The sequence below is a fragment of the Eublepharis macularius genome, chromosome 1, assembly GCF_028583425.1.
Source record: "Eublepharis macularius isolate TG4126 chromosome 1, MPM_Emac_v1.0, whole genome shotgun sequence".
Lineage (NCBI taxonomy): Eukaryota > Metazoa > Chordata > Lepidosauria > Squamata > Eublepharidae > Eublepharis > Eublepharis macularius.
In genome coordinates this window covers 192,469,789-192,737,133 of record NC_072790.1, presented here as the reverse complement: position 1 = coordinate 192,737,133, position 267,345 = coordinate 192,469,789, and the positions used below count along the sequence as shown (strand labels likewise).

Sequence of the window (267,345 nt, the reverse complement as noted above, 5' to 3'; positions counted from 1 at the left end):
TTGTGCATGCCCGGCCACCAAAATTGCCGTTGGACTAGATGAAGCGTTTTTAAATATCTGTAATGGCCAGCTGTTGGGGCATCGTTTTTTTTTTTTTTTTATAAATTTTTTTATTTTTCATAACTACAAAACACTACACCAGACTATCACAAGGAAAGGGGAGAGGGAAAGGACAAAGGGGGGTGGAAAAAGAAAAAGGGGGGGGAATGAACTACAAACACTAAACACTACACTTCAATGTTTCCCTTCATACTGTCATAATACAAAAATAGCTCCATAGAATAATGATGGAGTGGTTAATCATACAGAAAATAAACATTTCAAATTCTGATTAAACTTTCCTCCCCCTTCTAGGTCCCGGACGCAATTCTCTCTGTGCAACTGCTGTTGCGATGCTCTCCTCCTCCCCCCCCCTCCGGCTCCTCCTTTTCTTCGTTCTTGGTGCAGCAGAGTTCTGGGTTTTTATTCTCAAAATCCTTTAGTTGATCTTCTGATAATATCTTATAGGCCTGATCTTTATATCTGAACCATATTCCTTCCGGGAATAACCATTTGTACTTTATTCCATGGTCCCTCAGAAGAGCTGCAAACTTTTTATATTTAAAACGCCGTTTCCGGACTAGAAATGGAACGTCCTTCAAAATCTTGACTTTCAAACCCATAAAGTCCAAATCCGCATTGTATGAGTTATATAGGATGGTGTCCCGAATCTTTTTAGTTGAAAAGTCAATAATGATCTCACGAGGCAACTGTCGCTTTGTTGCATATTTTGAAGAAGCCCGACGGACCTCCAAAATGGCGCTTTTAACCTCTTCTTTAGTCGTCCTCGCGGGTGTCGCCAGTAGTTCCGAGACCAAATCCCACAGATCCTCATTTTCCTCCTCTTTCACGTTTTGGAGACGCAAAATTGTCTGCGTTCGTTCCACCTGTAGCCCGATCAGTTGGTTCTCCACCAACTTCAGCTCCTTTTTTGTAGCCTTCACAAGTGACGCACTTTCCAGAGCAGACTTTTCTGCCCCCCCCCCGCTGCTGCCTTAATGGTTTTCACCTCGCTTTCAATTAAGCCCACCCTTTGATCAGTTTCGTTCAGCTTGTCAACAAAGGGTTTTATGGCTTCCACCACCGCCCTGCGCACCAACTCTTCGAGCGACTCCCCTTTCTGCAAGGTGGCCGAGATTGACTTACCGAGAGCGGGACTTTGCTTCTTTGCTGCCATTTTGGGGGGGGGGGGCGCCAACAAAATTCTGGAACTCCACGAAGGGGAAGAGCGAGTCTTCTTCAGATCAACCTCTCCTTCACAAACGCTTGTAGAACAGAAGGGATTCGCTTGTTTACAGGCTTCCGCCTGTTTCTTTTACTTGCCGTTTCTCGTTGCCCGGCGGCACTCGAGGCGCCGCGCACATCTGCCGGCCTCCATAGGGACAAACGGGCAATTCCCCCCCCCGCATTGATTTCGGGGAGTTCTTCCCGCCGCGTCCCGGACCCTGGCTCCCTCCCTGGGAGTCCTGGGGGCTAATCCTTACGGATCAGCCGCCCGGTCAGGGTGCCCGGTCGTTTCCTCCCGGACCAGCCGAGAGGAGCGTCCGGCATGGCTGAGAAAACGAAACCGAATCCCCAGCTGTTGGGGCATCGTGACAGCGTTGCAATACCTCTTTTCTCAAACTATCTGGTACATAAAATCACCCCATAGCCATTCCCCTTGTTCAGATTGAATTAGTTTCTCTTTGGGCACATTCTCCCCCTCCTTTTCCACTTCGCTTTTCAGTTTTTGTCTCCACCCCTGATCTGACTGAGGAGGTTGCTTTGCGCGGCTGCGCGTTGTGACCACTCCTCCTAATTGCGTAGGCGAAAACACTGTATCCACTGTCTCTTCCCTCCTGCTTTTGTGTTGGGGCATGCGCGATAGGGTGTCCGCAAGAAAGTTTGTTTTGCCGGGCAAGAATTTGAGAGTGAAATTGAATTTTGAAAAGTATTCCGCCCATCTTAACTGCTTGGCATTTAGTCTCCTAGGACTACGTAATGCTTCTAAATTTTTGTGATCTGTCCATACTTCAAACGGATGGCGGGCCCCTTCTAACCAATGCCTCCAAGAGGAGAGTGCCGCTTTTACAGCAAAAGCTTCCTTTTCCCAAACATTCCAATTTCTCTCCGGTTCAGAAAATTTTCGAGAAAGATAAGCGCAAGGTTTAAGAATATTGTCCTCCCCACGCTGTAGAAGAACACCCCCAATCGCAGTATCGCTGGCGTCCACCTGTACTATGAATGGGCGATTTTCATCGGGGTGTTGCAGCACTGGTTCGGATATAAATTGCTGCTTTAGAAGATCAAAAGCCAATTGGCATTGTGGAGTCCACAATAGTTTAGCGTTCGGTTTTTTGGCTTGTTCCCCTTTGTTTTTGGTTTTTAATAGTTCAGTGAGGGGAAGAGTTATTTGGGCAAAGTTTTGTATAAATTCTCTGTAGAAGTTGGCAAACCCCAGAAAGGATTGCAGTTCTTTACGGGTTGTGGGAGTTTGCCATTCATGGACTGCTTTCACTTCGCCTGGATCCATTTTTAGCCCATTTTTGGAAATGCAGTATCCTAAATAACTGAGTTCAGTTTTGTGGAATTCACATTTCGATCATTTGATGGGCAATTTGTTGCACATTAGAGTAGTTAAGACTTTTTGTACTAAGTCTATGTGTTCTTCTTCTGTTTCTGAGTAAATGAGGACATCATCTAGGTAAACAACTACTCCTTTATATAAAAATTCGTGCAATACTTCATTGATCATGGACATGAAAACCGAAGGGGCCCCAGCCAGGCCAAAAGGCATAACTAAATATTCGTACTGCCCTAAGGGCGTATTGAACGCGGTTTTCCATTCATCCCCCTCCCTTATACGCATCTTTTAAGTCCAGCTTTGTGAAGATCTTACCTTGTGCCACGACGTCGAGGAGATCTCTGATGAGGGGTATAGGATAAGCGTTTGTGGATGAGACTGCATTAAGTCCTCTGAAGTCAGTGCACAGTCTTAATCCTTTCTTTTTCACAAACAATACTGGAGCAGCATGAGAACTGTTTGCTGGTTGTATGAATCCTCTTTGAAGATTAGTGTCAATGAACTTGCGGAGCTCCTCTCTTTCGTTTGGGCTCATGGGATACAGTCTGCCTTTGGGTAAGGCAGCTCCGGGGATGATTTCTACTGCACAATCTGTCCTCCTATGTGGAGGTAAAGTGTTAGCTTCTTTTTCTGAGAAGGCTTGCAAATAAGCTCTGTATTCTTTAGGTATTTGATTAATTTCTTCTTGGGTTAAGAGTGCTTGTTCCATGAGGGTAGGATTGTTATCCCAATTTTGGTCCCAACGATGATTTTTGCAGCTATCGTGTTTAAAGCTAATGCTTCCAACTGTCCAGTCTATGTCTGGGTTGTGGTCCCACAACCATCTGCTCCCCAAAATCAGAGGGTATTTAGCTGTGGAGCTAATTACAAACGATCTTGTTTCCCAGTGTTGTCCCATGTCTGTGATCACAGGTATTTTTTCAGTGGTGACTGGGTTCATATTTGTACCATCCATTTGTTCAAAAATAACTGGAGTTTCGAGTTCTTTCATTGGGAGTACTAGTCCACTCACGAGAGCAGGTGCAATAATGTCTCTGGAGCAGCTGGAATCGATAAGGGCTTGTCCACGAATATGAGTTTTTCTTTCAGGATTAACCAATGTAACCGCCATGAATAATATGGACCCTCGAGGTCTTTCCACTATGGGAGTCGACTGGGGCTTGATCTGCCGTTTGGGTCCCTTTACGACAGATCCATCTCGTTTCCCAAGTTGGGGCTCTCGGGTCCTTCTTCGCTAGTTAGGGCAGTTGGATCAAGATCCATAATTTCTTCTAGCTCTAACCCTTTCTCGGGAGGCTTTCTCTGGATAGCTCCTTGCCCCCTTGTCGTTTGTGGAGTTGGCGTTGGGTGGTATGGTGGGGGAGAGGTGGTAGAGACTGTTCGCCATGGTGGGAACGGAGTTCTTTGCACAGGCCTGAATGGACATTGTGCCGCGAAGTGACCGCTTTGGCCACATTGTAGGCATAGTCCTTGTTGCCATCTAGCATCTCTTGCTCCTCTGGCTGCGTATCCTGTTCCCCTTCCCCCACTTACAATTATTGAAGTCTGCCGGTGCCCTGTCGCTTGTTGTTGCTCTACAAGCCGTACTTCCTGCATGCGGTTTTCTACTTCACATGCCAATTGAATCCAACCCAAGAGTGTGGGGGGATTATCTTGCATAAGGGCTCGGTCCAGCAATCTGGGATTCATGCCTTGTTTAAACAAAATTATTTTGGTGGATTCCTCACACCTTCGACATTTGGCGGCTAGTTGTCGGAATTTAGTAACATAGTCTCTGGCCGACATACTGCCTTGTCTAATGGTTTGTAACTCTGTTTGGGCTCTACTCTCCTCTAAAGGATCTTCGTATTGGGCTCGGAGTGCCGCTACTAATCCTTGTAAGAATTCTAATTCCGGGGGCCCCAATTCATACAACGCTACATACCATTCCACCGCCTTTCCTTGCAACCGGGACCCCAGATGTTCAATTTGACTAGCTTCATCCTCAAATAAATGTCCCCATCGATTGAAGAATTGCAGCGCTTGCACGAGAAAAAATCCCAACTTTGTAGGATCCCCATCGAACGTAGCTTCTAGCTTTACCCATCCCATCGGTAATTCTTGATGTCTGGCAACACTGGTAGTACGGTAAAGGCGCTGGCTCCTGTCTCGGCTGTAGATCAGGTCGGCGTGGGATGGGTTGCATTGGGAGCGGTTGGTGTCTTGGCCACGGGGGTCTCTGCGGTCTCAGAGGTGGAGGACCTTGTGGCCTCGGTGGTGGTCCTTGCGGTCTCAGGCCCAGAGGACCTCGTGGAAGTGGAGAGGGGCCTTGCGGCCGCAAAGTTGGAAGACCCTGCAGTACTTGCCTCAGCTCTGGACCCCGCGGGAGAGGTTGGAGGGGCGGCTGTCCTTGTGGTTGGAAAGGCGGTGGGAGGCCCGGAGGAATCTCCTCTGGTTGTATAGGTTGTTCCCCTGGGAGAATTGGCGGTTCTTGTGGCTGGAGAGGAGGTTGATCTGGCTGGCCTCCCCCTCCTTCTTCTCCTGGTGGACCTTCTGGAAGGGGCCTTTCTGGCGTCTCATCCTGGAGATCCTGGGGTTGCTCCGGTGGTGGCATCATTGGTACTTGCTGATCATCAGCCGGCAAGACCGGTTGCTCTTCCGGAGGAATCGGGTCCGGGCGTATTCCCGGTAAAATCCTTTGGAGAGCTGCCACCCCTCAAGTAATCGAAACTCTTGTACTCTCTTCTTGCGGAGGCTCCTCTCCTGAGCCTTTTACGACCAACACCGACAACAAATGAACCGCATGTGCTAAACTCTCCTCCATGCTGCTGATTCTTTCTTCCAATATCCGTACATTTCTTGGAGCTGTAGTGTCTCCGTTCTCCTCTGATGCATCCTGGGGCTGTTCAGTTGGAATTTGTGTAGTCTCTATATATTCCATACAGGAAACGGCAGCTCGGGGCCACAGCCGAATCTCTCCCATTCCGGTGGCCCCGGTGCCTTCTCCTTCCTCAGATATGCCTGCCAGGATTCCTTTCGTTAGTCCCGTTATTGCTGAAATTCCAGCATCCACTGCTAAAGTTCGGCTTTGTAACTGCTGCCAACTTTGATCACTCGACTCGCGCTGTCCCGTCCATGGGGTGACTTCCGCGTAGTCCCAACTCATCAGATCGTGACGGGAGGTTTCCCATACCTGGGTACTTTCAGAACCTCTCAGGTCCCACTGTATTTGGTCGGATTCTCTATTCCAGTAATACCACGGTTGACTACTGGCCACTTCCATTGATGAACCGACCACTCGATTCCCATCCATTTGCGATCTGGAAAACACCGTACTCGCTCTCCTCTCCCTCATTTCTCTCGGCCTCGAACCCCACTGTCTCGGGGTAGGTAGCGATATCAGGGGTTCTGCCATCGCCCTTGGTCGAGCTCTCGCTCCTTCAGGCATGAGGGTGTACACCGTTGTACGGCTTGACACCGTTCCCCCTGGAACGGGTTGATTTGCAAGTTCCAGTCCTTTCGAATTGGAGGCATAAGGATCAAACAAAGGGTCCCTGTTGGACGCGGCCTTGGTATCCAGCTCCTCCTGCTTAGGCATTGGAACAGATGTGATTCGTAACAAAATGTCAGACAGTGGCTTACTAAAAGTTGCAATCCAGACTATCTCTTGCAATTAGACATGAGTCCATTGGTTTCAAAAGACTTTACTGAGTATAAACAATCCTTATAGTCCACTATCCAAGATACAATATCTTGGCTGGTACATGAGTATTGTTATGAATGACAGGCAAAGGTTAAGGTACAGAATAGCATACCCCTGCAGGCCCCATCCTCCCCCCACAGTTCTCAAAAACAAACGGCTTGAGGCTGAGAAAGTGAAAGTTTCCCAAGGCTGGAAAGGTTGTAGTCATAACATTCCTCTTTTCTAAGATAACTGCTACTGAACTGCTTGCCATCTGCAAAAGAAGTACTTAAAACACTGACAGGATTAAAATGGAGTCTCTTTGGTTTGAACACACAAGAAACATAGTCAGAACCTGACACAGTGCAGGCAGCAATGCCGCACACTCTTCACCTATCCAGGATCAGGCCATTTACGTGCAAACATCCCCTATGGACAATTTTTACGCATCAAGCGTAATTCATCCTCACCAGCAGACTTTCAGAAAAACAGTGAGGTACTTAGTAATGACTTCATGAGGAGAAGTTATCCCCGCCAAGTGGTGCAGTCAGCCCTGAGGAGGGCATCGATGGTGGATAGAGAGTCTCTGCTTACCCATAGAATACGACAGTCAGAAGAGAGGATACGATGGGCAGTCGAATACACTCCGATCGCCCATGGTATCAAGAGGATTATTCACCGTCACTGGAAGATTGTAGAGGAGATAGATGGATGTGGCAGTATACCACAGGTAGGCTTTCGCAGGACCTGCAGTTTAAAGGACATGTTGGTACGTGTGGATGTACAGGTTAAGGAGAGAGACCCCAGACTGCCCACTGGTAATCACAAATGTGGGCGCTGCCAGGTGTGCAGTATAATCTGGGAGGGCAAAGAAACTGTGTTAAATGGGCAGAAACTAATTATCACTCATTTTGCCACATGCCAGACTGCAGCAGTTATTTATGCTATTGAATGCCCATGCTTGGTATCTGTCGGGTGCACTTTAAGACCTGTGAAAGTTCGTATCCTTGAGCACATTGCTCGGATACGTAACCGAGTGCAAGAAGCACCCTTGACACCTCATTATGTGGAAAAACAGCATAAGGAAACTGACCTGAGAGTAGTGGTTCTGGAGGTATCAGGAAAACAACATTCTGCTAATTTGCAGGTACCCCTCCAACGCCGGGAGGCTCATTGGATTCATAAGTTGAACACGATGCACCCCTTTGGGTTGAACCATGAGCTTTCTCTCAACTGTTTTTTGTAGTAAATGATCTCTATTTGTATTTAATGGGATAAATGTGTATATATGCGTGTTCCCTTTAAGACACCTGTTAATGATTAGTCTGAGATTGCTGATATAGGTGGCTTTTGGTTCCCTCAGCCACACATGCATAAGAGATTTTCAAGGCTATGCTTTGGGCATGTAAGACTTAAACACATTGGAAATTTCCTTTTCTGCTGTAAAGGTATGTGTTTGTGGTTTGGGTCATGAAATATTTCTATGAAGACCAAAGAGGCTAAATAATAAAAAAAAATTTATTGTAGCGTTCCACACGCTCCTGATGAAGGATTCCGATATCTGCCACAGATAGCCGGCCCCAGATCAAGCGTGGGTTGGAGCTTTGCTCCACGGCTGGGCTTCACCGTTCACTTGCTGAGGGAAGTCCTGGAAAGAATTGTTATAACTATTCCAAGAAGATTGTTGGGAATTGTGTGTGTCTACTGCAACTTGCCCTGTATGATTATGTAAAAGATTATTGTATTGTTGATGTGTGTGCCTGAAAATTGTATCAAGAGGTTGTTATTTACTTATTTGAATACAATGATGAAATTTTGTAGCCTTTGCACTCTGAATACAGTTTTGTAATTTTGTAAATTAGTATTGTATTCCCTGTGGATTTTTTCCTCTTCTATTTGCTGTTTTGCAAGGGAATAGCCATTTTGTTCTCCAAGGATCAGGCGTGGAGCAGGTGGCAATTCCTACCCACCCCCTTCAACCAGCTGGAATCAGGAGCGGAGCGGAGCTGGTGGCATTCCTGCCCCCGCCTTCACCTGGCTGGGATGAGGTGCAGAGCAGGCGGCAATGCCCGCCACCTCTTCACATAGTCAGGATCAGGAGCAGAGCAGGTGGCAATGCCCACCCACCCCTTTACCTGGTCATGATCAGGAGTGGAGTAGTTGGCAAAGCTTGCTTGCCCTCCCTCCCCTTTCTAGAGCCCGTTGTATTTTTCCCCACGACCGACTTTGTTGCTAGTTCTAAATATTAGTCAAAGGGTAGAATCCCCCCCCCCCAGCATGTTTTGAAACTCTGTAGGGATGTGGTGAACAACTCTGAGAAGAAGTTACAGCAGAAGACCAATTAGCATGCAAAGACTGAGCAGTCAGCGGCCCTTTCCACTACCACTTCTCTATCACATTTTAATCCCACCCTTTCTCCAAAGGGATCAGGGAAGAATATATAGTCTTCTCCCACTTTTACCTTTATAACAACTCTGTGAAGTGGATTAGGCTGAGAAAGAGCGACTGGCATAAGGACACTCAGTAAGCATTTTCATTAAGTAGGGATTCAGACTTGGAACTTCTTACTCCCAGTCTAGTGGCTCTCACACTTCTAATACAAATGCCCCTCTCCAGAAACTATTTGTCTGTAGAAGCAGCTGCTATTTCAATACATGTGCTTGTGCAAGTCTAACATGTAGTTTAGCATTTTAAAAAATTCTTGGCCTTTTGGCCTAGAGCTTTGGACTCATGCTGTTTATTCAAAACATCATGGGTCCTAAAACATTCCCAGTGCTAAATATAGGCTGCCATTATAAAAGCAGCACTGTTGAAAGAGGATACATTTTTGCCCTGGATTACATCCATTTATTTTCTCTGCTTTGATATTAGGTTTAATATTGTGTACCAAATTTTTATTTTTGAGCAAGACTCAAAAAGACAAAAGATTATACTTGAAATGAATTTGTTTAGTCCATTTTTATCCCCCCTCCCCCCCAAGGAGCTCAGCATAGCATACATCAGTCTCCCCTCCTCCATTTTGCTCCCACAAAACCACTGTAAGGAAAGTTAGGCTGAGTTAGGCTGAGTGTGTGTGACTAGCCCAAGGTCTCCTAGCAAGTTTCATGGCTTCAAACCTGGGTCTCCTAGGTCCTAGTCCAACACCCTGTCCATTACACCATTCTGCCCATGCTGAAAGCCAGGCTTTCATGAGCAATAGCTGTTTGTTTCATTGCCAGGGACACCACACCATGAGACTAACCTATGGACATTTTTCTGATTGCAAAATGATTCTGTGCAGCACTTCTCCAAATAACAAACAACCATCTCAGCCTCAATGAGCAATTTACTTCAGTTCATTCAGTGTCCATTTAGACAGATAAGATGGAACACATTTTCAGACTACATTGTGAGGATCCACCTCATTGCACTTGAAGAAGTGGATTCTAGTACATTAACATTTATGTGGGAATAAAATTTTGTTGGACTACAAGGTTCTCTAAGACTTCTGTTTATTGTTGCTGAAACACACTACCCTGATTATCCCCTGGAACAAATAGCAGTGACACAGAGTAGCCACCAACGATCAAAGTCCATGCATCATGAACCTCCAGGCTGGGAAATTGCTGGAGATTTGGGACTGGAGTCTTGGGAGGGTGGGGTTTGGGGAAGGGAGGGATCTCAGTAGGAGATAATGCCATAGACTCTGCCCTCTCTGTAGACTGGAGATCAGCTATAATTCCAGGACATCACCAGGCTCCATGTGGAGATTGGCAACCCTAGTGATCCAGCCATATCAAAACAGGAGCCCATTTTTGTATAACCAAAGTGCAAGTTGACAACTGTGGTTGGATCCAGCTAACTTTTCTGCTGGTGAATCACTTTGACCAGCCAAAAAGCCTTCACTGGGGACCTGCATTTTAAAAAGACATGAGGGACAGGGACTGAAGTAAGGAAGGGAATGAGATGAGATTGAGTGAAAAAAACTTTCTGGATCCAACCCAGTATTATTAGATCACCTGAATACCCTAGCTGCAACCAAATGTATTTTAAGATGCAGCAATAATCTGGGTTTATCTGCTTCCCATCATGCATATCAAGGGCCAAATAAAGGCATACAATTGGCAGGACTACAGAAGCTACATTTCCCGTCAGCTGCAGATCTCATGAAAGCTAGCAGGAATTGCAACTCTGACAATAATCAAGTGCACCTTGAAATACAAACCTAGCAATACTCAACAGAGTGTGTTCATTTTGGCTCTGTCTCTCTTGTTGGTGCTTGTCAAAGATGTATTGTTTATGTAGTAGAGCAGGGGGGGAAATCCATAGATGCTGTTGGCACCGAGACTCATCAGTCTGTGATTAGAGCAATTAGATGAATTATAAGACCTGAAGTCCCTTCTGCCTTGCCAGACTCTTATATTCAAAGAAATGGCTAATAGATAGGGAGGGGTTATTTTGAGCAGAGAAGCCAAAACATTGGAAGGAATCCATTTCTGGCTCTTTCAAATACCTAGAAACAAGTCACGCAATCAGCTTTGCCTACTACAGCAGCCTTGAATGTTTGATGTAATTTACTATGAAATCAGCTCTCTCCCCTTTTCTAGGGATGCCCAAAATCACAGCGACTACATCCCCCATCTATCTATCTACTTGGTCATCGATAGTACATCAAATGGTAGGGCTCAGTATGCTTGTATTTGCAGTTTTGTGGCAATAGTGTTGTTCTGATCCAGGAAATAGCACCATTGAATTGCGTCTTCTCTCCTCCTCATCCATCTACACAAGAATCATGCAACTTCTGCAGAAGACCAAAAGTATGGTATAAATGAATTTGATATAGTTCAACTTCTGAAGTTCTAGATAGGTTGGTAGGCAGTGCTGGGGAGGAGCTAGTGGTCATGGTACATGGTGGTACCAACAATGTGGGGAAATGCAAGTGTGAGGTCCTGGAGGAAAAATGTAGGCTGCTAGGCAGGAAACTCAAGGCCAGGACCTCCAAGGTAGCCTTCTCAGAAGTGCTACCTGTTCCACACGCAGGGCCAGAGATACAGGTTCAGATTAGGAGTCTCAATGCGTGGATGAGACGATGGTATGGGGAGGAAGGGTTCAAGTTTGTGAGGCACTGGGATGCTTTTTGGAACAAGCGGGAGCTGTACAAAAGAGACGGTCTCCACTTGTCCCGAGAAGGAACCAGGCTGCTGGCGCTTAAAATCAAAAAGGTGGCAGAGCAGTTTTTAAACTGAATCTTGCATGAAGGCCGACAGGAGACAAAATGTCTTTGATTCGGGATGGTTCATCTCAAAGAGATGAAGAGTTAGCTGTTACTTTTCTACGGGGAAATGGATTATAGTTGTCCACTGACATGGTGACAAACAATATGGACTTCCTGACAAGGTCTCGAGGCAGCAGGAGGAAGGCTGCAGGCCAAATGTGACTGGGAAATTATAGATGTTTATATATGAATGCTAGAAGTGTCTGAGGTAAAATCAGGGAGTTGGAATGCTTAGTATTGCAGGAAAACATAGACGTGGGCATTACAGAAACTTGGTGGGATGAAGAAAACCAGTGGGATATGGCAATTCCTGGATATAAATTATATCGTAAGGATAGGAAGGGAAGGGTTGGAGGTGGGGTGGCTCTGTATGTCAGAGTATAAAGTCCAGTAAGATTGAGAAGGTAAGAGAATTAGATTAGTTTCTGGAAATGCTATGGATTAAAATAATGGGCCCAAAAGGAAACTTAACTCTAGGAGTTTGTTATCGTTCACTGGATCAAAAGGTAGAGGATGATTATAACATGATGAAAGAAATAAGGATAGTGGCTAGACGAAATAACTGTAGTAATAAGTGATTTCAATTACCCACACATTGATTGTGGGGAGAAAGAGACTCAGTTTCTAGACACTCTCAATGACTGTGCTATGGAGCAGATGGTTGCAGAACCTACCAGGGGAAAGGCGATCCTAGACTTGGTCCTAAGTAATGCCCAAGATCTGGAGAGAGATGTAAAAGTGGTTGCACCGCTTGGGAACAGTGACCATAATGTTATTGAATTCAGCATTTGCATAAATAGGGAGTTGCCGAAAAAGACCAACACAATCACTTTTAACTTTAATAGGGGTAACTTCTCTGAGATGAGGGGGCATGTGAAGAAGAAACTGAAAGGAAGGGTCAAAACCCTTGGGGAAGCTTGGAGACTATTTAAAACTACAATCCTAGAAGTTCAGATAAAATATATACCACAGGTTAGGAAAGGCACAAATAGGTATAAAAAAGGCCTGCATGGTTAACAAACAAAGTAAAGGAAGTTTCCTTTAAAAGGTGGAAAGCTAGTCGGAGTGAGGTATATAAAAAAGAACACAGGCTGTGGCAAAGAAAATGCAAGTCTGTGATCAGGCAGGCAAAAAGGAACTATGAGGAACACATTGCAAAAAACATAAAGAGCAACAATAAACATTTCTTCAACTATATTAGAAGCAGGAAACCAGCCAGGGAGGCAGTGGGGCCCCTGGATGATCAATGGGTAAAAGGATTACTGAAGGACGATAAGGAAATGGCCGAGAAACTAAATGCATTTTTTGCCTCTGTCTTCACTGTAGAAGATGAGAGGTGCTTGCCCACTCCAGAACCACTGATTTCAAAAGGAGTATTGAAAGACCTGAGTCAGATTGAGGTGACGAGAGAAGCGGTCCTACCACTAATAAACAATTTGAAAAACTAACAAATCACCAGGCCCAGATGGCATACATCCAAGAGTTCTGAAAGAACTCAAATGTGAACTTGTGGATCTCCTGACAAAGATATGTAACCTTTTATTAACATCTGCCTCCATTCCCGAGGAGTGGAAGGTAGCTCATGTCACCCCCATCTGAGTATAAATGGGCAATATTCACAGTGGAGGGTGATAAGCAGTGGGGCACTGCAGGGCTCAGTATTGGGTCTGGTGCTTTTTAACTTGTTCATTAATGATATGGAGTTGGGAGTAAGTTGTGAAGTGGCTAAGTTTGCTGATGACACTAAATTGTTCAGAGTGGTGAGAACCAAGGAGGATTGTGAGGCACTCCAAAGGAATCTGTCGAGGCTGGGCGAGTGGGTGTCAACGTGGCAAATGAGGTTCAATGTGGCCAACTGCAAAGAAATGCACATTGGGGCCAAAAATCCCAAATATAAATATACAATGATGGGGTCCAAACTGGCGGAGATTGACCAAGAGAGAGATCTTGGAGTCATAGTGGATAACTCACTGAAAATGTCGATACAGTGTGTGACGGCAATAAAAAAGGCCAACACTATGCTGGGGATTATTAGGCAGGGAATTGAAAACAAATCAGCTAGTATCATAATGCCCCTGTATAAATCAATGGTACGGCCTCATTTGGAATACTGTATACAATTCTGGTCACCACACCTTAAAAAAGATATTATAGCACTGGAAAAAGTGCAGAAAAGGACAACTAGAATGATTAAAGGGATGGAACACTTCCCCTATGAAGAAAGGTTAAAGCGCTTGGGGCTCTTTAGCTTGGAGAAACGACGACTGAGGGGTGACATGATAAGAGGTTTACAAGATTATACATGGGATACCGAAGGTAGAGAAAGAAGTATTTTTCTCCCTTTCTCACAATACAAGAACTTGTGGGCACTCAATGAAATTGCTGAGCAGTTGGGTTAGAACGGATAAAAGGAAGTACTTCTTCACCCAAAGGGTGATTAACATATGGAATTCACTGCCTCAGGAGGTGGTGGCAGCTTCAAACATAGACAGCTTCAAGAGGGAATTGGATAAACATATGGAGCAGAGGTCCATCCGTGGCTATTAGCCACAAGGTATAGATGGAACTCTCTGTCTAGGGCAGTGATACTCTGTATTTTTGGTGTTTGGGGGGGCAATCAGTGGGAGGGTTTCTTGTGTCCCTTCCCCACTGGCAGACCTCCTGAGGACACCTGGTTTTTGGCCACTGTGTGACAGAGTGTTGGACTGGATGGGCCATTGGCCTGATCCAACATGGCTTCTCTTATGTTCTCTTAAGCTAGAAATAAGCAGCTTTTAGGGGTTTCAACACTGCCTAGGCAAATGCCAGGAGATTTGAAGGCAGTACCTAGGGAGGGTGGAGTTTGGAGGGGATGTGATGTTATTTCCATAGGATCATCTAGGAATTTATATCTTTATAGAGACTAGGGGAAATTGCCACCACAGTCGGAATGAAGAGACAGACACCAAAATTGGATCTAAGGGCCACTTTATTAAATAACAACAACTGATAACAACCATTAACTACTGCGGCAAGGGCCGACTAGCAGTACAGGCCAAGCCACGTGGTCTCCCCTGGACCTCCGCCTTGACCTGTCTGGGCGAGCCCCGAAGCCCCAGGCGTGAGCCATCCAGTGGATAACTAAGACCCAGCCAGCCGGCAAATGGATCCCCCCAACTCAAGCTCCCAAGCCTCAGCCGTACAGCAGTGAGGAAAGGACTTGCCTTGGGGTTCACCTAGGCAGTCTGCCATGCAGCCTGGCAGCCGTCAAAGCAGTATCATCTGCTCCTGGCAGACTCCTCTTCCCCAATTGGAGAAGCGCCTAGGGTGCTCACCGGCCCGCTCCCTATTCCCCCACTGTCTCCTGCCAGTGATACCCTAAATGACACCACCCTGCCAATTACCTCAACCCTAGCCATGGTGTAAGGTAGGCAAAAAAAACCCCCACACCCCAGGCCAATCGGAGTGAAAAGAGGAAAAAATTCCTACCTGGCCCTGCATGCAGCAGCCGGCTAATCCTACACCATACTGGGTGAGGAGGGTGGGCTGAGCGCAAAATTCAACTGCGCCAGAAAGCAGGTGGAGCTGCCCCAAACGGACACCGGCTCTGCCTCCCCAGCAAGCTCCCGGATGCCTGGGAACGGTGCCATCTTTTCCTCCTTCCGTGGAGGCAACAAATGGCCCCCACCAAGCACGGCTGCGCCAGCAGTCGAAGGGGCCACCTTGCCACCACAGTCGGAATGAAGAGAAAGACACCAAAATTGGATCTAAGGGCCACTTTATTAAATAACAACAACTGATAACAACCATTAACTACTGCGGCAAGGGCCGACTAGCGGTACAGGCCAAGCCATGTGGTCTCCCCTGGGCCTCCGCTTTGACCTGTCTGAGCGAGCCCCGAAGCCCCAGGCATGAGCCATCTAGTGGATGGCTAAGACCCAGCCAGCCAGCAAATGGATCCCCCCAACTCAAGCTCCCAAGCCTCAGCTGTACAGCAGTGAGGAAAGGACTTGCCTTGGGTTTCGCAGTCTGCCATGCAGCATGGCAGCCGTCAAAGCAGTACCATCTGCCTCTGGCAGACCCCTTTTCCCCAATTGGAGAAGCGCCTAGGGTGCTCACCGGCCCGCTCCCTATTCCCCCACTGTCTCCTGCCACCGCCAGGGCCAAGCCTCTGCTTAGACCCTGATGCCCCAAATATGACTCAAGGCCAACCGAAGCCCTTGCCGCAGGTCATCCAAAAAAATTTCATTGCCCGTTACCAACAGGTGCACCCCATCACCTCTGTAGAGGTCAGCAAACTCGGCCCTGATCCTGGGATGGGGTAAGTTAATACCCAAGCCATCACCTAACACCTTCTGGATGGCCCGGTTGGCCTTCATTCGGGCCCTCTCGATGGCCTGCCGATCTTCCGCTTCACGCCAAATCCTGTGGGGCAACATTGCTGACCACATGATCAGCACTCCAGGCCAGCGGTGCAACACCCCTCTCAAGTCCTGGTTAGCCTGAAGAGACAAGGCCTTGCCTTGCACAAGCCCCAGGTCATTCCCGCCAAGGTGAATAAGTAAAATATGGGGCTGGGGACCATTCCAGTCCCTGAACAACAGTGGCAACAAGCCTGACCAGTGTAGGCCCCGGCAACCCAGCCACTCAACGGCTGCACCCTCACTCAATCCCAGCTGGGACCCGAACTGCGTCCGCTTCGTTTGATGGGCCGCCCAAAAAATCATGCTGTGCCCGCAGATCAATATTCTGTGCTTCTCTCGGCTGGACACAACACCTATAGAAAGAAAAACAGCAACAACCTCAAAACTGAGACAAAGGTCTAACGTAAGATCGAAAGGCAGATGACCTCCATCTGCCCACTCGCTGAATTGCCCCTTCTGGGTATCCCATGGCTGCAGCCATTGACACTGCCCCAATCCAAAAAGAATGGGTGCCAAACTTAACACCAGCTAAGCCCAACCTCGACAAAGATTTGGAGGTTACCGCCCCAAACTGATAACGCGTCAAGGGTCGACCATCCTCATGCCTAAATAATATCCCCGGTTCATCGCCCCATGCTCTCAAATACCTGCACAAGGTCCACACAGGACACAGTCCAGCCTCAGCACAGATGCCCAAGCGGACAACCGCTCCCCTCTGCAACTGATCTGTTTTAGACCTACGTATTGTAAGGGAAACCTCGTTACCCTGCAGCCGAACATCCTGCGCCATAAGGGCTCGTTCCGACGTATCAGTCCCTGAACTAACAACCAATTCGCTAACGTGCAGTGCCCCAAAGAAGGCAGTTAATGCCGCTGCATGGGATAGCCTAGACTTGAAGGCAGAGCTGCAAATACTTGCCCAGGTGGCACCCAGGCCCCTAAGCACTGTCGGAGAAATGGGCTCCCTAATGTCAGCCTGCACCCCGACCTTTTGGTTCCAGCCCTCTAACATTTTGCGGATCCTAAAGTCCCCCATGGCTTCAGGGAATCCCTGGGCCTTGCTAACAAAAGCCAAGGCCACCAGTTGTCCCCTTATAGTTTTAACAGCCAAGCCACGGGCTTTCTGATGCATGCAAAAATGCATGATGTGCTTCACTGGGATGGGCCATATCTCCTGCAGGCCGGCCTCCCTCCTAAACCCAGACAATTGTCCTACGCTCTCGTATAGGCATGCCACATGCTGGGGGCAACCGCAAGCCGAATGGCCCTCAGCGCCTCGGCCTCCCAAGCATCCACAACTCCTGGGGCATCAACATGGGTTCCTGGTTGGCCTCCGGTGCAAGCTGCCAAAACCGCTCCATCTGTTGGTGGGACAAAGCATCCACCACATCATTATTAATTCCAGGAACATGTCTGGCCTTAAACACCAGAGGCAAAGCAAGGTGAAGGGCCTGACCAGCCAAATGGCCCTCAGGGATTTAGACGTCAGGGAGTTGATCACATGAACCACTGCCTGATTGTCACACCAAAAGTGGACAGAGTGGTTGGCCAACTCCTTCCCCCAAAGGTGCACTGCCACCAACACAGGGAAAACTTCCAAAAAGGTCAAGTCCCTATCAAGCCCCAAATCCCGCCACTCGGGCAGCCACTGGTCAGCGCACCAATGTCTTCAGAAATAAACTCCAAAGCCTGTGGATCCCGAAGCGTCAGATGTTACCTGCAGCTCAGCTTCCAGCAGCAGGTCTTCCTGCCAAAAGGTCACCCCATTATATGACCTAAGAAAGTCAGACCAGACTGCCAGGTCCTCCTGCATATCCCCGCTAACCCGGAGGCGATGATGCGGAGCATGCAGTGCAGCCATAGCATCACACAACCGCCTCAAAAAAGCTCTCCCCGGGGCAATTGCTTTGCAAGCCAAGTTCAAATGGCCCACCAATTGTTGCAATTCCAAGAGGGAAACTTTATGCTTAGATTGAAACTCCTGAAGCTTAATTTTAAGCTCCACCACCTTCACCTGGGGAAGCTGAAAGCACTGCTGGACAGTGTCCAGTTCAATACCCAGGAAGGTAAGCACCTGGGAGGGACCCTCCATTTTTTCTGCTGCCAATGGGACCCCCAGCTCCTCGGCAAGGCCAATGAAAGAGGCCAAGAGATGGGCACATTGCCCAGACCGCTTAGCCCCAACCACCAAAAAATCATCTAAATAATGCGCCGTATTCTGGCAACGGGACCGACGCCTCACTTCCCACTCCAGAAAGGAGCTAAAGCACTCAAAGGCAGCACATGAACCGGAGCAGCCCATGGGGAAGGCACGATCCATATAGTACTTACCCTCCCAGGAGCTCAAAATCCTCGGGGTGAACCGGAAATAAGCGAAATGGAGACTTAATGTTGTATTTTGCCATCTCCTCCCCCACCCCGCAACTACGGACCACTTTAACCGCTTGGTCAAAGGAAGTATACCGGACGGAGCAGAGCTGCTCTGGAATGGCATCATTGACTGAGGACACTCTGGGGTACGATAAATGATGTATGAGACGGAACTCCCCTGCCGCCTTCTTGGGAACCATCCCCAATGCTGAAACTGTCAAATTTGGAACTGGGGGGGGGGGTCAAAAGGACCAAGGACTCTCCCTTCGGAACATTCCTTGGCTATCTTCTGATGAACTACATCTTCCCTCCCTGAAACCAAACGCAAATTATCAGACATAAACGCTGAACGCAGTCCCTGAACTGGAATCCGAAAACCAAATCTGAACCCATTCAACAAAAAGAGAGCATCTTGCTCCCTAGGATACCTACGCAATAATTTCTCAAGGGACCTCAGCTTTACCGGACTGGGGCCCTTTTCCCACTGCCTGCTGACTGCCAGCACTGGCACCCCCTGGCCTCCTGCCTCCGCCACCCTGCCGGACCTTGGGGCAGGAATTATAGGCATGGGATCCGGCACAGGATGGGCATTCATGTTTGAACCGACAAGGTCTATGTGCGCACACCCCTTTATAGGCAAATTCCCAGCAGACCAACCAGGGTTGAACCGGCTGCCCCTCCGGGACATGGGTACTGGGGACAGTAGCTGAGCGCTGAACTATGTGGCCACTGTCTGACCGGTCGCCCAAACTTGGCTTTGCCGGGGACTTGACCTGCAGCCATAGCTGCTGATGAATCCGGTCCCACGGAAGGGAAGGATTCAAAGCCGCCCGCATCCTGAACTCCTCGTCATATTGCATCCATGCAGGACTCGAGAAGCCAGTATAACCTTTATAAATAATATCAAGGTACTGGAACAATGGTGCGGCCTGATGGGGCTGCGCCCGCGCCAAAACCCCCACGTATATAAGGAACCCCAGAAGACAATTGGCCCAAGTCCAGTCAACCCATCTACGCTTCAAGTGCTCCTTGTCCTGATCATCCAAATCATCTTTGTCCTTCTTTTCCAGTTCTCGGAAAAGGAGGGAAAAGACGTCAACATATTCTCCTTTTAATATTTTGTCCCTAGTCGCCTGCGTTAAATGATCACCTAGGGGAAGAGCTGTATCCCCAAAAGGCAAGGCATTAAAGGGCACGTGTCTATAAACTAAATAAGGATAAGGATAACCTCCCCAAGGGCCCTGGGGACCCGGAGGCCACCCGGCTGATGTGCCAGCATATGGAGTGCCTTCAGCCACTGGTCCCCGATCAGGGCAAACTTCCTGCTCCAAATTCGCCGATGGCTCCGCCGCTCCTTGTCCTGAAGGCATGGTACCCATGCTGCTCCCTCCAGCCACAGATCCAAGGTCCTCCTCCAAAACAGAAAGCCTCCTTAATATTCCCCTGTTGATGGCATCCCTCGAAGCCTGCCTAAGGGGCCGTTTCCTGCTAGCCCCTGATGCAGGCTCCGAAGCCCCCTTTGCCTGCTCTAAAGCTGAAAGGCATTGCAAAATATCCTGCTGGGTTGTACTTATGTCCTCGTCATCTGACGAGGACGAAACAGGAGGAGGAACTGAGGCCACTGGGCGCTTGCAAGGCTGTTTGCCCTTAGAGGGCCCTTTGCCCTTTTTTGGTGGCATTATCACTAAGCAATAACAGTAGTCTATAATGTGCCTCCTAGCAAAATGGCACCCTTAAAGAAAATGGCCACTAAAGCTGAAATGACCACCACCCAACTAAGGCCACCACAACTGCTGGCCGCCCAGAGGCCCTGTAAGAAAATGGCCACCCAGTAGCCTCCCCAATTCCCCTGTTAATCAAGTAGTGGAAGGGGGAGGGCAATGACCAATGGGGCAAGCTGGTAAAGGGAAAAACTCGAGGTGCTGTAACCTCCTTTAAATGCCATCCCAAAACTGCCCTCCCGTGCAGGATTCCTCACCACTGGCAATGAAGGATGGATATATGAAGCCCCCACACCATGCAAGGTCAGCCAAGCCAGCCACCCGGCCCCAAGCCCCCAAAGGCCATGCCAGGCAAAGCTGTGCTCGCTGCCCCTCTAGGCGGCACCGCTCGCCCCAAAGTGGTGCCCGCCCTCCAAACCTCACCACGACAAGGCTTCTGCCGCAGCAATCAGACACAGCCCACGCTCCAGCTGGGATGCCGCTCCAAGCTCGCTGCCCGCTTGCTGCCCCAGCTCGGACCACGCTGCCGGATTAGTGCCCGGCTTCGGAGCAGGTCCCGCTGCCACTGCCGCTTTTCATTGCTCCCTTGCTGCTCGCTCGCCGCACCGCTCAGGAGCAGCAGCCGAACCTGCCTCTCACTCCGAGCACAAAATTCAACTGTGCCAGAGAGCAGGCTGAGCCGCCCCAAACGGGCACCGGCTCTGCCCCCCCCCCAGCAAGCTCCCGGATGCCCGGGAACGGCGCCGTCTTTTCCTCCTTCCGTGGAGGCAACAAATGGCCCCCGCCAAGCACGGCTGCGCCAGCGGTCGAAGGTGCCACCTTCCCAGTGTTGCTATGGAGGCCATTTTCTCTCTCTCTCTCTCTCTTCAAATTTTCAAGGGTTGGAGATTGGGGCTGGGGCTGGGCAATTAGGAAGTCTAGTGGCGTCTGGAAATCCCATATTCACTGCTCAACTTCATGAAGGCATACAGGACAGCAAATCTAATAAATTAATGGTCAATATTGCTACCATTGATGGGAAACCAATTAGAACTGTGATGGTTCTACCCCACCCCCAAAGATCCTGACAAGAGATTTATCATCAACTTACTCAAGTGCAGCCCCTTACATACCTGTCAGCTCCTGGAACTATATGTAATTAGTAACTGTGACATCAACAGCAAGTAGCACACAATTCTGGGCTATGGAGGTATCATTAGCCAGTACTTTGGTCTCTTGTAAATGGCTGAGAATATGGCAGAGTTTGGAAAGATTCTAACAATGATTCCAAACTCTTTAAATCTGAACCCATTGCTGCCTTTCTTCGAGAGATGCGACACTTCACATGCTCTTGCTGCACCGTTCCAGTGTGCTGCAATAAAGCATTTGTACAGCGCTTTCAGAAACAGAAACATTAATAGAAACAGAGAGAAACATTTTACATCCCAGGCTAGTTCCTCTCTCCCACACTAAAAGACATTTTCTTTATCTAAGGTCTCTCTCAATCACTAGCACACTTCCTGCTTGTTGCCAAGCAACGGCATTAGTGTTGTGAACAAATGTTATACAACTGCTACAGTTCTGCTTTTCTTATTAAGGGTAAGTACACCTTGGCCAAAAATGAAACATTTCCTTTCTTCAGGCATCCCCAGAAAAATGTATCCAGCCCAAGGATATTTTTCAAATGAAAACTACTTAAGCAATTGCATTGTGACAGACTTCTTCTCATATCAGGGTATGGAATCACCCGAGCTTTGTGGGTTGGTATGAGATGTCTGCAAGATCCACTCAGTACCACTCCTCCAGTACCTCAGAAGATTTTCTTGATTAGAATTTTCTTAACAGGCATACCATGAGGAGACATTTTAGTGATGTATGACTGTGCCCTTTTTGTTTAGCTTTTGTATGCTTTCATTTGGGATCTTTTTGGATTACCCAATTTTCATTGTTGGTGTGCCCACTTTTTTCTTTTATACCAGTTCAATGCCATTGATAAATAATGGACACCAAAATAATATTGAAAATGTGATACTTTTAACAGGAAAAATTGGCATGAGGAAATTTTTAAAAATTATTTATTAGAAACATTTATGAGCCCAACTTTTTTCTGGATAACTAGGACCCAAGTTGGGCAACAATAAAATTAGTACAATATAACATAATTCTAAAAGCAATAGAATTACCATTACCAGAAGCAAACTTAAACAATAAAGTCCAACAAAGATTCCTGTCTTTCAGAACACCCATAGAACAATAATCTTGAGAAGCCAAATGCATGAAAATAAAGGCTCTTAGTTTCCACTTGCACAAGAGAGAAGCAGAATCAAAATGGGAAATAAGAGTCAAACCAACAAAGATGGGAGAGATTCAATAACAACCCCAAACATTTTAGAATGCAGACAAAACAAATGAATTACCATTATGGGCAGTTGTAGGTATATGCTCAGGGCTGTTAAGCAATAAGGTGGCTTACCTGAAGAATCTGGGAGAGTCAGGGCCAAGCTAGACGTACAGGTTTTTAAAGAGTTGGGTCTGGGTTCTCAACTTAGGTTTCCGCAGCCACACAGCAGCTAGAAAGTAAATGGCTGTTAAAAAATAAAAGAGAGCCCAAATGGTCTCAGAATGCCTTCATGCGGAAGGAGGGGCTTCTCCCTGCCCCCTCAAGCCATTTCCCCATGTCACATTAGTGCAGGAGGAGTTTCCCCCCTGTTTTTACTGCTCCATGTGCACAGAATGCTTCACATGGAGCAGAAAAAGCAGGGGGGGGGGAAACTCCCTCCTTTGCTATTTTGATACAGGGAAACGGCATGAGAGGAGAGGAAGGAGCGCACGCACATGCACACACCCGCAGAGGCATTCTTAGGCCATTTAGGGTCACCTTTCTTTTAAACAGCTACTCCTCAAAGCTGCTGTGTAGCTGCAGGGAACTTAAATTGGGTGTTGGGAACCCAGACACAACTCTTTAAAGACCTGCACATCTAGCTTGGTCCTCAATGGTAAGGGAGTCTGTAAAGAGCATGATGACTCCATAGTCATTTGTCTGGTGGATATGAAAGTAGCAGACATCACAGACTGCCCAGCTAGGCTAACAGTTGTGGGAGGAAAGTCAGTAGGTATCAAAGATACCAGCACCAACTGTATTGGGGAATGTAACCATGAGGCCCTAGAAGTCATATTGAAATCCTGGTCCTCCAACAAAGCAGTTTCAGAAATACTAGTTGTTCCACACACAAACCAACTAGACTGGCTGAGCTATGACAGTTCCAGTGCATGGATAGATGAAATGATGATGATGATAGCAGTGGACATTGTTTTTGGACAAACCAAGTCTGTGCAAAAGAGCTGTGCTTCACTTGAGCTGCTGTGGAAGTAGACTTCAGGAACTAAACCATCAAGGAAGTTACAGAGAAAGAAAAACTTTCAAACTGAGTTCTGTAGGAAATCCAGCAGTGGCTGAGAAGTATCTCGTTTGGAATGATTCTTAAGGGTAGCTGCATAAATACAACTGCACTGAAATTTTAAAAATTAGTCAAATTTACCTTGGCCCTTATTTGCCTCAAATGCTTGTACAGGGCAGGGACAAATGCCAATCTCAGCCTCACCTTTCTTTCACAGCAGCTCCATAAGCCATTTCACCTCAAGAAAGTGTTTGAAAGCAGCACAGTTTTCTCACTCATCAGCAGTTCTCTCTTTTCACCTCAGAGATCTGCATCCCAGGCATATGTTCAGTCCTCCATACTTAGCCTAGTTTAAAGGATTGCCACTTCCCTCCTTTTCTACTCTCTGGCAAACCCCCACTCCCAGCCTTTTTTCACTCCATTTTCACCACAATGCAGCAGAGAATCCACAGCCCACCCACACAACTAAAATGGATGAGCTCCCTCCTTAATACTCTGAGGTGCTGCTACTGAGTGGGATAAATGACTGGAACAATCCTTTGAACCACCTCTAGATGGGGAAACAATAGCAATGAAGCTGAGAAACTCTTTCTCTCTCTCTCTCTCTCTCTCTCTCGTCATCCTATCATTCATTCATTCATTCATTCATTCATTCATTCATTCATTCATTCATTCATTCATTCATTCATTCATTCATTGTTTGCCTTTCTCACTGAGACTCAGGGAAGATTACATAGTGTGAGATTAGTACAATCAGTATCAAGGACATTTCACCCGGTGAAGACGGAGGTCCTGCAGCTGGGATGGGGGCTGCCAGATGTTGGGATCCAGCTCCCTGCCCTGGAGCTGGCGAAGAGTCTGGGCATGCTCCTGGATGCCTCCCTATCAATGGAGGCCCAGGTCACGGCGGTTGCCAAGTCTGCATTTTTCCATCTCCGTCAGATCAGGCAACTTGCCCCCTACCTGATGCCCCAGGACCTGGCTACAGTGACCCATGCAACGGTCACCTCCAGGCTAGATTACTGTAACTCACTCTACGCTGGGCTACCCCTGGGCCTGATCCGGAAACTACAACTGGTCCAGAATGCGATGGCGCGGGTCCTGACTGGTATATCTTACCAGTCACATATCACACCTGTCCTGCGCCAGCTGCACTGGCTTCTGGTTGAGTTCTGAATCAGGTTCAAGGTATTGGTTCTTACCTTTAAAGCCCTGAGCGGGTTGGGACTGGCATATCTTTGGGACCGCCTCTCCCTGTACGTTCCCCGGAGACCGCTTCAATCAGCGGATAAATGTTTACTGGTGGTCCCCATCCCTAAGGAAGCCCGCCTCACTTCAACCAGGGCCAGGGCCTTTTCAGTCCTGGCCCCAGCCTGGTGGAACGCTCTGTCAATGGAGACCCAGGCCCAGCAGGACATATTATCGTTCCGCCGGGCCTGTAAGACAGAGCTGTTCCGCCAGGCATTCGGTGGTTGAAGGCGGCGGTGCCATGTCTGCCTCCCACCTTTGGGGTGGGGGTGGGGGTTCTCCCCACCATTGCACTTGGTTAATTTATTTCATTATTGTTTTGTATATTGATTTTAGTATTGTTGTTTTCTTGTTTTTATTGATTTTAAACTGTTCACCGCCCAGAGCCCCTGGGGATGGGCAGTATATAAATTGAAATAGAAATATAAATAAACATTTCCATATAGCATCAAGGACATTTCCATAAGCAATACCATAGGGTAAATAAATACAAGTTTACAAAGACATAGCATTATCAAGGATCCAATACAGGGTTGAAGAAATGCTGAAACAGAACATAATCAGTTCTAGGACTGACATTATACAACATGAAACACAGGTAGTATACAGGAGTACATATTTAAAGCAACCGATAATATGTAATGCAACATAGTGGTGAAGCCTATGGTCCTTAACGCATTAGCAAAGCATCTGAGACCCCCTCCCTACAATACATTTCTCCTACCTGAGTAAAAAACCTTTTTGAATAATTTGGTTTTGCATCATTTGTGGAAAGCAAGGTGAGTGGGGACTCTCCTGACCTCCTTAGGCAGGCCATTCCACAGGGTAGGGGCCACCACAGAGAAAGCTCATGTATGGACAGCAGTTGATTTTGCCCATGTGCACCTGTAAGAGACCCTTTTGAGATGAGCAAAGCTGCCATGGAGGAACATAGGGAGGGAGGCAGTCCCAGAAGCTATATTGGCGATGACTCACTTTTTATCCTTGTATAGGCACATTGCCAATGACTTTGGCCTTGAGGCCACTGTGAAACACCAGCTTGCCGCTGGGAGGGGGCTCACAGAATCGATGGCCTGAGCACTCCTCCCCTCAGCGCCCTCTCACTCTGGCCTCTAGGCTGCTGTGAAGCGTCTGCTTGCCGCCAGGAGAGGGCCCACCAAATCAGTTTTCTGGAGCTCATATTTTTTTCACACAATGGGAGTTGTTTCTAGTCCAGCATATTCTCTCATTGACAGACCTGAGAATAGCTGGTCACATTAGGAAATACTATTGTGCTTCCCAAAATAGTGTTGCACTGAGTAATCTTAATTCTCATATATTACCTTGTTCAAATGCCCTTGATTCTCATAACAGGCTGAGGTGAGAGGAATCACAAGAGGCAATCTGGAAATTCTATACTCCAAAATATCCGTCTCCAGGATTCTCAGAGCTCTCAAGGGCTTGAGCAGGGTGATTTGTCCCCCCACCCTTTCCCCCTTTAATCAAGAAAGGATCCACATATGGTTGGATAGCAGTTGTTATCATTCACCTCCAGTACATACAGAAAAATCCAGCATAGAGGGAATTATGATTGTGCAATATTCAGTGGAATTTGGATCTGACTTCACTTTCAGCTACACTCTACATTCCATCCCCTGGGAAGCATTTCAGTCTTCATTGGGCTGGGCTGGGTATTTTTTGTTTTTGTTATTAATTTACAATGTCTTATTTCTCTGCACACCTTGTGAGTCCCCCATACGCCCCAAGTATGTAAAGATCGTTACATTGTGTATGAGTAGTCAGGTCTGCTGCTTTCATCAAGCATCAAGGCAGCCAATTTGCTATTAGATACAGGCCTGGAAATGCTCACAAACTGCCAATCACAGAGCTGTTGGGCTCCCCTTTATCCTCTAGGGGGAGGGGGAGGGCCACAGAAACACACCAGTGAAATTGTACTTTATGTTTTTTGTGTATTAAGAAAACTGTAACCTCAGATCTTAACCTTTCCATAAATGGAACTAGCGTAGTTTGCAATCAATTTTTGCTCTTCTAGTTTATTCTAGTAGTGCATGATTCCTTTGTTGTAAAGTATCTAAAACCCAGTAAATACAGGGTGGACACATGTCGTGTACAGTGTGGAAATGGTACCAACACACTTGGGATAACCTTTCTCAGCACGTAACTTTTTCCCAGTTCATAATCCTTGGATGAAGTGAGTTGTGTGTTCCCCCAGAAGTTCTTTTAAACCCACATGGGATCTTTATGAAGGCTCAGAAGCCCTGGGAAATTATATTTCCAGAATTCCTGGCATCCACAATATTGCCACTGCCTAATGAAGGCTGTAGCAGCTGTCCTTTTTGCCATTCCTAAAGTTTGGGAGAAAGAAGAGCAACAAGAGGGTGCTTGTGAAAGAGATGAGGTGCAAAGGCCAGTTTATCATGTTCCCCAGGGTGGCTCACAAAGTCTACAGATCTCATTATGTCTCATGTATGTAACTGGTAGTGTAATAAGACCAGAAGGGGCCTGAGTTTAAAATAAACCACTGGGCATAATTCAAAGTGAGTCCAAATTAGCTTGTTTTAGGTGAACCTGTTCCAACACAAGCTGGAGGAAGGCTTAGCTGTCACTAAATAAAACTATAATAAATTATCTTAAGCATGTGGCTGTATCCATACTCAAGCTGTGATTTCCACAGTATTGTTCAACATGTGCATTAAATCTAAAGTGATCCATATAAAGCTACAACATAATTTAAATTCTGCCCCATATCCTTTTCAGCAAAACAGTATCTATTTTAGCCCACAGGGTTTCGTTATGATTCAGTAGTGCTATGTAAGGTACTGTCCTGGCAAAGCCAACTTTCCTTTGTAACTTTGTCCTTGTTTGACTATTTCTCTTGTAAAGTTGATACATGCCTTCTCTATTTTTGCAAAGAGCTTGGCTGAGGAATTCACCGGAATTAAATAACAACAACAGAAGTTTTAAAAATATCCAGTAGAATTCAGAAACAAACTACAGAAATGTAACCCCACATCAAAAGAGCATGTGTATCTTTTAACTATACACATGTCAGCATATTGTTGCATAAGTCAAATGGACTGATTGCTACAATGTGAAGTAGAAGAACTGAATAATGATGCTACTTTGTCAAGATCATCCATAAATAATGAAAAAGTTTACCTGTTCCCAGCAAATTTTTGTAGCTACTTGCCAACCTCAGATAAAAAACCTGTAGTCTTTTAATTGACAAGAGATTTACAATACAATCCTAAGCAGAATTGAAGTAAATGGACTTAAAATCATAGTATCATACAACTGGAAGGGGCCTTCCAGACCATCTGGTCCAAACCCCTAACCAAAGCAGGAACAGCCTAAAGCATCCCTGACAACTACTCATCCAGCAGTTCCTTGAAGACTGCCAGTGAGGGGCAACCCACCACATCATTAGCCAGCCGATTCCACTGTTGAGTTACTCTTAATGTGAAGAAGTTTTTCCTAATATCTAGACGGTACCTTCCCTCCTGTAGTTTAAACTCATTATTGCGAGTCCTGTCCTCTGTTGCCAACAGGAATAGCTTCCTTTCCTCCCCTAACTGACAGTCTTTTAAATACTTAAAGAGAGCAATCATTCATGTCTCCTCTTAACCTCCTCTTGGAAAGAAGTAATTGTGCTTGGGATTGCACAATAAAGGAGGGGAAATCTAGAGGTAGTATTCAGTCCAATTGCTTAGTACAAAGTAAAATGTTTAAAATGTTCCAGTGTTTTGGAGAGTGAATGCAAAGATGATTGACAAGCGCTTAGCCATTTGGCACTTTATTTTTTTTATTAAAGTAATTTTTACTTTACTAAGAAAATGAACTAAATTGAACAATTTTAAACACTCTGTTAATGTGTTTGCTATTTTTATGTTAATTTGTGGAAATGGGCAGCTGAAGCTTTTCATGGCACAGAGGTAAATAGCATTCACCTGGTAAATAACATCTCATTAAGCCTCTATTAAAAGGACAAGATATTTTTTTCTCCAAGCCAGTTGCCAGATATATATAATGGATCTGAACACAAGAGAGACTCAAAGGCAATTTAAACTGTGTGTATGGAAATATACTGCAAAACAAGAAATCTTTTCAGACATGGCTCTTTCTAAATGGATGCAAGTTGCCTAAATAAATAAAAGTATTCCTCTACTTTAATTAGTAATTGTTAATTGTAATTATCAATAAAAGTCCCAAGGGAACATTACAATAAATAGGATAAACCAGTCCCTGTCCTTGATTAATCATCTATTTTAAAAAACATCTAACCATTATTCTTGCTGACACTGTCAAGTTGCTTTTGTCCTCAGCTGTTTTTAATCATCTTGCTTTGTACCATAGTGAATCTGGCCTGGAGCTGACTGATTGTCAAATAGGAACCCACACACTTCCTGGCGGTTGGGCTAGATGTAGGTGGATAAAGCATCCCAGCTGATTTGTTGTGTTATGAGGGATTATCATATTAGGGCTTCAGACAGCTTGAGTTTTTGGCAGCTAGCTAACTACTCCATTTAGCCATGTTGAGGTGGAGTGTGTGTGCGCGTGTACAGGCATTTAGCATATCAGCTAGCAATGGGTAACTGTAAAGTTATCACTTCCATTTTAATAGATTAGTGTTTCATTTCGTGTCGGAGAGTTGACAAAATGTCAGAGATATCTTAGTTTTTGTAATATTTGCCTAATTTACAAGTATGCAAGCAGAGTATATCAACAACCATGTACTTATATACCGCTGTTCTAGACAGATCAGTGCCCCACTCAGCGCAGTGAACAAAGTCAGAGTTATCATTATCCTCACAATATAGCTGGGGAAAGAGAGGAGTGGGTTACCTAAGGCCACCTGCTGAGATCATAGCAGTTGTGGGATTTGAACCAGTAGAGTGCTCGTAAGTGGAGGAAACAGTCTCTCCTACAAGAATGTGTAAAACAGACTTGTTTGGGAGGGTGTTTTATAAAGGGATTAGAACAGCAGTGAAATGGAACAGCTCAGGAGGTCACTTTTATAAGGGAATAGAACTGCAGTCTATTGCAATATTTATTGTATGTATCCCCTTACTTTTCCTGCAATGTCTTCTACCTTTGAAATCCACTTTTTGCATTATGGTATGTTGTGCCTTAGACAGGTTTTTTTTGTTTGCATTGTTTTCTAATTCAGTAATCCTAGTACTGCTGCATTGGTTATTGGATGTCTTACACTGTCTGATTGGATTTTTAAAAATACTTTGTAATATGCTGTGAATCTTACCAGGAAAAGTTGAAGTAAATTAGGTAAACAAATAAATAAGACCCCAGATTTGCCATCTCCCCTCAGATCCACGGAAGGAGATGTTTCATCCCAATACTTTAGATGCAGCCAACTTACTTTTCTCTTGCTCTACCTGCTGATTACATATGCCAACTGCCATTTCTGACATACGCTTCCACTAGCCACTGGTCACTGATCCTGCACCACGCTGCTCATTCAGGGGGCATCCATTAAAGCAGTAATATTCTTTTGAAGACCTCTGACTCTCAGCAGCATTAGTATGGTAAAGATCTATTAATAATATTAAAACAGCAACCACACAGACCTGCATGACTGTCCCACAAGAGAGACACCTCCATCTAGAGGCTCAGTATTTGTACCAGTCCTTTTACTGACACCTTCCCAAAGGAGCATGTGGTTCAGCGAGAGAATATCTGCTTTGTTCAATCCCCGGCATCTCCAGTTAAAAGGTGACATGAAAGACCTCTGCCAGAGACCTTGGAGAGCTGCTGCCAGTCTGAACTGGATAGGCCAATGGTCTGACTTGGTATAAGGCAGCTTCATGTGTGTTCCTTTGCACCCATTTAGCTTTGCCCCTGTAGAGCGCTGACTTGGGTACAGAGTACTACAGACCACTCACTCAGCTTCTTTGACCCATTTTATTCTCTTCTCTTCCGTTGCCCATGGGTAAATCAATTATCCTAGCTTAGTTCAGCCATTGTGCCCCCATTTCCCTAACAAGCTTCTGTTTGCCTGTTAGGCTTCTTATGGATACAAATGTGAGAGAAGAAAATGGGCCATAATAGATTGTTTATGTCATAGAAGTACACAACCAAATCATATGATACCAGAAAAAACAACATTCCTTGTTAAGGATGAAATGCTCCTGCCTTTTTCTACATCAGGCATCCTCAACCTTTTTGAGCCTTCTGGCTTCTTTAGATTCTGACATAGCATGCTGAGTGCAACCACCCTACACATTCACACATTGAAGATCCTAGTGCTGTGGAAGCAACTGCTGCTGAAGCAGCATTTTAAAAAATCTGCACAGCCAATCAATTATCCAATGGCCAATTGGAAACACTGCTGGGCAACAGCTCCACCTCTCCCCATCCACTTTCTAAAAACTCTTAGGAGGTACTAGGATAGGTGTCAGCAGGCACCATGGTGCCTATAGGCACCATGTTGGAGATCCCTGCTCTAGATCAGGTAACAGGACCCTCTGATTTTGTAGGGGAATAAACCTCCCCACCCCTTTCCTAATATATTCCTACCACACAAATTGACAGATGATTTCTTTGAAACATGTAGGCACCTGAGCCTATTAATATGGTTAAAGAAAGTAGCTTACAGTTATTTTGTAAGCACTTGTGCTGAATATATTCTAATTTAAAAATGATATTGTTAAATCAGGTATTCAACCTGCAAATATATAAGTGCTCTGAGTAAACATCCTATATAAAAGCCTAGCAAAAATAAGGCGTTTAACATAATAACATCACGTAAAACCACAAGCAATGAGATAATGAAGCTGTCCTCCTTACTCAGAGTAGCTTGTTTACCAGTGATGTAGTAACCTCAAGCAACGTTTTGTAGGTTAAAAAAAGACCACTGTTTCAAAGCAGGCAACGCTTTAAAGACACAATGCAGAGCTGATTAGAACGTCTTCCAACATTAGTTTTCATCATATGGGGTATTTTGACCATGTGTTCCTGTAATAAATGTTTTAGCAGAGGGAAAGGCTGAAACTAGCATGAAATTACGGGGCCTTTCCATGGCCTGTCATGTGTCTCTGCTGCACATCAGTCCCAGTTGGTATTTTCCTTACATTTCTATACACATGCAGATATTATAGTACGTGCAGTATCATAAGTAGGGTTGTCATCTCCAGGTTGGGAAACTCCTTGAAATTTGGCAATGGAGCTTGGGGAAGATGGAGTTGGGGAGAAGGACTTCAGCAGGGTATAATGCCATATAGTCCACCTTCCAAAGCAACCATTTTCCCTACCAGGAACTGATATCTGTAGTCTGGAGATGAGGTGTAATTCCTGGAGATCTCCAGGCCCATCTGGAAGCTGGTGACCCTAAATAAAGATACTTGGTAGCCAGGAGTGTGGGACTAGCAGTCACGACAAATAGAGAAGAGGAATATGGAAATAAAAGCAATTGTAAGAAAAGCTGCAGAGACTGATGGGGTTGGTTAAAAAGATTTGGTGGCTTGAATGTGGGCACAACCTAAGGAATCTAGCCAGGCCCAGGCAACTTGTGATTCACAAGCTTAATGTAGATCACTAGTCATACAAACTGTAGCCTGCTAGGAATGTACCATATAATCTCACTGCTTGGTTTTGAACTCATGGCCAGACAGCAAAAGTAAGACGTTTATGAAGACCATGGAATAACCCACTCTATATAGCTAAGAGCTGGATTTGGCAATGGAGGGGTCAACATGAGTCATACAGCCTTGTTGAGATCTACGTTAGCTGCTAGTTTGTCACTGCTAACCTGAGTAGTTCCTGAATTATCAAATTTGCCTGTATATTCCTCAAAACAAAAATCATAATGAGGACCTGGCTGGGGCTATGTCAAAATCTCTGTATTGGTGCTGGCGTAGAACTTCTTGAGATGTCTGCCTCAGGAAAGTTGGCAGGGTTCAGAATATAATCCAATCCCCGCTTTGGAATTTGCTTTCAATGAATTTACTGCAACAAGATTTTTGCAGAAGACTATAACTGACTGCTGGTCATTAATGCAACAGAGAAGCCTTCAGAGCACAAGCACTAACACATACTAACACACAGCAGAGAGAAAAACAAGAGGCAGAAAAAACATTCCATAAACCCTAAACACAAAAGAATGCTCCATAGCTCCCCCTAGGATATAAGAGGATGAAACTATTTTTTCAGCAGTATTTATACTAGACTCTTAGCAGGCTGTCGCTTCTCCAACAAGGAACAAGTAACAGATTTGTGCACACCTTCCCCCCCCCCCACCTCAGGGTTCACTGATTCTCTCCTACAGTTCCTGGTTTGTGATAACCATATTTTGTCAATAATTGGACAAACTAAGGTTGTCACTAATTATAATTTTTCTCCAAATCAGAATTGCTTAAAGAGAATTTCTAATTCGGGTTTGGAAGCAAATTATAGTTAGCGACAACCATAGTTTGCTTGATTTGGCGCTCAGAGCAAACTATGATTACTTCTTTGTTGTCCAATGGCTACCATATGAAATCTCCTACATTCGCTGCACAAAAAAGATTATTCTAATTTTTTAAAAATTGCAATAGCAAATCTTCTCTGCTTCACAGCAACCTTAAAGAACAGTTTAAGGAAGGAAGTGATGAAAATGTTTATTATCAAATGGCTCATGCAAACAGTTCTCTAAGCTGACAGAAGACCTTTTCCATTAGAGTGTGTAACAATGTATAAACCGTATGATAAGGGCTGGCATAATGACATAGCATTAAAAGAGAACCTATTGTTCAGTGCTTCCCCTTTCAATGAACAGTGGAAAATTCAAAACAACTCAACCATTTCCTCTGGATGATACAGCACAGGACACTTCTGGTGTCTTACAAATGTACAGATCAATGAGAATCAAGCATATAGGCAGGTAGTACTTGTCCCAATGCAAAACCTGCCCTCTCCCCACAAACTAGCAAATGAAGGAAACCAATTTTCTCTCTAAATATTTCTTAACAGTTCCAATGGCCAAACAAAACACTCCTTTCAACTCTCCTTGCTCCTATCACCTGCAACCACACTAGGCAAACCAGTTTTAGTGGCATCGTATCCTACAGGAAGGTCTAAAAGGGTACACTTCATGGTGGGATGCAATGGCTATTAGAATGCCCATTGGATTCTGTCAAGGATCAGTCCCAGGAGAACAGCATGACTCTTTTCTAGGGATAGTTTTGATCTTCCTGACTGAGGTGGAATGGATGCGAGGCGTAGTGAAGGCTGCCATCTGTAGATTGGAATACTGGCCTCCTTGGCATAGCAAATCATGCCAAAAGAAGATGAGAGTGCTTCTAGACATGATTCCTCTGGTGAAGAGAGAGTTTGCACAGCTTCTAAAAGATAGAATTATTAGACCTCTCCTCAAGAAACTTGCTTTGGTAGAAGTGATGGGTAAGTATAGGCCTAGTTCCAACCTGGTTAAGCATGGTGGAGCAACTCGAGGAATAGCTGAATAAGACATCTGCTCTTGGTCCATTTCAATTCAGTTCCAGACCTGAATATGGAACTGAAACACCTTTAGCAGTTCTAATGGGCAACCTTTGTTTATAGATAAATGGAGTTGGTTCTCAATGATTGTTTCCATTCTTTTTGTGTAGATCATGATATTTTGACGGTGTTTGGAAGTTATGAAGGAAATTTATGAGATGGATCTCAAATGGTTTCCTTCTTTTTTGTCCAATAGGATGGAGAGAGTTTCTATCAAAGATGTAGTATCAAGTTTACGGAGTTTACCTTGTGGAATCCCCCAAGAGTCCATCTTCTTGCTTATGTTTTTTTAATATCTTTGTCAATCGCCAAGTAAGAATATCAATAGATATGGGGTTGGCTGTATCTAAGCTTCCAGAACCTGCTTTTGATGTCCTGAACCAGTGTTTAGAAGCTGTGGTCAAATAGTGGAGGAAGAATAAGCTAAAACTGAATCTAAACAAAATGGACTTGACTGAGTAGTCTAATGTTCTAGAAAGGACTGATCTGCCAATCTTGGATAAATTAAGTTTATCTTTGAAAGATCATGTCAAGAGATTGAGGGTGCTCTTAGACCCAGCTTTATTATTGGAAAAGCAGGTTGGTGAAGTTGTTAAGAGTGCTTTCTTTCAATTATAGCTTGTTATGCCTCCTTTCCTGAACTCATCTGACTTATCAATACTGATCCATTCTCTCTCTCTCTCTCTCTCTCTCTCTCTCTGAAGAATTGCATCTCCCTATGGATGTGTGTTGTTCTTTTCTGTTTGATTTAGGGCTTTCTCAACCATTCTGTGGGATTGCCTTCCAGAGGAGGTCCACAGGGCACCATAATTACCGATCTTTAGAAAGGCTTGCAAAGTTATCCTAACTCAGAGGGCCTTTAGGTGAGTTTGGGTGGGGGGCTCAGGAGCTGTTACATCTGTTGGGCTGTAAAAAGTTTGATTATTTAAGCACGGAGATGCTAAATTATGTAGTTGTAATTTAATTTCTGTATTTCTCTTTGTTGGAATGTTGTTTAGTCCTTGAAGAAAAGTAGTAAATAAATATTTTAATAAATAAATAAATTACACTCCTCAAAATATTATTAGGGACACTGCATATAGATTATTAGGGACACTGTTGACTCTGTGGGGATCAAGATCTTGCAAGACCCCATAGTACCTGGACCCTCAGACACCCAGGACTCAGGACCCACTGAAACCATGGCCTCATGAACAGTAGCTGGACATGGGAGCCATAGAACAGCCCATCTGTGAAACCCACCCTTCACCAGGGATCACATGGCTACCCTGGAGTAGAGGAGAGGGACAGCCCAGGTAGAGGCTTAGCTCTGGCAGCAGAGTACCTGGTTGGCTGCTCAGGAGGACCTCTCCTTTGCCCATGAGGCTTGTGACTATCAAGATTTGTCAGGAGGTTTTGTGAGATGCTAGACTAAGTCCAGTTGTAAGTAACTGCAGGAATCTAGCTTCACAGAAATTCACTCATTCAAATCTTTGTGCCTCAATAAATGCTGGTATCATTGCCTTCAGTTTGGGCAGTATCTCTGTAGCTGGTAGGATTGCCAAGCTGAGGAGGGTTAGGAATGCGGACATCATGGGGAGCATCATCATGAACATGTATGATGGACCCTCCACACACACTGTGAGGCAATTTGCCTGCTTTTGCTGAGCAGCCCCAAGCAGCGAGTTAATCTTTGTGGTTTGAAAGTTTGTTTGTCCCACCCTGACAGTCAGATATAATTTTGGCTTTTTAGCCCAGCCCAGGAATTTGATGGAGAGAAGCAGGAGCCCTCTTTCTTTTTGTTGGAAATGGCACTAGAAACTGTATAACATTCAAAAAGGAATAACAGTTTTATTTGACAGGCAGGGATTGAATAAGTGTCATCAGAATGAAAGTGCTGAGGTAAAATTTAGTACAGGAGTAATAGGCAAATTAGTTTTCTTGAAACTTAGTTTCTGATAATCTTGGTTCTTAGCAGTGAGAGGTGTTTTACTTAATACTTAGGTTTCCTGAAGTTAGTTTAAAACTGTTTCCCCTTCACAATAGACCCAGGGTCCTCCTCAGAGTCAAACCCCCTTTAGAAACTGGGCAGGAATTAATCTTCTTCTTCTAGGAAGATATAACCCTTCTTCTTTTGGCTTGAAAGGCAGTCTAACTTATTGTGTTCATTGAGTGGTCTTCTGTGCAGTCACACATCCCTCCCTCCTTCCCTGCTGTGTGTTTTTTTTACACTGGCAGATTAGAGAACTGAGAGAGGGAGCTGGCTTGCTCTGCCCTTTATAGCCAAGTCTGGGAGGAAAGCGCACTATTGAGGGCTTGTGCAAACTGTTTATTTGCCTCGTGTGTGTGTGTGTGTTTTTCCCTTAATAAACAAACCAATATAATTCTTACTATAGAATTCAAATTTCTTATGTATGGATAGTTAGGGTTCAATTCACAGTGTGTCCCAATGTGAAGGTGGAGTGTGGTAATTGTGGCTGGAGTCCTCACAAACAAATCCAGGTCTATACTATTGAACCAAACCCAAAATATTGTTTGGATCCAATGGAAGGGGTGTGTGTGATTTTGCTGACTACCTCCCACTATGTACCAGTCTTGAGACATAATCTTCAGACCCCTCAGTTTGCCTCCCATGCTGTCCCTGTGTGTTCCCTGTTCACTAGGAACAGTATTTCAAGTTGCATTTCGATTGCAGCAAGGAGGGGAAATTCCATCCATCTCCATTGATAGAAATTACTACTGGATCCAACCTACTATAAGTGAATCCTTACTTATATGTTTAAGAAAGCATGCAATCAGTGTACTCACAGTATAATATATGAGAAGAATACCCAGCCAACATCTCAGCTTACTATTGTAACAAACAACTATTGGTATTTGTTTATGCAAAATGGCTTTGGAAGGTAGGTGGTACTACAAGCCACTGGAATTTGCATCACACATCCAGCGTGGAAGCAAGCAAATGGAAGGTCCAGATCTCTGATGGAAAGTTCAGACTTGCAGATCAAATGTGGCTCAAGAAAAAGACTGAAGTCTGAGTGTTGAAGCTGGCTGGGGAAGTCTAGAGGAGCTGCAACGAAGGGTACACATTCATAGCTACTTAGGTCTTACCTCATGGCTGCCAACTTCCCTTTGCTTCACATCTATATTTGTAACTAAACAGGCATTACAAAACACAATGAGTTTCTACTGCTCTTTCCTCACAAGGAAACTGGTTGTGAAAAAGACTGCCCTGATATTTCCTGCCACTTGGGGAAGTGGGGAGTAAATATGATTTGGGGGAGACTGGTGGCTGCAGCAAAAAGAGGATAGGTTGCCTTCTGGTTTACCAGATTTTACACATTTCCTCTGTCAGGGTTGAAACATGTCTTTACTGCACAGTGCTTTCATTTGCAGATTGATTTTATTCCTCTGTTTCTCTGGATAGGTTGGTGTGGCATTAGAAAACCGACAATTCTGTTTTCAGCCGGCTGTCAAACAAAAACCACAGATGATTGGATGATTAGCACATGTGGTTAAGCTCTACCTCAGTAGCAGCCAGATGTGTCTTTTGAATCATGTGGAGGGGAGTGTGGATGTTTGTGTCACAACCCATTACCCATGATATAAACACATGCAGAAGCAACAGTTTGACTTATAATCATTGTGATTCCCCTCCATTAAAAATATTAACATCTTCATGGTCAGGATTGCAAAATTCACAGCCTTGCTGAGACAACAGAATTCTTTCTCAACAGGTGATTTGGACTTCACCAAGCTTGATAGAAAAGAGAAAGATAAGGGCTCATTCACTCAGCAGGACTGGGCATGTAAAAACTGTGGCATATAGAGGAACAGCTGTGTTAGTTCGTCACTACATTTTCAATTCCTAACCCACATTTGTAGGGTTATTTATTGCAGAGCTTCCAAGTCAAATGTATTGTGAGTGAGCAGGCGCATGATAAACACGGATGGAGTTGCAATTTCAAAGCTGCTTCAGCATGTGCTGAACTCTCTGCAAATTATCTGTTAAGAAAATGATATCCTTTCTAATGCTCCAAGTGACTGGCAAAATTGAGAATTTAAATCACAATATATTTTTAAAAATTTCAATCAAGTAAAATACAAACAAGGAATAAGTGAAAAGATAAGGAACAAAACCTATTATTAACACCATAATTAACATAAAGACTTTAGTACCTTAAGGGAACTGCTTCTCACATAGTTTTTTCCATTCAACTTAAAACTTCTCGCCATATCAGATCTATTTTAGCCACGTCTTCATTCTTTTATAGAGCCAGAAGTTTTACATATAAATAAAAATCTCCCTCCCTCAAATGCCAAAAAAACTCTGAAAAGGGTCCTGCCTTCCTCCCCTCTACCTTTAATGGAGAGAAACCAAAGCTCGGATGCTGGTAATAGTGTTGTGGTTGCCTAGCAATTGCCATGGAGGGCATTAATTTTTTAATGCCATAGGCACTACTTTTATCATTTGGGGTTTTTAAAACTCTCCCAATATTTTTTTTCTTCGATTTCAGATTTTTCTATAAACCTAGTACTTTTTCAGGTTTGCAGAAAGATCTGTATATCCATGGCACCAGTCTCTAGATTTAAGTATCCATAAATGGGAGCAAGCTGAGAATTAGTTATATTGATATGAATCTACCTGTTGAAATATATGAAATTGACACACCAGTCATTGTGCCTCAGTCTATCTTGTGTTACTGTCTGCTGTATCTGTATGCAGGAGAGAGAAGAGAGCCAGGCCCTTCATTTCCTATCACACATCTATACTCACTCCCAGAGATACAACCAGTGGTCCTCCTCAGAACTGTATTTGTGCACTGGATAAAAGGAGTATTATCCACTCATAGGCTTATCACTTATGGGAAAGAGAATTGAGGCAAACAAGGGGGTTGGTCAGCCAAGATCAAACTATTCCGAACAGAACATCAAAAAGTTACCAAAAATGATATTAAAATTCTGGCAGGGAGGGAATGTGTTTGAGTGTATATACCCCCTTCAACCCACCACTTTTCTGAATGATAAGCATTTTGACATAATGGCATTGTACATTATCGTAATACATGGGTGTGACATATATAGTTATACTTTATATAAAGCTTTTACATTACTTTTATACACAGATTCACCAATTATGAAGCAGTTCATGGTGAAGGATAGTTCATTTTTCCTAGCAAATGGTGAGTTTGGGCTGCTTTTGTCAGCAGTCCAAAAAACCTGTTTCACAGCACATGGCAGTTGACTGGGAAGCATTCCAAAATCTTCATGAACTGTCAAAGCTCCACTTTAAAAAAATTGATTTTGTTTGGTCGAGTCCTCCCTGCCCACTTGCCTTACTCAACAAACAACCTTCCAAAAGGAGATTATCTATGATACACAGCATAGGCACTTGCATGATTAAATCTTCTTGATGTCTGATTCCATAGCTCTTGGCATTTCACTTGAAACCGTACAGCTGCTGGACACAAGAATCAATGGTTCAATGTGAGTACAGGAGCATTCTAAATTTCCTCCTAAAATTCCCACCCGATCCCACTCTCTGCCAAAATTCAGTGTCTTCTTTGCCAAAACCCAGCACTTACATTCAAAACCTTCTTCCTGCACCTTTTAACTTGGCTGACTTGTCACTCTTTACTTCCTCAATTTTCTGTAGCACAAAACAAGCCTTTGTTCAGAGAATATTTTTTAACAGCAAAATATGGGTTATCTAAATGCATCCCTTCTGTGCAATAAACCAAACTTTCACCTCCTGTTAGACGACCCTCGGCCGAACTGTGCTCTGTGGTCACCCAGGTGGTTTGGGTGCACAGCAGATTTGTACTTTGGACTGGGGTTTTGCTTTTTACAGCCTAAAAGTAAAATTGTGAAAGTGAAATTGTGACAGCATAATGCAAAGCAAGATTAACTATTATACCATGCCTACTAACCTTTCACAAATGAAAACAGGGACATGTTGCAATGCTCTAGTCTCATACTAAGGTTGTCGACTGCCCTAGGCACATTGAAGAAGGCTCCTTACTGGCGGAAATCTTTATTCTACAACAGCCTGTTCTCCTGATTTGAAAGCCAAGGAGGTGCTTGTTGATTTGCCTAAGGATATAATTAAAACAAATGGGAGCTCCTTAGAGAATAGGTAGGATAAAAATCTCATATGAGCCCAATCATGCTTCCTTCTTTTCTGGAGGCAAAATAATTCCACTTCTCAAAAATGGCACAATCTCCAAGGCTTACAAACAATTTAATTCATCACACTGTATTGAACTGAAATTCTTTATGATAAATTACTAACCACAATGATGTCGAAATGTTATTGCTTCAGGACATATTATAGTTAGACTAAAACATGAATCTTTAGTTGTTTCCAGGAGCAATATTTTTACAGGAGCATAAATGGTGGGGATCTGGACAGGGTGTTTACCCAAACTTTGCGGGCAATTAAAGGCCAAATGAGAGATGGCACCCAAGACGTGAACCAGCCCCACAATTTCCTTTTTAAAATGAAAAGCAGCCTCGGAGGCTCTTCACTGGCAGAGAAGGGCTGCTCAATATTTCCCCTTCCTGCTGTTAGTCTATTCAAAATTGATATGATAAGCAGCCCCCCCCCTCCCACAGAGAAAATGAAACTGATGGATTTAATAAGTAACCCCCTCTTATACTTCCTAATATTTACTGTTTACCAGAATGAATCCTGCTTTTCAATTGATTGCCCAGGCATGACCAATATTTGTATGAAGGCGCTTTCAATGAAAATATAAAAATAGTCTGCTAAAATTACTTCACAGAGATCATGTAAAAAAAAAACAACAGAATTTGGTCTCTCCACTCATGGTTTATGAAACGTTTCATGTCCAGAATATCATATAATTCCATTACTGTGGTCATAACATTAAACTACTAGCACCTCAGATTATTTCCAATATGACATTTGAAGATCCTTCCCCCTTAAGCATATCATACACTGTTTGGTGTAGTGGTTAAGAGCAGCAGGCCTCAAATCTGGAGAACTGGGTTTGATTCCCCACTCCTCCACTTGAAGCCAGCTGGGTGACCTGGGGTCAGTCACAGCTTTTTGGAGCTCTCTCAGCCCCATCCACTTCACAGGGTGATAGTCATGAGGATAATAATAACATACTCTGTAAACTGCTCTGCGTGGGCATTAAGTTGCCCTGAAGGGTGGTATATAAATCAAATGTTATTGTTATTAATGTTATTTTCAAACTCTGTTCTAGTAGGGACTCCACTGCCACTACTTTCATACCAAGGGATGTGCTACTGAAATATAAGTAACAGGTTTAACTTGCAATGTGCATAATAGATGAATAAATACAGCAGTATGTCTGGAGTTTTATATCCCTGTCTAAGCCCTACTGATTGGATAGTGATAGGTTGTCAACAACCTACAAAAAAATGTCCTCTCCCTTTAATGGGGACTGCATGAAAAGGGGCAGTTGAAGCTTTTAATAACAGCGAGGCAAATGTCATCATCTGGTAAATAAAAATTAATTAAGCCTCTGTATTAAAGGAACACATCTTCTTTTCTTCCTAGGCTGTTGGCAACTCTAATTTTACCTTCTTTGTTGTACATATTATGAAAAAAGTGTTAGAAAATGATTAGCTCTAATGTGGTTCAAGCTTTTGTGGGAAAAAAGGAGGAGGTAGGTGCTGCATAACATATTTACACAGCCAAATCACACTATAGTTTAACTATAAGAGCATGCATTTGTAAGAGCAGACGGGCAGTAAAGGTCTTTCTTCCTTAACCATAGGAATGCAGAATGTCTGCATATGTTTAAGCAATATTTTCAGCTGTCAGTCCAAAAGACATTTTACCAGGTAGGAATCAAACACTGTAATTAGCAACAAACTCTGGGCCTCAAGCTGATGAGAGCAATATTCTACTTCCCCCCCACCCGATGTAAATAGTGATTAAAGCATAAATAATTGGTAGTTTGGTGACTTATTATCAATTCAGAAGATTTATAAAATGCTGAATAATGCTCTTTTGCTTCAGAAGTCTCTGTTTACAAAGTCACTGCCTCAGCTATTATGCTCTCTAAAGATCAGTTAAATTAAAACAGATCTGTGAGATATTTATAAATTTATCCATTAAGGCAGTGCTGTCCAGGCACTTAATCTGTAGTTCATTTTTTGTACTGTTGGCAAGGTGGGGTAGAATTTATTTTTAGGAGCTACCTATGCCACAAGCAGCAGTTTGGTTTCTTAACATGACTCAGAGCTTAAAGGATCTGTCTGAAGGAAAAATAGGCTGGAAAGAGTAAGTTTGAGACTGAAAACACATTGGGCTCCTCACTCAGATAACTTGTCCTACATTTCTAAAGAACACATAATGCCCATCCATCAGCACTCTTTACTTATAGCAAAAACATACCCAAAAACCCCACAGTTGCAGCATCTTTTCCCCCTGGCATCCTCTCCTGTTGGAATACCAGTGACTGATATTTAGGGTTGCCAGATCCCTTTGCTCCCCTGGTGGTTGACTAGGACGCTGGTTCCTACCTAGCTCTTCCATGGTGGTTCCTCCTCACATGCACGCTCTAGGGACATTTAGTCCAACCACCTGCACAATGCAGGAAATTCACAACTACCTCCCCTCCCCACACCCCCAGTGACCCCTGCTCCATGCCCAGAAGATGGCAAAACACCGTCAGGATCCTTAGCCAAACTGGCCTGGAGAAAATTGCTACCTGACCCCAAGGTGGTAATCGGCCTTACCCTGGGCATGTAAGAAGGGGCTATGAGAACTAAGCAGTGATGCAACTCATTCTGCCCTCCCTGTCATGATCCACCTAGATTCACAGAATAAGCATTGCTGACAGATGGCCATCTAGCCTCTTTTTAAAAACCTCCAAAGAAGGGTAGCTCACCATCTCCCGAGAAAGCCTGTTCCACTGAGGGACTGCTCTAACTGTGAGGAAGTTGTAATATAAGTCTTATAGCTGTAGTAAAGGCATGGAGGGTCCACTTTTGTTGACCATCAGTTAGGTTCCAGGATACAGGCAGGTAGTTTAAAAGTACATGAAACATTCTCAAAAACTAGTGTTTTCAAATACAAAATTAATGAGTAAAACTTTGTAAAACAGGATTCTGTCTTTGTAAGACAGCAAAATAGTAAAGAGTCCAGTAGCACCTTTAAGACTAACCAGATGCATCCTGCATCTGACGAAGAGAACTGTAGCTCTTGAAAGATTATGCTACAGTAAAGTTGGTTAGTCTTAAAGGTGCTACTGGATTCTTTACTATTTTGCTACTACAGACTAACATGGCTAACTCCTCTGGATTTGTAAGACAAGATTCTTTTCCTGTCTGTGGAGAGTATCATCATTACCATCTGACTTAACACACTTCCACTAGTGGGGTTTGTGTCAAATGAGCAGAGGTTGGCTCCAATATGTCATTGTACACATTCTCGGTGGTTCAAATTTCATTACGTTTTGTCTTCAGGGATGTATTTTTAAACACCTCAGCCCCTCCTCCTAAAACAAGAAGAAAAACCTTTAGCCACATCCAGTTCAGCTGTCTTAATTCTAAGTGAACAATGATTGCCGTACTTCTGGGGGATGTAGGTACTGACTGGAATAAAATTAACACAGAGAGAGACTGACTGATTTCTGGTTTATTCCTTTCAGAAACACTGGCGCAAAGATGGCCAGAAAAAACACAGGGAAAGTTGGGAGAAAACTGGCAGAGCAATGATTGGCAAATGATCCTGTGCATAAGCAAGGGGGTAACCTGATGCACTGAAGAAGCTCAGCGGCAGCAAAAGCTCCATGAGCACATGCCCATTTGATATGATGCTCTCATATAAGCTGTGTGGAAACGATTCTAAGGGGCAGGAGAACAAAACTATAGAAAATATCAGTCCAAACTGAGGAAAGAACTATATAAAATATAAAATACAGACTGGGAAGCCAATAGCAGCAAGGATGAAAGTGAAAAGAAAATGCAACCTATTTATACCAATGAGTTAGAATATCAATATCATAAAGCCCCCAAAAAGGTAGAGATTACACAAAGGCATATAAAAGTAGCATTGTCTGCTTGTAGATTTGAAAAAAAATACACTTTGTTTCTTTGTTTTCATTGCAGACCAAACAATAACACTGTGGGCCTCTTGTTTAAACATGAGAAGTGACGCTTTGGAGTACACAGTGAAAGACAATCACTCTTTAGCTATGCTTAAATATTCTGGACCGAGAACAAAATGTCCTAATACATCTCTAAACAAATCATTCTAGTTTCTATAAACACTGACAGGTTGTAGCCAGTGGGATTCTACTTCAGTTATACAAAACCCCTTTATTTAAAAAAAGTCAAATGGGCATATGCTGATTTGGGGGACTAGCAATCAAAATAGTAACATTTGTTGATGTTTGAGACGCTCCATATTTGAGAGTAGTAAGTGACAATAGTTTCAGGAGGTGGCTGTGTTAGTCTGCAGTAGATGAACAAGCTTTGAGTCCAGTAGCCAGTTTTGTGTAGTGGTTAGAGTGGCAGGACTCTAATTTGGAGAACCGGGTTTGATTCCCCACTCCTCCACTTGAAGCCAGCTGGGTGACCTTGGGTCAGTCACAGCTCTCTCAGAGCTCTCTCAGCCCCCACCTACCTCACAGAGTGATTGTCATAAAGATAGTAATAACACTTTGTAAACTGCTCTGAGTGGGTACTAAGTTGTCCTAAAGGATGGTATATAAACTTCTTCTTTTTCTTCTTCTTCTTATGAACAACTATTATTACTAATAATAATAACAATACTAACAACATTCAATTTATATACTGCTCAGGACAACTTAATGCCCACTCAGAGTGGTTTACAAAGTATATCATTATTATCACCACAACAATAATCACCCTGTGAGGTGGGTGGGTGAGGTGGGTGGGGCTGAGAGAGCTCCGGAGAGCTGTGACTGACCCAAGGTCACCCAGCAGGCTTCAAGTGGAGGAGTGGGGAATCAAACCGGGCTGTCCAGATTAGAGTCCCATGCTCTTAACCACTACACCAAACTGGCTCTTACCATCATCGTCATCATCATCATCATCGTCAACAACAAAGATTAACAAAGAGAGCTGTGACTGACCCAAGGTCACCCAGCTGGCTTCAAGTGGAGGAGTGGGGAATCAAACCCGGCTCTCCAGATTAGAGTCCCGCGCTCTTAACCACTACAGCAAACTGGCTATCATCATCATCATCATCATCATCATCAACAACAACAACAACAACAAAGATTAACAAAGAGTTTCCAGAGTATAGGCTTTCGTGAGTGAAGCTTCCTTTGTCTGATACATTGCCAATGGAGTTTTTATTTGTATTTTGCTCTTCCTTTCCACACAAATCAAGTGAGAGAAACAATGTCTTTCAGACCAGCTCCTCCACAGCTATGTGTAAAGCTGTCCTTGGGAATAAGGAACTTTTGCATGTGGACACCTACACATCTGCTTCTGTGATCCATCCACCCGCCCTTCCTTTGTGGCAATCAGATCAACTAAATGGAGTCTCCTCATATATGGATTCACATGACTGGATGCTTCTCCTTACTTTAAACGCTGTACATGTGGTAAAGGAAGAGCATGTGAATTCAAAACTAAATCCCACCCACCCCTTGTAGATGGAACACACACATGGGGCCAAAAATGTGAAGTGGACCTCAAAATGTAGAGTTGGTTGCAGGATATGTATGTTTTAATTCAAGGTAAATTTTTCTAGGAAATAATAAGTGAAACTTATTAACAAAAATGTGTTGGATAGAGGCGAATTAATAAACCTGCTCTGTCAGATTTACCTGCAAAAGCAGATATTACTGTTTTTAAAGCTTTTGTTTATTCTACGCATAACAGTAAAACACAAGTCAGATGAGGAGACTTAAACATCTTACAGGGAAGCATAACTATTCGTCAAACAAATCACAGGAACAGCACATTAAGAAGAAACTGCCTTTGGATCTCTTCTGAGTCCTGGCAGAAATGGAAGGGAGCAGCATGCACACAGTCACTGCAATTTATCATCCACTGAATGCCTTCTGTTAATTTAATTTGAGAGTTCAGTGAAGACTTGCACATTCTTGTTTAGTAACATACTCTTGTGAATCCCCATTTATTAGCCTCAAACTGAGCAAGAGACAACACTGGGTGAAACAATATTAAATAGTGGAGGCAGCTAATGGCACAGCAGCTCAGAGCTGAAGGTATGAAGGGTGAAGAGAGGTGAAGCATTGTTATTTTGGCCGAGGGCAGGCCATCCTCTCTGTAGATGCATACGAATCCATGGAGAATTCAGATGCCTTAGAAGGGATTTTAAAAGTACAGCTCAAGAAAGATATTGTATCCTCCTTATAATATTTATCATATATAATTTGGTAATAATGAGTAGTTATAAGAAAATGCATCTTTTCATAGTGGGATAGGAAATAAATAGCAAAAATATAAGCCAGTTTCAGGCAGTGAGAATTTGGAGGCTGACTAGACCACAATTTTGGAACATTTTCCTTTGCAACATTCTTTACACTTCCACCTAGAAATCATACATTTATCTCTTTATCAGCAACCAATATATGCACACTTCAGCCATAAATGTATATGGGTTCAAATATTTTAGTTCTCAGCGGATATTCTGCCACCAGCTATATAAGTACATTTTAAGTACACAAGAGAACTTGATACACACAGCGAGAAAGTAAGTGGGTCTGTTACAAGTGGGAAGTTGGGAACTAGGGACACATTATAGTATAGATAAAGGCATCTGAAAACTCCTCTCTGGGCACTCATAAGATACCAAGCAAACACTCCTGAGCCATGGATGAACTGGGGCATGTTGGGCTGCCCAGCACACTGGCCCTTTATGAACACGCCTCAACAGTTTCAGACTTACTCTGCCTACAAATCTGCAAATGCCATCTATGTATAGATCCATCCATTAAAGAACAAGGCTATACACAACAGTGGCAGTTTCATGTGTTTATTAAACAGCTGATGTGTATCATGTGTTTAAACACTGAACATGGCATACACCCATAGTTCATGTCTCTGCAGCTTCCCTCCCTGGTTCTCCTCAACCAAATGGTTCATGCGCCAGGGAAGAGAAAAAAGCTCAAATTTCACACCACTCGCTTCCTAGCAAGTGCCCTTTCTGCCCAGCTGCCTTTTGCCCAGACAAGATCACTTCTATTATTTGGTCTAGAAAAATAAGCCACTGGCAAAAGGAAGATCCTGCACACCTCATTCAGAGGCCCTATTTGCTGTTAAAATCAGATCCACCTTCTTCTTCCTACTTGATGGATAAAAAAAATGTATGAAACTGTCACTGTAATACCTAGCTTAGCCCGAAGGACAAAAGTCCGCTTTAAAATAAAAGAACGGTGGGCTAGTCAGGGTTCTTCTGATCTATTGTTCCCAGCAGTGGTCAGCCAAATGTCTTCAGGCTCACAAGTCAGGCATGTAGGAGGCCACCCCCTATTGTTGGTTCCTAGTACCTCAGATTCAGGAGCGCAGTGCTTCTCAACATGGTGAAAATTGATTAAACCATATGCTGCCCTTATGACACAGAAAGCTGTTTTTCATAAAACAAAATCAAAACATATAATCCACAATGAAAATCAACACAGTAAGAGCCATTGGGTATAGGACAGATGAGACCTAGGTTCAGCTTCTCTCCAACAAGTCTCCAGGTGACTTTGGGCCAGTCACTCACTTAGCCGAAATACCTCAGAAGGCTGCTGTGCAGATAAAGTGTGTGTATGGAAGGAAACACGAACACCATCCTTAGTTCCTTGGTAGAAAGGGTGGGAATCTGAAACAAATATAATCATATGAAACAGAAAAGAAACAGCTGGATGATTTGAGTTCAAGGAGGTAAGGTAGAATAGAAATGTTTAAATAAAAAGCAAAACAGTACTTAAAACAGAGTAAGTCAGCTTGCAGGAAAAGCTTTCTGAAACAGCTAGGCTCACTTGGCAAGACCAAAACCTACCCCTGCTCTGAGGGACTGACTGATAGATTGCAATTTCCATTTCAAAAAGTTTTTTAAGATAACTGCTTTCCCTTAAATCTTGTGTTAATGACTCCATAAATTAATTATGCATTGTCTACCCAAAACTTACAGCAAATCACCTTCCTTGGGAGCCCCTGAGATCTAATGTGAAAAGAACATACCCTTCACTACTATAAATACTATAAAACTCCATTTTTATAAATGTTTATTTTGGGGAGGGGGTCTCTTCACCAGTTTGAAAAAATCTTTTCAGAGCTCTTCACAGTGTGCTTCAGATTTCATTATCCTAAATAAGAGAGTACAAGTGACTTCTCTCTCAGAAAGCTGTTTTCTTACACATTGCTTCTGGTTTCTTTTTTAACCAATTATCAATCCATAAAGAGGACTTGCCCTCTTAACCCATGAATAATAAATTTTCCTAAGGTCTTTTCAGAAATTTAGTCAAACCTGCCTTGTTGAAAACTGAGGTGTGGAGAAATGTTTTAATTTGGAAGTTTGGGCTGTATAAAATCTCCACCTTTAGTTGGAAAAGGTTTTTTCTCTCAGCGGATAACAGTTGAGGGGGAGTTAATTGCTCTCCAGCCTCATCCAGCAATGCTTTAGAAATCCTAATGGCCTCCCTGGCTGGAAACAATGAAATAGTTAGCTCACACTTCCAGATAGAAGCTGACACCTAGGAGGGGATAGAGACTTGGGAGGTTTAACATGCTAAATGGTATCTTCCTGGAGATCTCAGGAAAGGCTTCTTCAGCCCACAGGGGAGTGGGCAAACAGAAATAATAAAACTCCTTAGCATAGAAGGGAAGCGGCTGATTCCATCCACAGAGAATGAGCTCCTGGGCTCCTAATAAATGCCACTGTTGCCATGTGGAGGGCTACTGGCCTGAACAAAGATACCTAGGTAATGAGAAGCATTTAGAACATTATAACTTCAAGGTTAAAGAGACTACCTTAGAATAAGATCAGCTAGGACATGTACAAAGCGAGGAACAGAGGAGCTGCATGTTTACATCTTTCTTTTGGATTCCTTGCTCAATCTATTGCTGTCCATATTTTTATTTTCTTTTAATAATAAATTATTTTGAATGCTGCTAGTTGTTCCTGTACCACATAGACCTCCACTGTTCAAACATGCTGTTTAAAATGGGTGCCAGGAGAAAGGGGATATTGCTAATCCCCTAGTGGTGCTCAAGTGCAGTAAAGCATGGTAACAAAGACACTGGGTAGCAGGAGACAAAGGAACAAGGTGGGACCTTAAAACAGCAATATAGGAAAAGGAAGCTGGGAGCACTGGTCCTCTCAGTAGGCAGGGGTGTAGACTTTCCAATTTCCGGGGGGGGGGGGGGCTGGGGCTGGGCCAGAGGCACTGCTATATCCGGTCCTTAAAAGAACCGGGGTCCAGTGACATCATAGGGAGGAGCCAATGACATCATAGGGAGGGGCTTTCATTGCCACCATCTATGGAGGCGGCACCATGGAGGATTTAGGGAGGGGCTCCCCACAAATTTAGGGGGACCCAGGCACCCATGAGGGCCCTCCTAACAATTCCCCATGTTTTGTCCTTCCAGTAGCCTCTTGTCGAGTACAGGTTGCACATCAAAACAATCACATGTTGTGGCACCCCCATTTCTTTTAACAGTCTCCATAGCTTTTCATGATCCACACAGACAAAAGCTTTGCTGTAATCTGTAAAACACAAGCTGATGTTCTTCTGAAATTCCCTGATATGTTCCATTAGCCATCGTAAATTTGCAATGTGATCTTTGGTGCCTCTTCCTTTTCTGAATCCAGCTTGAAATCTGGCATTTCTTGTTCCATATATGGTAAGAGTCTTTGGTTTAGAATTTTGAGCATCACTTTGCTTGCATGAGAAATTAACACAATAGTTCAATAGTTGCTGCACTCTTTGGCATCTTCTTTTGGGGGAATTATAATGTAGACTGAGCGTTTCCAGTCTGTGGGCCATTTTTTAAAAAATGTAAATTGGAGCCAAGCAATTATGTTGCAATTATGTCCAACAGAGGCCTTGCAATCTGACTGTTGCTACATTGAAAGTGGGTGGAGCCAGCCAAGGTTAAGGCCTAAGCTACTTAGTATTGGCCATAGCCATAGGCATTTTAAGGCAGTGTATAAATTCTTTTTTATATAAGAACTATTTTCGCTTTGGGGACTTTTTCTGTTTTCAACTTAAGGGTGTCGCCATGGGCAGTTCAGCGGCACCCTGCATAGCGAATTTATTTATGCAAAAAATGGGAGAATAGCCATATCCTCCACCCTTCTAATCCCTTTTGGGAGAATATAGCCTTTTATTTTCGTTTTATAGATGACCTTTATTTTGTATATAGAGACATGGAGAAGGTAGAGGACTTTTGCCTATGGCTTAATGAGAGAGATCACAATATGAAGTTTTCTTGGAAGTTTAGCCGTGAGGAGATTAATTATCTTGATGCTGTAACCTATAGAAGCTTGGACAACAAGATTAAGGTTAGGATGTTCCACAAGGAGACTGATAGGAACTCCTTCTTGGAGTTCAGCTCTTTTCACGCTAGACACCTTAGGGAGAATATCCCTTTTAGCCAGCTTCTCAGGATAAAAAGGAATTCATCCACCAATGCTGATTTTGAACGGGACAGCAAGGAATTATGTAGGAACTTTTCTAGGAGGAATTACCCGCAAAGGGTGATACGGTCGGCTTGGAGGAATGCCAACAGTGTGGATAGGGATTCTCTGTTTGAACCTAGGCCACCAGGCGAAACAGGCAGAATAGTTTGGTCTTTAGACTATACCCCAATGGCTATGGCAATTAAAAATATAGTGACTTGCCATTGGGGGCTACTGTCTGACATTAGAGGATGTGAGGAATCACCAATGGTGGGTCTACGTAGGACTAAGAACTTAAAAGACAGCCTGGTCCGCGCTGACGCGAGACTTAGTCTCACCTCCCAACAACAACAGCTGCCGTGGGGCAATTACAAATGTGGTCATTGCCAGGTGTGTGGAAATATGAGGGAATCTAAGGAACTGGTGGTCAAAAATGTGACATACACCTTTAAACACTTTGCAAATTGTCAAACCAAAGCAGTGGTCTATGCGTTGCAATGTCCGTGTGATTTATTATATGTTGGCTGCACCTTGCGGCCAATTAAAGTGAGAGCACTTGAGCATAGCTCACGTATCCGGAACAACATTCAGGAAGCCCCTTTGACGGTACACTTTAAAGAAAAAGGCCATTCAGACCATGACTTTGAGATTATCATTTTGGAGGTGGTGAGGGGCATGCAGGGCTCCTTACAAACGATCCTCCTCTGCAGGGAGGCGTTTTGGATATTCAAGTTGGACACGATAAGACCAAGGGGTCTAAATAATGAATTACTTTTGAGCTGCTATTTGTGACTAAATCACCCTTTTCACAGAGAAAAATAGGGGGATAACTTTAAGAGGATGGTCATACGGTAATTGAATCTTTTATATTTTGTACCGCGGAACAATGGGTGGGCGTGCGTTAGAATACACCGCCGCCTAGACCGAGTTATCCAACCAATGAATTCTCCTTGTATTTGCCGTGTGAGTATGCTTGTAATAGAAGATGAGGGAATTTAGAATATAACTTATCAATCTTTGGGATGTTTTTTGAATGCTTGTATGTGTTTTTAATAGAGCGGTTGCTCTTGAGGAAGCTTTTGCGAAATCTGTGCTTCAGCCGGCCCCAGATCGGGTGCTGAGAGGATTGCTTTGCCAGCTTCAACCCTGCGGCTTTTCCATTTGTTGGGAGGATACGTTAAAACACACAGTTGAAGAAAGAAATAACAACGGAGATAGGATTTGGACAATAACTTTATTACACCCGGTTGTTCTAGTGGAATGGACTAAGATTGTATATGAACTGTTGCTGCTATATTTCGATTAATTGACTGTGTAATTGATGAACTGTATTGTATATACTTGTTATCTTGCACTAAATTTATTTATAGCACTTGCACTTTAAATATTGAAAATCTTCATAAAAATTAATTTAAATAATCGATTAACATCATTGTATGCTTCCCGTGGGCTAGTCCCAGTATCTTTACCAAGGTTAAGGCCTAAGCTACTTAGTGTTGGCCATAGCCATAGGCATTTTAAGGCAGTGTATAAATTCTTTTTTATATAAAGTTTATTTTTATAAATATAAGAAGAACAGAGAAAATAAAATAAAAATGATAACACAATTATAATTACATCAAAAGAAAAAGAAATGAAAGAGTAAACATATAATAAACAATATAAATAACTCAGGATTTTTTAAAATATCCAGTACATATCAACATTTCTATATAATTAAAGACATTTGGGGGGAGTTTGCCTTCTTTGTTTTTTTTCACCTATCATTTTTTTTAGATCTATTACCCCATTCATATCTCCAAAGATCATTACCTGCTTGAAAATCAAAAAAGGATTGGAAAACATTTTCATAAAATTTTTCTCTTGCATTTTTTGGTGCATATATTGTTGCTAGTGTATAAATCTTGCCTTCCAGGAGCCTGATTTTCAAAATCATGTATCTTCTGTCAGAGTCTCTTAATTCTTCTGTAGCATTTATTTGTTAATTGTTTATATAAACTGCAACTCCTTTTTAAAATTATAAATTCTTAATAAACACATAAATACATAAGGGCAAAAAACAGGAACAAAGCCCCAAAGAATCATGGAAATTGTAATACGATAAATAGGAGGGGTGGACAGTCCTGTGCTTCATCTGCCATTATAACTGAGTCCCTCATATGAGTTTGTCATTGCTTGCCCCCCTGACCAAATTCAAGGGGGCTTGAGCCCCTCAGCCCCCATATAGTTCACCGGTTGCCCGGGGGGGGGGGCTCAGCCCCCCTGGCCAAATCTAGGGGGGCTCGAGCCCCTCAGCCCCCCTGTAGTTTACATCTATGTCAGTAGGTATTCCTACAAGGCCAATTGGTGGCAGAGTTACTGAAAGAGGGAGAGAAAAGCCTTCGATGTGTTGGGAAAGCCAGAGAGTGGTGCATTGCTAGGAGGAGATTTGGACGACTGCTGGTGCTTAGGTGCCTTGGAGGACATGATGGAGCTGTGCCCATGGTTTACTGGGGCTGTTCCGTTACACTAGATATGGAATGTTTACTGGATTGTGCTGATCTTCTTGAAGAATTCTAGAAGGTTGGCAGGACTAATTTCTTTTTGCAGAAGCCAGACTGACTGTTTTCACCAGACCACCTGCCATAGAAGTTAATGTGACAAACCTGACATTTGTTAAAATTCTTTTTAAGAACGTGGCCGTGTTCCAATCCTCCATAATACATTTTCTGTCCAAATGTGTTTTGCATAGAATGAACCATTGACATTTGCCATCATGCCAAGCAACCCCTCCAGGTGCTTCCTAAGAGTATTTATCTATTACCCCTCTTCCTGCTCATGACGATTCACCACTGAAGTTCCTTTGTTTTATTTGAAATGAACCCAAGATGTGTTTAGTTTGGCTTACAACTATCTTTACCCATGAGACCACTGGAATTAAATCATTCCTCCTCTAAATAAAGGTTGTGTCTTTCCTATGAAGGAATGTAGCACGCCCATTTCACACACAATATTGTTTTGCTGTCTACACTGTAACACTGTCTGCCTATAATGAATTCATAAACTATGAACTGTCGCAATGCAACTAGCATGCCAATTTTGCAGTGATCTATACTAATTTTACATTTTTTCCTAAATAATAAGCATCAGTCTGCTTGGCTGCTGCTTTACTTATTAGGAGGCTGGTAAGTACAACTCAGAAAGCCCACGAAGCATGTCAGTTGCAGTTTCCAATTTGAGGCTGTCTTTACCACCTGTCCTAAATGTGGCAGAGGTACTTTGCTAAATATTGAAGTGAAACCTGGCCGTCCTGTTTTATAAGTAAACTCAGCTTGGAGTGTAAAAAGTGTGTTCGCTCACCTAGATCAGTCCTGAGCTCTGAGTGGAAACTCACAAGTACTACCACACTGCATCCCCACTGCAATTCTGTGGAGGGCCAGTGTGGTATAGTGGTCAGCATTAGGATCACCAGATTTGAATCTCCACTTTGTTCATTCTCAACTTTGCCTCAGAAGCTCACTGAGTGACCTTGGTCCAGACACTCTCTCTCTCTGGCTAGCTACCTCATAGGGTTTGTATGAGGGTAAAAAGGAACTTTGGACTTACCATGAAATTTCCTTTTATTTGAAGTACAGGAGGACATCTTACGCTTGGGCACTCCTTCTCCCATAATCCCATAATCATTCTTTCTGACCCAAGGAGTACTCCTGCTTCTTTGGAGGCTTCCAGAGCTTTTCATAGAAAAACATGAAGTGTGCCATTGCTTGTTGTAGCCATCAGAACGTAACCTGGGAAAAATGATTAATTAAGAGGCGAGGCAAGGCAAGGCTGAGAGCCATCCCTGTCACTGGAGAAAACATTTAATTGTAATAGCAGTAATGGAAAGGATAAAACATAAGAGGGATTAAGATCCCATATAAGTAACAAGCATTTTAGGCAAAGGATGTAAAGAAACCAACCACTTCGACCAAAAGTTAGGCCTACTTTGAAAAGAGTCTGAGAGAATTGTGGGTAAATATGCTAAGAGCATTTCCCAAGAGTCTGCTTTGTAACATAGGTGTTCCTAACAAAATTCCTTTAAGGTTGAAGAGGCAAGGACAAACTGACCCAAGCTAGTTAAGTTTTATCTAGCTCCAGCTGCAGTTCCCAAGAGCAGAGTGGTACATGCACACTGCAGAGCTATGTGAGTTGACATAGCAGCAGAACATTACCTCTTGTGTCATTGTGAAGCACTGATTGGTCACTAAGCTATTCCCTGGTCACAGGGCCTTTGGGCATAAAAATGGACTAGTCCGTTATGGATTTTACTTTTAGCTTTTGCTCAAAGCATCTGCTTTTAGCCGTGTCTAGTTCTGTGGCTGTCTTGGATTACAACTGTTTTCTTGCCTTGGATTCTGAAACTTGCTACTGACTAAGAATGTTATGTTGCAGCTGCCAGGTACCATCATGGCTAAGAATGGTAAAGATTCTGCCAGGGTGGGTATAGTGCTACGGCTAGTTATATCATTATTGTTTTACTGATTCTTTTTGCACACTTTCCAAATTTAGTGTTTCAGGCACGATTTTAATAAATAATACTCTTCATAACTATGTCATGTTCCTTTGGTTCCTGGCTTCAACCTCAACTAATGCTTCAGGCCAGATTTGGCTCAGCTTATATTGGTAACCTTTTTGTGGAGACTCAGAAATGTTGATTCTCTGATAAAATCTGGTAAAGCCAGAGGCTTGCTTTTCCCCAGCCTCTGTGCCGGGGCTTACTTGGGGAATATGATGGTGGCCTACTCCCCCCCCCTGCCCCCATGTTCAGGGGTGCACTGAAGGAATGGGTCAGTTTTTCTGACTTCCTCTGAAACCTGTAGGACCCATTTGTTTCTCATGTTCCCTCTATAAGGTAGGGTCCAGAATGTCCTCCTCTACCTCAAATAGAAAGAACCTTTACGGTAAGTTCAAAGTTCCTTTCTTATTTGAGGAGAAACCACATCCTGATACTTGGACCATTACAAAGCTCCCTCACAAGGGTGGGCAGCCATCTGTCTCTGTTCCTCTTATACCACCTGTTGAAGGACCTACTGGCTGAAGGCTGCATTGGCACTGCATATGAGTCCATTTTGTAATGATGTATATAGGTAGATGCAGCTGCCCAAGTAGCTGCTCTACAGATCTCCAGAACCAGTGCATTGGAGTGAAAAGCAGCCATGGTGGCTACACTCCTGGTTGGATGGGCTGCAACTCCTTCCAGAGGTTTAATCCCCTGAGAATAAGAAGCTAGGATGACGCATTCCTTAAGCCACTTGCTGAGAAACTGAACTCCTGAGAGCCAAGCTACAAGTGACGTCTGACACAGGTTGGACACTTGTCAGCTTCCCTCAAGTTTTGACGGGAAATGTAGGCATCCTGGTCTTGCAGCTGTAATGGAGAGCCAAGCTGTAAAACCAGGATGCCTACATTTTCCATCAAAACTTGAGGTAAGCTGACAAGTGTCCAACCTGTATAAGATCCAGAGGAGTTAGCTGTGTTAGTCTGTAGTAGCAAAATCAAAAAGAGTCCAGTAGCTACTGGACTCTTTTTGATTTTGCAACCTGTATAAGGCGTCACTTGTAGCTTGGCTCTGAGAAGCCATTTTCTGTATATAGATCCTTAAGGCTCTATGCACATCCAAGGATATACCCATTCTTCTCTTTGGTGTGTGACAGATTAGGACAAAAAGATGGAACATATAACTCTTGAGACCCGTGGAAGGTAGAATTCACCTTTGGTATGAAGACCACCATACCCTTTTGAAAAATGCAAAACCCCTTTCCAATAAATAGCCCTCCCAACTCTGACATGCATCTGGCAGAGGTAATGTTAACAAAGAACAGAGCCCAAAGTATGGGGAACTTAAGTGACACTTCTTGCAGTGGCATAAACAGAAATTTTGTTAGTACTTGGAGAACCATATGAATTCTCCAAGAGGAGAAACTGTGAACCACTGGAGGGCTGGAAAGTGCTTCTCTTCTGAGGAAATGATTAACAACTGGGTGGCATGAGAATGGGCTACCCCCAAACAAATGCAGCACCGAGGCCAGTGTTGCTACATGCTTATAGAGCATGGTTGCTCTAAGCCCTTGTTCAAGTCTGTCTTGTAGAAAGGATAGGATCATAGAAACATCAGTATTGTTTGGGGTATTGTATTTCCCTCGGCTCCATCTGACAAATGCTTTCCAGCAGCCATAAATCCTTTCTGTTGACAGGCATCTACTTGCTAGTGCAGTTTTCACTGCCTACTCTGAAAACTCTAGATTCAGTAGCCCTTGCCACTCAATCTTGAAGTGGTCAGCCAATACTACACTGGGTCTGAGTAGCATATCAGTCTCTGGAACAGAGTGACAGGAAGAACTGGGAGTGTCCAGAGTCACTGAGCAGACAGCAAGGTCAGGTCCAAGAACAAGCGCCTGTTTGATCACTTCTGCCCTCTCCAACTTGAGTTTGTTCGCTGCTCTGGAAACCACTGGAATTGGAGGGAAGGCATATAGTATGTTGCTCGGCCATTTGGAGAGCAGCACATCTGTCTGTTTTGCTTCTAGACATTTGTAGTGGGAAAAGGAGTGGTCTTCACAATGAGATGGGAGGCAAAGAGGTTGACACAAGATTGGCTGAACTGTCTTGTCACTTAATCAAATAGGAACTGGGAAAGAGACTGATCCCTTTGGTCCAGGTAAGTCCAACTGAGCCAGTTGGCTTGGGTATTGGAGGCACCCCTGATATATTCCCCCTCAGATGGATGCTAGGTGTCTTTCTGACCATTTCATGATTGACGATGCTGCCTTTTGCAGTTTCCAGGATTGTGTGTCTCCATGATGATTGACATAGGCCTTGGCCATGGTGTTGTGCAGGTGCTTTATGTTTTCAGGAAGAATTTTAAAGCCAGGAACATCGCCCTGAGCTTTAGGAAATTGATGCTCATAGACTGTTTCAATACTGACTGGTTTTCCTGGACTTGTCCCAGAAAACAGTGGGCCCCAGATTCATATTTGTGGTGATCAACAAATTTATCTCTGGGTAGATTTGCCTCTGATCAGATGTGAAGTGACAGTCCATCAACAAAGGGAACACTGCAGCTGTGAATCAATTCTCAATCTGAAGTGTCTCCTGAAGGTGATCAATTGTTGCTGAGGGAGTAAGAACCACTGAAATCCCCAGAAATGCTCTTGGGCCCCTAGAACTGTGGCAATGGCAGCAATTTTGGAGCCCAAGAGTTGTGCCAGGAATGTAAGAAGAGATGACTAGATTGCTGTGCTTCTCAGTTCTGCTGCTTTTTCCAGCCCCCCCACCCCGGGGGGGAGAACTTCATGCAAACTAAATCCACAATTACTCCTGAGTTACCATCTGCAAAGGGATTTGCTGAGTGTTTTCTAGGTTGATGAGGAAGTTATGCAATGATAGGCACTGGAGTATGGACTGCATGTTCTGAGTTGCTGTGATGGAACAGCCCACTGAACAGTGCGCATGGCCCCTTCTTGCCCTCTGGGGTGCTTAGGGGTAACCAGTAACAGTCAAAGTCTCTGCCTGACATGTGCCACCCACGTGGTGTCCCCCCAATACTCAAGAGGGGCTTTCACTCCTCTCTTGCACCTGCCGCCACTACTTGGCCTTTGAAGGAAATGCATATGGGGAGGACCAACACTCCTCCCTCCCCTGGGCAGGCATACAGGGATTATTTCCTTAGAGAACTCTCTAAGTCAGGCAGATGTTCAATCAGAAAAGCTTTTTTAATTAAAGAGTAATTAAAAGGGCAATAACACAAATACACACAACACACATTCAAGCCTAACTAAGAAAATCAGGGAGGAAAATGGGAGAAAGCAGTTTGGGGGAAACTACCGGTCTTGAAAAGCAGAGGTCTCTGGCGGCAGCAAAACAGCCAGCATTTCACAGAAGGCCCAAAAGAATTTAAGGGGTGCGTAGATGGGTCCCAGAACACACACACAGCACATGGCTGGGGAGCCTAATTATAGGGCAAAACGTTCCCTGGGGCAAGCTTGATGTCTTGCTCTCAAAACCAATACCTTAATGGTTTGTCCAGAGGTAGAACAATAAAAGGGGAGAGGTTTGATGGTTCCTATCTGGGATAAACTATAGGAGAAAATAATGCTTGATGACCTGGTAAGCACTTGGTGGGAAAGCTGAATAAGTTTGCTGAATAGCTTGAATGTTGCTTGGTTAGGGTGGATAGGTGAATGGAAGCAAGGATGGTGTTGATGGGAGGAGTCAGGAGCTTCCTGGGAGCCTCATTGTTCTAAGTTACACATCTCTGGGACATGGAGGGGGCCATTTGTCAACCATCTACTCTGACTCACCTCCTAGTAATTTCCCAGGCTCCTGTCCGGTTGGCATCCATTCTGCCTGGGTAAAGCAGCGCCTTGAACTTATAGAATATGAGGAAGGAGGGTTATGATATTCCATCTATAAATTGCTCTGTCAGCGTGAGAAGGGGTCTGACTGCCTAACTTAGATCTTCTGTTTAGGCAGGCTTTCTATCTTAGCTTATTGAGATGTCCTCATACCTTTTCTGGTTCAGGGCTCCAGCCTCCACATGGTCAATGGCCATCGCCTGGGCAGGTCAAAGGTGCAGGTCAGAGAGGCTTTTCCTAGAGGTTTCAGGAAGAAACTTTTCTGGCATTTCAGTCCTCCAAGTCTGTTTGCCCCCAACACAGAGACCTGGAAAGCTAAGCCTCTAGCAGAAAGCCTTCTGTCCACATCTGCATAACTAAAGCCCAAGGGTGGGTGTGGCTTGGAAAGCATCTGGCTTTCCTTTCCCCCTCCTACCTGTTCTCAGCTAAGAGGCACTTTTCAAACTGGGTGGGAGGTTTTGACATTGTCCAAACCTATAAATAAAAAGCATTTCTTCAGTCACCTTCTCTGCTGAAGGCAATCTGATAAGTAGGTCATCCGAATAGGGGTGTACATGGACACCTCAAGATCAGAGGCTCACTAGAAGGGCAACCATCACTTTTGTGAATAGCCTTGAAGTTGATACCAGCCCAAAGGGCAAAAAGAACCTGAATTGGTAATGATCAAGCAAAATGCAGATGCATTTTTTTTTTTGCATGGAGGAAAGTAGGCCTCTTTGAGGATCAAAGGTGTCATTAAGTCATGAGCTATAGTCAGGTTTGTGATCATCTTTAGCATCTCCATTTTGGACTTTTTGTAAGCAACAAACTTGTTGAGAATTTTAGGTCTAAGATGGCCCTCCATTCCTCATTATTTTGGAAACAGTAAATAAGATGGTGCAAACACCTGAGTGCCTTTGATGCAAGGGAGCAGGCTCTATAGTGGCAATATCTAGTGGGTGATGTATGGCCTTAAGTGAAAGCAGATTTAGAAAACTGCTGGAATTAAGGGACTGCAGGAAGTGATCATGTAGAGGGCAGGCAAACTCAATGGCATAACCCATTTAGGCATCTGAATTTTTTTTTAAATAAACATTTTTTATTAAACAAGTATAACATACAAACCAACCACAAACATCTTACAGCTGAATAGGCATCTGAAGTTTTTAACCTCCAGGTTTGCCAAAACTGTTGGAGTCTGTTCCCCACTGGCAGAGGCCTTGTGTCAGCTGCCCTCTTGATGTGGTTAGAGTTTGATCTAAAGGGGATCTTTGGCTTAGGCCAGGCAAATATTCTGTAGTTTGTACAGAATTTGGAAAGGGTCCCATAGTTATGAAAAGAATGAGCGCTGAACTCCTTTTGGCATCTGTCTGTCCAATTTTTTAGCCATGGGTTTCTTGCCACCAAACACTGAAGAAGTCATAGCCTTTAAGGAAGAATTCATAGAATCCAAACTGGCATCTGCCATGAAGGCCATAGCTCTCTAGGCTGAAGAGGTAGCCAATAAACTTTTTAGATAAGTCAGAAGTTTCCCTCAGAAGTTTGTGAAGCCACATATGGAGGCCATTTCCATGATAGGTGGCAGCCTATCTTCTAATGGAGGAAGCCATTGCTTTGTGACTTGGCACAAGGCTGCCTCACTGTTTTGTATGTAGCATTTTAAGGAACTTTCTCCCTCCTTAGGTAAAGCCGTGCCTGAGGTCAGGCTGGCTACAAAGGAATCTACCACCAGAATCTTGAAAAGAAACCTTGAGGGGAAAAGTGTAGTGTTTCTTGGTGTGACTGATATGGAAATGCTGACCAGAAAGCTCAATCCATTCTTCTTTGACCCTTTTGATGAAGAAATGTGGAAAAGGAAAGGTAGAGCTTAAGGTTTGGGTTGCAGCAAACAGTTTTGTGGCCCCATCTTTATCATCAGGCTCTGGATACCCCTTAGGGGTGAAAAGTTGTAGAACTTTTATGGCCCTATGGCTGGAGCTGGTACCATGGTATGGCTGGGATGAAGCCAGATCCAGTCACCTACTGACCTCCCCAGGACAGCACAGAGAAGCTGTGGCACAGAGAGGCCACTAGTAGGGTAAACGGTAGCCTACTGCCACCAGAAGCTATGGTGTGGCAAGGCCCAAAAAGCTGCTGCTGGGATGGGCGGCAGCCCAAGAAGCTGTCATTGCTGGTTGAAAATGGCCAGGATATGCTGCAAACACCCAGCAGCTCCAGAGATGCAGCTTGGCCTCCATTGTCCAGTTGTGATGTCATTGCTTGACACTGCAGCAGGAACCCCTGGCAGCCCATGGACAGGCTGGCTCCCAGTGCTAGTAAAGATGCTGCAGCGGCCTTTAATTTGGTCTATATCCTGCCCAGCAGGGTCAGACACTGATGAGGAAAAGGAGCTGGGCCAGGTGGGCACCATCAGGGAGAAACAGGGGTATGGCTGAGGTCAGGCTGTGTGCCAACCCCTGGCCCAGGTGTTTGGCCTCACCCTCGGGGTAGGTGCATGGGCTGGAGCTTCCCTAGGAGGAAGGACAGAGAGGGCTCAAAACCATGGCTGGGCTGGAGACAGGAGGACTGACCCTGCATGCTAAGAGTGGCCTCCAGGACTCAGAAGAGGGTTTGTTGGGGTGGTGCAACCCTGGCACCTCCCTTGCCAACATCTGAGGCCACAGGGAGAGCTCTCATCAGAGAAGGGGAAGGGATGATAGCTGACTGTGGAGAGCAAGAGGAGTCCTGGAACCAGGCGGACTATAATGCCATGTTGGGCAGATGGCAGACCCCTCCCCAGAGGAGCCTCACAGCCTATATAGTAAGGGAAGCAATTCATTGTGAGAAAAGTCTATGAGACTAGTGGGGAGGGAGCATGAGATCGTCTGCGGAGGGTCTTGGTCTGAAAGTTGGCCTTTCTGTCTAAATTAGACTCAGCGCTCAGAATCTTCCCAAAATGAGATTATCTTGATGATGAAACCTAGGAGGATGGAGTGGGCAGGCTTTTTTGTGCCAACTTACAAGGCCAAGAGTACTTTTCTGATGGTCTGACGCCAGTCCATAGGTGAACCTGGGGTCCCCTGGTTGACTTGGCCCTTTAAGAATTGAGGTGGATGAGATGGGGGGGAGTTGTCCTGAGATTGCTCTCTGTCCTGAGATTGCTCTTCACTGACCATCCTGTTAAAGAAATTAGTTAGCCTCTCCAGAAACCCAGCCAGGGCAAGGACAGCATCTCCACCCCCACCTGAAGGGTCCAGGGAAGCAGGATTGCACTGCTCATTCGCTATCTCCTAAATGGTTTGTGTCAGGGCTGCAAGAGAAGGGACAGCAGATTCAGGCCACTGGCAATGGCTGCAGAAAGGTGTGGGTTTTTTGGCATCAGAATCATCTTTACAGCCAGCCAGATCACAGGCTGTGGCTCCTGCCTATCACTCTGTAGAGTTGCTTTTAGTGGCCAGTTTACCTCTCCACTGTTTCAGCAGCCCTCTGTTGCACAGCTCCCACATCCCCTTTCCAACATCATGGCAGCCACTAACTCTGCCACTGGAGACTCAAGCAACATAGCTGTGGGGATCTAAAGCAAAAAGTGAGATGAATGCACACTAAAATGTGACAGACAACAACAAAAACACACTAAAGTGGTGGTCTCTAATGTGGTGCCCACAGACACTATGGCACCCACTGACACCTTTCCTGGCCCCTGGAGAGCTGATGGACTCTGAAGATAAAAATTATGTTGCTTCAGTGGCAGCAGCCACTAGAGTGTGGTTTTATTCTCGCACTCCTTTCCCAGAGTATTTTTAAAAATTACTTGGGCTTTTTCTGTATGTGCGTGTAGCTTCGCATTCCATGGTGGCTATTTTGTGGTTTCACCCACCACCCTGTGTCAGAATTACAAAGGTGTCCACAGGCTCAAAAAGGTTGGAGGGGGTGCACTAAAGGCACAGAAGGGAAAGAAAGCTAGACCTAGAAAGTCTGCATCCAAAAAAAGCCAAAAGGCCCTCAGAGCACCTTGGAGCTTGCAAAAGAGGCAGGAAAAGAAGTGAAGAAGGAGGGCACTCCCTTTCCTCTGGGGCAGAAAGAATAATCTAATATCCTGTTTCCAGGGATTATAGAGAAGGAGTACCCAAGTGTCAGGGTGTCCTCCTCTCCTCAAATGAAAATGACGTAAACCGCTTTGAGTTCCCTTTGGGGAGAAAAACAGTAGTTTAATTTTAAAAACCCAACGAACTGTAAAGGGGACATGTGACAAGGAGTCACTGTATTCAGAATTTATTCTATCCTGTACTGATTCAGCGGCTACCATCTGAATGAGGCAGTGAAAATACCAATAACTTCATGTTACACATTTCTTTTACTAGACATTACCAGGGAGACACTGGAAAGTTATGTATTCTCTATAATATTTAGTAAGGCTTGAGATCAGTGTGGATTCATTTCCTGAAAGGCCCCTCAGAGACCTGTAAGGACAAAGGTAGGCCCTGAATGCAGCCAGCATAATATGTCTAAATTCAGTATCAGAAAAGAACCAGTTAAAGAAAGGTCCTCCATTTCCTCTAAAAATAGAGAGAGCAATGAATCCTGCATATTCCTAACAAAAGCTTTTGTTTTAATTAGATTGTGTCATTTAAATTCCAGAAACAGAATAAACTGTGGTAAATGAGTTACAGGCAGAAGTATTGCTGGTAGGCTGCATCTGACTTAATGCAGGCAGACTTCTGCACCTGTAATGAGCCAAGCACAGAACTGAAGCCAGAGAAACGGTTAGCTAGTCCATGGCTTGTGGAACCTGCACAGAGCTCTCTTGGTGCTTTAGATGGATCAGTCTGAAGAAGAGGGAACACAAGAACCCTGATGCTGTTCCCCGTATATAATTTGCTTTTGCCTCTAAAATCAATGAAAGGTGCTGACAGAGAAGGGTGACTGAAGATCCAGACTACAAGACTGCAAACTGTATATTTTCAGAGTTCTTTACTGCTTCAAAATTGGGTTTTTAAAAATGTGCCGCAGGGTCTAACTGTGGTCCACATAACATTTTTCAGTAGTCCCCAAAGCTACAAGGAAACTACAAGGAAATTTCATGGAAGTTTCCTTGTTTTCCACATCTGGAGGGGGGGGAATCCATCTTTCAACTTAAATTTTAAAAGTAACTTGCTTCTTCAGCAATACAAGAGACTTTAGCAAGAACTTCAAAGAACTCCTTCAATGCCCCAAAACAAAGTGAGAGAAGACAAACAATGCAGTTGAAATTTCACTCAGCCCAGTATCTTGTGTGTTGGCTGAAAGTTAAGAAAATATGATCAACGAAAGTACAAAACATAACACAATGAGTCTCAGTACAATACATCTTGAGAACTAGCTCAAGGAAAGTGGTAGAACAATTTACAGAAATTACCGTGCATCATTATATTGTTCCAATTAAGATTTTCAGGCCTGTCGTTTTATATGACAGTTTATACACCGTGTTGCCGCAGTGAGCTTGAACTGGAAAGGCCCTGGTTCAAGTTTTATGCAAAGAAAAATATGCCAGTGTCTTTTAGTGTCAGCTTCCACCTTCATTCACTATATGGAGAGAATATTGATTAGCCTTTAAGGATTGCTGTAAAATGGTTGATAATTTATAAACTTTGAACCCTTTGTAGAAATACATAGCATTTCTGCAACACTTTTAATGCCATTATCTAAACAGCCATATTAGACATGGGCACAAGGGGAACACGAAGCAGATTTTGTGACAAATCAGGCCAATTTGCATATTGTGAAAATGCATTTCGTGGGGCTTTTTTTTTCACGAAAACCACAACTTTGGGGGCCGATTTGTGAATGCTTCATGACACCCGACAGCCTGGTGCCGATCTATTGATTCCCTAGGCAACATAGGCCTGAAATGTCTACAGACCTCTTGTTGCCATGGAAACCCCAATCTTAGCCCACATAACCTTGATAGGCAGCTCTCCCTGCCAACCTGAGAGATGACCAATGCGGGTCTGCACAAGTTTACCTGGGAACTGTAGTCAGAGACTCCTCCTCTCTGTTTTTAAGAACAGGACGGTGGAGTAGCAGCAGCCGACTTCTCAGCAGCTACTTCTGCTACTGCTCGCCAGCTTCAGGAACCCTTCCTTGACTCTCTACCTCCCGTTCTCCTGCTGCTATGACATGCCTTTCCACCCATCCCACCCTCAAGCCAAGTGGCTCAGTTTTTCCTTCAAGAACTTGGAGGTGGGAGTAGAGCATGTTAGAGCAGCAGGAGGACGGGAGGATGGGAAGGAAAAGTCAGCAAAGAGAACCCGAAGAGAGGAAAACCCAAGCAGATCTGCTCCGCTTGACTTCTTCCTGCAGCAGCAGAAAGCAGGAGGCCAGGAGGATGGGAGGGAAAAGTCAGCAAAGAAAGCCTGAAGAGAGCTACTTGGAGGGTGGCTGGAGGAGAGCCTGCTGAAGTCTCTCTGCGAGTTTGGCATCTCTGGTTATGAAGGGAGCCATTGTAGGGCCCGGGAATCTGACAAATCATGAACCTAACAAATCGTTTCACAAAATGGAACAATTTTGTGAAAGTTCGTGGTTCATAGAATGTGACGAACCATGAAACTCAGGGTTCATTTTCCCCCCGTTTTGAGCCCATCTCTAATCCAGATTAAAGATTCTACAACTGCATAGCATGTTTTAGCATTTAACACATTTGAATACTTAGATACATAATTGTTAATCAGCCTGACAGTGTAAGAAACAAAAACAACAAAGAAACTATCAACCTCTAGGCCAAACATTAACATGAATATATACTGATAAAAATGGTTTCAAAAATTTAGTTTTTCAGTTTGCTATGCTATTTGACATCCAACTGGCCCCTCCCCGTGGGACGGGATATGTGCCCAACCCTGCATTGACTAAATCTTAGCCACCCTGTCCTGCGGATGTTGAAGTGCTGAGATGAAGGGTGCAATATGAACTTTTATCTTTTAATGCTGTATTTACATGATTACTACCAGTGTTTTTATATCTGTATTTATGTTGTTAATCTGCTCTGAGCCCACTTGCGGGAGAGCGAACTATAAATAAAATAAATAAATAAAAACCAACACCTTATATAACATATGCTATGCATAAGAATTGGTTGATGAGCATTTCTGTAACAATACATTAAACTTATTGAAGCACTTTCCCTGGTAGCCATACATTATTTCTCACTGTAGAATCATATTGCTTGCAGCAGATATATTAATTGTACACTGTGGCAACAACACTTAAAGTGTTAGTTAGCAAGTTGTTCAGTATTAGAAATAGATAAATGCACAATGAAGCTTCCGAAGGCTTGTTAGGTATTCATGTAATTTTGTTTTAGCTTATTAGTCAACAAGATGTTCTTGCTTTATTTAGTACAATCCCAGTTCTCATTAAATATCCATTTCAATTTACTGTTATATAATTATTAGTATTTCTATATATAATAAACAGAAAATTGAAAGTAATTAACAATTTATTTTATAAAGATATTGCCCACAGACAAAATTGGTTTAATGTAGTTTTTACTCTTTATGTTATTGCCCTGACAATTTAAAAATCATCATGAGAATTAACTCCTTCCAGAACTGAAACAAACCAAATTAGACCCATATAAACAAGGCTTCCTCTCTGCCTGACTGTTGGTCTCCTAAGCAGATAGTAAACCCAAGATATTAAAATACAACTATAAAGGAAAAGATGGTTAAACATGTCTGACTTTTGGAGATAATTCAAATGGAAAAAAAATTCAGGTCATTGGCCTTTTTAAACAGACCCCCGGCAATATTTACTCCTCCACAAATAGCACAGTCACATGAAATAAAACTACAGCAAGTAAAGCCCACAAAACAAAAGAACAATTTGCAACCCCAAAATACAAACTACAGTGGTGTTTACTGGACAGGATTAAGAGAGTTTATTGCATGGTTGGTGCTTTAGTGACTATTGTGACAGGTCTTTGTGAAAGCAAACCAAAAAAACCTATAATTGATGCTTTACCTTCTAAAAGCAGAACAGAAACAGGGGGACTATTTTGAGGGGCCTCGTGGCATCAGTTTCTGCAAGAAGATCAGATATTCTGCAACAGCATTGCTTTCTCTATTTATTTATTATTTTTCTTTTATTTATTTATTATCTATTTTCATTTTTTTATTTTTTATTTTTTTAAGCCATGCTAAGAACCGAGACTACAGGTAGCAGTACTGGTCCACAAAAAAACCCAAACACAAAATCATGTAAATACCTTTTAACTGAGACCAACCAAAATATCACAAAGCATGTAAGCTTTTGAGTTCTCTGGAATTCTTCACCTAGCATTTAATAAAAAGAAAAGGGGGAGGGAGATGGAGATGGTTTTCAGGCCATGATGGGAAGGCTTCTAGCCTGGGTCTTTTCCAGGATATGATGCAGCCTTGATTTAATTAGACAAATCTGGTGTCAACTTGTACCTTAGCCCTCTGAGAAAGAAAATGCAAAGGAAAGAACATTTTTGAAAAGAACTATTGAAAGAAGGGTTTCTGAGTTGTTCACAGCAAAAGTAGTATAGGCAGAAAAAATTGCTTTGTAGACTTCCCCCCCCCCCTGCAACTTTTACCCTCTTCTTCCATTGATGAGCCATGCCCTTTTAAAACAGCAAGGTATAAGGCTTTTCAAAATCTGCCCAGCAAGCAACATTTCAAAAAATTTTCTGGAGACAATAGGTATAGGACAAAGAATCATTGTAGAAGCCACTTGGCCAGTAGCTACTGAAAAACCTGTTTCCCAACCTAAAATAATATGAAAGATCAATAGCGATTTAAGTGATTCATATCACATTCTTTACTTATATATGCAAAAAGACAGCTGTTGAAATGCTTTGCAACAATTTGTTGACTCCAGTCATGTGTTGAGTTGAACAGCACTGCTCAAAAAATTCCAGCAAAGTAGCTGCGTAGTCTGCTGCAGTCAAAATAACCAAGTGTTTTGTGACACCTTAAGGCAAAGGAATTTATTGTGGCTTTCGAGAAGCAGATCCCACCCACTTCTGCATAAAGTGTTAATTCAATTGGCAGATAGATATATACCCAAAGCTAAAAACAGTAGGAGGAGGGGCACAGTATTTGTTCTTTGATGCCTTGCTCACATATACTTGATACTGTAGTCAAATGATAAACATGCCGTTTGAACCAATCCTCACATAAGTATCCTTTAAAGTGTATATATAAGTTTTTAATGAATTATTTTATATATTTAGAATGCTGTTTCAATGTTAAAATGTTTTTATGTTCACCGTCTATTTGGGTAGAAAGGCAGCATAAAAGTGTTTAAATAAATAAATATACTTATTATAAAGAAACATCTGAAGACCCAGCTTTCCAGGATAAGGTGAGTAACATTACCTTGTAGAGCACAAACAAGATCTGGTCAAACAGCCCACTCAGAGTAGGTATGGATTACTTCTAACTGTAACTGAAAAGAAGAATCCAGTCCTTTACTACCTTCAGACCTTGGCTCAGTACTTTCATTACCTCTCTCAATTTATATAGAAATAACAGAGAGATTGTTATGTACTGAATGTTATCTGTATATTATCGACACTTTGCTACAACTCCCAAATACTCTCCCAGTAGTTTCATGTAGATGTTAAAAAACATGGAGGATTAGATAGAACCTTGTAAAAACCCAAAATCAAAAGGTAGAGGGTGGCAAATTAAAATCTCCCAGCAACACCCTCCTGAACCTTTTATCCAAGAAAGCTCGAAACGAATACAGGATAGTAATGCATAGGCTTATACTGGCTAGACAATCCAGAAGAATCCGCTGGAATCAAATGCAACACACAGATCAAGAAGTACCAACAGGGAAACACTCCCCTTGCCTGTAGACCAGCATAGATAATTTAACAGGATGATCAAGGCATTTTCTGTACCATAACTAGCATGAAATCCATGCTTCAAAAGATCCAAGTAATTAATTGTTTTCAGCAAGAAAAGCTGGCATTCTTAGCTACCATTTTTCTTAAGACTTTACTCAGAAATAGCAGGCTGAAAAGAGGCAAAACCAGCTATAAGAGATAACTTTTAAAGTAATGGCCTTACTACTGCATCTTATAGCTAGAGGGGGGAGATCTTTAGCAAGACAGCTGTTTTTAATGGGCAGAAACCACTTGGCCAGCCCCTCCTTTCAAAGATCTCACACAAGTAATGAAAGAAGAAGAATCTAGGGGGCAAGCATATCTTGTCCATGTCTGCAGGTTGTAATCTTTCAGAGGAATTCATATGAAACTGATAGATGTTAGTATGTCATCAGAAAGGCATGTGTACACTAGCCACGTATAAATGGCTCACTTTCTAATTTTGCCCAAACATACACTACAATAAACTGTGCTGTAACAAGCAGTTGCTCAGGAATATGTTGAGGTTCTTATTAAGCTCAGGAATATGTTGAGGTTCTTAGTCAAAGTATAACTGTATTCAAATCAAGCCATGTGAAACAAAGAAGGGAGGAAGCAGTCCACCACCAGAGTCCTTCACAGCAGCTTGCCTAGAACCAGCTTAAAGAGGACCACAAGTAAAAACTGGTCTGGATCTTCTCCAGACCTTTTGGTATCCTGAACCTGTAATATAACATGGAAGGCTTCTGAATATTACATGAGTGTAAAGAAGACCCCCCCTCCCCCCAGTGCTACAGGCTTAAATTCTGCACCAGTCTTAATGCAAGTTTCACAGTTATAGCAGTGACCCACACATGGGGCTACAAGGGGTCTGATGACAAAGTACCAAGGCACCTGTTAATGTCTAGAGGGAATCCTGCGTATTCAGAGTGAAAGAGTTTATTAGAAGGAATACTATTAATATCTGGGCAGCAGAACTTGCCAACAGAAGGAGTCAAAATAATTTTAAGTATTCGCTATAAGACCTACACTAAAAAACCCTCTAAAGACAAGAAATACCCAAATACACACTGCAATGCACTTCACTGAAGATGGGGGTAGGTAGGCAGGGGGAGAGACCTCAAAGATAAGAGCAAGAAGATAAAAGGTGATGCTATAGCTATTTATCCATCCAAGTCAAAGCATGAGACCCAAGTCTCAAAGCAGAGGTCTGGCACCTGTGCAACCAATAAACCAAAGCAAAACATAAGAGGAATAGTAGCAAAAACACAAGATGTGTGTTTGGAATAGGGGCTCCTCAGAACTACACAAACACGAGTAGTTTGGAGTCAAAAGGCACAATGTGCTTTTGGGACAGATTCTGGTTCTAATGATATGGCATGAGGCTTGGATCAAACACAAAAGGTTTGTCCTTCCAGCCTTTAAAAAAAGAAGAGAAAGTTGGATGTGTGTGACCTAGGTATGTTTTCTGACTAGCCAGATGGGCTGGGGGATAATTTTAAGATCCTAGGAGTACTTCCAAATAAGGGAATTGAAGGGAAGTTACCCAATGGCAAGAGGATTGTTTAAGGGCAATTTTGGTTGACAGGTAGTTTTGGTGGGCAAGTCTTCATTATATTGCTGGAGCAAATCGATATACCCGAGGAAAATACAAGTGTGGGTACTGTTCTTTCTTGGGCATAGGGGTAATACGGCAGGATCCTTTTATGGTTAAAGGCACACTATTACTGAGTGTAATAGTGTGTGAGCAAGGATTTGATTTCACAATAGTGAACGAGGTTCGGCTTCTCTCTAGAATAACTACCTATTTACCTTACAGCAAGATGTGTCCCTCCACCTTGGAATGCCATCAAGAAAACTTTTTTTAGGGAGAGATGATCTTATATTCAGGGTAGTTGCCCTTTTGGGTAAATATGGTTCCTTCCTCCACTCAAGACAATAAGATTAGGCACAGTCCTATTCCCTTCTGCTGGCCTTCTATCTCTTGTGCTGCTACTGGCCAGAAACCCTATTTCTTGGGTTCATAGGATATGCAGAAAGGACTAGTTCTGGCATCAACATGGAGGTGGTAGGGGGAAGAAATATGAAGCAAAGCAGAGGCTTGACAACTACATAGGAATTTTCAAGACCAACTGCAAGTGATTTCATTGTGTGCCATTAGCCACAAAATGCTGAGCAAATGAGTCATAGAAAGCTGTTATCCAAGTTCCTCCTAGAGATCCAAATGTAAAAGGTTCCTTACTATCCTAGACATTGTGCTGATACAATGGGGACAGATGAGCACAGGGGCTAGTTCCTGGCTTTGTATTTCTATTGAGTGGTTGGTTAATAGTTACTTCACATCAGGGGCTGTTTGTAAACAAGGATTGGCCTACTCCACCCTCCCAAATTCTAACCCCTCCCCCCAATTCTAAGAGATGGAATAATCATCTTCCAGGAATCATTGTAGAAATTCCCTGATGACGTACTGAAGAGGTTTTAGCTGTGAGCTGTAGTGACTACAACCCAGTGGCATTCTGTTGTTTTCTGCTGAAGACAGGCCCTGCATATCTGCCCATTTATTTCTCCAGTGAATTCTGTAGGTTTAGGCACGTTTGGCACAAATCTTGCAGGTGTTTTTCCTGAAAAACGGTATTTTTTTGGCCACCACTGATGCACAATCTCTTTACGCAAACATTCCACAGAAAGATAGACTAGGAATCATCAGGAATGTTATCCTGTATGAGGATGCCACGTCAAGCTGGCTGATAATACCTGGCTGGTTTGTCCTTACTACAATTATTTCAGTTTGAGGGAGGCAGGTTTTAAGGAAGCACTGTTCCAAATAGGGCATAAACATATACTGGTGGACCAGATGGATGACCAAGAATGTGCCACTAAAGGTACACTGTCTCCAAATCTGTGGGTAAAGACAACATCATGAAGTAAGTATGACACACTTTGACTTTGCATAAAGAGAAATTTTACATGACAAAAGGTTTGATTAGCAAGATCCACTGCATTTGTTTTGTACCATACCATTTTTATTTTTGCTTAATACTGGTTGCCTGCAGTCATTAAATGTTCCACTTCGAGATGATTTGTAGCAAGTTATCATCTCATGCCAAGAGCCTGCTAAGAGGCTGACAGGATGCTAAGTGATAAACTTTAGCTAGACTGATTGAATTGCCTTGAAGTGCATTAGTAAAGTCTCTTTGTCTCATGGTTTCTTCTATATGCAGATCAACCTCTTGTTTGACAGATTAAATTTTCTTATGAGGCCTCAGTATTCCCCATCATGCCCCGAATATCAAACCTGTATATTACAGTACTGTTGGATTTCAGCAGATCCAAATATTTAACAATGGTAAAAGAAATAAAAGAATTTCATGTACTTTCCATTTGCAAGTAATATAATATGCTCAATAACTTCTGAATTTTTTTGACTTTATTTATTTCAGTTCTAGTTTGCTGGCTTCAAGGAGCATAACCCTTTGTTACATTTGTATGTCAATTTTCTTTTGAGGTGCTTAAAGAAGGATTTTAGTTAGGTAGGGTAGCTTGCGAGGTAAACTGGGCCAAAGGCCCTCCAGTAAGCTTGACAGTTGAGAATTTGAATCTAGATTTCCCACAACTCATGCACTGGCCAGAGAAACAAATTTACCCCAAACACATCAAGCTATGGGAATTGTGACCCCAGTCACCTCACAAGGATAAGATAACAGTGGTACTGGACACTGCAGTTGAGACTGATACACACAAAGAGAAAACTGGCATGTCAGGAAAAAGGCTACACTAGAAACTTTCTGGCTTGACACTGGCTAACTTGCCAAAGGCCTAGATACCTATATTGTAAAGTTGGCTGTAGAGAGTTTACACTTAACTATAGAACATGTTTATTTTTCTTAAATTAAGTTGTTAAAAATAACTGATTCACTGTCAGTGGTATTCAATTTACATGCTAATGGCACTCACAATGAGTTATAGGCAGCCAGAGTGGTGTAGTGGTTGGACGAGGATCTAGCAGCTCTAGATTTGAATTCCCACTCTATCATGGAAGCTTGCTGGGTGACTCTGGCCTGGTCATACACTCTCAGCCTAACATACCTCACGGGGCTGTTGGGAAGATAAAATAGAGGCAAGAAAGATGAAAGCTGTTTTGGGTCAACAGGGAGAAATGAAATAGCCTTGAAATATCCAGGAAAGGTTTAGTGGGCGCTATAGCACCCATGGGTGCCCATGTGGGAGCTTCTGATCTAGACTGAATATTTTTTTAGTTTCAAATCGGAGTTGCTGAGACATTTTCAATCACTGGAACATTCACACAGTCATTAGTCACTGTTCCCACTAGTATGGCTTTATAACAGGCAGATATTCGCCAAGTAAAGCCTTTTCCCTCTCTACCAGAAGGAAGGCTGGGAGAGGGGAGGCAGAAGACATAACTTGGTCTCGGTTGATGGTTCAGGGCGTTACAATCCTTCAGAGAAGTGGAAAATCCAAACAAAATTACCCCAACCAGTAGATTTTAAAGAGCACCTTCAGTCTCACTGACCTCCACGGAGCCAGGTCCGAGGGAATGGGTCCGCAGCCAATTAGTAACTGGGTTTCTACTCACACCTACCGGATAGCAAGCGCTACAGTTAAACATATTAGCGCATACTCACACGTAAACGAGCACAGAACCGGGCCTTAGAAATCTCTTTCGGTCCACCAGCGCGGAGAGAACAGCGGTTGCCCGTTGAGATCGAAGCAAAAAAAAAAAAATCACGGATTTTCTTTGCCAAACACGCAGGTAGCACGACAGAAAGCTACACATCCCTTTCGTCTCTGCCCTCATACAGGCCTCGCAAGGCATAAAAACAAACTGTCGACTCGCGCGCACAGAAACCAGAGGCTCAGGTCCCACCCTTTCCCGGCCCCCATTGGTTCCCCACTCATCTCGCAGCCCAATCTTCTTTCAACTGCTTGGCACGACGCCTCTCCCTCGATGGGCAATTCCGGTGTCGCTCTCTCGAGCCCCTCAAGCCGAGCTATTCCGGGTCCCCGCCCCTGAGGTAATTTGAGGTGCTCCTGCTTCCTGATTGGTCGGTTTCGCTCCTGTCAGTTATAACCGTATACCGGTCTCCTCCAACGGCTGTTCCAACCGCCTTCCATTCCTCCCCTCTTGCCTGGCTCTGCCGCTCGCTCCGCCCCCTTTTGAAGTCGGAACTCCGTCGCCCTTGTAGCTCCTCAGTTTCTCGCAAGTTGTGCGCTTGTTCTTGGGGAGAAGATCAGTCCCTTGCTGCGTAGAAGGGCTCCGCGGACGAGGAAGCGGCGCCCCAGGAAAGGTGGTTAGCCGCGGCAGAAGCAGCCCAGAGAAGCGAGGGGATAGGCGAGCGAGCGGCTGAGATGTGCGCGGAGGAAGCCCGGGGGGCTCCCGACGGTGGCTGAGGAGGCTGCAGTCCGGCCGGCCGCCCTCCTCGTTTCCCCCGTTAAGCTCTGGCTCATGACAGCGAATTCTTGGCGGGGCGGCCCAGGGAACCGCAGCGAGCCCGGCTGAGGGGAATAGCGGCGCCTCTTTTCTCCGTTCGAAGTTTGCTGCTCGCGGGCGGGCGGCGCGGAGTAAAGTTTTGTTTTGTTTATTAATGGTGGTTCCTCCGGTTGAGACCTTGAATGTGGGAGACCATTTAATCCTGGATTAAGAACGGCTTCTTCGGGGGGCCTCCTTGCCCTGGTCTGACCCCCCCTCTCGTTCGCTCCGCTTTTTGTTTTTTTCTTTCGTTTCCCCCCATTAGAAGATACTGAGGTTTCCCTCATTTTTGCCTAGTTTAGAGGCTGCTCCTTTCTGGGGGCTTAAGAAGCTTATCTCCTCCGAGGTGTTGGGTCAAAAAGGCCTCCTTGATCGGCTACCCTTTGGGTCAAGAGCCCCTTTCTCGGGAAGCTCCGCCTTGCTGGATCAGGAGTCTTCCTCCTGGGCTCGGGAGGGTTCTTGGATTAGGTGCTTCCTTGCCCCCCCCTTCCCCGCCGTCTGCTGAGCTGTATTGTCGAAGAGAAAGGAGTCGGCGACCCCTGCTTGAGTTTCATCCGCGCCCACGCCATGTCGACGGTCATCTCCGCCGCGGAGAAAGTGGACGGCTTCACACGGAGATCGGTGCGCAAGGCTCAAAAGCAGAAGAGGTCGCAGGGCTCCTCGCAGTTCCGCACGCAGAGCAGTCAAGTGGAGCTCGCCCCGCTGCCCCAGCTCAAAGGTAACTCGCTTGCGGGGAGCGACGGCTCCGCTGCCCCCGGGCTACAGGTGCCGCCGGAAAACAAACCCGTAAGCAGACGCCCTTCCTACGCGCCCTGCGTCTTCCCTTGCTCAGTGCTCCTCATTCTTGTACTCCAAAACCAGAGCGTTTCTGGTCCGGAAGCTCCTGCCCTCTAGACCTTATTTCTTGTTACTGTTCCCGCCCCCTTCCCCCCGTCAGGGTCGCATTTAAGCGAGTTTCTAGGCATCTCACTAACAGAGGGATTAACCTCTTTCTTGCATTTTGAAGAGCTTGCATTTTTCGTGATTATAGCCTGTTGTCTGAGCCTTTGGGATTAAAGGCATGTTTATCCTACTTTGAGGAACTGGTATGAAGAATGTTCGCTTGATAGTTTATGTGGGGTAGTATTGAGGCCTGGGGGTAGGTGGGGTGGAACTGTTCTCATATGGCGTAAAACTACAAAAGAAAGTTATTCAGGATATAGGCCTTACTTATAAGTTATAACCTTTCCCCATTATATTAGGAAAGTCTTGTGCTTGAAGTCTGTCCTGCTTTAGTAGCATCTCAGTTGATTTAGTCATTTTTATTAATTTCTTTCCTTTAGAAGCTGAAATACTTGTAATGTTTCTTGCTGGAGTGCTCTCACGACTGGACAGACTGTAAAGGTTCATAGCATGGTTCATTTACGCTATCAACCATTTGCTACTGTGAATTTCTTTATCCCTTCTGGACTCTGTTTGAAACCAGTGCAGAAATATGTGACTCTTTATGATACTGTATGGCAAATTGAGCTTTCATACAAATATAAACATAAATGTGTAGCGTTTAATGTACATTTTACATGATGAAGTATTGGCAGTGGTGGTAGTAAGAAAAAGTGAAATGTGAATTGTAAACTACATGTTTTTAGAATACTTGGATTACAATTCTTAATTTGAAGGTTTTGTTTCAGTGCTACATACATTAAAACGTGTAATTAAAAACTAGTTTATATTGTATATTCATTTAATCTTAAAGCTTATTTATAATAGTTGAAATATGTGCTTTTGTGTAGAAATTTACCACTGAATAAAGCAGCCCATAATTATAGACAGCCTTCATACATAATTTATGTTGATGTTCACAGAGTCATAGGATTGCATTCCACAGTCTGGGAAAGATGGCCTGGCCAGATCACAACTCTCTGTTAAAAATTATGCCAGTGTAAGAAACTCTACTTCAGTAGAACATCTCTTTAAATTTTGTCAACACTAAAGCTTTTTTGCAATACTAATAACTCAAAAAGTAGATTCTTTGTAAAAGAATTCTTGTATATATAAGCTACTGTTGCAGTGTTTCTTACTATTTTTGAAGGTGTGAAGTTGTGAAGTGCATGCAGTTTTGCAAAGTGGCAGTTGATCAGTGCCAGATTTCTGGATTTTGAGCTTATTTTTCTTACTTCCTGTGGAAAGGGGAGGAGGTGGCTAAGACAAGAGGGGAATGTGTCTAGCAGAACTAATGAATCCAGGGTTATCACCAGTGTTGGTATAATACATGCTTCTCAGAGAATAAGCACTAGTAATGCAGGCATCAGACATACAGTTGGTCAGTTGTAGCAGTTCTGGAGTACAATTAAATTCTAATAAACTAGTAGTTATTTGTTGGCAGAAGCCTCACTACTTTGCAGAAATTTCTAAATTGTGGTACTAATAATGATCTTTTCTAATTCAGTGTACATATTGTTTCACGGAATAAAATAAACAATGGCAGATCCCTTGCTCAGGAGCATACAATCTGTATTCAGGTGGAAGGGAAAGGACAGGCAACGGTATAAAGAAAAAATTCAAATACTGAGTTTAAATATATTTAGGTTTCATTTTAATGGATCTTCACATAATGTAAATGATGAATTCACAGTTACTACCAGTATTGCAAATTAGATTGAAGTACATTAGATTTATCATTTACCTGCTGTTACCCTGTAATTCTTGAGTGTATTTGTGTGTGGTCCTCCACATCCTTGCTATGAGTATGGTATGGGAAGATATGAGAAGGAATCACTATTGGTTTTGGTTCTATATATTATATATGTCAGGAAGCTGGAAAACAAAATCCTTCTTACATACAGTTGAAGAGGGATGAATGCGGAATTTAATGCGTGTTAAGACTCTTACTACAATTTATGAAGAGGCCCAAAACCATGAGTATTATTAAATCATATGAATCCAAGTTCATAAATGTCCTCTGCTGTGGCCGTTCATTTATTCTGAAATTAAATCTTAACAGTATGCTTATTCACAGACTCTTTAGAGGTGTCTGGTATTCAATTTTGTGAGAAGTCTCTAATTATGTTCTAGTTTGCCCTAAACTGGATCCAGATTCTGCAGATAGTCCACTGACATTGCCTGTGATGTGATAAACTATAGCTTTTTCCTTGGAGAGCTCAGGGGAGGGAAGGATAGAATTCTTCTTTCCCATTGGACCTCTGCAGAAACAGTTAGGCACTACTTGGGTCTTCTGCAGAAGGGAAGCCAGTCACTAATTCTCCTCTTGCCAAAAAAAGGGTTCTTGGTATATGCCACAGGGAAAAGGGAGAAGTTGATGATAACCACAGATAATGGCTGGGGATTAACCTAAAACAAAATTGGTTCATTCTTGAGCATGCTAGATATATTTTGGGCCTTGTGGTATCTGTACTGTGTTTCTTATTGTTGGTTTTTGCTTTGTGGTTCTACAGTTCTATAGCTAATGACAGTACGATTAATTGTGATAGGCTTTACTGCATAATGTTTGGCATTCTCTGAAAATGCATAGTTAAGGATGTCTTGAGCTACAAACTTGCATAAATGACATGAGTTTCCATATTATTTGAGTAAAATAGGCTTTCAGTCACTCTGAATAAAAGGTGACTAATGAGACGGATAACATGACAAGTGAGTTGGGAGTCCCATTGGTCCTAGTCTGCTTGCAGAAAACAGCCCATGGTCCTCATATACATGAGAAATCCATGTGTGCAGTAGAACTTATTCCTGATCTTTCAGTCTTGCAAACCCTGCATCGTGTTAGAGTAAGCCTGATAACTACTGCTTACCATATGACAAGCTTGCACAGTTTTTGACCCACTAAAGTGAAAACAACCCACTAGTCTTCGTGTATTCTGGTCTGCTAAATGCTTGGTGACCTTCCCTATTTTTGCAGTTATAAACAAACAACAAATGAAGAAGTTTATGAAATCCCTTATGGGCTGCATTCAGCTTGTGGAGTAGGTTTTGTAAGTGAGTTATGGTTGAATGATAAGGTCTACAATGTAGGATGGAGGGAACAGGGGGATAATAGAATTGCAGGAAATAAGTATGTTGTGCATGCATGTGACAGAATTGGTTGACTTAGTGCTTGTAAATTTCCCAGTATTGTTTGGTTTGCAAATTGTAATTAATGTAGACTTTTCTGTGGCAGTTCTGCTCCTTGTTGGATACGTGCAGAATATAAATCAAGCCTAAAGAAATCATGTAGCTAATTGATAATATGGTTTTCGGGACCCAGGATCTGACAGGAAAAGAAATACTTAATTCTCCATAACCTCTGTGTCTTAGGTGATAGTTAAATGTTGGTAGATGAGGCTAAGCATAGAATCATAGAGGTCATCTAGTCCTACTTCCTGCACCATACAGGAAATTCACAACTACCTCTCCCTCCTACACCCCCAGTGACCCCTGCTCCATGCCCAGAAGGTGGCAAAACACTTCCAGGCCTGGAGAAAATTGCTTCCTGACCCTAAAGTGGCAATCAGCATTACCATGGGCATGTAAGAAGGGGCCATGAGAACTAAGCATTGATGTAACCCTTCTTGTTCTCCCTCTCATGATCTGCCTAGGTTCACAGTATCAGTATTGCTATCAGATGACCATTTAACCTCTGCTTAAACACTTACAAAGAAGGAGAACCCACCACCTCTCAAGGAAGCCTGTTCCACTGAGAGAACACTCTTAACTGTCAGGAAGTTCTTCCTAATGTTTAGCCAAAAACTTTTTTGATTTAATTTCAGTCCGTTGGTTCTGGTCCGACCTTCTGGGGCAATGGAAAACAACTCTGCACCATCCTCTATATGACAGCCCATCAAGTACTTGAAGATGGTTATCATATCACCTCTGAGGCAGTTGCCAGGGAAAAGTTTTCTAGACCTTCCATTGCGATGAATCTCCCTTCCATGATTAATTCATAGTTCTGGATCTTTGTGAATGGATTTTTAATTGCAATATAATCTTTGTATGGTGTTAAAACTAAGATAGTTAACTAATGTGTACCTCAGAAGCTGTGAACTTCAGGTTAGTGCTTGCAAAACAGAAAATCCTGCACACGTAATGGCCAAACTTAGAAGTTTTGGAGGGCTGAAACCTGTCCTGAAACCTCTGCACTTTTAGATAGGTTTTAACACACATATATAAAGCTGCCATATATTGAATCAGACTATTGGTCCGTCAAGGTCAGTATTGTCTACTCTTGATTGGCAGTGGCTCTCAAGGGTCTTAAGCAGAGGTCTTTCACATTGCCTGCTACCTGATCTTGTTTCTTTTTAATGGGAGATGCTGGGTATTGGAATTCATGTTCTGTAAGAAGTATGATACAGCATAGTTTTTATTGTATTGTCGAAGGCTTTCACGGCCGGAGAACGATGGTTGTTGTGGGTTTTCCGGGCTGTATTGCCGTGGTCTTGGCATTGTAGTTCCTGACGTTTCGCCAGCAGCTGTGGCTGGCATCTTCAGAGGTGTAGCACCAAAAGACAGAGATCTCTCAGTGTCCAGTGTCTCAGTGTCCAGACACTGAGAGATCTCTGTCTTTTGGTGCTACACCTCTGAAGATGCCAGCCACAGCTGCTGGCGAAACGTCAGGAACTACAATGCCAAGACCACGGCAATACAGCCCGGAAAACCCACAACAACCATAGTTTTTATTATTGGGAAACAATAGGGTGGCTGCTTGTCCCTTGAGACTAAGGTGGTAGGACAGTTTATCTTGTCACTAATGTTAAAATTGAGTTGTTTTCTCTGAAGAAATGATGTATCAATTTTGCACATTATAGTGTACTTTAGTCTTGGAATTGCTATCCTTTAGGGAGGCTCAAGGCACATTTCAAAATGTATTTTAAAAAAATCAGTCAGGCAACATAAAACATCCAATAAACAGTACAGTAGGACCAAATTACAGAACTTGAAAACCAAGCAAGCAAGCAAACAAAACCATGTCCAAGGCATGACATACCATAATGCAGAAAGTGCGTTACAAAGCTAGAAGACAATACAGTAAAAATAAGGTGATAATACAATGAGTGTTATGATAGACTGTAACACTGTTCCTTTACAAAAGAAGCCTTCTGAGCTGTTCCGTTATACAACACTTCTAATTCCTTTTTAAAAATGCTCTTCTGAACATTTCTAGTTTGCATGTTCTGTGACATGACCTGCTGACCTCAGGCAGGCCATTCCACAGTGTGGAATTCCATTGTCCAAAATGTGAACATGTAGTTGCCGCTGTTACCTGTTTGCTGGGTAGCAACTTTCAGAAAGCTTTATATAAATAAGTGAAGCTGTCAACATGGAACATAGAAGGAGAAGTGGTCCTGCAGGTTTTTGTTTGTTTATCTATTTACTTAAGTCATTTATAGTCCACCTTTCTCACTGAGACTGAAGGCAGATTACACAGTGTGAGATTAGTACAGTCAGTTTTAAGGACATTTCCATAAACAATGCCATAGAGATCTCTATAGCATCACCAGACAATTTGGATATTTATTTATTTATTTATAAATGTTTGTCATCTCTTCAGACAACCTGCCTGAGGTGGCTTAAGAATAAAATTTAATAAAACATAAAATATTATGACTAATTAAAATCTAGAATTTAAAAATCAAGCCAGAGGTTAAAAATACAGATAACTGATTAGCTTAAAATAAGCTTTCAGACTAAAAGTGCATTATAAAATGGTTTCAAAAGGTCGATCCCTTAATTTAATGCCTAGGTGAATATTTAGGGCTTTGTTTGTTTGTTTACACTTATAGCCCACCTTTCTCACTGAAACTCAAGGTGGATTACGCATGGCTGGGACTTCCAATAAAGAATGTGACAGGGTTTGGAATTGAAAAACAAGCAAAAATCTGTTACAGAGCTAAAACAATATTGAAACAGAGCTTAACAATTTAACATGATACACTGAACAATGGGGGAAGTACCTAGTAGAAGCATGCATATAGTAACTGTATACAGTATTATAGTTTACAGTCTCTTTTCCTTTACCAAAGGATCTTCATGAACCATTTTCTTACAGTACAGCCTACCTACGCATGTAAAAAGCCCTACTGAATAATTCAGTTTTGCATAGCTTGCAGAAAGCCAGGAAAGTAGGAGTTAAGAGTGGCTCTCAATGAAAGAGAGCTGGAAGGTATCCTGAGGGTCATCTAGTCCAGTCCTCTGCATGATGCAGAAAATTCACAGCTATCTCCCCCTCACTCCTCCAAAGATGGCTGCTCTATGCCCAGGGGAAGACAAAAAACCTCCAGGACCTCCTGCCAATCTGGCCTGAAGGAAAGTTCCTTCCTGATTCCAAAGTGGCAATCAGCATTACTCTGGGCATATAAGAAAGAACCACGAGAGCCTACTACCAGCTCATTCCTTTATGCCCTTCCTCTCCCAATCTGCCTAAATTCCTATTTAGAATTGTCATGGCTGTCAGGTGGCCATTTAGCCTCTCCTTAAAAACCTTTAAAGAGGGACAGCCCACCACCTCCCAAGAAAGCTGGTTGCACTGACAAAATGCTCTGTCAGAAAATTCTTCCTAATGTTTAGCCAAAAACACTTTGATTTAATTTTAACCTGTTGTTTCTGGTCAGATCTTCTGGGGCAACAGAAAACAACTCCGCTCCATCATCTGTGATAGCCCTTCAGATACTTGAAGAAGGCTTTCATATCACTTTTCAGTTGCCTCCTCTTCAGGCTAAACATACCCAGATCCTTCAACCTTTCCTTATAGGACTTGGTCTCCAGACTCCTTACCATCTTTGTCGCTCTCTTTTGGATACATTCCAGCTTTTCAACAACCATTGTAAACTGTGGTGCCCAAAACTTAACACAGCACTCCAAATGAGGTTTAACCAGAGCAGAGTAAAGCGATACCCTCAGTTTGCATGAGCTGAACACTATACTTCTGTTGATACAGCCTTTTTAGCTACTGCATCTTTCCTTTAGTCTGACTCTTGGGAAATGGCAGGGTGGTGTTCACAGAATCCTATGCCTCTGAAAAGTCTTAACTTGATGGCTAGTGAGTTAAAGTCTGTTTGTACTTCAAAGCATTAAAGGGAATTAAGCCACATATGGCTTCCAATTGTGGTTTTAAGTTTGAGTACCCAATTTCTACTGTGACTGTCTGGAGACCTGAGCTGCTGTTCTGTTCTTTAAAAACCACCTGTACATAAATAAATCTTTAATATTTTGTTGCTTCTTCAGCTTCAGTGATCTCTATACTCATCAAGCACAATACAAAAAGTATCTCACAACAGTGAACCCAAAGCCTTTACACTCACTACCATAAGAATATTTAGTAACTGAGGGGAAGGTTCTAATTTTGAAACAAACGTAATTCTCCCAAAATTATAGGGGGATGTGTGGATTCTCTCAGTTGGAAGAAAAGGCCTCACAGTCATCTTAGAACGATTCTGTACTTAATTGATATATAATCTTTCTTTGGACCTTTCATTCTGTTAGGAAAAACAAATGTGTTAAATTTTGTGGTATGGTGGTAGGTGGGCAACAGAACCATGTGGACAAGCTGTTTGAGTAAAATAGTCACATACTATGGCAGTTTTATAGATGGCGCTGGAAAACTGCTTAACAGGCGGAATGATTGCTTTCACATATAGGATGGCACAACAGTCATGCTGTAGATACAGGTTTGCTCAGACATGCTGAGAATCGCATGGTAGCCATCTTGAGTTCCATGATCGAAGGAAAATGGAAGATAAATGCACGAAATAGTGGATGTGTCAGTATGCAAGATGATATATAAATTGGACAGTAGTGTCTGAGAGAAATCTGTAATCTTATAGTTCCTTGGCAATTCAACTGTTTGTATTTTTTTTTTGGTTTGTGGGAAGACCTTCCTAGAGGGAAGTGTTCTAGTTGCCAAGAAAGGCCCAAGTTTGTTTCAGGAGTGTCTTGACAAGCAAGGCCAGTGTCGTATAGAAGACTGTATGCTCAATCATTTTTGTTGAGCTGTGATATCAGTCAGTTATCTCATTTTGTATAGCCCAGGATGCTTGAAAGAGGATTTTAAACCTAGTCTAGTCTTATGATGGATTGCTAGGTTTTTTCCTTTAATGATTTGTTTGTAGCCTCATCATTCCCTGCCCTTGCTGAACCTCTGGCAAGGAAGAAACTGATCTTCTCAGAATTAAGTGTTGAACAAACTGAAAGATATGTAATGCTTTTCTGTCAAACTGAAACTTATTTTGCTGCTTTAGCATAAATACATAATTTATAACTTACTATATAAAATTGGACTATTTTGTATAGAATTTACAAGTATAAATGTCTTGGTTTTCTACAAGCAAAACTGTAAATACACCCAGTAATTGAGAGACAGCTGCAAACTACTACTACACCTTGTGTTACCTTGGCACATAGATATTAATTTTTGCCACCTGAGAGGTACGGAAAAAAATAAACATCGCAGTTACAAAACAGGTTTTGTAATAAGCAACTGTGTTATTTGGACAGAAACAGTCCTAAACAGTCTCAGTAGGACTCCTGGCATATTTGATATCAAGTTGAACTTTAATAGTTAAAATATTGATTTGTGATATATTATTGGATCCATTATAGCATATTAACCGTTGCTAGAATTATTCACATTTAAGTAATAAACATATCCTTGAAAATGCTGAATGTGTCTGTTGTAGATATAGGAATTATCATTTTGATTAAAAACTTTACAGCCCCTACAGCCCTCCTCTCCTCTATCACCATCACATACCACATCTTCAAAGCATGTGTGGAAAGCTTCACATGCCTACAAATACGTTTATCCTCTTTCATTCTCAAAACACATACAGCGAGATGATTATCACCTACACAGAGAACATAAGAAGGGCCTTGCTGGATTAGACCAGTTCTACATCTAGTCCAGCATCCTGTCTTACACAGTGGTCAACCAGTAAATTCTGAAGGTCCAACAGCAGGGCACAGAGGCTGTGGCCTTCCCCTGAAGTTGCCTCCTGGCACAGCTATTCAGAGGTTCATTGCCTCTGACAGAGGAAGTTTCCTTCACTCATCATGGCTAGTAGCCTTATTTCCCATTAAACTATCTAATTCCCTTTTAAAGCCATCTATATCTGTGGTTATCACTACATCATCTGACAGCAAATTGCACATTGTAATCACTCATCATGTAAAGAAGTATTTCCTTCTGTCCATCCCAAATAGTGTGCTTATTTACACTGGAGTGTGCCCTCAAGTCATAGCTGACTTACGGCGATCCAGGGTGAGGTTTTCATGGCAAGAGACTAACAGAGGTGGTTTGCCATTGTTTGCCTTGGCAACCCTGGTCTTTGTTGGAGGTCTCCCGTCCAACCAAGGCTGACCCTGCTTAGCTTCTGAGATCTGATGGGATCAGGCTTACCTGGGCTGTACAGCACTTTAAAGATTTTTAAAGATTGGATCTCAGAGGTAGATGAAAGATTGGATCTCAGAGGTAGATGATTCTGTTGGGCCACAACTCAAAAGGACCTGACCCAAATTCTAATCGATCTCAGCTGATGATCACAAGAGACTTTTGCTCTGGAGACTGCAGAAATCTTCCTTATTGCAGAGAGTGGTGACTCATGAAAGGTCATATTGAAATAAATGTTGTTAGTTTATTAGGTGCCTCTGGCCTTTTATTTTATTTTGCTACACAAGACTAACATGGCTGCTTCTTTGTATCAACTTTTAGCCAGAGGCTGTGCAAATAGTGGTGGGAAGAGGGCCCGGAAGACCTGCATATCTATTCATAGAAATATACCAGTGTCACAAAGGACCCAATTTCTGATATTCAACTGAAAATCACTATTGTCTGTGGATACAGAATGTTATCTCACAAGTTGTTTTATACCAGAAGTACACTGTAGTATGTACATTCTTCCTAAGTGCTACTTAAGACAGTTAAGAGTTTCTTAGGCTGAACTATTAGTTCCCAGTAACTAATCAGCATGTTTTCTGGCAACTGCCCTCAGGGGATCTGGAAGCTATTCAGGTGTTGCCGCTTTATGAGCTTCTGTCATTTGGAAAAGGGAAGGCTGATATCATCACCTTCCCCTGTGCCCCCACTCCTAGAAAACTGAGAAATCTCAATGGCACAAGAAGTGCTTGCCCTCAGTCCTTAGAGAGGTCCATGGGGTCACCAGACCAGTTGGAGAAAACTGAATATATTAATTAATCTTTCTGAATATACTAATTAATCTTTCTTGTTATATAGATGTTTGCTGTGATTAGGTATGGGAACTTCTGCTATAGAAAAATGTATAATAATTCCCACCAAGTTGTGATTAATGTATTTTCTATAGCAAAATTGGAACTATGCCCATACTTATACACAAATGTGATCTCTCATCTACAATAAGGTCTGTAATTTTTTAATTTTCATTCAGTTACAGTTGAGGAATCATTTGTTGGATAGAAAGATTTAAAATTCGGTCCATTAGAAATGTACTGAGTTAAGTAATAATTTATTCAGAGTATTTGATAAGTCGTACAGTGGAAGTGAAGAAACAAAATTCTTCTTAAATGTGTGATCAAAGGCAAGTTTTAAATTTGCCTTACTGTTCATTAGAAAAGAGAAGACTCAAGGTGCCCTCTCACAGGCATTGGGAAGCAAACTTTTTCTTGCTCACGGATACCCCCCCCACACACACACCTTAAACAACTCCTCACTCACAATAATGTACTCCCAATATAGACATGAACTCTGGGATTAGGACCTACAGAAAACCAAGATGCCAATTCTGTCCTCATATTCACTCCAACAACACATTCACTGGACCTAACAGTAGGATTTTTCTTGAGTTACATTTTGCACCCCTGCTTACAACATGTATTATAGCTAGTTTCCTGAGACTTTAATTTACAATACTTCTCCCACCCTCTGCTTAGATTATAAAGATTCCATTCTTTTTTCACTCCTTGTATCTGATGAAGGGAGCATTGACTCTTGAAAGTTCATACCTTGGAATTCATACCTTGGAAATTTTGAAGGTGCTATTAGACCCAGATTGTACTCTTGATTTTTGTAGCTGGTTTTCAAAATACCCAGTTAATGAAAAACTCTAGTTAGCTGAGTGAAATATTCAAATCTTGATCATTATGAATGGTAAAGAATTGTCTTACAGTTGCTGAACTCAAATCTTACGTTTACTACTTTGTTTTCAAACAAGGTTATTTCCTGGTTGGAAAATGTGCCTTCTACAATTGAAAAGTTGGAGGTATGCCAAAGAATGTTAAGAATTGAGAGACATTATTGAGGTTCTTTTCTGAGTTTAAAAACTGAAGATATAAATAAGGAATTGAAGAATTTGTATGACAGAAGTGTCTTCCCACGGGAGATAACTAATTTGCAATTGCATCAGAACTCTTTACTTGAACTTCATTTTTTGTACTGGCTAACCCTTAAACTCTGTGTCTATTAAACAGTTTAATCTTGCACAATTGATGCAAACCATGCCTACTAGATTCACTGTAATTTGTGGAATGGGCATTATTGTGTATTTCAGTGCAGTACTCTTAAGGTAAATGTTTGCCTTTTTTAAAAAGTCATGAAAATATATTGTAAACTTTCCTCTGAACAATGCATCTGAACATGTTAATAGAAGGCAGTATCTTTATTGCAGGAAGATACAACATAAGGTGGTTCTTGAGAAATATGCCTAAACAAAGATCTAGGTGGGCAAGCAAGCCTATACATTAACTAATTTGCCTGGGTAGATGGGGGCAGGGAGTTGCTAATTTTTCTTTTCTGGGAGAAACATTTTCAGCTTCATGGATAATTTCTCTCCAGAACTTTGGGGCTGTCTTCTTTGGGGTGCACATGGGCTGTTGCTTCAACAGGAAGCTTAAAATACCCTTGTATGCATGTAGAGTGCATTGAGCATAGATTTAAAACCATATTACTTTTGTTTGTGAATTTTTGGTACTTCCTGTACATTAGTGATAATTCCCTTTTGATTTCAATGAGAAACCCATTCTTAACCTTTTGTTTCCCATGAAATTCTCTGGGCTTGCCCGGGGGATGCTGAGCCCAAATTTCAGGCCAGACAGGGGAGAACCTCCCTCTTTTGCAGGTTATTAAATTGTACTCTTGTACAGTAGGCTTAAGAAGACATGGTGATGGACTTTTTCTTTGTTCTTTACCACTGACAAGGTTGTGAAAGAGGCACTAAAGTATTCACTCCCATACCCCTCCTCATTGGTTCATTCATGTTGGATGTTTTTTCCTGGTTTTGTCTTGTTTAACTTCCTGGTATCTATAGAGAAAAGTAAATGCTTCAAATGTCAGATCACAGTGAGATAAGGCAGGAAGGGCTCAAGTTTTACCTCCTCCCCTGCATGTTTTGTTTGTTAACCCCCCGCCCCCCCTCATCCCAGCTCCTCTGTTATACATGAATGTATGGACCCCTGCATAAAAGTCACTTATACCAGAAGAGATCTGATTTAATGGTACACCAGCCCCTATGTATGCTATTTTTTTTACCTGTATAAAAGTTGAAGCAAAGCAGGCAGGATGCCCGTTGTGCATGAGAGAGTGGAAAGATGGAGCGCGAGAACATTGGCCTGTGGCTTCATGGCTACTATAATCAGTGGAATGGCAGCCCTTCTGCCCTACAGAGAATATAAACAAAGTGCTTATCTCTCTGTGAAAGTGCTAGGCTTCATTGTTACAGGAACCTCTGCTTGTATCTCCCACCTTCTCCCATTGTATGTAAACCAAAGCATTCACCCTTGCCTTCAATTAGGCTAATACCTATATTGCCCTTCCACTAACTCTTGCTACCCAACAGAAATGTAAATGTAAAGATGGTGCAGGGAAATAGGAAATAAAAATAGATTGTAGCTGACAGTACCAGAAAAAAAATGGCCTGATTTGATGTAGTGTAAATGCCAAAGTCAGAGGTGATTCTTGGGTTAGTTACCCTTTAATCAGATTTTGATTATCTACTTTCTGAATGTAGATGTGTAAATTTCAGTTCTGAATACACTTTATGTTGCATGCTAATTGTTTGGCATGGACTTTTCTAGTAAAGTGTGCTTAGAACTCCAGTTTTAAACTTATCTTCTAGAAATGAGAATGAAGATAAACTTTTTAATGAGTTTTTAATATGTAGCCTTTTAAAATATGCTAAAGTCTTATGGATTTTTTTTACATAATAATGCAGAGTTTCCATGCCTTCCAAACAGGACTATTCTTGGAACTTAAAGTCTTTAAGGTGACCTCTTATCCTTAGACTGCTTGATTTTTTAAAAATAAGTTTTTGTGAACAGTAATCGCTAAATATAGTCCATTGACAGTCTTAACATGAAGAACTTTTCTATTTAAATCTTCTGCATCTTCTGTGCCAGCTTAGTATCGAATTTCTTTTTCCATGTTTATTGCTTTCATGTTAAGTTGGTTTGTAGCTATGTTGATTAAATTTAGACTTGGTTCTTCAAACAGATGGAAATAAACTATTGGTGTAGTCCAATTGTTTTAACATGGTCACTAGCCCTGTTTATAATTTATACCCTGCTTTCTTTCATGCAAAATCAAATGAATTTACTCGCTATAAAAATGTCATTAGAGTGCTCTGTACCTGTACACCAGCAATTATTGAAAGGGTTTTAAGCTGAAGTCCTGTCACACCTGTGTACATCTTCTTAGGAGGCAGGAAATGGGTCTTTCCATTTGTGTGCTCTTTCTTCCTTTTTTCACCCTTTGTCCTTCCCTATATTTGTAAAAAAAAAAAATCCAAATACACACTTGATCTTAGCCAAAAGGCCGAGAATATTTGGAAAAAATCCAAATATTTTCTACTTGTCTTTTGTTCCCTTCTAACCCCCTTCCAATGGGTCTGCCTCTGCCTGACAATCCCTTGTGCCAGCAACCAATGCCAATTTGCCTGTGGAGGTCTCTGAAGCAGTGGAGACTTGCATCAGAGGAATTAGGAGTCATACTCCTTTGGCCATGGAGCAGGAGGGCCCTGCAAAATCTCAGGCTTCATCTCCCTACCGCACCAGAGCTCCAAAGCAAAGCCATAGACAAAACATACCTCTCAGATAACTGAGAGGGCAAAGTGCAGCCTGGGGCTAAAGTTCCCACACTCAACACTGCACAGTGGGGAAGGTCTACAGATCCTACAGGCTTCACAGGTCTTAGCTTCCAGAGAGGTGAACGAGTGGGAAGCCATGGCTACCAGAGACATGACTCAGTGGGGCAGGGACCCTGTATCCATTAGTGTCTCCCCCCTTCATTCCAGAATTAGATGAAGGAATTTCTGAACAGAGAGCCAAAAAGCCTATACAGAGCTACAGGAAAAGGCACAGTGAGACGAATCGACATTCTTCTCCCCCTTTCCCATGTCCATCTGAAATTTCAAACTGCTCAGTTGACTGAGAACGCAAGCCCCAGAAAAATCTCTTCTTGGCCTGTAAAAGAATCCACAGGGCAGACAGTCTATTTCTCCTTCATTCAGATCTGAAGAGGAGATCTGTTAATAGATGCAGATGCCTTTGAAATTTAGTGACAGAGGAGTGGAAGTTGACTAAGCATGAACCTCTCAGCAAAGTTGGTTCTCTTTGGAAGAGCTCCTGCTATTGCTGTATAGAAGACCAAAATTCTACAGCTCTCTTCTCCAAAGGTGTGGCAAGCAACCTGAAGTTCATCTTCGTTCTTCTGTGCCTCCACACATGGGGACTGCGCAGGCGCAGGCCAGCCGCCGGAGAATTTTCTAGAGCTTCCATGGCTCCGAAGGGGCCGTTTGTCGCGCGCCTCAGCGACCGTTTTCCCGCCCAAACGGTCACGTGATCCTCCAGCGACCAACGGCCCCTTCCCTCAGTTCTCTTCTTGCCGCCGCTTGGAGAGAACGTGAGCTTCGTTGCTCTGTGCTTTTGTGCTTCGTGCTTATTCTGACTGATTGCTTGGCTTTTGACTTCGGACTTCGTGACCTCGACTATTCTTCGGATCTCGTTTTGGACTTTGTTGTGGACTCGGTAATTTGACTCGGACTGTTTTGACCTTCCTTTCGCGTGCCCCTGAAGATGGCCTCTAAGGCTCTCTTCAAGCATTGCCTGCAATGCCACACAAAAATGGCCAAGACCGATGGCCATGAACTGTGCCTGTTCTGTTTGGGGGAGACCCATAATGTGACGGCCTGTAAAATTTGCCAGGGCTTCACCAGCAAGGCCCGGCAGGAACGCAAGGCCCGACTTAACTCCTCCCTGTGGCAGAAGGTCATGTCCGGAGGCGCCCCGTTGCCCTCTTCCAAGGCCGGCCCAAGCCCCTCTGCCGAACGGCATTCGAGAGCTGGCTCAGTGGCCTCCGCGAGGTCGGGGTCGAAACCGCGTCCCCCGAGTACCTCGGCGTCGAGAGCGGCCTCTCCAGCGCAGGGACCGGTGCGGCCGCCCCGTAGCGCGTCATCTACCAGGTCGGATCCGAGACCAGCTTCGGAACCGAGGATCCTGGTACCGAGTCCCCGGTCGGAACCGACGACCGGATCGGTTCCGATGAAGCCTAAGAGGTCGAAGCCGAGGTCCCCTTCGAAGGCGAGGAGCGCGTCGGTTCCGAGGTCTTCTTCGGAACCAGCGAAGAAGAAGAAGAAGACCAAGCATCATCGGTCGCCGCGTCCCGCTCCTCAGGAGGAGGTCATCGTGCTTCCTCACACGCCTTCCCCTCATCTGGGCTCCCCGGAGCCAGAAGACATCTCCGTGCCGGTGCCGGATCCGATGGCCTTCGAGACGGTGCCCGCAGAGTTCTCGTCGGGGCCGGAGCCGAGCCCGCGCCGTCGGAGCCGACCATCGCTTCCCCTTCGGTCGCCGAGGCCGTCGCCTGTCCGTCCGTCTCCACCTCCGGTCGGTCGTGAACGGTATGGTTCCGGGGACAGTGTCCGATCAGTCCGGTCCACTGCGTCCCGGCATCGACAGGCTTCCTACCTCCCCTCGCCATACCGTTGCCAGTGGGAAGGGGCACCGGCAGGCTTCTCCGTGTCGGAACCGAGGCCTTCGACGTCGAGGTCGGCGTGGGCTCCCCCTCCGCTCCAGGTTCCGGAATCCCAGCTCGGTTCCGATGAGGAGGATGTGGAGAGCTTTGGCGGCTGCCAGTCGGAGTCCTGGTCCGAACCATCGCCACCTGAGGAGCTAGTGCCATCTGCGGACTCCCCATTCGAGGACCTCCGCATCTACGCCGACCAGATGGCAAGAATGGCCAAGGCTCTCGAGATGGACATCTCTTCAGCAGCCCCAAAGACCAAGGACAAGCTCCTCAAACGTATTTACGGGGACAATCCGGCGTACGTTGGCTTCCCCATGCTCGAGGGTATTGAGGAAATCGTGGAGAAGGTATGGCAGGTGCCCTGTGATCAACCTCCAACATCCAAGCGCATCGAGCAGCTTTACAAGATCAAGCAGGGCACCTGGCCGGCGTTGGTGAAGCACCCTCCACCTTCCTCCTTGGTCACGGAGGAGTTCAACCCCCGGCGGTCGGGTCACTCCTCGGTGCCTGCCGATAAGGAGGGCAAGAAGCTGGATGCCATGGGCAGGCGCCAGTACATCGTCGCTTCGCTGGGTCTGAGGATTGCCAACTACCAGACCATCATGGCAGGGTACCAGCTGTACCTCTGGGAGAAGTTGGCATCCTATACCCGGGACCTCCCTCCTGAGCAGAAGGCTGTGGTGTCCCTGCTGCAGACAGAGGCTGTCCGGCTGTCTAAGCAGCAGATGAATGCCGGGAGCCACGCTGCTGACACTGCTGCTCGGGGGATGGCTTCGGCGGTGGTCCTCAGGCGCCACTCCTGGTTGCGGTCTACGGCCCTGTCCCAGGAGGTGCGTTCCAGGGTGGAGAGCATGCCCTTTGAAGGGGACTCGCTGTTCTCCAAATCGACCGACGAGACCCTGAAAAAGAAAAAAGAGGACAGGCAGACGGCACGGTCTTTGGGTCTGGCTCCGGCGGACAAGCCCTCCTCCAGGCCACGGTACGCTCCCCGGTCCGGCCCTTACCACTACCAGGGCAGGTACCAACATCAGCGGCCTGGCTACCAACCGTATCCTGCCTACCAGCAGCGGCCATACCCTCCCGCACAACAGCAGAGGAGGCGTCGGCCCTTCAAGCCTCGCCCGTCACAACAACAACAACCGGCCCAGCAGAGAGATCAGCAGGGCGCCGGGAGGCAGTACTGATGGGTCACGCCAGCCGTATCCCCGAACTTTTCGGACAGACTTAGTCCACTCCTCTCTGAGTGGGAGTCAATAACATCTGACTCATGGGTCTTAACTATTGTTGAACTGGGATACGGGCTGGAGTTTGTTGAGCTGCCTAGATGCAGTTCACCCCTGACAGCTGTCAATAACACTATGGCCGAGCTGGATGCGGAGATCGTGTCGCTCTTGGCCAAGGGTGCTGTGGAAGAATTGCCCTGTGGGGACTCTGTAAAGGGTTTCTTCTCTAGGTTCTTCCTGGTTCCTAAGAAGGATGGGGGCTTACGTCCCATTTTAGATCTGAGGGGCCTTAATGCCTTCCTCAAGGTGACCAAATTCAAAATGGTTACGTTGGCGGCTGTGATCGCCTTGCTGAAACAGGGAGATTGGTTTGCGGTTCTTGACTTAAAAGACGCATACTTTCACGTGGGCATACGGAAGGAGCACAGGAAGTACCTGAGCTTTGTTTACCGGCAAAGGGTTTTCCGGTATAAGGTGCTCCCCTTTGGCCTGTCCACTGCCCCACGAGTGTTCACTAAATGTGTGGCCCCTGTGGTTTCCTTCCTACGGGAAGAAGGCTGTACCATCTTTCCGTACCTCGATGACTGGCTCATCGTGGCTGAATCGGAGTCTAGGCTGGTGCAGGACATTGGCTTGGTACTCAGCACTTGCCAACGCCTGGGGCTCCTGGTGAACTTGGAAAAATCCAAACTGGTACCCAGCTGCAAGGTGTCCTACATTGGCGCACTCTTAGACTCTGTGGAGGGTAAGGCCCTGCTCCCCTTGGAGAGGGCTCGGTCCCTACGGGGCCTAGTGTCCATGTTTAAAAGGAACCGGTTCCAGTCTGTGCGCACTATCCAGTGCTTACTAGGGCATATGGCAGCGGCCACCTCTGTGGTGCCTTTTGCTAGGCTGCGTATGCGCCCTCTCCAGAACTGGTTTGTGCGGAGGTACGATGCTCTGTTGCACCCTCCGTCCCTCAAATTCTCCATCCCGAGGGTCATCCTCTCCTCCTTGGACTGGTGGCTGTCTGATGACAACTTGTTTAGAGGGACCCCTTTTGGGTATCAACACCATGACATCACGGTTACCACTGATGCCTCTCTGTTGGGATGGGGGGCTTACTGTGGTGATGTGTCTGTGCAGGATGTCTGGTCTGACAGGGAAAAGACCCTCCATATCAATGTGCTTGAACTAAGGGCCATTCGTTTCGCACTTGTGTCTCTTACAGCACTGCTGAGAAATCGTCAGGTCTTGGTGCAGACGGACAACACGACTGCCATGTACTACGTGAATCAGCAGGGGGGCACAGTGTCCATGGCCCTGTGCCGGGAAGCCACACTCACTTGGCAGTGGGCTATCAAGAACGGCGTGTCACTCCGTGCTATACACGTGGCTGGGTCAGACAATGCCCGGGCAGATGCCCTCAGCAGGGCCCCCTTACTAGACCACGAGTGGGAACTGAACGGAGAGTGCGTTGGGCCGATCTTCCAGATGTGGGGTCATCCGGTGATAGACGTGTTCGCCACTGCGGCGACCACCAAGGCCCACACGTTCTGTTCCAGGGCAGGGAGCGACCCCCTCTCTATTGGGGATGCCTTCCAGTTTACGTGGACGCAGGGCTTGCACTACATGTTTCCTCCGTTCCCCTTGATTCCCAGGGTCCTGTGCAAGATAGAGGAGGACGGGACGGACTGCATCCTGGTGGCCCCCTTCTGGCCACGGCAGGTTTGGTTCCCGAAGCTCCTGCGGATGTCCCAACGGACATATGTGAGTCTGCCCCCTCGGCAAGACCTTCTCCTAAACGGGAGCCTAGTCCACCACGATCCCAAGACACTGCACCTGACGGCTTGGCGGATCGTTCCTCCCCGATAGGCTTTACTGACGAGGTACAGAGGGTCCTCCTGAATGCTCGTCGGCCATCCACTAGGCGCGCTTATGCGGCCAAGTGGCGCAGGTTTGAGCTCTGGGCACTTGCTAAAGGAGTGGTGCCTGACAGCAGTCCCTTGGGGGTTGTGTTCGAGTATTTGTGCCACTTGCGTGGCCTGGGCTTGAAGGTGTCCTCCCTCAAGGTCCACCTGGCAGCGATATCAGCTGCTCACGCCCGAGTTGAGGGTGCTACGGTGTTTTCTCACCCACATTCCCGCCAGTTCCTTAAGGGCATGTACAATCTTTACCCACCTGTGTCGGCGCCAGTGCCTCAGTGGTCGCTGTCCTTGGTGCTCTCACGTCTCATGTTGCCTCCATTTGAACCTATGGCTACATGCCCCTTGGATATGCTATCCTACAAGGTAGCATTCTTGGTGGCCGTCACATCGGCCAGAAGGGTCAGTGAGCTGTCTGCACTGCGGTCTGACCCTCCCTTTCTTGTGTTTCATCCCAACAAGGTGGTCCTGCGTCCCTGCCTCGGGTTCCTGCCCAAGGTGGTGTCCGCCTTCCACCTCTCGCAGGATATCTCGCTGCCTGCATTCTTTCCTCAACCTTCCTCTAAGGGGGAAAAGGCCCTCCATTCCCTAGACTTGAAGAGGGCCCTAGCCTATTACCTGGATAGGACGAAGGAATTCCGCTCCTGTCCTCACCTGTTTGTATGTTTTGGGGCCAAGGACAAGGGTAGCAGGGCTTCCTCACAGACCCTGTCTAGGTGGATTGTGACGGCCATTAGCAAGGCCTATTCCCTGGCAGGGGTGGCTTGCCCGCTTCATGTCAGAGCCCACTCCACGCGGTCCCAAGCATCCTCTTCGGCACTCCTCAGGGGGGTGCCCCTGGTTAACATTTGTAAAGCAGCCACATGGTCCTCTGCAGACACCTTTGTCAGGCATTACGCCGTTGATGTCAATGCGGAGCAGGATGTATCTGTGGCCAAGGCTGTCTTACACTCCCTTTTTTCCTGAGGGAGTTTTGGAATGACTTTCTTGGCGTACCTGCTGGGTACCCTTGAGTGAAAGTGTGTATATATGTACCTGGGGGTGTGTATATATGTAAATATTGAGTATTTATGTGTCCTTACACAGTTTTTTACATAGATGTATATATGCATATCTATTTATTGTTGTTCTTGTTTGTTCAATAAAATTGTGTTGGATTTCACCCCCGCCTTCCTTATTGTGTGAAGCTTGGTACACTCCCATGTGTGGAGGCACAGAAGAACGAAGATGAAAACAGGGTTAACATACCTGTAACTTATGTTCATCGAGTTCTTCTGTGCTGACACACAACCCTCCCTCCTACCCCGCTGTGAACTCCAATGCACGATGATGTGATGGCTGTAACAGAAATTGGTGTTTTTAAGGTGTTATGGCTGGAGTGTGTTGGTCAAGCGGCGGCAAGGGAGAACTGAGGGAAGGGGCCGTTGGTCGCTGGAGGATCACGTGACCGTTTGGGCGGGAAAACGGTCGCTGAGGCGCGCGACAAACGGCCCCTTCGGAGCCATGGAAGCTCTAGAAAATTCTCCGGCGGCTGGCCTGCGCCTGCGCAGTCCCCATGTGTGTCAGCACAGAAGAACTCGATGAACATAAGTTACAGGTATGTTAACCCTGTTAACTAGAGAAGGAAGACCAGCATGGTGCCTCTGAAGAATTCTCCACAAAGAAGTTGGGCTTCATTTCTCAAGTTTTTAAAGAACAGAGATCAAAGAGTGGGTGGCTCCTTCATAGCAGCACATTCATGTCAGACAGATTAAAAAGATGTATGACTGCCTGCCTTTCCAATGAGTCCAGTTTGCTGAAAATCCCAGTAGTAAGTGCACCAATCAATAGCCTGGGTATAGGAATGCTCAAACTTGCTACTGACTGGAGTGAAGCAGTACAGCACAAATCTCATGGGGTGATCACTGTTGAAATAGTGGCAGCTACCTCAATAATGGCCAGGGCACTAAGGCATAGAATTCTCAGACTCTAATAAGAAAGTCACTGCTAGTTTCTACAGACTAGGGTGTAGCTGTGTTTGTGGCTGATGCTTGTTCCCTGAAAGGACCATGGCATCTGATGTGTTTCACTACCTTTTATAGTTGAGAACTTGGGTGGTAGATGCTTTTTCAAATTCTAATGAGGCCATATGGGCCTTCAGTGGAGGGAAGGACTTTGAGGATAGTTTTGATGAAATATTCAGAAACCAAAAAGATAGTAGTACTAGTCTCATGGAATCAATATGACAGGGGCTTGTAAAAGGATAATTATCAGTCCTTTGAACCAATAGAAATCTGCTCATGTTTTGAGGTGATTTCAAAAGATCATCCTAGAATACCACAATATTCAGCCAAATTTCTGAGCCTGAAGCTCTGGAAACAAAGAGACTGGAAAGCAGCAAAATCAACAAAACTGATGCCAAGTTATTGCTGGTGGGGTAAAACTTCAGGAGTTCAGCCAAGTTCCATTTCTGTTAAATGATTGAAAAACACCATCTTAAGAGACTAGGGCATAGAATTTTCCAGCCTGCAGTGCTACAGGCTTCTGAATTTTCCACTTTTTTATTCCCCAGAAAAATATGAATGTACAATTGATACAGTAAATCATCATCTTGACATCAATGCCAATGACATCCATTGTTGTAAAGGTTCACTGGAATTTGACTTTCTTCACTCTTCTGAAGAAAAACAGGAACTGGAAAGCAGTTTTTAAGCAGGTTCATGCTTACAAACAATTCAAGATGGAAACACTAAACCGTTACAGATGCTCTACAGGTGGGAAATTTTAGGACATTGATCCTCTTGGCAGAGGCATATATATTCCAGTCTTCCCTCCACGTTGATGCTTCCTCAGATTTACCTTCAGAGAGACTGCCTCTTTCTTGGCCCAGTAGCTCAGACTGCATCTTTCTTGGCCCAGTAGCTCAGAGGATTGGTGGAAAGCAACTTGCAGGACTCTGCAAGATAGTCTCTGACTATTGCCTCTGCCAAATCCTGTCTCATGCACCTTACATTTCCAGAGGGTCCAAGGGCACACTGGACCAGCAAAGAAACAGTCCAGCTGTGGTTACTGAAGTTTACCAAATTAAACTGAATTAATTCGGTAAACTTCAGTTCAGGAATACCGAATCTGATTTGGTATTCCTTTTTCAGTTTGGTAATAGCAAATCCCACCAAATCGACTGGAATTCAATATTTAAAGGGGTATTACTGAGCCAAACTGCACATTCCTATTAATCATGTTTCTTTTAGGTTCCTTGAACTGCCAAGAGGCAACTAATCATGAAGTAAACTGCATTTTGGTTACCTATTAGGCTAAGTTTTCCACTATGCATCTTCAGCATATTAAAGAGCTTATTATGGTGATAATAGTAGAGTTGACACTGAAATCAGCAAAGGTTATCAAATGTTAGGAAACAAGTGAATAAGAAGTTATAAAGTGAACTCTTGTCACAATTGCAGAACTATGAATAGAATGAACTTTAAAACTTACCGGTGAAAACTTTGGTTTTTAACTTGCCAGTCATATATGGATACCAGGTATTAAAATTTAGGTTGTCAAGGTAATGTGATGGTATATAATCTTGTGGGCTATTTTTGTGCAACTGCAGCTTTTAGAAATATATTCCATTTTTAAAGTTACTATAGTTACTATCTTTATACTTTGCATCCATCTGAAGAATATAAAGAACTACTTGTGAAAGTACTTAAGAAAAATCATGAATGATACCTTTTAAGATAAGTTGAGTAATTATACTAGCTTGTATGTGACTACTGACAATAAACTTGTTCTGAAATGAGCAAAATAAGGTGCTGTCTTAGAACTCCATGAAAAGAATAAAGTGGTAACCTAAAGTCCTTCAACAATGAACCTATACTAAAGTGAAAAGTATCCATAATATAACTATTTTAGTTAAATCCATCAGCAAGAATATATTTAAAAACATCTCCAGTACTTGTTATATCTTTATTTTATTCAGACTTAAATATTGTCAATATATTGAGTTATTCTGATCACACATGAAAAAACCTCTCTGATTCACTTTCTTATATTCCTGCTTTTAGTTCTGACTTCAGCATTGTTTCTAAATATACACAGTTCAAAATGGGCCATATGTTAGGCTGCTCCAATGCTGATTTCCTCCATGCTGAAATAACCTTACTTGAAAAATAACATACTTCCATTCCAGGATTCTCCTATTATTTTAATATATCAACTTTTGCATATTTATACTGGTTAGGAATGTACCTAAGCCCAGAATCTATTATGGTGCTCTAAGAACTGTTTTCGTTTCTCACACACACATGCACGTGCATGCCCACACAAAATAATGGACATTTTGCTAGTCTGTGTATGTGTTTCTACAGTCTGATGTTACAAATGGTAAAGGAAGGAAAATGTGGACTATGGTTTATAATATCACAAGGGAAGTAACTAGTGCTGGAGGACATCCAGTGAAACTGATTAGTAGTAAATTTAGGACATAAAGGAAGTGTATCATGCAATGCACAATTGACCTAGGGAATTCACAGTCACAGAACATTGCAGTGACCATAAAACTTATTGAATCCTGGTCCCTATTGAAGGTTTGTCTATGTTTAGCTGTTAAGCTATATTAACTAAGAGTGGAGAGAAAACAGTAATCTGATTTCAAGATGTTGAGGATCAACTCTTCTCCAAGTATTCTGCATTTTGTCAGACTTAGTCTGACAGCTTCTTTTCAATAAATATATACTACTGAAACTATGTTATCTTAAGATCAAGATGGGTAGCCATGTTAGTCTGTCTGTAGCAGTAGAAAAGAGCAAGTGTCCAGTAGCACCTATAACAAAATAAAATTTGTGGTAGGGTATGTATGAGCTTTTGTGAGCCACAGCTCACTTCTTCAGATACAGCTAGAATGTGAGTCCATCTGTCTTTATATCTTAGAGAGTGGAATGATTATAGAAGCTGAATGATAATAGCCAGTAAGGGCCTTCTGCAAGTGCAACCCTGCAAATGGGCAAAATCAACAGCTGCCTGTACATGCACTTTATGTGTTGTAGCCACTGCCTTATGGAATGGCCTGTTATGAGGGTTCCCGCTTGCCTGGCTTTCTGCAAATTATGTAAAGCTGAATTATTCAGGGGGTCTTTTTTAGGCAGGTAGGAGGGCTATGCTGTAAGGAAATGGTTCAGAGGCATGCTTTGGTGATGGGATAGGGACTGTTTACCAGACTGCTGTGTACTGTCTGTTGCTGTAAGTGTGCTTCTGTGTGTCTTTTAACAGCTTTTCTGTTTGCTTTCAAGTTTCTGCGATCCATATGCGATTGTTTATTGCATGTCCCAGCTTTTGATCATATTGATTTGCACTGTGTAACATGCTTTGAGTCTCAGAGAGAAAGGGAGAGTATAAATAATGTAAATAATATAAAACAGTGTATTAAATAAATTAAATACTGGTTAATAAAAGGTAGTTTTGGAGAGTAGAAGGAAATGAAATTAAACTTAATTATTTTAATGTTATCAAGCATCTTGTTTATTCTAAAATGGAAGTTCTGAAGAGTTTTCTATTCCTGTGCCACTGGAGAAAGTTGAAAAAACCTGTTTACCATTTTTTCTGGGTTTTTACACCTCTATGTGTATTTGTTGTATCATTGGTTGTGTTGTGTCTGTATTTACTGTTCAGTTAACTACACTAACACTGCCTACCATAGAATATTTACTATGAGTTTGCATGGCTTGTGTCAAGTGTTTTCTCTTGATCCAAATGCAGTCTGTTCAGTACAGAGTTGGCAGTTCAATTTTAACCCATAAAGTGCTACCAGCTTGCAAACCCTGCTGTTATTTTAGAATGAGCCTCTCACCCTTCCTACATACACTTCAGTCAAGATTCTGGGGTTGTTGAAAAGGACCAGGGGTGCTTACAGAGGAAAGTATAATCACATTCTGCGTTTCTGTCCAAGAAATAAAAAGATGTTTGGTGGATTCTGTTTTCCCTATCTAGCCCAGTGCCTAGAAGCCTTATATAGAGTCACACCAGAGGTCAGTTTAGTTCAGAATTGTCTGTTTGCACAGAGCTGATATTTGAGGTGTTTTCTAACACCTGTTACCTGAGATATTTTTAAAGAGAAGAGATTATTTTACGTGTAAAGAATGTGCTCTGCTAACTAAGCATATTTGAAACTGCCTGGTTTATAGTTAAATAATTAATCTGTCTGTATGTGCTCAACCACTGAGTCACAGTTGCCCCCTGTGGGCAAGAGGACTTAGTTGAAATCCATCACTTTAGAAGAATCCAAGTATGATATTCAACAACAACAACATTTGATTTATATACCCCCTTCAGGACAACTTAATACCATGTTCGGAGCAGTTTATGACGTGTGTTATTATTATCCTCATGACAATCACCCTGTGAGGTGGGTGGGGCTGAGAGAGCTGTGACTGACCCAAGATCACCCAGCTGGCTTCAATCAGAGGAGTGAGGAATCAAACCTGATTCTCCAGATTTGAGTCCTGCTGTTCTTAACCACTGCACCAAACTGGCTCTCTTTATTTATTTACATTATTTATAGTCTTGCCTTTCTTACTGAGACTCAAGATAGATTGCATAGTATGAGTTGGTGTCTGAAGAAGGAAGCTGTGAAAGCTCACACCCTAAAAATCTTGTTGGTCTCTAATGTACCACTGGACTCAAGTCATGCAGTTCTACTGCAGACCAACATGGCTACCCACCTAAAACAGTGTGAGTCAGTACAGTCAGGTTTAAAGACATTTCAATAAAGAATATTAGAGGATATATAAATGCAAATTTGCAAAGATTTAAAACCCGCAGAAATCTAATAAATAGTTTAAGAAATGCTGGAACAGGATAAGCAATGCTGGAACAGGATAAGCTAAGACTGACGAGTGTGTGTTATGTGTCGTTGAATCGCCTCTGACCTATGGAGACCCTATGAAGGAAAGACCTCCAAAATATCCTAAAAGACTTGCTCAGATCCTGCAAACTAGAGGAGGTGGCTTCTTTTATTGAGTCAAGCCATCTCATTTTAGGCCTTCCTCTTTTCTTACTGCCTTTCACTTTTCCTAGCATTATTTTTCTAGAGAATCTTGTCTTCTCATGATGTGACCAAAATATGATAGCCTCAGGTTTGTCGTTTTAGCTTCTAGGGAGAAATCAGACTTGATTTGATCTAGTACACACTTGTATTTTTGGCTGTCCCTGGTATCCGCAAAACTCACTCCAGCATCATATTTCAAATGAATCAATTTTCTTCCTAACAGCTTTCTTCACTGTCCAACTTTCACATCCATACATAGTAATGGGGAATACCATAGTTTGGATTATCTTCATCTTGGTTCCCAGAGAGAGACCTTTATCTTTAAGGATCTTCTCTAGCTCCCTCACAGCTGCTCCACCAAGTCTCAAACTTCTGATTTCTTCCTTGTAGTCTCCTTTTTGGTTGATGCTTGAACCAAGGCATAGAAAATCTTGAACAATTTCAGTTTCCTCATTGTTAAATTTAAAATTGTGTACTACTTCCTCAGCAGTCATTACTTTTGTCTTCTTGATGTTCAGCTGTAATCCTGCTTTGGCGCTTTCTCCTTTCACTTTCATCAGTAGTCGTTTCTTCACTATTTTTTGCCAGTGACATGGTGTCATCTGCATATCTCAAATTGTTAATGTTCCTTCCATCAATTTTCACTCCACCTTTTTATAGATTTAATCCATCTTTCCTTATGATATCCTCTGCATAGAGGTTGAACAGCTAGGGAGATTAATATACATCCTTGTCTGACACCCTTGTCAATTGGAAACCATTCTGTTTCCCCATATTCGGTCCTAACAGTAGCCTCTTGTTCAGAGTACAGGTTGCACATCAAAACAATCAGATGTTGTGGCCCCCATTTCTTTTAAGACTCTCCATAGCTTTTCATGATCCACACAGTCAAAATCTATAAAACACAGGTTGATTTTCTTCTGAAATTCCCTAGTATGTTCCATTAGCTATTGTAAATTTGCAATGTGATCTCTGGTGCCTCTTCCTTTTCCGAATCCAGCTTGAACATCCGGCATTTCTTGTTCCATATATGGTAAGAGTCTTTGCTGTAGAATTTTGAGAGTCATTTTGCTTGCATGGAAAATTAACGTGATAGTCTGATAGTTGCTGCACTCTTTGGCATCCCCTTTTTTGGAATTGAAATGTAGACTGAGTATTTCCAGTCTGTGGGCCATTGTTTTGTTTTCCCTATTGACAGATTCTTGTTAAGATTCTGATGGACTCCATTTCTGTAGTTTGAAATAGCTCTATTGTGGTATTCCATCTATTCCAGGTGCTTTGTTTCTCCCAATTGCTTTGAGTGCAGCTTTTATTTCACTTTCTAGGATTTCTGGTTCTACATCAAAAAATTCTTCGTCAAAGGTATCTGTCATCCTTCTATCTCTTTTGTATAGTTCTTCGGTGTACTGTTTCCATCTTTCCTTTATTTTGTCCTGATCAGATACTGTATTTCCATGTTGATCTTTCAGCATCCCAAGACATGGCTTGAATTTCCCTTTGATTGCTCGGATCTTTTAGAACAGATCTCTTGTTCTTCATTTATTGTTGTTGTCGTCTTCTATTTCTTTGCGCTGGTTATTATAACAGATGTCTTTGTCTCTGCGTACAATTCGCTGAAAAGCTACATTTAGAATTTTGACCCTATTTCTGTCACCTTTTGCCTTTGCTTCTCATCTGTCTTTTGCAATTTTAAGAGTTTCCTCAGTCATCCATTTAGGCTTCTCCCCCCCCCCCCCCCGGTTATAGGAATAGTCTGTGCACATTCTTCCTTGATGATAATTCTAGTTTCAGCCCATAGTTCTTCTGGCTCACAATCAATTAAATTTAGTATTGCAAATATGTTCCTTACCCGGTCTTTAAATTCTTCAGGAACATTATTTAGATTGTATTTTGACACTATGATTCTTTTTATGTTTCTCTTCAGCTTTATTCTAATTTTTTATATTAGCAACTCATGATCTGTATCGCAGTCAGCTCCTGGTTTTGTTTTAGCAGAGAGAAATGAGCTTCTCCATCTTCTGCTTCCAGTTATGTAGTCTATTTGGTTCTTGTATTGGTCACCCAGTTATTTCCATGTATACCATTGTCTTTTTTGTTGCCAGAAGCATATATTAGCAATGAGCAGGTTGTTGGCTTCACAAAATTCTATGTGTCGCTCTCCTGCTTCATTTTGTGATCCTAGTCCAAAATTTCCAAATATGTTTGACTAGAAACAAATTCCATTGTGGGAAAAAATACAACAGGCTCTAAAAAGGGGAGAGGGGGCAGGCAGGCATTCCTTCTTCCTCTGTCACGGATCCTGGACAGTGAAGGAGTGGGGTGGGGCATTGCCACCTGCTCCACACCTGATCTCAGCAACAGGAAGGGGTGGTGGGCTTTGCTACCTGCTGCACGTCTGATACAGGCCGGGTAAAGGGGGGGGGGAGGCATTGCCACCTGCTTCACTCCCGATCCCAGCCGGGTGGAGGGAAAATGGGCATTGCCTTATGCTCTATGCCTGATTACGGCTAGATGAAGGGGGGCAGGCATTGCTGTCTGCTCGAAGCCTGATCCCAGCTGGGTGAAGGCGTGTGGGCATTGCCATCTGTTCCTTGCTGGTTGAAAGGAAAAGAGAGCACTACCTTCTGCTCCTTGCTGGATCCTAACAGGTGAAGGCGGGCGGTGGGCTTTGCTACGTGCTCTGCTCCTGATCCCAACTGGGTGAAGGGAGTACGGGCATTCCCACCTTCTCTGCTCCTGATTCCGGCAGGTTGAAGGGGGGCAGAGATTGCTGCCTGCTTGGCTCCTGATTCCAACAGGGTGAAGACAGGGTGGGCATTGCTGCCTGCTCAGTGCCTTATTCCAGTCGGTTGAAGGGGGCGGGCATTTGCACCTCTTGTCCCGACTGGGTGAATGGAAGAAGAGAATTGCCTCCTGCTCTGTGCTGATCCCACCTAGGTGAAGGCACTGGGAGGGCATTGGCACCTGCTCCATTCCTGATCCTTGCTGGGTGAAGGGGGCAGGCATTGCCATCTGCTCTGCTCCTGATCCCACCTGGGTGAAGGGGGGGTGGGCATTGCCACCTGCTCCGCTCTTAATACCAGCTGGGTTAAGGCAGAGAGTGGGCATAGCCACCTGCTCCGCTCCTGATCCCAGCTGGGTGAAGGGGGGTGGGCGTTGCCACCTGCTTCGCTCCTAATACCAGCTGAGTTACAGCGGGGGGTGGGCATTGCTACTTGCTGTGCTCCTAATGCTAGTTGTGATAAGGAGGGGGAGGGCATTGCCACCTGCTCCGCTCCTAATACCAGCTGGGTTAACGTGGGGATGGTCATTGACACCTGCTCTGCTCCTATTACCGGCTGTGTTAAGGCAGGAGGATGGCATTGCCACTGGCTCCGCTCCTAATACCAGCTGGGTTAAGGCGTAGAGTGGACATATCTACCTGCCCTGCTCCTGATCCCAGCTGCGTGGAGGGGGGGGGGCATTGCCACCTGCTTCACTCCTAATATCAGCTGGGTTAAAGTGGGGGGGGCAGCACTGCCACCTGCTCCGCTCTTGATCCCAGCTGGCTGAAGGGGGGGGCTGGTATTACCACCTGCTCTGCTCCTAATATCAGCTGGGTTAATGCAGGGAGCAGGCATTGCTACCTGCTCCGCTCCGAATACCAGCTGGTTTAAAGCAGGGGTGGGCATTGCCCCCTGCTCTGCTCCTAATACCAGCTGGGTTAAGGCAGGGGGCAGGCATTGCCACGTCCTCTGCTCCTAATACCAGCTGGGTTAAGGTGCGGGGAGGGCATTGCCATCTGCTGTGCTGTTCCCTGCCTAGGCTTCCCACCATGGCATGTTTTCTGGAGCAACATGTTGAGTTACCTGGGCTTTCATCTGTGGCAGCGCCCTCTGGTGGTGCACCAGGGTATAAAGTGAGTTGTCTGAAACATGCTTACTCAATTATATAGTAAGATTCTGCTTTATCTCCTACTTTTGCATTCTAGTCTCCTATGATTATCAGCGTATCTTGTCAATTTCTTCTTGGACACTTGCATAAAAGTTTTCAATTTCTTCATCCTCAGCATCTGTAGTTGGAGCATAAACTTGAATGATGGGTTATGTTGACAGGCTTTACCTGAAGTCTGATTGATATTACTCGGTCAGACTGCTTGTACTGTCTCGCCACACTATTAGAGCAATACTGTTTATTTTGAATTAATTTCCACAGTAAAACACTGTGTGGTTTTCTGACTGATAATGTCCTGAGTCGGTCCACGTTAGTTCACTCACACCCAGGACTGCAGTGTTTAAACGTTCCATTTCTTGTTTTACAATTTCTAGCTTACTTGGCTTCATACTTCTCATGTTCCACCATGTCCCTATTATGTATGTTGCACAGCTTTGGACGTTGCTTTTGCATCTATTCACGCCCACAACTGGACATCCTTTCAGCTTTGATCCAGTCCCATCATTAAGAATAGCGCTATTCATACTTATCTTTGGCTCTTCCCCAGTAGCCAATTGAGTGACCTGGGGATCCTGTCTTCCAGCACTATATATCAGCTGGGTTCCAGCACTATATATATATATTTGGATTGTCTCATCATAGGGTTTTCAAGGTAAGAGATTAGCAGGAGTGGGTTACCATTGCCTTCTTCTGCTCAGTACTGACCAGAGTTAGTTGAAGTAACACTGCCGTTGTCTGTGAAAGATCCTCTGCCAATGTCATCTTCTACTCCTGCTGCTGCTCAGTAGCTAACCTTCAAGAATTCTTCCCCTCACCATCAGAATCTTCAGTTCTCTTCTGCTGATGATTTTTAGCGTTGCATTATCACAAGGATTCTGCATCTAAAAGAGATTATAGTTAGAGCTATGAAAAATAATAATTTGGAAAATTTTACCAACATGCCTTAACATTTACGTAAACAGTCATCTACCCTCCCTCCTGCTGAAATTGCCCACCCCTCCCTCCATCCTTAACAAACCTTCCCTGAGAGTACCACCCTCTTATCTGAGTAAAATGCCCCCTTGAAAAATTCAGTTCTGCATAGTTAGTGGAAAGTCAGGAGAGTGGGAGCATCCCTTGTCTCTTCAGGTATGCTGTTCCATAAGCTAGAGGCCAGTACAAAGAATACACATGTACCGGCAGCTGTTAATTTAGCTCATGTGCATGTTGGCACCTGCAGGAGCTCCTATAAAGACATCTGAGTTCATTTGTTATAGCCAAACAAATATTTCGTACAGTGATGTTGTTTGGATAAGAGGTTGGCTTAATTGTGTAACTACTAATAAAACATTGGATTTGATCTTAAAGTTAATTTTCATTATTGGCGCTTGTGGCAGGCATGTTGACTTCTGTATAATATTACCTTACAGAATTGGAACCCTAATAATAAAATGGTGTCACCCCCCCCCCCCCCACCTTTACAGATGCCACCTCAAATGAACAGCAAGACCTCTTCTGTCAGAAGCTGCAGCAATGTTGTGTATTGTTTGATTTTATGGACTCAGTCTCGGACTTGAGGAGCAAAGAAATTAAAAGAGCAACGCTGAATGAACTGGTGGAATATGTTTCAACAAATCGTGGTGTGATTATTGAATCAGCATATTGTGACATAGTGAAAATGGTAAGTAAATAATCTGAAGTGGTGCATTCCTTTGGATACCTTGAAAATGAAAACTAATATTGCTTGCGGAACCATGTCTATGTTCTGAATGGTCTTTCTCCCTCTGAGGCGGAGGACATCTGGGGTGATTCCCACCATCCAATCAGGGAGGCAGGAACTAACTTTCTTCCTCTTCCTGTCTAGCCTGTGGGACCACCCTCTCTTCAGTTCTGTTCTGTTCCAGCCTCCAGGGAGAGCAGTTCTTCAGCAGACTAGCTCTGCTGCCTTTTTTCTCTCTATCTCTTATTTATCTTTCTTCTTCCTCAAACCATTCTTTACCTTACTCCTTACTTACTTCATTACCTTACTCTCCTCCCATTTCCTCTTCTTTTACTCCTGTTGCCAAAGAAAGAAAAGAAGAGGACGAGATGGTCTCTAGAGAGTCATCGGACTCTGAGGAAAGCTCCATGGAGGAGAATATGGGCTGTTCCCACAGAGCCGTCCTACCGGCGGGGGGAACAGGCCCAGCCGGCACCAGCATGCCTCTGAGGCTGTGTGGGTTCCCCGGCGAGGAAATGGCCTTGGAAGAGACGCAGGCCTCTCAACAGCTCCATCTTCCACAGAGGGAGCTTGTTAAAACAGCATGCCTCAGCCAGCCAGCTGAGAACAGCGCCACCTGGTGGAGCTCAATTTTGGCGGGAAACAACACAACGCGCTTGCCAATCTCCTGGCAGGAGAGACACGGCTGAAACAATCCAGGCAGTCCCTGGTTGTTCCCATAGAGTCGTTCTGCCGGCCGTGGGAACAGACCTTGTTGGCGCCGACAAGCCCTCAAGGGCGGCCCGGCTCCCCGATGTACAAGCGGCAGAGTCTGAAGACAGGCCAAAAAAAAAAAAAGAGCTCCAGCCGACAAGCCCAGGAGGGCCATGTAAGTGTTCCCCCGAGCGTGTTATACCTCCAGCAATTATTCCTATCAGCAATTAGACTGACTATGAGGGAGGAAATCCTGTCACTTTGCCAGTTAGAAGCACCTTGGCCCTATAAAGATTCCAGAAATCTCCTCAGCCCTGGCACCATGTGAATGTGCCCATGCCAATCTCCTGGCTGGAGATTTTTACAGCAGGCCTTTCCCCTTTGGATTTAGCCCTGCTTTTACAACAGGATCTGGCCATGCCTTTCCCTGTCAGATGGGTAATGTATAAAGGGCGCAATTTTGCTGGTGTCTTTGAACCTTTTAACTCTTAAGACTAACCAGGAGGGAGAAAATAGTGGTGCGGTGTCTACCTCCTCCTCCCTCCATGAGTAAGGCTGTAGCTCTGTGGAAGAGCTTCTGCTTTGTATGCAAAGGATCCAGGTTTGTTCCCCATTAACTCCAGTTTAAAAGATTAGGTAGATGAGGGGGAAAACCTCTTCCTGAGACCCTGGTGTTCTGCTGCCATTCTGAGGAGATAACACTGACCGATGGTCTGAGTTGGAATAAGGCAGTTTGTAATGTTTATCAGTCAGGGATCCCCACGGAGCAGGGGGATCACCCTCAGATAGAGTGCGTAATGACAGGGAGAAGGATGAATTCCTTCAGATGTGGAAGAGGAGAAAATATCTCTACCAGAACAGTCAGTCCAGCTGTCTGAAGCTGAGGTCTACCAGTATTTACTACCTAAGACATTCTCAGCCTTAGAGCTGTAGAAATTACCCTTGGGGGAGTAGTCTGGGAATACTAAATCCAACCCAGGGAAACGAGAGTCTGTTCTTAGTGAAGATTCCTCAGAAATGGTCCTCCCATTTCCAGAATATTTGTGGAGAAGATTCAAGGCTGAGTGCTCTAAACCATAAACCAATTAATAATCCCCAAACTTGGTCCCAAAACAAAACAAACTGTATTCACTACCTTTCTTTGCTATGAGTTGTTACAGGTACCTGCGATGGAAACTCCAGTGGCTACACTTCAGTCATCTGGGCTCTGGTCAGAAGATGGGTAAGGATCAGTCAGAGACCACTTAGACAAGAGGAGAAAGGCCATGCTAACAAGTGCTCACGAGGCCGTGACCATGGCTATTAAGGCTACAGCTATTGTCTCAATTGCCTCAAGAGTGTCAGGAGTATGGATCTGGAAGCTGATCCAACTCCTCCTGTACAACAATAGCTGCTTCTATTGAAGGGGCAAATAGAAATGTAAGGGCCAATACCTTCAAGACAGACGTCATCCTGGATACATTTACATTTTTCTTCCAGGATTATGGTCTTGACAGCAGTAACAAGCCAGTACGCTTGACTAAGAGCATGGCCAGCAGATTCACACTCTAAAAATATCATCCTGGCTTACCTCTTTCAGAGAGGCAAGCTATTTGGGGGTGCCCTGGGAAAGATCTAGATTGAGACCTAGGACAGAAGAATGTCTTGCCAAAAACACTCAAACCATCTGAGGGGAGATCCATTGGCCCTCAGCCTTTTATTCACAACACACACTACTAAGGTCCAGACAAGATTCCAAATGGCCATCCTGGGGTTAATCTAGACAGCCCTTTATTAAGGGGGGTCTTTTCAAGACCCCACTTGTAGTATAGTAGTTAAGTAACTGAACAGTGATGCAGCACTCTGCAGGTTCAAATCTCACTACTGCCATGAACTTGCCACATGGCCTTGGATAAACCAGTCCTCTCAGTCCCAGCTCTCCAGCTGTATTGTGGGGATAATGCTTACCTTTTCCTAAGATCAAACAGACAGTTCTCCACATGTGGAAAGAGATCCAACCTTAATACCCAGATCTCTTAAGACAGGACTTGCTAGCTGTCCCTGTGAGAGGCCAACTACTCTTTACCATCAAGCCTAGGTTGACAAGCAGGCAGGCCTTACAAATAGTCTCACAAGGCTATTCCATACAATTTGAAAGCTGTCCACCAGAAAGAGGTCTACTCAATCTTCTTCTCCGTTCCTAAAAATAATAGAGACTGGAGGGTGTTATTAGACTTCAAGTTTTTTGAACAAGTTTATCAAATTGTATCACTTCTGAATGGAGACTCTGCACTCAGTTGCAGTGACCAATCAATCAGAAGAACACATGACATCTACAGATCTCACAGAAACATACCTCCATGTGCCATTTCTGACAGCCCATCAACAATACCTAAGATTTTATGTTTAAAAAAAAAACAATTGGCAGTTATGAGCCATCCTGTTATGGCCTGTCCATCACACCAAGAGTATTCACAAAATTAATGATCAACCCCATCATGCGTTTCAGAGACGGGGTATTCATGTTCACTTGTACCCAGATGATCTCCTGATCAGTTCAAGAGAAAATCTCACCACAACACTCAATTCACCATTCAGTTCCTACAAGCCTGAACACCTGGGTTAGATCGCAGTCACCAAAAGGGTTTTTTTCTATCCCTCACCAAAGAAAAGGTCATGAAGACCAAACTGCTGATTGAGACTGTCATCAGAGTGCAAAATCACTTCTCACAACACTACTGAAACTGATGGGTTTGCTAGTGGCCACCTACAATGCAGTACCTTTGGGGTCATCTATAGGCAAGACCACTTCAGACCTTTCTTAGATCTCACTAACAACAGATCATGGAGAAGACAGATCTTCCCATTCAGATACCACTTCAGATCAAAACCCATCTAAGCCAAGGTCATCAACCCAATGCAAAGCAAAAGATTCATGACCCCTCAAGAACAACACATTTACAGGTGTAAGAATCAGGTTAGGCATGTCTTCCTATCAATGACGTAGAAAGGGGAGCAATTTGTCTGGTCCTGTTCCAGATCTGTATGGACAAGGTTGCAGACAAAACATATATAAACAAGCAGGGGGGAATTCAAGACCTCGAGGCGACACAAGGTGGCAGCAAGGATACTTAGCTGGGAGGATGGTCACCTAGCTTCAATCAGAACTGTACACATCAAAGGCATATCCAATGCCCAGGCAGACTGGCTGAGGGGACAACAGGGGAATAGTCCCTTAAGAAACATCTCATAACATTGCACTTCACAACACTTCATGGACCTGTGTGTGTCCCAACACAACCATCAACTACCATGGTACATGACAAGATTTGTTCTACCCACAAGCAGATGCCCTGACATTGCAGTGGCCATTAGGCCTCCTCTATGTATTACTACCCTTACCAGTAACAGACCATGCCTTTCCATCCTCCAACAGATGGTGATATTTCCACCTTTCATCCTACTGACCTCGCCGGTCAAGTTACAGCAGGGACCGATTTGGCCTTTTCATTTAGACTTACTCTGCTTAACAGTGTGGAAATAGAAAGGAACACCTTCCTAAGATGAGGATATTCCTGAGAGTGGCCAACACTCCTAGCATTCAGAAAACAGTTTATGCTCAGAATTTACAACTCTGAGTGGGAAGCCCTCACTCAGTAGACATTTTACACAGCCCTGACCAAACATCCATTTGAACCGGTCAAGGATATTCCCCTGGGAAGGCTGAGAATGAAGACTAACTTCCTTATTATGTTCGCATCTGCCAGAAGATTTAGTCAGACATGAACTCTGTATCTTTCCCAATGGTAAGGTGATGCCTCGTACTGTCTTCCAAAAGTGTATTCCAAACTGCATTGTTTGCAAGAGATAAGGTTACCGTATTTATACCTGTACCCTAAATAGATGAGGGAGAGGCTCTGACACAACCTAGATGTCAGAAGGAGGCTCAAGGCCTATCTGCTCCGAATCGTGCAAATTAGAAAGTCAGTCTTACTGTTCTTAAATATATTTCCCCTCAATTTGGGGAAGAAACTGTCTTCAGCAGTGGTAGGTGCTAATAGCAAAACATGCACTATCAAAACTCCTAAAAACTCTCTTCGTAGAGATTCCTTGTGGAATACCAGCTCACTCTTTGAGGGATGCTACTACTAGTGCAGCATTACACAGGAACACTTCTGTAGAAGAAGTCTGCAAGGTTGTCAGTCTTGACCTTATTAAGATGCTACAAATCAAATCTATATGATTCAGCGGACACTGACTGTAGTAGAAAAGTACTGCAGTGCATGATCATGAACGAAGACCACATCCCACCCAGAAACTGGAAACTGCTTTGGGAGCACCCAAGATGTCCTCCGCCTCAGAGGGAGAACGGACCTTTGGACACTTACCGTGAAGGGTCCTTCTCCTCTGAGGAAAGGAGGACATCTTGCCCTCCCTGGGTCTCCGTCCTTCTCTACCCTGCTGCCTCATTTTTCTACCTCCTCTGAGTTATGCTTTATTTACAGTACATGTTAATGCAACAGGTGTTTTTTCTCTCAGTATTGAAAGTTGCTGAATGATAAATTCAATGTTACTGCTTTGTGGAGTCACCTGAACTGAAGAGAGGGTGGTCCCACAGGCTAGACAGGAAGAGGAAGAAAGTTAGTTCCTGCCTCCCTGATTGGATGGTGGGAATCACCCAAGATGTCCTCCTTTCCTCAGAGGAGAAGGACCCTTCACGGTAAGTGTCCAAAGGTCTGTTCTACCATAGAGCAATACCTTGGCTGGCATTTTCAATTAGCTGTCATTAAACTACAAAAGTTCAAAATTGGTTATACTCTTGGGTACAGAAATCCAGTTGCTTGTTCACCACTTGCTTTTTAGAACTGGGTGTGATGACTAGAAAATTACAAAGAGCATAATGTTCTTCCCTTTTCTGCTGTAGAACAAAAGGATGATATTACAACTCAAACGTCTCTTCTACAGAAACCTGCTGTAGGGAGAATGTGTGTAAGCAGGGCTGCTCTAAAGCAGAGTTTCCTAACCTGTTTGTCATGAAGCCTCTGCAAGTGGGTCTCAGGCCAGCCATCTCTAATGGCACCTCCTGCCCTTTGCACCCTTCTCTTTCTCTCTTCTTTACCGCTTCTCCTATTCTTGCTTTACCTTCGCCCTTTCTGACAATGAGGGAAAAAATGCTGTCTGACAACTAGTAACTTTACAATAGTAGCTGGAAGGAGGAGGAGAAGGCTGGAAAGTAGGCGTGAGCTGTTCTGCACATTGAACAGCAAGAGGAGAGAAAGATGTGTGTGTGAGCCTAGGCTCTGTCTTGGTGTGGCTCCTTCAGCATCCCAATCTCTTGCCCAGCCCTGTGCAGTGCCTCACTGCCCCCTACATGCTGTGGGAGATGTATTGGACTGAATTTCTTGCCACCCATCTCTTTGTCAACATTTGCCATCTCCCTATATCTCCTCAACTGGGTACCCCACCCAGACTTGTTGTGGGTTACCATAACGAAAAGGTTAGAAACCGCTGCTCTAAATATTACTTTCCTCTATGTTGGTAAACAGAAGAGGAGCAGGTTGCTATACTTCTGTTTAAACTTGCAGTTCCTGAAAGGGTTTACTCAGTGGGTTGCTTTGCTTCATTCATTTGCAATCCTACTACCTTTACTTTTCTAGGATTTAAGCCTGTCTCTAGCTTTATAGTATCTCTATGGGGAAAAGCTCATCCCTTGGGAGCAACTGTCTCCAACCCCCTCCCCCCACTATCTAGCTTGTCTGCCCTCTAGGCGTTGTGTTGGATTCATCCTCCAGGTGTAAATTAGGGAGTGCCAAACAGTAAGTATGAGTGAGCATACAACCATCTTTCCTGGTTTTTGGTTGTGTCTCCCCTCCCAAACAGTAAGGAAAATGAGGAGGAGGAAAGGCAGAGTTGCGATGAAGGAGAAAAGTAAGAACAAGAAGACCGGAAGTAGCAGAAGAAAGAAGATACTGGGAGGATAAAACCACAAATAAAATAGATATGGTACAGGAAAGGAGAAATTAAGGAAACAGAATAAGCAAGGGGGAGAAAGCTAGCAAGCACTGTGATTTGGGAATCAGTTGATTTACTCGTCAAGAAAAAGTAGGCAACTAAATCAGTTTGCCTACTTGCATTTTCATCTGTTCTCTTAACTTCATTATTGCTCTAGTTTTATTTCTAGGTTAAATAAATTGCATAGGTTTTTGGACTAGTTGACAAGTACCTGATTTCCGATGTATACAAAGTTTAAGATTTGTAATGTAGTGTGGTGCACAATAAAAGCAGCCCTTTAAGAGGTTAGAAAACCTGTTTCATTCCGTGGCTGGTTTAACAGTAAATTAAGTACTTGCAATTTAAAGATATACACAACAATTGACATATGGCAGTCTTACTTGCTTGGACATCAAAACTATGTAACAAGCTTTATAGAGTCACTATGAGAAGAAGCACATCCCTCAGGAGCTACCGTCTCCAAACCCCCTCCCCCACTTGAAGTCTGATTTTGGTTCTCATTCAGTCTAACAAAGATTCAGAAATCTTTCAACCAAAGAATCATGCTGAATTGTTTTTATAAAATGCAATTAATCACTCTACTCCTAGCCTAACTACTGTTTTGTTGTTGTTGTTGGTGTTATGTGATGTTATCACAGTCTTCCAAATGTTTGGGCTGGAATTTTTTAGTCTTTCACTGTCTTGGATTTTATTCAAAAATCTAGGAGACAGTGAGGTATCGTCTTAGTATGTGGCATGTTGTTACATTTTGATATTTTGTTACCTTTTCCATCTTTTTTCTTCAATTCAACTGTCTCCTGGGATTGGCACTTCAATCATTTTGACTGTCTTACTTTCAGCCACAGTAATAAATGCTGCTACTATTATTTTTTGAATTTTAAATCCCTCCTCTATGTATTTTTTAAAAATATATCAGACTTTTCTGCAAAATTGGGACTTTTTTCTTGTTTGCCAAAAGATCTGTATTTGTCCATGGCTCCAGTCACTGGATTTAAGTATCCACAGATTTTGACCATATGGAGAATTAGATATAGTGATAGTCTAACTTGGGTCAGGAAAAACATTGTGTAATAACAATCCATCAGTAACAGTTTAAAAAAAAATAGTGTGATGCAAGTTTAGAATAGGTGATTATTCAAAATTATATTTATTACTGATAGGACAAATTTCTTGTTACTTAAGAGAACTTGGCTAGCAAGAAATATGTAGAATAAATATACAAGACAATTTTATATAAATGCCTGTTTACTCAAGTAATAGTTTGAATTATTACCAAATCTGCTAGGGGCATGGCCAGGACTAAGGCAATGACTAAATGCCAGGGCTAATGCAAATGATTCTCTCCTATAATACCCCCACATAAAATAATAACAACAACAGTAATAATATTCAATTTATATACCACCTTTCAGGACAACTTAACGCCCGCTCAAAACGGTTTACAAAGTATGTTATTATTTTCCCTACAACAATCACCCTGTGAGGTGAGTGGGGCTGAGGGAGCTCTGGCAGTTCCATAAATAAGACAAGAACATTCTGTTTTAGGGGCAGTAGTTTTTCCAAAATTGTAGTTCCACATCTGAATGCCTAGTCCTTTTCCCTAAATACACGTTTCCTTCAGAGCACAATAAGACAAGCCTGGTAAGTTTTTAATGCTGACATGAATGGGTCAGAACATTGTGCATGCAATTTTTAATGGTCATTATTGTATAAGTTTTTCTTTCCTATACACCTGAATAATGAAGGAAGATTTCTCAAGCTCTGAAACCTCTCAGTTAAGCTCTTTCTGGAAGGGAATGAGAGCCGAATGCTCTATTAACACAGGATTCTGCCTCTCACTAATGTACTCGGATCTTCAAGATCACTTCTACAAAGTCTGGTTGGCATTTAAGCGTTGGAAAAGATGTTGCATCATGGTTTAAGAGAGACTTTAATAAAATCTTTTACTGGAAATTATTCATCTCATACTGTTTTTATATGTTGTTGATTCTCAGCCATGATTTTTTTTAAATTGGCTGCAGATTGAAGGTTGTCCAGAAGAATAATATCACATCTTTGAAGGTTAAAAGGCTGCTTTACCAAGCATTCACAAACATGGATGATACCTGAATAAAGTGTGGAGTTTTGTTTTGCTTAGTTTTCCTTTTTCCTCTAAACTTTTTCTCATTTTGACAAGCCTAGAAATTCTGAAAATTCTAAAACTCCACCCTCAAAATACCCATGAACTTAAGTGAAGCCAGAAGAGTTCTAGCTTCAAATCTTTATTCTCAAGTAGCACTGGGAAAGACAATGCCTGAGATCTTGGATACTTACTGAAGCTTATCTGACAGTAGATGGAGGAGTGTGCTTTACCTGTACAAGGTATATTTGTATGTTGAGTTTCTATATTAGTTCAGAAACAAGTCTCATTTTTAAGAGAGATGACTTTTTTTAGTTTTCTAAAGATAACTTGGGACTGCAGCATGCACATTCTTTTCTCTAACCTATTTTTGAGTGCTCACAGGACTACATTTAAGTGCATGTTTTGTATACATAAAGTTCCAGACTCAGTCTGTGGCATCCCAGTTGAAGGATCTCAGTAGGATTGGACAAGGAGATCATATTGAGCTAGCAGTATAATCCTAAGGAGAATTGCATTCTTCTTCTGCCTGTGGACCAATGGTTTGACACTTGTATATGACAGGTTCATGTGGATAAGTGTTCTTTTCCGTTTTGGAATAAAGAACTAAGCAGCTTATAGCTGCTTTGTTTTATGTAAAACTAAATTGAATTTTGGTTTTGATGAAGTAACTTTTCCTCTAGATTAGTTCTAATATCTTCAGAACACTTCCACCAAGTGAAAATCCAGATTTTGATCCAGAAGAAGACGAGCCAACATTAGAAGCTTCTTGGCCCCATATACAGGTATGTTATTTCTTTGTTTTTCAAACGATGCTACAATGAGTTAGCATTTTTTTGTGAGGAGTGCTGTCTAGAGGTGGGCATGAACCGAACCATGAACTGAAGTTCGTCACGAACCAGGCTGGTTTGTGGGAGCTCATTTCTCATGAACCGTAACGAATTTTATCCTGGTTCATTTGGTTTGTATTTTAGTTTGTCGGTGCAGACAGCCTGGCGCCAGTCAATCAGTTTCCTAGGCAATGGGGGTGGATGGGCTTGGAAGTGATGTTTTCACAAACTGAATGAAACCAGTTCAAAAACTGGGGCAAGTTCATGGTTCGTGAAATGCGACGAACCATGAACGGCATGGTTCAGAATTTTCCTGGTTCGTGCCCATCTCTAGTGCTGTCCTGGCAATTCTGGAAATGGAGTATGTTCCGTTCTTGAGTATCTTGTGTGTTTTGGTGTATAACTGCAATGTGACTTCCCTTCTACCTTTCATCTCTAAGCTTTTGGAACTTGCTATTTCAATATTTTTGAAATCTATCTTGTCTTCCTGTGTAAATGTTTTGCTATGTACATACTTTGTGTGCTTTCTCCCTATGAAATAATGAGATATTTTGAATGTTTATTTGGTATAGTTTAAAAAGAAAAGGTGGGGCTGGATGGGTGAGTGAAGTGTGTTATGATTGGATAGTATCAGTACTTTAGGGGGAGAAGTGGATGTTTAGTTTCGGAGATGAGGAAAAAAAGAGAAGAAGAATAAGGTACCAGAGACTGAAGGGAGTCTGTATTTCTTATGTGGAAGTGGCAAATGAGGGCAATAAGCCTTTATGACTAAGTTTATTTAAGAGAATAAAAGGTGAGAAGAAGACTATATCTGTCTTGTAAACAAGAAGCTAGTATTCTAAATGAAACCATTTCACTTTTGAGCTACAATGAAACCATTAAACTTGTCTATTTATTAACAAGGTATATTTCTATTTAAGAAAAAAAGAGCATACGTTTTATTTACACTGAAGGATCTCCATGTGCTGACTGTTCTGTCATTTTACCAGATATAACTAAGCCATCGTGCACTTTGGCTAAGAGATCAAATGGCAGCGAAAATCATTTGTGAATGATATGGAAGTTAGAGAGGCAGCATAATACAGGTCAGAGAATTTCAGAGAAATATTTCAGAGAAATATAAGAGGACCCATTATGAATATTACACACCAGGGGATAAATAAATGGGGTAAACTACATCCGGGCTTCTGCCTTCACTATAAAATTATCAGTTATCTTGCTGCCAAATCTAAATTGGGAGGATCACTGTGCAAGGCCAAGTGGGAAGTAGGGGCAGAGGGAGGGCATGAGCCTGAGGTGTTGCTTAACTTCAGTTAAGAGAATAGAAAAATTTCCATCTACATAAGCCTAAGATAAGACTCCGGTAACTTACTGAACTATTGTGGGAGGACATAGAGAAAGAAGTGTTTTTTGACAGCCTGAGCTGTGTGTGGTTTGGTAAATTTATATCAGTATAGTGAATTTATTTGAAACACACTCCTGCTGTCTCTTCCAGCTGACTCTTGATATAGTGCAGGGTTTTTTCCTCTTGGAAATTTATGGAGTCATTGCCTGTGAATGTATATTTTCTAAATTCTTGTTTTGTTCTTTCAAAGCTGGTATATGAATTTTTCCTGAGATTTTTAGAGAGCCCTGATTTCCAGCCTAGCATTGCGAAACGTCATATTGACCAGAAATTTGTACAGCAGGTAAATATTCATTGGCAATATTTAGGATGTTGCTGTGCTTTTGTTAAAGGTCATTTTCATGAATCATTGTGTTGTATTTGGAGGGGGTGGGGGAGAGCGGAGTAAGTTGACCAAACATCTTAAATTGCCCCTTAAGTAGCTTATTTAGAAATATTAGGCTCATTTTAGAGTAAATTAATGCCCTAGTTTCACTGAAATAATAGAGTTTACTTATGAGTAAGATCTAATTAAAATGAAATTTATTAGAGAGTCCAGCTTCTTACGGGTTGTGCCTGTTGATGGCCTTACCGAAGGTTCGAATGTTACATGTTTAAGAAATGAGAACACATCATGAAATAGCTGCTTTTATTATACTATTTTTACATGTTTTGAGAGGTTCCCACTGACTATATATGTAGTAATTTATTTTTTAGTAAAAAAGCTATCCTGTGCCTTATTCTTTTTTTTCTGTGTATGTGTGGGAGAGGGGTCACAGTAAAACTTTTTTTTATTCCATTGAGTTTGTGCATCATCGGGAACTGAAGTATAATACTTTATTAATAGCTGTTGGAGCTTTTTGATAGTGAAGATCCACGAGAGCGCGACTTCTTAAAAACTGTCCTTCATCGAATTTATGGCAAATTCCTTGGATTACGAGCATTCATCAGAAAACAAATCAACAATATTTTTCTCAGGTATAAATATATGTAGTTCTTTACAGAAGTGTTTAGGACCAGGATGTGTTCTGAGGGCACATTCTAAAGCAGCTTTACTGAACTAAGTGGGTCAGGCGAGTGCCCAGATAACAGGTCTGTTAGGAACCCTTGAATTCCATGATAGAAGAAAGGTGGGAGACAAATGTAATAGTTGATGATAAATATCAGCCTTTCAAATAAGTAGACACATAGAAATAAATAGCTGTCGTTCAAGCACAAGATTTATTATTTCTAAGGTAATTTATAAATTCGAGGTCTAGAGAACACATGTGAAGGTGATCTCTGCAGATAATCAAGCTGACTCAGATAAGAGGCAGGAGATGGTACAAAAGATAGCTGCCACAACCAAGTTGTTAGTAAAACAAAGCAGGAAGCTTCAAGCATGAACGTGTAAGCTTGAAAGCTTTAGTCATTTACTCCTCAGTACTGATCACTTATTTAGCACTGGACTGAACATATGCAATGAATGAATCTTTATGAAGGATCAGATTTGCTATGAATATTACCTGTAAGATGGAGACTCTTGATAATCCTGATCAACTGAGGCACTTCATGTCTTTCCCAAATGGCTAATTTAATGGTAATTTGCAAGTATGATGAATATGTTTTTTAAAAGAGCTAGTCCCTTGGCTTATATCACAGTGCAGCATAACCAAGAAACTGAATCCAGGCTATGTTATGACTGTGTAAGTAGGAACTGTCTCAGTTATTAAGTCCTCATTTGTTCTATGGGATAAAGTAAATAGGTTGTATGGGTAGGGTTGCCAGTCCCCCTAGACCCCCAGCACGAGATGTGGGCCCCAGCTCCTACCTTGTACTTTCTCCTTTTTTGTGTGTGCAGAGTGCCTGCGCTTGTATTATAATGGTGCTTCCGGGAAGTGACATCATTGTGTGGGTCATGGGCTGCCCTCAGAGCGCTCCCGCACTTCCCAGGGGGCCGAATTGGGCCTGAATTGGGCCGGTGTGGTGTGCAGGAGTGCACCGTGCTGCCCGGGGGCACACCCTGGGAGGTGTGTTTCCCCCTCCCGGCCAGGTAAGCGGGGGTGGGGGGTGGAAGGTAGGAGCGGGGAATCCCCTGCCCTGTGGGTGACTGGCAACCTTATGTATGTGGGACACAGGTAAAGGGAGGCAAAGCCTGTTTTTCAGATGAGATGGATTAAAGTGCTCTAATTTAATGGTGCCCCAAAGTGTATCCTTTAACTCTTACTCTCTGGAGGGAGACTTGGCTTCTGGGGTTACTTGTTTGTGTACCCAAAGAATTTAAGGACCTCTTCTACCTCTTCAAGGAGCAGAGATATATACTTTCCACTTATCAAACTTCTTTAGAACCAGAAAATGAATAATTTATAGTTTAGTTTATAAAATGTTCCTGCTGTTGTTTGTTTAGATTTGGGTTTCTATTGTTTCATATGTTGAATTGTACCTTTAATAGGTTTATATATGAAACAGAACATTTCAATGGTGTTGCTGAACTCCTTGAGATACTTGGAAGGTATGCTTATTCTTTTAGTAAGTGGCCATCCAGATAATGTGGTTGCTTTCTCATTTGCAGTACATGTTGGTAGAAATGTTGGCCCTAATATGCAAAAGACTTAATGAGCTTTATTTCTAGTTTTGCTTAGTACATTACAACCAAATTGGATTTGACAGCATTGGCTCCATTAGTTTAAGCAGTAAAAGGGCACCTTGCTAAGTGATGTAGAACCCTCCCTCCATCTGCTGCTTATCTTTCTGCAGCTTCATTTCATGAATGTTTGTCTTTTGGGCTGAACTCTGATGCCAGAGGTGATCAAGGTGAAGTGCTGCAGGAAGGTAACCAGCAAACATAATGCTAAAAATTGAGCCCCCATGGTCCTCTTTCTGTGTTGTTGGAACTGTTCTGCATCGAAAACTCACCAAAGTGTCGTAACTGCTTCTGAAAGGAGGCTTTTGTTTCAGTTTGTGTTTCAAAGTGAAAATTAACTTTGATACTTAAGCATGCTTTTAGCTAATACACTAACAGTACAATCCTGAAAAGAGTTACTCTGGTCTAAGCCCACTGAAATCTGGAGTAACTGATAAGGATTGCACTGTAATTCCACATTGTCTCAAAGCAGCTTCAGGACCATTGCATCGGTATGCTACAAATCCTTTGCCTCATTGTATTATATTAATTATGGATCAGGAACTCCTGAAACATTCTGATGCTATTGCTGTGAGATGACTACTGTTTACAAAAGTTGTCTGAATATATCAAATGTTGTATGTTTCTCAAAGCATTAGATAAAAGTTTTGCACTCCTATCATGGGACTTTATTGGGATATAATTTCTTCCTGTTCACATACTGTTGCAGTTAAGGAATGTTAAAGCAAAGAGTGTTATTATCAACAGGGACAAAAAATAGTATTGTGTGTTTATGGTTAAGTTAAACTATCTAGCCTAAAAAGAAGAGGGTGACTTAAGCTCATTTTCAAAGCATCAGACTGGGTACTCTGAGGCTTCATCCAGTTTTTGTGAATAGGCAACATTTCTGTGAAAGAGGAAAAAGCATAATCTGATCACATGCATATCTAACTCCATACCCATGCCAAAAATAGACTTAAGTATCCTTGTCTTGTAACAATCTTCATGTGGTTTATTTACTTTTTCTTGTATATTAGGGAATAAATAGTTTGAAAGGTCCCTGAATTGGTACAAAATTGTCTGGTTTGAATCTTCTTTAGTCTGGCTTTGTAGTATCAAAAGAACCTCCTGCATGAACAGTATAAAGATCTCTATCTGAATGCTGAGAAGAGAGAACAAACGTGATTGGCATCTCCTGGGTTATGCTGCTCATTACTGCCATCTTCAGCTACAGGATTAAGAAGTTTATAGACTGAGGAATGGAGTAATTTGCCCTGTGCTAGTCTTGTAGCTGCTTCATAATTATGAAGCAAATATGAGACTCCTGTTGTCCAGAGTGAGCTCCAGCAGGGTGTTTGCTGCATAAATGTGGGTTGTGCTGCTTTTTAAATATTAACTGCACATTTTGTTCTTTAGTGTTTTGTTCTTAAAACTTGACAAATAAGGTTTCCTTTCTGATTTCCCCCCAGTATTATCAATGGGTTTGCATTGCCATTGAAAGCAGAGCACAAGCAGTTCCTTATGAAGGTTCTTCTTCCCATGCACACTGCAAAAGGATTAGCTTTATTTCATGCACAGGTATGTCTAGTTGTCAGAGAGAGTCATTTTTTAAATAAATTCAGAGATATTAAATTAGTGAAGTTAGAGTAGTACACACATTTGTTTTTAGTGGTGGGGGTGAAAATCAGGATGTGCTTTGCTATTGGCATAGTCAGCAATCTGTAAGATTTTAAAGTGTTTCAAACAATAGATGTGCTGTGTTTTAAAAGAAATTATCTGACTATGTCTAGATACTTGGTTGCAAATATTTTTTCTTGTATACTTGATTTGTTCTTTTGAACTGAGTGTCTGAGTTACAGACCAATTCGTGGCAAATTTTTAAAAAGAAATGTTTGAGAGACATGGGTTTTAATTTCCCCTCACCAATAGATTTACTATATTTTTGGAAGTGTTCCTCACCAATAAAACAAGAATGATAATGATATACCTCATGTGGGAATTGAGCACGGTTGAGAAATGAAAACCCAAACCAGTAGATCCTGCATATACTTGAATGTGAGATATCCACTTTGGCCTTGAGGGAGGAAGCACTCCTGAAAGGATTGTTCCTTAGACCAGTCATTTACATCTCCCTGTGGTGGGAAGGAACAACATATAGAGAGCATGCATGCCCAAGGCCTCAGAGTTTAAAGCATAGTACTGGGATCTAGGAGAATTAGAGTCTTTCAGTGATTCTCATTCTCCGTAGGTGTAATAACTAAGTACATAAGGCTGTCCACCATCCTGTTTTAAATGTGTATGGATTTTTATTGTATTTTAATATGTTGTTTTTATTGTATTTTGTATTTTAATATGTTGTTATCTGCCCTGAGCCTGCTCGTGGGGAGGGTGAAATAGAAATTTGAAATAAATAAATAAATATTCCATAATGCATCTCATGCACATGCTTAAATATTTGAGATTGTTGAGGCTTAAACAAATAGAACTGCAAGCTGAACTGAAGCCACTATTCTTGTCATTAACAAAAACAAACATTTTATCTGTTTCAGTTGGCCTATTGTGTTGTTCAGTTCCTGGAGAAAGATATGACATTAACAGAGCCGGTGAGTGTTGTTTGCTCGTTTTTAACATTGTAAATATTCTTACACTCAGTCCGTTTTAGCTTTATTAGGTCTAACTGGCTAATGAATATCAGATCCCCTGTTGATTTCATGATACTGTAATCAGAATTTTCAGCAAGAGTAGGTAAAATTAAATGCAGCCTCAAGGTGTATATTACCTTCTCTGTTCCTCTGTCTACCGTTTATTTCAGTGCAAAATGCCATCAACATAGATGGAATTTAAATAAATGGAAGTTGCCTGCCTTAGTATATATGGTGAATTGTGACCAGAATGCATTAATTGTTAGAGTTTTCATGTGCCTGCCTTATTGTTTTACCTGTAATCAGTAAAGGTATTTATGTACTACCTCCATTATTTAGGCACCATTTAAACCTACCCTGTGTATTTTCTGTTGCCTCAGTTATTTTACCTGTTGCTTTATCACACAATCTACTTGTTTTAGGATTTGTGTTATCCATATGACAGCTACATACGTTGCATGGCACAACAAACACCAATGATTCAAAATCTACAAAATAGAAAACCATTTGAACCTTGTTTTAGAATGCAGAAAATCATGAGCATGGGCCAAGTAAGGGGAAATCTGGGGTTGACAAAAACTTTAGAACCAAACCATGTACTGAATATGGGTGACTGGAAGCCTGCAATTTATTTTCACAGTTATGTCTACATTTGAATACACTTGTGAGAATGTTTAAGATGTGTACACTGCTTGTAATTTACATGAGACTGAAATAGAAGCTGCATTGTCCACAAATTGAATTGCACATGCATATAATCAAACTTTCTATGCAGTCATAATGGATAGGAAAAGTAGATTTCATAACAAGTTGTAGAAAGCTTCCTAGAAGCTTTCATGTAGCCTCAGTTGCAAAGGCTTGTGCTTACTGAATCGGATGCTTTGGGATCAAATACTTTGGTGCTTGACTAGTGCAATCTTAAGCAGAGTGATTCCAGTCTAAGCCTATTCATTTCAGTGGGCTTAGAAGGGAGTAACTCTGCCTAGGGTTGCAGTAATAGGTCTTGAAAATTTGTATATGTTCATCTTGGTGGCTTCTGCGCAGTCCCACATTGGGACTGTGCAAACACAGCCCAGCCATGAAGAAGATTTCCAGAGCTTTCTAGGAAACTTAAGAGCACCCCTTCTCCTTTAGGTGCTTTCCTGCCAAAAAATCACATGACAAGGAGAAGAGGCGCTATTCCTTCAGTTCTTTTTTTGCTGCCACAGAGAGAGCATCTCTGTTGCTGTTCTCTGCTTTTCCCTCATCTCATCTTTGAGGCTAAGGAGAATTTTTTCTTTTAAAAGTTTTTAACCCTCAATAGACATTCTATTGAAGAATACAATTAAATTTAAAGAAGAAAAGTTTCTGTCTTTCCCTTTGATGTTATGTCTCAAGAGAGGCTTCTTGAAGATGCTGGAAACACCAGTCTGATTAAGGCACCTGCTCCCTCTTTGGCACCCTTAAGTACCAAGGGCTAAGTCCAGAACTGTGAGCTGTCAGAGCCTCCCCACAATGGCTCCTTCTCCAAGGCTGTGGCTTCGTGCCAGCCTGTGTAAAGGCACCTGCCCCCTCTCTGGCACCCTTGAGTACCAAGAGTTATGTCCAGAGGTGTGGCCTGTCAGAGCTGAATGCTTCATTCTCTATAATTCCCCATTGTATCTGCCAGAAAACTCACTTTGTTAGTTTCCTGTCAAAACAACTGTCAAAGCAATCAACTGGAATTTGGTTTTACGGCTTGCAGAGGCACTTAAGTTTAGGGCCTTTTTCTTTTATGGCCCCCTCCTCCTTTTGAGATCTAAGAGAAGAGTGTACCTTTGAAGGCTGGGGCTGGATGGTACCATGGCTTCCAGGCTGATAAAGCATGGACTGTCTCTGGAGGTGTGGAGGTTCTCAGGGCCAAAGGCCTTGGATAGTAGAACTCAGGGCATTCCAGCTAATTAGCACAAGGTTTCCTTGGACTTGAAAAATGATTTTCTTTCTCACACCTGCAAGGCGTGATCTGGAGAGCCGAGTTTGATTTCCCACTCCTCCATTTGAAGCCAGGTTGGGTGACACAGCTTCTAGGAGCTTTCTCAGCCTCACCCACCTCACAGAGTGTTTTGTTGTGGGGATAATAATGACATACTTTGTAAACCGCTCTGAGTGGATATTGAGTTGTCCTGAAGGGCGGTATATAAATTGAATGTTGTTGTTGTTGTTGTTATTTGTTTAGTGCTCTGAGGGTTGGATGCTGGCCTCTCAAGTTTCCCAGCTGTGGGAGTAACCAGAGAGACTGACGGAAGCTTTGTTGTCATCTAGGGATCCCTGGGCTGTCCTCCTTGGAAGTTCTGGGTCAGGGTAGCCATGGGTTTTCCTATGGTATCCAAAGTTTTCCTTTCTCTTTTTCCTTCCCCTCATACATATGCAAGCTAAGCTTTCACATTTCTTAAGTGGATGGGGGATATGTCTGAGAGTTTTTTATTTTGTAAGGGTAAGAAGTAGAGATGGGTACGAACTGTAAAACAAACTGAAGTTTGTCATGGACTGGGCTGGTTCGTGGTTCAGAAACTTGCAGTTTGTGGAAGTCTTATTTTCACGAACTTCTACAAACTGCTCTGCTGGTTCGTTTGGTTCGGGTTAAACCAAGCCAATGTGGTTAAATGCCCCTTTCTCACTCCTGCAGCGGGCAAATGGAGTGCCAGGTGGCGGCAGGGCTGTGGGCTTAAGCTGGCAGCTCCTCTGTTCCCTCCCTTTGCCTGCTGCAAGAGTGACCAGGGGAACAAGAGTGACCAGGGGATCCCCTAGCCACTTCTGCAGCGGGCAAATGGAGCAACCGGTGGTGGCGGGGCTGTGGGCTTAAGCTGGCAGCCCCGCCGTTCCCTTTGCCTGCTGCGAGAGCAACCAGGGGACCCCCTGGCCGCTCCTACAGTGGGCAAGTGGAGTGCCCGCTGGCGGCAGGGCTGTGGGCTGTAGCCAGTAGCCCCGCCATTCCCTCCCTTAACCTGCTGTGAGAACGACCAGAGGATCCCCTGGCTGCTTCTGCAGCAGGCAAATGGGGCGCCTGGCAGTGGCGGGGCTGTGGGCTTAAGCAGCACAGAAAGGGGTATTAAAACTCCACGAACTGGTTTGCAAACTGGGGCAAGTTTGTGAAAGTTCATGGTTCATGGTTCGTGAAATGGGACAAACCACAAACCACACAATTCGGTTTTTTCCTGGTTCATGCCCACCTCTAGTAAGAAGTAAGGCAACACAAGCAATGAAATATCCATGCTTCCTGTCTCCTTCCCTAATATATAACAGTCAGAGTAGATATGATGGCAACAGTCATGCTTTTTATTTGTGTCTGCCCTTGCATGTGTGTAGCAGCATAGGTGCGTGGAGGCTGATCTTTGCATAACAGATGTCCTCTCCCACCTTACAACTTGGTGTTGCTGTTTTGCTTGTCCTGTGGAGTTCTCGCCCAGCTGGCTCCACTGCTGGAAATGAGCCACACTGGGGGAAAAGATCCCAGAGCACTGTAAATTAAGATAGAAGAAGGTTAAGCTCACCTATGTAGCTCTTTTAATGTAAACATCAAACTCCTCCCAGTCTATTTATTGCTGCCATCATTTGACCTACTGGCTACCAGTGTAGTTCAGTGTACTTTGGTATGTGTAAACATATCTTGCTTTTTGTCAGGAAATGTTAGTGTCAGTCCGTGGCAAGTAAATCCCCAAGTTCTCCACAGCAATCACACAGGTAAATTGGTTGAAGTAACTTTTATTAGAGATCTATCAGGTTAAAGGTGCTCAGACAGTGGAATTGGCAGAAGTGACATATTGAAGGAAAGCATGGTTAGTTATAGGTTAATGTCCCGCCCCCAAGTTAGTAGTCCGTTGGAATTCTGGCACGAACGCCAGAGACCAAAAGTATCTGAGTTTAGACTACGATAAGCAACAATAGCAAATTGGGAATGAAATCATCCTTGTTCTCAGGGAAGATACAATTCAGACTAGCTGCATCTGGCCTCAAGGCCGTTGGCTGCAGAAGTGAGAGTGTTTAACTTCAGAGATAACACACTGAACTTCCAAACAACAGGCATTGAATGGTACTCAGAACCTAAGTCAGTCTCAAGGCTGGTAAATTACGTCATCTTTTTTAGATTCTACGCTGTTTAAGTAGGTACTTAGTCATATTCTCCTAGTTCGAGCACGGGAGAATACCACTTGGAATGTATCTGCCCTTTATTCCCTGCTTGATCTCTCTGATGGGAATGCAGGCAGTTCAGGCTCCTGGCAGCCCAATCATGAGACCTACGCAGCTGACTTGCAGTACTTGTAAGTAGGAATTATAGAAGTCTCATCTCTAATGTGAGAACTGGTATGGTGTAGTGGCTAGAGTGATGAACTAGGATCTGGGTGACCCAGGTTATTTACCTTGCTGTGCTGTGGAAGCTGGCTGGGTGACCTTGGACCAGTCACATTCTCTCAGCCTAACCTACCTCATAGGGTTTGTTGTGAGGAGAAAATGGAGAAGAGGAGACTGATATAAGTTGCTTTGGATCCCCATTGGGAAGAACGGCGGGATATAAATGAAGTAAATAAAATAAACAAGGTGGTCTTTGCTTGAATGTTGAGAGTATTTAAAATTAGTGGTGTGAAATCTGGAAGTTCCAGGTTCAAATCCTCATTTGCCCATGAAGTGCCATGGGTGCATTCTTTGCTCAGTATGTGGGCTGACTGGCACTTTAACTTACCAGGAAAGTTGTGATGGGCCTCCATCATGAAGATCAACTGGCAGCCAGGAGCACATTGAGTCACATGGTCCTCATAGTGGCCACGTGGCTGACTGTGCTATAAGATTGTCTTAACATCCCAAGTCTGTCCCTAGATCATCTTAGTATGTAACTGTCTTAATAGGTATGTTCTTACTTGACTTTTTACAATTTATTTTTCCAATGTAGGTTATTAGAGGATTGCTCAAATTTTGGCCAAAAACGTGCAGCCAGAAAGAGGTCAGTTTTATTCATTTCTATATTTTGAATTATGAAAGAGTAATACAGACTGACAGTGCTCAAATAGTTTATCCCCATTAAAAGTAGGAGGTTTACTTTGAATTAATAGAATTTTTAAAAGAATTGACTTTTGTGCTGTAGTCTGCACACGGGGTTTGCTTACAAATCCCTTACCTTCCACTCTTGTTGATGCAGTTCTTTAGTACGTAGGAATCCATCAAGGGTGGAAAAGGTTATGTTGGGCCCTACCTTCTCCTCATGTACATGCATAGGGAGCACAAAAAGCTGGTGAAAGTAAATTTGAAGTCTGTATATGCCAAACTTACCCTTATCCTGCTCTCCTCATCTGCTTGATCAAATTGCACAAGCTCCAGTGGATGAAGGTGGAGGGGGCATGGGGGAAACCTCCAAGTCCTTGCTGCAACATGCTTTTTAATACCTGGGGGAGGGGGGAGGGAGGGTACCGAGCACTATAGGATCCTTCTGTGCATGAGCACTGTACCTTTGTAGTGGAGGATCATACCCTTTGAACTCTCACAGCAATGCAATTATTACAATTAATTGGAAATGGTCTAGTTATAGAACTTGTCCATTTATAGATTTTACATTGCACTGCCACACTAGTTTCAAATTAATAAATCTCCAGGAACAACATCAGAAGGAGTATAGCAGGTTACAGCAGGAAAAGGGAGGTTTAAAAAAAAGCTTGTGGTCCTTTAGATCAACCCAATTATGGGGAGCCCTTTTTTTTACTGTGAATACAAATTTTCATGTGAACGGCAGCTTAAGCATAAACAGCTGCAGTCTTTTAAAAGTATCCAGTATAGTGTCCCACATGAGGAGGGCTGCAACTGACAATAATACTTTCATATTTAACAAAAGCAAACTAAATAACAATGCAATTTATCTTCTGTCACTTATGTTAGGTAAAGATGCTTTGGTAAAGAAAGTATCTTGATTCTACTCACATTTTCTTGAGTGTTTTTTCTTTAACAGGTAATGTTTTTAGGTGAAATTGAAGAAATTCTGGATGTAATAGAACCAACACAATTTAAAAAAATACAAGAGCCTCTGTTTAAACAGATAGCCAAGTGTGTGTCAAGTTCACATTTTCAGGTATAATATAGCATTCACCTTTAATTTATTATTTGTATTACTTGACTTAATTGATCTGAATTCAGAAATGTATATTTCAGGTTGCAGAAAGGGCTCTGTACTTCTGGAATAATGAATACATTCTCGGTCTGATTGAGGAGAACATTGATAAAATTCTGCCAATTATGTTTGGTAGTTTATACAAGATTTCCAAAGAACACTGGAATCCGTATGTACCCTCTTCACCATTCACTATTTTTAAAGTGCTTTTTATTTATTTATGTTAGCTTTTGTCAAAAATCTTCTGATAAATTAAAGTATTGTCTATAATCTAACTTTTGCTAAAAGAATGAAGTAGAGTAAACAGGAAATGGAAGGATATTTGTTCTCTCAAAAGTCTCCTAAATGATGGTCTATGAGATTAGGAAAAATTTAACAAGAGCACATCTCTGCAGTTAGCTAGAATTTCAGCTAAAATGAGTTATGAAGTACATGAAAGAGTGTTGCATTTGTCTTAACCTTTATAATGGGAGTGGATGGTTTTTTGAGTTATCACTGCAATAAAATGTCCACATCAAAAAGATCTTTGGAACTACAAGAAGAACAAGAAAAGATATAAACTATGAACTGATGAGTCTGTTTCATTTTAAAAGGCAAATAATTCGCTGTTGTGAAATATTTTATTTTTATAGATTATCTCTAAAATAAATTACTGTAGAATTAATTCATTGTGGTATATGTCCATTTTGAAAAGTGGCATGTTAAGCCTAACCTAGGATAACATTATACTAATGCAGGTGAATAATTTGAATTATTAATGTCTTCTAATTAGAGATGGGCACGAATCGAATTACAACTCAAAATTCATAACGAATCAGCTGATTCGTTCCATGGGGAAAACACATTTCATGGGGGCTGCGTTTTCCACAAATCTGACAACTTTTTTGGCTGATTTGTCCGCTTCATTGTTTATTAGGGAAGCCAGACACCCTGGTGTCATTCAGTTGATTCCCTAGGCAACGAAGGCTAGTCCTTTGGTTGCCCCCAGCCTTAGCCCACAAATCTTGATTGGCAGCTGTCCCTGCCAACTGTAGAGCTCCAATTCTGCCCCATCCAGCAGAGCAGCAGGAGGAGTGGGGTGATTAATCTCTTAGGCAAAACCCTGTTAGGCAGGCCTGTATGCCAACCAGAGTGCTCCTGTTTTGCTCTGTCAGCATTTTATATAAAAGCCTCGTGGTTTCATTTCCAGCAGGCAGAGGGAGAAGGAGGAACTGTAGCTGGAACTTGGAGTGAGAGAGAGTGCATTTGGGAGCTTTGGCCTAGATTTGGTGCTGGAAAAAGAGACTGAAAAGCCTCTTTCCAATTTCCTTTTCTTCTCCCAGTGGGGAGGTGTTTGGGAAAGGGTGCCTTTTTCCCTTCACCCCCACCTCATCCCACCCTAGTCTCAGGGCTTTGCCTGGAACTTGTGCCTAGCTTTACGGAGGCCTTCCTTTTTTTTTGTTTGCATGTCTTTGTTTCTTGCTCTACTGTTTTGAGGGCCTCACTCTTGATCTGTCTTTCCTGGGCCGGTGTCTGTATGGTGATTTTGGGGCTCAACACCCACCCCAGTCACAGGGCAGCTGCCTGCTGCATTTTGCTCTGTTCTCTCTCCTTTCTCCTTTAGTGCGCTTCTCTGGTGCAGCTGGCTTTCTTTTTGTGCACTCCTTTGGATCATTCAACTTTTGTTTTGGGCATTTGTCCTTCCTGGGCCGGTGTCTGTGTGGTGCTTTTGGGACTCAACACACACCCCAGTCTCAGGGCAGCTGCCTGCTGCATTTTACTCTGTTCTCTCTCCTCCATTGCACTTCTCTAGTGCAGCTCACTTCCTTTTTGTGCTCTCCTTTGGCGCATTCAACTTTTGTTCTGTGCATCTGTCCTTCCTGGGCCGGTGTCTGTATGGTGCTTTTGGGGCTCAACACACACCCCAGTCTCAGGGCAATTGCCTGCTGCATTTTGTTCTGTTCTCTCTCTTCCAGTATGCTTCTCTGGTGCAGCTCACTTTCTTTTTGTGCACTCCTTTGGCACATTCAACTTTTATTTTGGGCATCTGTCCTTCCTGGGCTGGTGTCTGTGTGGTGCTTTTGGGGCTCAACATCCAATCCCAGTCTCAGGGCTGCTGACTTCTGCATTTTGCTCTTCTCTCTCTCCTCCAATACACTTCTCTGGTGCAGCTTTCTTTCTTTTTGTGCCTTCCTTTGGTGCATTTAGCTTTTGTTTTGAGCACCTGTCCTGCCTGGCCTGGTGTCTGTGGCAGTTTTGGGGCTCATCACTCAAACCCAGGCTCAGGACCGCTGCCTGCTGCCTCACACTCTTGAATTTGCTTTCTACTAACCCCACTCTTTTGTTGGCTCTCTTCTACTTTGTGAGCACTATTCTGTTTTAATTTGTTCTTCACTTCAGTGCACCGCTATGGACCGTGTATTGTTGGTCGAGGGCGGTCGTGGGGGGAAAAAGGGTAAAGTTTGTCCACGCCGCCCATCGGTGACTGCCACCCATACTGCAGGGGGGGGGGAGGTCTTGCGGGCACCAGAGACTACAACTTCAGATGTGCCTAGGAGGACTGTGAAGGAGGCAGAAGACGTCTCTCTTCTGCTGCCGGGAGTGGGCATTGTTAAACTTTTTGTGGAGGACAAGGAGGGGTCTGAGGAAGAATGGTGGGGGTTTGTAGAATCAGCCAGTCCCTTTACAATCCAAACTCGAGGGACTGTCCCTGCCCACAGTCCACCCCTCACTCTGTCTTCCCAGTCCAGCTCCTCGCCACGGAAGTTAGTCCTTTGTTCTTCTCCTGACTCACCAAGTCTCGGTCCTTGTTTCATTCAATCACTCTGGCAGCACATTCAAGCTCTTCCCAATGACCCCTGCTCGGCGCGGTATCGTCACTGCCATGCTCTGGTGCATAGGGGCACTGACTCTAGGCACCTGCCATCCACCACCCTACACCAGCATCTGGAGAGGCACCACCCGGGCATGTTGCTTCCTCTGCTGTACGAACCACCAAGTGGTGAGATGAGGATGGCTAAAGATCAGAGAGAAGGGGAAGGGAACAGGAGTCCACAGCCAGCAAGAAGACTTGCCATAAGGGTGCTGCAGGTGGGAGTGGAACGCCCAGTCAGGCTACCCTGCAGGGGGTAGTTGTTACCAGAACTGCTTTTTACAATGGGAAATTAGCTTAGCAGTCTGGAACTAAAATTAACACGGATCTAACCAATGTTTACGGAGGTCCCGATTCCAGACACTCTAATGACAAAGAGGCAGACTACAAATAGTTTCAATCAACACGTGTATTTACTAATAGTGTGGCATAAGCCTGAACTTGCACATACATATAAGAGAGCATACAAGGACTAGGAAATGCAGAGTAAGAAATATAGAGACGGTCGCTTGAGCAGGTACCCACGATGATAAGGGAAATACTCACAATCTTGAAGCGGAGCAGAGACACGACAGCGAGGTGGTCCAATGCCAGCAATGGATCCACAGACAGACAGCAAGGGGGTCTGGATAGGAATGGCGTACGCGCCTGGCTGGGAACAGGATAGAATGGCACGAGCACCGTGTGGTCTGAGGGACCAGCTTAAATACCCCAAAACGTACCCTGGGGCTGGTGCTGTACTTTGTGGTTCTCACAGATTAAAACAAAGGCTTTAATGGGTTACTGAATGGCTTAGATGGGCCACTTTAGGAATCTGATTGTGTTAAGTGACATCTCAGGAAGAGGGGACAAAGGAGGGAGGGGGAAATCCGAGTGGGCTGAATGGATGTTCCAGCGGACAGGGCTTGTCCTGATGTCATCAGCTCTGGAATGCGGAGGTTCCTTTGAGATGCATTTTCTAAGTGCTTGGGATGGCCGGCACTTAGCTTATTCTCCGGGGTGGCTCCTAAGATATGCAGAGCGGGGCGAGGGGCTCTCGCTGCGGACGTGGTGTGTCCGCTTCTCCGAAATGGCTTCCCAAAGCAGGCTTCTTCCCTTGGTCTTCTGGCTGCCTAAGAACATGGTCGCCGGCTGGGCATGGCGGGGGCTGGTTAGCAGGTTGCCCAGTAGCGAGGGCAAGCTCGGGGGCCGGCCCGCGGGAGGCTCCAGGCGGGAACTGACCAGGGAGCGCCTGGCCAGGCTCGCTGGAGGTTTCCCCGGCTGGCGCCTGGCTGCTAGCAGCGGCTTGGGCCCAGATGAGGCAGGCTTCTATGGAGGCAGGGGGAACAGCACGTAAAACACAGTCCATAGCTGGGAACAGGTGTGGTCCGTGGCAGATGGCAATGCAGGCACGGGGCACACTTGTAATAAAGTCCAAACACACACTGGGAGGTCCGGATACAGGTCTGGGCAGGGTTGCCCAGGAAGAAAGTCCTTTGTGGAGTTATCCGGACATGGAGTCAGGGAACTAACACAGTCTATTGCAGCAGCAAGGTACTTAACAAGCAGGCAGGAAACTGACACGTGTATCAGAGCACACACGTGCAGGGCAGTCTTGGTGCAGCAGTAAAGCAGCAACGCAGGAAACTTTAACACAGTCCATGGCAGGCCTTAAAGCAGGAGAGGGGGCCTACTTGGCAACATAGTCCCCTTGGGGTCTGTGACAGTGCCTGGCGTACGAGTTGGGGAGGGCTCAGGAAGCAGGCACTAGAGTGGTGGTGGAGATGATTGCTCTGGATGGACTCCCGTTGTCCATCGTGGAGGGTGGGGGCTTCCAGAGACTGCTGCATCACATTGCTCCCTGGTTCTTAATGCCATCGTGGCGGACCATTGGCCAGTGAGTCTTGCCCGCCCTCTACCAGGGTGTTCACATGAGGGTCATGAAGGAACTGTTGGGTGCCAAAGGACGAACCATCCACTTCACAGCAGGCCTGTGGAGCAGCTGTCATCACGGCTACCTCACCATCACAGCCCAGTGGTGGATCTCCGCTGCCCCAGGGAAAGATCAGGTTCCTGGGAGGAGGTGTTACCATTGGCGCCAGGCTACAGAGTGCTTCTGCTGCAGGCACAGGGGATGGATGAGGATCACACAGTGAAGAACATCGCCACCACGATCAGGGCTGCATTGAGGGACTGGATGCCTGGGGAAGAGATTGTCCGAGGCTTCACGGTCACCGATGCGGGAAGAAACATGCTGGCGGCCCTGAAAGAGGCATCCCTTGATGGCCTGGTCTGCCTGGCGCATAAGCTGCACCTCGTCATGAGGGATGCAATCAGGCTAGGTAGCAACATCAAGGCCAGCTGAGACCAATCAATGTTGTCCATGTGCACGTTGCTGGACAGCTGCCGGCGTCTGGCTTCCCATTTCTCCCGCAGCGGGAAGTCTTCACGTGAGCTACTCCAGAGGCGGGGTGGGGGGGGGAACCCAAGCACCACCTCTACCAGGACACAGCCATCCTCTGGAATGCCACCTACAACATGGTGAGTTGTCTGGTGGAGCAAAAGAACCCTTTGCAGATCATCATGTCCTCGGAGCCAATTTTGCAGGGGAGAGAGGAGCTCAGCCTCAGCTCAATGGATTGGCTTGCTCTCTCTTAGATGGTCCGTGTCCTGAGGGCATTTAAGGAGACCACCGAGCTCCTATACTCCTATAAGACCAGTCTGGGTGAGGTCATCCCCCAATCTACAGCCTGGACCAGGTGTTGACCAGAAAGAGAGAGCAACAGGACCAGCTTGTCCCCAGGGTCAGGGACTTGGTGGTCGGGAAGTTGCAGGCAGGTGTGGCCACGTGCTTGCATCCTGTGCAAGGAGCTTCCATACAGACTGGCCTGCATATGTGACCCATGCATAAAAGGCAGCATAGCCATGTGGAACAGAGAACTCTATCAGTGGATGAGGGACCTGCGCAGAGCAGTGCGGAAGTTCCAGTTCCAACGAGTGGTATGGAGGGAAGAGGGTATGGGCACAAGGATGGAAGAAGCGGTAGATGTGCCGGGCATCCCCAGGCAGGAGAGCCCTCCCCACGATTGCCCACCACACTTCTGGTGCTCAGTGGTAGGCTGGGCAGTCGGCAGCAGCGGGGCCAGTACATCCATTGTGGTGGAGGACTTGTCAGAGGTGATGGTCAGAGAGTACCTCGCCGAGCTCCCCAACATCAACTCCCTGGAGTATTGGGCAAGAAAATCTGCCATCTGGCTGGACCTCTCGAATGTGGCCACCAACATCCTCTCCTGCCCTACCAACAGTGTCCAGAGCGAGTGGGTGTTCTCACACCTGGGAGACCTCCTCCGTCCCCACCACTTGCGTCTGGACCTGGACCTGGTGGACATGCTGTCTTTCCTGAAGGTCAACCTCCCACTGCTCGGCTACCCCTTCCTGGGACTGGAGTTTTCTGACCTCTAAGCCACCCTTGTCTCTGCTTTGCCGCACGCCTACCATCAGGTTATGGGTCAGCCACAACATCTGAGATCAAGGTCCAAGCTTACTGGGCACCTCTGATGAGAGCTCACAGGAGCACGTTTCAATGGTTTTTTTCCTTCGCTGTTCAGCACGTTTTGCTTTTCCTTCTCCTTTACTTTTGAGCGCGTTTTGCATTTCTGTCTCATATGAGTCTGATTTTGAGCGCCTTTCTTGAATGGAAAGGAGACCATCCACCACTGGGCTCTGGCTGGGTTTCTCTGCTCACAGGAAAACATTCTTACTTAAAGCATCTGTCCAGAATGGAAATGGGTGTGTGAGCTTGGGTCCTTCTGCATCAGAAGTGAATACATCCACCATCAGGGCCTGGGCCACCCACATGTCCTTGTGGTGGAAGGACATGTTAGTCCGTCTGAAGCAGTAGAGAAGAGCTATAGGCGAGTGAAAGGGTGGGGGGGGGGATTTTCTACCTCTTTCTCATTGCCTTGTGAGTGGCGGGCTTCCCTCACGGAGCCCACGTCTCTATGGTGGGTTCTGCTGTTGAATGTGGCATTTTCGCCGGGGGTGGCCTCCTGCCCCGTCTTTCCAAATTCGTTTGAAGAGGTGGGGTCCAAAAAGATGGCCGCGGTGTCTCTGTTGCATGGGCACCTTTGTGCCTACATCTCGTTTCATTGGATTGGGGAAGGTGACGGCATAATTGATTGTTTGGTGTGGTGGGTTCCACACAAACTGTAATGTCTTCAATGCGATACGATGCCCTGCTGTCTCCTTTGGGGGGGCCTTTGTTTCTCCCTTCTCAAGACGGGGGGGGGGGGAATCCACCACCACTGCCACGTCCGGCTGGTGGGTTTTGTCAGTGGCAGCCTCCAATCCTCAGCAGGAGGGGCAGGCAATAATTCAGCTGTGCTGCCCTGCGTTGTCTGTTTTGGGGGTGTGTGTTCTCACCGTCCGCCTGGTGGGTTTTGCAGATGTTCAGTGCCCAGGGGTCTTTTTTTGTGCAACATGCCCCTCCTGCAAGGGTGTGTGTGGCACTCACAAGCACTGCCATGTCTGGACGGTGTGTTCCATTGCATGCTGGCAGCCCAGGCCCCCCCCTCCTAAGCACGAGCGGCAGGCATCACCATCTATCACCGCTGCTTGCCGAAGTTATGGCATCCATGTCCATTCAAAACCACACCAATATCGGATTCCATTTGATATCAATTTGTAAACCACGTCTGGCCAGTGGGTTCTGCAAGGTACTCCCACACCTCAATGCGAGTGGTGTGCCTGAGAATGGTGGGCCGCCCAGCTGTCCCCATCCAGGGGAATTGCCTTGTGGGAAGGGGGTGCAGGGCCACCATTGGTGCCTCTGTCCCGCTGGAGGGTGTTTCCGGTGGCCTCTACTCCTTGATGTGAGGAGCGGTCACCAATATCTGCGTTACTGTGATGTCCCCGGCTGGTGGGCGATGTCGCTATTTCACAGTTACCTTGTACTATGTAGTGTGTAACAGGTTATATGTGATATGTTATATGTCATCCCTAAACCTATCTGACCCTATTTATGTCCATATCACAAACCACATTTTACACTGTACTGGTATACTGCTGAAGAGTGAACTTTGTGCCTATAACCACGTATTACCCTGTACCGATATACCGATGAAGATTGTGCCATGTTCTTATCCCTACACGTTACCCCTTACCGATATACCAAAGAAGAGTGATCTTTGTGCCTTAACCTATATTTTACACTATACCGATATACCGATGAAGATTTTGCCATATTCCTATGACCATGTATTACCCCTTAATGATATACTGATGAAGAGTGAACCCTTTGCCTATACCCAGGCATTATCCCTTACCGATATACCGGTGAAGATTTACCTCTGTACCTATGTGTTACTCCGTACCAATATACCAAAGAAGAGTGAACCTTGTGCCTTCAACCACGTATCACCCCGTACTGATATTCCAATGAAGAGTGAACCTTGTGCCTTCAACCACATATCACCCCTTACCAAAATACCAATGAAGATTGTGCCATGTTCCTATAACCATGTGTTACCCCTTACCGATATACCAATGAAGAATGAACCCTGTGCCTTTAACCACGCATCACCCCTTACCGATATACCGAAGAGTGAACCCTGAGCCTATACCCATGTATTATCCCATACCGATATACCGATGAAGATTGTGCCAAGTTCCTATAACCATGTATGACCTCTTAACAATATACCAATGAAGAGTGAACCTTGTGCCTACAACCACATGTAACCCTGTATCAATATACAGAAGAGTGAACTTTGTGCCTTAACCCACATATTACCTGATATACAGATGAAGATTATGCCGTGCCTATAACAAAGCCTCTCCCCTTACCGATGTAGCGATGAAGATTGTACCATGTGCATAAAGCTTTGCGTAGTAACCGATACCGTGCCGATCGATAAGTATATATTGATTGTGATACCAGTATACATGTTGAGCAATATGAATACCACAGCCAATAGGTGTGTTTTGTCACCAGCCTCCGCTCCTCGGCAAAGGACCATCGGTAGGTCTCAGTTGTGTGCTGCGGCAGGTTGTAGGGTCCCCCTTACAGTATTGGCATCAATCTGCTGCATCGCCCTGATTTCCCGTTCTTGGGGGAATTAGCCTATCCCTTCCCCACCATGGCAGGGGGCATTCTCTGCAGGGGGCATTCTCTGTTGTTGTTGCCACGTGCGGCCGGTGGGTTCTGTCGGTGGTGGCCTCTGCCCCTCAATAGGAGGAGCGGGCATCAATTAAGCTGCAATGCCTGCTATCTCCTTTGGGGGGACTTATTTTGTGCACCCTGTCCTGCCTGGGGAGGTGTAGGGGGGATCTCCCAGCTCCACCATGTCTGGCTGGAGGGTGTTTCTGGTCACCTCTGCTCCTCAACGCAAGTGGCGGCATAGTGTCGCTGTGTTGCTCTGCTTTCCCGTTCCAGGGGGAACAGGTCTCTCCCTCTGCCGCCGGGATACTTTTAACATTATAGTTATTGAATATGCCAAATTATATCGTGCTGTATTTAGTACAGCATAAAAATGCCAAATTATATCATGCTGTATTTAGTACATCAGAAATTTTCCAGAAAACCCCACCTTACTTATAAATTATCCATTAAATATTAAGCATGAGAAGGTGCAATTTTTTACTTCCCCTTCTCATTGGAGCCCTTTGGTTGTTTCCAAAATGCATAAAGATCAGGGAGACACTTTGGATTGGTATACGCCCCCCCTCCCCCCGGGCACTTGTGCCATTTGCATAATAGCTTATGAAGATGTGTGGTGGGGTTATTTCTGTTTGTTCCCTGCCAGAAGCTATTTCTGCAGAATCCCAGTCACTTCTAACACTCCCTTAACACTCAGAAATGGCTTTTTAGGGGGCTTAAGTGGGACAGTGAAGGTGGCAAAGATTCTGCTATGTTCAAGTGTATGTCTAGAAGGAGCATTAGAGGATGAAAGGCACTGGCAGAGCAAAGTTAACAAAAACAGCTGGGAGAGCATCTTGCAAACAAATGTTCATATTTAAAAGTCAGTCAAATCTTCCAACATTAAGACAGTATTATTTATGTTTTATTTATATGATTTTAAGTAACCTAATTTTGAATTAAGTCCTTGTAAGCACAGGGACTTACAAATGTATTACTTTCTTGAATGTGTAGGGTTTGAATTGGATCTGAATAATATTACTTTAATCTCTATAGAAAATGATGTTCCATATGTTGATGTTATATAATGATCCTTGGATTGTATTTGTATTTATATCATCAGTGGTTTTATGACCTTGGAGCTATTTGATATTGTAATAGTCACCATCAGTTTCACTGGATCAGCTGCTGCTTTAAAATGTTGTTAATCAAAAGAAGAGACTGAACCAAGCATCTCCCACATATATGTTAAGCGTTCAAGAGAAAAAAATTGTTTTAAAACTGCCAGTCAGATTGCACTGCTGTCTGTTACTTTACGTTAAATGGCTACAGAATGAAAGTAGCAACCAAACGTATTCAGAACACATATTGGAATGCAGCAGTTAGTTTCCTTAATGTGCTCCTGTTCTTCTTCTAGGACCATTGTAGCATTAGTATATAACGTGCTGAAAACACTGATGGAGATGAATGGAAAACTATTTGATGAACTCACAAGCTCCTACAAAGCAGAGAGACAAAGGTATTTTCTTTAATGCATCTGAATTGCATCCTAATTTTTGAATTGACTTTGTGGCTTTTTGTACTTGTGAATCATTTTCTCTCTGCATCAAGCAACACTTTTCCCTTAAATTCTCGTTCAAATCCGTTTATTCATTAAGTTTTGCCTGCACTAATGGAGCTTTGTATTTTCTGTTCAGCCTGCTAGTAATGAGTTCACTGCTGCTACTTTCCAGGCCTCTCTTTCCTCTTTAGAAAGGGCTTCTACTTAGTAGCTGTAAGATCTCTGAGGTAGGGCATCTACCATATGTTTGAGGCTAAAGAAGATGGCTATTAGTGTTTGACAGATCAAATATGCTTATAAAAATGCCATTAAAGGATGGCTGCTTTTTGGCAAAGCATCTCAGGGCTGAGCAGTCCAGGCATGACATCCCCCCGACCCCCTGCAGCACTAAAGGAGGAGCCCTGCCTCTCTGTTCTTTAGGGGAATGCTAGACAACTGTCACACTTGAGCCTTTCTCAAGCACTCACATGGAAAGATGTATTCAGGCCTCTTTTCTCTGCAGTTCTGAGGAGCGTGCAAGATGGCTGTCTAGCTTCAGATTGGTGCCTCATGCACAGCTATCATGCCAGATGAAGATGCCTTGGCACAGCAGAAGTGTGTGAGATGCCAACTCGGAGCTAGCACATGCTGAGATGAGGCCTATGGACAGTTTGGTCACTCCTGTTCTATACAGATAGTATCAGATAAGCACTTGGGACATGTTCTTGATTCTTTAAGCAGCTGACAAACAGCAACATATTTCTATGAATATTCACCCTCTAGAGATGCAGTGTCAAATCAACTCATCTGGTGCAGGAAAAGCACCTTTCTGGCTTTTAGATTTCCTTGTTTATGTGATTCTGTGTTTCTGAAGTGAGCTTGCCTCCCAACTGTGACCACATGTTCAGAATGGCTAAATATCCTTTTGATAAGCATCTGACACTTGAGAAAGACAGCAGTTTTCATGAGAACTAACAAACCAGTGTAAATTGACCATTAATTGGTAATGTGTAGTATTTCAAGGGATCCATAGGCAGAGAAAAACAGAATGTGCTATGACTGCAAATCCAATTTTTTCAAGGACTACTAAAAGCAATAGAGGACTACTCTCTCGCATTCTGAGTCTTCATTCCATCTCTTGAGTTCACCATGTCACTCTGGTGAAAATTCAAACAGTAATTCTGGTAGCAGGCATGGGTTAAAATGGTTGTCTGTTACCTGTCTAAACAAGGCTAAGGGGTAAATCATCTCCAATTTTGGAAATATGCACAAACAACATCTGTTTTCTGTCTGCATAAAATTTTAATTGTAGATTGTGCTTGCATTCTTTGTCTCACACACACACACCTCAGATGTATTTGCACATCTAGTAAAGCAAACCTTTGTGGATACAAGCTCATGCCTTGATCAAGCTGTTAATTTCAGGGTCTTTTGCAGTGCTTTGGATGCTCTTACTTTTAACCAAGTGTCAAAGACACACAATTGTTCTTCTTTTCTACAGAGAGAAGAAGAAAGAGCTAGACCGTGAAGAACTATGGAGGAAACTGGAGGAACTAAAGCTCAAGAAAGCCCTGACAGAACAGAGCAGCACAATAAATACACAGAATGATGTTGAAGTGCCAAATGAAATACCCAGGGATATTTTTTTTAATACGTAAAATACAGAAGAGAAACCTCATCAGTATATTAGAAATGGCCAATTTTTTTCCTCTGGCAAAATGTAAATGAAAGTTTTTGAACAGAAATACAGTGATTGAATGTGACATTATTTACATGGCATATTGTAAATTTGTCTAATCATTGCTTATATGGTCACTTCTGACTTTTCACAAATGAATTTTATCATCCATAATGTGTGTGATTTTTAATTATGGGAGTGGTGAAAATTATGACTTGAAATTTTTTTATTGTGTGTTGCACATAGGTATAGAAGTCAGCTATTTACATTTCCCCCATATGTGCTTTTCACATTACTGCAAGCTTTGGCTGAGATTTCTAGAGGAGACTTCTAGTTGTGCTGTATTTTCTGAAATGAAACCAAGGTTACATTTGGGAGTAAGCCCTGTTGACTCAAGTTGGTCTTTTTTTTCTGAGTAAACACCCAAAAGATTGGGCTGAAGAGTGTATTTTATCTGGATGAGATAACTCCTCTGCCCATTGTAATGCCACAGATTTCAAAGCTGTTACTGCACAAAGCATTCCAGAGAGCAAAGAACTGGGGTGGTGGTGAAGGGAGGGTTTAAATAGAGCACAAGTTAAAAATATACCAGACAAGTACAATCTGACTGGGTAGGGAGGAAGCAGCAGCTTTGGATATCTTGCTGCCACTTGGTCTTCGTATGTCTGCCTTTAGTCAGGCATTCAGTAGTTGATTCTTTATAACTGAGGATGGCATTTCCTTTTGAGCATATCATTGAAGCTCCTAATGGCCTCGAGTTCTTGTAGAACGTAACAGTTCTGTTTTGAGCTGGCTCCACAAAGTAGAGGCTTGGCTCCTGCAGTTCTTACCCAAGAATGAAATGCCTGTCTGATGAAACAACTCCTTGTTTTATTTAATGAAAATGCAGTGCTCTTAAGTTGGGAAAAGCTGACTTTACAAGTCTTTGTTTTTATTTGATGAGGTGGGGGATATTTTTTGCATATCTTTCTATCAGAGTACCATTCCAGGCTCCTTAAATTGCAATTGTGTGGACAATGGTTTTGTGTTGAAAGATTGAGGATTGAGCAACATTCAATAAAGACTTTATGTTTGTAATTAGTCGTGTATATTACTATCTTTGTAATTTAACCACACTGTAAAAAAGACTGTGTTGGTTGTTTCTCTAGAAATGTATTTAAATTAATGCAGTATTCATGAAAAAGTTGGACTAAACCAAATATTGGGTTGGATGCCATGCTAAAGTTCTTGCACAAAGCTCTTGCCTTCCTACCCGCTCAAGGAAGACTTTAGTTGTCTCTTGTGTTAAGTCAAACTTATTTACTTATATTAGTCACTGTATCCCCACTTGCCTTCCTACTTGCTCAAGATACTGTGCAACCAGTTTCTGGGAACTATAATATATAGGGATGAAAGTGCTAGGTATTATACAAGCTCTTGCACAAGTGGAACTGCATTGAGGCCTTTTTATGTTTCCTGCTATGCCTCACTAGATTCAAGCCACTGACTGTCAAACTGAGGGGAAAATGACCAACTGGACATAGATTGGTATCTGGTGTTGCTTTACATGGATTCTTCTGCAGGACAGGACTTGCATCACTGGAGAGGCTGATCCTGCATTTTATGATAATTGATACCTGGATGTGAGGGCGATCTGGCTGCGACATCTGTCACCCCATTGATCGCCAGGGTTGATAATTGATACCTCTTTACATCTTCAACAAACACAAAAAAATGAATTTTAAGTTGTTTGAGGCATGTACTGTTCTCACGCATCAGAGTGGCATTAAGAATTTGATCAAGTGCTGCACCACATCTGTTGCAATGGTGTGCAGTTTGGATTCAAATGGGAAACATTTGCCAGTGGCATGTGGGAATCAGGATTATATGCTTTGTATGATTAGGAGCAGAATGCTTGAAAAAGTATTTAAACTGCCTCATCAGTAGCTGGCAGAAGTCTAATACAGAATTAATATCTTGTGTCATTCAGTCAAGTGAAGGCTTTTCAGGCCAGCAGCTCTGCTGTACCATTTGGCCTTTCCCGTTTATACCTTTTGCAACTCAAACCTAGAGAACTATCCCTGTCACACTTATTTTGTTATAATTCTTTTTATTTATTCCTTTGAAATTAATCTTTTGATTAGTGTAATTGGTTTGTAAAGCAAAACCCAATGACTCAAAAGCTTCAAATTGTTCCCTAAATACACCTGGAAATTATTTAACCAACATCATCCCAAAAGCTGTTGTCTCCAAGCTTTATCTTAAAATTTGGATGTGATATTTGGTCAAAAATCCACTTGGACCCTTCAGAGAACAACCCCAGTGGGGTAGTTGGACTGGTTGAGGATGACCTATCACTGGTCTAAAGGCCAGTTTTGTGCAGCTGATTGCTTGGCATAATACACTCTAGAAGAACATAGAATGGTGACAATGAAGCGGAAGAGTTAATGTCACTTGACTTTTTACATTCACACATATTTGAGATGGCAGGTGACACAAGACATAATAAAAACCAGAACTACTCATTTAGGTAAAAATTTTCTCATGTTAAGAATTGAGATGCAGGCTAACCTAGTGGCAGCAACTTGACAGCTTTCTGACAACACTGCTTCTCTAGTTCACACTCTTGTAGTAAGTGATAAATCTATTCTGGTGCATTGGAGCCTACATAGTTCTATCAAGGACTGCTTCAGCCATAATATGTTACCGTTTCCTATCTGTACATGAAACTGCCTTCTAATGAATCAGATTGGTCTATTGAGGTCAACGTTGTCTACTATGACTAGTAGATGTCTTTTGCATCACCTACTAACTGATCCCTTTAGAAAGCCCTGGGGATTGAACATGGGATCCTCTGCAGGTAACACAGATGTTTGATCACTGAGCCCACAGCTCCACCCCCAAAAATGATAACTAAAATGCTCTGCAGATCTGATCCTGTGTGGGGTAAGGCACACTGATTTACATTGAAATAAAGACTTAATGGTGCTTAGTTAAGCTTTGGATCAGTTGCTAATGAACTTCCACAATAAGATGATTGAGGAGATCCCTTCTGTATCTTTACCCTGTGGCTACAGAGCCTGCAGAGGACCAGCTTTAAATAACTGTCAGCTTCTACTGCAGATGAAGACACATTCTGCACTGCACTGCATACACTTTGCACTGGAAAATCAAAAAGAGTCCAGTAGCACCTTTAAGACTAACCAATTTTATTGTAGCGTAAGCTTTCGAGAATCAAGTTCTCTTCGTCAGATGCCTGATACAGAGACTGGTCAAATACAGAAGAGGAGGAGAGAGAAGAGGCAATTAGGGGGAGGAAGGGGGAGGGTGCAATCAAAACATTCCTTTGCTAGTATATGTAAACATCTCCTTTTAGTGTGTGTATCAGTTGGCTTCAAAGGAGATGTTTACATATACTAGCAAAGGAATGTTTTGATTGCACCCTCCCCCTTCCTCCCCCTAATTGCCTCTTCTCTCTCCTGCTCTTCTGTATTTGACCAGTCTCTGTATCAGGCATCTGACGAAGAGAACTTGATTCTCGAAAGCTTATGCTACAATAAAATTGGTTAGTCTTAAAGGTGCTACTGGACTCTTTTTGATTTTGCTAACACGGCTAACTCCTCTGCATCTATTTGCACTGGAAGATTCTCAGGGTTTGGTGGTTCTTGTATGCCAAATCTCTTCTTCAGGCATTTGAAGGAACTGGCCTCTTATTCTGGAACCAGTTAGAGCTGGCAGTAAGTGTTATAGAGCTAGACTGCAGCCTGCAACTGCTGCATCCAGAATCAGAATGGCAGAAATCCGTACTGGGCCAATTAGTTTTTAAAGAAGCTGCACACAAGTATAATTTATTGAAACATTTTGAACAGATACATTTTTAACCAAAATGGAATTTGTGATAAAATTCCAACATTTCATGTTGACCTGCAGACCTTTAGTAATCCAAATTAGTGATACTCTTGGGTACTGCACATTTGTGACAATCAGATGTGAGCTGATAATGCACTCGGGGTTGGCAGCAAATGTCTGCTGAACAGTCTTGCACTGGGTTTCTTCAAAACTGCGCAAATGCAAATGATCCAAGTGAAGTTGTAGCTGTGAAGTCAGGAATACTTAGACAACCACTGAAGGGTAGGACTTTTTAAAAAAATAACCCCATTCATTTATGTCTCATTTGACTATACGTGCAGCCCCAAGCCAAGCCACCATTCCTACATAAGAAAAGTTTAGGCTACAGCTATATTTTTTAAAAAGTGAAAGCCAGGACTTCAAAAATCATGGCAATAGATGGTTAGAATATTAGTGTGCAACAGCAATTAAACCTCCAAAAGTCCTCCAGTGGTACAACAGAAAAATAGTAGCCAAAGCTGTAGGAAAAACTGATGGTGCTGTACTGCTCTATAAGGGATAAAGTCAAAACCTAGTGAACAGTCCTAAATATGTCAACCAACACCTGTTTGCCCTGGAAAACAGGATGTAAGCCAAACTTGCGGGTGTTTGAGCATCTCTGCCATACATTGGATCAGCCCAATAGTTTAGCTATCTTGGTACTGTCCCCTCAAACTGGCAGCATACCCTGAAGGCAAGAACTCCCTGGACCTTCAAGTAAGCATCTTTCTCCCTGAGATTTTAATTGAAAATGCTAGAGCTCAAAACTTGGACCACAAGATTAACTAAACTCATTAGCATTGGGCTCCATGGTAAAGACAACCTGATTTAAGATGGGCAGGAATCTCAACTTAGAAACAAGTCTTGATTTTGCTTCACTGCTAAAGATTTGTCTATACATACTAGACTGTAAGTTTTGTTACAAACAATGGACCATTATTTCAAGAGTCTTTCCAGCACTTAGTATCTTGGTAAAGAAACTTAAGAGTTAAAAATAGCTTGGAATTGACAGGAGTTCATACAAAGTTGATTTCTCCAGAACTTCAAGTTTTGTGGTGTGATATTCCAACAAAACACTTTCTCTGTGCAGGTCTACTGCTTCTGTAGTGGTTTAGTCTCAAATCATTTGATTATCCAGTGTATTACAAAACTTTTCCAGTGGAGCTTATAGTCCTCAGCTTATGTGGTTCAGGACTTGGCTTCTTCTCTTGAGGTGCCGTTTGCGGATTTTTATCATCCATTTCACACTTAATTTAGCAAAATCAGCTGCTTTAAATAAAGCCAAGAAGATGCCACAAAGAAGAGCTATCATGTTCCAGGGATTTGCAGTGACAATCTATGGGGAAAAAAACAACTTGTTTTATAAATCAAATATTTCCCATAGCTGTACATTTTCAGATCTTTATTCCAAAGTGTTTTGACTGTTTACCTGCTTCATTCAGAAGCCTTCTCACATGGTGGTTCTCTTCCTCCCTGCACCCTCTCCCACCAATTTCATTCCCACTTGTCAAAATAAAAAGATCTGTACATCAGTAGCATAGGATATGGGAATAAGGTTCATTGTCATATCTTCTGTGTAGTCCCACATGGGAACTGTGCATGCACAGGCCAGCCATGGACGTATCAAGAGCTCCAAAAAGCGCCAGATGCTTGTCTGGCCTTTTCGCACGCTTTTCAGTGGGCATGCTATAAAACGCGGGGTGAGCAGATCCCTCCCTCAGTTCTTCTGTAGCTGTTGCTGAAGAAGAATGTGCTTCGAGCTCATCTCTGCAAGCAGAAAGATGATGATGATATGACTTTGAAGGCACTCTTCAAGAAGTGCCTCAGATGTGGTTCCAAGATGGCCCAATCCGATGGGCATGACAAATGCCTCACGTGCCTTGGCGAGGCACACAACAGCACTGTGGCGTTCGTAAGCGCCTAAGCCCCAGCATGAAATGGCATTGAACCTGAAAGCGGCTCTTTGAGAGTCAGCCCTGAAGGGTGCCTCCAATTCTGAAGTGACTAAAGCCGCTAAGAAAGGACTGTAGTGCTCAGAACAGGCCTCCTCGGTACCTCCTATTCTGGCTCCAAGCGCCAATAATACGAACCAGTTGATTCTTCCTACTTCAGCTCTAAATGCCAATAATATGAACCACTCGGTTCCTGCTAAAGATTCCGGCCCATCTTGGTTTTCTTCTGAGCTGCTGTTGAAAAAAGCCAAGCTGAAGTCGAGGCATGCTGAAGAAACGATCCTCAGCTTTGGCTCCATCCACCTTGGTGGCATCCAGTCCCCCTGCGGTTCCTAGAACTCCTTCCCTGACTCCTAGGCATTGTTCAGCTTCAGTTCCTGCCATTCTAGATGGCAAAATGCCAGATTTCCTTGAACTAGGAATGGCTTTATCTCCATTACCACCTTCCCCAGTGTGACCTGCACAATAGGAAGCAGCTTCTTCGGATCCAACTGACACCAAGAGTTGTCTAGAGGTCGTCAGGAGTCATAGATGTCCATGGATTCCATACTCCTATGAGTCTCCTTACCATTACTATGCCCATGGCACTGAGGGATCTCCGGGCTTCTACCTGCCACCTCACTGTTATCTACAGGAGGTTCCTGGCTAGAGGTGGGCACGATCCAAAAAAAAATACCAATCAAACTGTTCGTGAATCCGCACTGGCGACGACCCCAGATCACCGATCCACACCGAACAAGTCCCATTTCCGATCTGGGATCAGGGAGGCCAAAGCGGAGGGGCACCCCGCCCCCCATACACTTAGAGCAGAGGGGGGGGAGTTTTCACCCGGCGACAAGCCGCCTCCCCTGACGGAGGGGACGCGCTCTCTCTCTCTCTCTCACACACACACTTAGAGCAGGGGGGGAGTTTTTAACCCGGCGACGAGCCGCCTCCCCTCAGGAAGGGGACGTTTTCACACACACACACACACACACACACTTAGAGCAGGGGGGGCGAGTTTTTAACCTGTCCCTGCCTCTCCAAATAGAGAAAGAGAGAGAGACCCCATCAACATGTTTCAGCCAGCTTTTTTAAAAAAGCAGGGACAGAATCCTCCATTCCTCCCCACCTGATTTTAAAAGCCAGCAGCCAGTCTTCCAAAAGCGTATTTTAAACAGGAAGAAAGTAAAACCAGGATCCACACGGATCCTCGCGGATCCTATGCTTTTTTAAATAGAAAAAACACAAATGAAACATCAAATCACATATCGCAGCCAGGTCCACAGACTGAAATATAAAAAAAAACAGATCCAAAAATATTTGGCACTGCCACAGTGAAAAAACATGAATCTGAGACACGGATCCTCATGAATTCATATGATTTTTACATTGAAACAAAACAAAAAGGCTGTCATATTTTAGATATTTTGGTCCTGTTTGTGACATTGGACATGATCTTGGACAGTATACTGGATTTTGGGTGGCCCCATGTAAAAATCAAGAGGATCCATGAGGATCCGTGCTTTTGAACAATGTTTTTGCGCCGTGGCACTGCCACAAAGCAGTGGATGAATGATTTTTTTGGTCCCATTTGTGGCAATGGACATGATCTGGGATTGTATGGTGGATTTTGGGTGGCCCCATGTAAAAATCAAGAGGATTCACGAGGATCTGTGCTTCTGAACCATGTTTTTGCACCGTGGCGCTGCCACAAAGCTGTGGATTAATGACTTTTTGGTCCCATTTGTGGATATGGACATGATCTGGGATTGTATGGTGGATTTTGGGTGGCCCCATGTAAAAACCTAGAGGATCCATGTGGATCCGTGCTTTTGAACCGTATTTTTGCGCTGTGGCGGCTCCACAAAGTAGCGGATGGCTGAATTTTTTGGTCCCATTTGTGGCAACAGACATGGTCTGTGATTGTGTGGTGGATTTTGGGTGGCCCCACTTAAAAATCAAGAGGATTCTTGTGGATCCGTGCTTTTTTAGCATGTTTTTGTGCCGTGGCAGCGCCACGGATTAGTGGATGCATGATTGTTTTGTTGCTGTCTGTAGACTAGGACATGATCTATAATATGACAGCCTTTTTGTTTTGTTTTGTTTCAATATAAAAATCATATGAATTCATGAGGATCCGTTTAAAAGCATCTGGATCCAGCTTTTACCCACTCCCTTTTAAACACACACACAGAGCCGTGAATGAGGTTTTCCCACAAAATACAGTGTTTTAAAAGCAGGTTAAAAACAGAGTGACAGACAGAAAAACAGCCATTCCTCCTACAAAGCCCCGTTTTTTTAAAAAGCAAAAAACATTTGGAGTGCCCGTGGTGGCTACAGAACACCCCCTTCCCCCTCCCTCCCATCTCTTCTCCCAAATGGTGATGCATTACTGGCTGCTCCGTGGTTGGAAGGAAGTCCTGCTGATCAAGGAAAGCTGGGCTTCCATTCACGTTTCCAGGGCGACAGAAAGAGGGCAAACACAGCTCAGGCATTCCCCTGGCTCTGTTGCCCCGGGAATAGATTACTGGCGCCTGAGTGTCTGCAATCCCGAACAGAAACCGATCGATCCGATCAAGCCCCGAACAAGCAAACCTCCGACCGCTGGATTGGTTGCCGTGGACAGCACCAATTAGCCGAGTCCCGATGGCGCAAACGCCATTATCGGTTTTTTTTTTTCCAAATCATAATGCTGATCGTGCCCATCTCTATTCCTGGCTACTACCCTGCTGATCCTTGTCCTTCAGGTGTGAAAGCAAAACTGGCCTTGGTTTCTCCAACGGTTCCTGAGGCTTCTGAGACCGCAGAACCGGCACTTGATCCACCAATGCACTCTGAAGAAGGTTCCGACTTTGGTTCCGATGTGGCATCTGAGCCATTCCCTCCCAAGTGTATAATGGAGAACTCTACTGTGTCTCCTACTGAAGACCTCTGCCTCTATCCCAAACAGTTGGTCAGGATGGCAAGGTCACTGGAGATTGAAGTGACTTGCTCCACTCCTACCTCCTTGGATCCAGTCTTTAAGGTTCTCCACTCCAAGGCAACGGGCCCGGAGGCGTTCCCTGTCATGCAGGAAATGATAGATGTCACAAAAGAAGTTTGGTCAACTCCAGCATCTGCGCCAGTGACTTTAAAGAAGTTATACAACCTTTACAAAACAAACTAGATGGGGCTGGGTTCTTATTCAACCACCCTCCTGCTAACTTCAGAGTCATGGAAACCCTCCACAGCAAGGGTCTACCATGGGGTGCTGGCTGTTCTGCCCCCACAGATAAAGAGGGCAGGAAGCTGGATATTTTAGAGAAAAAGGTTTATGCCTCTTCGTCCCTTAACTTCCATACTGGCAACTATGAGGCCATTATGGCCAAGTACCAATTATTCCTCTGGGACAAGATTGGTCTTTACTTGAGTCTCATCCCTGATGAGAAACAGCGCCTCACAAACATTCTGCAGGGAGAGGCCCTTAGGTTCTCTAAGCAACAGATCCTCACTGCATTGGCTTCCCATCACAGGTTACGGGTTGAAGATCTACCCTTTGAGGGCAATTACCTTTTCTTGTCTACTACAGACGATGCATTAAAAAAAGATAAAGGATGATAAAGTGACTGCTAGTCCCTAGGGATTACCCTGGTCATACCATATAAGCACTGGTTCCCTTCCAGGCCTTATCCCCACTACAATCCCAGATACAATTGGTTCCCGTCTCAACCGACCCAACATTTCTCTCGGAACCAGCAACATGCTACTTCCACAGTTCCATTTAGCCAGGCTTGATGGAGGTACTTCCGTCATAAATTGAAGGATGGTTCCAATTCCCCTAGGGAGCAATTGAGCTCCACCAAGCAAAGTTTTTGATGCCAGGATGTCTCCCCCACTCCCTGTCAGTAAATCCCTGCCCCTACCTGCATAGTAAAAGATCACCTAGAAGCTCTGGGTACTGTTGATAGTCCGGGAAGGTTGCTCCCTAAAGTTCAGGACCGTTCCTCCAGATGTTCCTCCCCAGTCGAACCCTATCCTACCTCAAACACTGTTGGTAAAGGAAGTACAAAGCATTGCTGAAACAAGCAATAGAACCAGTTCTGAACGACAGTTCTGAAGGGGTTTATTCCCACAACTTTATGGGGGACAAAAAGTCAGGGGGCTCTTGCCCCATCTTAGATCTCCATTTTTTGAACAAGTTTATTGTTCCAAAAAAGTTCAGAATGTTGTCGTTAAAAGGATATTTTACTCCTTCTAGAGAACCACTGTTGGTTTGTTACCGTCGATTTGAAGGATGCTTACTTTCATGTGCCAATAAATGTTTATTACAGAAAATATCTCAATTTTCAATGCAGTTCCAAAAGGTTCCAGTACAAAGGTCTTCCTCTTGGCCTTTCCTCTGCCCCTTGGGTGTTCACCAAGGTGATGACAGTAGTGGTTGGTCACCTCAGGGAAAAAAGTTGTACCATATTCCTCTATCTGGATGCCTGGCTTACCATGGGCCAGTCCAGGGAGTTTGTTTCCCATCACACTTCCTTAGTCCTGTTGACCCTCCACCAATTGGGGCTATGGGTCAACTTGGAGAAGTCTTCCCTGGTTCCACAACAAAGGGTAACATTCGTGGGAGTAGTGTTGGACTCCACACTAGCTTGGGTTTTTCCCACCAGAGAACGAATAACCCAGTTCCTAGCCACTCTAAACAGGGTGCATTCTTGCAGGCACCAAAGCGTAGGGCAAATCCAAAAACTCTTAGGTTTCATGGTGACTCTGACACGGATAGCACCATTTGGCAGGATCCAGCCATTACAAAATTGGTTGTCAAGGTATTCCATCCACACTATCAGAATCCGTACAAGTGGTTCTTGGTTCTGAGGATTATATACAGATCCCTGACCTGGTGGAACGACGAACGGAATCTAATGGTAGGGACCTTGTTTGGGTCCAAACCCATTCACCTTTCCATCTATACAGATGTCTCTCTGACAGGTTGGGAGGCTTTTTCTGGATTCAATCAGTTGAAGGGTCTTTGGTCTCAGCACGAGCCCAACCTGCATATCAACCTTCTGGAACTAAGGGCCATTTGCTTTGCTCTGAAAGCTTTCACCTTGTCAGGGGCAAGAATGTCCAGATCTGCACAGACAACACAACTGCCATGCATTATCTGAATAAGCAGGAGGGCAGAGTCTCGCTGTCCTGAGAGTCCTCCCTGATTTGGGAATGAGCAATCCAACATCAGGTCTCCCATTCAGCCATCCACATTGCTGGAGAGGACAGTACTCTGGCAGATACTGTGAGTCAGTCTGGGGACCAAAATTATGAATGGTCCATCCACATGGATTTCCTACAACCCATATTCCTACAGTAGGGGTTTCCCAGTATAGGCCTCTTTGCTACTTCACTCAACAAGAGGTGCCTTCAATACTAGTCTCGAGCAGGCGAAGGAAAATCGTCCCCAGGAGACGTTTTTCAAATATCTTGGTCAGACAGTCTACTGTACGCCTTCCCTCCTCTCCCTCTCATGACCTTGACACTCAGCAAGATGATGAGAGAGAAGGCATCAGCTATTGTAATAACTTCTTATTGGCTGAGACAGGCTTGGTTCTCCACCCTGTCCAGAATGTCATAAGGCAGAACATATTGGTTCCTGATGTCACCAACACTTTTCCAGGACAACGTGGTCCTTCACCATGATTTACGATTTAGGCACTTGAAGCTGACAGCTTGGCTTGTATCCCCTCTGGAGCAGAATTCTTTTTCCCAGTCAGAAACATACTTTTGCGGGCTAGAAATCCTTCCACCTGGAAGTCATATTCTGGCAAGTGGAAATGTTTCTCCCTTCGGACTAGCGAACATGGCTTGGTTCCTTCTTCGGCTTCCTTGCCAACTGTCCTAGACTATCTGGTCCTGTTAAAAACCCAAGGACTCTCTAATTCCTCTGTGAATGTCCATCTGGTGGCCATTTTGGCCTATCATGAAGGAGTAAAGAGAAAGTCCCTCTTCTCCCAACCTGACTGCAAATCCTTCCTTAAAGGGTTAGCTAATGTTTACCCTCCAGCGTGCAAACCCACTCCTCAGAGAAGCTTATCTTTGGTTTTAACAACGCTCATGCATAAGTCTTTCGAGCCTCTAGCTACCTGTCCTCTTAAACTTCTGACAGCCAAAACAGCCTTCTTAGTGGCCATAACTTCAGCTAGGAGGGTGAGTGAATTGCAAGCCCTGAAGTACAATCCACCTTTTCTCAGAATGTTTGCAGACAAAGTGGTTCTCTGTCCAAGCCTACAGTTTCTACCCAAGGTAGTCTCTGCTTTCCACCTTAACCAAGAGATTATTCTGCCAGTATTTTTTTTCCTTCACCCTTTACAGAGGCTGACAGACTCCTGCACACACTGGACACCAAATGTGCACTGTGTTTTTACCTAGACAGGACTATTGCCTTCAGAAAGGACCCTAATCTCTTTATCTCATTCAGAGGACCCAAGAAGGGACAGAAGGTCACTGCTCAGACCATCTCTAACTGCTTGGTGTGGCTCATCAAAGAGTGCTATAAACATTCCAGACAGCCTTGCCCGCTGGGCATCAGGGCATACTCTACAAGAGCTCAATCAACCTTGTCAGCATTTAACTTGGGCGTTCCATTAATGAACTTATGTAAAGCGCCGCCTGGTCGATGCTGTCCACCTTTATTTGACATTATGCCATTGACGTAGACTCCAGAAGGGATGCTGCAGTTGGCAAAACAGTCCTGAAGAGTCTTTTGATGAAGAGCAACACGTCCACCTCCTGGGTAAGTTAGTTCGCAAATCTCCTAAGTGGGACTACACAGAAGACACAACAATGAAAATAGGGTTTCACCTACCTGTAACTGTTGTTCATTGAGTGCTGTTCTGTGCAGGCACACATCCCTTCCTCCTTTCCCCGCCTGTGCTCTTTAATATGCTAATTTCTCCTTCAACGGCTTAGTGAACTGAGGGAGGGATCTGGTCACCCTGCCTTTTATGGCCGTGCACACTGAAAAGCGCGCAAAAAGGCTGGGTGAGCATCTTGCACCTTTTGGAGCTTTGATACGTCCACAGCTGGCCTACGCATGCGCAGTTTCCATGTGTGCCTGTACAGAAGAACATTTGATGAACAACAGGTACAGGTAGGTGCAACCCTGTTTTCCCTGTGCTATCACCAGAAGAGCAGCTGTAGCGCTGGTCCTCTTCACACACTTACTCCAAGACCTGTTTCACAAATTTAACTCAAACTCCCCATTAGGGACAATGGGCAATTGTAACAGGTCCACAGAGCTCTTTTTCTTTCACATAGTCAAAGCTTCTCCTGCATTTCAGAATACATGCTATAAAATGAAATATGGGAGTATGTCTTTATTCTGGAAAAGTGTGTGAATTCTGTTTTCCACCCACTAAGGTGGGAAAGAAGAGTAGAAGAGAACACTTTCTTCATATTCTCTATGTCTTGATGCATGAAAAATGAAGATTATCAAATGTGACTGCCTGTGACTAAGATTTTTAAAGAGTAGTGTACATTTAAACTTTTTTTCTCTATGGTCTCAAGCAAAGTTGCTTCCTAGCCTGCTACTGAAGATGTTTTAACCAGAATTGCAAAGGACTAAACAAGGAGCAATGCACTAATTGTTGAACCTCTTGGAACAGAACTGAATGTCACGCGGAGTGGCCTGTTTTAATGGTAGGTGGGAAGAAGAAAAAGAAGCAGGGAAAGAGGAAGAGGCTGTGAGGGCAGGGGAATGAGGACATGGTGGGGGAGGAGGAAATGAGATATCCCCAACCCTGCAAGTTTTTACAGCTCCCCACATATATATTCTAATAACCAAGTGTGACCCCATCTGCAGACACTCAAATCTACAGATTGGGTCCACTTGGACAGAAGAGAGATTTTTCTCCAAACTTGCAGAAAAGTCTGAAACCTTTTTTTAAAAAACCGCACACACACTGGGAGGTTTAAATCACCCCCCAAAATAGGCAGTCCAGCAGTGGTGCTATGGATGGGAGAGCCAGTGGCAGTGAGGAGGCACGCAGAACAATTACTGACAGTGGGGAAAGGACGGCAGACAGACTGTGGGGAAGCTGGAGTTGGAGCCACGACCGCCACTGAGCTAGCAAAGCTGAGGATAGGCAGATTGGGAGATAGGGACGGAAGTATGTTCAGGATCACACCACCACATTCATGGTTTCTCTCAAAAGCACCATGACTGCATATGGCCTTTGGGGTCATGGAGGAGCAGATTTACTTTTGAACTGTATAGCTGGCTTTCCCACAAACATCCTGAAGTGGCAAGTTTCCAGAAGCTGAGCTGCTTCTGCCTAGTAAAGGAAATTAAAGGGTGCTACTGCCAGGAGGATGGCTTTTTTGCTGCAGATGCTCCACTGTTTTTGGTTTGTAAGCTGGCTTTAGTGTAAACATCATAGGAAGGGAAGAAACAGCAGGAGTTGAAAACAACAGCTCTAGCCGGAGTTGTGTGTGCCTCTCCCCCCCACCTCCAACTCCAGTTTACAAGAAGAATTTTCTCCTCTTGTTTCTTTGGATTTACAGAATAGCAACTCCTCCTTCTCTCTAAATTCAAAGGAACAGCATTTGCTCCACAGGTTTAGGTGAGGAAAGCAAAGTCTACTCACATCTTGAACTTCCTGGATAAAAGGATCTTTCCATTCGAATACCACAAAAAACAGTTGGTCACCCCCAGCTTTTGTTCTCCGTTCGATGTAGTTAACCACACTGATCTAATAAGAGGGCAAGAAGAAGATTTTGCCATTATTAGCACCCAGTTTCAGAGTATACTTTCCTCATAAGGGGTTAGGAGTTATACTCACTCTTGCGGATCCTGGTTACCTGTAAAACCTGCTTTATTAAGAGCTCTCCCCTAGGGAGGGGCTAGATGACAAATTGTGGGAAAGGCATTCTTACCCCTCCTCTGCTTCATCCCTGCCTCAAACTACAAGGGACATTTTGCAGGAAGAACAGTGACATGGTGTGGGCACATCCAATTCGAAGTTGGGAAAAAACTGTGAGGGTAAGGAACAGGATGCATAATGTCCCTTCTTTAAACTGCTTTGGAGGGAGGGAAAGGTGTGTGTGTGTGTGGGGGGGGGGGTGACTTGCAAGTTTTGGGTGTAGAGTCTAATTCAGCCCCAAGCAAAGGAGAGCAGTTATGGCCTCCTCTCCCTGCAGTTCTTTGTTACCTTCTCCCCTGCCCCTTGCAGACTGGCTGTTGTGAAGAAGGCTCTAGATGTGCTGGAGGCATGGCAGACAAAGGGACAAGGGAATAGATGGTTGAGGGAAACTGTTAAAGATTCAGACTACCACTCCAAGTTGTCATCTGGTAAATCTGTCTACCCAGGGACAATTAGTTTAGCTAAGATAAATATTTCACACTTAAAGAAAAGAAAGGTGCCCATCTTTATCTCTTGCTCTTGGACAAAATTGCTTCACTTAAACATACCAGCTACATGTCATATCTGTATTACTTTTTTTCAGGTACTAGTAACTTTTTGAATAATAGGCTCATCATTGATCTTTCTTGATCCTGCCACCAGAATGAATGGTATGTTTACGCCTATAATAAAATACCTGTTGGGATTTGGGATTACTCGAGCATTCCTGTCCTCTGACATTCTGAACATGGTAGCTAGTTCTGGAAAGAAGGATGCAGGAGGGGATATGTCCCTCCAAAAGACCAATTGTTCTTCCAAATAAGCTACAGCTGTAGACTGAAACATGTGTAGCTTCGAAAGCAAGCATGTGCACTCATGCACTCAAAATGAACAGTTTCCTGCTGCTCACAGCTGCCTAATGCCATTAATTTGGCAGAAGCCTCAATTCCAAATGTCAAGCTGAGTAACAATTAGCTTTACTTCTTGGCACTATCATTGTTAACACTGCTATGACCTACATGCTTCACCTCCAGCATGAAGTCTACAAAACGTGTGATGACTATGTGCCATGAGACTTCTGAGTGGTAGTGAGTCTCTCTGGCACCTAAGAGTCCTCAACTCTGTCAGAGGTGGCCCTACCTCTCCAGTTCAAGAGCTGTGCACTCATATACACAAATCAACCTGAGAACCTCTAGAGTCTGATATATTCTTCTCTGCAATATACTTCTCTACTACCCAGTCCCCCAAAATAGTAGAGGTGGCCTTGGATTTTAAACCAAGCCATATACTTGCTTTACCTCTCACATGATGTTTAATATTAGGACACTGGAAAAACTCACTAAACCAATAACTAAGCACAAAGATCTGTGTTTGTGGGAGAGGAGATTTGGCAACCCAGTGTAAATAGATCTATTACTATAGCTTTGCCTAACTGGTGGGATGATCAAGACTGAAAAATCTTAATATTTTTTAACAGCTGAAAATCTCTTGCAAGATTTTAGAATCTCACAGTCTTAACAAGAAAGGCAAAGAAACATCAGCCACAATTTGAACTTACAGTTGTGTGTTTTCGCTGGAGTTGGCTAGAGCAGGTAGAGCTGCTTGTTATGGGAATCTGATGCAGACTCAGCAGTTTTGGAGTCTTTTGTTTAAAGGAATGTACTTTTATATATATATATAAGCATGCATGAGACAGTGAAAGAATGGAAAATCATGAAACCACTAAAGTTGTGCCTGGTGATCTCCCAGAATTACAAGTGATCTTCAGACCACAGAGATAAGTTCCCCAGAAGAAAATGGCTGTTTTGGACGCTGGACTCTGTGGCATTATACCCTTACTGAGGCCCCTCCTCAGGTTCCACCCCCAAATCTCTGGATTTGGAGCTGGCAACCCTAGTTGAACAATATCTTCTGTCACCCTGATATGACTTCAGAACTGTTCCTCTTAGCAAAGCATGCTTGCAGGAAGGGCAACCCCTGGATGGGTGAAGAGTGATAGCCATGTAGCCAACGAACTGCAATTAGGCCTTTTTACCTCTTGTCTGAATTCAACTGTCTTCCTGCCATCTTCTTCTTTTGTTTTCACCAAAGACATTTTGACCCAGGTTCGAAAACCACCAGAGAATTTCCAGCTGGAGTAGGAGCTTTCACACCTCTTCATAAAGGCTGACTTGTTTGGACTGCAGTGGAAGAGAGGCAGCGTTACTTTTGGCAAGGAGAAGCTGAATACACTGTGTTGTATAATACTCATTATCTTTAGGGGGGGGGGAACTGTAAAGTTTCACAGGCCTGAGCTTCCACACAATATTTGCTTGTTTGGGCCCAAGATCCTAAGCACAATCAACTCCCTCACAGCAACAGCAGCAAAAAAGGGAGCCCTGAATACAGATGGCTAAATTATTCCCCCCAGAACTTTTTCAGAGCAAAAATATGGGGACACCACAGATTAGTTGAACTAGTACCCAAAATATAATGCTTGGACAAACTTGGTTGGAAATGTCTAAGAATAGTTCCTCTATATTCCTCAGAGCTCAAAGGGAGAGACTGCCAATTATGATGAATAATTCAATCACGTATTTTTAATTGCTGGATTAAATTGCAAGCTGTTGCCCAAGCTTTGTCTTCAAGAGCAAGTTTTTCAAAAATAGAATAGTGGTGTCTAGAGTATGTCTAATCCTATTTTTTCCCTCTCAAGAATAGCTTTGTAGTGCAAAGATGGCTACTGCTCAAGCTCAGTTTAAAAATAGGCTGAATGATGTTTTTAAGCGAGTGCGAGGGAGGTTAAAGTCGCCCTAGGATGCTGTTAACTTCTATAATATGTGTGAATTTAATCTACTGATCCTTTCTAAATACCCTATTACAGAGCTTTACACAACTTTATTTTCAGCGAATACTAATGTATTGTATGGCCATCACAGGAAAACTCCCATTTTCACAGGGACAATGTACATATGGTTCCAGGCAGCCATCTTGAGCCACTCGCCCTGTTAGCAGTCATACCCCTTCTCCTCACTGAAAGGGCAGTTCTTCTTCCTCATGTACCTAGCACATGGCACTCCCTGGCCAGGCAGGATAGATGCCAACCCTGGCTGCAGCTGGAAAATTACCAGCTGAGTCAGACTGACTAGCTGCCCCTATATGCTCCGGAGAAGCACTTGAGTGAAACAAGGAGGTCTTCCAAGAGTTCCTGCTTGAACTCATCAGCACCTTTCAGTACCTTCTTCACCAACCTTTCCTAATCTGGGCTATTCAGGGACCTGACTAGCCCTTCCAATCAGGCAATCACGGGACATCAAGCACCCTTCTCACCTATAGTCCTTCCCAGATATGCACAATCAAGCCTTTCCCACTTTAGTGTTTCACCTCCAGACAAGCCATCAAGCTATTGCTTTGGGGGACATAAGACATAATTCTGCCCCAGGATACATTTTGCTCTATAACTAGGCTGCCCCGAGCCATATTCTGTGTGTGTGTGTGTGTGTCTTTGGATCCTATGCACACACTCAGACACATGTCTGAGCTTTCTTCCTGCTGTAAAGTGCTGGTCACTCAAACTGCTGTCTTTACACATGTCCTCTCTCTCCTAGACTGGTAAATATTGCCCTACCCTGAATCTCTCTCCCTCTTGTGTATGCTGTGTGTGATTGTGTGTGTGTGTTTGCCTTTACTGCTCCTTTAATAAAGACCATTCCTGTTGAGCACCTGCCTGGTCATTCAGAGAATTCTCTAAGGGAACAATCGTGCTACACATTGGTGGAGATATTCCGGTTACCCCCCTTTGCTGCATCTCCTTGAATGCTAATTCCCCCAACTCATAAGGAGACCCCCCCATTTAGGGCAACAACCCCACCACCAAAAATGTGAGCTATATAATACTTTCTAGTAAGACCAACAGAACCATGTTCTCCAGAACTCTTCATGAAGAGAACCACTGAGGACAACTGTTCTCTCCACTCACTCTTTGCTGTGATTTCAAAGATTTTAAATTCAAGTGTAGGGAACATCTGCTGCTTAGCTAGGACTACTGGTCCCATCAGCAAAGGTGTATAATTCTAATTATCAAATAATGTTAAGAATATAACTGAAAAGGCTGCTTTCTTGGCTTCTGTGGCCTTGAGTATACACCCAAACACATAATTTCATATGGCTTACTTATTATGGCTATTAACCATCTCTTTACTTAATGTTTATCTTAAGATCTCTGGTCTAAAAATAGTATTGACTGAGAACCTCAAAAAAGACCTTTGCTTGGTATATCATAGCTTAGAAGTATGGATGCATCTTGTTCAAATGGCAGTTTAGTTACAACTGACTTAACTGAGCAGGTTGGTTAATGAGTGCAGAGATGATAATGTATATGAAGCTCTTTGAGAACCTGTTTTATTAGCAGCTTTGTAACATATCACCTTTTGAAAGTTATGTTGCTATATTAAGCCCACTGTGAGACTGCTTTTTAAAAAAATAAGTTGGATTCAATAAGGGTCCAAACAAACATTGGCAGTAAATAAACTAAAGCAAACTGACATGATTTTGATGCTTTCCTTAAGGGTGACCAGAAACTATTTTCTAGTGCCACAGTTCGCCCTGGTGGAACTGGGAGGAGAGATTTAGGTAGTCTTACATAGATATAAAACTATCTTATAGTGACTTTGCATAGTGGTTTTCCTGGCCCCACATTTTATACTCTGTGACTGGCTCTCCTCCAGCTTGACTTCTCCCTTAAGAGTGGGTCTGGAAGTTTATGTATGCCTGGCCTGTGTACTAATATTGAGCTACAGTTCTTCCTACCTATGAAGGACAGTACCAGAAATTAGCTTCTGCAAATACATTTTTGAGCAAAATGTAACTAATGCACTACCAACAGGGGACTGGTGTTGTAGCTTTCAAACTTATTTCGTAACACATGAACTAGATTTTCCATTCTTCCAAGACAGACACCATTTCCCCTGTGACTGGCCTTTCTCAGCAATTTATGTATTCTGGTACCTCTAAAGGCAGAGGAATGACCAAGTGATTAGGCAACTACTGTCTGTCAGCAACTCAAGAGAAAGTGGCTAACAGATAAGAGCCAGAAGCTCAGGATTGCCTGCAGACTGTATGTATTGTAACAGAGGAGCAAGACTGGGAAGATCCACTCTCAGAAATCACTGCCTTTTCCTGACTTCTTTCCTGACTAAATTGTGGGACCGGTACTGTTCCCTATGTGAACTGGAAATTAAATTAAATTGTGAGATTGGTATTGCTCCCTATGCGGCTAGCACTGGTGCTGTTCATTGTTGCTTAGGATGTCTGTGTGTGGTGATAGGGGGATGGATATGAGGAAGGCATCTGAGATAGGGCCACGGATACCAGTCCTCTGGGGACGGGGAGGTATGGCGGTGGGGCCTGGTTTAAAGGGAGAAGGTCACGGAGATGTGGAAAGGCTCGGTAAACTTCTAACCTATGCCCCATCCCGAGGCACGCCGGTGTTGGAGCTAGGAAAAATCCTCCTTCAACACTGATGTTGTGCAAGGCCAGGTCCATAAATAATAAGACCAGTATGCTGCGTGATACTTTCATGGCAGCTAATATGGACCTGGTATGCGTGACCGAGACTTGGGTGAGGGAAGGAGAAACAGTTGCTCTTGGTGAGCTGACCCCCCCAGGGTTATACGGTCCTTCATCAGTCACGAACTGAGGGTCGGGGGGGAGGGGTGGCAATCCTCATCCAGGAGGGTTTCTCCTTCAAGCCGCTTCCTGCCCCGAAGATCTCTGGCACTGATTGTGTGGGCCTGGTGTGGAATGCCGAGGAGAGTTTGGCTGTCTGCTTGGTGTACCGACCACCCAGCGCACCGGCAGACGCCTTACCGCGCCTGCTAGAGGTGGTTGCTGGGTGGGCCTTGGAGTACCCCAGGTTGATGGTGCTGGGGGATTTCAATGCCCTTGTAGATGATGCCACCTTGATACAGGCTACGGACCTGGTGTCAGCCATGGCAACACTGGGACTCTCCCAGTTTGTATCGGCACCCACACATGAAGCAGGCCACATGCTAGACCTGATCTTCGGGATGGGATTGGATGTGGTTCTGGATAAAGTAGAGTTGGTGCCATGGTCAGACCACGCAGTTGTGAAGGCCTGGGCTGGGCGTGCCCCCCCCCCTGCAAGGGCGGTGAGCAAATTTATGCTCATCCGTGGAGACTTATGGACCCAATTGGGTTCCAGAATGCTCTGCGGGAACCAATGCTCCATGGTGGTTCATTAGATGAGCTAGCGGAGGGCTGGTAAGTCCGGCTCTCTGAGGCCATCGATGAAATCACCCCCCGTCGTCCTCTTTGCTGCCGGAATCGCCGGGCTCCTTGGTATTTGGAGGAGCTGCGGTGACAGAAACGGCAGCTGAGACGACTTGAGCGCGTGTGGTGGCGATCTCGTGACGAGGAAGCAAGAACATCTTATAGGCTGTTTATGAGGTCCTATGAGATGGCGGTGAAAGCTGTGAAGAAAGAGTATTATGCAGCTTCCATCGCATCAGCTAGCTCACGCCCGGCTAAATTATTTAATGTGGTCCGTTCATTGGTCTCCCAATCAGGTGGAGACCATCAAAAGCTGAATTCGGATATAAGCTGTGAGGTTTTTGCGAGCTTTTTTACTGATAAGATCTTGCTTCTCCACCGCAACTTACCAGCCACACTTGATACGGTAAATGAACTAGAGGCCCCTTGGCCATCTCTGGGACCCATATTAGATCATTTCAGCCCTCTTTTCGGGGAAGAAGTGGACAGGATCCTGCAGGTGGTACGGCCTACCAGGTGCCCCTTGGACCTGCGCCCGTCATGGCTGGTGAAAGCCAGTGTTGACGGGTTTCGGGATTCCTTGGAGGCGATTATAAACCTGTCCTTGAGCTCTGGGGTTTTTCCCAAGACGCTGAAGGAAGCTGTGGTACGGCCTCTTCTGAAGAAATCATCATTAGATCCTGCCAACCTGCTCAATTACCGACCGGTTTCCAACCGTTTCCGGGGAAGGTGATTGAGCGGGCGGCAGAAAAGTAACTGCAGAATTTCCTGAAGGAGACCTCGGCCCTAGATCCCTTCCAGTCTGGTTTCCGCCCGGGACATGGGGTCGAGACATTGCTGGTCGCCCTCACGGATGATCTCTGCAGACATCTGGATCAGGGCGGATCAGCACTGCTGATTTTACTGGATCTGTCAGCAGCGTTTGATACGGTCGATCACGAGCTTTTGACCCACCACCTTGCTGATGTGGGGATCCAGGGGACAGCACTGCAGTGGCTGGCCTCCTTTCTCCATGATCGGGGACAGAGGGTGGCGCTTGGGGAGAGAGTGTCATCTCGTAGGCCACTGGTATGTGGTGTGCCACAGGGAGCGATACTCTCTCCATTATTATTTAATATCTATATGCGCCCCCTCGCCCGGCTGGTGCGGAGTTTCGGGCTTGGGTGTCACCAATACGCGGATGACACCCAGCTTTATCTGTTGTTGGACGGGCAGCCTGGATTGACCCCTGATGCCCTGGAGTGTGTTTTTGAGGCTGTGGCTGGTTGGTTGAGACAAAATCAGCTGAAATTGAATCCCATGAAGACGGAGGTTCTGTATGTGAGTCGTGGGGGGATGGCTTCGGGACCCTGGCTTCGTACACTTGATGGGGCAGCACTTACACTGGCCCCGAGAGTTAGGAGCCTGGGAGTGATTCTGGATTCCTCTCTGAAGATGGAGGACCAGATCACTGCAATTGCCAGGTCTTCCTTTTATTGTCTTCGGCAGGCCAGGCAGCTTGCCCCTTATTTATCTCCCCGCAACTTGACTACAGTGGTCCAAGCAATGGTCACCTCTAGGTTGGATTACTGTAACGTGCTCTATGCTGGGCTTCCCATGGGCCTGATCCAGTGGTTACAGCTGGTACAGAATGCAGCAGCGCGGGTCATTGCTGGAGCACCGGTGTGGGAGCATATTACACCGGTGCTACGCCAGCTGCATTGGCTGCCAGTGGAGTACCGAATCAGGTTCAAAGTTTTGGTGTTAATCTACAAAGCTCTATGCGGACTGGGACCGACGTATGTGCGGGGCCGTCTCTCACCGTATGAGCCCTGGAGGACTCTCCGATCTGGTGGAAAGCATCTTTTAAGTGTCCCTGGCCCTAGGGAGGCCCGCCTGGCGTTGACCAGGGCCACGGCCTTTTCGGTCCTGGCCCCGGCCTGGTGGAATGCTCTGTCTTGCGAGACTAGGGCCCGGCAAGATTTGCTTGCATTTCGCCGGGCCTGTAAGACAGAGCTATTCTGCCAGGCATATGGCTGACACCGGGCGCTGCCCCCCCTGTGTGTGGGGGGGTTAAACCATTGCTCCTATGTGAACACAGTTGCTGTTGCCACACTCATTACCACTGCATGTATTTGCTCTGGTAGAACCGCTGTGCGGTAAAAGCGCTGTACCGTTTAATGCTTTTAAATGTTTTTAATGGTATGTGATATTTGTATTTTGTTATCCGCCTTGAGCCTGCAAAAGCGGAGAGGGCGGAATATAAATATAATAAATTAAATTAAATTAAATTCTTAGATTTGGACTCTTTTTCTTCTTCCATCACAAGTAATAGTGAACAAGGTTAAATTGACTCAGATGACTCGGGGGCCCATCCTGGGATAGGCAAGTGTTGGAAGATGGAAGGTGATAGGTATATAACTTAATCAGTCATTTGTTAGAAAAATAAATAAGATTTTGAGAACATGGCTTGTGTTTTTTAGCTGTGGCTGCTGATATAGCATAGCAACAACAGAGCTTCCATATGACAGGTTTCTCTGCATTTTCACTGCCCCGACCTCTGGCAACAACCCCCTCTCCATGCATTGGGGGCATTTTCTGGTTCTCTTTTAAGTTGGCAGTTGACACAGTGCTATAACATTGTCTTTGTCTGATTCTCTTATTTTAATGAAAGCTGGGAAATAAAAGTAAATTTCTGTTGCCTCCTGCTGCAGAGATACAAGGGGAATGACATATCTCTGCAGCAAGAGGGGTACAGACATTTTTAATGGAAGTGGGAATACCTGACAACATTTGTCGTAATACTGTAATTTTAAAAAATGGCATTTAAATATTTTTAAAAAGCTCTTCCATGGTAGTGTAAGGAATGAGGCAGGGAAAATTGTGCTGATATAAGCAAGACCAGGAAGATACAGACTTTCCCATCTATATAGGTGCCACCCCACCTTTGCTGTGAATATTTCCCAAAACACTGCAGCAGAGCAGGTTTGGGGAAGATTGCAGAAAGACAGGGAATATCAGGAGGTGCACAGGTATACCACAATACAATGTGGAAGCACGGAGGGTAGGGGTGGGGACGCATTCTACTAGCTGGGGCAAACAACTCATGTGTAAGAGACCTAACAAGCCCACATTTGACTGACAGTAGAGAGAGACAATTATCACCAAAGACATTTTTCAAAACTCAGCAATAAGAAAATAAAAGTTAAAAAATACACAAAATAGTGTAGGAGAATAGGGTTGCATTACTTGTCACTAGTGACAGCACACGTATTGTCCAATATATGTCCATGATTTCAATAGTTTAAGTATCTGTAATATATTTACAATCACAACAGAAACAATACAAGCAATTTCCTCCCCCATCAAAATATCTATATGCTTCTGTATGGGGAAGAGACCATTTCTCCAGTAACAGAAACACTTCGTTGATGATAGACATTAAAACCTGACCAACAATTGAATCATAGCTGTGCACTATAAAAGACATCTGGAAAGGTCTTTTTAAATACTACTGCCAAGTGGAACTTTTATATTTCCATGCAAGTTACTTATGCTAGGAAGCTTCTGATAGAAATGTGCTTAAGCAGAAATGAATGCTTCCATCAACTGTTTCCACATTGCAAGAGCTTTCAGCTCCATTACCAGGCTGGTGGGACACTTAATTATGCAGTGATACTTCATTTTGAAAAGCCTTTCCATACAGGCTAATTATAGGTTACCACAGCAGCCAATGTGGAAACCCCAAAAAAGAGGATGTGTGTATTTAGAAGTATGATTCACACTAAGCTTCATTTGGAAAGCTTCTAAGCAGCCAATTACAAAGAATTCATTTAGAGGCAACATCTTACAGAATGCTGAGTTAAAGACTCATTTTGCAGCCTGTCGAAACATATTGCACACTGCTTTATTTCCTAGAGGGATGGAATTTCTTCATGCAGGCTTACTTATGGTGCAAATGAAATGGTGCACATCAAAGATGTGCTTCTCCAGAATGATTCAAAGGCAGCCACTAACTCCGTGGCTGGTTACATTAATCAGTGTTAAATTGAGGCTGGCAAAACAAAGGGCATTTCTTTGCTACAGGCTTCAAGTGGTTTAATATCATTTCTTCTCCTTAAGAAACTCCTGGAATAGCAGTTTGGGAAGGGATATCCCTAGCACAGAATGTTCAGCACTATCACCAACTTACTATTCCCATGATGTTCTTAGGAACATCATGACAGTTAAACCAGTATAAATGATATTACTCTGTAGAGTCAATATTCCCAAAGAAGAAGAATCCTTTTTTTTTTTTGCTTGCACAACTTACTATGCCAACTCCATAAACCACAACATCACACCCCATCTGAAACAGCCTGCAAGAAACAGCATGCCTGCAGGTGGCAGATCAGCATGCTGGACACACCAACACAAAGTTTCACAGTTTTCTACCAGGAAGTGTCTTTTTTGTGTAGGAAATGTGTGAATTAGAGAGATACATTTCAGTTTATCACCCCAATTCAGTAAGGGACAGCCATGTTCCCCCAGCTTAGGCAACTGCAAATTTGCAACCCCATCTGCACTGCAATGTCCACTAAGTCCTAGTGAACTGGCTAGATGTATCTTGATGTTGATGAGAATGGAGACCCCAGAACACACACTAACTGTGCTCAGCTGGAACCAGGCCTTCGTGTTTTTATTGGATAGAAAACATGACTATACCTTTTGAGGAATTCTTGGAAAGAGAAAAAGAGAAGATAGTCTATGGCACTGAAATCCTGGTCCGTCTCATTTAGGTGGAACTGCATGAACACCAGTTCTCGTTTCTTCACTTCACGAGGTCCTTGGACAATCACAGCATGTTTCTATGAGCACAAAGAGCAGAGAAAACACATATAAGGAGTTGGCAAAAGGAAATCTTTGCCTCCTAGTCAGTTTATCACTAAATCAAGCCAGAACAAAGACACTTGCTTGGGTCTAAAATAAACATAACCCCTTCCCCCATATACCTAAACCTTTTAACATGCAGTGTCACTTCCTGTTAAAAACAGCGCAAAAAGATGTCATTTGCCAGACTTTCCATATAACCAGGGTTTTCCTAAGAAAGTACTGACACTCTAAGCAAAAGACTTGGGAAATCAGAGAGCTTGCTTGAGCAATGGAACTCCAGGGAAGAGAAATGATACTTAGTATTTATTAAGAGCATTTCAAGTGCTCAAATCATTCCACATTTATTTCCTGGTAATGCTTATCACAGTTCTCTAAGGTAAGCTGGTATTATCATCTACATATTACAGCTGGGCACCAAAGCTGTGAAAAAAGAGGCTTCAGTGTTGACATACCTGATGGCTAAACAGTTCCTGCAGTAACCATATACATAATAGAAAAATCAACTTGCTGTGGAAGAGAAAGAATCAGTTTCCCATTTCAGCCTGAATTCCACCAAACCCGCAGGATCAATCTGAACAGAGTCCACAGCGGGGCAGACAAACCATGTATTGCAGGGAGTAATGGTGCTATTGAACCATTCTTCTTTCATTTCAAGGGTTCCATCTCTCTCCAGCCTATGAGACCACTACCATCACTTCAAAAGCTCCAACAGGTAAGGGTGCCATACCTTTGTCTTCAAACACAGGTCTGTCCTGGGGACAGAGATGTCTCTTAAAGAGCTACAGAGCTGAGTGAAATGTGCTAAATAGCTTTTCTCCCAGCCAGGCTCTGTTCCAGTATTGGAGCTCATGTAGATGATGTTAAGAGTGGTGGGCAACGGGGGGAGAGGAGTCAGCATTCCTGCCTGTGTACTAAAGAGACACCCCACACCCTCTTCTGCATGTAACTGGGGCAGACTTATGCTTTTACGCTTGTGGGTCTGCCACCCTCATGTGCAGTATTCTTAAGTCAGCCTCATTGTTAGGCAAATGTAGACATAAGTAAGTCAATTTTACATATGCATCAAGAAGGTGACATGGTGTACCCCGATCTCATCAGAAGCTAAGCAGGGCCAGTACTTAGATGGAGTGCAGAGGAAGGCAATGGCAAACCACCTCTGCTTCTCTTTGCCTTGAAAACCCTTTGCTGGAGTTACTCTAAGTTGGTTGAGACTTGATGGTACATACATATGTAACATATGCATCAGTAAAGAAGTTTTATCTGCTTCACTGTATTTACATCACAGTAGTAACTGAGCATGAATAGAAACAAACTTGCCAAGGGTATTTCAAACATCTTGGCAAAGGAAAAAACAAAACAAAAAACAAAGTCAGCGATGTTTCACAGCAGCCGCATTACAGTTCTTCACTTGAAACATTACCGTGGTTTCATTAGTAAAGGGATCTGTGTAGTTGACTCTCTCAGTAATGCATTCAATTTCTCCTGGCAGACCCGGGTTGACTAAAGGCAGAATATAATCATAGTAATGATGCTTACAGGCCAGCAGTTCAGCCTGACCTGGGTAGATGGCAATGCCTGTGGTGGGGATAAACAATGGAAGAAGAGCATTACATTTCTCATGAACTGGGCTAACCACAGGTCTTTGTAACTATCACACACACAAACAACCACACACAGTAAACGTTACACAGTATGTGCTACAAAATTCTGAACAGGTAGAATCTGAGGCTAGAATTGGGGACTTCTAGGTGTCAAAGCCATGTTAGACATGACCTTTGGGAGAGGCCACACTGGTCAATGATACAGCACATGCTTTGCACACCAATGTCCAAAATTTAATCCCCAACTGTAATGATTTCAAGAAATGGGTGCATGCGTCTTTAAATGTTTGGTGAGATAGGTGAAGAGTGGGGGTGAAAGAGAGAGATGAGTGAGTGATATGATTGGTTGATGACAGAGTGGGCGGAGTGAAGGCGGTTTTCAGTTACTGAGGGAGAAAAAAAAAGTTAGGGCAAGAGAGGCAAGCTGTGTGCAGCCTGAGTGTGTTCATGTATTTGTGAGGGAAAGGCAACCTGAGTGGAAGCCTGAACTGAGTGTGTCTGTGAGACTATATATTCATTCTATTTGAAGCAGGCAAACTGTGTGTGCACCTGAGAGAGAAAGAATTGAGAGTGAAAAGAAAACAGGCTAGCTGTGTGCTGTCTGAGGAGTTCTCTGTGAGAGAAATATAGAGCCTAGAGAAAGAGGCTAACTGTGTGTGAAGCCTTACAAGAGATCTGTGTGAATGAGTTTGGATGAAGCAACTAGAAGAACTAAGAACGACTTTTATGTAACCAATACGCTTCTTAAAAAAATAAACTTTGTTTTGTTATATCCCAGAGTTATCTCCCATTCCTATCCTCAGGGTCACATAGAACCACGAAGGAGCCTGACGCTCAAACACGTTACAAAAGGGAAAACTTAAATAAAACATTTTGGAATAATATATTCCTGGTGGCAGCAAACTACCCAGAGGGTGTAAGGGGGAGATTTAAAGCAAAATCCACCCTAAAGAAAGTACAGGTCATAACACCAACATCTCAGGATCTTGTGGAATAGGTCAGGATCCAGATAGCCAGCACCAGACCAGGCAAAGCCAACAGTACTGGGCTAGGTAAACTAAAGACCCGATATAGAACAAGGAAGGCTGTATGCTTCAGCCTCTCCAGACAGATGATGACACAATTTTAAAAACAGATCCCATGGCAGCATTACTTTTTCAGGGTTACCTATTTTCTCTGCTCCTCTCCCTAACTTTCTTCATCTTTTAAGAAAAATCTTAAATAACAAAGAAAAAAATGTGGCTGTGCTGGTTTTAGATCCCAGGTAAAAGTGCAAGACACTAGCAAAATCCACCAGTTGAGGACAGATGGCAGCTCTTTTTATTTACCAAACTATTTGTTCTCCTTTAGTCTGCAAAATGACACTAAAGGATTTATGACTAGGGCACCTCAAGGACCATCTTATCCAACGTGAGCCTGACCATGTGATCAGGTCATCTGGAAAAGCCCTCTACATCCCAAGGCCTTCAGAGATTTATGGGCAGCATCAACTCTGTGGAATTCCCTCCCCCACAAAGCTCTTCTGCCACCACCTTTTTACAAAATGGTGAAAACCATTCTATTTAGAAGAGCTTTTAGCTCGACAGTCTTCATTTTGCCTCTGCTGTGTGCTGTTTTGTTTGGTTTTATCCTGCTGGCATTTAGTATTTTAATATTTTGTCTATTTTGTTATTATACGGATTGCTTTTGTAAGATGAGTTGGGGCTCTTTTTTGGACTGAAAAGCAGGGTTATACGTAGTAGAATTTTTTTAAAAAAGTAAAAATGAGCATATTAATGACCCACTTCCCAGGGTTGTTACGTACATTAAAATGCTATAGAAATAATAAATAATTGTAGCAATGTTTATGGAGACATACTTGATTGTGACGGACTGCATGTTTGAAACAGCCTGGAAATGCTGTACACACTGCTGCAAGACAATTAAGGGTTAACCCCCTCACAGAAACAGACAGCTTTGAATGGCGGGCTACTCCAAGGGATCTGATTGGGTAGCATGAGCTGAAAAGAGAAGGGTCTTTTTTCAGTCCTAGCAGAGAGAGAAATCAAGTGAGAAGGATTGAGGAACAGAATCCTAACAGAGAGAGCAGTTTTAACACCGGCAGGAGAACTGGGGAAATTTGGCAAGAAGGTTTGGGAAGTGAGTGCAGACTCCCAAATGGGCCAAGACAAAGAGGATAGATCTTCTAAGGAAAGGAGATTTTCCCTACCCAGTCAAATAGGGAAGTAGTTCTAGAAAGTGAAGAGATCCCTGGCTGGTGTGATTGGAAACTGCCTGTGGAGACCTTCAGATTCAGCTAATGACTGAAAGAAAGCACTGGTGTGTGGTGGGAGGAGGCTTTGGATACCTGAAAGTGGGTACCAGCATTCCTAATTCCAAAAGTGACAGAGAATACTAAAAGAAAGTATATTAGAGCATTTGGGGGGAAACCAAGGGAAGAAAAGCCTCAACACATAAGCATTTAAGCATCTGTGGGCAGCATAAGAACTGAAGTCTGTGTATATTCTGATTTTACTTCAGAGATATATTTGTTGAATTACCTCATAAATTTTCAACCCCTGATTTCACCTGACTTTTCCCTTCCAAAACAAATAAACTAGTTAGTGTTTTTTTTTTAATTTTAAAAACATCTCTGGTGCCATTTCTGCTGTTTAAGGATGAGGGACCATCATAATGATACAAAAATACATACACCTGTCTGCTTCTCCATTATCAGGCCATGGACAATCTTATAAAATGTATGGACCAGAAAGTTTGTGTGTTTGACCAGGACTTCTCCATCACTAGCCACAGAGCTCCTGTCTGCCACAGCTTCCACTCTGCTCTTGCAGGGGCTCTGGATTGCAGCTATCAGCTTTGACTTTTATATAACTTTAAGGCTCATATTGCACAGACCCTTGGATGGCATAGTTCTGAAGATCCATTCTGTTTCTTAGTTGTGCAGGAATGGCAGGAGAACAACATGGTGTCCTCCTATCCTGCAGTATCAACCTGTGATGGTCAATAGTACAAAAAGCTGCTGAACTGGAGAATCAAGATGGATGTCCTTCCCCAGTCTCTCTCCTGCAAGTTATTCACTAGGGCAACCTATCTCAAACCACAGCCAGAGGCCAGATTCAAATGAATTTTTAAAATCTGGTTCAACCCACAGCTAATAAGTTATTGCCGGCTCATTCATTCTGACTGAAAAAAGCAAGATGAGAATACATTTATAGTTTCTCAGTGCGAGGGGGGAATCAAGGGAAAATCTGAAACACCAAAACTTAAGCATTTTAAAGTACCATTTATTTCGGTGTCATTTATTTTGGTGTGACAGCCAGCTTGGTGTAGTGGTTAAAAGCAGCAGGACTCTAATCTTGAGAAATTGATTTGATTCCTCACTCCTCCGCTTGAAGCCAGCTGGGTGACCTTGGGCCAGTCACAGCTCTCTCAGCCCTGCCCACTTCACAAGGTGATTGTTGTGAGGTTAATAATAACGCACTTTGTAAACTGTTCTAAGTGAGTGTTGTCTTGAAGGGTGGTATATAAATTGAATGTTGTTGTTGTTGTTGTTAAAGTTAAGCACGTGACTTAACCGATGTTGCAGCCACACATGCCGTGTGAGGCTAGGTAAGATGGCATTAGGACTTCAGGATATGAAAAGCAGTTTGTAGTACGTTATGGACGGGAAGAGGAAAATAATAGCAAGCTTGTGTTCCTTGTAACATTTAATTCTGCCCTTCAAGTTCTACATAAAAGGTGTGCCCACACACAACACATAAACTGTGTTCACTGTCATGGCTTTAACCCAAGGGACCTCTAACAGAATTTTCAGCACCACAAAAGTACAGCTCCCAGGATTCCTTGGGGAAAATGACAACTGGTTTACAGGTGCAGTGCTTAAGTGTACACACATGGAGCGTAAGCCCTGCAACCCAACATAATACTAACCTGAGAAATGTTATGCTCAACCAACAGACACATGTTAATTTGTTGATATTTATAGAGCAGTTTCAGAGGTTGTCTTGTTTTCCCCAAAACATCATCATCATCATCAAAACATCATCGTCATCATCACATTCAATTTATATACCGCCCTTCAGGACAACTTAATGCCCACTCAGAGCGGTTTACAAAGTATGTCATTATTATCCCCACAACAAAACACCCTGTGAGGTGGGTAGGGCTGAGAGAGCTGTGACTGACCCAAGGCCACCCAGCTGGCTTCAAGAGGAGGAGTAGGGAATCAAACCTGGCTCTCCAGATTAGAGTCCCGCGCTCTTAACCATTATGTCAAACTGGCTCTGTGATTTAGCTTCTTGTCTTACCAGGAGCATCATAAAAAGGCACCTCCTTGTAAGAGACGGACATCACTGGATGCTTGAGCTTTTCTTGGAAGTCAGCAATGGTTTGGTAGACAAGGAAAACGGCAACAGCCATAAGCAGAAGATAAATGAAGAGGAGAATTACTGAGAAGACATTCTTCAGGCAGGACTTGCTGAAACGCACTGAAGGGCTGTTGCTGTCTAGGAATAAAACATGCACCTGAGTCAGAATTTCAACAGTTCCCCTGTTTAAAAAGCGAGAACCATTGTGGGGAGATGCCAACCTGCTTTCATCTTTAAAACTCTTCAGAAGAGCCTTTGGCTCTTTAAGATGATTGCTTTTTGCATGGCCTTGAATTTTAAAGCATTTCCCCCCTGTTGGTTAAGTTTGTTGTTTTTAGAATTACCCACCATGGGTCCCACTGATCTGGGAAAAAGGCAGACTTTAAATGTTTTCAAGAAACAAAAAGAAAAATATTCATGAAAAGCAGGATAGAGAGTAGTCCATCAGAGGAACAACATGCTTTCAATGCCCAATTGTTGCTGGTCCATCACAGCCAGAATGTATTCAACAGAGGATCTGCCACACCTCATTAAGTCATTCTGTAACCTGCTCCTTCCTGCAAGTGTTTCTGTTATTCTGTCGTGTCTACTGCCTGCTGGCCCCAGAAAAGTGACATTATCTTGCTTGTCTCCTGACAAGACAAAGAAACACACCTCAGGGCACTCATTTTATCACTCATGGTACTAATTTCATCATATACCTTCACTGATTACTTGGAACCCTTAGATCAGGCGCCTCACCTGGAAGAATAGTTGAGCTGGTATCTTCTTCATCTACTTCTTCTGTTCCTGCCACCAGATCTGCAGGTACTTGCTCCATATCTTCATTAAGCTTCAAACATAAAATACAGAACTATCACTGTGTGGCTGAGTGGGCACAGCACTGCATTTCCACACATCCAACTTCTGTCATTTGCTTGGTGAGGGAACTTGGGCAAGTAATTCTCACTCAGGCCAAACGACATATGCTTACATGGAGGATGCTTGAAACCGCCACCATGTCAAGCAGTTCCTGGAGTCCCCATGCCAATGCTAACCACCAACAATGTCTAGCAGTAACATGAAGATGCTCCCATAAACAAGAGTGATCCATCTACTGAACTGGTCTACAAGTTCAGATGCTGTACAGAGAAGTTTCCTCATGGAAGAATAATCAAGAGGCTTTGATTGCCTTCTCCTGGATTAAAAAGTCTATTTGTTGAAGTTCTGAATTCTCCCTGTGACTGGCAGCCAGGGACAGGGTTTCCTATGCTACATTGCTGTTATATGGTGGAAAGCCCTCCACCATATAACACATAGCACCTACTTGAATTTCTGGAAAACAGTTTTATTTACCAGCACTTTTTGTGGGCTTTAACTATACATAATATTTAATAATCCTGATTATAGTTTGAGAGGGCATTTATTAGATGTAACTGTTTCATCTTTGATGTAAGCCTCATTGGCTACAAATCTGTACATAAATAAAATACACTTGTTGTGTGGGAATAACAGTGCTACACCTCAGACAATGATAAAAGAAAAGGTTGTTACCTGATTCTTTGGAATGGCATTATCTTTATTTATTTTGACATGAGATTAAAATCCCTTGAACCAAGTTTATAGAGGGACAAAGAATTAGGTGCTATTCTCAAGTGATCTGCACATGACAATGAACAAAGAAACCACTGATACTTCAGAAGAGAAAGCTTTGGGACAATAGCAACAAAAATGGAAGGTGGAGTTTGGTAGCTTGTCTAGAAAGGCTTGCCTAACTTAATGTGGCTACTAAATTGCTTACTTAAGGGCTAAATTGTAGATTTTTATGCATAAAGGAAAAACCTTCATACGTCCCTTGAACAGAGTATGGTGAGGACAGAGAAGTACTGATAAGATGGACATCAATAATTTTAAAAATAGACAAAAAAAAAAGACTTCCAATCAGAGGAGGAGGCTGACAAAGATTTGTTACACAAAATGAAAATGACACAGGTAGTCCCTGCTTCAGAAAGCTGTGTGGAGTTCCAAACATCAGTCACAAATGCCAGGTTTGCACCAGCACCTTAGCACACGGTACAAGCGGCTTCATGTCAATACACCGTCGCTCCAGAGCATTTCACTGTTCTGTAGTTTCAAATCAGTACAATGGCTTATACTGTAACTATTGCTGTATTCATTCTCCATGGTGTGTGTATCTTCAGCAGTGTCGGTGCTTAGGCTGCACTCCTTTTGAAGATGTGAAGCCCTTTCACTCCCATTCCCTCTGCTTTCTGCAGCACCAAAAGGAGTAGAAAAGGCACAATCAAGTCCCAGAAACCCATTTAATTGGCTCAGAAGCACTTCCAGTTTCACACAGACTGACCTCACTCACTTACTAGCACATCATCTTGCCATACAAGGCCACTAGAACACAGGAATGGGGATTACAGCCTCGACTCAAGACTCGTACAGCAAACTCCAGAAACCGTATTCATTTTACTTTGCTTAAAAAATATAGAGACTTGGACCCAGTAAAACATTGTCATGGGTCTCCACTTCCCTCCCTCCTGCTGCAGTCCCAAATGCTGTTCCGCAGGAGCCACATTTCAAGTGGCACTGGGTGGCAGCAGGAGACAGGAGGCAAGAAAGCTGTACTCTGTGGGTATTTAAACTTCTGTCCAGGGAAACACTTCACTGGATTCAATATGGTGGTGGGAGACAAGGTTCTGGACCTCATGATTATAGAAGATAATAGATCAAGTCATTATATGATGCTAAACATTGAAAATCTAGGAAGGCAGGGAGTTTGGTTACTTTTTTACTCAGGATAGCTCATCACAGCCATCTATGCTCATCTATTCTTGGTAACCATGCATAGGCTGATATCCCCTCCCTTCCTCCCCTTCCTCCCACGGAAAAGAAAAAGATAGAAATGAATCTAGTTTATGCAGATCACCAGACTGCTGCTGGTTGAGGAACATTCTGTGCATAAAGAGAAATCTTGCTGCTTCTTAATGTGTTAATCCAGCATAAATTCTGTTTGATTTCCACTTGCTGCAAAATGAACAGCAATCACATCCACAGGTCATTGTTTCATTATACTTTAGCTCAGTGTCCCCCAACAACATGCCACTAAACACCTTTCAAAGCAGCAGTGCAGATCAGATGCTTCCTTGCTTTACCATGCAACACCCAGGGCCCCCAATCTGCCAGGACATTTTTGTCAATGTCACCAACTTGTCACATCTGATAGACATGGTCCTTACATGTTGCCCATCACTTAATCCCAGAGCTGAAGGAATATAACTGAAGTCATGTCACACTCAGCACCCTTTTCCTTATTTCCTCTACATTCCTATTTCTCTGAGATTTCTCAAGTACTCCTACAGATCATAGAAATGACATTTTTTCTTCCATTCCTTAACCATAATTGTCAGGATTATTTTTCCAATAAAAAAATCTTTGTTTAAACTTGATTTCCCCAAAATATCAGGAGTTTGCAGAAGGGCCTTAGAATTCAAGCTGAGGGGCATACTTGGCTACATCAAACAAAGCCCCAGGACCTATAAACAAGTGCTAGTTTGGTTTTAAAAGGGTTGAGGTCAACAAAAGTTTCTAAGATGGAGAGCAAATACTAGCAGGGCAGAGAACACAAAACAAGAGACTAAAATAGAGTCAGTATAACACTGAAGGAACAGATAACATGACAGATTGGCAGGAATCTATGATGAGTAGACACACACCCAGTGCTCTTGAGTGATATATACTGCTGCTAGACTGCAACACTAGAGTCTGCATGTTGGAGACTGAATGTTTGAATGTTCACCTGTGTAAAACTCCACCACAACATCTGGCATGTCTTGGACTCTTTGCCCTGACTTTCTAAGCTCCATACAGGCAAGGAAAGAAAAACGATTGTGTAATAGTAAGCATCTATATGCAACTTACAGTGCTCAAAGTGTTTTATATACACTTGTAAAGTAGGCCTTGCAGATGAAAGACAGAGGCTGGGATAAAGTGGCTTGTCGAAGACCACTCAGTGAGATCGTGGTTGAGATACGATGTGAACCAGTGGCCCTCTAGCTAGGGTTGACAATCTCCAGATGGGCATACAAAAAGGAGAATCACAGTGCAAGAGCTATTATAGAAACAGAAAACCCTGTGATAACCTAATAATAATTTTGAATAAAGTAATCTAACAAATTTAACGGTCTGTGTGTTCTTTATATAAATACTTGAATATACATGAATTATATTTACATAATATGTTTTATCAGACATTCATGGAAAGTGAGAGATTCTCAAAAGATACAAACAAAAACAAAATTTTAAGGCTGAACAAATAAAGCAATATATGATTAACGATTGTCTTATAGGCAGCATTTCCACTCCTGATGGCTGTAACATGAGAAATCGGGGAAAGAGCTGAAGTACAACTTTTTTGAGTAGGAGTGAGGAGACCTGGGTGTTTTTGGTATTGAGGAGCATTCACTCACATAAGCCAAGCACAAGTTGACTACCTGAGTAAGAACAAAACCCGGGTAACAAGGAACAGATACATATTACTTGGAGAATGAAGTCAGGATTCAAGAAACTCCTAGCACAAAGCGCCTGAGACATTCAGTGAAGTTTGCAAAATAGTCAAATCAGCACAACCAACTAGGATACAAACTGGGCAATGAGCCAAGAGATTAAAGAAAGCAGGCAATGAAACCATTACATGCCTGCTCCTGGATCACTTCAGAGTTGCCCCTTTTCTCCTCCCCCATATGAGTCCTCACACCGACCCCCCTTGTTTGAATTTTGCTTCTGGGTTTTGGCTTACAGTTCAATATCGAAAAACAAGAATTTTAAAATCTGTTTTCTTCTCTCCCTATCCACATCTTCTCTCAAGACCCCATTTATTTTATTTTTGTCTTCTTATAACCTCAAAGTTGGTTTTATTCTTTTTAAAAAGAATCCAATAGCTGGATAAAAGAAAATCATTGTGGCCATACTATTTTCCGTTATGGAAAGTGTCCCTCTCTGTATGTTTCTCAATGTGAAGAGCAGAATTTTGATCAGTGGGATCTGACTGACAGCAGCTATTCCAGGCTCCTGGACTTTGTCACTTTCTTCAGCCTGAGTGGTAGGTCAAAAGGAACAGACTGTACATTTGAATTCAGCCAGAGAAACAAAACATATGAATAACAATAACATTTGATTTATATACTGCCCTTCAGGACAACTTAACACCCACTAAGAGCGGTTTAAAAAGTATGGGAGTGGGGAATCAAACCCAGTTCTCCAGACTAGCATCCTGCCACTCTTAACCACTACACCAAACTGGCTCTCATAGTTGTAACTGAACAAACATTGTCATAAGTGAAACATGCTGGCAGGCAGAAGCTGTCTTGGGCCTGTTCTGATGTTGCTGCTGGTACTTGCATTGTCTGTGTGTCTGCTTTCTTGCTACCTCTCAACCTGTGTTCTTACAAACGGACAGGTAATTACAACAAGATACCCTAAGCCTTCTGTGTGGTACAATTCTCCTTCCCTCTTGAGGAGATGACAGACAAGAGGCTCCCCTGCAGTTATGTTTATACTGTGGTTAAGCAGTTGTCAGAATTCACCCAGAGTTGTAAGCTATTTCATAATGAAAAGAAATCCCCCTGGTATAATCACTTTTGGACGCTGCCACAGGCAGACTACATACACTGATCAGATGGCTTTTCGGTGTATCACAGGCACTAAAAAAAGTAATGCTGGGAAAAATTGAAGGCAGCAAGAAAAGAGGAAGACCCAACATGAGATGACTTAACTCAATAAAGGAAGCCATGGCCATCTGTTTACAGGACCTGAGCAAGGGTGTTAATGATAGGACACTTTGGCAGTAAGTAATTCATAGGATCACCACAGGTTGAAAGGTGCTTGATAGCACATAACACACTATTCTGCTTAGGATGGCACTGTGAGTAAAAAAAAAAATGGTTACAGCTTGCCTAAATCTATGCCTTAGGAGACCCCAGGTTTTCAGCTCTCAGCTTCTTTGCTGCTTACACACTCTCCGTTATTGCTCTCAAGATAATTCTTTTTAACTTTTAACATTCAATTTATATACTGCCCTTCAGGACAACTTAATGTCCACTCAGAGTGGTTTATAAAGTATGCTATTATCATCCCCTCAACAATCACCTTGTGAGGTGGGTGGGCCTGAGAGCGCTCTGGAAGAGCTGTGACTGACCCAAGGTCACCCAGCTGGCTTCAAGGGGAGGAGTGGGGAATCAAACCCAGTTTTCCAGATTAGAGTCCTATCACTCTTAATCACTGAGCTGCAATAGCAGTTATTACTTTTCTCTTCTTGATGTTCCGCTGTAATCCTGCTTTGGCACTTTCTCCTTCAACCATCAGTACTTGTTTCAAGCCTTTACACTGTCTAAGTTAATTGAAATAAATGGCCTTATAAGTGTATAACTCTGATTAGGATAGCAATGTCAGTCTTCTGTTTGCAATATTCACTTCATTTGTAGCCCACCTTTCTGGCTGAGACTCAAGACTGATTACAGAATTAGACAATGCAAGGAAGGCAGGATAGCACACACACAGCAAGCAATGCAATAACACTGCATCACAAAACAGAGAACAATGAAATAAGATCATCGAAATACATCCAACAAAAATTCCCATTTTTAAAGCTGCCTAAATTTTTTCCTGTTAGTGAGGTAGAGGAAAAACAGGCGTGGCTCTTTGCTGGGGGTGGGGGCGTGGTTCACGGAAGCAGCAAATGGAAGCCAGCAAATACATTGGCTGATGCTGTGGCACTCAAGACTGGTTAGATAACTGGAAAGAATAGGAGGAGCTGTGTTCAGATCTCTGCTGTGAGGATGAAATGGTGGGAGGCACCCCATGCAACTAAGCAACATGGGGAGAATACTGGACTCCTTTCTAGGTCTATTGTAAGGCTACAGAGACAAAGTATGGGAATCACTTGGAAAACATGAAGCATACTGTAAAAATTGAATTCTTCATTAATGAACATGAAAACAGACTCTTCATTAACAAACGTGAAAACAGAACCAGAAAACAGTATTTTATTCTGGATTACAACCCAGCAATATTTGTTAATGTTATCAGAGCCAAGATTAAGCTGGTAGCTTGCTTTCAAATGCAAGTAGTAGCCTTACTGCAGCTGTCAAGGAGAAACAAAGATAAGAGCAGTTCCAGTTGCTGGCACCCTGATATCCAAATTTGGTGCAACAAAACCCAGGCATTGTGACAGTATACTGTTACCAGCAATATAATAAAGTCCCCATGCCAAGAGCATATAGGACTTGCTACTTGCAAGATTTTGCTTCCAACACAAGGCATGCTTAACTTTCCTCCACTCCATGCCAGTTTTTTCTTTTCCTTTTTCATTCATTGAATGAACAAATACATGTATTTGTTCAGTGCATTTTTATTTCACCCTTTCTCTAAGGGTAGCATCGATGCTGCTTTCTTCCCCATTTTTCCTCACAACAACCCTGTAAGATCAGTCAGACTGAGAAAGAGAGAGCACACAACTGGCCCAAGGTCACCCAGCGAGTTTCATGGCAAACTTCCAGTTCCACCATACAGCTAGGCACCAAAACTCTCAAGAGCAACTCTTGTGTGAGAAACTGGAGCATGCCCCAGACATTTTTTTAAAAGTCGCACAGGAGACACAACAAAACAATTAGAGCTGTGTTAAAAATAAAGATGTGCACCGGCGACCCGATTAACTTTCTGTGCTGCAAAGGAGAGCTCTGTAAATGAGGGACTAGGAGAGAGCGGGGCTTAACATAAGATGAAAGCGAGACCGACGTGTTGGATTACAAACTGGGGGGAGAATCGGATGCTCGACACAATTAGGAGCCCATCCGCTCCGACGAGCTTCTAAGGGAACACTCTGCTTACCTGCATTCATTATTAATTGCCTAACAGACGAGTTAATTGAAACGCTACTGAGTATTTGGCGGAGTTTTGCGCTCCCATTTCAGAAATTCAAACCGCTACAGAAAAATGCCTGCATACTTGGGGGGAGGGGGCGCACAAACTCCTGTTCAGACCGCCTGGTCCTATGCATGTTTAGATGTCTTTCTGAAGACTCCTTATTGCCAAGTAAATGCGCATAGGATTGCAGCCTTACTCCGTATACTGCTTCTGCTGCGAACAGTACTTTCTTTAGGGCTTCATTTCTAGGTAGTTGGGCGCGCAACAGATAGGACGGCAAGAGACCCGGCTTGCAAGTGAAGCTACAGCCGCAGAGCACTTTCCGGTACACGATAAAGTTGCTCAGCTCAGCAAACAATGAAGCGAGCACGATAATATGTAACGCCTCGCGCGACAGAGTCATAAAGGAAACTTTACTTCGCGACTACTTAAGCTCCAATAACTTTCCCTCCAGCCACTCTCCCAGTACCTCCTGGTAAGCTGTCGAGATTTCTTGTCTAATCATGGCATCTGCGAAGGAAATACGAGAAGAGCTGGGCGCCGCGACAAAGACCTGGGAGGTTAGTGCGAGAGTTGTGGGCTAAACTGAAGTCAATCCCGGAGAAGACTCAGAAGTTCCACAAACCCTTCGCGAAACGCGCAAGTTAACAGACCAGGAGGCGAACACAATGCTGCGCAAGCGCACATAGCTCTTTTTTTTCTTTCTCGAGATACCGTTAGCCTGCTCCATTTCACGGCTCTGCGAAGTCTTAATCACCGGTTATATTTACATGGGGCTGAACAAGCAGGGTCGGAGAGAATGGGACGCCGGGAAATGTAGTTTACCACACTGTGGAGGCCGCTGATGCATTAGTCCTAGAAATAGAAACCCGGTGAAGCCGTATCTGTTATCCGATCTCATCGGCCGTAGATAGTTAAAATCGTTTCCAATTAAAGGCGTTCTATCAGCATAATTAAAGTAAAAATACAAGCTGCTACATTTGATAATATAGGTATCCCGTTTATTAAAGAAATTTAATTATTAAGAGTTGGAAAAATTGCAAGTGTTGGTGGAATATTAGAAGAGGTATTCCTCTATCTTACAGAGGATACCTATTCTGAGACAACACTTGCTGTGTCACCTGTGGGTATCATCTCAAAATTCCTGAATGTTTTGATTCATCAGTTAAAACACATATGATTAATTAAAATTTCTTTGGTTGGGTGTCACTAATGTTAACAATATTCTTCTGGATCCAAGTTGCCTGGCTATTCCATCCTGTGATTGTAAGGCTGCCAATTCCAGACTGCAAAATTCCTGGAGACGGGTGGGGGATAGAGCCTAGAGAGCTTGGAATTTGGGAAAGGGAGAAACATCAGTAGAATATAATGCCATTGAGTTAGGGTTGCCAGGTCCAGGTTGGGAAATTCCTGGTGATTTGGGGGGTGGAGCCTGGAGAGGGCAGGGTTTGGGGAGGGACCTCAGTGGGCTATAATGCCATAGAGTTCTCCCTTCAAAGCAGTCATTTTGTCCCGGAGAAATGTTCTCTGTTGCCTGGAAATCAGTTGCAATTCCAGAAAATCTCCAGGTCCTACCAGAAGGTTGATAATAACCTATGTGCTTGCTTGGATTCAAGGTGGATCACAACATTTAACCATTTATGGAATGAAAAAGAACAAAATGTTGATTGGGCTTTGAATTCTGACGTTCTCTTGAGAAATAAAGCAGCAAATCAAATATGATAATCCATTGAAAGGAAGAGATTTTTCATCTCTAATTTCATTTGTTTTGCCACAACTATGTGGGGTAGAGCAATGGTCTTCAGCCCATGGTTTGGGACTCAGCTGGATTGTCGAGCCACAGCAGTTGGGTTCATCCTTATGGAGTTGCCATTATTCTTACTGTCTTTAGACCAATTTGGCCTTGGGGACCCTATTTGAGTAGAAAGGTGGCATACAAATGTTTTAAACAAATAAATACAACTGCTAATGTTCATGTGTAGAAAGGACAGGGACCATACTCCTGACTCTTTGCATGCACATTGAAAAAAAACAGCAGGATGACGAGCTGAAGTCACTTTAGGGTAAACTAGATTCCTCCATGGCTCCAACACTGGGTTTCTTCTTCCTACGATACATACCCCCTGGTGTTTCCTGCCCCTGTGGCCTGCCCATGATCCTAGCCTTGGCAGAAGTAAGGTGATAACCAACTCTGATGTAAGCTAACTGGCTCAGTGAGTCAAATGCTCAGGGGTTCCCAGGTATGGAAAGCCTGAAGGCTACTGAGGTAAGACAACAACAAAGTGGTTGTTGCTACAACATAGCAGGCATTCCTTGTTGATGAATCCAGCAAAGACTGCCAGATGCAGTCTGCCTCCAGCAGCATATTTTGGGGTACTATTCCAGAACAGCAAATTGTCAGTTATTCAGTGCATTATGATATTTTTAAAATTTAGGAAGAGGGGAGCATTTGAACTTTCTGCCTTAATCACCGAAATGGCTTAGGCCATCTGATTTCAGAACGGCCACCATCATTAAATAGAGTGAGACTTTCAAGTAATGCATTTTGATTGGCAGATTAATCAAATAACACTTTTTTTGCCCTGATCCAGCATGAGAGATCTGCATGCAGAAACAGGACTGATGAATTCACAGCCATGCCATCTCATCTGTTTAACTTCCCCATATGTTTCTATGATACTTTACTTTGAAATGCTGGCGTTTAACAACCGTACCTATTCTGGATTAGATGCTGCTGCGGTCATACCTGTGAAGCATGCTGCAGCAATGAAGTGTGTGTGCTGGTATGTATGGCATGTCAGCATTCTCATGGTTTTAGTATATAGATCCTATTGGGGTGTTACATGACAATCCAAATACACAAATTTGAAAGCACTTTTTTTAGCTTGTAAGAAAATGCATTTTAACATTTCAAACATACATACACCCAGACCTCTTGAAATTCACCTGCCATACCCCTTAAGATATACTTTAATAATGTTGTAATGTGAATGTTGTAATGTCACATTAAATGTGGAGTTAGTAGGAGAGATTAGGGTCTAAGCTTATTATACAATCCTAGAACTTCTCAGTGCTGAAGGCATCCTTGATACAACCATAAAGGCATCCTTGATACAACCATGTTCCAGTATTCTGGAACATGCGCAGACTGCCTTTCCCCTTCACACCAGACAAACACCACTGACAATCTTATCTCCCACACATCAGGCATGCGACAGAACGGCTTGTAAAACGCGAAGCATGGCTTCTGGTAGTTTCCAGCCCCGATACTTATCCTTTTATAAATTAAGCCCAACGTGGGGTGAAGAGAAGGGAAAGGAAGGATGGGGGGGGCGCTGAAGCACCGCGAGCAAGGGAGAGCGTGGAAAAAGGAAGAGGAGGGGAGAGTCCTAGCCATCGTTTCCTTTCAGGAGATCTGTCCTGCTCCCAACCGGCCCCGCTCCAGCGCCGCAGGAGCTTGTAGCTCCCCGCCTTCTGGTGCCATGGCCGACGGCTTCAGGCTGGCTCTTGCCGTCCTAGGGTTGGCCCTGCTGGGCTCCCAAGAGGCGCGTACTGAGCGGGAGTTGCGCTTCAAGCCCGCGCCGCAGGAGAGACCCGTCAGGCTCTTCACAGAGTCCGAGCTAGCCAGATACAACGGGCAGGAGGTAAGCTCGGAGAGGACGCCTGGGAAGGGCTGCCGCTGCCCTCTAGCGGGGCCCGGCTAGTAAGGCCTTGCGATGTTTCGGGACGCCCAGGCAAAACAGCGGCCCCTGCAGCGTCGCCGGATCACTGGGAGCAGCCAGGAGCCGGCTGGTCGCCGAGCTGCCTTGATCTTTCCGGTTTGTGTGTTTGCAGAGACTCAGCGCCAGGCTCCTAAAGATTGGCTAATTCGCTAACGTTTTTGGAAAGAGTAATATAAAATGTTAACAGACAAAACATAAAAATATCGATGACTGAGATCATAATTGAATGTGATCGCTTTTTTCTATATATCCATTTTCCCTTTTAGATAATGTTTTCATCTATCTGAGTTTCAGTAGATATAGGAAATGGTTAACTCACTATAGAAGAGTTAGCCGTGTTAGTCTGTAGTAGCAAAATCAAAAAGAGTCCAGTAGCACCTTTAAGACTAACCAATTTTATTGTAGCATAAGCTTTCGAGAATCACGTTCTCTTAGTCAGATGCATGGAGGGCAGAAGGAAACTGGTTATCGAGGGCTTGTGCTGCAGTGCTGCTGAACTCTTTTTGATTTTGCTACTACAGACTAACACGGTAAACTCCTTTGAATCTTTACACAAGCAAACTGATCCCCACACCAAAAGGAGCTGTCTGCATCTCCATATCAAAGGAGTTGTTTACATCCCCCCTCTCCTCCTTCCCCCCTTCCCCCCCTCTCCTCCTCTATATTTGGCCAGTTTCCTTCTGCCCTCCATGCATCTGAGGAAGAGAACGTGATTCTCGAAAGCTTATGCTACAATAAAATTGGTTAGTCTTAAAGGTGCTACTGGACTCTTTTTGATTTCACTATAGAAGGTAATAGCGCCCCCCCCCCCAGTGTATATGTACACTGTTCAGCTTGCTTTGCTGTTGCATTGCTAGATAAGAATAGTACATACTCCTTTGGATAAAATTATTTGCTCTTTTGATTCGGACCTGTTTTTATATTTTTTCTGCATAGTATCCCTTGGATAGCTTGACTGTCTAGCCTCATTTTGTAGTAACATCTTCTGTCCAGTTTTCTGTTTGGCTTTGAGTATATGTAGATACGTGCATGCATACTTACCTGCCAAATCATTTATCGCATAAACTCAGCTGTGCTTATGAAAGTGTATGGCACAATACACGTGTTAGTCTTTAAGGTGTCACAAGACTCCTTTTATGTTTCATTTTGAGTGAGCCAGTTAGTAGTTAAGAGCGGCAGGACTCTAATCTGGAGAACCAGGTTTGATTCCCTGCTCCTCTGCTTGAAGCCAGCTGGGTGACCATATGTTCCCTGGAGGGTGCTCCATTCAGCCGAAAAACAGCTGCTGGTGATCCCTGGCCCCAGAGATGCTCATCTGGCCTCGATCAGGGCCAGGGTGTTTTCAGTCCTGGCACCAACCTGGTGGAACACTCTGTTGAAGTTAGGATCCAGCAAGATTTGCTATTCTTCCACTGGGCCCGTAAGACAGACGTGTTCCACCAGGAGTATGGCTGAGGTTAGGGCAGTGGCGGACTCCCCTGCTGGTCTCCTGTTGAGGGGGGGATTGAAACCCCCTCACCCCAGCTTTCCACTGATATGCTTGATACTGTCTGCCAGTTCCCATCTCATGGGATACTTTGGTCAGGTTAACGCAATATGGGCTGCTGCCTAGAGTTCTATGTTCACTGAATTTTATGCTTTTCTTTTAAATGTGATTTTATTGTGATATATATGTGATGTTATTGTGATACATATGTGATGTTATCTGCTGTGAACCCACATGCAGGGAGAGCGGACTATAAATTTAATAATAAATAAAACTATCTCAGAGCTCTTTCAGCCCTACCTCACAGGGTGATTGTTGTAAGGATAATAATAACATAGTTGTTGTGGATTTTCTGGGCTGTATAGCCGTGGTCATGGCATTGTAGTTCCTGATGTTTCGCCAGCAGCTGTGGCTGGCATCTTCAGAGGTGTAGCACCAAAAGACAGAGATCTCTCAGTGTCACAGATGAGAGAAAATCCACAACAACCATCGTTCTCTGGCCATGAAAGCCTTCGACAATATAATAATAACATACTTTGTAAACCACTCTGAGTGGGCATTAAGTTGTCCTGAAGGGCAGTATATAAATCAGATGTTGTTGTTGTTGTTGTTGTTGTTATTCTAAAAGCCATGTTTCTTTTTAAAAATGTCTTTTCAGGAGGATCAGCCTATCTACCTAGCTGTTAAAGGTGTGGTGTTTGATGTCAGTTCTGGAAAAGGTGAGTTAACTTTAAACAGAAGAGACAAAAGGGCTCTAGGTTGAATCAGGACCAGAGACAGAAGCCTCAGTGTCACTCCCTCAGCTGGATGATCTCCTTCAGGTCTTTCAAGACCTTCTCCAAAGGAAATCCCTTACTGCTGCTACAGCAAAAATGCTGTTAGAGGAGTTTATTTCCCCCAGGGCAGGGCATATGGGGCTTTTGTTCTCCCATTGAGTGATAATGACAGCCAAACCTCTTCGTTCAGTGAGATTTATGGGATGAGCAGGGTTTTGAATCGAAGTTTCCCCAGTTCCACATCCTACCCATTATATTATGCTGGCAAGCTTGACTATAGTTAAGGAGAGTGTTGCATGTTATTGTAAGCACCCTTCTGTTATCCAGATCATAATCCTGGTAGTCACCAAAATACCAGTGTGAACAAGCACTTGCTTATTTTCCCATTGGTGTCAGAGCCATCTGGTCCAAGCCACTCGAAAGCCACTTTTCAGGCTTTTACTAGCCTTGTCTTTTCTCCTGAGGGTGTGACTGCAATGTATGCAAGACATTTTTTTAAAAGATTGCTGCCTCTGAAGTATTAGTTTATCTTAGTGGTATCTCACTGGATAAACACACAATACTTAGGACCCAGTTACAGTATTCTAGCTTCTGTTGAGTTAGGACGAATGCCTGGCCAATAAAGTTTTTTAAGGAAGTAGAATATCTTGGAATCTATATATCACTTGACTTTTGAATGCAGATATTTTTCTGAGGTTAGGGATCTTTTAATTTTTCCTTTGTTCCAAAATATAGATCATATGGAGACATTCCTCTTTTATTAGACAATAATCGTAGACCCATCACTCTTTCACTTGTGAAATTTTATGCACTTGTCATTGATTCTTGCAACCATTTAAATGTGGTCTAGTTTTGATGACTTCCGGCTTGGGATCCATGCAGGTCTAACACAGCTCAGGGAGCTGGGCTGTCCAAGTCGCTGTTTGTAGGGCTGGAGGGGTGCAAGGGCTGTCCAAGTCGCTGTTTGTAGGGCTGGAGGGGTGCAAACTGCCTGCAGCCCCCTGTTCTCAGGCAGAGAACAGGCAAGTACGCTCAAGACCTTGAGGGCGCGTTGATCTCGGGTGTGAGGGTGGTTCTACGTAACAAGCCCCCATCCACCCTTGAGGTCCCACCCGAAGAGAGGCTGCTGAGATCTCTGCAGCGACTTTGGAGTCAAATTTTGGCATAAGACCTACATGCCCAAGCTTCAGCAAACTAAGAAGGGAACCTGAATCGATTGGATAATCGAAGCAGCGATTACAACCCAAGAGAAACATCTAAGAAGGTAAAGATTGCTATCTCTCATTACGGGACTGATTACAATAAGAAATAAAGTGACAAAGATCTAGAAAACTGCAAAAGACTTGATATATAACTGAGAAAACTCCGGCAAATAAATTATTAAAAAGTGACATTGTAAAGAAAAGTTAGAGCGGAAAAACGATTATTGTTTACATACCTGCGGCTAGAGAGAGATAGTGGACTGTGAGAAACTTTCAACATCGTGAGAACTGCTGTGAAATGGAGAGGAACAGGAAGTGTGTCAGAACCATAAAGAGCTTGGCGAGAAGCGGCTTGTAAGCAGCGGAAGTGGAATATTGCCATTTTTGAAGAGGGCAAAGCTGCGGCTTCAAGAAAAATGGAAGTAGGCCATCTTAGACAAGGGTAAGGGCGGTTGCCTCAGAGTAAAACCATAGAGAAAAGACGCCCGACATTTTGGACCGCGTAAATATCAGTTTTTATAAAAATAACCTAAACTTTGACTCTTAAAAATAAAGGAAAATAATAACATCGCGCCACGGACCTAAGGAAAAGAGCAGACTCGTGGGAGCGAAGTAGAGCTAGCCCCACGATGTCGAAGAAGGAATGGCAAATGGCGCTGGAAAACCTAGACAAAAAAGTTTCAGAAGGGAATAAAGAGCTTAAAGATATGATGCAAGAGATGGTGAAAAATTTGAAAGACTTTAAAGAGACACTTAAATCGGAGATGGCAGAACTAGCGAAGAATATGGATCAGGTTCAAAAAGAAATGCAAGTTACACAGCAGAGAGTTAACACAGTAGAAAAGGCGGCTGATACCTTGGCAGATGTGCAGAGAATGGAGCTGAGAGGCGTGAAGGGAAGAATGGCCGTAGCTGAATGTAAACAAATGGAAAGACAAGTGAGATTTCGTGGAATCCCGGAAGTTTTGGAAAAAACAGCCCAAGAGCAGATTACAGAAATTTTGGCGGCATACCTAGGAAAAGAAGAAGAGGAGATTGCAGCGCTTCTGGACGTGGCATACAGAATTAACTCAAAATTTGCAGCTCAAAGGAAGTTACCAAGAGATATGATTGTGCAATTTACAACTAGAAAGACAAGAGAGTCAATTGTGAGTAAACAATTTCAGGACCCATTAGAGGTTGATGGGAAAGTGGTGAGAATCATGAAAGAACTGCCCAGATCGGTGTTGTTGGAGAGGAAGAAGTATAGAGAGCTGGTCCAGATGTTAAAAGACATGAAAATCAGATACAGATGGGAAATACCTGAAGGACTGGCTTTCGAATTTGGTGGTGTAAGGAAAATCATCAGATCTGGCCAGGAGATGGAAAGGTTTCTCAGGGACAATGAAAAAGACTTACCAAAAGGAGATAAAATTTGATCATGGAGTGTAAAATCATACATTCCAATCTTGGAATGTAAATGGACTAAATTCACCTTTTAAACGTAAGACTATTTTCCACTGGCTTTTAAAACAAAAATGTAATATAGTGTGTTTGCAAGAGACACATATTAAAAAACAGGATGTGAAATATTTGAAACTTGCAAAACTTGGAAATGAATTTGTAGCAGCTTCCAAAAAGAAAAAGAGAGGAGTTGTATTATATGTAAAGGAGGAGCTACAGCCAAAACTGGTTCTAAGTGATACAGATGCTAGATATATTGCAGTGGAAATAATTTGGAACTCTAAGAAGATTTTGGTGATTGGAATTTATGCGCCCAATGGGGCAAAAGAAATTTTTTTCAAGGACTTACAGAAACAATTAGATGAATTGACTTATGATCAAATAATTTTGGCAGGTGACTTCAATGGAGTTACAAATTTGGAAGAAGACAAGAAATCTAAAAGTGCATAGAAAAAGAGAGGACTTTGCCAAAATCGTGTTTTGCGATTAAGGAACAAGAAAGTCTGGAAGATGTGTGGAGGAGACAAAATCCGAAAAATAGACAATATACATTTTACTCTGCAAGACATTTCACACTATCAAGAATTGACATGATCTGGGCCTCCAAAGAACTGGTGGTATGGACTAGAGATGTGGAGATAATGCCCAAGGTAGGCTCAGATCACAATCCAGTTATGTGGAGATTTGGGAAAAATAAAAAGAAAAGAGGATGGAGGATAAATGAAGACTTGCTGCAAATGGAAGAAAATATGGCGTTGTTACGAAGAGAGACCAAATTTTTTATACAGTGCAATTTGAATAAGGATGTACCAACTAACAAGGTATGGGACACATATAAAGCTGTTATTAGAGGAACGCTAATGGATCTGAATGCAAGAGCTAGGAGGAGTAGGGAAGAAAAGAGACTTGAAATTATGGAAAAAATTAAAGCCAAAGAGATACAACTTAAAAAAAGACCAGGAAAAAAGAAAATATTTCAGGATATGAAAATCCTGCAGGAACAATTGACGGCAATGAACAATAGAGAATTGGAGTGGAATTTTAAAAAAATGAAACAGAAGTCGTTTGACGGTGCAAATAAGCCTGGGAAATATTTAGCATGGCAATTAAAAAAAAAGGGAGAAGAAAATCATAACTAAGATTCGAGAGGAAGATAAAACATTGACAGATCAATCAGCCATTAGTAGAGCCTTTTTTAAATTTTATGCAAAGCTGTACCAAAAGAAAGAGGTGAACAGAGATTCAATAGCGGAATATTTGGAGAAAGTGAAGCTTCCAGTAATTTCAGAGGAATGGAAAGAGAAGTTAAATAGGGAAGTGACAGAGGAAGAAATAAAAGAAGCTATACAATCAACAAAATTAGGGAAAGCACCGGGACCAGATGGAATAACAGCAAAGTTCTATAGAATGATGGCCAATGAGCTGACACCGTTTCTAAGTGAGGTAATTAATGGAATATTACAAGGCCAAAAGATTCCTGATTCATGGAATGAAGCTAATATATCATTGATCCCGAAAGATGGACAGGATTTGACCAATGTTAAGAATTATCGGCCAATTTCGTTGCTGAATAATGACTATAAAATATTTGCGAAAATTATGGCAGAAAGATTAAAGGGATGGATGTCGGAATTTATTGCAGAAGAACAAGCTGGATTCCTACCCAATAGACAAATTAAGGACAATTTAAGGACAGTAATAAACGCTACTGAATATTACGATAAGCACTGTGATAGGGAAGTTGGGGTTTTTTTTGTAGACGCGGAAAAAACATTTGACAATTTGAACTGGGATTTTATGTTTGCCACTATGGAAAAGCTGCAAATGGGAGAAAAGTTCACACAAGCAGTTAAAGGAATTTACAAAGACCAGTGTGCAGCGATTGTAGTTAATGATGATTTGACTAAAAAATTGAAAATAGGTAAAGGTACAAGACAAGGTTGCCCATTATCTCCATTGTTGTTCATTTTGATTTTGGAAATTTTGTTGATTCAAATTCGAGAGGACGATACAATCCATGGCATAAAAATAAAGGAATTTTCCTACAAAGTCAGGGCATTTGCGGATGATGTAATGTTGATAGTGGAAGATCCAATAGACAATATGCCAAAAATAATGGATAAAATAAAGGAATTTGGTGATTTGGCGGGATTTTATATGAACAAAAAGAAGTCGAAGATATTGTGTAAGAACATGACGAAGCAAAAACAGCAAGAACTAATGGATATAACGGACTGTGAGGTAGCTAATAAAGTGAAATATTTAGGAATTGAGTTGACTGCAAAAAATATAGATTTATTTTAAAATAATTATGAGAAACTGTGGCAACAAATAGAAAGAGATTTGATAAAATGGAATAAATTAAATTTGTCATGGTTGGGAAGAATAGCAGCAGTGAAGATGAATGTGCTACCACGTGTGATGTTTTTGCTGCAAACTATTCCAATTATCCGAGACTTCAAACAATTTGACAAATGGCAAAGAAAAATTTCAGACTTTGTGTGGGCAGGCAGGAAACCACGAGTGAAAATGAAGGTATTACAAGACTCAAAAGAAAGAGGGGGGCTGCAACTGCCAAACATAAGATTATATTACGAAGCAATTTGTCTGACATGGTTAAAAGATTGGATAACGTTAAAAGACTGTAAACTGCTGACTTTGGAGGGACACAAAAAGTTGTTTGGATGGCATGCCTATTTGTGGTATGATAAAGTTAAAGCGGACTCTATGTTTTTGCATCACTATATCAGAAGAAGCCTTTTCACAATCTGGAAGAAATATAAGAATTACATGGAAAGTGGTATCCCTTCATGGGTGGTACCATATGAAGTAATAGATCCGAGAACTGTTTATAATGAACAACAATGTTTAACTTATAAAGAGATAATGTCGATAGAACATAGAATGCCAAAAATAAAGACACAAGAAGAGATATCTCCTCACTATGGATGGTTTCAGTATAGGCAAATTAGGAATCTTTACAACTCGGACTGTCTAAAGGGAGGAATAAGACTAAAAAACTCGAAGTTAGAAGAAGTGATTCTACAAGAAGGCAAAAAAGATATTTCGAAAATATACAAAATACTTTTAAAATGGTATACGGAAGACGAGACAGTCAAAGTCCAGATGGTGAAATGGGCAATAAACCTTCATAAAGAAATAATAATGGAATCATGGGAATACTTGTGGAAAAATACTTTGAAGATTTCAACTTGTACCAACATTAAAGAGAATGTATACAAAATGATGTATAGGTGGTATTTAACGCCTAAGAAGATTGCGCATGGAAATGCAAATATGTCAGATAAATGCTGGAAATGTAAAAAGCATGAAGGATCATTTTATCATATGTGGTGGACTTGTGAGGTAGCTAAGCAATACCGGGGAGATATAATAGAAATAATTAATGAGGTTTTGCAAACCCAAATAAATAAGAACCCAGAGTTGTTGCTACTGAATTTGGGAATGGAAGAAGTTCCAAGGCAGTACAGAACATTGCTATTTTACATGACTACAGCAGCAAGACTTTTGTATGCGCAGAAATGGAAAGTGCAAGAAATACCAACTATAGAAGATGGGATTTACATTACATGTACATGCTGTACATGGCTGAGATGGACAAAATGACAAGAAAACTTAAAGATCTTGATCCAGGAGAATATATTGCAGACTGGGAGAAATTGAAACAATATCTAGAAAAAAAATGGGATGTGAAAGGAGGACTGTGGCAGTTTGAGAATTATTAATATGTGACTTTATAAAGGGGAGAGAGAAGTAACTTTACCATTAATGGGGAAACTTAGCTATTAATTAATCTAAGCTAATATTAGTAATAAGGAGATTGTATTAAAAATAGATAGTTTAAACAGTGAAATGTAGATTGATATATTAGAAAATTGGAGATATAGAAGAATTTGAACATGCTTAGAATAAGTGATATAACATATATAGGATTTAGAAAAATTATGGTTAAGAGTAATTTGAGTAATAAGAGGGGTTTGGGGTTGGAAAGCTGTTGGAAGTCAGTAAGGAGGGGGGAAAGGGTGGGGGCTGATATAATTTAGATAAGACGGGAAATTTGTATATTGAATAACATTGTATGTACTCACCAATAAATTTTTTTTTTAAAAAAATAAATTAAAAAAATAAAAAATAAATAAATGTGGTCTAGTTTTAGTAGTCTGCTTAAAACTAGGAAGTTAAGAAGCAGTATGAGGTAAGGAGAGAGAGTATTATTGGTTATCTTGGAATGTTCTAAGAGACACAGAATGCCTGAGGCAGAATAGGGACGTTCTCAGTTGAACAGAATTTATGGACAGGGGGGCCCCTGGTTAGTAGCTGAAAACCCTTTATGTATTTCTAGTGGGTTTTTTCTCTTTTGTGTGCCTACATGCATAAACATACCTTGCTTCTACTCAGATGTGGAATGATGTCATAACCAGCCGGCACTGGGAAATGAAGCCTTATTGGCAGCAGATAGTTGTAGGAAAAATGGAATTTTTATTAATATATCTAATTCTAAACATGACCCACGCGGAAGGGAGAGATTTAAAAATACACATAATGAGGCCTTGTATCTATAGTGGCCATGTTTCTACAAATCTTGTAGAAATCTGAGGTTTCAACAAATCCAGAAACAATTTTTAAAAAACCTAAACAAAGGACAGATATAACGCAAACAGACAAAATGCTGGCTGAAGTAACACAAATACTTCAAGATCTCAATGGCAACCTAGCCTGAGGGGCTCAGAGAAGAAAATGCGGAGTTTCTGTTCAAGCCTCCCCCACTTCCTGCTGGCGAACTGGCAATCTGGGATTGGTGTAATACATTCCAGGCATGCTTTCTGTTCCAAGCCTATCCTCCCCCATCACCCCCTTGTCAGCGGAGATGGGGAGACTTATCACAGCAGGGGCCACAGGGACCAGCAGGAGAGGGAAGAATGGGATGTGACTTCTCCCCCCCCCCCACTCCTGCCCGCCGAATTCTCACAGGTCTGCTTGTACTGTGCTTATCCCTTGCCGTTTTGGTTTCCCAAACACTGGCACAGGAATAAGGTAATCAGTACAGGGTGTTAGCAAACATTTATATATAAAAGTGAATAGATGATATCAGAAGAAGGAGAAAAAGATATTTACAATCCATTGGAGAAACAAAGAAGATAACTTTTTAGGTTTTATGTTGGAAATCTGTATCTTCTCTTCAGCTACCTAGACATGAATCTTCTTTCACCTCACAGTCTTTCACTTTTTTTAAAAAAGGACCCCCCCCTTCTTATTTTCTTACTCAAAAACATATACTGCCTTTCCTCTCTTTCAACTAGTCACCAGCTAATTCACTTGGTTAATTAGATGGCTAGCTGGTTGCTACCTGCTTTGCCATTCTGTACACGGTATAATGCAGTATTTATTACCATGGGGCCATGTTTCCCTTATTGTACAGTGGACTTTAATTTTTCAGTACTGGCGCTGAAGGGATAGACAATCATTTCTATGCTTTGTACAGAAATGTATCAAAATTTCATGTAGAAGTATCTTACGTTTTAGGCATATGAGCATCTAGGTACTTGGGATTTTTGTACCTTAATTAACAGTTATAACTGGTTGCCCTCCAATAAAATGTGTTGGTCCTGGAAACATCACAGGCACCAAATGTGGAACCCTATGCAGAAAGCCTAGCACTGTATGGGAATTACACTGTGTGAGAGTTAAATAAATTTGGGCATCATTTCATGGCCATGTTATTTTCTTGGACAGAATTTTATGGAAAAGGAGCCCCATACAATGCACTAGTTGGGAAAGATTCCACCCGAGGAATTGCAAAGATGTCCCTTGATCCTGCGGATCTTTCTCATGATACAGTAAGGAAAAAAGATGTCTGTTCTGTGGTGGTGTGTGTCTTGTACATTATTTACTTACATTTGTCCCTGTTGATGTTGGTGGGTAGTGCTGGGCCAAGACTATACAGGATCATAGACTGGGAGCAGGGAGGGAAGAGGCAGAAGAAATGCAGCTGCCAAGGGGAAGGGGAATCCTTAGTACTCGTATCTGAGCAATCGTGATTCTCCCAACTACACATCTTTCTCTTGCATGTTGTCACAGTCATGTAATAGCAAAAATGAGCCTTTTTTTGCTCTCTCTCTCTTCCACAACTCTTCTCTTTACACAATCATATTCTATCGAGACGGGACTCACAACAGAAGAGCTGCAATCTCTGGATGAAACCTTCAATAATGTCTACAAAGCCAAGTATCCCATTGTTGGCTACACTGCCCAAAGAATTCTCAACGAGGATGGCAGCCCCAATCCAGACTTCAAACCTGAAGACCAGCCGCATTTCAGCATTAAGGATGAATTTTGACCACTGATTAAATCCTGATATTCCACAGATACTCATCCTGCCTTACACTGGAATAAGAACAAAAAGCTGACATTGTTATCAAAAACAGGACAATCGTTTCAAGAATGAATAGCACGGCACATCTGCATTTCTGAATTCTTTGGGGGCAAAGCCCCATTTTACAATGTTCCTATAATTGGTGCATTAGTAACATTACTAGGTGGGGGACCCACAAGGACTCTTAGAAGAGGGACAAACAGTGATGTAGTCAGGAGGAGTGTTATTTCTAAAACTTCATGGCAAGAAGCCTCTGGTAATCCATAACTGCCAGACGCTGTGCGTAAAATAACAGAAGTGAACTTTTTAGGCACATCTGGCTAGCTACTGTTAAGGGTTCTCAATTAGCTGGACAGTTGGTCTGAGCGAGCAAGGTATTCCTAATGTTTCTAGAGGTATGATGTCTTCTACTCTTCCACTGATATCATAGATGGGTCAAGCCTCTCCTAAACATATGCATTGGACACGTCCAGTCATTTGGCCCTTTTGGGAGGAAGTCGTTACCCATATGAATTTTGTATTAGAATACTCATTTATTTTTGAAGATGTTAATGTACTTTTAAACTATTTGCCTCTCTTTGAACCTAACTGATGGTCAACGGAAATGGACCTCCTTGCACTTACAGTTGCTAAAAGATTTATACTAGAACACTGGAAAGACAAAGGCCCACTTCCTGTAACTCATTGGATTGAGGACCTTATAAACTTACCAACATTTGAATGTATCACATATAGACAGGAATTGCATATGTACTTATTTTTAGATATTTGGAATCCTTTTATAGAAGCAGATGTATAGATTTGCCAACAGTGTTTCAGTTTTTGTTGCCAGCTTTGTTTTTCTTGTTTTTTCTTTTTTCTTTTGTACTAATAAATGATTAAAAAAAAAGACTTTACAAGCCCCATAGTCTTTTCCCTCTACAAGGCAAATACTTGGAAGCACTTGTTAGAAAAGGCTGAAAACCCAAACGTCTTTGAATTGGGCAGATTGGATGTTTTGTATGCACAAAAACCTTCATACAGGCCTAACCTGTTGGTCTACTATTATCCAAAGATTCACATACTTACAAGTTTACTATGATTTAATCATGACTTCTCCATCTACTTAAGAACAAAATTAAACCAGGGTGTAAACTCCATCCGTTAACCCATTTGGCCTGCTCGTAACACATCACCCCAACCAGCAGATGGAACGAAAACATGCACGCATACTCAAACAAATAGCCAGAAACCAGCTCTCACCTGGATCTGTACAGAGACAAAAAGCACGCAGACAATCAGCTCTCACCTACTGTAAAACAAGCAGGCAGAACAATGCTCGCTCGCTCGCTCACCTTCCTCCACGAAACAGAGCCTAGTATGTCTCCAGTCAGAATGGCTCTCCTTGCCTTTTATAACATGCTACTAATTTGCAGCCAGGATGCTGTGTTTATTTGTAACAACACTGGCATGTGGTTTAGAAGCAGAAAGGACATATTTACAACTTACTTATATTTACCTCAGTTTGTGTTATAAACTTCATTCTCAATCATTTTTTAAAAGAATTTTTTTCCTCTGTCCAATTGACCTTCCTTCTCAGTTATTGGCCAGAGGCTTGAGTGGTTTTTTAATCCAAGCCAGATTTCTATCCTGGAACATTATTCCTCCTAGGATCCTTGATGCCCTGGAGAGGGTAGGAAATTTTTTTTAAAAATCCTGGAGTTGTGTCTGGCGAGATGAAGTTATTTTTTAAAAGGATTTGCCCCAGGAAACCATCACAAAATCTTTTCAATATTTTTCTTCTTTTTAGTAAAGTATATAAAATCTGTAGATAATGAGTAAGATGTTAAAAGAAGCATTCCCTTCTCTGTGTGAAAGAAGATGCCTTTTAAAAGATGATGCCAGTTGCAACCCATGCGTGCACCATTTAAAATCAGAGCATGTTTTTTTAGAACTGCTTTTCTCATATGTACATTTGTGCAGATTTGGTCATTTAATGTGATTTGAAAACATTGTCTGCAGTGATGGACGTATTGTAAGACTAGATTGCATAAATGTTGTATTAAGCTTGGAAAACATATTTACAATGAAGTCTTACAAAAGAAGTTTGATGGTTTCAGAGCCTGGAAATAATAATTAATAATTGATTAATAGCCTGGTATAAGTTGGGTACTGTCAGCCTGCTTGCAATATATTGTGTCATAAAAGCACAATATTACATCATTGTTAAAGGGAGATGAAAATGTTTAGAGCGGGAGTGCCAAAAGCACTGATGTCAAAAAAAGAAGGTGAAGTGTTCTTCAAAAAAAGAGAAGGTACCTGAAACATTTTCATTGGTTTTGCTTTAAGCAATGTACATGCACCTTTCTACCACTAGAGGGCAATAGGACCCAGACAATAAGACTGAACAGTATTAGAATTGCAGTTAGCAAATGTGGATATCGGCAACTGAGAATTGGAAAGGTATAAGCTTCTATACCATTTTACTGAAAAATTAAAAGAACTGTTAAAAACCCTACAATAGAGTAGAAATATGGTGTAACTTACATAAGGATGAACAATGTACTCTTAGATACAGATTGGATTTATTTACCTTAAGTACCCTAAATCCCTATTCTAAACGAAGTGTAACACTTAGACATGGGCACAAACTGAAAAAAACCTGAACCACGTGATTCATAGTTCATCACATTCCACGAACCAGAAACCATGAACTTCCACGACCTTTTCCCAGGTCACAAATCGGTTCGTGGAATTTCAAATGCCCGGTGCCAGCTGCCGAAGCAGGTGCTGGGCGTTTGAAACAGACAGCCCCCTTCTCCTGTTGCTCACGGTGGCAGGAGAATGAGGCTGTCACTGTCGCTCACCCCAAGCCAGCTTCAGCTCATCGGCTGAAGCTGGTGCAGAGTGTGTGAAGCTGACAGCCCAGTCAGTAGGAGAAGGGGGCTGTCAGCTTCACTCACCCTGTGCCAGTGTTCAGCCCATGGGCTGAAGAGTGTGCGGGGGGGTGTCTGTAAAACTGACAGCCCCCTTCTCCTGCCACCCGGGTAGCTGGAGAAGGGGGCTGTCAGCTTCACTTGCCCCACATGGGCTTCAGCCTATGGGCTGAACATGGCATGGGGTCTGTGAAACTGACAGCCCCATTCTCCTGCTGCCAAGGAAGCAGGAGAAGGGGGCTGACAGCTTCACTCACCCTGTGCTGGGTTCAGCCCATGGGCTGAAGCCGGTGCAGGGTCTGTCAAACTGACAGCCCCTGTTCTGCTGCCCAGGGCAGCTGGAAAGGGGGAGAGTTTGAAGGGAAGAAGGCTTGCAAGCGGTGCGGGGAACGTTCTTCCCTTCAAACTCTCCCCCCATTCCTCCAGCCACTGGAAAGGGGGAGAGTTTGAAGGGAAGAAGGTTCCCTGTGCCGCTTCCTCCAGCCAGCTGGAAAGGGTCCTTACACATTTCACCTGGGTTGCAGGGGGTTTCCCCCCATGACCCAGATGGAGTTTAAAGGCCCGGCCACAAACCCTGCCAAGGAGCGGATGTGCTTGGTGGGGTTTCAACTTCCCCCCTTGCAGCTTATTTCACTTGATGAGAGGGGAAGGAGGGGGTTCCCTCTTCCCCCTACCATCGAGTGAAAATAGGGGGGGAAACCCAATTTTTTTGCACACCCCTAGAGCTGTCAGCTTCACTCACTCTGTGCTGGCTTCATCCCATCAGCTGAACCCAGCACAGGGTCTGTGAAACTGACAGCCCTGTTCTTCCGCCCAGGAGGCAGGAAAAGGGGGCTGTCAGCTTAACTCACCCTGTGCCAGGTTCAGCCCATGGGCTGAAACGGGCACAGGGGGTCTGTCAAACTGACAGTCTTCATTCTCCTGCTGCCGAGGGCAGCTGGAAAGGGGGAGAGTTTGAAGGGAAGAAGGTTCCCTGCACCGCTTCCTCCAGCCAGCTGGAAAGGGCCCTTCCATACTTCACCTGGGTCACGGGGAGGGGGGTTCTCCCATGACCCAGATGGAGTTTAAAGGCTCGGCCACAAACCCCGCCAAGCAGCTGATCTGCTTGGTGGGGTTTGAACTCCCGCCCCCTCGTGGCTTATTTCATCCGATGGGAGGTGAAGGAGGGGGTTCCCTCTTCTCCCTCCCATCATGTGAAATAAGCAGAGGGGGAAATCCCAATATTTTTTTTGCACACTCCTAGAGCTGTCAGCTTCACTCACACTGTGCTGGCATCAGCCCATGGGCTGAACCTGGCGCAGGGTCTGTTCTCCTTCCGCCCAGGGTGGCAGGAGAACGGGAGCTGTCAGCTGCCACCCAGGAGAACAGGGGCTGTCATTTTGACAGACCCTGCGCTGGCTTCAGCCCATGAGCTGAAGCCAGCGCGGGGTGAGTGAAGCCGTCAGCCCGTTCCCTTGCCGCCCACGGCGGAAGGAGAACAGGGGCTGTCAGTTTGACAGTTTCTGCGCTGGCTTTAGCAAGGGCTGACAGCTTCACTCACCCCACGCCAGCTTCAGCTCATGGGCTGAACCCGGCACGGGGTCTGTCAAACTGTCAGCCCCTTCTGTGAGTTTGACACTGCTCGGGCGGCAGGAGAACAGGGCTGTCAGCTTCACTCACCCCACACTGGCTTCAGCCCATCGGCTGAACCCAGCGCAGGGGCTGTGAAACTGAGAGCCCCGTTCTCCTGCTGCCCGAGCTGGTTCACACGATCAGCAGCGCCAACCTGTCTGGCTTTACAAACCGCTGACGACTTGCACAAACCAGGTAAAAAAAGTCATAGAGTTCGTGGAAAACACGGTTCCACGAACTGCATTTTCACGAACCACGAATCGGCCTGGTTCATGCGTTTTTTTGCTTCGTATTGTGATTCGTGCCCACCTCTAATAACACTTCATTCTTTACAGATTCCACAGGGTAGACTCTATTCCAACATACTATGAAAGACATCCAACTTTTCAAAAAGATTTATTGTAAATGTGGTCTATAAGACACCCTCCAAGATAGAACCAGGGTTGCACAGTACATGAACTTCCCCATAGTGGCTGCCTTTGGAAGCCTGACTAGACTGTGCATGGACCAAAGATATTTCTCACCCAGCTGCAGCTGCTGCCAATAGCAAGGCAAGGCAAGGATTGATTTGATTTATTTGATTTCTAGCCTGTCCTTCCGCAAGCAGGTTCAGAGCAGGTCAAACATTATAATCATACACAGTAAATAAACCCATAAAAACAAGACAATAAATATAGAGTAAAATGCAATATAAATACAGTACAAATACAATTAAACAAAGGTACTCCAAGATGTGATATTTGTCATATAAATCAATCAAGTACACCTAATCGCTGTGGGAAAAGACACAGCAAATCGCCGAGATGGAAACCAGCAGGGCAAAACAAATCAAAACAATCACAGCAGGGAGGCTGGCTGGATAGGTGGCCACCGCCTCAACCACAACTGTAGGCCTGGCGGAACTGCAGCAAGTCCCGCAGGGCCTGTGTCTCCACAAAGAGAGTGTTCCAGAAGGCCTGTGCCAGAGCTGAAAAGGCTCTGGCCTTGGTCGAGGCCAGGTGAACATCCTTGGGGCCAGGGATCACTAGCATGGTACAAATACAGAGGATTGGGGGGCCAGAGGTATTGCAGAGAGGCCTTAAATGTCTCATTATTAATAGTATAATCTATTTACTAAGAATGTTTAATGATATACTGAGTATTGTACCATTATGAATACATTTATCTTTTTTTCCTTAAATTTTTTCTCTCTTCTTGCTTCTTTATACTTTTTCCTTCTTTTCCATCTACTGCTTATTTGAAAAATTAATTTTAAAAAATTTTAAAAGAAAGAAAGAAAAACTAGTTTGGAGGAGAAATGTGACCTGAAAGGCCCGTTATTAGGGGAGCAAAGAAGTTGTTGTGCAGATATATACATACTTTCTAGAATGAAGATAATAGCTTTTTAATCCATTTTATAGATCCTTAATACAGTGTGACTGAAAGCTGCAGGAATAGGAGATACCAGAAAACATCGCTACCCCTTGGAATCAGCCACAGGCAGGAGTTGGCCCTAGCCTGTGCCCCCAGTTTGCTCCTTGGTCATCCACTTGAGTCCGTTCCTTTTAAGTCAATTCAGTGGGTATAGAAGGGTGAAATTCTTCTGTGTAGCATTGCACTGTAAGACAAGTAAACCAGCATATTTTCCACAGCCAGATGAGCACTAAACCTGCATGATGGTTGCATTGTAACACCCCCACCCTGCCACTCAAATGTCTGTTTATAGCTGGTACCCATGTGTTACCAGCTTCTGGTTTAACCCAGAATTATCAGAACATCTGGATGCTGCCTTAGAGCAACATTGCAGTATCTGTTTCTATACCAGGTCAGAACAGGCACAGTAGCTGAGCAGTTTACAAGGAAAGGTTGGCTTGGCTTGGTCCATACTGAGCCAACTGCATGCACAGAAAAAAGAACTCCTTTTTCCAGACCAGGCTCTTGGGCACCTTTCACCCAGCACAAAGTCATGCAAAAGTGTTCTTAAATAAAAAGAAAATGAGGAAATAAAACATTACTTAATTGCTGCATTGTATTCCCCCAAAAGTCAAATGATCTATCACATTGTGCTGAATCATGTCAGCCTGCTTCATATCATGGCAGAATAAGGCATACGGGCAGACAGTCTAGATGGGTTGTGTTGGCTTAAGGGGCTATATGATGGGGAGAGAGGAGGAGGCGGCACTGAAAATTCAGCTGAGTGGGTTTATTGTGATACGGAAATCATAAAACATTCTTAATCTTTAAAAATGCAACCACACTTTCATTGCGTTTCATTTTAGTGCTCCTGCGGATCGCCCTGATACATTTCCTGTACATACACTCTTTCCCAAGTATTTCACCCTTTTGGAGGAAGGAATGGGATAGGAATTTAATAAATAATTGCACATGGTCTATAAAACTTCACATTGCAAGTTTGAATATTCCCTGTCATGGAGAATTAGTCTTGCTTAGCCCTGTCCCTGATGTGCTAGTCTTCTATGAGCAGGAAGGATTTTTAAACATATACGAAATTTGTCGAAATACTCTTACAGGTTAAAATAAAACACAAAAAAAACCCCCTCCCTCCCCAAACTAGCCACAAACTGGAGTCCTGTGGCACCTTAAAAGCCTACCACTTTTTATTATCATATAAGCTTCCAGAACTGATGGAGTGGACTACAGTCCATACATGTTTATGTTTCAATTTTAAAAATGTGATCATCTTTAAGGTACCACAAGACTCCTGTTTGTTTCTGTTTGCAACTGTATTCTAAAGGTAGCAATAAAATCAGGATTTGCCACCTCATCAGAGCAGGCCATACAGCTAAACCCTATTCTTTTGAAATGCTGTCTTGTCATCCATGGTTGCTTCCACATAGGCATTTTCGTCCGGCTTGGCTTGGGTCTCAAAGTGCGGTGGACTTACAGTTTCCATATGGTATCATGGGGAATTCACAAACGTGACAACTTGCTAAGAGTCTAGTTACTGTAAATTCTGTTGGAAAAGTAGTTTAGTCGACTTGTACCCTAGGGGGAGCTATGGAGCATTCTCCAGTGTTTAGGGTTTATTGAATGTTTTCTCTTGCAGTTCAATTTACCTCTTGTTGTTTTTCTCTCTCTGCTGTGTGTTAGTATGTGTTAGTGCTTGTTCTCTGAAGGCCTTTCTGTTGCATTAATGGCCTGTAGTCAGCTACTGTCTTTTTTTGCAAAAATTCCACTGAAGTAAATTAATTGAAAGCAAATTCCAAAATGTGGATTGGATTATTTCCTGAACTCTGCCAACACACCCAACTTTGCTGCCATCTTTTCTCAATCTGCTTTACTATTTTTTAAACAATCTCAGTCAAAGAGGGGTGGATTAGAATGAGCAGATTGTTCCAGGTCCTGCCCACATTGCCTTCACTTTCACTGCCCACTCCCTTGCAGCTGCCATTTCTCCCCATGCCACCAGGGGGATTGGGGGACATTTTCCCTTAATCGGTATTTTACATATTGCTATAGTGATATGTTATCAATTAAGGAAAAAAGCCAAAGCCGTCTGGTGGCGCGGGGGGGGGGGGGGGAGTGGCAACCACAGGGTACTGGGGCAGGAGAAGTGTGGGGAAACCCGTGTGTGGATCCACAAATGCCTCTGCATTTGCAGCTGTAAGAGAACCGGATGGAGAACCATCACTGTAGAGAAGCAGCCTATGATTCTATAATGGCAATAATATTAATCAAAACGTCTGGGTATTTAACACCAAAGAAAATCGCACTAGGAAATACTAATATGTCAGATAGATGCTGGAAATGCAAAAAGCATGAAGGATCATTATATCACATGTGGTGGACTTGTGAGGTAGCTAAGCAATACTGGGGAGATATAATTGAAGTAATTAATGAGGTTTTGCAAACCCAAATAAATAAGAACCCAGAATTGTTGCTACTGAACTTGGGAATGGAAGATGTTCCAATGCAGTACAGAACATTGTTATTTTACATGACTACAGCAGCAAGACTTTTATACGCGCAGAAATGGAAAGTGCAAGAAATACCAACTACAGAAGATTGGATTTACAAATTGCTGTACATGGCAGAAATGGACAAAATGACAAGAAAACTGAAAGATCTTGATCCAGGAGAATACATCGCAGATTGGGGGAAATTGAAACAATATTTAGAAAAAAAATGGGATGTGAAGGGAGGACTGTGGCAGTTTGAGAACTATTAATTTGTGATTTTATAAATAGAAGAGAGAAGTAACTTTACCATCAATGGGAAAAATTAGCTATTAATTAACCTAAGCTAGTATTATTATTAAGGAGACTTTATTAAAAATATACAGTTTAAATAGTGACGTAGGGCCAAGCTACACATGACGAATGACACTTGAACAGCAAGTGTATTTCTCCCTGTTCACTTGCCCTCCACTCAATCCACTTGCCATTCAAGTGTCATTCGTCATGTGTAGCTTGGCCCGTAGAGAATAGATATATTAGTGGACTTGATATAGTATGTATAAAAGAATCTGAATATGCTTAGAGTAAGAGATATAGTATATATATGATTTAGAAGAATATAGTTGAAAATAAGTTAAGTAATAAGATAGGTTAAGGGTTGGAAAGCTGTTGGAAGTCTACAAGGAGGGGGGAGGGAAAGGGTGGGGGTTGATATAAATTAGGTAAGATGGGGAATGTATGTATTAATTATGTACTCACCAATAAAATTTTTATAAAAAAAAAGTCTGCTAGGTAAGACGGAATACATTTTTAAAATGCACCTACTTTTCTCTGTACATTTCCCTAGACAATTATTGGGCCAAAATTGTGGGCACAGTCAAATCCCATCCATTTGCCAAATCTCTTCATTGTAAACGTGTATCACTAATTTTCAATGTGGCCTCGTTTGTGGGTACTAAAATCAGAGATTTGGGCCATGGACAGATCTTTTTAGAAACCCAAGGAAAGCCTGAGGTTTATATAAAAATCTGAAATCTTAACAAAAATACATGGGGTAACCCCCTCCCCAAATGATAAAAGGTGAGCCTGTAGCTTCAAGGAATTGGTGCCCTCAGTGGCCATTGCTAGGCAACTACAACAGCATTACCAGCTTTCAAGCCTCGCTTTCCATGAGGAAAAGGTGTGGGGGAGGGGTTAGGGCCCTTTTCAAGGCTGTTCTTGCAGTTGGACTTTGAGAGAAGACTGCTATGTGACTTGCTACCACACAACTTACATGTCTCATCTTAGCACAGCTGCTTGCTACATCAGCAGCCACCCCACAAAAGCTAGTGTGGTGTAGTGGTTAGAATTTCAGACTAGGAGCTGGGAGATCCTGGTTTGAATCACCACTCTGTTACGGAGGTTCACAGGGTGACTTTGGGTCAGTCACAGACTCTCAGCCTAACCTCACAGGGTGGTTGTGAGGATAAAGTGGAAGAGAGGGAAATGATGTTAGATGCTTTGTGTCCCTGTTGTGGTGGTGATGATGATGATGATGAAAATTCAATTTATGTTATGTTAAGCCAGATAAAATGGAGTAAATAAATAATTAGATGGTAGGAGCAGATTAAAAGCAGGTGGGTGAGTGGAAAGGAGAGCAGGAAACGCAGAAAAGTGAGGCTATATGGCTGGTAGAAGATGGGAAAGAGGAAATAGTGTGGGAGGGGAAACAGGACAAAGTGAAGTGTTTATTCTCCACTGGGCAAAGGTCAGCCATGACAGTGCAATTTAGGCAGAGCTTTTCCAGGAAGAGGCTGCCAGGGGAGGAAAGGAGGGAAAGCTGAAGACAGAGAAAATAGTGTGGGGAAGGGGATACTGTGGAAAATGGGGTCCCCCTGCAAGTTTTTGTGGGTTCTCTACCATGCAGCTGGGCCCATTCTGGAAGCCAGCACCAAACAACCTGGCCATAGTTTTCCTGTGTAAAGGCTGCCAGGGAGGGAAGGGAAAGCTGAAGACGGGGGTCAGATAAAGGAACGTTGGCAGGTGGATTGTAAGAAGAGCAGGAAACAGGAAAAAGAGAGAGGATATGGGGCTTTCAGGGAAAGGAAAGAGGCAATAGTGGCAGTGGGGAAATGAAATGCCCCCTTACAAGTCCTTGCTACTTCTCCAGGGGGTGAGGGGTGGCGGCAAATTTCCATTATACAGGAAATTAAATTATTTTTCATTCTACTTGATAAAGTGCTCTGTGCAGCCCAAAACTTCCACCGGAAGGTCACACTCTCTCAACCTAACACTGCCACAAACACTTGTGAGGATAAAATTGAAGGCAGAGGAAGAACACACACAGTGCTGGGCACGCAGTGCTGGTTAAAGAGGTTAAAAAGAGTTTATTTAGGAACTACATACTTGAGAGTAAAGAGGAGAGATAGAGACAGATGCTTGCTATCAGAACTACATCTAGAAGAGAGATATCAGGAGAGAGAAGAAGCAGGATATTGCCCTGTTTAGTCCAATAGGAGACAAGACAAGAAAATGACCATTAGGAAACAAGAGAGATGCTCCCCTAACTAATTAGGATGCTATCCTAACTAATTGATCCTTGCTGCTCCCTGTATGGAAGGCTCTTCTTCCTTCTTGTACAACAGACATTGCTATTTCCAACAAAAATGGAGCAGGGAGAACGATGTAAGCTACTTTTGAGTCCCCAGTGGGGAGAAAAACAGACTATAAATATCTAAATAAAATAAAATAAATTTTGCATATGCCTATGCACCAGGGGGTTGATTCAGTGCAAGAACTGCTTTACTTGGCTTGTGCTTCTCTTTTCCCAAGACTAGTGCAACAGCCTCAAACAGCACAATGAATCTGAGCAGATCTCATCACAAGTTCTTGCTTAAAGATTTCATCACACTGCCCTTTGTACAGGCAGCCACAGAAACTGGGGTGTGTGGCCACCTTGGTGCAGAGAGCAGAGAGTCTTTTGCAGCGACTGAAAGTGTCTTGCAGCTCTAGCTGCTGAGTTAACCTTTTGTGCTGTTCAAGTCAAGGAGCGTAGACAAAAATCTTTGTAGATGAATCAACAATGATGCAAATTCTGAAACACCAGGAATGACTGGCAGTTTTTTCAAATGCTGTAATACGAGAGAAACGTGCTGTACAGATGTAATACTGTGAAATACTTCGGGCTGTAGTAAAAGCCGGTAAGATGAGCTCTCAAAAATTCATCACATGGTGGGGATTTCCCAGGTGTACTGTGTGTGTGTGTGTGTGTGTGTGTGTGTGTGAGAGAGAGAGAGAGAGAGAGAGAGAGAGAGAGAGAGAGAGAGAGAGAGAGAGAGAGAGAGTGTGTGTGTTTCCCCACAACATCGACACAGAAAATAGTCTTTACTTATTATTCTTTAACCATAGGGTGATAGTTATGTTTTGCTTTCTTCAGAGTCTGGATCTGAATAGAATACAGCCCAGCAAATATCACTTTGCTTGGGAGTCCTCTTCTGCTTTTGTGACCGACAGATTATAATTTCCACCAGAGGGATCACTGTGGAGTGTGATAAGCCACGTGCCTTATGGAACTGTGGTGTTCTCCAGAACAGCCTGTAAAAATAACAGATACCTGGCAGCCCAACTCTATACATGTTTAATCAGAAAGAAATCCAACAGAATTACTTGGGATTTACTTCCGGCTAAGTATATGTGTGAATCTGTTATCAAATTGCATACTTATGCCCATTACTGGGGCGGGAGTTGCTATAACTTTTCTGCTTAATGGACTGCTCAAGGGGTTTACTGCCCCAAGTACCATCCTCCTGTGCCACTCCACTGGGTGCAAGGCCTGCTGCAGAAGCAATTGCCTTGCATCCAAGCTGGGTGACAGGCATGGGGTGGGGGTGGGGGATGAGTGCTTTCTTCTATGCCATCCCTGCTGGTTTGGGGTCCACTTGTTTTGTTTGGACATTGAACTGCCCCTACTGCTTAAATAAAACATTGTTTGGTTATTGTCCAAAGTGTGGCACATAATTGTATTATATATTCCTATTAGTTGCTACCCAGTGGCCAAGTATCAGATGATTTTTGTTGAGCACGCAGACTAGGTATGCTCCTGAGGACAGTGAGGTTAGTTCAGGCTTTGTGTGCTGCAGTTCAAATAAGTCAGATTTATACCCTTGTGGACTCCAGACTTTACAATAATAAAAACGTAGCTTTGTCCGTTGCTTTCCACTAGCCGCTGCTGCCAAAGGGCTCTTGGGCCCGTGTTTTTCCCTTGCCACACCACTTCCACCATTTCATTGAAACTCTACAGATCCACCTAACTCAAAAATCTAAGGCCAAACCCAGACTGCTAGTTTAATATTGTTCCTTCTTGGGTCTTGCAAAACGTTGTTGGGGTAACTTGATGAATGTCTGCTTTATCTTTGATAGTTGTATAGAAGACAAGTGTCCCTTGTCATGAAAAGGAATTCTTGATGATAATTCCTCTCTTAATAATGAAAAGTACAGGAACTCTGCTCTATGCTGTATCTGGTCTTTTTAAATATTGCATGTTACAGAGCTTTTGTGAACAGTTCTTGGCCTTTTTTGGCTTGGTACTTTGGAGACTAAACATGGCTCTGTGCCAAGAGATAGCACAAGTCTCCAGTTTCACTTCCCTCTAGATCAGTGGTCTTCAACGTTTCCAGACTCACAACCACTCCACATAGGACCCACTGAGGTGCAAGCATATGACAGGAAGTTATATGACATCACAGCCAGAGAGCCACGTGATAGGAAGAGCTGTCACTTGGTTGGGGTTAAGGACAGGGTTGTGGGCAGGAGACAAAGAGAGCATTGCTTTATACATGAGTAATTGCTGCTTTGGAATAGCAGCAGATTTGCCATCATCTTTTCACAGCATTGGGGAAAACCTGGAAGAAGTCAGAAGGCGCAGCTTTTTCCTGGCAAGAATATGTAGCATGGGAAAATTGCACCGGTTGAAACTCTGGTTTGATGCAGCAGATAGGCACCATTACTCTTTCAGCAAAATGGCAGCCCTAAGTCACAGCAACGAACCTCTGTGTACCCTCTCTTGTGTGAGAGCCAGTATAGCTAGAGTGTCAGATGAAGATCTGGGAGAACCAGGTTTAAATCCATGCTCTGTCATGGAAGCTCACTTGGTGACCTTGGACCAGTTACACACACTGCCTAAACTACCTCGCAGGGTTGTTGTGAAGATAGAATGGATAGGAGAATAATAAATAAATATCCTTCTGAGCTGAACCATGGTGAGCCCCCCTGTCTCACGTCAAGGCACCAGCCCATTCAACAATTTAATGTAGGATCTAAGGTCTGAGGATGGAAACTACATGCCTCACGTCTGTCTAGTAGAGCCCAGGTGCTGATGCAACTTGTTACTTGTGCTGTTTTCTTTTTGTGAGCTAGCACGCCCTGGAACCTTTTTAAGGCTTGGTACAGTATATTCACAAAAGTGGAAATCTTTACTGTCCTAGCAACTGTGCTGTGCAGAGGCAGCAATAAATATGAAATAAAGGCTCAAAGAGTGAGCCCAGTCTCAAATTTGCAGTAACCTGATTTATTCTTTGTTTCAAGGAGTGTAGTTGAAAGCAGAGGACCAGAAGAGTTTGAAATGCATACCAAGTGCAACCTAGAAATTTCTTCCCAGTTAAATCCCTGTAGTTGAATGTAAACAAATTATCATTGCCTCAGATTGTGATGTTCCTGCTTAAAGATGCAACTGTGTATTGTTTACCCTACCACAAACATTACCCAATATAATGATTTTTTCTTTAAAAAATACTTTTTTCAACCTTTGCTTTTGAACCTTTAGACCAGCTCCTCCTTACTTTACCTTAAACTTATACCTCAGGAGGGCTCTGGTCACAACCTACGCTCTATTTCCACTTGCACAGAGCTTAAGGTTTTCTCTACCCAAGCTTCTACCGCAAGAACACCTTCCCTTTTATAAAGGTTTTTGTGACTTTTATATTGCTGCCTCCCTGACCCCTTCAAAAGGTTTTCATTGCCACCAAAGGGTTTTTTTTTTTGCTTTAGACCTCCTCAGTTTAACTTGTTATATAGGAAGGCTTATTATAGATGGTAGTTTGTCAGCATGTGAGGGTGGTTATGAGGCAGGATCTTTTTTTCTTAAACGAAACAGGATCTTCTTTTCTTAAACAAAATTAGAATTTATAAGTACATAAACAGAGTTTTTATAAATGTATTGGTGTCAGAATAGTTCTCAAGCTTGGTGATTTATCTCTTTTTAAAGAGCTTGGTGGTTTATCTCTCAAGCTTGGTGTTTTCTCTTCTTATTCACAGATTCAGTCACACAGAGTAATTTTCCATACAGGTCTTCACTAACAGAATAAAGTCTCTTCTTATCCACATAGGCATAGATTCACTCAGGCCTTTCCACATAGCTTGCCTGACCTAGATAATTTCTCTCTCAGCTATATACAGAATGCCCCAGGCGCACACACAGATTGTCTGACAGCCAGAATACTTTCTCTCAGAAACACACAGATTGCCTGACTGAACTAGAATGAATGCTTTCTCTCTAAACTAAAAACTCAATAAAATCATGTAGTTAAAAAAATTAGCACATTCTAGGATGCCCATCCCAGTAAGGGAGTATTGATTATTAGCACATTCAAGGATTGATTCTTATTGGTTATTATTAGAGATGGGCACGAACCGGGAAAATTCCAAACCGTGCAGTTCGTGGATCGTCGTGTTTCACAAACCACAAACTTTCAAGAACTTGCCCCGGTTCGCAAATTGGTTCATCAGGTTCATGAAAACATCACTTCTGGGTCAGCAGAAGGTCTGCAGAGAGCCCCTCCCCTCCCCCGTTGCCTAGGAAACAGATTGGTTGGCACCAGGCTGTCTGCAGTGACGAACCGAAATATGAACCAAATGAACCAGGCTAAAATTCATCACAGTTTGTGAGAAATGAGCCCCCATGAATCGTCAGTTTGCAATCCACGAACTGGCTTGGTTCATGATGAACTTTGGTTTATATTTCAGTTCGTACTCACCCCTAGTTATTATTGCTTACTGGCACATTCTAGGATATCAATCCCAATGAAGAATTACTGAAGAGTTGTGATACGTGAGTGTTAACAGTAGTAATCTCAATCTCAGTTCTAAATATAGTTCTGTACAGTGCCATCCTTAGAAGGGTGTAATCCTGCTTTGGATGCTATTGTAAATATCTTTGTCTAAAAACTGGTGCAAAACTGTGTACAGTAAGGTCTTTTCTGCATGAGGCGTTTTCATTGGTTCTGGCCTCATACAGCTTCAATGCGTCCCCCGAGTTCTGCACGCATAGTCAAAATACCTTGACTCAGTCTTCGAATTGCTTCTGAGAGCTTTTCTGCACAGGGCTTTTTCATTGGTACTAACTCCATACTGTATCGATTTCTCTCCAGAATCCCGCACACAAGGACAAAATACCCCAATTCAGTCTCCAGAGTGCTTCCCAGATTGTTTTGCGTTCCACACAGAGAAAGGCTGCATCTGCCGCAGAACTGATCTTTCCCCAACTTTTCTGCAGCTTTTCTCCCTGTGCACATAACCCTGATTTTCCCTCCCAGCAAAGTTAACCCAGGGCTATTTTGAAATGCAGAATGCTTTCTTCAGTGTGAAGCCTGGCCCTGGCCCTGCCTTTCACCCCCCCCCCTTTATTCCCCTGCATCCCAGTTGGTTGAATAGCAACCAATCCAGTTTTCCACCCTGATTTTTTTAAAAAATGAAATGGTAATATTGCAACATTGGTGCCTTAAAGAAAAAAATCCTTGCAACTTCAATATGGCTAACACAAAAACTCTGCAGAGAGCCCTGAATCCCATTTGATATTTCACTTGTGCTTTCTGTACTTGTTAGTCCATTCTCTTTGGCTTGAAAAAAACATTAAACAGCAAAGTTGCAAAACTGCAACATTGGTGCCATTTTAAAAAGACCAAAAAAAAAAACCCCTTTTAAGTTTCCTCAGCAATCAACAGAGGAAACTGGCCTGTTCTCAGCCAATCAGCTAACAAAACTGGACCCTTTTCACACTGCTTACCTGCTCCCAGGACGTTGCAAAATATCGCGCAAAAAACGCGGAAGATAGCATCTTCTTGCGAGAGTTTTGCACGATGTCGCACAAAACTCTCGTGAGAAGACGCTATCTTCTGCGGTTTTTGCGCGATATTTCGCAACGTCCTGGGAGCAGGTAAGCAGTGTGAAAAGGGCCCTGATGTGATCTCAACAAATCAGTTAATGAAATTGATGTGTCCTCAAAGCCCTCAGCAGAAATTGCAAAAATAGAAAACAGACACCACTTCAGTTCAACTAAGTTAACTTGGAGGCTCCAGTTAGTGCAAAATGCTGCTGCTTGACTGTTAGCAGGAGTGAGCAGGAGCATGAACATCACTCCCATCCTACAGTCACTCCATTGGCTACCTATCAGTTACCAGGGCTCAATTCAAGGTATTGGTAATTACATATAAAGCCCTTCATGGCCTTGGCCCAGCATACCTATGAGATCGCCTCACTCCTTATGTCTCTCCACGGCAGCTTCACTCATCTGAACAGGGTCTCCTGCAGGTGCCAGCCTGCACATGGGCGAAATCAACAGAAGCCCGCACATGGGCTTTCTCTGTGGCGGCCTCTACTCTATGGAACAGTCTGCCTGAGGAAGACAGGAGAGCCCCCACTCTCCTGGCTTTCCACAAACAATGCAAAACCGAATTATTCAAAAGGCTTTTTACTTAGATAGGAAGGAAGTATTGTAGAGAAGGGGTCTCAAATGCTTTGCTAATGAGTTAGGAACCATAGACTTCACCACTATGTTGCCTTGCATGTTATCTGTTGCTCAAATATGTACTCCTATACTACCTGTGCTTCATGTTATCTAATGTCAGTCCTAGAATTGATTATGTTCTGTTTCGGCAGTTCTTCAACACTGTATTGGAGCCTTGCTAATGCTGCATCTTAATACAATCCTATAATGTTGTGGAAATGTCCTTGACACTGTATGGAAATGTCCTTGATACTGATTGTACTAATCTCACACTATGTAATCTGCCTTGAGTCTCAGTGAGAAAGATGGACTATTAATGATAAATAATAACTCCCTCAAAGTGCAAAATTAAAGAATCAAAGCTGTACAGGGCCAGAATCGATGAATAAAGTGGATCTGATCCTCAAGGGCTGAATATGTAGAAAGCCCAGTGTAAAGTTCACCGTGTGGAAGTGGCCCCATACTCTTTTGTGTTCTCATGGTGAAAGGCTGCATCTGCAGCAGAATCAATTTCGCCACGTTTTCCATGTTTTTTTTGGTTTTTTTTTAAATAATGAAGTTAAAAGGTAGCTTTTTTGCAGTTCAGAATTTTTGTTTCAATGTAAACCTTTCACCCTCAACTTTATCTCTCTGCATTCTGACTGGTTGAACAGAAGAGTGTAACCACACCCTTCCCCCCCCTTTCCCCCTACGTACAGCAATAGACAGTATAAAGTAGTACAATCTATAGTCTCTATCATATATATAAATATATATATGATAGAGACTATAGATTGTCTATAGATGATATATGATATGATATGGTAAAGAGACTATATATATATAGTCTCTTTACCATATCATATCATATATCATATAGTCTCTTTACCAATGCATCTTTTTGCACCATTTCTTTACAGTACAGCTCTTCTCTCTGCATTAAAAAATCCCTCCTTAATAATTCAGTTTTGCACAGTTTGTAGAAAACTAGGGAAGCCTTCCTAATCTCATCAGGCAGGCTACTTCATAAGGCGGGGCCCACAACAGCGAATGCCCATGTATGGGCAGATTTTTGTTTTGCTCAGTTCAGATGAGCAAAGCTACTGTGGTCCTGCAGATATGAGGGACTAAGGTCATGAAAGTTGTGATAATCAAAACTTTGAATTGAGCCTGGTAACTGATAGAAGCCATTGGAATGTCTACAGAATGGGAATAATATGCATGCTCTGCCTAGCTCTTTATAATAACTGAGCTGCAGCATTCCACACCAACTGGAGTCCATGAGGTGACTTTGACAGGAGACACTATGTAGAGTGCATTTCAACAGCCTAATCTCATTGTTACCATGGTGTGGATCCAGGTGGTCAGACTGGGCATGTCAAGATAGGGGGTCCTATTCATGGCTTGTCTTGAGTTTGGAAGAAGGCCTTTTTTTGCAACTGCATTAACTTGCTTTTCTAACAGCAATACTGCATTCAGTATAACCCCCGGAATCTTAACCAGGGCTGCAAGGGTCAACTGAACCCCATCAAAAATGGGGAGCACAATGTGCTTCACAATTTTTGTCCAGGGTCTGAGGCACAGCCCCTGGACTTGCTGGGAGGAGGGGATGGGAGACAGTCAGGAGACAGCTGCCCAGCCATCCCAGCAGTCACCTAGGACCAGAACCTGCCTACACAAGAGGGAGGGAAAGAAGCACCCAAGCCTCAGAGGGTTAGAAGGGGCAGGTGGAGGCCAGCTAGGCCCACCCTCCAGTGGGAGTCTAGGAGGCCAGGCAGAGAGAGTGGAGTCAACCCAGAGGGGGCCAGAACAGAGGGAGAGGGCAAAGGCAGCAGGGACAGGCACCCAGCAGCTACCCACACAGAAACCTTACCAGCCAGGAAGGAGAAGCAGCCACAGCAGCTCAGAACCATGCCCCAGCCTGCAGCCCATATAGAAGGCAATAGCCGGGGCCAGGGAGTGCCAGGAACAAAACAACTCCAGGTGGAGCTGCCTAAGGCACTCTGTAGGAGAAGCTGCGCAGCCAGCCAATGAGACACAGGTGAGCCAGCCCAGTGCTTCCAGCCACAGGAGCACAGGTGCAGCTGCCTAGGCCAGCCAGAGCCGTGGTTAGAGGGCAGGAGGAGAGCATGGTTGACAGGTGGAGCAGGGAAAGGCTGAAAGGATAAAAGGGAAGTCCACCCACAGGGTGGGGTGGGTTGGGGGTTGTTGGAGGTTGGATGGAGAAAATAAGTAAGCAAGGGAGGAAGGCGGCAAAGGAGGAAGATGGACACAGGAGCAGAGCTAGGTTGAGCAGGCTTGCTGGTGGCTTGAGAGGGTGCATGGGTGATGTGTACCTCCCCTCCTCCCACAAAGCGGGACCCTGCATGATCCCTAGTGGCATCCCGGTGCCAAAGCCAGGTACCCCCGCATCCAACGCAGCAGCGCCTGGGAGAAAACCTGACCATTTCCATCTTCCCAACCAACATTACTTCCTTCTAGTCTAGGTTGAGTTTCAATTTGTTTGCTTTCAGCCATTTGACTGCCCACATTTTATCTGTTCATTGACGCTGTGAGATAGTTTAGGCTAAAAGACAGCAACTAGAGTAAAGTCAACTTGTGAAGGTCATGGCAGGTGAGATCTAATGCTGGGTCTTTCCAGCTCTAGTCCAACAAGCTAGCCATTATAAATCTCACTGGCCCCACACCTAAATCCAATGAAATCGATGGGTGTTTAGCACACAACTCTGGTTCCTGGTAAAGTTCTACCTCATGCGATTGAGTCCTACCTAATGGGACTGAAAAGTATTTAAGTTTAGTTGGTTTGTGGTTTTTAGCATCAACGGCTGCTTAGTAAAGAAAGAGAGGAGGGAAGAGAAGAGCCACAATGAAGAGACTGTTCTTTGGCTGTCAGCAGATGCTTCTAAAGACTGACTGTTTTCTCCTTTTTAGTTCACAATTTCTTAAGGGCTGTGTTGACAGTTTTTGTGTCTGACATGCCATATGGTGTAATAGTGACACCCATCCTTGCCTTAAATAGCTGTGTCACATGGCCCCTTCTTTCTTTTTGATGGGCATTAATAAGACCAAAGAGAGCCTTCGCATAATCCCTTCATTCATAGTGGTTTGCTTCTAATGTAATTATAGACTGGCCACAGTGCTGATCTTTTTTTGTTTCTTAGTAGGATGACAAGAGAAGCAAATTCTGTATTTTTTTTTTAAAAAACCCTCTACCAACATGGAACATCTTCAGTTGTTTTCAGAATTTTCATCATCATCATTACTTATAGTCTGCCTTTCTCCTTTTTATATTCTCCTTTCTTGTTGTTAACATTATTTATTAATGTTGTTAACATTATTTACATCCCACCTTTCTGCAAATTAAGCAGTGTGAATCAACACAATCTTCAGCCGGTACATTCAATAAGCTATACAATAGGATATAAACTGCAGAAATTTGAAAACAAGCAGAAATCCAATACAGAGCCTGATACAATGCTGATAGAAGACATAAGCAATTTGACATGACATATTAAATGATGTGGAAACTTCTCAAACAGGAACACACTTACAGCAACAGGCAGTATAGTAGTATAGTTTACAGTCCCTATCCATTTATCAAAGCATCTCTTAGATCCATTTCCTTACAGTACAGCCTTATTACCTATGTAAAAAAGCCCTCCTGAATAATTTGGTTTTACAGTTTGTAGAGAGTCAGAATAGTGGAAGGTCAGCAGTGGAATGTTCCAGAAGATTACAATGTTCTCCCACTGTTTTTTTTGAGTGCTGTGATTTTTAATGTCAGTTTTATGTCCTTTTATTATTTTGCATAGGAACTGGCCCATTTGTCTGATATAGAGAGCGGAAGGTCATTGTTAGCACTTGATGGCATATATAACATTGGAAGATGAAAAAGTAAAAGAACCTGAGATTGTGCTAGGGTACAAGCACTAGGGTAGATGCAGCAGGCAGTACTGATTGGGGACATATGGGAGCACCATTTTGTGCTCTGCCTCAAGCAGAAAGATGCCTTAGCTGGCACTGTCTAAAAAACAGAGTGCCAACCACTCCCTTTGCCCTACAAAGACAAACCAGAGAAACACACCACTCAGTCAGAACCAAGGGTAATGTTCAGCTTTCCTCTGTGCCAGTGATTTTCCATCTATGTTCTGGGATTCCCTCAAAGCCTGAGGGATTCTTCAATCAGAACACTGGTAATGGAGAATAAGCTTGCCTGACCAAATTTTGCCTAGTCACTAACTACAGATCTTCTACATATTCTAGAATGCACTCAGCTCATACAGGGGAATGATAACACCTGTCTTGTGACTTGTGTGAACTGAAAGTGGATCTAAAATATGCCTCCGAATTCCCTTCAGTACTCTGGGATTTCATGGCAGACATGCTAGACTTCTTCAGTGTGGAAAAAGGTACACCGAAAGGAGGAAAAATGAAAACATCCACTTTTGACTGGGAAATTCTGAACATAGGGATTTTTGCTCCTGGTGCTGATGCAAGAAAGGCAGCAGTTTGACGTTCCCTTTGGGATGAATGGAGGCTTTGTGTGGCAGCCTCATTTTGAATCACACAACTAATAGCTAAGACAGAGAACCACTCAGGATATCTGCAGCTGAAACGCGCCCTGAGGCCTGGATTGACTTCTGTTAGTATGCAGGAATCTGTGCAGGCACATCTCCTTCCCTGTGAGAGTATGCTGGCATACAAAGATCAACAGAGTTGCCACATGCTAAAGGACAGTGCTATTCCTAGTGTAAACTTGGCCGTGTTTACAAAATAATGCATTTCTCTAAGGTTTCTAGTAGATAACATACAAAACAATATAGTAAAATTGTTTTGAAATGTTTCCAATGATGTTGCTATTTTTTTGGTCCAGCTTTCAAGAGGGCTTCAAAGATAAGCAGGATCAGAAGACCTCCATAAAAACTTTAGTTGGAACAGTGACTAAAATTGACATCAAATGGCTGGATTCTCTGAGTGTAAACATGGCAAAGATGGTTTTAGGTGTTAAAGCTAATCTCCTCAAATCCAACCACAGCACCTGATGGGTTTGGTGGACACTAAAGGCACACTGCTGCTATGTTAGAGCCGAAACAGACGTGACAAGTTACCTCAATTCAACCTGGGTTTCCTTGCCTCAAGGTTTGACGGGAAGTGTAGACGTCCTTGCAGGTGCATTGCTGCATTTCTCCTTCCCCTGCTTGCGTGGCCTGGAGCTACATAGCCGCACGTGCTCTGCCTCCCCCCCCCTGTCGCACTGAGCGTCACTTCATCTCTCCCACTCCCTCGTCTGGCCCAGTCTCTGCAGTTCTGGGCTGTGCGGCTTCTGGTGGGGGCCAAGCGAGTGAGGGGGAGATGCAGCATGCTCCGGGAGCCTTTCTTCCCGCTCTCCCAGTGCAGCCCGGTGTTGCTCTGTGGGGGCTGGGCCAGGCAAGGGGGGTGGAGTTGCCTCCCCCCCGTCGCACTGAGCGTCACTTCATCTCCCCCCCCCTCGCCTGGCCCAGCCTTGAGGCAAGGAAACCCAGGTTGAATTGAGGTAACTCGTCACGTCTGTTTCGGGTCTTAGAGCCAAGCTACAAGTGACGAATTACACTTGCCTAGCAAGTGAACAGACTCACGTGTATTCCTCCCTGTTCACTTGCCATTCACTTGCGCTCAGAGCAAGTGAATGGCAAGTGAACAGGGAGGAATACACGTGAGTCTGTTCACGTGCCAGGGAAGTGTAATTCGTCACTTGTAGCTTGGCTCTTAGACGTCATTTAAGACCTGTGACAGCAGCTGTTAGTTCTAAAGATACTGACTGAAGCAACAGGGAATTGAGAGTTGGGTGAAGGTGAACCGCCTTAGGGGTGTAAAATCTCTCTCTGAAGATCTGTAGTAGGACAGCAACAGGAAAGGGGATGTAACAGTTTTTTTTCTATTTTAGAAAGGCCCCTATTTTTCACTTGCATTTTGCCAAAGAAATGAAATTCCACACCAGATCTGGATCAAATTGACTGATAATCCTGATATTAGTTTGTATGTCTTAGTCTTCTCTTACTGCATATGGCATGGATACCCATGAGTCGACTGTTTCACATGCAGAAATCATGAGATAATTCATCCAGCACTGGACCACAGTATTTTGCCTCCCCAAGCAGCTGTACTTCATGATCAGAAAGAAGTGCCCAGGAGGCTCAGCACAATTTTCAGCTGAGCATGTTTCTACACAATCTGTGACGTGCCCTGTGTTTGGTGGGGCACATATCTTAGCTTGCTGCACACTGCTTCATTGGCAACCATGAAAATACTGTTGCCGGCAGTGATTATTTGGGTTGCTTTTGCAGCTGGCCAGCTCTGCATTCACCCTGATCACTGCCACTTGATCCTAGTTCCACATCACTGGGAAGTACTTAGATACAACAGGTCTGTCCAAGAGAACACGTTTGGGCTAGTTTCCATTTTTTCCCAGCCCTACAATTTTAGAACTCTATCAGACTGTTTCATGCTTTGCAATATATTACGGAATGTCTGCTGCCCTCAAGGCTTCTTGTCCTATGAGGCATCAGAAAAGGAAGAAGAACAAAAGGCATGCGTAGTTGCAGGTTAAGGGAAGGGCAAAAATTGCAGAAGGAAGAGACTGACATCTTTTTTACGCACATGTCCTGCAAGTTCCTCTGTTTAATACGTTGCTTGTGTTGCTTTGTCCTGAAGGGACAAAGAGGAGGTCTGAGGTGGAAATATTATGTCTTATATGAAGCCATTGCTCCACAGAGGCCAGTATTACCTGTTCTGACCATCTTGTCTCTGGGAGGGAGCTTTTTCAGCCCTCCTACAGGAAGTCCTTTTTATTGCTGAATGTGGGGACTGAATTGAAGCTTTTGATTGTGGTGCTAACCTAGTTGAAGTAAAACATGCAAGTGAAGAATTCTTCCCAGGCCACAAGCTAGGGTAGTCAACTCTGGACTGGGAAATTCTGGAGCTAGAGGGATGGAGCTTGGGGAGGGCAGGGTTTGGGGAGGAGAGGGACCTCAGTGGGGTATAATGTCATAGAGTCTACACACACTTCTCAAGCAGCCATTTTCTCCAAAGAAACAGATCTCTCTCTCTCCTGGAGATCAGTTGTAATTCTGGGAGATGTCCAGGCCCTCCCCTGGAGGTTGGCAACTCTGTCTCAGGCCTCCTTGCATTTTTCAGAATAAGAATGGCTGCTGTACTATTGGGGCACAGAGAGGCCTTTGTTAGATTTAAGGCCCCAGCAAATGCCAGATATTCAGGTGACTGTTAAATATGTTGTTCTTAAGACAGTGTTTTGGTTATGAGGCTCATCTATCTATCAGAGGATTTGCTGCAAATAATGTCCTAATTCTGTAAGTTTCCTTGAGGACTCTTGAGCCAAACAAGAGGGTCTACATTTTGTAAAAGGAAGCAAAGAATGATTTTATGAATATTTGAAAATAACTTGGAAGACCCTGCATGGTGTAAGCAGAGGCAAATGTTCCAGGAGTTCCCTGCTTTCTTCCCTACTATCGGGCTAAAACCTGCAGCAAGAGTGCTAAGAACCATTCTGTCACACGGTTGCAGCTTCAGGCGGTCGGGAGAGGTGAACTGGTGCATCATTGCCAGGCAGCAAAAAAGACAGCAGTGTGTGTAAGAGACAGAAGGCAACAAGAAGAATGCTACAGGAATAAGGAAGAGTGGATAAGGGACAGTATGGAAGCTCCATCATCATAGTGCTTCAGCAAGAATTGCAACAGTGATGAAAATACCACTGGAAGAATGTTGCTGTGTGGAAGCCCCCCTTGTAACATGAGTGGATTTACTTTCCTTCTTCTGTAGAGCCAGAAACCTGTTTACCTTGATTTGAAAAATGTGTTACAATGCTAACTGAAGACCTGCCAAAGTCACATTAGAGTATTTAGATGCATTATTATGCTATAATAATGACTGCACTGTGTGTGGCCTTAATACCTGGCAACAGTGTCAAAATCCATCTGTAGGGAAAGGGTGGATAAATAAATGACAAAGGCTGTTTTGGTATTCTTTCCCATTTTCAAATCAAATTGATCACGTTGCATCAGGTTATTCTATATCCAGGTCCGCTCACCATGGATTTTATGGTTTTCTGGCCAAAATCTGTTTTATACTTTCTCACACTTTCACCACCTTCCCCCTTGGATTACAGCAGTGTGTTCTACTTGGGCATTGGGCCGTCATTCCCAAGGAAACATCCAGGCCATTCAGAATGCAGCCCAGATAAGCTCTCTACAAAGCTTTGCTTTTGCAGCAACTTTTGGCCTGGCCAAGGGTTGTTTTTGCTCATTAAAAGTGTATTTGTTTGTGATTTGCAGCACATGCCGCTGATGTCAGCTCTCAAGAACACCGCCTTTCCAAAGAGGCCAAAGGGAAAATGCTATATAAATTAAGCAGCTCACGAGGAATTGTGGGTGGGGAAACAATTTGTACCCCCTTTCCTAGTTCCCCCCTCCTGCATTTATGAGCTATCAGGGGCGTGAATAGGCTGGTTTTCCCTCCCTCCTTTTTTTCTTTATCTGACACCCAGCTGCCCTCTACATTCCATGTTCCTGGAGCATATTCTCATCAGGGTCCATCCCTCCTTTTTAATTTTGGTTAATTTTAGAAGTCATGCTTTCCTGAATACCTGGATAATGTCACTCATATCTATTCAATAAATGTATTAACTAATGAAACAAAAATAAGCCAATCATTATTGTCATTGTTAAAATCAAAAGAAATATAAACATTTTCCAGCTGTGTTCAGGATCAGAAAGTGGAAGAGGGAGAGCTAGGAGGTAAGGAAACTGACCTTTCCAACCAGAGTAAGGGCCACGTCACACATGACAAAGTCATTGTGTTTGTTGTTGGTGAACAACATGAGAGCTTTGCACCTTATTCTCAAGGAAGATTTGTGTCTCCCAGATGTGTGCCTTTTTCTCCTTGTGACCACAACACACTGACAGAAGCAACTTCAGCCTTCCCCTTTGCACTATTTTACTGATGGCTCCATTTGAGATCCAGTGTGATATAGTGGTTACTGCTGGACTAAGATCTGTGAGACCCAGGTTCAAATCCCCACTCTGCCAGGGAAGCTGGCTGGGTGACCTTGGGTCAGTCACTACCTATCAGCTTAACCTACCTCACAGGGTTGTTTTGAGGACAAAATGGAGGAGGAGAGAATAATCTAAGACATTTTCCATCCCTGTTGGGGGGAAAGCCAGAGTATAAATGAATAAAATCAATTTGTGAACTCACATTCCTCCTGTGGCAGCGTGTAAATTTTGCAATGGAGAGATGGAGGTGAGAGGAGTGTTATAACTGTTACTACGCTTGCCATTCCCTCCAACTGTTTCTTTCCAACAATGTCCTTCTGCTCTGTACATTGGACAAACCAGCCAACCTCTACGCAAAAGAATAAATGGACACAAATCTGACATTAGAAATGGCAACGTCCAGAAACCAGTGGGAGAACACTTCAATCTACCAGGACATTCCATCAAAGACTTAAAGGTCGCTGTAGTTCAACAGAAACCTTTCAAAAACAAAATCCAACGGGAGGCTGTTGAATTGGAATTCGTATGTAAATTTGACTCTGTCAAGCTGGGACTGAATAGGGACTATGAATGGTTATCTCATTATCACAGGTAACTGATTTCATTTACATAGGCGGGGTCAGGGAGAGTCCAGCGGCACCTGATGTGGGCTTTCGAGGACCACAGTTCTCTTTGTCAGATGCATCTGGCAGGGAGGAATGTGGTTATCGAAGGCTTGTGCTGAAGTGGAATTGTATGGTCTTGGTGGTGCTGCTGGACTCTTTTTGATTTTGCTACTACAGACTAACACGGCAAACTCCTTTGAACCTTTACACAAGCAAACTGATCCCCACATCAAAAGGAGCTGTTTGAATCTCCATATCAAAGGAGTTGTTTACATCCCTCCTCTCCTCCTCCCCTCCCCTCTCCTCCTCTATATTTGACCAGTTTCTTTCTGCCCTCCATGCATCTGACGAAGAGAACTGTGATTCTCGAAAGCTTATGCTACAATAAAATTGGTTAGTCTTAAAGGTGCTGCTGGACTCTTTTTGATTTTTCCATGATGTGGCAAACAAGCACCCATAATCCCAACCCTGGAGGGGGCAGCAGCTGGGTAGAGAAAGGGGAAAGTGGATGGAGAAAGGCTAAGCACTCCTACCCGTTGTTTTCTTATTGCAAATAACTGTTCAGCAACAAGCTTGATCTACTGTGAAGATCTAGCTCAGCCCACAGCTTATGATATGAATTAGTGACTCAGCAATTCTTCATTCCCTCCCCCTCTCTCTTAGTTGCATTCTATTAGATACCCAAACACACTGTATTATACTTTCTGTTTTGTTGCCAATGGACCAAATATACCCCTCTGCACTATTTATGTGCAAGAGCTTTCATCTAGCAGGATTTTTGAAATTATGTTGCATATCACTTTATGCTTTACAGAGGAACAAATGCTACCAGCTCTGCATAGTGCTGTAGCCACTTCTGGCTCACTGATGAGCATACGTATATGAGACACCAATTTGAAAACATGTCACAGTGGTCACATTCACACCTTGAATGTGTAGGTGCTCACATAATCTCTGACCTTGCAAGCAATTATTGGATGGGGATAAAAGACTTGGGAAGAACTATAAACAGCATCCTGAAACATCATTTCTCTGTATCTATTTAAATGCCTTCTTGTAAAGAGGCAAACAATGTTACCAATTATGCAAAAATATTTAGACACACAAAAAAGTGGCTACTTGATGCACCATATTTCAAGTAATGCCTCTTAAATGTACTCAAGTCCAATGACCAGCTGTGTATTTGGGTTGGGGAGGGGCTGTGGCTCAGTGGTTGAACATCTGCTTGACATGAAGGTCCCAGGTTCAGTCTCCTGCATCTCCAGTTCTAAAAGGCTCAGGTAACAGGTGATGGAAAAGACCTCCACCTGAGATCCTGGAGAGCTGCTACCAGTCTGAGTAGATGGACCAATGGTTTGATTCAGTATAAGGCAGCCTGGAAGATGGCTTCCTACCTTGATCCTGACTGATCTGGCCACCTGGATCCATGCTATGGTAACATCAAGACTTGACTATTGTAATGCACTGTACATAGGTCTCCCATCTAAGTCATCCAGGAGATGCCAGTTGGTACAAAACGCTGCAGCTCAGCTGTTATCAGGAGTAAACAGGAGCATGAATATCTCTCCCACCCTGTAGTCACTCCATTGGCTACTATCAGTTACCATACTCAGTTCAAGGTATTATCTATCACATACATGGGTGAAATCAAGAGCTGCCTGTACATGTCCATTCTCTGTGATGGCCCTGTCCTATAGAACGGCCTGCCTGAGGAGGTCCAAAGAGCCCCCACTTTCCTGAGGGGCTCTTTGATGCAAAACTGAATTATTGAAAAGGGCTTTTTACACAGATAGGAGGGCTCTTTTGTAAGGAGATGATTTCAAAGTGATGCTTCACTAACGAGTTAGGGACCACAGACTTCACCACTATGTTGCCTTACATACTATCTATTGCTTTAAGTATGTGCTCCTATGTGCTACCTTTTGTTTTAAGTATGACCTTACAGGGTAGTTCTATGTTGTCTAATGTCAGTCCTAGAATTGCATTGAATTTTTGGTAATGTTATATCTTTGTAAACTTGCATTTATTTATCCTATGGGATTGTTTGTTGCAATGTCTTTGATATTGACTGTACTAATCTCACTCTATGTGGAAATGTCCTTGCTTCTGATTGTACTAATCTCATGCTATGTAATCCGCCTTGAGTCTCAGTGAGAAAGGTGGACTATAAATGACCCAGACAGATAGACAGATAAATAAATAAATAAATGTGCACGTATGTATTCATGAGACTTCCCCCCCCCCAGAGGCATCCCTTCCCCACATTCTGCTCCCTCTATGGTAGGTAGCAGTTATCCAATAATGCACTTCAGTCATTATTATTGTCACAAATGCAGATAAGAAATTTTATGGCCCTTAAGCCTTACAAGAAATCGTAAGAGAAACTTAAACTAATGAACAGGCAGAGGGATGACAAGGCTCTGTGTCATCAGGCAAAGCAGGGAGGCCTTTGCAATTGTGAGCTGCTGTTACCAGAACTAGAAACCCTGCTTTCGATCTCCAAGAAAAGGAAAGTGGCTCCTATTTCCCTTTGCCCGGCAAGAGGACACTGGCATTGCAGATTGTAACATATTACTATTGACAGGAATGCTTTGCATTTTAAAAAGGTGCTAATCCATTTCCTTGAGCAAACCTCAGGGGAGTGAAAGCTAAGAGGGGACTCTCCACCGTGTGGCCTCTCAGAATTGCCAAGGGCAACAGCCCTTACACCTTTTTGCAAAAGGAATTGTTCCCAGGCCGATATAAATACATCCCAGAGTAGTTCTTAATTCATTAAACAGAAGAGTCAGATTCCTGGCCGGACACCTATAAGGACCAATGTTTAGACTGGGAGGCATTTTAACTTTTCCTTCCATACCATTTTCTTGACCACAAATGACTGCCCAGCAGAGGGAATTTCTGCCCATTGTGGGCAATCTGTATGTTTTTCCCAATGTGGCAAAGAACTGTTGTGGGCAGGGGGAGGGGGACAAGACAGCAGACTAACACTGGAGTGAGTTAGGTCCCCTTCTCCTGTTCCCATTCCAAACTGAGTCCTTCTACAGCTATTTATGAAAGGAAAACATGCTGGATCTTCCAAAATATTGTCTGATTTGGCCCTACAACTGCTAACTTGTTCAAAAAAGAATTGGCCCCCTGACAAAGGTTAGGGGACAGGACTTGGCTGATTGATTACTGTGAGCAATAGGGATTTGCTGAGTCATGTGGGCCCTAGTGACCAGGGGTAGAATGAATAACAACAGCAACAACAGTGGTGTACTGTTGTTGTTTTTCAGATCCTGGTCCTGGTTCCCTGATTCACTGGCTGCATTAATTAAATAATGGCTGGCAAAAAGATACTCGTACTCCATGGTTACTTCTCCAGAGGGGTTTTTGGAAGTCTCATTCAGCAACCAAAGACTCTCAAGCCACGTACAAACTTTGCAGAGTTATGTCTTGATTTTCCCTGTCCGCCTGTGCAGCACAAGCAGTGAACATCAGCCTCTGATGGTGCCCACCAAAGTCCACCCAAAGGAAGTGCAATATTGGTACAAGCAGCTGAACATGCTTTTCTCTGGAACTACTTTGTTCAGTTTACAGAGCAGTAGGCATATGAAGGCTGTTGCAGAGCACATAAATAGGCATCTAGAGGTACTTCAAAGACTAACACAATTTTATTCCAGCATCAGATTTTATGGATTAGAGATATTTCTCAAATATAGTTTATCTTTAAGGTGCCACTAGACTCCTATTTATTAGGTTTCTGTTTGCCAGTATACAATATATACTATAAACCTAAAAGGAATGAATTGTCATGGCATCTCCTCAAGGAACTGTAGAAACAGTATATCTCAGGAAGATAGAAAATCGTTACTAGTAATGCTAATATGGATGCCAACTCCTGATTGGGAAATTCCTGGAGATCTGGGGATGAAGGCTGGGGAGAGCACGGTTTGGGGATGAGAGAGGCCTCAGCAGCATATAATGCCAAAGTCCATACTTCAAAGCAGTCTTTTCCTTCAGGGGAACTGATCTCTGTAGTCTGGGGATCAGTTATAATTCCAGGAGATGTCCAGCTCTAATCTGGAAGTTGGCAACCCTAAACAACTCTTTAAAAACCCCTATAGTTCCCAAAGTTCCTTGAGGAAAGCCTCATCAATTATGCCAATTTCTTTAAAACAATTTTTCATTTATATTTATTGTGTTGTGAGAACAGTATAATAACGAAAACTTCTGTGGTTAAGTATAAAACATTTTTTAACTAGAGGAATTATCTACAAGATCCTGGCAAAGCTTAATACACACAAGGAAAAACTCATGCTTATCTCTAGTCTAGACCAATTTGGACCATATCACTCTCTCAGCTACTGCAGATAGTTGCAGCAAACTGAAAACTGAAAGCAGTCTGTCTCTGTTGACTCACAGGCGCAGCTCAGGAAAAGAAATGTGAAACAATGGTTTATTCTAGGATCTGAAACCTCGGTTTGAAGTTTGCTTCTTGACCGCAGTTTTACAACAGTTTGACATGCTATACAAACACAAATATCATGGCTTGTTTGCTGGTGCTGCAGTCATGCACTCCTAGGGTTGCCAGGCCCCCTCGATCTCCCAGCGGGGGATTGGCGCCTGGCTCTTAGCTTTGAGCAGGGGGGGAGCACATGCGCAACGCGTGCGCGCGTTCCCACAAGCGTGTTGACATCACTTCCAGGAAGTGACATCATCACGCAGCCCTGGGAGCACGCTTACGCGCCACAGGGGCTTGGGTTGGGGGCCCCTGTGGAGGGCAGGAACGCTCCTGCCCTCCACAGCAGCTCAAAACGCACCTGCAGATCGGACCCATTTTGAGGCGCTGCGCTTTGCAGCACCTGAAACAGGCCCATTTTTGTGTGGATCGGGCCCATTTTGAGCTGCTGTGGAGTGCGGGAGCGCTCCTGCGCTCCGCAGCGGCACCAAATGCGCCTGATCCGTGCAAAAACAGGCCCAATCTGCACCCATTTTGCCATGGATTTGGCCCATTTTGGGCCTCTGTGGAGTGCAGGAGTGCTCCCGCGTTCCACAGCGGCCCCGATCTGGGCCAAAACAGGCCTGATCCTGGTGGCTGCTCTGCACGGGAGTACGCAGCACTGTAGAGGAGCGTGCATGGAAGGTGCGCCCCCCACTGGCCAGGTAAATGGGGGTGGGGCAGGGGATCCCCCACCCCTGTCGGGGGTCTGGCATCCTTATGCACTCCCTAGCTACACAAGAAAGGTGATGAAACAGCATTTGCCAAAGCAAACCAGGATATCAGTGGGTGTCTGTGAACTGTTTCCTGGCTTTATAAATTAACTGTAATTTTTAAAAAACTATGTTTTTGTGCTATGCCTGAGCTGACTGTATACAACTGAGAGTGAGGCACCTACAATTTATTGCCAAAAAGAACAGGTTGTAGATAAGTAAGCAAGCCTTGGTGTTGTTATGATCTCAGGGAGTATTTCTGGATCTCAGGAGGGACTGGTTTAAATATTTAAAAATGCAATCACTGAGAAAATAGTCTTGTTTTAATCAGTGACCTGAATCCCATGCACCTGTTCTGTTAATGGTGGTATTCCCTATTGAGCAAATAGTCTTTTCTTGATGCAAGAGGCAGAAGGGAAGGAAAGAAAAGAACAAATTCTTAAAAATTCTCTTCTGGCATTAAAGGAGTGGCAGGAAGGTAAATTCCAGCTCCAATGAGCAGCCTGTAAATGTTGATTTGTCACAATGCAGAGACAGGCTGGTGCAGAGATTTCACTAGTCAAGGGGAGTTTGATTAGTTAAAGGGATAATCCACTGTGCATCACAGCCATCCTGTGCTATCTGCCCCATATCTCAGTTGGTATCTTTTTTCTGGAGGAGACTCTGTTGGGTGAGGCCGGAATTGAAGGGTGTGTGTGTTTCCTCTGTGGACCCTGCCTCTCACAAGCATAGTAACAGTGAGAACAAAGGAGAAGAGGTTTATGGCTGCAGGTCTGTTTTTGACACTAAAAATATTGCTCATGGGACTATGGATTCACATTGCTCATCTCAATACATTTAAGCAGGAGAACGAGACTGTTCTAGAAGGTTCCCTAATTTGTTGAACATATACTCTTATAAACTTGGGTCTCAAAGATCCCAGAATTATATGAATTAAATATGAATAAAATTGAGGGGAGTCAGAGGCTGGGGCTGGTGGATTTCATTAAAGCTTTCCCCCATTTTTGTAGCACTGATGCAAAGTTTCTTTAAAAACTGGCCAAAACTGAATGCTTAAAGGTTAATCTTGGGTTGCAGATGAATTCACTTCCTATAAACTTGCTCTCATTAGCTACTGAGGGGAGGATGAAATGATATTGATTGGTTCACATCACACTTGTGACTCTGTGGTAGGATGAGATGTTGCCTATAAAACCTCATCTTCTCATTAATCTTTCATTGGCTGGCGTGATCCAAGAAGCCAGAAGCAATCACACCACACTCATTCTCCGAGATGATGCCACTGCCGAGAGCTCCCTTATTGGATCAGAGCTATTAATCTGCTTGCAATACTGTTCCTGAGAGCCTTATCAAATGTCCTCCCAGGTACAGCAGGCTTACAACAGAGTCATGTGCTGCTTGTTCGGCGAGGACATCATACAATTCCTCTAAAGTGTAGTAAACTGAAATCATTTCCAATTAAGCACATGACTTGCAATTCCAAGATGAAACTCTGTCATCCTCACTTACGGCATACTAAACATTTTACAGAAAGGCTAAGCACACAGAAATGATGAAATTCTAAGAACTGTAACTTCCAGTTAAATCCTGAATAATTTGATGAAGGTTTCTTATTGAGGAGGGAAACATTAGGCAAAAATCTAGATGGCTGGATTGCAAGTAATGCAGCAATACTATCAATTTTTAAGAAATATAAATATACAATAAATATCACAGAGTTTAAAATGCAAGCAGTTTCTATTAGTGGCTGTTATGTGTGTGTTGGGTGTGTGTGTGAATAATCTAGTTACAATTGTCCTATGCCTTTGCAGACTGTGGCAAGAGAAACTCACATGGAGATGTCTGCTATTGCAGAACTTGCAGCTGTTAAGGCATAGCTACAGGAGACTTCTGGCAACCCTAAATATTGCACAGTATTAGCACCAGTATTCCTTCCTTACATAATTTTTTCAGCCTCTGAATTTTCTGCGCTCTTCTGTTACTCATTTAGTTATTTTACTTCTAGCTTGCCTTTCTAACCAGAAGGGCAGCTTACAATAAGAGCAGGAAACAAATGCAATCTCCATGAACGCAGCAAATAAAACTGGATAATAAATCATACATTATCACTTTCTATTAACAGCAGCAAAAATAATAAGTAGTAAAATCCCATACAAGATTCCATACAAACATGACAAAGATACATGCCAATTATCTCAATGCACCAATAAAACAAAATACAAGCAAGATCACAGTATGATGAGCAGAATAAAAGTGACAAGGAAAACACTGCAGTAGTATTTTAGAAATCTTTGAAAACCAGCATAGGATTTGGGGTTATATTCTTTCGACTTTTCCATTGACAAAAGTGGAAGGAGAGGGACCATCTTGACCACCAAAAAGGCTGTGCTGGTGATCATAGGGCCAAGGTGGACAAAAACCATGTCGAACAGGGGATACAGTCATAGGGTTGCCAACTCCGAACTGTGTAATTCCAGGAGATTTGGAGGTGGTGTCTAGGGAGAGCAGTTTGGAGCGGGGCGGAGCTCAGAGGAGATGTAATGCAATAGAGCCTACCTTCCAAACCTGCCATTTTCTCCAAGTGAACTGATCTCTGTAATCTAGAGATCACTTGTAATTCTTGGAGATCTCCAGGCCCCTGCTGGAGGCTGGCAACTCTAAGTGAGGAGCAGAATCAGAAGAAAGAACAGAAAAGCAGTTGGAGCCAATCTCTAGTTTCTGTTAGTATTATGTACTGATAGGAACCTGATTACAGAAAGTACTGCATTGGGGGGGTATGATAAAAAGTTGCAAAAGGCTTTTGCTGAAACCAGTGACTTCACCTTTGCAGTTTATTAATAAACCAGCAATTGTTACGTGGAGATGGTGTGAGTAAGACAAACTGGTTTGAGCTAGGAAGACAAGAATACTGGGGTGCCACTTTCAAGTTTACAATGCTCTGTTATCTCCCAGTCCAGCCTCACTAGCTGCAGACAGTATGATGAAATACAGCCCGCTTGGCTTAATGGGCCTTCTCATCTTTCCATAGCAAATAGCTGGAGGGTGTTAACCCCTGTTTATGTGCCAGTGGTGTAAATGAGCAGGAAAGCAAGCAGGATCAAATTACCAACCTGCATTTGGGAAATATTTTCCTGCCTTGTTTGAAACACAAGATCTTGTATCCCTAGGCAGGGAACAGCCCACAGAAAATCTTTAGGAAACAGGCAAACAATAGAGGTGCTGAATAGACTGGTATGCATACCTTTTACTTATATAACAATGCCATTTTAATGAACTATATTTCAGTAGAAATCGCACAAAGGCTCTTCACACAATGCAAAGAACGCCACACCACTCCGAGAGCAAACCTGTATAATTCAGCAAGCTGGAAATCATAGAACAAGTAGTTTATGTAAACATCCAGCAATCCTAGAGTTTACCCACACACACATTTAAAGAGCTCTAGTATGAGTTTTTTCCAGCTGCAGTGCAAAAGTAGGACCATGTAGATTGCTCTTTTAGCTTAGTGGGGATTCCAAAGGATGAGGGTGAACATAAGAACATAAGAAGAGCTCTGTTGGATCATACCAGTGGTCCATCTAGTCCAGCAGTCTGATTCACACAATGACCAGCCAGTTGTCCTGGGGGGTCACCCATCAGGGTGTAGAGGGCAAGGTCTTCTCTAACACTGCCCCCAAGTACTGGTATTCAGAGGCTGACCGCCTCTGTATGTTGGGAGTTCCCCTTAATCCCCATGTCTAGTAGCCTTTGATGGGCTCATTGTCCACAAATCTTTGTAATCCCCCATCTATATCAGGAGCAGTAGACTGGCCAGGGAGGTGACTGGGTTGTTAAGGAGTGAAAGGATTGCTTTAGGAAGACAGGGAGAATTCCCTATGCCCTTGATGAGCAGCAGCTATTGTCCATCCAGTAAGGCTGTTGTCTGTCTGAAGACCACCATCCTCCTTAGGAGTGGCTAAATGAGGAGAAGGGCATGGCATGGCTTGTGTTCCATGAATAGTTCCTTTGGTGGTTCCCTAGCCATTGGTTCAGTGTAGGCTTTAAAAAGAAGGATCTTGGCTGTGACGGCAGGCCCCAGATGCTTCTCACCCAGCCTCTGTGTGTTACTCAAAAGAAGTGGATCATAATCTGTGCATATATAGAGAGGTGAGTATGAATGCAATGCTTAAAAAAATGTGACATGATTCTTGTCTACACATATCAGTCATCTGTTCCAAACAATTAATGAAAGTTGAGAATGGGACCAGACAAACATAAGCCTCTTGTCCATTTTGGCACATGACCAAAGGAGATTTAGGCAGGCACAGTTTGCCTTACACATGTCATATTTCAGGAAGCCATTACTGAATTTTATTTATCTCCTTACTTAGTTACTTCATTTATTGTCCACCTTTCTCACTGACACTCAAGATGGCTTACAGAATTTAAAACAATGCAGTAAGTGTAATAGAGAACATACAACCAGTAATGAATAAAATTGGGTTACGCAATTATAGAACGATGCACTAAAACAGTGTAATAAAGTCAAATAATGTAAAAGAAAGCGATAAGCAGTATAATACATACAAGGAGCAAAGCAATGACAGCTGGCTAAAGTTCACAAACATTGAACATCTTTATTCAGTATTTTTTCAAAAAAGCCCTCCTGAACAGTCCTGCAACTGAAAATGTACCTGCAAAAAGTACTGGGTGGGGGCATTATGGATCACAGCTGCAGCACAGAAGAAGTGAGAGTTTAACTTTCCTCACATATTTTTTCAAATCAAAAAATGCCCCTCGTTGCTTTATTACCCAGTAGGGGGGAAACCCCCAAGCACAACACTGGTACCTGTTCTCTTTTCTCTACTACTGCTTAAATCAGCTGGGAGAAGGAATTTTTTATTCTGGAAATAGCACAGGGAGGAGTTACCCCCACCCTTTCTCAGCACAATCCATGCCCCTGTAGCTGCTTTCTACTGTGGAATTCAGTGGAGGGGATCCTTTAGCAGTTGCATGTTTTCCCCAGGTGCTATAATTTAGTGACAATACACGTGGTTTGCATGCAGAAATTCCAATATTCAGTCCCTAACATCTCTAATAAAAAGAGCTGAGATAGTGTAGGTGGAGAAAATCACTGTCTGAGACCCTGGAGAACTGTGGACAGTCAAAGTAGATGGGGTTGGGCTAGATGGGCAGTGATCTGACTCACTATAGCAAAAAGGCAGCTTCACATATTTGTAGAAAATGCTAAAAATGCAGTCTAAGCTGCATGACATCCCCAAAGCCATGGTGCTCCCCAAAGTTAGGCTGCTTTTGCATGGGGGCGATTCCCTGTTTTACTCTAATTGCCACTGTGAATGCAAAGCCATTTGCAGCATTAACAGAGCTACACTGGGGTTTCCCCTGTGCTTTCCCCTTGTATCCATTTCCCCCCTTGCCTCTCATGGGATTTTTTTTTGCTGGATGGTTTTTTTTTTTGCTGTTGTCATCAGAAATGGAGGTGTACAAGGGGAGATGGCACTGGGTGCAGTGCTAGATTTTTGGGGGTGGGATGAGGTACAGAAATCTGCACCTTCCTGTTCATGCTTTCCCAAACCCACTTTGGGTACGGTTTTCTTGGAAAGATCCATAACAAAGTACATTTGAGAAAACCCACAGCAGAGCTGGGAAAATCCCAGAGGTGGACAAATGCTTGACAATGTTGTATAGAAACCCAAATGAAAAACACTGCCATTTAGGGGGAAGGATGGGTGGAACAAGAGCTCTGCGTGGAAACAACCCCGGAAAGAAAGAAGTCACATGGTTTTCAGAATGCTTAAACCTTATTCAAGATGTGACAGTCTTCAGTGATGAATGCATTATTACAGCAACAGAGCCCCTAGAGATTTCCATAAGTCCTTGGATAGTCCAGGCAAGCCTGATCTCGTCACATCTTGGAAGTTAAACAGAGTTGGTCTAAGTAATTGAAAGGGAGACCTGCACAGAAAACCAGATTGTTGACTCGTTATGCAGAAGCAGGCAAGGCAAACCACCTCTGTTAGTCTCTTGCCTTGAAAACCCCAACAGGGGTGGCCATAAGTCAGCTATGACTTGAGGGTATTTTTCCATCAATATTATTTGTATAGTATCATAAACATATGTGATGTTATCCAGAGTAACATGAAAAAAACCCCAAGTCCCATCTCTGAGAAGTGACCATCTCAGTGTGACAGTGTGGGAGCCAACAGAGGGAGAGAAGGAAATAAGAGTAGTACTGATAATAGTAATAGGACATATATGAGCAAATGGTCTATATATGCAACAGAATGAACTTGTAGAATTAACGATACTAGTATGACTTGCAGGTATGGGACACCATGTGTGAATATTCCCCCATGCAAAAATTAACTGCAAGCAGAGCATCCAAGTATCACCGAGGGCACCCCTCACTCCATGCAAATTCATCCAGATCCCCCTCATGCCATGTGCAGACTCAGACTCCAGACATCCCAGGAAAATAGCAGACAGCATGTTACAGGCAAAAAGACAGATGCTTATAGCATCTGAAACAAGCAGGATTTAGCAAAGGGAAGGCCAACACCTTCCCTATGACTACAGGGGGCATGTGTGGCGGAAGGAGTAACCTGCAAAGGAAAGGGTCGCAATATTCTCAGCCATCCAGGCAGGGGAAGCCAGGTTGGAATAAGAAAATACAATGAAAAGGAAAGGCCGTCTGGAGTCAATTGTCTGCCATGCAGAAAGATCCCCCGCCACAACAGCTGACATATCCTCAAACAGGTGATCAATTACATGTGAAATCATAGGGTTGGTGATTGGCGTAGTATTAAATATTTGCTCTATTGAACAATAAACTTATTCACAGCTCAGAAGACACCTTTAGATATCTCCAGCAGGGCTTTAAACTTTTTTTTTAAAAAAGTGGCCTGCTTCAATTTACATCACAATTCACTTTTGCCATCACAACTCTACTTTTGTCAACACGAGTACCTTTCAGGTTCTTCTGAATTTTCAAGAGTGGCTGATGCTAAAAAAAAGAAGTCGCACTGAGTGGGCATTGCAGTACTGGTTATGCAAATTTCTGGACTGTAACTTCTCCTTGATTTGTTTTCATTTCTCATCAGTTGGAACTGCATTTGAGGGATCAAATCCCCCTCATCCTGTAGTCACACAGATCCTCAGCTCTCCTTTTTTGTAAAATGGAAATAAACTAACACGAATATTGTCAATGAGGTTGGGTGAAAACTACAAGCGTATACAGAAAAACATGAAAGTGTGCTTGCTGCTTTTCAAGCACACATACAATCCTCTCCCACATATCTAGCTGAGGGGAAACCTGGTTTTCAGGTTGCTGTCAGTATGCTTTTACAAGTCAGAGGTTTTTTTGGGACAATGACACTCACACTTCAGGAAGACATCTATCACATTTGAGCAGAACTTGTAAAATCTGATGCAAGGTGCCTCAGAGAATATGGAACATCATAAATGCATTTTTCTCTGAAACCATAAAACATTAAGGAAGTTCAAGTCAGATCTCATTACCTTGTTCAGAGAAAGGATACCTGCTGGCTGCCTGAGTTTATGTACCCTCCAATTGCCTTACTGGACTTTTTAATCAAATCCAATACTTTTTGTCAAAAAAAGAGAGAGAGTATTCACATACAAGGTTGCACCAATTTCCACCAATTTCTCCTCAGGACTTGGGAGAGGCCTTCAAAAGGTGCTGGTTTTTAGGAGTACCACCCCCCCAAAAAGCCCTGTCAAAGTGTGATCAAATGTGAAATCATGGAGATACTTATAAATAAATAAATATACAAAGGTCCAAATGATGTATTACATGTAACACATGACAGTTATTTTCCCAATCTGAAATGACAGTGAAGGCATTATTTGCCCCATGTGTGTGTGGGAGTGCTGCAAGTACAAGTATTCAGAGCACTTGCAGCCCTCAGATGAAGCAAATAATGCCCCCAGCCATATTGGTCAGGAAAACAACATTGGGAGGGGGGGCTGAAGCCCTTCCTCCCCTTGCACCCCAGTCCCAGTCCAACTGGGCCCCTGCAGTTGAGTGGATTGAGTTTCGGAATTGCTTTTCTGTGGGGAATTCACAGCTAACATATGGCTGCACATTTTCACGACAATCATGTGTTACATGTAATGTGTAGTTTGGGTTTTAAGGCAGTGAGTTTCAGTAACATCTAAGGGTACTGTGTTCCATCTATTCTACTTGGTGGTTGGATGCAGCCCAAATATATGCTACAATTTAATGTTGCACCTGTCTTTTGAATGGTGTATATAACTCATGCAGGAAGTACATGTGTATATTTTGTGTTAATTTTAAAATTTTATTTTAAATACTTGTATCCTACACCTTTGATTGCTTGATCTCCAAGTCGGCTTACAATATTATTATGTTGCCCACTTTTATGAGTGGTGAGAAGTCCCAGGGGCTAACACTCAACTGCGCTGTTCTCTTTAAAGAAGACAGCACTGGAGTCTTACAGCATTTTTGTAACATTTTCTTTGTTTATAAACATACAGGCAAAGCACAAGTGGAGGCAAAGAAGCACCTTTATGGCAGATTTGTGCCGCTATACCAGATCTCCAGGGAGAGAGATACTGCAGCCCAGGGTGGTTCTACCACTCTCTCTCTGCTGCTTTCACTACATCTTTTCCAAAATTCAGAACCACTGTTGCTTTACATGTTGACACACAGTAGGTATTTGAACAGAGTCATTGCAGAACTATATTCTAAAAATTATCACCCACTGAGGAAGCATTGACCGTTGTTAAGGAACATTAGTATTGTTATGTCATAGGTCCTGGCTGCAGTTTCTTTAGGAGAAACATCTATTGTCCCATTCGCTATATGGACAACCAGGGGAAAGGGCACGGAGTTTCCAGGGAGCCAAGATCAAGCTGGGCAGAGGCAGAGTCTCAGAGTAGGAGCTCAACAGCAGGCTTTAAGAAGCTATCAGCCTAGCCCAGTCTGATGGTTGTTGTGGGTTTTCCGGGCTGTATTGCCGTGGTCTTGGCATTGTAGTTTCTGACGTTTCGCCAGCAGCTGTGGCTGGCATCTTCAGAGGTGTAGCACCAAAAGACAGAGATCTCTCAGTGTCACAGTGACACTGAAAGATCTGTCTTTTGGTGCTACACCTCTGAAGATGCCAGCCACAGCTGCTGGCGAAACGTCAGGAATTACAATGCCAAGACCACGGCAATACGGCCTGGAAAACCCACAACAACCATCGTTCTCTGGCAGTGAAAGCCTTCAACAATACATCTAGCCCAGTCAGAGCTCAGAAACTAAGCTGATGATTAGTACTTGAATGGGAGACCCCAAGGAAGTCCAGGGTTGCTACGCAGAGACAGACAATGGCAAACCACCTCTGAAGTCTCTTGCCTTGAAAACCCCATAGGGTTGCTATAAGTCAGCTGTGATTTGATGGCACCTTACACACACACTGATTGCCACAAGCTAAAGTAGAGAGATATTGAACAATCAAAAGTTGGAGCTCAACTAAAGGCTATATAGGAACCTGATAACCTCACCCCTTCCTGTAGTCACAGTTGGGTCCTGGTTCCTGCAGAGATCTAGAGAGTGTCGTACATGAGACTAGAGTGCAGAATGTCTTAAGCTGTTAAGTTTTGTCTCCACCTTCTTCCTTCCTCCTGGGGTTCTGGAGGAGACTCTGCTAGAGATGGATGGGTCTGCTCAGGGCATCTCTGGTCCTTGGCTCTTAAATGGGAGCCTGCTGTGCTAGAGAAGTCAGGGTCTTCCTCAAGAGGCTCTGGGAAGCCTCAGATATAGTGAGGACCATAGAAGCCTCTTTAGCTCTTGATGAGACTTCTTCCTCTGAGGATTTTTTTCTCCCATGTTGAGGTTGGGTCAGGGCAAGTCCTGACACCCATTCACATTGTTCAGGCAGCAGTCCCACAGCAGTATATTACAACTAAGTAAGAAATATACATCAGAAGGAACCTGTCACTTCTCCTGGTGATGAATCCTAAGCAGTGAAATCCTCTTCTTAGGATTTCACTGGAATTGTCTTAAGAAAGGCACTGGGACATGTGATGTTAAAATCTTTCCCAGGCTCTCTAGTGGTGCTTCTTGTGTTGCTACTGTCCTAGCAGGGGCCTTAGCGAGCACAGGGGACATTTGTTTGTTTGTCTGCTTTACTAAAACATTTTTACCCCACTTTTCCTTGTGGTTCAAGGTGGCTTACAATAATGGATTTAAAACACTTAAACTTAAATAAAATAACTCCCAACTTTCTCCCCCTCCCTCAAGCCCATTTTGTAATTATAAAAAAGCACAAACAAATGCACACACACTTGCAAATGAGAGCCATCTGTTGACATGTTTGTGCCTGTTTCGTATGTTGTCTCACTATATTCCTTCCTAGCAGTCAGCACAGCACAATTGGCTTTTCACACGTGTGAGTTGTTACTGTGTCTGATCAGGGCCACAAGTATACTAAGTACATGTCAGTGTGAACACGGCCCACCATTTACCTAATGAAACCCACACACATAGCAAGAAAGAAACCTACCCCTCTGTAACCCCTCACTACTTGCTTAGGGACTTACTATTTTGCATTTTGTCACTGACTCACACAACAGCAATAAAGATCTGTAACTAGGTTACGAAGCACTACCAGAATGGTGGGATAAACCCAAACAAGATGAAGATCAGAAACAGTTTATTAAAGAGGAATCATACAATACAGCAAAGCAGGAGAATTGGCTGTCTAGTTGTGATATCGATTTTGAGTAGCAGAGTCTAAGTTATCCTACTCATACAGCAGAGAGGAGGAGGTGCAGTCCAACACCGATCCAGGAGTCCAGGTAACAAGGAAATCCAATATGAAAAACTACATATTTCCTATTGCCAGGTAAGAGTTCTGCAGCTCACCAAACAGAAGTGGTCTTAGAGCAGGCAAAAGTGTATATTTTGAGAAGCGATTCAGTCCCAGGAATACAGAAAAAAGGGGGGTTCCTTGGGAACTGAGGGAGTGGAGCTGGGCAGCTGGGAAGACGTATGCCCAGGAGGAGGCAATTTGTGAGTATAAATAAAATGAACTTGGGGACTGGTTCTAGAAGGAAGGGGAATTTTCAAGGTCAAATTCAAAGCAGGGCCGTTTCCACATGGCTTACCTGCTTGAGTTATGTCCCGGCAGATTGCGCAAAAAACGTGGAAGATCGCGGTTTTTTGCATGACGTTGCACAAATCTCGTTTGAAAAAACGCGATCTTCTGCGTTTTTTGCACGATCTGCCGGGACATAACGCAAGCAGGTAAGCCATGTGGAAACGGCCCAGGATAAAGGCAAGAAATAGAACAGAGGCTGCTAGTCTAGCATGGGTATAGATACTGGGGGAGGTAATTGAGCATGATAACAGTGACAGAGTCTGTTAGGGCAAAAAAAAATACTGGTGAGATTTGGGGTTCTTAAGTAATGCTCTGAATGATCATTCTGGGTGTCTGTTCCCTCCCAGGATCTTCTAGAAGATTCCTATTAAGTCAATCAAAATCAGGTGTGGTGTTCCTGTTTCCTCCTTTCAGTCTTTGTCTTTTTGTTCTGTGCTGACCTGAAACTTGATTACTTCCTTTTATTGCAAGATATGTCAGACACTCGCCTGGAGGATACAGGGAAAAAATGGAGACAGCAGTACCTGTTATGGGGACTGCAAACACAGATTACACAGAAAGCAAACAAGAAGTGTCCTGCCAAGAATGAATACAAATTGAAATGTGATTGAGACACCTCCCAAAGGGGAGGTGAAATTGACAGAGACTTCGGGAGGAGAAGATGAAATAAACAAACACTATGAAGAGAGATCTTTGCAGGCTCTAGAAAGGTGAAACTGACAGAGCCTTCCACTCTGTCTTTTAAAACTTTGAGCCGAAACAGACGTGACGAGTTACCTCAATTCAACCTGGGTTTCCTTGCCTCAAGGTTTGACGGGAAGTGTAGGTGTCCTTGCAGGTGCATCGCTGCATTTCTCCTTCCCCTGCTTGCGTGGCCCGGAGCTACATAGCCGCACGTGCTCTGCCTCCCCCCCTCCCCGTCGCACTGAGCGTCACTTCATCTCCCCCCCTCCCTCGTCTGGCCCAGTCCCCGCAGTTCTGGGCTGGGCGGCTTCTGGTGGGGGCCGGGCGAGTGAGGGGGAGATGCAGCATGCTCCGGGAGCCTTTCCTCCCGCTCTTCCGGTGCAGCCTGGTGTCGCTCTGTGGGGGCTGGGCCAGGCGAGGGGGGGAGTTGCCTCCCCCCCGTCGCACTGAGCGTCACTTCATCTCCCCCCCCCCTCGCCTGGCCCAGCCTCCACAGAGCGACACCAGGCTGCACCGGGAGAGCGGGAGGAAAGGCTCCTGGAGCATGCTGCATCTCCCCCTCACTCGCCCGCCCCCCACCAGAAGCCGCCCAGCCCAGAACTGCGGGGACTGGGCCAGACGAGGGAGGGGGGGAGATGAAGTGACGCTCAGTGCGATGGGGGGGGGCAGAGCATGTGTGGCTATGTAGCTCCGGGCCATGCAAGCAGGGGAAGGAGAAATGCAGCGATGCACTTGCAAGGACGCCTACACTTCCCATCAAACTTTGAGGCAAGGAAACCCAGGTTGAATTGAGGTAACTCGTCACGTCTGTTTCGGGTCTCTGCTTCCCAGCTAACAAGGCATCTCTCTTCACTTGAGCGTCCTTGTTTAATTAGTCCCCTGTGGTGAGAGACTCTGCAGTGGAAGACATAGAAAGACAAGCTAAACTGGCACTGCTTTTCTTTGTTACTGCGAATTTTTATGCTTCGTTACCAGAAGCCATCCATCTACTCAATATTGTCTACTCAGACCGACAGTTGTGTTTAACATCATCTTTAGTCTTTTGTCTACTTCTGCCCAGGAAGTCCATTTCACATTTTGAAAACTACAGCTCTAGGAAGTTTGAAGAAATGTTTGGGGTGGTGGTGGGGGAGGACTTCCTTCTTCTACTTCAACTGGGCTTATGTATTCATAATACAGGCATACAAAGAATCATGTGATGTGTGTGCTTTAAAGGGAAAATAAAATGAGCCTCTGGTTCACTATTTTTAGTAAGTTCCCAGAAAGGATTCTATGTTAATGCTCAGAAGTTGTTTATTATAGCTTGATTGTTGATAAAGAGGAAGCAGAATAATAAAAACAAGAATGTTACTTTCAGATAAACTCTGAGTCACCTCTCCTTTTCACTATGTAACACATTGTTGTTTGTGTTTCCCTACCTACCAGAAGCAGGAACTCTCAGTAGCCAAAAGTTAAGAGTCATGCTCAAAAGACAGACAATTAGATGACCTAAGCATCTCTGTTATAAAATGCCTCACATGGATTCATGGTCATAATTGGAGGGAAAGTTCTAAGTGTGGAAAACATTATTTCTACCAATAATCTGGGATGCAAGGGGTTCTTTGTTCTATGCTGTTTCTATGAGTGTTTCTTTAACAAAGGCAGGAGGGTTGCTGGAAACTGAGTAACAGAGGCAAAAATGAGTAAGTCTGAGCATTTTTAGACAGAGATCATAAAAATCCCAAAACATGTTTTGATAGGTCCTAGTAAAAGGGTTTTTTTGTTATGTGATTTTTTTTGTTTTGCATTGTTTGATATAATGTGATATGCACATTTCAAATGTACTTTATTTCAATTTATAGTGTTGAGCATGTTATTGTAGTGCACAAAATGTGCTCATACGTATATTCATGGCCAGCATTCATAGACGCTAATAAGAGATTCTTAAAAGGATGCACACCTTTTTCTCTAGATGAGAAGTACTTTAAGCCTCTGCCTCCATCTAGAGATTTAAGTGCAGCAATGGATCTAGCAGAACATTAGGAGTAACCAGGAGACCCCAAACCCTTAAACAACTTTCCCCCTACTTTCAGCTCTCTTTCAGCCATAGTTGGCATCATTTTGTCTGGTTCCAGCTTCAATCAACTCAATGACATCCAAAGAACAGCCCTGCTGAATGACACTAGCTGTCCATCTAGTCCAGCATCTAGTTTCACATAGCGGCCTGCTAATCACCCCTGTGGGCCATCCAACAAAGCACAAAGGCCAAGGCCTTCCCTTAATGTTGCCTCCTAGCACTGGGTTTCAGAAGTTTGCTGCCTATGACTATGGAGGTTCCCTTTAGTCACCAGGTGTGACAGACAGGATTGGCTCTAGCTCCACCTTTCCTGAGAAACCAGCCAATGGAAGCAGGAGGAATACTTGGCCAATGGGAGCTAGAGTCGGTTGGAGGGATAGAAAAGGAGAGAAGGCTTTTGGGGGCTACTGAGAGGGGGCAGCAGAGAGACAGTTGGCAGTTAAACTTGTCCTATTACATTGAAACATTCCCTGTTTAACCCCATTATATTTATGAGTTAAAAATTATTCACTCCTATGTTTCATCTTGTAAATAAAGTTTAATTTTGTTTTAACCCTGGCTGGCTTGAAATTGTTGGCTGAGGGAAAATATTACACACAGAGATTCAGATGCTCAAGTCATGTTATATGGGCTAAGTGAAGTAAATGGTGGTAGTGTATACAGGGAAAACGACATCTGAGTTAGCCCTAGGCAGTAGCTGGATGAGGGGAGCTAAATACATGGAACGGGCTGCCTGTCTAGTGGAGCCTCTGGAAGCGGAGAGAGGAGGATTTAGGTCAGAGCTTTCTGCCTGCTAAAGCAGAGGCTAGACAGGTGGCATATGGTGACCGGCCTTTACCTGCTTGGGAAGCCCCAAACCTGTCAAGGGAGGTTTAGGGTGGGTGGCAGGGTATGTGAAAGTTTGGAGGGGGTTCTGCCATACCAGGACTAGTAGCCACATCTCCTCCATGACTTTGTCTAATCCCCTTTTAAAGATGCCTGTGCTGGTAGTTTTTACTACACTGGCAAGGAATTCCACAACTGAGGGCCAAGCTACACATGACGAATGACACTTGAACAGCAAGTGTATTTCTCCCTGTTCACTTGCCCTCCACTCAATCCACTTGCCATTCAAGTGTCATTCGTCATGTGAAGCTTGGCCCTGAATTACTTGTTGAGTAAGGAAGCATTTCGTTTTGTCTGTCCTGAATCTGTTGCCCATCAACTTCATTGGATGCCCCTGAGTTGTAGTATTTTGGGAGAGAGAGAAAAATTATCTCTCTCCACTCCATGCATAATTTTATTAACCTCTATAATTTATCCCATGAGTTGTCTTTTTCTAAATTGAAAAGGCCTGCACACTCTAGCTTTTCCTAACAGGAAAGGTGCTCCAACCTTTTAATCTACCCCTTAATGATGAAAAGATGCAGCACAAATCACAGGATATTTTATCTTCTTAGGCAATGCTCATCTTCCTGGAGCAAAATTATACTTCATTAAAGAGAAACACACTTTCCCACAGTTATTCAGGATCATATCCCTCTTCTGGACCATTGTTCTGCTTCTCCTTTATTACTGGAGCCTATTTCTATTTTTTTTTAAAAGTATTATAACCTGTTTTGTACAGGCACATGTATTCATCCATTCACCATTCCTCACTATTCCTCCTAACCTCTAGTGGGAAAAATGTTATTTTGCATAGCCCTGGCTATGTTCATGCTGCTTAAATGCCTCCCTTTTGGCATACCACATGTGAATGTGTACAAAGATCAAACAGAACACAACCAATGTTCATTTTTAAATTAAAATACCAGTCTCATTCATAAGAGGAGGAATGATGGGTGTACATGAAAAAATACACAAATTAGGTAACTGGTATATGTGGGAAGTACTAGGAGACCAGTAAAAGTGAGAATAAGAGAACATCTCTCCAAGATCCGTACAGGAAACTTAGAAGCCCCCTTAGTGGATCATTTTGCCGAAAAGCATAATAATGAAAGGGAACTAAGATACTCTGTTTTGGAAGTAGTGCGATCTGATCACAATGACAACAGGAGTTATTACAGAGTGAAGCCAAATGGATTTTTAGAATGAACTGTATAACCCCATATGGATTAAATAATGAGATTAATTTTGCAGTATTTTTGTAAGTCACAGATTGATTGTGGTACTATACCTTTAAGAGAGGTGAATGCATGTAGGTAGACATGTTTTAAAAGAGCTCGTTACTGCAGACAAGCACCTGCTGTGAATTAGCATTGATTAGAAACGGAAAATATCCAAACGAAAATAGCCATCTGGAGAGTGTGATTGGGACTATTATGTGTGTGTAAGTATGCTACACAATATACAATGTATGTAAGGAATGTTATATAATTTTTAATGTATCTAGTAAGGATGGTTTATAATTATTAATGCCTTTATGTTAGAGAGGAGGCCAGGATGAAGGGAAACCGAAACGAGCAACTCTAAGCTGGTGGGCTCGTTGCCACCTACCTGGAGATCCAGAGGGATCCTATTAGGCTCTTCTGATATTGCTGTTTTGGACACTTACCTTTACATTGACCATCCTGATGTGAACACGAGAGGAAGAATCATTCCAAGGACTACTCCAGGTTACTTAGATTATAGAATTGTCATTGACTCTTTGCAGCAACTATGGGACAGATGTGTGTACTTGTTGTATTTATAGATGTATGCATTGTAAATATTTGACTGATTGTACATTTTTTGTATTCACTTGGTGAGTAAGACACAAATAACAAAAAATTTGGTATAATAATCATATATTTATTGGGTTCCTAGGGCTTGTGCCCTGTTTGGGTTGGGACCCCTCTCTTTTTTGTTACTGGTGTTTGCAAAGATCAAACAGAACACAACCAATGTTCATTTTTAAATTAAAATACCAGTCTCATTCATAAGAGGAGGAATGATGGGTGTACATGAAAAAATACACAAATTAGGTAACTGTAGCGAACTGAAATGAGATGCAACTTTATGAGCACAGGTTATACATACCATGTATATTACTAGGCTATATCTTGTGTATAGTCACTGGTTGCCTTATGAACTTGATATTATCATCAAATTAAAGCTTGCCCTTTTCCAGTTGACTTGTGATTCTAAGGAGCCTCTAAAGAAGCAACCTGGAGTAAAAGGTGACTGAAGCAGCTAGCTGGATGTAGGTAGTAAGGAGCAGGGATCTGATATCAGACAGAAGGTTTCCAACTAACATCAGAGTCAGGTTCCACTGGACTGGGGAGAGCTTTTGGGGATTGCCAGCGTGTTGCTTAACGATGTTCAGAGCTTAACTAAGCCCTCATATTCTCAAGTATGTTTTACAATTGCCAGAGTCTGCCCCCAAGGTGAATCTGTAAGGAATGTACTCTGGCTTAGGCTAGTTTGGGGTGAGTAGCCATATTGGTCTGCTGTTCAAGAGCAAGATCCAGGTTTGACAGCACCTTAAAGACCAACTAGATATCCAAAATCTAGCTGGTTTGGAAATATAGTTAGCTTAGGCTAGAATTTCATATGCATTTTCAAGTGCTTTAAAGAACACTGAGGAACATTAATATTAATGTGGATTGTCATCATATGTGATTTATGCTTTCCGCACTTTAAATGTCATCAGACTTACTATTCCCCCTGCAGTTAATGTGAGATAAGACACTCCCTCATTTGCCTATCCCATGGCAGCTCATACTACCCTGAAACTAGACTTGGATGGTGTATCTAATCCCTCTGATTGTGTGCAGCCCTTCTTGGTGTATTCAATTCTCCTGTACTCCACCATAATTTTCTTCACCTTCCTCTCTGTTCTCCAGTGAAATCAACAAGGTTGAAAGAAAGCCTCCCTAATTTCTCTTAACCCCTCCCTGTTCAGTGAAAGCCTTACCCAGTTGATCAATTTTCACTATCCCTTCTCTCTGAACTCTGATGTTAATAATCTAAGGCTTTCTCGGGGTCAAACTACACGAGACAAAATACACTTGAATTACACTCAAATGACACTCAAATACACTTGAATTACAAAATATACTTGAATTACCCATGTAGTTTGAGTGTATTTTGTCCCGTGTGGTGAGACCCTCAGATGCCAGCCAAAGTTGATTTCATCAGTGCTACCACAATTGGGTTTTTTTTTAAATTAAAGAATTAAAATGTGCAACAACACCTACACAAGTGAGAAGAGCTTTTCCCAGTCTTTCACTAGGGATTGGGTACTTAGGGTTACCAACAACCTGGAAGAATGTCTTTCTCCTTTAACAGAGGCTTAATGTGTGGAAATGGGCAATTGAAGCTTTCCATGGCACAGAGGTAAATAACATAACTTGGTAAAGAACATCTCATTTAGACTCTACTCTGTCAAAGGGGCAAAACATTTTTTCTCCAGATTGTTGGCAACCCTAGGTACTTATAGTGTGACGAAGGAAATGGACATTCTCTAGATGCCCACAAAATGGCAGGAAGAATCAAACAAGAGAGCTGTGACAGTTAATAGTAACTAAAGAAATACTTCCAGAAAAGATATGTGAAAAGGCCAGTGTACACAATTTTATGAGTTGGGGGGGTGGGGGTGGAAGACTACAGTACTTGTGGTAGAATTGATCTATTTGCAGATTACATCAAATGCAGGAAACCTGAAATGTGATTGCAAATCTGCTCTTCTTTTTGGACATTAAGAAAGCACATCTGTTTTTCACATTTGTACACTAATAGCTGGAAAGAGGTTCAAAATCACTTTACGTAGCACATATGAAATTTGTCTGCCATGTGCTAAGGTGAATAGCTTCAAACTGTGTCTTTTGCGTTTTCTGCTGAGGAATTCTGGGGAAACTAGCTCACTCAAACTATGGGAACTGCAAGTTTTAGTTGGGCAATGTGTCCACCTCTATTATTTCCTGTATGAATCTATCACTTCAGATCATCTGCCAAGGCTTTTGCCGAGTGTTCCTACTGTCTGAAGTTAGGCAAATAGTTACCAAAAAGAGAACCTTTTTAAAGGTTATTGAACTCCCTTCCCAGACGTATTCAGGTGGCTTCTTCAACTGTGTTTTAGAAACCAAAGGCCATCCTGTTTGCCTGAGCTTTTAACAGTAACTAGCTTTTACTGGATTTTATAGTTATTTTATATGTATATTGATGCTTTATGAATATTTGAATATTCTAGCTTGTTTTATTAATGATGTTCTATTATTTGTTTTTACTGTATTTGTAAGCCATAGTGAGGGTTTTTTATAGAGGAAAGAAAGCCTGTATCTTTCCTATACAAATTAAATAAATGAATAAGGCCTCCAAGACATTCTTTTCTCAAGTATTACTTCCAACAGATTTTGGAGCTTGGGACCTAGGAGGCACACAATTCTGGCTCAAGAAAGATCACTATTAAAGTGTTCTTAAAAGAACTTGTTCCACACCTTTTAAAAATATTATAAAATACTCACATTTTGCATTGATATATATTCTGTATATCAAGTTATTTGTCTAATAAAAGAGCAGCTCTTCAGTGGTGGGAAATGTCAGTGGTGGGAAATAAATGCCATAGCTCCTGATGGGGTGTTGTGCTGGAGAGGTTCCCAGAGAGCTATGAATGGGTCTGGTGGTGTATCAATGCGGGGAGTACTGCTGGCTTCTGAGAATACCTATTTTCATATATTTTTTTTACACATATGGGCATAGCCATGATAAATGGGAAAAGGCACTTTTGGATTTATATTGTTTTATTCACAGCATTTATATCTTTCCTTTCTGTCCAGTCCAGGCTCCCAGCATTTGCAGGAGGATCAGTGCATTTCTAAACAGAATTACACCTTTCTGAGTCCATTGAAGTCAATGGGCTTGTAAAGGCATCAAATTGTACTGGGTGTTTGTAATATATTTACCAATGGCAAGTGTCAATGGTTTCTCATCCGATGTTACAGTATTTAACTATTTTAGTCAGATTTCTTCTTCTTTGCATGACATACTTTTTAAAAACATGCACAAACCCAGAGATTCATTCCCTCCCGTCATAATTGTTCCTTGTGTCTGTTGGTTCTATATGTGACTAATTTAGCAACAAGACCCCACTATGGTTGGTGAAGAGCTGATTTTCGGAAAGCACCACAACACATTCAGAATATGTTTTAAGGGCACTGTCCATAAGGATCCCAAAGTTTCTAGAATGCAGCTGTTGCTTTCAGAAATGACTTCTGTGCTGTCCTTCACCTTATATCATGTGAGGAACAACTAGAACAAAAACATAGTAGGTAGGTTTTGGTAGGTTCATATTTTGTCTGGAATAGGGAATGCTGGACTGCAAGAAGAGCCAAGTTAATGTTCAACTTCACCTCCTGATAACTGAGCATGTGTTGCTCCAGCCTTTTGATGTCAGAAACGAGGAAATGAGAGACTCACATGAAAAAACTCCAGCGATCTCTTATCTGCACTGTCTTTCATCACATAATTGAGAAACCAGACTAAAATTAGATGAATCATGGGTTACCCAAATGTCCATTCCATCAGTCAGGAGCAAGAAAGAAGCAATTACAATGCACCCTGCCATTAACGTAATGGGTCAGTAGGACCAAGCAATGAAAGAATATTACATCTGGAAAAAAGAACTTTTTCCTTGTCCTTCCCACAGGTGTGACAGTAAAGGGAACGTAAGAAATTTACTGCAGCGTTATTTTTTCAGGAAAGAACTAACTTGTGAAAGCAGAAGAGAATGAATTGTAATAGCTTTAATGGTTGAAAGGAAGGGATTGCTGAAGAAATATCAACTCTTAAAGGGGTTTCTTATGACCTAAAGTCAACAACACCATTGTGAGAGTTTCCCAGATTATTCATGGGTACTGAACTACATGGCATGGTCTGAATTTTTTTGTTCTTGGATGCACTCATTCGCTATTCTCCCAGTCTCATAAGGAGCTCAGGAACTGGACATAAGGTCATTTGGCCTGTTTATCTCTTTTCATATTATGGAACACGAGTTGGTCTGGGGTCCCCACTCTTCTATCAGGAGCACATATTTGCGCATGAGTTGGGGGTTCTTGTGTGTGAAGTACCCAATTAGGACCATGGTCACATGGAAAAGAGCTTTCAGCATTTCCCCCCATGCCATTTTCCTAGCCTGAAACAGGCTACTGGACTTATTGGGGAAAACCACGTGGGTATCCCCTGTGATTGTTTCAGACTGGGGAAATGAAGAGCCTCTTGATAAGTAACACGAGGAAGTGCATGGCTTCATCATTGAATAACATAGGGGAAGCCTTGCATCTTTTGATTAAACAAAACCAACAGAACTTTATTTGTCATCTACGTTTCAAATAAAGGCCTGCGGAAAGAGCTTTAGGTTTGTACAGAAATAAAATTTAGAGTTCTTGTTCTTCTGATATACAATTTGAAATTCAATCAAGTTATTTTAGTATGTAGGATCTGAAGGCATGGCCACAAACAAACTTTCACAAGTCACTGGAGTGCTATATATCAAGCACATCCAAAAAATCAAATTTGAAAAAGTTGGCAGTACTAGCTGAGTGTGTATGGAACATTTCTTGAGTTAAGTAGTATAGTTTTGTTGTTGCTTCACTGTTGCACCAGAAGAATCATTTGTGCACACAATATTCTTTGCTCAAGGGTTAACAGTCCAGCACAATCAACACTTGATTCTTAAGTAGTGCTTCCACTTGTACTATAGATGAGCAAGTGCAATTTTATTTTAGGATATAAGATCAAGTAACTATTTGCAGCCTTTAAAAATAAGCTTCCTCTTGTGCTACAGGGGATATGCAAGTGGAATGATACCTTAGGATCCAGGCCTTTCCCATCTATTTTCTGTCTGAATTGCTGGTTTTGATTATTTTGATGACATCAGTTTCTCAGTGGAGAGAGCTTTTTCCACAACCAAGTTTTAAGTCAAGAACATCTGTTACATCGTACTTCTTCAGCAAAATTTAGACAACGTTGGCACCTGTGTACTTTGTTCCTCATTTAATCACAAACTACGTCTGTGGAGGGAAGCTTCCCCCCACAGACAGAACAGCATTTAAAAAGATTTATTTTGCGCCATAGACTCGCGTCTTTTTGTGGCTTGATATTAAATACTTTGTTCTTTCACTATAATCTTCTGAAATATGAAAATTTTAATTCAGAAATTAGCTGATGATTGCTAATAGAAATAGTTTCTGAAGAAATTGCTGCTGCAGTGGTCAGTGAAGAACTGTGTCTCGGTTCACTCCAGGCATGGACAGTGCAGTTGGTGCTTGCAGTTGGAATGAGGGGAACTCATGCTGAAAACATTTTTGAAGTGGTTCTCTGAGTTTGTGAGATCCCAGGGATGTGATGCACAAAGACTACAAAGAAGAAACAGGAGTTCTATAGCAATTCAAAGATTAACAAAATTTTATTCCAGAATAAACTTGGGGGGACTACGGCTCACATATTCAGATACAATCTGACACAATCTGAAAAAATAAATTCCAATCCACAAAAATTTATGCTGGAATAAAATGTTTCTAGTCTTTAAATTGCAAGAAGTCTCCAGATAATTTTCAAATTACATTTATATTCCATCTAGGGAATGGAAGGGAGAAATTAAGACTGCAAACTTTATTTGGTAAATATATTGGTCAAGCCATACTGAAGGCTTCACCTGATTCTATTCTAAAGATGCCTGCATTTAGCCTGTGACACAGAAAACTTCCATGACATAGGAATCTGTGTTAGGACCTCACTTCTTACATTCCACATAAACTCTGGCAAATTGGAAAGTGCATGTATGAAATTCCCACATTATGTTTTACCCACTACTTAAGATATTTGTGAGACTGTCCAAACTAAAAAGAGCCTCCATTGTCTAAAAATGTCTTTAATTTACAGGGTTTGCACTAGCTGTCTGTGCATTCAGGGCACAAGTAAAACTTGGGCTTACCAGTTGCCTGCCAGTGGTGGGCAATATTCTGGGGGTTTGCCCAGTTGCCCACCAATTGCTGGCAATCAGTGGGAAGTATTAAACCACCCCCTTGGTGATTGCCTGCCATTAGCAGACAACCCAAGAAAGCACACATTGGATGAGCTCCTGTTGGGGCGTGACGACATCACTTCCTGAAATGACATCATCGTGCTGGTTGCAGGTGTGTTCCCACGCTTTGCTGGGGCCAATTTTGGCCCTAAGTGAGCCAGAATTAGCCCCACATGAAGCATAAGAGCACACCTGTGGTCTAGTGTAATGATGTTACTTCCCAGAAGTGATGTCATCACACCTCTCTGGGAGTGTGCGTACACAAAGCATACACACAAGGAAGCTCCAGCCAATAAGTTCAGGGCACCCCACCTCCTGCTAGGAGGGTATAGGGACCTGGGAACCCTAAAAATGCTCATTCTTACCTTTAAGGCCTTAAGGGACTTAGGGCTTTGGTACTTGAAAGACTGCCTCATTCCATGCTGTTAAGCTCACCAGTTGAGATTCTTTTCAGAAAGTTCTACTCTCTGTGCCCTGAAGTAGTAAGGAGGTGGCAACCAGAAATATGGCATTTTCAGTGGTTGCTCCTTGGCTTTGGAATACTCTTCCCCTTGAGGCTCACCTGATGCCTACCTTACTTTCTTTAGGTGTCAGCCCCGCCCCTTATTTTTACCCAGACTTTTAACTGACATTTTAAAAGCTGTTTTAAATGGTCTACTCTACCCTGAGAACTATTTTACGAAGTTCATTTTAGGTTGCATATATTTTTTCTGATAATTTTAAGCCATGGCTTGTTTTTAATTACTTTTTTTGGTTTTGCTGCTCTTAGTTGTGAGCCACCTTAAGCAGATCTCTGGAGAGGCAGCATATAATTTAAATAAATAGCATGGATGGCACACCCAGATCAACATACTCAGGGTCACAGAGTCAAGACTGTATGATACATTCAGTTAGCTCCCACAGTGCTGAATATGCCTGTGATCTGTCTGATCCTGGTTAGAACAGTGGAGAAGCTGACAGTGAAAAATAACACAGACATGTTGAACTTCTATTTATTTATGTAGACTCTGACTTCAGAAGCTATGTACAGCTCCCCTTTCTCTCTTGAATTTCACACATCTGTGTGAGCCACAAGCCTCTTATCCTTTACAGTGGCTCTTCTGAATTACAGATATAACTAGAGACTTAAGGCTGTAGTTGCCGGACCTTCAGTCACTTACTCAGTCTCCTTCTGGTCTTTTCTTCTTTCCCTCATTCACCTAGACCATTCTCTCTCACTCTTTCAGGTACTTTCTTTGGCCTGCTACCTCACTATACCCCTTTCTCCTTCTTTCCTAACCACCTACTGTTTTCTTTATCTTTAAGTAGCTCCTATGTTCCTATTTCTCATTTGGCACTGTTTTTCGGATCATTCTCTATCAATTTCTTCTGAAGCTATGTATTGGTTAAAGGTTTATTTGAGTAATCACCAGCTCATTAACTTAAATATGACATTAGTACATTTTATTTATTAAATTACATTCAGGCTCAAATGATTCTTATAATACTTAGTATCCAATCTGGTGGAACACTCTGTCTAAAGAGATTAGGGCCTGGCTGGATTTGCTGTCCTTCCACCAGGCCTGTAAGACAGAGCTGTTCCACCAGGCATATGGTTGACGCCTTGGGCCTCCCTGCCGGCCATCTAGAGATAGCTGTGCCCCTACAAAGGGTATCTACCACCTAGCCTTTGCCATATATTCTTGGAGGTGGTTGGGTGGTGGTTGCTGGAGAAATCTGCTGCTGTACTGTTTGTTTGTGCATTTTTAAATATTTAATGAGTTTTATTGGTTTTTAAAGGTACATGTATTTTATATTATTGTATAAATTGTAATCCGCCCTGCTGATGTGGGGAAGGCGGAATATAAATTGAATAAATAAAAAAAAATAAATAAATCTCTGTGTTCAACATGATTCACATGCTATATTACCACATTCTATGTTAGTGTGTTGCAACAAAAACAAAAAGGCATCTTTAGGACTAAGAGGTTTATTATAGATTGTTACAATAAATCTGTTAGTCTTTAAGGTGCCATAAGTCTCAATTTTGCTTTTTTACATTACCATATAATCCTTCTAATAGTAAGAGCTATTTTTTTCCTGAGGAAGGAACATTACAGTATTTTCTTCCATTTTCTTTATTGACATGCTTGTAAGCAAGTCACGATTCTTTTTTATTGTTTAATGCTGCCGAGGGGAGCCATTATATTGTAGAGGGCTGAGATTCTGTCTCCATGGCACCTAGTGAGTTCATGAAGATGAGATTTAAACCAGAAAACTGGAGAGAAGACATCACATACCAACTTTCCAAATGGTATAACCAAATCTATTTCTATTGTATGATGAGGCCCCATGTACTGAAGTATGACATCATGTTGTTATCCATTATGGGAAGAACTTTGATAGGACTAAACTGGCTTATGGCTTAGCCCCATAACCTATTTTCAATTTAGGTTAGAGGGTAAGGGAGAGAAGTATGCTAGATGTTCTGTCTCTGAAAGGCCTAAGTTAGGCACCTGAAGTTCCCCCCCACCCCAAACACTTTAGGAAATTCCCCTCAAAAGCCTGTCCGTGGCTTCCCCTCCACAGACAGGTAAAACTGGTGGTGAGGTGGGCTTCGTCTTTTTGGTTTTCATTTTAAGAATTGTTTTTGTTTAAAGGTTGTCTATACATTTTCCATTATTCTGTGAGCCACTTTGGACACTTTTGAGACAGAAATGGCAAATATAAATTAATTTTTTGAAAGTATGAAACATCTCAAGTTACCAATAAAGAAACAAGAGTCAGTGTGGAACAGTGGTTGGAATGTCAGACCAGAATCTGGTCTGACAGGTTCAAATCTCCACTGTGCCATGGAAGCATGGTTGTTGACCTTGGCCTAGACTCTCCTCTCAGCCTAACCTAACTCACAGGGTTGTTGTGAGGATAAAATTGAGAGGAGAAAGATATAAACCACTTTGGGTCCCCATTGGGGAGAAAGATGGGGTATAAATAAAGACATCCGAGCATGTACTTTTTAAAGGCATCCCGCCCTCGGACAGAGGCACATTTGGCATTGGACTGGAGAGCTTTGCGGTAAGTGCTTATGCACAGGCGAGGGGGCCTTCCTTAACCCCGTGGCAAGTGAGCCTGGGGTACCCGCCTTTAAAAGGGCTAGGTAACAAAAGAAGCTCTGAACTACGCAGAGGTCCCAGCCTTCGCCCTTTGCATCTACTCGCATCCGACCGCCTTGGCTGCCTAGCTCAGTAACCTACGGACACACACACACCGGCCTCCCCATAAACAGCGCTGACGCGCTAGGCAACGAGCAGGGCGCGGCTGCGCGCAAAGCCCCTCAGCCGAGTCACTGCCCAGCTGCTCCCTGCATGACATCATTTGCCCTCCTTAGAGAGCTCTAAATAGATAACGGTACTGCGCCTGCGCAAGAGGGCTTTCGCGGTCAACGATGAGTCAGAACGGGAGAGAGGGAAGTGTGAGTTTGTAGTTCCACCCCTTATGACTCATCGCCGACGCGAGTTTCGCGGCTCGGAGTCCACGACGGAAGGAATCTGGGTGAGCTCGCGGCTTTCCGTACGGCCGCAGCATCTAGTGCGCTCTGGCCTATCGGCGGCATCGGCTGGCGCTTCACCCTTTCGTTCTTGCTCACCCGACGCTATTTTTATTTCTAGGTTTGAATTCACCGCCCGCCTCTCAAGGACGGAGGGCACGACGTCATCCGTTTCCCGGAATGGCGATGACGTCGGCGGGTTAAGGAGGGTCGGAGAAGGACTGTTATGTTCATTGGAGTATCGAACTCCTAAAGGGCCAGAGGCTCTCCCCCGTGCCCTCGATCCTGAGCGTGGAAGGAGGCGGGCGTTAGGAACGTCTGGCGGAAAGGAGCCGCTTCTTGTAGGTTGTGGCTGATTTCCGTGAAGCTTTTGGCCCAATCGTTTTCGTCTTCCTTCTCTGCTGAGCGCGTCTGGTTAGATGAACGCTTGTTCTTGTTCTCCCAAGTCCATCTCCTTTTGCTTTCTTGCTTGTCTCCCTTGAGTCTTCTTTTAGATAGGAGTTCCTGGGGCAGAGACGCTCTTATTCCCTTCTCTGTAGCGCACCATGCATGTGGCGGGTGCGACATGAACAGTAAGGTATTTTTGCTTATTAGGACATCACAAAATAGGTTTTAACTATCTTCTTGTTGTTACATTCACGACCCATCCGGATTACACACCTCTGTTCCCAACCCATAACTGCGAACTGCCTCGAGTATATTTTTTAAAGAGGGAAGTAGGTTAGCTGGGCATGACCCAATGGAATTACCCTCTAGTGCTATGAATAACATGGGGTTCGCCGTCTTTACTCAAAAGGAAGGCAACACTGAATGTAAGATGACCCCCTAAAATCTTAAACACGCACACAAAAATTGGACATAATTGTACCTTGTATGCAAATATGTCAACCTACTTTTTTATGGCAGTCCTTGGAAAAAACACTAGTCTAGCATTGGACTAAGTACTGTACTTCTGACTACTCCTGTTTAGGATTGCTTTCTTAAGCTTCTGGTACATTAAACACTAACATATATTGTGCCATATTGAGAGAGGGCACAGCACGTTTTGTCATTCATGGTGATGATGGTCTCTGGTTCCCAATAAATGTGCTAGTCTTTAAGGTGCCACAGTCCACTTTGTTGTTTCTGATGAAGGGGCTACTTCTTGAAAGGGCTACTTCTCTGTATTTTGGCATAGGACATTTACATTCCGTATTTGTTAAGTTCAGTAATTCTTCCATGCTGATTTCAGTGTTTGGGGGGGGGGCATTCTAATTGAGCCACTCTCAAAACCTTTACAGTGAAATCCTAAGCAGAGTTACTCCAGTCTAAGCCCATTGAAATCACTTTGCATAGGTCTTCCTTAAAGTCAGCTCAGAAACTCCAATTGGCACAGAATGCCAAAGCTAATTTATTACCAGGAGTTAGGCGGAGCATGCATATTACTCCCATTCTGCAGTCATTCCATTGACTACACATCAGTTACTGGGCTCATTTCAAGACTTTGGCTATTACATACAAAGGCCATTCATATCTACAGGATCACCTCCCTATGTTTCACCATGGCACCTTCACTCATCTGTATAGGGCCTTCTGCAGATACCAGCCTGCAGCTGGGCAAAATCAATAGTTGCCCATACACATGCATTCTCTGTGGTGGGCCCTGCCACCACAACCAGGGAAAGAGGTCAGAAAACGCTCTCGATGTCCTGGTTTTCTGCAAACAATGCAAAACTGAATCATTTAGGAGGGCTTTTTACACAGGTAAGGCTGAGCTGCAAGGAAATGGTTCAGAAAGATGCTTTGGTAAAGGGATAGGGAATGTATATTACTGTATACTGTCTGTTGCAGCAAGTATGCTCTTACTGGGGAGTTTCTGCAACAATTCATATGTCAGGTTAAATTGCTTATATTTTGTTTCAGCGTTGTTTTCAAATTTCTGCAATCCTAACCTTATTATATTGCATATTGAATATCCCAGCCATTGATTGTATTGACTTACATGGTGTAATCCACATTGAGTCTCAGTGAGAAAGGTGGACTATAAATAAATAACATACCTAAATAAATAAAAATAAGTCAGATCATTGGTTCATCTAGCTCAGTATTGCCTTCTCTGACAAGCAGTAGCTCTTCATGGTCTCAGGCAAAGATCTTCCCAATATCTGCTTCCTGAGATCCTTTAGCTGGAGATGCCAGCGGCTGAACCTGGAACTATCAACATACAAAACATGTACTCCACCATGGCCTCTCCCCATGACAGTACAGTTACAACTTATTATTTGTTTGTTTAACTTGCATAACTTGTCAACCATGCTCATATGGAGAAGTTAAGTGAGAACAGAGTGGGATGTGAAGCAGTTTCTACATTGCTGGCAACATTTCCCCCTTGCTTTCATGATGACTGGAGTCCCTGACAGCTGTATCTGTGTGTCTTCAATTCATATTATATGAATGTATGCCCAAAGACAGTTGGGACTGCTTGAACAAACCAGCTATAAAAATCAAATAGAAGCTATTTCCAAATTATTCTTGTGAGGGCTGTATCACTTCAAATGTTACTCTGAAATTTGTATTGCTCACCCATATTATAAAGAACCACCACCTAGTGCTGATGAAGCTGATAACTATCACTCCAAAACTCCCATTCTTATTTAAGTTCGAACAGTGCCAACAATGTATTTGTCACATTGGATATATGTGAAACCATTCAGAAGGTAGCTCGTGTACATAATGATTTGAAACCAGATATACTGTGTTTCTGTTCAGTGAAGAAATCATGGGATAACTAAGTCCCTGTTATAACATTTTACGATCTTGATGTACTTGTGTAAGAATCCCTCAGATTCCCTGTAATCCTCTCGAAGTTGTGTTTATATTACTTATACACTGCTGCTAAAAATATATCTTGAGATTCCCTTAAGAGTGAGTGTTGGTTTCTGCACTTAGATATATAGGCTTTTTCATACAGGTACACAGTGAAACCGGGGTGTGGGTGGGAGTGGAATAACAGTAGCACTCAGGGAAACAACCAGCCGCTATACTGGTATATCTTGGAGATACACTGGTGTGGCTTCCTGCTGCTGTGCTGCAGACCCCTGCCAGAACACTGCAACCCACTGCACCAGTGGAGGAAAAAGCAGGCCCAGGGCTGTGGCAGGACTTAGTTGGGAGTGCATCCCCAGTACTAGTGCAGTTATATCACAAAAAACTATAGTGTAGCTCATAGGCACCCATGCAACAAAAAAGGCAAAATACCCCCACAGGCATGGTCCTGCCCACAAGCCCTGTCATGGCTTCAGCCAATCACACCCCTTCCTTGCATTCAATCAACCCCTCTCCCCACTACATAAGCCTGATCCAGGTCATCTCATAGTCCAGAGGATACAGCAGGTGGCACGGGACTTTGTCTCTGAGGTCTCTGACTTGCACATAGAGAGCACAGTGTATGTGCAGAAGCAACCTGAGGCAGCTACACCCAGCAATATGCCCCATATGTGCTGGAGCATACTCCTAAGCATGTGAATGTAGGAGTGCTGCCTATGAAGCCATGTGGGTGTGAGTGTGTGGCACGGATGGTGGCAGCCCTGTACTGAGCTGTTGATCTGGTCCCATGCCAGGGTGGCTCCTCCAGCCAGGTGAGGAAAAGGTGCAACTGGAGTCCTGTGCTTAGTGGAACTGCTGGCCAAGCAACCATGGTACCTATGCAATAGCAGAAGCAGATGGAGTAGACGCAGCTGATGTGAATGTCTACACAGAAGATGAGTAAGTGTTGGCTATGGCCTACACTTCATGGGGGTATCCTGACACATGGATGCGGAGGGAACCACAGACCTGATGAGGTCTGTTATGACCTTTACTTTCCTTGGAGTAGATTTTTCTTTTAATCTATCCCTTAACCCTCTGGGTAGTCTGCTGCCACCAGGAATATTTTATTCCAAGATATTTAAATTTTCCCTTTGGTAACGTTCCCAAAGCGTCAGGCTCCTTCGTGGTTCTATGTGGCCCTGAGGATAGGAATGGAATATAGCAATGACAGCTACACTGGGTTATAATAAAACAAAATAAACTTTTATTTAGTTAAGAAGCGTATAGGTTTCATAAAGTAGTTCTCGGTTCTTAAAGTTACTTCATTTACTCTCATTCACACAGATCTAAGGCTTCACACACAGTTAGCCTCTTTCTCTAACTCAATATTTGTCTCACAGAAATGCATAAACTCCTCAGACAGCACACAGCTAGCCTCTCTTTCTCTGACTCTCATTCACAGAAATATTAAACCTGCTCAGGCAGCACACAGCTGGCCTCTCTTTCCCTGACTGAGTGTCCTTTCACAAACATGCTCAGTTCAGGTTCCACACAGGTTATATTTCTCTCATAAACACTTCAACATATTCAGGCAGCACACAGCTAGCCTGCTTTCTTCTGACTGAAACTTTTTTCTCCCTACTGTCAGTCCCAAACTGCATTCACTCCGCCCACACTCTCAGTCATCAACCAATCACATCACTCACTCTTCCCTCTCTCTCACCCCCACTCTTCACCTAGCTCAAACCAAGCATTTAAAGACACATGCACCCATTTCTTGAAGTCATTACAAGGTCCACTGGAGTATCTGAAGTGGTCATTACCAGTGTGCTGTTCCTCATCAATGCATATGTCTCTGTTTGGCATTCATGCAGGCAGTGATTCAACAAAGAGGAGACCTGGTGCAGTATGGGTTGGCTGCAGTGACCAGTGTGGATCCAACCACTCTGCCATGGGGCTGCCATCTGACTGGTTCCAGTCTAGCTCCTGCAGAAACCCAACTGAGATAGCCATCCATCTGGCAAGATCCCCCTGTTCACAGGCATGCTACGATAGGGAGGGCTCGCTGCATCTCTTCATGAACTCCTGAAGCAGCTTGAAAAGGCCATATTGGATACCTCATCACTATTTCCCTGCTGCTGTTCAATAAAGTCTGGTAAACTAGAAGTCTGTCCCTGTCCTTGAGTGGATGAGACTTTCTCTTCAGCCCCTCCCACCACGCCACTCTCTGCCCCAACTGTTCCACCCCCTCCCGCTTTTGAAGTAATGGCTGGAAATCTGAGTTGTAAAAAGGAACTCTGTGAAGCAATATTGTTGCTGCAACCTAAGTAGTAAACAAAACACCTCTCACTATTAAGGAACAAGAACATGGAGACTAAGCTCAAAGAAACCTGTTTTGCCTGTGATTTAAAGAGTGTTCTGTTCTACCAACAAATTTTTACCTTGGCTCTTTTATTCCATGACTGTCCTTATACCATTCCTGTCTGTACAATAAAGTTGCTGTTTCTTTTGAAAGTTATTCAGCCTCTAGTGCCATTTCATACAAAGAAGAGGGCTCCTGCTTTTTCTCCTATCAAGTTTCTGAATTGGGTTAAAAAGCCAAACTTATAACGGCTTATCAGGGTGGGACACAAAGAACTTTAAAAGCACAAATAGAGACATGCTGCCACAGGTTGCTCAGCCAAAGCAGGCAATCTTGGATTTTGGTGGAAAAATCTGCCTCAGAGTGGGAGAGTGAAGGCATGGAATATTTAACATTCAAAAAGACAGGCAAAAAAAGATAATTTGAAAGGTTCTTTATATATTATTGAAAACCATTCTCAAGACAAGTAATAATTGTTATTTGACTTTGTTATAAGGAAAAGTAATAAAATTATTTTTATGAACTGTGAAGAAAATAAGAAAATTAAATTTGAAATAACTTTAAACAGGTGGAAAGAAGAAAATTACATTTCAATCTAAAACTTAGGGATTTCTTTGCAATCAATAATTTATTTTTTATACTTATATAATGCCCAGCATGTGTCAGGATCAGCATGGAAGAATAGTAAGTTGTTATGTCAAAAGAGGTTACAATGTACAGTAACAACCACCATAATGATAATGAGTCATAGTTTTGAGAGTGCTGGACTACCAGCAAGAAGATCTAGATTCAAATTCTATTTCTGCCCTGAGGATTAGTAGGTGACCCTGGGACAGTCACTCTCTCTCAGTCTAATTTATCTCAGAGGGTTGCTGTGAGGATAAATGTAAATGTAGGAGAGGACCAGGTGGGATAAAGAACAAAAGCATTTTATAGCTCTTTGTAATGCTTCATGAAAACCAATGCTTTATGGGAAAGGTAGGATTTGAAATAAGAGAAGTTGCACTATGGCAGGAGGTCTCTAAGGGAACTCAAGTCATAGTGGTCACCAACTTCGGAGTCATGCACTGGAATGGGAATTGTTCACAACTAATTCAAGTTCCATTTATTTCACTGGGGTTTAGTCACAACTATCTTTTGCTAGATTGAGACTACCAGGTAACCATACCTGTTTCCAAAATTATGCCATGCATTCTTTGAAGAATCCACTCTTGAGAGGTATTTTTAAAATTAATTCTACAGTTCATATCCTAGACCCTTACAGACCTGTAAGTGAGAGACAGTGACCTTTGTAATCAATGGTTATATACTTTATACAGGATAATTATTCCCTAAAAAGATTGGGGTGATTTACATGGGATTATTCTATTTTATCCTCAATCCTGTCACTACCAGAGAATCAATGATTTACCCAGGACTATTCAGTAACCATCAAGGAGTTCTAAATGCTAATCTCCTTGATCCAAGGCCAACACTTTTATTCACTACAAAAATTATGTTTTCTAGTTGATGGACAGCTGAACTCCTGAGGGACACTGTGGTGGATGCAGCCGGCCACCAGCACAATATTGGCACCACTGGTAGGTTCCCTATGGACATCCAGTAGAGGGAAACAACAAACACGCCCCTCTGCAAGAAACAAACCACAGAGTGAGCATGCCAGAGCCCATAGCAACCTCATCAACACTGACCAACCAGACATTGCCACCTGATGACATCCCTCTGAGCAGCACACACAGGTGCTTTTACAACAGGCCAGGGGTCCTCCTCAGAGCCCAACCCCGTTTAGACACTGTGCAGGAATTATTCTTCACCTAAGAAGAAATAACCCTTCTTCACTTGGCTGGAATGGGAGTTTCCACTTACTACCCAATCACTCTTTGCCAGTAATACACTCCCAGTTCTATCATGGCTGTGCAAACAGATTTCAGCTTGTGTTGGATTTTATACATGGAATTCTTATCAAGAATTGTCTCTCAAAACACTGCTATTACAGTTAGGGCAACATTTCTTTTCCCTCAGGTCAGAGGGGAACCTATCAGACCTTTCTTGTCAGACGCTTACACACACACTCCTCAAAATCTTGACAACAACCCTCTTATCCTGAAGGCAGGTTCTGACTGGTCAATCAGAGGAAAAGGAGAGGTCCACCAATCAAGCTTCCATTCCAGGCCGCTGCCAACTCCTCCCCCTCCAACTCTCCAAGTGCTGCACATGGGAAACCTTATCTTGCTTTCTGTCACACATGACAAATCAATAGATGTGGGTACCATCATAGATATGAATTTTGTTCAAGTTTTGCAGAGTCATTATATGTGTTGCATCTACAGCCAATACATTAAAAAAACCTTGGGGGTGGGGTACAGTCACATCCATCTGCAAACTCATTCACAGTCATATTTCCTATAAAATGTGTTTGTGTTTCCATAGAATGAAATGTATTCTACCTAGAATAGCCTTTAATGCCTCAAATGAAGTTTAAAATAGTTCAAAAATGTAGAAATTTCAAAACTGGCAGAAATCCAACAGCACTCAGTTGCTGAAATTTATATAAAAATTGTACAGCCACAGTGGTCCATGAAAATCCAAAAACAAGAAAGAAATCCATATAATATCTTTTATTAGGATTAATTAAAAGGACACAAAATATTGTGCAAACTTTTGAGCTCTCCAGAACTCTTCATCAGGCTGAATGTTACAAAAATGAAACAACAGAAGGGTGGGAACCAGATTTGTCAGACCATGGTCTTGCATGCCATGCCCATTATCTCCTGTATGCTAGCAAACCCAACAAAGTTTGGCAATTTTTACATCATTTATACCCTGTCTTTATCCCCAAATTAGCCTGAATCATTTTCATCTCCTCTATTTTTCCTCTCAACAACCCTGTGAGGTAGGTTAAGCTGACAGTATGTAATTGGCCCAAGGTCACCCAGCAAGCTTCCATGGCAAAGTGGGGAATTGAACCTGTGTCTCCCAGAACTTAGTCTGCCATACTAGCCCCTACACCACACTGGCTCTTTGTCAATTCACTTTTTAGTGTTTAGTCCACCCAACACATTTCATTGTGATATTTTAATACACTCATGTTATCAACTGCCAAATTTCTGAAAAAGACAAAAGTCCTCTATTCACTCCACACCAGTCTGTGTGCATGATGCTGTGATGGACTGAACTAGTTCCAGCTCTGCCTCTCCTGAGAAGTAGCCATTGAGAGCTGGTGGAATACTGGAGCTGGTGCCATTTGGAATTTGTTAAGGCAGCTAGTGAGAGAAGGAGAAAGATTTGAAGCTGCTGAAGAGTAATAGCAGATACAGCTGGATGTTGACACTTGTCTTTGACATTGTAACCATTCACTGTTAGAAGAGTGTAGGGTCGTAACTTCATCTCTTAACAACAGAGTATCTATGTGTTTGAATATTTCACTCCATGGAATATGTATCTTGTAAGTAAAAGTTGTTCTTGTTTCTGTTTTAACTCTGGCTGGCTTAAAGTTGTTGGCTGAGGGACAATAACACACCCGCAAACATCAAACATTCTGGTCACAACCAATGGGCCTCATTAATTAACTGGGGGCAGCATATAGAAGAAAGGGAACTCAGTATTTTCCCCTCATAGCTGGGTGAGGGGAAGTAAATATAGGGAACAGGCTGTCTGTCTGGTGGAGCCCCTTGGAAGAGAAGGGAGAGAACTTGGTGTGGATTTGGGTCAGGGCTCTCTGTCTGATAAATAGAAGTTAGACATGTGGTATATTGTGTCTGCCATTAACTGCCTGTGAAGCTCCAAACCTGTGCAGAGAGGTTTATGGTGGCTGGCTGTGTATAACAGGGTCACAGGTGCTATATTTAGGATGTATTTAGTAACTCCAAGAAAAGGATTTCTTGATATTCCAGTCCATTATATTTTTAAATTTACTTTTTAAAATATCCGTCAACATTAGGTATGCAACATAAATGAGCACAGTTTACAGGACATGTCTCCTTGAACAAATTTTGGAGAGGCGTTGGCTGTAGTACATGTATAATGAGCCTACAAAATTTCAATAAAATCCATGTTTATGATACAACCTCCAAATGCTAAATATTGATTTGGCATAGAATGACAGCTTAGCATGTCAATCTTGTAATTATTTTCAGATCCCAAACTATCAAAACACACTCTCAAATATGACAATTTTTTAAAATCTCCAGTTTGTGAAAAGGATGTTTAGGGATCTTTAAGCATCTCGAACCAGTGTTTCTTAGTGGTTAGAGAGTCAGACTAGGTCCAGGGTCAATTGAGTTTGAATCCCTGCTCTGCCATGGAAGATGGAAGCTCATCATATGACCATTGGCCCATAACTTTCTCTCAGCCTAACGTACTTTACATGGTGGTGGTTGTGAGGATATGGTGAAGAAGGAGAGTGTGATGTGATAAACCACTCTGGGTCTCCAGCAGAGAGAAAAGCAAGATATAATATTTTTAAAATGTGGTGTAGTGGTTAGTGTATCAGGCTAGGACCAAGCATGAAACTTAATATTTATTTAGTAATAAAAATAAACACACATAGCAATGAACATTTGCCTCCCTAAAAAAAAACTTTCATTATATACAAATGTTTACAGATGATGTCATTGGTTTGTTATAATCAGCATTATAATAAATTAATACAATTTGGGGAGTTTAGTGTAGTGTTTTAAAATATTCTCTTCAAATGTTGCTGAATTTTAAAGGAGTTGCTTGCAGTAAATTTCCACACACTAAACACTAGAAAATGACTCAAGTAAGCAAAGAAGTAATAGATCATGCAGAAATATTTATAAGTAGTCTTACTGGTTTCACACTACTGATGTTGTCCATAGTAGGTTATCTTTGGAGCAAGGTGCAATACTCTGAAATACAGCCCCTCACTCAGTTTAAGGTCGAGATGATGCTGTTGCTTCATATTTAGATCATGGCTAGTGGAGAATTATAAGATGCATATTAGTCACCTATGATCTGACTTCATTTTCCCAACTAATTTAGTAACAACAGTTGGTTCTTGGTGGGTGACGAGGTCAAAGGAGATTTAAATTATTAACAGAGATTCTGGGACAAGTGAGCAGTTGAAGAGGTTTGAAAGAGATGAGAAGTTGGGGTAAGAAAGAGGAAAGGAGTTTCAAAGAGCAGGAGGGCAGTTATGGAACTGAATACAGCTGAACGGCTCATTTGTCAACTTTCTCAGGTAGCATATATGTGGTGATGTAAACTGTGTGTGTGTAGCAAAGTTTGTGTCTGTTATAGTGAATGTTCAAAGTCTGGTATATGCCAACCAACATTCACTGTTGTGAGTGCTGACATTCTAAGATGTATTTTATGAAAGTTGCCAGTGAGATTAAGATGACTCTTTACATTCACTGGTGTATCTCTGTTTGCTTTTTTGGCATTCAGAAAATTTATCTGGGATTGTCAACCATCACAAGCAAATTCACAAAATTTCAGGGATCCATTGGACCATTTTAACTTTGAACAGATATTTTAAAATATTGCTTTGCTTCAGAGCTTAAAACATGTTGGGGATTTATATTTGTGAGAGCCTTTCAAATTGGTTCTTTAGTTTTTGTTCTAGGTATCTGTGGTATATTGCTGAATATGTGTGTGTATTTTTAGATATTTAAACACTTTTGTATTGTTGGTTTCAATGGTAAAAAGTTTGATGTATACTTATGCCCCACTGAAACAAGACTTCCAAATGCTTAACTGTGACTAGATTGTGCCTTACGTCTTTAAGTTTTTACAAAATTAGTTTCTCTCTTCTTCTATAAGAAACAAGCATAACTACTCCTCTAGAATTTGTCACTAAGTTCTGTTTTTTAAAAATATCTGTTTTGAATCTTATCCTTCTTTACAAGTGAAATTAGTTTTTGCAACTAACGTTTAACTCAAGAAACTATCATTCCCTGCCACTTTCTATCACAGGCATATGTGACTGAATTAGTTTTAAAGGGTATCAAGGAAACAGCATGTTACATATTGCTGCTTTACAAAAAAAAACATAGAATATTTACTTGCCTCTCCCACCCTCCAAATGCAACTGTGGATCAGTGGGTCGGAATATTTTTTTTTAAAGTTTTATTGGATGGGTCATTATACAAATATAAAAACATACAGTTAACTTTCCATCATATTATAATACCCCCCACCCTTTCCCCCCTTTTCCGTTGACTTCCGACAGTTTTCCATTCCCTTTATTACCTCTTAGATAAAGTCTTAACCAAACTAAACTCTATATAAAATAATAATACCTATCTAATGATAAATACCATTATCTAACATTCCATATCTTTTACTACTATCTATCAATAGTATAGCTATTAATATAGGGGATCAGTGTGTCGGAATTTGAAAGGGAGGGGGCACTGAAAGGGAGGGGGTACTGAATGATGGGTCAGACAAACTGACTTATCTTGCCGAGCAAGATGAATTTGACAAGTCTGGAAGGGGCTGATGTGGTGATGTGACTGAACGGCTTTGTTCAAGGGTAATATATCAACTTATTTGACAAAATAGTTTATATATTTGTTTCACGATCACTACTACGTTAAAAGGGCAGCTTTACATGGTCACTTTCCTTGTGAGAAGAGACCAGTGGAGTGGATGGAACCAACTAGGTAGGTACGCTGGTGCCCCTAAGAAATATCAGTACAGCATCCTAAGATCTCTGAAAGCAAGCAGCTTTTTCAAGTCAGCTCCAAATTGTACCTCACAGACTGAGTTTTAAAGACCACACCTATTGTTTGCAATCCATTAAGAGACTAGACAAAAATCCAGAAAGAGCAATGAGAAGACTGCAGCTGAAATCATATATAATCATATAAATGGCAAAGCATAGAAAGGTTGAAATGTAATTGTAAATCATCCTGTCTTCATGGTCAATCTATTCAGAAACTTTTCTAAATCCATTGGCTTAGGCTTTCTTGGGACAGCAGGATAGCATGACTAACAACAACCATAGTACACAGTTTCAATTTAAATGAACACATAGTTTAAATAAAATAACAAATGCCAAAAGTCAATTATGTGAAACTCTCTATGAGCATAATGCATCCCAGAATTAGACATGCTTACATCCTTTGAAACCAGCCCCAAACACACATAACTGTGTTGCCAAGATACCTTGGAGGAAAAGAATCAGACCCCAACCTTTGTCTACTATCTAATTTACTTTCTGTAATGGAAATAGTCACCCGAACTTACTTTCCACACAATAATTCCAGCCAACTCCAATTGAATTAAAAGCAGCCTGCCTTCTGAGCCACTGCTTGCAACCGATCATTACTCCCACTACAGAGTAATTTTATTGCTTACCCCTTGCCCCCTCCTCCTGTGTATTGGAGCACACTGTATTCAGAAACTGACACTAAGGTGAAGTCTGATATACAGAGCTTTCTGTTTCTCTGTGACTCATTTGACATTAACATAATTAT

General features: G+C 43.2%; 4 protein-coding genes across 9 annotated transcripts; 2 read left to right on the top strand and 2 right to left on the bottom strand.

The window, feature by feature from the left end:
- Positions 1–45,794: 45,794 nt before the first annotated feature.
- On the bottom strand, positions 45,795–74,088 carry LOC129331418 (uncharacterized). Of its 3 annotated transcripts, none has more exons than XR_008597127.1 (4): positions 73,552–74,088; positions 64,433–64,599; positions 54,293–54,474; positions 45,795–47,905 (listed from the first exon to the last, which is right to left on the bottom strand). XR_008597127.1 is itself a non-coding variant. In XM_054981967.1 (4 exons), exons 1-4 carry the CDS (start codon positions 73,740–73,742, stop codon positions 47,799–47,801), a joined length of 621 nt encoding a protein of 206 aa, XP_054837942.1. In that variant the 5' UTR covers positions 73,743–74,088; the 3' UTR covers positions 45,795–47,798. The 3 variants fall into 3 exon arrangements, 1 of the variants encoding a protein (XP_054837942.1); XM_054981967.1 differs by lacking the exon at positions 64,433–64,599 and adding an exon at positions 72,863–73,003; XR_008597128.1 differs by lacking the exon at positions 64,433–64,599.
- A 21-nt stretch (positions 74,089–74,109) lies between these two features.
- On the top strand, positions 74,110–142,761 carry PPP2R5A (protein phosphatase 2 regulatory subunit B'alpha). Its single transcript, XM_054981954.1, has 13 exons — positions 74,110–75,114; positions 106,895–107,091; positions 116,617–116,718; positions 118,359–118,451; positions 118,995–119,125; positions 120,579–120,638; positions 122,219–122,327; positions 123,299–123,352; positions 128,295–128,345; positions 129,342–129,461; positions 129,542–129,669; positions 139,884–139,985; positions 141,508–142,761. Exons 1-13 carry the CDS (start codon positions 74,964–74,966, stop codon positions 141,662–141,664), a joined length of 1,455 nt encoding a protein of 484 aa, XP_054837929.1. The 5' UTR covers positions 74,110–74,963; the 3' UTR covers positions 141,665–142,761.
- Positions 142,762–145,482: 2,721 nt separating this feature from the next.
- PACC1 (proton activated chloride channel 1) lies at positions 145,483–182,129 on the bottom strand. 4 transcript variants are annotated; one of them, XM_055001005.1, is made up of 8 exons: positions 182,067–182,129; positions 174,186–174,276; positions 173,385–173,582; positions 168,897–169,051; positions 167,309–167,451; positions 158,391–158,535; positions 156,101–156,205; positions 145,483–146,887 (listed from the first exon to the last, which is right to left on the bottom strand). In XM_055001005.1, exons 2-8 carry the CDS (start codon positions 174,262–174,264, stop codon positions 146,726–146,728), a joined length of 987 nt encoding a protein of 328 aa, XP_054856980.1. In that variant the 5' UTR covers positions 174,265–174,276; positions 182,067–182,129; the 3' UTR covers positions 145,483–146,725. The 4 variants fall into 4 exon arrangements, with proteins under 4 accessions (XP_054856980.1, XP_054856972.1, XP_054856989.1 ...); XM_055000997.1 differs by having other exon boundaries at positions 181,822–182,099; XM_055001014.1 differs by lacking the exon at positions 173,385–173,582 and having other exon boundaries at positions 181,822–182,099.
- Positions 182,130–184,770: 2,641 nt separating this feature from the next.
- NENF (neudesin neurotrophic factor) lies at positions 184,771–197,201 on the top strand. Its single transcript, XM_055001033.1, has 4 exons — positions 184,771–184,996; positions 187,219–187,279; positions 195,736–195,839; positions 196,163–197,201. The coding sequence occupies exons 1-4, from the start codon at positions 184,835–184,837 to the stop codon at positions 196,337–196,339; spliced, it is 504 nt and encodes a 167-aa protein (XP_054857008.1). The 5' UTR covers positions 184,771–184,834; the 3' UTR covers positions 196,340–197,201.
- The last annotated feature ends 70,144 nt before the right edge of the window (positions 197,202–267,345 follow it).

Bases quoted from the DNA above. Each gene is read 5' to 3' on its own strand.
- LOC129331418 (XM_054981967.1), bottom strand. From the start codon at position 73,742: ATGCCTTGCGAGGCCTGTATGAGGGCAGAGACGAAAGGGATGTGTAGC. The intron at 54,475-72,862 runs GTGAGTGCCATT...CATTTTTCCCAG, and splicing joins CTGGCTGCCTATAACTCATT to GTTACGTTCTGATGGCTACA. The intron at 47,906-54,292 runs GTAAGTCCAAAG...TATTTGTTTCAG, and splicing joins AAATAAAAGGAAATTTCATG to ATTCCCACCCTTTCTACCAA.
- PPP2R5A (XM_054981954.1), top strand. From the start codon at position 74,964: ATGTCGACGGTCATCTCCGCCGCGGAGAAAGTGGACGGCTTCACACGG. The intron at 107,092-116,616 runs GTAAGTAAATAA...CTTTTCCTCTAG, and splicing joins ATTGTGACATAGTGAAAATG to ATTAGTTCTAATATCTTCAG. The intron at 128,346-129,341 runs GTCAGTTTTATT...TTTCTTTAACAG, and splicing joins AAACGTGCAGCCAGAAAGAG to GTAATGTTTTTAGGTGAAAT.
- PACC1 (XM_055000997.1), bottom strand. From the start codon at position 181,857: ATGATTAGACAAGAAATCTCGACAGCTTACCAGGAG. The intron at 158,536-167,308 runs GTATAGTCATGT...CTTCCACTGCAG, and splicing joins TTCCAAGAATTCCTCAAAAG to TCCAAACAAGTCAGCCTTTA. The intron at 146,888-156,100 runs GTGAGTAGACTT...TTTTCCCCATAG, and splicing joins TTATCCAGGAAGTTCAAGAT to ATTGTCACTGCAAATCCCTG.
- NENF (XM_055001033.1), top strand. From the start codon at position 184,835: ATGGCCGACGGCTTCAGGCTGGCTCTTGCCGTCCTAGGGTTGGCCCTG. The intron at 184,997-187,218 runs GTAAGCTCGGAG...ATGTCTTTTCAG, and splicing joins CCAGATACAACGGGCAGGAG to GAGGATCAGCCTATCTACCT. The intron at 187,280-195,735 runs GTGAGTTAACTT...TTTCTTGGACAG, and splicing joins TGATGTCAGTTCTGGAAAAG to AATTTTATGGAAAAGGAGCC.